Here is a 277,745-nt window from a genome sequence, read left to right on the forward strand (position 1 = left end):
CTTTCATGCTAGGTTTAGGACCTCATATTGAAGCTTATAGAGATCCCAACTGATGTATAGAACAATGTGAAAACTGTCTACTTTGGTTTAGATATACAATGGGGGAAAAAAGTATTTAGTCAGCCACCAATTGTGCAAGTTCTCCCACTTAAAAAGATGAGAGAGGCCTGTAATTATCATCATAGGTACACGTCAACTATGACAGACAAAATGAGAAAAATAAATCCAGAAAATCATATTGTAGGATTTTTAATGAATGTATTTGCAAATTATGGTGGAAAATAAGTATTTGGTCAATAACAAAAGTTTCTCAATACTTTGTTATATACCCTTTGTTGGCAATGACACAGGTCAAACGTTTTCTGTAAGTCTTCACAAGGTTTTCACACACTGTTGCTGGTATTTTGGCCCATTCCTCCATGCAGATCTCCTCTAGAGCAGTGATGTTTTGGGGCTGTCGCTGGGCAACACAGACTTTCAACTCCCTCCAAAGATTTTCTATGGGGTTGAGATCTGGAGACTGGCTAGGCCACTCCAGGACCTTGAAATGCTTCTTACGAAGCCACTCCTTCGTTGCTCGGGCGGTGTGTTTGGGATCATTGTCATGCTGAAAGACCCAGCCACGTTTCATCTTCAATGCCCTTGCTGATGGAAGGAGGTTTTCACTCAAAATCTCACGATACATGGCCCCATTCATTCTTTCCTTTACACAGATCAGTCGTCCTGGTCCCAGGTTACCTTCACTTTCTTGGGAAAAAGGACTATGGTGGTCTGCTTGAAACATGTAGGTATTACAGACTCGGTCAGGGAGAGGTTGAAAATGTCAGTGAAGACACTTGCCAGTTGGTCTGCGCATGCTCTGAGTACATGTCCTTGTAATCCGTCTGGCCCCGCAGCCTTGTGAATGTTGACCTGTTTAAAGGTCATGCTCACATCGGCTACGGAGAATGTGGTCACGCAGTTGTCCGGAACAGCTGGCGCTCTCATGCATGCTTCAGTGTTGCTTGCCTCGAAGCGAGCATAAAAGGCATTTAGCCCGTCTGGTAGGCTTGCGTCACTGGGCAGTTCGCGGTTGGGTTTCCCTTTGTAGTCCGTAATAGTTTGCAAGCCCTGCCACATCCGACGAGCATCAGAGCCAGTGTAGTAGGAGTCAATCTAAGTCCTATATTGATGCTTTGCCTGTTTGATGGTTCATCTGAGGGCATAGTGGGATTTCTTATAAGCGTCCGGAATAGTGTCCCGCTCCTTGAAAGCGGCAGCTCTAGCCTTTAGCTCGGTGTGGATGTTGCCTGTAATCCATGGCTTATGGTTGGGATATGTACGTACGGTCACTGTGGGGACGACATCGTCGATGCACTTATTGAGGAAGCTAGATAACAATTCCACATTTTGTTGTGTTACAGCCAAAATTCAAAATGGATTAAATGTATTTTTTTTCTCGCCCATCTACACACAATACACCATAATGACAAAGTGAAAACATGTTTTTAGGTTGTTGTTTTTATTTGTGAAAATTAAATACAGAAATATCTAATTTACATAAGTAAATACTTCGTAGAAGAACCTTTGGCTGCGATTACAGCTGTGAGTCTTTCTGGGTACGTTTCTAAGAGCTTTCCACACCTGGATTGTGAAACATTTGCCCATTATTCTTTTCAAAATTCTTCAAGCTCTGTCAAATTGGTTGTTGATCATTGCTAGACAACCATTTTCAGGTCTTGCCATAGATTCTTAAGTAGATTTAAGTAAAAACTGTAACTCGGCCACTCAGGAACATTCGCTGTCTTCTTGGTTATCAACCCCAATGTAGATTTTGCCTTGTGTTTTAGGTTATTGTCCTTCTGAAAGGTGAATTAATCTCCCAGTGTCTGGTGGAAAGCAGACTGAACCAGGTTTTCCCTCTAGGATTTTGCTTCTGCTTAGCTCCATTTATTTTTTATCCTGAAAAACTCCCCAGTCCTTAACGATTACAAGCATACCCATAACATGATGCAGCCACCACTATGCCTGAAAATATGAAGAGTGGTACTCAGTAATGTGTTGTATTGGATTTGCACCAAACATAACACTTTGTGTTCAGGACAAAAAGTTAATTGATTGCCAAATGTTTTGCAGTATTACTTTAGTGCCTTGTTCCAAACAGGATGCATGTTTTGGAAATGTTTTATTGTGTACAGGCGTCCTTCTTTTCACTCCATCATTTAGGTTAGCATTGTGGAGTAACTACAATGTTGTTGATTCATTCTCAGTTTTGTCCTAACACAGCCATTAAACTATGTAGCTGTTTTGAAGTCATCATTGGCCTCATGGTAAAATTTCCTGAGCGGTTTCCTTCCTCTCCGGCACCTGAGTTAGGAAGGACGACTTGTATCTTTCTAGTGACTGGGTGTGTTGATTAATCAAAAGTGTAATTAATAACTTCACCATGATCAAAGGGATATTTAATGTCTGCTTTTTTAGTTTTTTTGCCCTTCTTTGTAAGGCATTGAAAACCTCCCTGGTCTTTGTGGTTGAATCTGTGTTTGAAATTCACTGCTTGACTGAGGGATCCTACAGATAATTTTATGTGTGGGGTACAGAGATGAGGTAAACATAAAAATAATAATGTTAAACACTGTTATTGCACACAGAGTGAGTCCTTGCAACTCATTATGTGACTTGTTAAGCACAGTTTTACATATTTTGAATACTTATTGACTCAAGACATTTCAGCGTTTCATTTTTAATTCATTTTCAAAATAAAATAAAATACAATAATTTGAACATAATTCCACTTGACATTATTGGGATTGTGTGTAGGCCAGTGACCAAAAAAATCTCAATTTAATGAATTTTAAATTCAGGCTGTAACACAACAAAATGTGGAAAAAGTCAAGGGGTGTGAATACTTTCTGAAAGCACGCACACACTTTGTGTCTCTCCCCAATGATTGTCTCCTCACACCATCAGTAAATATGTATGGTTTCTGACCCTCATCTGAACGCAGAAATTCCATAGTAAACACTACTTATCAGCTCTCAACCCACTTTTCACACTGATTAACTATTAAACCCTCACATGGGCTACTTTAGACATATACACCTCTTGGGAAATGTAAGTGTATGGAGTTGCCATCAAATGAGCAGCTACACAATATATATCTTAGCCCTCGTGTCTCATGGCTGTGGTAAAATGTGTCTGACACTGATAGAGGCAGTGCTCCTCTTGGGGATGTTGTGAAAGACTGGTGAGTACAGCAGCAGCGTTGCTAGGCGATGGCACAGCAGAGAGGGGGCGGGCTGGAGAGAGAGGGTAGGATGAGAGAGAGACCTACTTCCTGGCTCTAGCCATCATCGAACCTGATTCTGTGACTTATCAGCCGTCCATTGTGAGTGTGACTGTGTGTGTCAGCCATCCATCATGCTGTGTATGGCCAGGTAGACTACAGTACATCTGGCCTGTGATGGCTGCCTGTGTCCAACTGACTCTGGCTGTGTTGGATTCTCCCTGGTGGTGATGGAGGGGGTTTCCCATCTGTTCTTATGACCAGGTCCAAAACGTTTGTCTAAGGTTTTCAGGAATAGTCCACAACATGAACAGTACCCGATTATTCTCTTTGAACAACCCTTACAGTACAAATCAATATTGGATTTCAGTAACATTCCAGCCATCCAAGAGGATGAAAGATAAGTATTTCTGGATATTCCATGATGATGATATACATTGCATTTCATTGTGTATAATTTAGCATTATTTTAGAGAATAACTCAAAATAATGAACAAAATAATTATATTTTGGATTAAATATTTGAATAACAGATAAGCATCAGTACATCAACACAGCCATAAAGCCCTCACAGCAAATATATGGACCAAATCCCTTTCAATAATTATGCTTTTGAATTTTGCTTCACTATCAGTCGATATGGCTTGTTGCTGTGCTGCAGACAATGTAATGACCAGCAGTAAAGGACATTTGATTTGTGTTAAGCGCCCACCAGTGTTGAAGAAGAGTCAAGACACCCAGAATAGCATCATATAAAATGCCGCCAATTTGACAAGTTTAGCATAATTTAGTGAGGACACAACCCCCAGTGAAGTATCAAGGATCCAAGAAACTATCATCAGTAGCATGCAAGTTAAGTAGAAGATTGACTTACTTTATAAATGACTTACTATTCAATCTTAAACTGACCTTTTGGCAATGACATGGCTTGCTTGTGTTGACAGCTAGTCCTGTACTGTTATTAATTATGTGTCTAACACCTTCAACTAAAAATAACAAGGCAACAACTCTGATATAACCCACACATTTATAAGCACAGTGCATGCACTGAAGGTTTCCTGTGTAGTTTGATATAGCACTGAACACCACCCACTCACACTACAGAGGTCACAGAGACATTTCCAAGCCCATGACACCAAGCTCATATGAAGGTGTGGGGGAAATGCATTTGATTAGTGCTCATGTGAAGTAGCCTACTGTGTAATAATTTGTTGACTCTTTTTTGGTGAATTTGTGGATCCAGCGAGTGTTCTTCAGAAACGCAAGTACTTTTTTCTTTAAACATATTTTACAATGGAAGCTATGATTGTATTGGCGAATTACGGCATGATATGTCAAGTAAGCAGAGGATAGGATATGAGAAATCTCTTCCGTAAAACAGCAACCGTGATAATATCTGACTGTGAACACTTTCACTATAGGTTCCATTATCAGCAAGGGAAAGCAGAAGTAAACTCTCCCACTGGCTCTGTCACCTACAAGCTCATTTTGATAACCAGACCTGCAACGATGAATACATCTGTTGGAGATTTACCTGGCAACTGCAGTACCACAGGAGACTACCAGTTCTACCTCTTCCCAGCCGTCTACAGTCTGGTGATGGCAGTGGGCCTGCCAGGCAACGTGGGAGCCCTCTACGTGTTCATCTTCAAGATCACTCCCCGCACCTCCTCTAACGTGTACGTGATCAACCTGGCCCTAGCCGACACTGCCATCCTCTGCACCCTGCCCTTCAAGATCCACTACCACCTCAACAGAAACGACTGGGTATTCGGAGACATGGCTTGCCGCATTACAGGAACACTGTTCTTCGCCAACATCTACATCAGCATCACCTTCATGACCTGTATCTGTGTGGATCGATACGTGGCCGTCACCCATCCTCACATCTATCTGAGGCTCCGGAACTCGTGTTATACTGTAGTGGTGAGTGTGGCCGTGTGGGTGGTGGCGGGGTTGGCTGTTCTGTCCTTCATCCTATTGGGACCTCTGGACAGCAAACCTGAAGGAGGTCCCCGCCAGCGCCGTAGGTGCTTTGAGAACTTCTCCCAGCACGAGTGGGACAGGCGTGTGGCGCCGTACAGCTTATTCAGTCTCATCTTCGGCTCACTACTGCCCTCTGTGGTCATCCTGGTGTGTTACCCTCTGGTGGCACGGCGCATCGCTCTCATCCGGACCAACATGGCCCGTGGAGCCCTGAGGGTCATCTACACCATCCTGGCTATCACCCTGCTCTGCTTCCTGCCATACCATGTGGTTCACTTCCTGCACCTGCTCCGCCGTCGAGGGGCCATCCATCACTGTCCCTATGCCAATGCCATCTACAATGCCCGGCGTGTGACCCTGGCTCTGGTCAGCCTCAACAGCTGTCTGGACCCCCTGCTCTACTACTTCACCACTAGTCACTGTAAGTGGAGTCCCTCCATGGCCAGGTTCAGATGGATGTGGGCCGGGATTAATAGGGAGGTCTACACCATCGCTGTGGGACAGTGAGTGGTTTGGATAAACCTGTTCCAACTGTATCCTATCAGCTGATGTAATTGTCTGCTTTTTATATTCTGCTCACAAACTCTTAAGCCAATTGGTGAAGCAATTTTTTGCCATCATAAACCACCAACCTTTGCATACATATATGTACACCATTGCAGAATGTTTTTATATTGCTTTTACATCTTCCCTTTTTAAAAACACATCATGAAAATGTACTGTCATTTGACTATTGATAGGTAATGTAGTAACATGAATTATATTAATACAACATAACAAATGAGGTTTCAAGAATCTTCTTTTATTTATAAAAAAACGATGTATTCAAATCAGCTTTGTACAACAGACAGATTAACCTTTACAGAAAGCTACACTGAACAATGGGATCATATTGAAGACAATCCTGATGGAAGTCCTTTCTTCAGCAGAGTAGACAGAAAGCTCCCCAGATCTTCATCCTACAAATAACACAAGGTTGACAGCATTTGGATTGAAATAAACCTCAGAACATCTGAGAATGTGATGGAGTAGTTTGAGTTGTGATTAGTAAATCTGCTCTATCATGAAACATACTAACTTAAATTGTATTTTGATCATATCATATCATATCATTGACATTTTACAGTGTTTATCTAAAAAGTGTTAGATACGGAAAGGTTATGGCTTGTGGTCGCTACATGCACTACTATAGCTAGATGTTTTTGGTCAGATAAATAGAAGTGCGTCACAGGATATGGCGATGGTGAGTCAAGAAGCAAAGTTTAGAAACCACAGGACTCTTTAAGTTTGTGGGCTGTACTCTCCATCCGTTGCAAGGAGCCCTAATGTGTATAGTGCAACAGGGTTCAGATAGTACTGTAAGCACCCTCCAAAACTTGAACTGTTTCCACTCACATTGCTGAATTGCTAGCTTTTCAGTGGCGCAACTGGCTAGTACGTTGTCGAACGGACGGTCACGTGTGTTTGCGATGCAGAGGACCCTGGTTCAAGCCATGTACGGACAGTGTACCCAGACAGGGAGGAAGCTATAGTGCTAAGTAGACACTGTGGTCTGTCACAATAGCTCACACTTATTTTCAACACCCGTCCTCCTTACCTGATAGCTCCAGGAGAGCAGCAGCACCTTGGTGTTGGGCTCTTCAGCTGAGGAGGACACCTTGATCACAATGGACTCCACCATGACAGTCCCGTCTGGGAGGTGCTGGATGGTATAACCTTTCAGTAGACTAGAACAGAGACAATACAGAGCGAAAGGGGAGAATGAATCATTGACATTAGTCTTCTTACTGTAACTCTTTTTTTGTGATACATGTATATTGTATGCCCAAGCTTTGCCCAAATAAGAACTTGAAAACACAATAAAAATGGTCAACTTTGTCTTACTTTACCTCTTGAGGTGTGTGTAGATCCTGATGAGGGTGTCGGAGTCACTGTGTGAGTCCTGGAGCTGCACTCGGCAGGTGAAGCGGAGCTGGTGCTCGTTGAGGCCCAGCTCCTTGAGAGCCTGCTCTGGAGAGACCAGCCGAAGACTCTACACCCAGAGAGAGCAGGGGAACAAATGGGGGAGAAGTGAAGCAAGGGCAACAAGAGGTCAAAACTGGCAAGGCCAAAGGCAGAGAATAAAACATCCTGAATTACAAACATTAGGAACGATCATCGAAATTGTTAAGGTTTTAAAAACAATTCTAATAAATGCAACATTCTTGGAAAATGCATGAAGATACTCCAAACTTTTCAAATTTTTGTCATCTATCAGATATCGACTGAATTATAGCACATAAAACATTTTACCGGTAAGGACAAATAATGAATGGAGTTCAGTGATTTTGGTGGGAATTCCGGTATTCATTTCAATGTCAAATGTCACTTATTTTTTTGTATACATTTTCTTATTTTATCAGCAATTTTTTTTATGTGTGTTAAAATTAGGACATTTGTGCCACATCTGAATAAATACACTGGGTGTACTTGCATATATGAAAAAATTAACATAAAGGGGAGGAACAGGGCTGCAACCACCAAACATTTGCTCTGTCTACACTACCTGCACTCGCATGCGAGGGCTAGCCTGCCTCATTAATTACTGTTGTTGTCACATTCTCTTGCATAATTCAACATGTGTGTCAATAACAGGATACCCTCGGATTAAAAATCAACACACTTGGCTCTAGTTTACACCTATCTAAACATATTTTACATTGTTTGCGAGATCAGACATAATTTCACTATTATGCAAGTCAGACCTGTCGCCAGACCTCAGTCTTAAGGGGGGCATATGAAATGCATGGGAGGGCAGGGCACAATTATTATTAGCCTACAGTACGTATATTTAATAATAAATTCCCTCAAGTGGGGGGGACAAGCATTTTTGGGGGCGGGCCCGGCCCCCTCTGGCCCGCCCATAGCGACGGGTGTGATGCAAGTGTTCATTTTCATGGCTTTAATTTCAGCGCATCTAATTAGAAAAATTGTCAACTGTATTAAATTACTTTTTTCAATTCCACAAAACATGTACACCCATCAAAATAAAGTTATCTTTCTTCTTTCTTGTGATGTAAGTGTCGAGACGGTGCATTAAATCCCAGACGAAGCTTTAGCGTTCTTATAGATTCAATGGAAAGCCAATGTATCTCATTGAGCCCATTTCAGCCATTAACGGGGTGTGTTTGACAGGTCATTACAAACATTTCCGCGGTCGTAACGTTAACGGGAAAACAACGAAAGGCAGACGCAAGAATACAATAGAGTCGCAGGAGTGAAATCAAAGCAATCAATCCTGTGGGATTTAACTAACAAGTGGATTTTGCACCCCTCAAACACAGGAAATAGATGGCTGAAAATGACAGATCCTCAGGTGGACGGGGCATGCGCGTTGTTACTAACCTCTAAATTAGCAAGGCAAGGCCATGGTTTTATGTTTTATATCATAAACAATAGAGAAAGCAGAATATTTATATTTTGTATGCATGGCAGTTGATGGAATTCAGAACTTACATTATCCTTCATGATCAGGGTCCCATGCATGGTGCGAGGCTTCTTCGGGTCAGGTAAGGGGCCTGTGAAAATTCACACTGAATAACACACACATTAACTGAGAGTGATATAGATCGAGACTCACTCAGGTGTACTGAAAAATACCTCCAAGGGCCATCTCTCTCTTGAGCAGGTTGAGTGAGATGTCCACTGGGACACTGGGGTTGGTGATCACAGTGGTCGTCTCACCGTTGGCTGGCATGAAGCAGTTGATGCCTGTCATTCAAACACACATAGAATGACTGATGAGGGATAATACCAGGGCTGTGTTCAGTGGGGAAAAAACGTTTTCAAATGGAATGAAACGAGGGAGGTGGAACGTGAGCTTGTCTAATAAGAAGACTGTTGTTTTCTGTTGCAAAACATTTTGCTGTGCCCTACTACTAAATACTACCCAGTGCTCCTCAAACATGTGGCACATATTGTAATTCTAAATCCTTTTCTCTGAAGCCCTAACATTCTTGAAACAGATATGGTTACAAGGACATACTGGTGTCACTCACTGAACTCCTGCTCAATCTTGTCCTTGAGGAACTCCATCTTCTTGGCCTCTCCGTGCACCAGCAGCATGTTGCGAGGCTCTGCCATGCGGATGAGCTGCATGATGCCCTTAGCGTCTGCATGGGCGCTGAACGACATGTACTCCACCTGCAGCTTCACCTCCAACTGCAGGGGTCACAGACAGAGGACAAGGTCAAGGGTTACCAGACAAACCTCAGCAGGTTGGCTCACTGATCTCAATTTCAATGTATCCATTTGATATCTATTACTGCAGTAACATCATGATGATACATAAAGTTAAATACAATCTCATCTTGCATTACCGTTTGTCTATTTTCCATCTCCAGTTTCTTTTGACCATTCAGGATCTTGTGTCCGATTGTGCCTTGCACACAATACCCAGGCATGATGATCTGATAAACAGAAAATGAAAAGTAGAATTGTTTTTCTCCCCAACTTCGCAAAAATAGGTATTTACTTCAGCTCTGTAATCTACCGTAAAACTTCAATTAATAGCCCAGGCATTTATTTGCTTAAATCACTGAACACAGCAGGCACTTACTAGAGACAGGCTTCTATTTGAGCCAGGTGTCTATTTCCTTAATGCACACAGTTTTTGCTAATTTGCATAGTAATTTGTTTAATTCCAGCATTCACTTCCAGCATTTTAATAAATTTCTTGATATCCTGCACTTACGTATTCATATTTACACACTTTGTCATGTTTGTCTTAGTATGCCTAAAAAATCAATCAAATAAAAAACCCTTTTCCTTCACAGAATAATTATTCTCCTCTTTGACTGTGCATTTTTTGGCAGTTCTTACTTTCGCCAGTGGAAGGTGATTGGCCAATTTCTGGGGGTCTGTCACTGTCATTGAAAGCAAGTCTAAGAAGCGGTAGATCTGTTCTATGTGCGCTATGTCTATGCTTCCCGTTCTTATTTTTTATTCTTTTTTGTCTTTTACTTTCGGTTTTGTACACCAGCTTCAAACAGCTAAAAATACAATATTTTTGGTTATGGAAAATATATTTCACACCGGTTTAGATGTTACAATGATTCTCTACACTATACTTGCTTATTTTGTCACAAAATGAAATTATGCGAACTATTAGAATTTTTGCAAACAGGAAAAGGCAGCGTGATTTCTGCATAGTGCACCTTTAATGTAACAAATCAAACATTAAACCTTGTAAACAATTCATGGTAATTAATGATAACCTCGTAAACAATTCATTTAGACCCAGCGGCTATTTGAGACTTGCCATTTAATTGAAGTTTTACGGTATAGATCTTAAATGGGACTCACCATATTCTTCTCGTTGCCAGCCCACTTCTTGAATATCTGTAGAGACTGACCAGCATGCAACATTCCTGGGGTGGCAAACACCACCTGAGGGAACACACACACTTTTCAGTAGTGATATTTCAGTAATTGAATTTATAAAAATATAAAAAATATACAATTCAAGAAAGTCGCACACTATCTGTTCCAACACAATTTCATGGGCTCCCGAGTGGCGCAGTGGTCTAAGGCACTGCATCTCAGTGCTTGAGGCGTCACTACAGACCCCCTGGTTCGATTCCAGGCTGTATCACAACCGGCCGTGATTGGGAGTCCCATAGGGCGGCGCACAATTGGCCCAGCGTCGTCCGGGTTTGGCCGGTGTAGGCCGTCATTGTAAATAAGAATTTATTCTTAACTGACTTGCCTAGTTAAATAAAGGTAAAAAAATGGGTAAACCTAATAATAACGGGTCTACAGTGACTATGTAGAATATTCACCGGGGTAAGAAGAATAGTATCTACAGTGGGGGGAAAAAGTATTTAGTCAGCCACCAATTGTGCAAGTTCTCCCACTTAAAAAGATGAGAGGCCTGTAATTTTCATCATAGGTACACGTCAACTATGACAGACAAAATGAGGAAAAAAAATCCAGAAAATCACATTGTAGGAATTTTAATGAATTTATTTGCAAATTATGGTGGAAAATAAGTATTTGGTCAATAACAAAAGTTTCTCAATACTTTGTTATATACCCTTTGTTGGCAATGACACAGGTCAAACGTTTTCTGTAAGTCTTCACAAGGTTTTCACACGCTGCTATTTTGGCCCATTCCTCCATGCAGATCTCCTCTAGAGCAGTGATGTTTTGGGGCTGTCGCTGGGCAACACGGACTTTCAACTCCCTCCAAAGATTTTCTATGGGGTTGAGATCTGGAGACTGGCTAGGCCACTCCAGGACCTTGAAATGCTTCTTACGAAGCCACTCCTTCGTTGCCCGGGCGGCGTGTTTGGGATCATTGTCATGCTGAAAGACCCAGCCACGTTTCATCTTCAATGCCCTTGCTGATGGAAGGAGGTTTTCACTCAAAATCTCACGATACATGGCCCCATTCATTCTTTCCTTTACACGGATCAGTCGTCCTGGTCCCTTTGCAGAAAAACAGCCCCAAAGCATGATGTTTCCACCCCCATGCTTCACAGTAGGTATGGTGTTCTTTGGATGCAACTCAGCATTCTTTGTCCTCCAAACACGACGAGTTGAGTTTTTACCAAAAAGTTATATTTTGGTTTCATCTGACCATATGACATTCTCCCAATCCTCTTCTGGATCATCCAAATGCACTCTAGCAAACTTCAGACGGGCCTGGACATGTACTGGCTTAAACAGGGGGACACGTCTGGCACTGCAGGATTTGAGTCCCTGGCGGCGTAGTGTGTTACTGATGGTAGGCTTTGTTACTTTGGTCCCAGCTCTCTGCAGGTCATTCACTAGGTCCCCCCCGTGTGGTTCTGGGATTTTTGCTCACCGTTCTTGTGATCATTTTGACCCCACGGGGTGAGATCTTGCGTGGAGCCCCAGATCGAGGGAGATTATCAGTGGTCTTGTATGTCTTCCATTTCCTAATAATTGCTCCCACAGTTGATTTCTTTAAACCAAGCTGCTTACCTATTGCAGATTCAGTCTTCCCAGCCTGGTGCAGGTCTACAATTTTGTTTCTGGTGTCCTTTGACAGCTCTTTGGTCTTGGCCATAGTGGAGTTTGGAGTGTGACTGTTTGAGGTTGTGGACAGGTGTCTTTTATACTGATAACAAGTTCAAACAGGTGCTATTAATACAGGTAACGAGTGGAGGACAGAGGAGCCTCTTAAAGAAGAACTTACAGGTCTGTGAGAGCCAGAAATCTTGCTTGTTTGTAGGTGACCAAATACTTATTTTCCACCATAATTTGCTAATAATTTCATTAAAAATCCTACAATGTGATTTTCTGGATTTTCTTTTCTCAATTTGTCTGTCATAGTTGACGTGTACCTATGATGAAAATTACAGGCCTCTCTCATCTTTTTAAGTGGGAGAACTTGCACAATTGGTGGCTGACTAAATACTTTTTCCCCCCACTGTATAATGTACAAATGATTGGAAATGTCTGTATCTAAAGCATATCAATGCCTAATTATACATTCATGTTGCAACTGTAAAGTAATGTTATGGTAGTAGCATGCAAAAATATGATGATGTTTCTGCACCATTGGTCCAGGGTTGTCTGCGTAGGAGCGATCAAAGGCCTTGATGTGTTTGAACTCAAACATGTTTCTCTGTACAAAGGTTTTTCTGATCTTCTGATTGGTCCAGGTGATGAAGAGTTTGTAGTAGTGATTGGCTTTCTCTGTGAGCCCCGTGGAGAAGTAGATGGGAGCCTTCATGTTCATCCGCTCCCTGTGGAAGGAGAGGAGAGTGTTACTGTCAAATCATTCTCTGAATTGCCTAACATCAAATCAACACAAAGTTAATGCCATCTTATCAAAAGGACACTAGGATCACAATGCTAATTGAACTCGGAAATTGACTCGGAATCAAAATCTTACCAGAATGTTTCCAATAGAATACACAGTTCCTGAGCTCTTCCCAGGGCAAAGACCGGAATCAGAACCTGAGAGCACAACATTTCCTCCATTAGGTACTAGTTCTAGAGAGACAGAATGAGCTATATGGACGGAAGAAACTTGTGTGGTGGTCCTCACCTTTCCTCCTCTCTCCACTGTCTCATGTACTTTCTTCAGGAAGTCCCTCTCCCTGCACCTCTTTGAGTCACGGATGGTGGTGGCGTAGGTAGACTCTGAGATGAGGATGTCAGGCCGACACTTATCAATCCACGCAGCCCTATGACAACACAGAATAAAAATGTTTTTTTATAGAACGCATAAGCATGGATCTAAACCATGTTACACACTAGGGATGTGACAAATGGACAATTTTGCTTAACGTTTAACAGGCAGCTCAACCGGGCGGTTGACCAGAATGATTAAATAACTAATATGTTGTTGTTTTACAATTTTAGGAACTCTTGAAAAACATGCTCTACCAGTCGGTTGAGATGCCCATTAAAGTAATGCTATTAGGTCAAAGCTAGTGGTACTGGACAATGGCGAAATATTATGGGATTTTTTAAATCTATGCAAATACAAAAATCCTTTCAAATCCATATCATTATTCACTGTATGACTTATCTTCAATATGTTTCACAATATCATTCAGTACATATAATTGTACTGTTATTCTAAGCATATAAACTGTAAACGCATTCATTTACATGCATTCTAATATTCATATTTTGACACAAATGTATCATTTTATTAATATTTGATATCAGTCCTAATTTAACTTTGCCTAACTTCCATTGTAAGTAAATGAAGCATGTATCACTTTTGAGATTATTTAAAAAGTCTATACAAATTCCAATATAAAATGAGTTTACGCTAATTGGGCAACAACCGGCTGGTTGAGATGTTTGTGATGCATTATCTATCAAAGTTTAAGTCATGCAAACAAAACAAAAATAATTGATGGCCTATACTGAGGATACATACAAATTTTGCCAAAAAATACATTTTCTGATATTTTTTTTTTTGTGTGCCAGTTAAAGGGTTAAACTGACATTTTAAAAATAGTTTTTCCATTAAAACGATAAGAAAGAATCATCAAATTCCACGTCAATTCAGAATACAGAATAAAGGTCCTATTATGTATGTATGACCACTAGGGCCAGGCCAGGGCCGCCTCTAGCCTTTTAGGGGGCCTAAGCGAGATTTGACTGTGTGTTTAGTTTTAAAGTTCATTAAAGAAATTGCAGTCAAAAACGTGGTTGTGTTTTATACAGTGCATTCGGAAAGTATTCAGACCCCTTGACTTGTTCCACATTTTGTTACATTACAGCCGTATTCTAAAATGGACTAAATAAATGTTTTCCCTCATCAATCTACACACAATACCCCATAATGACAAAGCGAAAACAAGTTGGTAGAAATTTTTGCAAATTTATAAACAATAATAAACAGAAAACCCATATTTATATAAGTATTCAGACCCTTTGCTATGACACTCAAAATTGAGCTCAGGTGCATCCTGTTTCCCATTGATCCTCTTTGAGATGTTTCTACAACTTGGAGTCCACCTGTGGTAAATTCAATTGATGGGACATGATTTGGAAAGGCACACACCTGTCTAGATAAGGTCCCACAGTTGACAATGCATGTCAGTGCAAAAACCAAGCCATGAGTTCGAAGGAATTGTCCGTAGAGCTGCGACAGGATTGTGTCGAGGCACAGATGCGGAGAAGGGTACCAAAAAATGTCTGCAGCATTGAAGGTCCCCAAGAACACAGTGGCCTCCATCATTCTTGAATGGAAGAAGGTTGGAACCACCAAGATTCTTCCTAGAGCCAGCCGCCCGGCCAAACTGAGCAATCGGGGGAGAAGGGCCTTGGTCAGGGAGGTCACCAAGAACCTGATGGTCACTGACAGAGCTCCAGAGTTCCTCTGTGGGAATGGGAGAACCTTTCAGAAGGACAACCATCTCTGCAGCACTCCACCAATCAGGCCTTTTATGGTAGAGTGGCCAGATGGTAGCCACTCCTCAGAAAAAGCCACATGACAGCCCGCTTGGAGTTTGCCAAAAGGTACCTAAAGGACTCTCAAGACCATGAGAAACAAGATTCTCTGGTCTGATGAAACCAAGATTGAACTCTTTGGCCTGAATGCCAAGGGTCACGTCTGGAGGAAATGTGTCACCATCCGTACGTTGAAGCATGGTGGTGGCAGCATCATGCTGTGGGGATGTTTTTCAGTGGCAGGGACTGGGAGACTAGTCAGGATCGAGGGAAAGATGAACAGAGCAAAGTACAGAGAGATCCTTGATGAAAACCTGCTCCATAGCGCTCAGGACCTCCTACTGGGGCGAAGGTTCACCTTCCAACAGGACAACGACCCTAAGCACACAGCCAAGACAAGGCAGCAGTGGCTTCGGGACAAGTCTCTGAATGTCCTTGAGTGGCCCAGCCAGAGCCCAGACTTGAACCCGATCGAACATCTCTGGAGAGACCTGAAAATAGCTGTGCAGCGACACTCCCCATTCAACCTGACAGAGCTTGAGAGGATCTGCAGAGAACAATGGGAGAAACTCCCCAAATACAGGTGTGCCAAGCTTGTAGCGTCATAACCAAGACTCAAGGCTGTAATCGCTGCTAAAGGTGCTTCAACAAAGTACTGAGTAATGGGTCTGAATACTTACGTAAATGTGATATTTCAGTATTTTTTAGCAAAGATTTCTAAAAACCTGTTTATGCTTTGTCATTATGGGGTATTGTGTGTAGATTGATGAGGAAAAAAACTATTTAATCAATTTTAAAATAAGGCTGTAACGTAACAAAATGTGGAAAAAGTCAAGGGGTCTGAATAGTTTCCGGATGCACTGCTTTTCACATTTTGTTACAGCCTGAATTAAAAATTGATTAAATAGATTTTTTCCTGCACCCGTCTACACACAATACCCCACAATGACAAAGTGAAAACATGTTTTTAGAAGAAAAAAATGCTAATTTATTGAAAATGAAATACAGAAATATCTAACTTACATAAGCCTTCACACCCCTGATTCAACACATGCTAGAATCACTTTTGGCAGCGATTACAGCTGTGAGTCTTTGTGGGTAAGTCCCTAAAAGCTTTGCACACCTGGGCCCAGATTCACAAAACCTTCTTAAGAAGAAATGTCTTCTTAACTGCCATTTTTTCCTTAAACTATAGACTTAAGAAGAAAGTTAAGCAAAGTTGCTATTCCTCAAAAAGGTTCTCGAAAATGTTCTTGCGATATTTCTTATGTTTTTCCTTAAGCAAAAAGTTAAGAAGAAATTAGATTCTTGAAAATAAAGTTATTGGAAATGTTCTTACTTCCAAGATAGCTAAACTCAGGGCAGTGAGAGAAAAAGCTCATGAAAGCAACTAAACATGTTCAATTCACACAAACTTCATCTGAAAGTTTCAGTATTGATTATTTTAAACCCAAGAACATGTTTTAGAACAGTAATCTCAGTAAGAAATATGCTAACATGATTGCCATTGCTAGCTAGATAGCTAGCTAAAACGGTTGCCTAGCAACATATTAAGAAGATATTTGAGAAGTTTGTAAGAAAATCCTTAAATCTTAAGATATTGTTGAGGAATTGCACTTACAAACTATCTTATGAACTTCTTATTTTTTTTGTTAAGAAGCTTGTTAAGTTTTTGCGTAAGAAGTGTTTTGTGAATCTGGGCCATAGGCTGTACAATATCTGCACATTCTTAACAAAATTATTCAAGCTCTGTCTAGTTGGTTGTTGATCATTGCAAGACAGCCATTTTCAAGTTTTGCCATAGATTTTCAAACCGATTGAAGTCAAAACTGTAACTAGGCCACTCAGGAACATTCCATGACATCTTGGTAAGCTACTCCAGTGTATATTTGGCCTTGGGTTTTAGGTTAGGTGAATTTGTCTCCCAGTGTCTGTTGGTAAGCAGACAACCAGGTTTTCCTCTAGGATTTTGCCTGTGCTTAGCTCTATTCCGTTTATTTTTATCCCAAAAAACTATATTCCCGATGACAAGCACAGCCCTAACATGACACAGCCACCAACATGCTTGAAAATATGAAGAGTGATACTCAGTGATGTTTTGTGTTGGATTTGCCCCAAACATAACGCTTTGTATTCAGGACATAAAGTTAATTTCATTGCCACATTCTTTGCAGTTTTACTTTAGTGCCTTATTGCAAACTGGATGCATGTTCTGGATCTTTTTTATTCTGTACAGGCTTCCTTCTTTTCACTCTGTCATTTATACTGAACAAAAATATAAACACAACATGGAAAGTGTTGGTCCCATGTTTCATGAGCGGAAATAAAGATCCTATCAATTTTCCATTCGCACAAAAAGCTTATTTCTCTCACATTTTATGCACAAATTTGTTTACATCCCTGTTAGTGAGCATGACTCCTTTGCCAAGATAATCCACCCACCTGACAGGTGTGGCATATCAAAAAGCTGTTTAAAACAGCACGATCATTACACAGGTGCACCTTGTACTGGGGACAATAAAAGGCCACTGTAAAATGTGCTGTTTTTTCTCATAACTCAATGCCACAGATGTATCAAGTTGAGGGAGCGTGCAATTGGCATGCGGATTGCAGGAATGTCCACCAAAGATGTTGCCAGATAATTGAATGTCCATTTATATACCATAAACCGCTTCCTAAGTCATTTTAGAGAATTTGGCTGTACGTCCAACCGGACTCACAACTGCAGACCACGTGTAACCACGCCAGCCCAGGACCTCCACATCTGGCTTCTTCACTTGCGGGATCGTCCGAGACCAGCCACACAGACAGCTGATGAAACTGTGGGTTTGCACAACCAAAGAATTTCTGCACAAACTGTCAGAAACATTCTCAGGGAAGCTCATTTGCGTGCTCGTCGTCCTCACCAGGGTCTTGACCTGACTGCAGTTTGGCGTCGTAACCGACTTCAGTGGGCAAATGCTCACCTTTCATTTATTTATTTCAATTGACTAATTTCCTTATATTAACTGTAACTCAGTAAAATCTTTGAAATTGTTGTATGTTGCGTTTATATTTTTGTTCAGTGTAGGTTAGTATTGTGGAGTAACTACGATGTTGTTGATCCATCCTCAGTTTTCTCTTATCACAACCATTAAACTCTGCAACTGTTTTAAAGTCACCATTGGCCTCATGGAGAAATCCCTGAGCGGTTTCCTTCCTCTCCGGCAACTAAGTTAGGAAGGACGCCTGTATCTTTGTAGTGACTGGGTGTATTGATACACCATCCAAAGTGTAACTAATAACTTCACCATGCTCAAAGGGATATTCAATATCTTTACCCATCTACCAATAGGTGCCCTTCTTTACGAGGCATTGAAAAACCTCCCTGGTCTTTGTGGTTGAATCTGTGCTTGAAATTCACTGCTCGACTGAGGGCTCTTACAGATAATTGGATGTGTGGGGTACAGACATTCGGTAGTCATTCCAAAATCATGTTAAACACTATTATTGCACACTGAGTGAGTCCATGCAACTTATTGTGCCACTTTTAAAGATGCACTACGAAGAAATTGCTCCACCATTTCCTGGTTGCTAAAATTCTAATAGTTTGCCTAATTTCACTTTATATGACAAAACAAGCAAGTATAGTGTAGAGAATCATTGTACCATCTAAACAGCTGTGAAATGTCTTGTCCATAAGCAAAAATATTGTATTTTCAGCTGGTGTACAAAACCGAAAGTAAAAGACGCAAAAACTAAACTTAGAAACGTGATCATAGAAATAGCGCACATAGAACAGATCTAACACTTCTTAGACTTGCTTTCAATAAGAATGCCAGATCTCTAACTTACATTTCAATGTGAATTTTGTCAGGTCTCCCAAAAAGTTACATATATTGCAGTTTTAAGGAAAACATTTCTCCTGAACTTATTTATGCTTGCCATAGCAAAGGTGTTGAATACTTATTGACTCAAGACATTAAAGCTTTTCATTTTTAATTAATTTATAAAAGTTTCTAAAAACATTATTCCACTTGGACATTATGGGGTATTGTGTGTAGGCCAGTGAAACACCTCAATGTAATCAATTTAAAATTCAGCCTGTAACACAACAAAATGTGGAAAAAGTCAAGGGTTCTGAATACTTTCTGGAGGCACTGTATATAAATATTTCTAAAGAAGTAGGTAAAGAGCCACAGTCGAGTCTCAGTTCCTGGTCAGGCGAGTTTCTTTTGAACTAGGGCAGGGAGAGAAGTGGAGTTCAACATCGAGGTGAGGACAAAGTTGAAGAGAGAAGAAACCTCTGGGAGGGGAGCTTGAAGGCCACATCCTAACCATGCTCCAACTGTAGATCAAATCAAGCTTTATTTACAGTGGGGAGAACAAGTATTTGATACACTGCCGATTTTGCAGGTTTTCCTACTTACAAAGCATGTAGAGGTCTGTAATTGTTATCATAGGTACACTTCAACTGTGAAAGACAGAATCTAAAACAAAAATACAAAAAATCACATTGTATGATTTTTAAGTAATTAATTTGCATTTTATTGCATGACATAAGTATTTGATACATCAGAAAAGCAGAACTTAATATTTGGTACAGAAACCTTTGTTTGCAATTACAGAGATCATACGTTTCCTGTAGGTCTTGACCAGGTTTGCACACACTGCAGCAGGGATTTTGGCCCACTCCTCCATACAGCAGATCCCTCAGGTTTCGGGGCTGTCGCAGGGCAATACGGACTTTCAGCTCCCTCCAAAGATGTTCTATTGGGTTCAGGTCTGGAGACTGGCTAGGCCACTCCAGGACCTTGAGATGCTTCTTACGGAGCCACTCCTTAGTTGCGCTGGCTGTGTGTTTCGGGGTCGTTGTCATGCTGGAAGACTCAGCCACGACCCATCTTCAATGCTCTTACTGAGGGAAGGAGGTTGTTGGCCAAGATCTCACGATACATGGCCTCATCCATCCTCCCCTCAATACGGTGCAGTTGTCCTGTCCCCTTTGCAGAAAAGCATCCCCAAAGAATTATGTTTCCACCTCCATGCTTCACGGTTGGGATGGTGTTCTTGGGGTTGTATTCATCTTTCTTCTTCCTCCAAACACGGCGAGTGGAGTTTAGACCAAAAAGCTCTATTTTTGTCTCATCAGACCACATGACCTTCTCCCATTCCTCCTCTGGGTCATCCAGATGGTAATTGGCAAACTTCAGACGGGCCTGGACATGCCCTGGTTTGAGCAGGGGTACCTTGCGTGCGCTGCAGGATTTTAATCCATGACCGCGTAGTGTGTTACTAATGGTTTTCTTTGAGACTGTGGTCCCAGCTCTCTTCAGGTCATTGACCAGGTCCTGCCGTGTAGTTCTGGGCTGATCCCTCACCTTCCTCATGATCATTGATGCCCCACGAGGTGAGATCTTGCATGGAGCCCCAGACCGAGGGTGATTGACCGTCATCTTGAACTTCTAATAATTGCACCAACAGTTGTTGCCGTCTCACCAAGCTGCTTGCCTATTGTCCTGTAGCCCATCCCAGCCTTGTGCAGGTCTACAATTTTATCCCTGATGTCCTTACACAGCTCTTTGGTCTTGGCCATTGTGGAGAGGTTGGAGTCTGTTTGATTGAGTGTGTGGACAGGTGTCTTTTATACAGGTAACAAGTTCAAACAGGTGCAGTTAATACAGGTAATGAGTGGAGAACAGGAGGGCTTCTTAAAGAAAAACTAACAGGTCTGTGAGAGCCGGAATTCTTACTGGTTGGTAGGTGATCAAATACTTACAGTGGGGGAAAAAAGTATTTAGTCAGCCACCAATTGTGCAAGTTCTCCCACTTAAAAAGATGAGAGAGGCCTGTAATTTTCATCATAGGTACACGTCAACTATGACAGACAAATTGAGAATTTTTTTCTCCAGAAAATCACATTGTCAGATTTTTAATGAATTTATTTGCAAAATATGGTGGAAAATAAGTATTTGGTCACCTACAAACAAGCAAGATTTCTGGCTCTCACAGACCTGTAACTTCTTCTTTAAGAGTCTCCTCTGTCCTCCACTCGTTACCTGTATTAATGGCACCTGTTTGAACTTGTTATCAGTATAAAAGACACCTGTCCACAACCTCAAACAGTCACACTCCAAACTCCACTATGGCCAAGACCAAAGAGCTGTCAAAGGACACCAGAAACAAAATTGTAGACCTGCACCAGGCTGGGAAGACTGAATCTGCAATAGGTAAGCAGCTTGGTTTGAAGAAATCAACTGTGGGAGCAGTTATTAGGAAATGGAAGACATACAAGACCACTGATAATCTCCCTCGATCTGGGGCTCCACGGAAGATCTCACCCCCGTGGGGTCAAAATGATCACAAGAACGGTGAGCAAAAATCCCAGAACCACACGGGGGGACCTAGTGAATGACCTGCAGAGAGCTGGGACCAAAGTAAGAAAGCCTACCATCAGTAACACACTACGCCGCCATGGACTCAAATCCTGCAGTGCCAGACGTGTCCCCCTGCTTAAGCCAGTACATGTCCAGGCCCGTCTGAAGTTTGCTAGAGTGCATTTGGATGATCCAGAAGAGGATTGGGAGAATGTCATATGGTCAGATGAAACCAAAATAGAACTTTTTGGTAAAAACTCAACTCGTCGTGTTTGGAGGACAAAGAATGCTGAGTTGCATCCAAAGAACACCATACCTACTGTGAAGCATGGGGGTGGAAACATCATGCTTTGGGGCTGTTTTTCTGCAAAGGGACCAGGACGACTGATCTGTGTAAAGGAAAGAATGAATGGGGCCATATATCGTGAGATTTGAGTGAAAACCTCCTTCCATCAGCAAGGGCATTGAAGATGAAACGTGGCTGGGTCTTTCAGCATGACAATGATCCCAAACACACCGCCCGGGCAACGAAGGAGTGGCTTCGTAAGAAGCATTTCAAGGTCCTGGAGTGGCCTAGCCAGTCTCCAGATCTCAACCCCATAGAAAATCTTTGGAGGGAGTTGAAAGTCTGTGTTGCCCAGCGACAGCCCCAAAACATCACTGCTCTAGAGGAGATATGCATGGAGGAATGGGCCAAAATACCAGCAACAGTGTGTGAAAACCTCGTGAAGACTTACAGAAAACGTTTGACCTGTGTCATTGCCAACAAAGGGTATATAACAAAGTATTGAGAAACTTTTGTTATTGACCAAATACTTATTTTCCACCATAATTTGCAAATAAATTCATTAAAAATCCTACAATGTGATTTTCTGGATTTTTGTTTGTCATTTTGTCTGTCATAGTTGACGTGTACCTATGATGAAAATTACAGGCCTCTCTCATATTTTTAAGTGGGAGAACTTGCGCAATTGGTGGCTGACTAAATACTTTTTTTCCCCACTGTATGTCATGCAATAAAATGCAAATTAATTACTTAAAAATCATACAATGTGATTTTCTGGATTTTTGTTTTAGATTCTGTCTTTCACAGTTGATAAAAATGATAAAAATTACAGACCTCTACATGCTTTGTAAGTAGGAAAACCTGCAAAATCGGCAGTGTATCAAATACTTGTTCTCCCCACTGTACATGGAGATCTAACTAAATTATAATTTATCATCCAGTCTCTTCAACATTACTTATTTATTTTACATTTTATTGGCGTTACCTTGTACTAGTTTACAGTGTTGGTAGAAATATAGTGTAGATCGATCACACAAAAATAGCTTAATGTCAGTACATTGCAGCACCCAGGAATTGAGAGAGCCAGATGTGAAATGTGCACACAAAAGACACTACCAGCTATTCCCAACGTTGTCTGGGTAAAAAAACATTTAAACCTGATGTTTTCATTTAGTCCCTATAGGTGCTGGCCTTGGATGTATCTCAGTGAGCAAAACTACGTATTTTCAACATATTTTGCTCATAGGGAAGGCTCTCTGCTGGCTTGCCTCCTGTAGCCAATGCTACAGCTAGTGCCCTCCGCTGCAGATAGAACGGAGGGAGGGAGCAGTGGGGTGAAAGACTTGGTAATCAACGTTAACAGGGGCTATTGAATTAATCATGGCTGCTGTTAGCATGTTGGCTAAGTGCCTCTGGCTGGTCTCATACTTCATTGGTAAAGGAAACAGCAGCATGCTAGCTTGACCTACAAAGGCCACGAGGGCATGACACATCTTATAGGAATGTTGTATACCCCAATGTGTATGAGTGATGATGTCTATCATTACCATTTAATGATTGATAAGGTGTTCACTCTCAGTTTATTCTCAAATGTAGTCGGATGCTGAATCTTCGTAGTAAAGTATTTCTCTAATCATTATAATTTCACAATAACTGTATTGTGTGATGATGAATAATGAACCACTACAAAGAACCCACTGGGCAAAAATGTGATGACATTGAATCAACATGGAAAACTGATTGAATTTGCAAAAAGTCATCAACTTAAGGGAATTGAGTATTTTTTCACCCAACTTTTAACCTAAAGCCAATGTCATGGTGAAATTGTTTGTTAATTTCATGTTGAATTCACGTTAGTTGCATAGCCGTGGTAAGTAGGGGTGCTGAGGGTGCTGCAGTACCCCTGACAAATCAGAATAAAAAATATATTGATACAAAAATATTTTTTTGAAAAAAATATTTTTTTTTACAACTGGGCCTTTACTAGTATTAGCGGACCGATATACAGTAGATGTCTGTAGCGTGCACGTTTTATTTCTCCAGCATATCAGCTTTGGCAAAAAAGGTAGTTGTATAATTAAGGACCAGCAGCATACCACCCTGCATCCCACTGCTGGCTTTCATCTGAAGCTAAGCAGGGTAGGTCCTGGATGGGAGACCAGATGCTGTTGGAGGGCCAGTAGGAGGCACTCTTTCCTCTGGTTTAAAAAAGTATCCCAGGGCAATGATAGGGGACATTGTCCTGTGTAGGGTGGTTATCTAGGTTTGTACCTGTAGATGTTCTATCACGTGAAGGAAAACAATGCACAATAAAGTCATTGAGTACATTGAGACATCAAGTGGTTTGTGATGATGTGATGTGATGTTCAAATATTTTCACAAACGTAGTGCACTGGGCCTTTACTAGTCCTGTATTAAATGGACAGATATACACTGCTCAAAGAAATAAAGGGAACACTAAAATAACACATCCTAGATCTGAATGAATGAAATAATCTTATTAAATACTTTTTTCTTGACATAGTTGAATGTGCTGACAACAAAATCACACAAAAATTATCAATGGAAATCATGCCCAGACGTTGTAGGGAGGTCATACAGAGGGGGCTGTAAGCACAACCCCCACCTGTGGACGTCGGGCCCTCATACCACCCTCATGGAGTCTGTTTCTGACCGTTTGAGCAGACACATGCACATTTGTGGCCTGCTGGAGGTCATTTTGCAGGGCTCTGGCAGTGCTCCTCCTGCTCCTCCTTGCACAAAGGCAGAGGTAGCAGTCCTGCTGCTGGGTTGTTGCCCTCCTACGGCCTCCTCCACGTCTCCTGATGTACTGGCCTGTCTCCTGGTAGCGCGTCCATGTTTTGGACACTACGCTGACAGACACAGCAAACCTTCTTGCCACAGCTCGCATTGATGTGCCATCCTGGATGAGCTGCACTACCTGAGCCACTTGTGTGGGTTGTAGACTCCGTCTCATGCTACCACTAGAGTGAAAGCACTGCCAGCATTCAAAAGTGACCAAAACAACAGCCAGGAAGCATAGGAACTGAGAAGTGGTCTGTGGTCACCACCTGCAAAACCAGTCCTTTATTGGGGGTGTCTTGCTAATTGCCTATAATTTCCACCTGTTGTCTATTCCATTTGCACAACAGCATGTGAAATGTATTGTCAATCAGTGTTGCTTCCTAAGTGGACAGTTTGATTTCACAGAAGTGTGATTGACTTGGAGTTACGTTGTGTTGTTTAAGTGTTCCCTTTATTTTTTTGAGCAGTGTAGATATCTTCAGCTCAGGCGACAACAAAAAAATTCTGCATCCCCCATCGGACAAAAAAATCGCAGCACCCCCACCCACAAACTACTTCCCGCGGCTATGGTTGGTTGACAACTCAACCAAATGTGAATAAACAATTTACGTTGAACTGACGTCTGTGCCCAGTGGGAAAGCACCTCCCATCAGAACAGCTAAATTAATATTCTGTAGCATCCTCAGTAAGCCCATTAAGTTTTACACAGCATTCACCTAGCTAGATGCTGTTGGCTGTCTGAGGCACAGGAGGTTGGTGGTACCTTAATTGGGGAGGACACGCTCGTGGTAATGGCTGGAGCGGAATTAGTGGAATGATATCAAATACATCAAACACATGGTTTCCATGTATTTAATGCCATTCCATTTGCTCTGTTCCAGCCATTGATCATCCTTGGAGAGATTCCCTCTGTTATGCAAAACAGAGTAGTAGAGTATATTCAAACATCTGGCATGCAAATCAAATCAAATCAAATCTAATTATATTTGCAACATACGCCGAATACAACAGGTGTAGACCTTACAGTGAAATGCTTACTTACAAGCCCTTAACCAACAATGCAGTTTTAAGACAAATAAGTGTTAAGTAAAAAATCAAAATAATTAAAAAGCAGCAGTAAAATAAAATAACAGTAGGGAGGCTATATACAGAGGGTACTGGTACAGAGTCAATGTGCGGGGGCACAGGTTAGTCGAGGTTATCGAGGTAATTGAGGCACTTGCCGTGCGGTAGCAGAGAGAACAGTCAATGACTTGTCTTGATCCTTCACACTAAGGTGCACTTGGATACTTCCGTACGACACAACAGTTTTGACATCTAATAGTTGAAAGGTGAAACCATGACTCATTATTCCTTTAAGAAGAATTAGAGGCTACACTGCTCCAATTAACTGTGATTGGATAATGAAGGCAGCCAATCATCATTTTAGTACTCCGTTATTCTTCACATTCCCTTTCACTCTGTAGGAGATAAAGACGGGTGTATTTTATACTGATAACAAGTTCAAACAGGTGCCATTAATACAGGTAACGAGTGGAGGACAGAGGAGCCTATTAAAGAAGAAGTTACAGGTCTGTGAGAGCCAGAAATCTTGCTTGTTTGTAGGTGACCAAATACTTATTTTCCACCATAATTTGCAAATAAATTCATTAAAAATCCTACAATGTGATTTTCTGGATTTTTTTCCCCTCAATTTGTCTGTCATAGTTGACGTGTACCTATGATGAAAATTACAGGCCTCTCTCATCTTTTTAAGTGGGAGAACTTGCACAATTGGTGGCTGACTAAATACATTTTTTCCCCACTGTAGCACATTTCAGACATGAATGCAATGCAATGCACAGGAAAAAACTAATAAAAACAATAAAAACTGAAATATTTACTACACAACAAACATAAGAGGATAAAAAACAAAAGAATAACAATAAAAACTAAAAGACTAAAAAGCACCCTGAGGAAAAGCAGAGCTAAAAATTTGTGTTTTAAGATCTCTTTTAAATATGTCCACAGTTTCGGCCCCACTCAGGTTCTCTGACAGGCTATTCCAGAGTCTGGGGGCATAGTAACTAAAGGCTGCCTCTCCATGCCTCTTTGTCCTAGGCTTGGGGATAGTTAAAAGGCCAGTGCCAGAGAACTTGAGGGACCTACTGGGTACATAACTTAAAAGCATGTCTGATATGTATTGGGGTGCACAATCGTGGATTGATTTAAAAACCAATAGAAGAATCTTTAAATGTATTCTCACAGGCAGCTAGTGCAGAGACTTTAAAACCGGTGTAATGTGTGCTCTCTGTCTGGTCAGTACCCGTGCTGCAGCATTCTGTATGTTTTGCAGTTGACCAATGGCTTTCTTGGGTAGACCAGACAGGAGAGCATTACAGTAGTCAAGCCTGCTTGTAATAAGCGCATGGATGAGTCCCTCTGTATCAGCCTGAGATAGAAACGTTTGCACCTTGGCAATGTTCCTCATGTGGTAAAAAGCTATTTTGGTCACATTCCTAATGTGTCTTATCAAACACACACTCATCCCTGCCCATGAAGGTTCTGGATCCACAATCACATCAATAGGAGGAACAGACTCAGTTCTTGCCTAGCAACAGAGACTGATTGTTTATCCTAGAAATACAAGAACTCCGCCTAATCGGAAGGTGTAAACATATGCTTGTGTGAATTGTATGTGTGCTTTTGCAGCTGCAACACCCAGTGTGTTGAATAAATCTATACCGAACAAAAACATAACATGCAACAATTTCAACGATTTTACTGAATTACAGTTCATATAAGGAAATCAGTCAATCGAATTAAATTCATTAGGCCCTAATCTATGGATTTCACCACATGACTGGGAATATAGATATGCATCTGTTGGTCAAAGATAACTTTAACAAAAAAAGGTAAGGGCGTGGATCAGAAAACCAGTCAGTATCTGGTGTGACCACCATTTGCCTCATGCAGCGCGACACATCTCCTTTACACAGAGTTGATCAGGCTGTTCATTGTGGCCTTTGGAATGTTGTCCCACTCCTCTTCAATGGCTGTGCGAAGTTGCTGGATATTGGCGGGAACTGGAACAGCCGTCGTACACATCGATCCAGAGCATCCCAAACATGCTCAATGGGTGACGTGTCTGGTGTGTATGCAGGCCATGGAAGAATTGGAAAATGTTCAGCTTCCAGGAATTGTGTACAGATCCTTGCGACATGAGGCTGTGCATGATAATGCTGAAACATGAGGTGATGGCGACGGATGAATGGCACGACAATGGACCTCAGGATCTCGTCACAGTATCTCTGTGAATTCAAATTTCCATCGATAAAATTGAATTGTGCTCGTTGTCCGTAGCTTATGCATGCCCATACCATAACCACACCGCCAACATGGGGCACTCTGTTCACAATGTTGACATCAGCAAACCGCTCGCCCACACGTCTGCCCGGTACAGCTGAAACCAGGATTTATCCGTGAAGAGCACACTTATCCAGCATGCCAGTGGCCATCGAAGGTGAGCATTTGCCAACTGATGTCGGTTACAACGCCAAACTGCAGTCAGGTCAAGACACTGGTGAGGACGACGAGCACACAGATGAGCTTCCCTGAGACAGTTTCTGACAGTTTGTGCAGAGTTCTTGGGTTGTGCAAACCCAGCTTCATCAGCTGTCCGGGTGGCTGGTCTCAGACGATCCTGCCGGTGAAGAAGCCGGATGTGGAGGTCCTGGGCTGGCATGGTTACACGTGGTCTGCGGTTGTGAGGCCGGTTGGATGCACTGCCAAATTCTCTAAAACGGCTTATGGTAGAGAAATGAACATTCAATTCTCTCGCAACAGCTCTGGTGGACATTCCTGCAGTCAGCATGCCAATTGCACGCTCCCTCAAAACTTGAGACATCTGTGGCATTGTGTTGTGTGACAAAACTGCATATTTTAGAGTGGCCTTTTATTGTCCCCAGCACAATTTAATCAGCTTCTTGATATGCCACACCCGTCAGGTGAATAAATTTTTTGGGGAAAGGAGAAATGCTCACTAACCAGCATGTAAATACATTTGTGCACAACATTTTAGAGAAATAGGCTTTTTGTGCGCCTGAAATTTCTTTGGGATCTTTTATTTCGGTTCATGAAACATGGGACCAACACTTTACATGTTGCATTTATATTTTTGTTCAGTATAAATTACACAGCTTTACCCAGGCCTTTATAGCCTATTGTCTAGTTCATAAAATAATATGTTTTGTGATAACTGCACTGATTTTAATTATGTTAGGGATTTTTCTTAACGTTAAGGATCCCAACTTCGTTGAAACGTTTTAACGTTCACACCCCTATTACATTTTTTACATTTTAGTCATTTAGCAGACGCTCTTATCCAGAGCGACTTACAGTTAGTGAGTGCATACATTTTCATACTGGTCCCCCGTGGGAATCGAACCCACAACCCTGGCGTTGCAAGCGCCATGCTCTACCAACTGAGCTACACGGGACTATTACACACAACACAAGATAATTTACCACTTACCCTAAATGTCTGTCTGGCGTCATGTTATAGTCACCCTGCAAATGCAATTAAGGATAAGTTACTTCAAGGCAATCGCATGATTCATGCACTGATCAATAATAAGCCCAGTTCTCTTAATAGGCTAATACTCACAGTGTAGACCACTGACTCTGATCCTACTTTGATCTGCACCATAGCAGCTCCCAGGACGTGGCCTGCATAGTAAGCCTTGATCTCCAGCTCATCGTCCACCTAAGACACCATGACAGAATCAACTTAATACATCATTCCATACAGCAATACTACCTCAAATGTGGTTTCTTGGCCATTATGGAGATAGTAATGAATTTTATGTTATACCCTTGGAGTAGCCTGCTCCCAGGTCTGTTTGTTCTGTCTTGCCGACTGCTATGGTCATTGTCATACCAAACAACGACCATGGGAGTTGGCAAGATAGCACAAATAGATCTGGAACCAGGCTACCCTTGGAGTACTTCTAAGACCAGACATTAGCAATTAAAAGGTATTTCAGGACTGTATACCTGGACGGTCTGGTGGAGGTTCAAAGGGACTACTTTCTTCATGCAGTCCTTGATCATCTGGGATGTGAAGAAGTTGGTCTCACCCTTCTTGTCCACGGTGATCTTCCTGAAGTCCTCCAGTAGGATGGGGCAGATGGCCTTGGTGGGGTGGGTCATGTAGATGGGCCCATCGTAGCCCACCATTTCACTCATGTATGGCAAAGCACCACAGTGGTCCAGGTGGAAATGACTAGGAGGAGAGTTAGTATGATTAATCAATTAAAAGACAGAAGATAAATCAATTAAAAGATCAAAGATAGAATGCCCTTGAGAGGGAGAAAGCTCTTTCTGTGTGTGTCTGATGTTGTTTCTCTTGCAAAAGAGTAGTACCTAGGTATAGCTAAGTGCCGTAAAGACCACAAACCTGATAATCACACAGTCCAAGAATTCTGTCAGGCGTCCTTGTTGTGTTATGTAGGAGAAATCTGGGAATCGTCTCTGGAAAGACAACAATGGCACAATAATGGAACATCAAAAATACCAAAAGATTATCGGAATGGCATAATGGGACAGTGACATTGAGAATCATGAAGCTACTTACATCATCATTGAAACCCATGTGCATCCCACAATCAAGCATAACATTTTTGCCACCAATGGAGACAAGGATGCAGCTGCGGCCAACATCTTGTCCAGCACCTGAATAGGGACAGGAGGACGAGGTACAAACATGAACATCTCATCCATAACGTTACTGATTTGTCAAAAGTGGTGGCAACTGACCATTAAGATTGAATGTCCAGAGCGCATGCGTCGGATAATCTGCACTAGACGACGAACCAAAACTAGCGTCATTGCATTTTGATACCAAAATGCAATTACACTGTCGGTGTGATCGAGGCATAACGCCTCGATCACCAGTGGTGTAAAGTACTTCAGTAAAATTACTACTTAAGTAGTTGTTTGGGGTATCTGTACTTTACTTTACTATTTATATTTTTGACAACTTTTCCTTTTACTTCACTACATTCCTAAAGATAATTATGTACTTTTTACTCCATCCATTTTCCCTGACAACCAAAAGTACTCATTACATTTTGAATGCTTAGTAGGACAGGACAATTGTCAAATTCGCACACTTATCAAGAGAACACGTGGTCATCCCTACTGCCTCTGGCCTGGTGGACTCACTAAATACAAATGCATCTTTTGTAAATAATGTCTGAGTGTTGGATTGTGCCCCTGGCTATCTGTAAATTTTAAAAACAAGACAATGGAGCTGTCTGCTTTGCTTAATATAAGGAATTTTAAATGATTTATACTTTTCCTTTTGATACTTAAGTATATTTTAGCAATTACATTTACTTTTGATACTTAAGTATATTCAAAACCAAATACTTTTAGACTTTTACTCAAGTAGTATTTTACTGTCTGACTTTCACTTGAGTAACTTTCTATTAAGGTATCTATACTTTTACTCAAGTATGACAATTGGGTACGTTTTCCACCACTGTCATTCACACGGACAATGTCATTGCATTTTGGTACACCAGAAGTACATTCATTTCCAATGGAACGCTGCGTTTGCCTTGCAGCATTGCGTTGCCGAGGCAGTTGTAGTGCGTTCTGTGTGGTGCATACGTTGGATTTATCGAACATCTGCGTCAAACTGTATGCGTAGTCGGCTTGACAGAAATGGTTGCAGAAAGTGTATGTTTAATTTTTGTTGCACACATAGCTAGATTATACTGCGTAATATGTTGCGTAAAGACGCTGTCGGTGGAGGTCAATGAGAGAGGTGTTTGGATGTTAAACAACGAGACAGAGTCATTGATGCGAGTAACCAGTCTTGTTCGTGCCATCTTACACCCATAAAGAGTCTAATTTAGTTTAGTTAACAAAAAAAATGATACAAAATCATCTGTGCTCTAACAGAGGTTGCCACTGAGTTAGGTAGGAGGATTTAGAAATGTTGTAAACGGTGATTGACCACACACTCCAGCACAGTAGGTGGCGGCATGCACCTTTAACGTTGGTTTGCAGACCGCCATTCTATCATAGAAGAAGAAGTAGAGGTTGCCCCTGGTAAAAGGCATGGACTAAGGTTGACGATGGATTGGAGGATTGAAGGTTGGGTCAGAGGCGAAGGTTCATAGTTTAAATTAGGAAGGGGGTGGAGCATGGCGTCTTCAGCGAAAAGACGAGCAGTTGGAAAGGGAGTAAGTCCCGATGATAGTGAGGATAACAGCTCAGATGAGGGGTCGGAAGACGATGGTGATTCAGGAGAGGAGGACAGCAGATCAGAAGAGGAGAGCAATGAAGAGGTCAAGGCCGAGGATAGAATAGACGCTGGAAGGGAAAAGAGGGGGAAAATGGAGTCCTTAGAGAAGGCAAGAAACAGATATAGGTTTGGAGAAATGCAGTATTATCATAAGGGATGATACTTAGATGAATGAGGAGGAATGGAGGGGAAAAGAGAGGAAGAGGAGGTCTAAGAAAGGGAGGAAGATTGTGAGTTTGAGTCAGTTAAAAATGTCAGGAAAAAGGGAGAAGGTTTGTTAAAGAAGAGTGGTAGGAAATGTAAGCAAAGTGAGCTGAAGACAGGAGTAGAAATGGAAGTGAATGAGGGTGATGTATCGGAGGTGGAAGGTGTGGTGAAGTACTCGGAGCCCGAGGATTGCACAGCGGGTCAGGATAAAGATGAGTCTGTGACAGTAGGAGTGAAGTTTGTGGGAAAAATGGATCCTTGCCTTTTGGCTGATCCAATTGTGGTTTCAAGATGGGTGAAAAGAGCGTTGGGTAAAGTGGAATTGGTGAGGGTAACCAGAAGTGGTCTAGTGATAATTGTTTGTGTTTCTGTTGGGCAGAGGGAGAAGGCGCTCAGAGTTAAACAAATGGGAGAAAGAATTGTGAATTGTTTCGCTCTTAAGAAAAGGGTGCTATTGAGAGGAGTGATTACTGGAGTAGCAGTGAATGTAAAAGTTGACCAACTGAAGGAGATGATTCCCGGTGTGTGTGAAGCTCGTCGTTTGGTGCGATGTAAACAGGGTGGCGAGAGTGGGGAAACAGAAGAGTCATTGTCTGTTCTTTTGAGTTTTGAAGTTGAGTCTTTGCCTGAGAAAGTGAGGTTAGGATATATAAATTATCCAGTGCGAGCATATGTGCCGAATACCTTAAGATGTTACAGGTGTCAAACTTATGGGCATGTGGCAGCAGTGTGTAGGAGGGAGATTCCAAGGTGTGAGAAGTGTGCAGAAGGGCATGAGACAAAGGAGTGTGAAGCAGTGGGGAAAGTGGTGGTGTGTGCTAATTGTAGGGGTGGCCATGGGGCTGGGGATCAGACATGTCCAGTGCGAGAGAAGCAGGTTGAGGTTTCCAGGGTAAGAGTAGAGAAGAAGTTGTCATATGCGGAGGCAGCGAAGAAAGTAGAGGAAGATGGGCCAAGGGGGAGGGATCCTGAGAGAAATGGTGTGAGTAGTAGAGATATACCAGTACATAGGGATAAACCAACAAGAGATATATGTTTCAGTATGATTGGATTTTTGGCATTTATAGCAATGGTTATCAACTGTACTGCAGGGGTGGAACGTAAGTCGCAGAAAATAGAGGTTGTGGTGGCAGCTGCAGAGAGGTATTTGGGTGTGCGAGACTTTGTCAGAAAAGTTACATGGTGTGTTAAGGGGTGGTGTCCCATTCCTTCAAGCTGTTGGCCTGAAGAAGGAATAAATAGATTTAAAGTGGAGTATGGTAGTTTTTTTTTGTGAGTGTAGTATTAGATGATAGGGTATTTGTTGTATTTTTTCTTTTTTTAAAGCGAAGTATAAGGGAGTTATACTCCAGTCTAGTAGGTGGCAGTAATGCAACATTTATTGGATGCCAACCGCCGTTAAACCTCAAAGAAGAGGAGGTTGCCCCTTTCGAATATGAGTGTGAAATCAAAGACGGTTTAGAAACTGTGGTGGAATCACAGGCAATAGGAGAGTTAACGTTAGCTAGTCTGGCGGTAAACAAAGTGCTCAAAAGTTCGTAGCTAGCTATATTTCGTATTTTGAAGAATTGTTGACTTACCCAGTGGTGTCACTTTTATCTCAGGCATCCTGGCTGGGTGTTTACACTAATAGAAGTGGTCGAAAAGTAGTTGGCTAGCTAACGTAGACTGGTTTGCCAGTTAGTAGTTAACCCTAGCGGCTAAATTATGATGGACAAAGCCTTCCCTGCAAACAAATTATTTAGCTCGCTAGATGGCTGCAAGAAGCAGTTTTGTTTTAGAAAGATGGGTTAGCAGCGTGTGTTGCTGCTGGCTAGCAGTGGCCCTTCTATTGTTTGTTCCAACGCGCTCTTCACCTACCATTATCGCCACCAATCGACGAGGATGTGCAACTGCAGTGCTCACGAACTTCGGACATGCGCAGGGCCGTTCGCAGACTGCGACGCAGTGTTTTGGTCTTCAATAGCCTGATAAACCCCGCACATTTTCTCTTCTTAAAATTTGATTTTAAACCTAACCACACTACTAACCGTATGAATAACCCTAACCATTTTTTGTTGTTGCTAATTCTGACTTTGTGGCTGTGGAATCTGACTTTGTTGATAAGAAACTAGTGGAAACTCAGTACTTCGGTGGGACGACAGAGTTTGCAAGTACGGTTAGCAATTCTAATAATAACTGGTTATTAAGGATGCACACATGTTGAATATAAAACATTCATATGAAGATCTGTATTAGCAAGTAAACAAGATTGTAAAATTGCTGCACCCATTCATTTATAATTTTTCGACGTACTTCCGGGTAGCCATGGCCGATTCTGTAGCGGTAGAGGATCCGAAATTCACTTTACAAGAGGTTCTTGACACTTTTAAGTCATGCCTATCTGAAAACAAAGAAGTATTCCTCGAACATTATGTAGCAGGGTGGCTTGGTCTTGTAAGGTAAGTCGTTTAAATCTATGCTAGCCTAGATTCTTAGCTAACTAGGGAACTAGCCCTGGACTGGGCTAACATTAAACAAACAGCTGACAAATCATTGAGTTCACATAATCTAGTTAGATGTATTTAAACAAAAAAATCTGATATGTACATTACAGGGATTGACATTAAAGTTAGAATCATTGGTTAAAACAATAACAACGCGTTTACAAGACTTTGTTTTGGTAAGAAGCTGAGGGATTGGCCTGGAGAAATGTTACCACAATCAAATTCGTAGACAGAGCTGTTGATGCAAGGATTGACCATCTCTGATATCAACATTATAGTTTTAACTATGTTTTGGGCCTATAACTACAGTGTTTGTTTGCAAACATTGGAGTAAAACAAGCTTATGTTTAGGTTCTGATGCTACAACAGTTTAACTAAGCTCATGACGCATCAATGGGTATATGTCTTTAATTAATTATTCAAAAAAATGGATGTAGCAACTAAGGACTTGTAGCTTTAAGGGTTGCCCTATTGCCTGGGGCAAGTTAACTGAGTACTTGCACAAGTTGAGCCTGCTCAGAGGTTGCCCCATTGTGCATGTTAATTTTTTAAAAGACAAAACAACCAAACTGCAAACAATTCCAGCAACCTAAGACTGATATTTCTGGTTCCTCACCATTTTTTAATTGAAAGACAGACAATATATGGTATTTATAGACTGGTTGGTTGTTTAGCAACAAAACTGATGCATGCACAACTCTGGGGCAAAACAGACAGGGTTGGCATTGACTGTTGATAACATGTCAACTGTATTTGTAGTCTCCAAATGTTTATTGAAAACATAAATACATTTGCACAATGAGCACTTTCTTCTCAAATACATATTTACAGTTGTTGGTTAGCTAGCTAGCAAATTTGAGCCATATTAGCATAGACATGACATCAGTCAAAACACCTCAAAACAAGACATGGTATCAATAACAAGCCACAAGTTGAAACGAGCCACCTACGATTTCCTACATGGCAGCTTCTTGTCATTGTTGCTAGCTATCTGACCGTTCAGAATCGTAAGAACGCACGCCTTCCGGCCACATCAATGCGCATGCATCCTTTTCGTGATGTTTCAGCCAACCCGGGCAAGTTGAGTCTGCTCAGAGATTTTTTTTTTTTACTGATAGCAACTAAAATACACAATTCCAGTACTGATCTTTCTGATTCCTCCCTTATGTGTAGATGAAAGGCAGGCAATATGACACTTATGCGTGTAACTAGCTATTTTTACATTTTCGGGCAAGTGATCATAATCTTCGAGGCAACCAAAAAATACTCCTAATTTGCCCTATGGGCATGTGCCTTTCAGACTTTAATGTCATTCCCTGAAATTATTCTGGTTGTCTCAATTTAGCATAATGAAATATTTGAAAGCTTTTATATGTTGTGATAAGTGTGTTTGTCCTTTGTATCCAGATTCATGAACAGCCTGGGGAGTGTGTTCTCCTTCATCGCCAAGGATGCTGTCAACAAGATCCAAATCCTGATCAACCATCTGAACGGTGAGAATGGGGCCCACTATGTCACCGTCCAGTCTATGGTCAAATACGAACTGGACAACCAACTGGTGGACCTGACTAAGAGAGGCAGCTTCCCCGAGTCCGGCTGCCGCACCCTCCTGAGGCTGCATCGTGCCCTGCGCTGGCTGGAGCTCTTTCTGGAGCGGCTGCGCACCAGCACTGAGGAAAGCAAGACCTCGGTCATGTGCTCTGAGGCCTATAATGAGTCCCTCTCCCAACACCATGCATGGATCATCCGCAAGGCTGCCGGTACAGCTTTCTGGGCTCTCCCAGGGCGTGCTACGTTCTTTGATGTGATGAATGTAGGCACCCCAGAGCAGGTAGTGACCATGCTAGGGGATGCCCTGCCTCTCATCTCTGAGGTGTACCAAGTGACAGAGGACCTCTATGTCCAGAACAATATACTGGACTTGCCCTAGTAGGCAGGAAGTACTATAGTAGTAGTAGTAGTAGCCTGGTGGGCCCAGATCTGTGTGGGCCGTCTTGCCAACTCCAATGGAATTGTTTATAAGAGTTGGCAAGACAGCATAAACAGATCTGGGACCACCAGGCTACTGTAGGCCTAGTAGTCCAACCAGCACATCAATGCTGGCAAGCCATGCTGCTCCTTATCGTTTCTTGGTGACCATTTCTGGTATATAGAGATGGGTGTATTACTGTATTATGTACATTACATTATGTAATAAGGCAGCATTACCCATATATTTCTTTCTAATTAGAATTGTGAAATGGGATTTCTATGGCATCCAGTGCTGTTTTTGTGCAACACATATTTCTGCATTAAATTCTCTCCTTAATTTGCATGTTGTTTAAGTATGCACCATAGTTCTTATCTCTCAAAGTAGGTTTTGTATTACGGGAACAGTATGATATCATTGCAAATTCAATAGCAGATTTATAGGTTGTATGTCTGTCTTGTTTACATTTTACATTTTAGTCATTTAGCAGACGCTCTTATCCAGAGCGACTTACAATTAGTGAGTGCATACATTTTCATACTGGCCCCCGATGGGAAACGAACCCACAACCCTGGCGTTGCAAGCGCCATGCTCTACCAACTGAGCTACAGGGGTCTTTAATCTAAGAAGCATCATAAGACACTATATATTTAACCCCGTATTGAGTCAATACTGCCATGTGCTGGTAAACACAATACTTAACATAAATATACCAGGTCACTACAGGTGGCTGTCAGTCATCCAGTGTCTATAGAAATCATTGGACAGAACTAGTAACATCATGTAAAATCACGCAGGTCTAAAAAGGTAAAGAATATAACAAATGCATCACATGAAACAAACACCACATGAATATATCTGAAGTGTTCCATGGAAGAGAAACAGGATTTGAATCTACACATTAGTTTACAGAGTAGGTTGAGTGTATATGGGCAGGGTGGGAACAACACCTCTGTAGTTTGTTAGCTGGATCGTTAGTTTACAGAGAAGGTTGAGTGTATATGGGCAGGGTGGGAACAACACCTCTGTAGATTGTTAGCTAGATCGTTAGTTTACAGAGAAGGTTGAGTGTATATGGGCAGGGTGGGAACAACACCTCTGTAGATTGTTAGCTAGATCGTTAGTTTACAGAGAAGGTTGAGTGTATATGGGCAGGGTGGGAACAACACCTCTGTAGATTGTTAGCTAGATCGTTAGTTTACAGAGAAGGTTGAGTGTATATGGGCAGGGTGGGAACAACACCTCTGTAGTTTGTTAGTTAGATCATTAGTTTACAGAGTAGGTTGAGTATATGGGCAGGGTGGGAACAACACCTCTGTAGTTTGTTAGCTAGCTACTAGTGTTACAGGTTTTGGTTTTTCAATTTGATATTTTGAGGTTGGATGTATAGCTCGTTAGCACGTATAGCTCGTTAGCACGTAGGGCGCACCGATTGGTGTCACCTCGTTAGTATGGGTTACACTTGCGCTTAAGTTTGGTGTGGGTTTTTCTATTGTTTGCCTCTTCTTGGGGCAGATTTAGTGGGTCTCATGGTGAGTGTCTTTCAGGTCCCAGTTGTTGTTGCTAGTCAACTTTCAGTGGATACCCCCATAGTGTCTTTCAGAACCCTCCTAATACCCCACCTGTTTAGTTTTTTAACAACGTGATGATGTTGCGCTCCAAAGGGATAACTTGATAATCGAAAGAAAAACATGTTTATATATTAGCCTAGTGATTATAAGCACTTGGGCATATCATGTGAAATAGGCCTCGTGAAATCATTGTCAACGTTTTACCATTGGAACACTTGATGTAATTTCGAATCCAGGCTCTGTCGTAGCCGGCCGCGACCGGGCGGCACACAATTGGTCCAGGGTAGGGGAGGGAATGGCCGGCAGGGATGTGGCAGCTCAGTTAATAGAGCATGGCGTTTGCAACGCCAGGGTTGTGGGTTTGTTTCCCACGGGGGGCCAGTATGAAAAAAGAAAATAATAATAATAATGTATGCACTCACTAACTGTAAGTCGCTCTGGATAAGAGCGTCTGCTAAATGACTAAAATGTAATGTAATTTCCTCTAATGTTTTACCATTGGAACACTTGATGTAATTAAATCAAACATTTTACCATTGGAACACTTGGTGTAATTAAATCAAACGTTTTATAATTGGAACACTTGATGTAATTAAATCAAACGTTTTGCCATTGGAACACTTGATGTAGCCTGCAGTCACATTCACCATGGTTGTCTCGAGCATGCTAAAGCGTTCACAGCTGATTGGTTATTCCCCACCATTTACAACAACGTCACTGAGCGTCATCACTATCTTTCCTTCCTGGATCTCCTGCATGTATATAGGTCTGGTGTTGGAGATCATTCCACACTCTGTGTTCTACTACCCATGTCTGGTGTTGGAGGTCATTCCACACTCTGTGTTCTACTACCCAGGTCTGGTGTTGGAGATCATTCCACACTCTGTGTTCTACTACCCATGTCTGGTGTTGGAGGTCATTCCACACTCTGTGTTCTACTACCCAGGTCTGGTGTTGGAGATCATTCCACACTCTGTGTGCTACTACCCAGGTCTGGTGTTGGAGATCATTCCACACTCTGTGTTCTACTACCCAGGTCTGGTGTTGGAGGTCATTCCACACTCTGTGTTCTACTACCCAGGTCTGGTGTTGGAGATCATTCCACACTCTGTGTTCTACTACCCAGGTCTGGTGTTGGAGATCATTCCAACACCAGACCTGGGTGTTGGAATGAACCTTGTCTAACCTAAATATATACATGTCCTTAATTGTCCCCCACAATGAAATCGGGGAGGGGACTGTGGATCTGTCTCCATCTGTTCGTACAGTGAGGGAAAAAAGTATTTGATCCCCTGCTGATTTTGTACGTTTGCCCACTGACAAAGAAATGATCAGTCTATAATTTTAATGGTAGGTTTATTTGAACAGTGAGAGACAGAATAACAACAACAAAAAATCCTGAAAAACGCATGTCAAAAATGTTATAAATTGATTTGCATTTTAATGAGGGTAATAAGTATTTGACCCCCTCTCAATCAGAAAGATTTCTGGCTCCCAGGTGTCTTTTATACAGGTAACGAGCTGAGATTAGGAGCACACTTTTAAAGGGAGTGCTCCTAATCTCAGTTTGTTACCTGTATAAAAGACACCTGTCCACAGAAGCAATCAATCAATCAGATTCCAAACTCTCCACCATGGCCAAGACCAAAGAGCTCTCCAAGGATGTCAGGGACAAGATTGTAGACCTACACAAGGCTGGAATGGGCTACAAGACCATCGCCAAGCAGCTTGGTGAGAAGGTGACAACAGTTGGCGGGATTATTCGCAAATGGAAGAAACACAAAAGAACTGTCAATCTCCCTCGGCCTGGGGCTCCATGCAAGATCTCACCTCGTGGAGTTGCAATGATCATGCGAATGGTGAGGAATCAGCCCAGAACTACATGGGAGGATCTTGTCAATGATCTCAAGGCAGCTGGGACCATAGTCACCAAGAAAACAATTGGTAACACACTACGCTGTGAAGGACTGAAATCCTGCAGCGCCCACAAGGTCCCCCTGCTCAAGAAAGCACATATACAGGCCCGTCTGAAGTTTGCCAATGAACATCTGAATGATTCAGAGGAGAACTGGGTGAAAGTGTTGTGGTCAGATGAGACCAAAATGGAGCTCTTTGGCATCAACTCAACTCGCCGTGTTTGGAGGAGGAGGAATGCTGCCTATGACCCCAAGAACATCATCCCCACCGTCAAACATGGAGGTGGAAACATTATGCTTTGGGGGTGTTTTTCTGCTAAGGGGACAGGACAACTTCACCGCATCAAAGGGACGATGGACAGGGCCATATACCGTCAAATCTTGGGTGAGAACCTCCTTCCCTCAGCCAAGGCATTGAAAATGGGTCGTGGATGGGTAGTCCAGCATGACAATGACCCAAAACACACGGCCAAGGCAACAAAGGAGTGGCTCAAGAAGAGGCACATTAAGGTCCTGGAGTGGCCTAGCCAGTCTCCAGACCTTAATCCCATAGAAAATCTGTGGAGGGAGCTGAAGGTTCGAGTTGCCAAATGTCAGGCTCGAAACCTTAATGACTTGGAGAAGATCTGCAAAGAGGAGTGGGACAAAATCCCTCCTGAGATGTGTGCAAAACTACAAGAAACGTCTGACCTCTTTGATTGCCAACAAGTGTTTTGCCACCAAGTACTAAGTCATGTTTTGCAGAGGGGTCAAATACTTATTTCCCTCACTAAAATGCAAATCAATTTATAACATTTTTGACATGCGTTTTTCTGGATTTTGTTGTTGTTATTCTGTCTCTCACTGTTAAAATAAACCTACCATTAAAATGATAGACTGATCATGTCTTTGTCAGTGGGCAAACGTACAAAATCCGCAGGGGATCAAATACTTGTTTTCCTCACTGTACGTTCGTTAGTCACGTGTGATATCTCAGACTGCACTGGCCCAATTTTGACAAAACTTTGTTGAATAATGCATCTTGCCATAGAAATCCGGCATTTACAAAATGAAACTGATTGGCCAGATGGTGGCGCTATTACAAGCGATTGAAAATGCTAACTTTGAAAGTTCACGCCCATGAAATTCGGTACATTGGACCCTCTCCTCACAAGGAACAAATTTGTTTCAGGGACCCATAAGGTCCGTCATGATGGATTTTCCGCCATTTTCAATTTTGTGAAAAGCACTTAACGCTACTCCTCTGGCACCGAATGACCGATCTGCACAAAACTTGATATGTGGCATCTATGGACAAATACTTTCCGGACTAGTACCTAAAACAACATGGCTGCTATTGACCAATAAACATTCATGTGGGCGTGGTCTCTCTCAAATGCATATAAATCAGTCAAGGATATTCGTATTGTAACAATTTGGTACACATGTTGCAAACACTTAAGACACAACATATGCAAGAATATTCCTATCGACCACACGGTGGCGCTGTAATGGGCACATGTTTATATCTCTTGATCTGTTTGACTCAGTGATGACATTTGGCACACATGCTCAGGGTTATGAGTCTAGCTAACTCACGCGATATCTCAGACACTAGTGATGCGCGGGTTGACTCATAACCCGCAGTCTGCGGTTATATGAAATATTGTGTAGATGAAGGGCAGGTGGGTGGCGGTCGGGTTGAAACAATACATTCAAAAACCCATAAATATATAATTATTGTGCAATTTATATCTATAGGCTACATTGAGGTTTTTCTTTCATTCTTTTTAGGCTATCTGGCATTAGTGCGTAAACCTAAACTTTAGGGGCCTAACTTTACAAGTACCAAATAGCCTACACGCCAAACGCTTTTGGAAACGGGCAGAAAAAGTTACATAGATCCACTGAGGCAAAAAGAACTGTCGGCTTTTCATTCAGTAAGAGAAAAGCTGCAAAATGGAGATTTGACAATAAAGAGAAGGGAGGGCTGAAAAGTAATGTTTGGGGAAAATTTGGTGAAGTGGTAAAAGAGGATGATAGCAGTGCATGTTATGTGTGATGATTGTGAGGCGCTATACACATTTGACAGTCATAAGACAGGACTTCAGATAGGCCTATGGCACGACAAAGGAACTATAGCCTACTGTTCAGATGGGTTAAATGGAAACTTAAATCTGGACACTGACAGTAGGTCTATAACCTCTCACGTAGTCTTAATATTAACTCCTGCAGAATTAAGCATTTCTTGAAGTAAACTGATACACCAAATGTACATTTTGACTCGGGAACAGGAGTGGAGAAATATTATTTATTTATTTCAGCATCTTGAGAGAATGCAAATGTTCAGTTAGTAGAGGTGCTATCTTTATCCGCATCATAAAAGCTGATAGTATTTCAACCACATAAAATATACATCCAAGCCAAACAGAAATCTTATCAGAAACATGTTGGGTCGTTTTCACAGCTGTCTATTTCCTTACAACCGATTAAACTGATGTCATGTTGTACAGAAAATCTTTCCCTTTTTTTTCTTTCATTTTCTCACCGGTCCCTAAATGTCTTTGCTATGTGAAAGAAGCAGAAATGATAGAGAAAACGTTACCGTTGTCAACTAAATTTAAGCAATCATTCTATCATTTATACAATTCTGGTGAGCAAGGGTTTATTTAGTGCCAGAGTGCGCTCTGGGCGTTCTTAAATTCAGAGCATTGTCAGATAGTCGGTTCATAAATTCAGAGCGTTTCGCTCTCGGAGCGTTCAGAGCGCACACATTCTGACCTCACAACGGCACCCAAGCTAACTGGCTAAAGTTGGCTAGCTTGCTAGCTACTTCCAGACACAAATGACAGAACACCTCACTGACCATTTTACTTGCCCTTGCAGAGCTGGTTAGGCTGTTTTCATGTTATCTAGAGCGTTGGTGACGAACTGTGCTGCTGGCAACAATTTTAAGTACGTTTTTTTTCCCGACGTTTACAAATGTTGCAAATACTGTGTCCACCAAATACGTTTTTTTTTTTTGTGCAGTTACAGTGCAGTATAACTGCATCCAAAATACCACAGTCGACTGCAGTTACTGCACTTTCACTGCAGATTCAAAACTGCAATCTTTATTTGTAAAGGACAGGTCTATTCAACGGGTGTTGTGCGTTCTTAAATTAATCAGTTATTCTGCACCCAGGCATACTCAGAGTGCTCTGAAATTGGAGTAGATAGCCAGATTGAATTTACCGACGCACCCTTAGTGTTCTAGGGCAACATATAATGACAGAAGAGAAGCTGCATGTAGGCCTATCTAAATATAGACAAGTTAACTAACAAATAGCCTACCAACATTTCGGAAATTATAAGCAAACATATCTAAATTAGGCACACACAAGAATCCTGCACCCCCTGTCAAAAAATAATTCTGCGGTCTCTGACTGTAACCTACAGGGCATTTTTATATATTTGCTGGTTAGGGTCGGGTGTGGGCCTCAGATTTTCACTGTATCACATATAGTCAGCGGTTGCGGATGGGTTAATAGCAATTGCTGGTAGGTGCAGGACATGTGAACAAACAGCTGATCCCTGCACCACTATCAGACACCACTGGCCCGATTTTGAGGAAACTTGGGTGAATGATGAGTCTTGCCATAGAGATCTGTCATTTACAAAATTACACTAAATGTTTACTGTTGCCTTGTTTGTTGTTTAAAATATGAACCACTTATTTGACAGTTTTGCATTTTTTCTGTTGACTATGAATGAAGTAATAAATTAAACACTGAGACCTGATAAGCCTAGGCTTTATTGTCTATTTCTGCAATGATTTATGTTTCTTTATAATTTTGTCACGGTGTTTTAAAACCTAAGAATGAAGATGGATATTACTGTTAAATCTGGTGCAATGTTCCAATTACAGTTCTTGCATAATGCCAAACAATTCTATCTGGGGTACAGTTGCATTACAGGAACTTTCAATAAATTCCCTGGTATTCCTAAAGTCTCGGTTGGAGGAATCCCGAAATCAGGAGGGAATAATCAGAAATCCTCCAACCAGGATTTCCGGAAAACCAGGTAATTTATTGAACGTTTCTGAAATGTTGCAACCCTAGTCTGGAGCAGTGTGATTAGAAATGGAATAGATACTACTGATGCTTCACGATCCTTGACTTGCACCAGAAGGCACCTGTTGATGTGCGAGGCAAGCAGCGTTGTCAAGGTAACGATAGCTGTGTCCGTAACTTTAGTGACGATGCCTACTGAAAATGCTTGAAAACTTCCCTCGAGTGTTGACAAGCAAAAACGAGACTGATCTATCAGCTAAAATGCAAGGTATGCTGCAGAGTTAGTTTTTTAGTATTCTTATCGTGCACTATATGTAATTCTAGTGGCAAGTATGTCTCTTTGTCTTTGTCACCTACTTGGATCGGACAGCTTAGCTAGCTAACGTTAATTTGCTAATGTTAACTGGTCAACAAGGAAATGAAATGCAATACATTTTCTCTCATTGGCATGTCAAGATTAGTAACGTTAAGCTTTCAAGCTGGCCAGTTTCCTCCTGAACAGCTACTGGGCATGAAGACTTTTGCTCCAACCCTGATGAGCAGACAGTAATGTTAGAACTTTCAGCAGGGATGTAACAAAAGCCTGCACGCCCAGTGGCTCTATGCAAGAATGCCATTCACAGTGTGACTATGAGGAGACAGAGAATGTCTCAGAATAGCTATTACATGTATATTTCAGTTCTTAATTGCCCATCTCCCATCTTTTAGAGTTGAGTCACATCTAAAACATTATACTGCTGTGGAGAAGAATGCATTTGACCAGGCCAAAGTCCTCGAAAGGGCGTAGTCGACCCAACCTGAGCTACACCCCAAACATGGATGTGGCTGACAGCTACCAAGACACACCACTGATCCCAAAGCCTCCTTCAATGGGCAACGACAGGTCAGATCGCTGCCTCCGCTCCCGCTGTCAATCCCTCTTCAGGCAGAGCAGCCAGCTGAGCGTGGAAGAAGTCCCAGACTACCTAGATACTGTTTCTGAGGTACCCTATCTTCCCTTCCCTTGGAACAAATACAAGCCCCTCCCCTCCATTGAGAAGAAGCTGTCAGAGGAGGGTGTCTCTTTTAGGGGCATGGAGGAGAAGACATCCAAGCTCAGTCTGTCCGACAGCCTCATCGTCCATACTCGGCGAGGGCACGGGGAGCATCAGCTGTCCTCAGTGAGGACCCGAGCCGTATCCCAGAGCAACCTGGAGATAGGCAACGTGTCAGAGGTGCTTTGCAAGGTCTGCCCCACTCCCTACCCTCCGGACCTCAGCGTGATGGCCACGCCCCAGAGACAGAAAGCCCTCCAGTATTCTCCCCTGGCACTCCTGATCCTATGAGCTTACTCCTTGCCATCCGGGCCCCATGTGGGAGGAGGTTTGAGCACCACTTCCTACCCACAGACACCCTACTGAAGGTGCTAGCCAGTGCAGAGGCCAGATATTGGGCCAGATATGAGCATGGTTACATTGTGATCGTGGATGGCTACGTCAAGAGTGGTGTGGATAGACCCCTCCGAAGGACATTCACAGACCTGAACATGACTTTGGCCCAATGTGGCATCTTAAATAGATCAGTACTGTGGGTCTTTCAGGAGGATATGGACTCTGCCTGAACTCAAGATGGATGACACAGTATAACAACCAACATTAAAGTTATCTGACAAATAGGCCTATATATTATACACTGCTCAAAAAAATAAAGGGAACACTAAAATAACACATCCTAGATCTGAATGAATGAAATAATCTTATTAAATACTTTTTTCTTTACATAGTTGAATGTGCTGACAACAAAATCACACAAAAATTATCAATGGAAATCAAATGTATCAACCCATGGAGGTCTGGATTTGGAGTCACCCTCAAAATTAAAGTGGAAAACCACACTACAGGCTGATCCAACTTTGATGTAATGTCCTTAAAACAAGTCAAATTGAGGCTCAATAGTGTGTGTGGCCTCCACGTGCATGTATGACCTCCCTACAACACCTGGGCATGCTCCTGATGAGGTGGCGGATGGTTTCCTGAGGGATCTCCTCCCAGACCTGGACTAAAGCATCCGCCAACTCCTGGACAGTCTGTGGTGCAACGTGGCGTTGGTGGATGGAGCGAGACATGATGTCCCAGATGTGCTCAATTGGATTCAGGTCTGGGGAACGGGCGGGCCAGTCCATAGCATTAATGCCTTCCTCTTGCAGGAACTGCTGACACACTCCAGCCACATGAGGTCTAGCATTGTCTTGCATTAGGAGGAACCCAGGGCCAACCGCACCAGCATATGGTCTCACAAGGGGTCTGAGGATCTCATCTCGGTACCTAATGGCAGTCAGGCTACCTCTGGCGAGCACATGGAGGGCTGTGCGGCCCCCAAAGAAATGCCACCCCACACCATGACTGACCCACCGCCAAACTGGTCATGCTGGAGGATGTTGCAGGCAGCAGAACGTTCTCCACGGCGTCTCCAGACTCTGTCAAGTCTGTCACATGTGCTCAGTGTGAACCTGCTTTCATCTGTGAAGAGCACAGGGCGCCAGTGGCGAATTTGCCAATCTTGGTGTTCTCTGGCAAATGCCAAACGTCCTGCACGGTGTTGGGCTGTAAGCACAACCCCCACCTGTGGATGTCGGGCCCTCATACCACCCTCATGGAGTCTGTTTCTGACCGTTTGAGCAGACACATGCACATTTGTGGCCTGCTGGAGGTCATTTTGCAGGGCTCTGGCAGTGCTCCCCCTGCTCCTCCTTGCACAAAGGCGGAGGTAGCAGTCCTGCTGCTGGGTTGTTGCCCTCCTACGGCCTCCTCCACGTCTCCTGATGTACTGGCCTGTCTCCTGGAGGCGCCTCCATGCTCTGGACACTACGCTGACAGACACAGCAAACCTTCTTGCCACAGCTCGCATTGATGTGCCATCCTGGATGAGCTGCACTACCTGAGCCACTTGTGTGGGTTGTAGACTCCGTCTCATGCTACCACTAGAGTGAAAGCACCGCCAGCATTCAAAAGTGACCAAAACATCAGCCAGGAAGCATAGGAACTGAGATGTGGTCTGTGGTCACCACCTGCAGAACCACTTCTTTATTGGGGGTGTCTTGCTAATTGCCTATAATTTCCACCTGTTGTCTATTCTATTTGCACAACAGCATGTGAAATTTGTCAATCAGTGTTGCTTCCTAAGTGGATAGTTTGATTTCACAGAAGTGTGATTGACTTGGAGTTACATTGTGTTGTTTAAGTGTTCCCTTTATTTTTTTGAGCAGTGTATTAACACGAAAGCCATATGTTTTTACTAGAGTGCTTGTTTCCATTGGAAAGAGGAGCTTAGGAAGGTGTTTTGCATTTAAGGTAAAACAAAACTAGCCTTTTCTCACAGCCACTGTGCCACAGAATAAGCCCAGACAGACATACTTTAAGTAGTCTTTATTACAACCACCATTTAGAAATGACAAAACCAAAAAACTCTTGTTTAGTTCAAGCACAGTCCAAATATAAATAATATAAATAATATTCACTGAGGTACAAAAGCTTTTCCTCTTGAAATAAATATGATTTATTCCTAACAATTTATTTTACTTGGTAAAAGTGACCAACTTCTGTCAGTTGACAGAATAAGCTTGCCAATAGTTTAAGAAAAATATTAACCAATTGATACAAACCTTCATGTCAATTTCAAGCTAATTGAATGTGACTGAACAAAACTTGTTTCCACGAAACAACCTCCCGCCATAGATTTGCAGAACCCTATCGGGGAAAAAATTAAATATGGAGCAACCCCTCCAATACTCGCAGTATTAATACAATGGAATATTTGGATTATCGTGAAACACACATCTAAACTATCAAGAGGACATTTAGTGTTATGATCCTGAAATGCTGTATATCACTTGAGGATTGTTAGTCTAGATTGATCATGAGTTGCCCTCTCATTAATAAGGAATGGACATTTCTCCAGTTTGGTTACTACTTCCCATTTGCTCAACTTTAAATCACATTACCTTCCACTCGTATTATTCTATAAGAAAAGGGGTTTTAAGACCAATCAGCACAGCAAACTTCCCCATTATTCGAACTATTGCAAAGTTTTGTTTGATTCAATATACCGTATATTGCTACCAACAACCAATGGCTACCTATACATGCCTCTGAGGAGAGAGACCTCAAGATCTAGAGAGTAAAATATTAGTTTAGTGCAACCACTCAATAAAAAAATATAGCAACTGAACACCAACCGTAATGCTAAGAGTATCAAAGAGAAGGGATCCAGCTTTTGTCAGATTTGACTTTTCGTAGCAGGTTAGGAGAACATAGGCAGCAGGTTAGGATAATTAGGTTAAGGTCAGGAAAAGGGCTAGGGTTAGCTAAAATTCAAAAAATGTCAACTTTTGACGTTAATTTGAAAAAAGCTGCATCCCTTCTAGTCATGACCTCTATTTGGCATGAACTATTGTCCTGAAAATGCTAAAATGCTTTGTATTTGAGCCATGGCTAACATCTGTCATTTCATGTAAACATTCAAATAAATCTTTAAGTGACAAGTCCAAAAGCACAAATGTGAGTTAACAGTCCAAACTGCATAAATAGATGTATTAAATGATTAGTGATCAAGGTTAGCAGCATCTTTAGTTGCTGATTTTCTCGATTTCATCGAGATCATCAGTGTCAAGTTTGTTGATCTTCTTATCTATGGAAAAAAATAGATGAAAAGTTAATTATTAGAACGTTGTCTTATAGATCAAAATGTACAATCTTGTGAAGACTTCTAGAAACAGTGACATACTGAAATGTTCCTCGATTTGGTTGAGAATGTTCATGCTGTGTTTGCTGTCAATCATATTGACTGCAAGCCCCCTCTTGCCGAAACGTCCTGTGCGACCAATCCGGTGAAGGTATGTCTCGTTGTCAGCGTTTCCGTCTTTGTCCATGGGCAGGTCAAAATTTATCACCACAGAAACTTGCTCAACATCAATGCCTATCAATAGAAAGAGAATAACATGTCCTTAGGCCTATTCAATGTAAAAAAATAAAATAAAAAAACACTCTTCCCCACTCTCCTACTTAGGATAAATGGTAACAATTTAGCTTTCATTGACAGTCTTTATACCTCTGGAGCATACGTTTGTTGTCACCAGGACTTTCTCCTTGCCCTCCCTGAAGCGTTCGATGACTGCCGCTCTCTGTTCCACAGTCATCTCCCCACTCAGCAGTGCCACCACATGGCCCTCCTTGGTCAGCTCTGCAGCCAGCCAGCCAGCTGTCCTTCGGGTCTACAGAGCCAAAAAAGCCTACTTTATTTCTTTACTTTATTCGTTTATTTATCATATCAACCCAACTCCCTCAGAGAATTCCTTCGTTCCTAGGATAAGTTGAGGACACTCACGTGACAGAAGATCATAGCTTGGGCGATGGTGATGGCGCCGTAGATATTACAGAGTGCTGTGAACTTTTCCTCCTTGTCGCTGCAAAGCACATAATACTGCTTGATGGTGTCCAGAGTCTCCTCTTCACGTTTCAGCTTGATGATGTTGGGGTCTGGCACAACCCTCTCAGCAAACTTCCACACAGAGTCCTCAAACGTGGCCGAGAACAGCAGCATCTGACATTCCTTGGGCAACATTCTGAATGGGGGAGGGAAATGTCCTTAGATAACTAATAGACTGTTACGCTGTTATTGAGTCTAATAGCATCTGAAAACCATCAACGGTCATTAGGAGCCCTTTTACAGGTGTCTGTAAACAAAGTTAATGGCAGCACTCGTGATTACTGGCCTGCAAGACGAGCTTGTCTCGTATCACATTCATATCACTTCAGTTCTGCTAGATGAGAGTACTGTACATTTACAACTTTCTATATGGAAAACTCACCTTTGGATCCGGATGCTCTGGTCCTGGTGACCCTGTGTGGCGATCATGACATCAGCCTCATCCAGGACAAAGACGCTGATCTTCTTGGGGTCGATGATCTTCAGTTTAGAGCACCAGTCCAAGACCGTGCCAGGTGTCCCGATGACGATCTGCTCCTGAAGCTTCGCCCCTCGGTCCACTGCTCAGCACCCGGAGACAAACAGGACAGTTCATGATATTGTTACAATGATGCTTCTCATCAGCATCTTTTATTTACAGAACATCAACTCTATAATACACGTGTGGCATTCGCTCCATTGACAGTTATGCTTTCGACATGAAATTTGGGTGAGAGCAGTGAAAGCATAGGCCTACCATTTCCCCAGTGAAATGAGGCACCCAAACATTACAGGTTGTATTCAGAATAAAAAAACATGAATGTTTTGAGACTTACATTTATTGCCACGAATGGCATATGCCAATTTGACCTCAGGATAGAATTTTCCCATCTGCTCAATGACTTTACCAGTCTGCAAAGCTAACTCGTACGTTGGGGCAATGCAAAGACACTGAGGATGCAAAATAAGGTGTTTCAGTAATAAGAGGCTTCTATCTACAAAATCAACAAACAAAAAAAGCAACACACTGTGGTAGATGTTCTCTAAACTAAGACACTTTCCTGCAACCCTGATCTGCAGATGCTCTTAATAAAACAAACCAATATAAATCCACCTAAAGAGCAAACTCTTTCCGAACTTGCTGATTACCTGACCTCTGAGGTCTAACCTCTTAAAGCTAAGCTCAAGATCATAGCCTGAGTAATGCTAATGGATCCATAGCATTGCTGAAGATGGAGATGCCACTCACCTGTGTCCATTTGTTAGCTGGGTCAACATGGCTGAGCATAGCCAGCGTGAAGGCAGCCGTTTTACCTGTGCCGGACTGTGATTGAGCAATCAGGTTCTGAGGTCTGGAACCAGAGGGATAATACACGCTAAAGAGAGATTAATGGGGGACTAAAAAGGTAGATTCCATTCATTTCACATCAAAAATTCAATCAAACAACTATATTGCTGCGTACATAAACATAATGGTTAATAACTAGTTTGACTAGATCTGACTGAAAGTTTAAATTAAATGTGTAATCTCAGAACACACATCACAACAACACCTTCAAATGTCCATAATATCTAGGCTATTTCCTCTGTTATTGATAAATGGGTACTCACGGCTCTGCCAGCATCATGGGCAGGGCATTCTCTTGGATTTTAGAGGGTCTGTTGAAGCCCATGTCATACACTCCCTTTAGCAGCTTGTCTTTCCTGAGACGGAAGTACAATAAAAAAGCATTGAGGCCATGAAAAAGACAACATATAATAAAAGGCTGACCTAACAGGTTGAACATACAACGCCACACATGATACCACAAAAAAAGTGATGTTGTGGATCCTAACTCAGGTTGAAATACACCGTATAATCTAGGTTTCAAGTGAGGTATACACATTAAACTAGTAAGCAATGGTGAATTTGAAATCTGATATCACTTACAGTCTCAGCTCTTCAAATGTCTTGACCGAGTAAAGAGGAGAGTTGGGATCCCTCTGAAGAACCTCTACTTGATTGGTAGTGTTCACAAGGCTGGTATGGATCATCTTATTCAACAACGACTGGGCCGCTTTGTCCTCTACAAGACAAGAGTGATAGGTGAATGACCTGTCCGAGTACACTAATTGAATGGAGACATGATAGGGAGATGAGAATAAACCCTGAGAATTCACACCTTTTTCTTCCCCTTCCACATTGGTGCCATTCTCCACTTGCTTTGTGGTACCTGGCAGAAAAACAAAAACTCATCACACCATTTTATCACAAAAATGTAATGGACAATACATGGAAGAATATCAAGTGCAAATAAGTGATTTTACCATTTTTTGCCTTACTAGGTGCAGCATCACCTCCACCTCGAGGTGGAGATCTTATCACCAAGGAGCCGAACTGTAAGAGAAACAAAAATATTTTATTAGTACGCAAATATCTAGTCTCAGAATGAAAGTTTTCCCTCATAAAATATTGGCAAGCAAGTGTCCAATTCTACCAACAACAAAGCCATGACAAATACAGCTAGTCAATGGCAGTGCTTTCAAAAGGTGTGTCAGTAAGTGCACCACCAGCACATGGTATGCTAAAGTAATAACTTCAGTGGTTTGTCTGCTCAGCCACAAATTGCCTCAGTTGCAGTTGGCTGCTCTAGCAAGCTTGCTAGCTAGCAGCATAAAGTTTGATGCTTTTCGTAATGCATAGCTGAAAATATAGCTATCTAGCTAATGGTACCAAGCTAGCTAAACTTGCTAGCCTATACATTTAAACTTACTGAGTCAGTCGTAGCTTCCTGTTTATCGACAGCAAGGGCCCAGGAGTCAGTAGCCATTATTAACCTTTAATGTATATTATTTTAGAGCAAGTTTCAGAAGTTTTAGCTACACGAACGATGAAATCAAGCTGAGCGTCGAAAGGGATGCTGCCTGCCAAGCCAAATAAACTACCGCTGAAGAGCACCAGCTGTAGCTAGATCAGCTGCACTCTTTCCGATGGAAACTCGGAAGTGGAATTGAGTTCCAATCAACTTTGTTTTACTCCCAAATGTGTTTGTGTGGGTGTTTTAAAATGTGCAATACCACAGGCTATATTGGAATAATACAATCTTTATCAGATAAGCAGGTTTGGCTATTTTTTACTTGTTAGTTTAAACTATTGTTTATTAATCGTCAATTTATTACAGCTATAAAGGATATGTCTTTTTTAGCTAATTTGATATGGTTTATTCTTTTTGATTCGTCATCCGGACAGACACATTGAGGAGGAGGAGAAGAGATTATGGCTGTCCTGATCGGTACTAATGAAAGTGACCCAGCCAGGTAGAGACCTGACATTCCACATTACTCTTGGATTCATTCTCTCTCTTTCTCACACACACAAACAGAGATTAAGAGAGAAAGAGGGATATGGGGTTTATGGCCAGCATTATGCTAATTTAATTGAGGAGCGGATGCAGCTTCAGCCAATACCCTCCAACCACACCACCCTCCCTCACATCGACCAAAATGAATTTTAAGATGCCAGTAGAACTCTATATCGATTGTCATGGTTACCTCCTCAGTGGAAAAATATAACAGGTAGATCAGACTAACAGTGGCCACAATGCAGACAGCCAAACTCCCACTACCCATATTAGAATCAAAACATTATAGGCTTTGCATTAAACCAGAGACAGGGCACTTGTAAGTGATGGTGAGGGGGAAGGTTGATGCCTGCCCTGGGTGGAGGCAAGAGAGACATGCTTTATGTCAATCTGTCCACCTCCACCACCACCACCACGCCCAACCCCGGTGCTGCATTTCATCTATTTAGTCTGATCCCCCAGCTATCAAAAAGGATACATAAATGGGGTCTCTCATCATCGATTGCAGGGAAGGAGAGTGGGTGGTGCTGATGCTATAAATGCAGAGAGGATAGATAGTAGGGGAAGGGGATGCTAAGCTGTTGCAAAGGACTGTCTCTGTCTGTCTCTCTCTTTCTCTCTCTCTCTCTGAGTCTCTCTCACTCTCCATTAGCGAAAGCCTCTAACTCCTGCCACAAGGAGGGAGGACAGCGACTGAGCTGAGAGATACTTTTTATAACCACATGTTGCTGTGCTGACTGAATTGCTGCCACGGTTGCTGCCTGTCAACTGTCCTTCTCTGATTTGTTTAGTCCCTCTGTGAAAAGCCAGAGCCATTTAATTAATAGTTTCTCTGCCCACCTGTGACAGCTGGCATTTCCTCTACGCCACATTCTGCAGAGGCAAGACAAAAGGGAGGGAAGAGGAATAGAAGGGAAAAGGACATCTTTCATGAAAAGTGGGCATCCAAAAGACAGACATCATCTCACTCCCAGTTGACACAAAAGGTAAGAAGACATGTTGATATCAGATGATGTCAGTGATTTTAAAGGTTGTTGCTGAATATTGTGCATGTATATTGCATATTGGCATTGATCTTTTTGCAATTATATGAGTCTGCAATGAAATCCAGCAATAGCAATCAACAGGTGTTTTTTTCAGACCTGTTTCGTTGGAAAGCTGTTGTTATTGTGATGTTATTATGACTGTACTGTATGAATGGTGGCTGCTGGTATATTTATAGTGGATGAAATTAGGTTGTGTTTGGATTAACCTTTCTGAAGAGCTCAGGATGATTCATACGACAAGGAGAGGGGTCTCATGGGGTCTATCACTTCGACACACTCTATATCATGACCTGTCAGACTGAAAAAAGAAACTCCCATTAAAAGAGAAATACTAATGGATTGCCTTATGACCACTGGCTGTAAATAATCGGAGCATGTTTCTGGCATTATTGAAAGGGGATAGTTTAGTGCATAAGATAAATCAACTTAATTGTGAACATCTTATGTGAACATTCCCCCTCAATTTGAGTTCCTGTTCTCATATATATGAGCCATGCTAAGCAATCAAGGCAGAATATATATATATATTATATATATATATATATATATATATATATATATATTCCCAGCTTGTGCCCCTTAGGATGACACATGGTGGCACTGTTGACACTGATTGCAGAACAGAGCAGAACAGGCGTGAGCAATGTGGATGCATCTGTCTGACCTTTTCCTTTTCAATAAATGACAATGCTGTGCCGGCCAGCCAAAACCTCCTTTTGATTAAGTAGTACGAGGAGGGGGCACGCATTTTGTCAATGAATTATGGATCCTGTAAGGTATGGCTGCATTGGTCTGATGGTGATGTGGATATACTCGGAATACATATCCCAAAGGAAATAAATGATCTCACTTCAATACATTTTAATAGAAAGTTAGCAAAAATAGATAAGATCTTACTACCATGGAAAGGAAAATACCTGTCAATTTGTGGAAAAATCACCCTGATTAACTCTTTAGTATTATCCCAGTTTACCTATTTGCTTATGGTCTTGCCTACGCCTAGCGAACAGTTTTTTAAATTATATGAGAAAAAAATATTCAATTTTATTTGGAACGGCAAGCCAGACAAATTTAAAAGGGCATATTTATATAATGATATGAATTCGGAGGACAGAAATGATTAAATATTAAAGCATTAGACCTATCACTAAAAGCTTCAGTCATACAAAAGTTATACTTAAATCCGAACTGGTTCTCAAGCAAATTAGTAAGATTGTCTCACCCAATGTTCAAGAAATGCCTTTTTCCCTTTATTCAGATTACAACCTCTCACTTTCAGTTATTTGAAAAGGAAATAATCTCCCAAATATCACTATTTCTAAAACAAGCCATAGAAAGTTGGTTGCAATTTCAATTTAATCCTCCAGAAACGACAGAACAAATAATGCAACAAATATTGTGGTTAAATTCAAATATACTAATTGACAAAAAACCTTTATTTTTTGACAGAATGTTTAAAAAAGGTATAATCTTCGTAAATGATATCATCGGTAGGACTGGTGGAGTTATGTCGCACATGCAGCTAACAAAAACATATGGAAATGTCTGCTCTACCCAAAATTACAACCAAATAATTGCAGCCTTACCGCAAAAGTGGAAGAGGAAAGTGGAAGGGGGAGAAAGTAAGGAACTTGTCTGTCGGCCTTGCATTAAAGAACATAATTGGTTAAGGAAAACTGTGATAAATAAAAAGTATATCAGTTTCACTTAAGGACCAAAGGATTGACAGCCGTCCCATATAGATTGCAAAATAGTTGGGAAGAGATCTTTGACGTACCGATCCCATGGCATAGTGTTTATGAACTGACACGCAAAAACGACACCGGATTCAAAAATTAGAATCTTTCAATTTAAATTATTATATAAAATTCTTGCTACCAATATAATGTTATTTATATGGGGGATACAATCTTCCCAGCTCTGCAGATTTTGCTGTGAAGAGACAGAATCATTAGATCATTTGTTTTGGTTCTGTCCATTTGTAGCTTGTTTTTGGACACAGGTCCAGGAATGGCTAAAGGATTGCAATATTTACCTGGAGCTAACCTTGCAGATAGCATTACTGGGTGATCTGAAAAGTCATAGTCAATCAATCAATAATATAATAATACTTTTAGCAAAAATTTTTATTTTTAGTTCACAATCTGTAGAAGCAATGAGAATAGAAAGGTTCAGAACTTTTGTAAAACATCACAGTACGGTTGAAATATATATGGCAAATAGAAATCCTATATGGATGGTGTTAAGAGATAAATGGGAGGTATTGAATAGAGTTGAAGGATGGGACTAATAACAAATAACAACAAATAATAACAAAGATAGCTAATAATGTAAGCATACTGTGTCCATAATAAGTATATAGGTTGTATGTTGGGAGCTTTTGGGAAAGAGCACAGTTAGAAAGATATGGCATATAGAAGCAAACCGGATGGACATCATGAAAATGATCGGAGAGGTTGAGAGTAGAAGAAGTTCAGGAGCAAAAAAATAAATATATATATATATATATATATAATAGAATTATTGTAAAATTAACTCTGTCCATAAGGTGTAGATAGTAAGTATAGACCGGAAGTAGAGGCCTGGGCATTGTTGTTCACTAATTTACTCCAAGTAGGGAAAGGATGGCGGGGTTGAAAAGTAATAAAGGGGAGTATACAGTGGGGAGAACAAGTAATTTATACACTGCCGATTTTGCAGGTTTTCCTACTTACAAAGCATGTAGAGGTCTGTAATTTTTATCATAGGTACACTTCAACTGTGAGAGACGGAATCTAAAACAAAAATCCAGAAAATCACATTGTATGATTTTTAAGTAATTAATTTGCATTTTATTGCATGACATAAGTATTTGATCACCTACCAACCAGTAAGAATTCCGGCTCTCACAGACCTGTTAGTTTTTCTTTAAGAAGCCCTCCTGTTCTCCACTCATTACCTGTATTAACTGCACCTGTTTGAACTCGTTACCTGTATAAAAGACACCTGTCCACACACTCAATCAAACAGACTCCAAACTCTCCACAATGGCCAAGACCAGAGAGCTGTGTAAGGACATCAGGGATACAATTGTAGACCTGCACAAGGCTGGGATGGGCTACAGGACAATAGGCAAGCAGCTTGGTGAGAAGGCAACAACTGTTGGTGCAATTATTAGAAAATGGAAGAAGTTCAAGATGACGGTCAATCACCCTCGGTCTGGGGCTCCATGCAAGATCTCACCTCGTGGGGCATCAATGATCATGAGGAAGGTGAGGGATCAGCCCAGAACTGCACGGCAGGACCTGGTCAATGACCTGAAGAGAGCTGGGACCACAGTCTCAAAGAAAACCATTAGTAACACACTACGCCGTCATGGATTAAAATCCTGCAGCGCATGCAAGGTCCCCCTGCTCAAGCCAGCGCATGTCCAGGCCCGTCTGAAGTTTGCCAATGACCATCTGGATGATCCAGAGGAGGAATGGGAGAAGGTCATGTGGTCTGATGAGACAAAAATTGAGCTTTTTGGTCTAAACTCCACTCGCCGAGTTTGGAGGAAGAAGAAGGATGAGTACAACCCCAAGAACACCATCCCAATTGTGAAGCATGGAGGTGGAAACATCATTCTTTGGGGATGCTTTTCTGCAAAGGGGACAGGATGACTGCACCGTATTGAGGGGAGGATGGATGGGGCCATGTATCGCGAGATCTTGGCCAACAACCTCCTTTCCTCAGTAAGAGCATTGAAGATGGGTCGTGGCTGGGTCTTCCAGCATGACAACGACCCGAAACACACAGCCAGGGCAACTAAGGAGTGGCTCCGTAAGAAGCATCTCAAGGTCCTGGAGTGGCCTAGCCAGTCTCCAGACCTGAACCCAATAGAAAATCTTTGGAGGGAGCTGAAAGTCCGTATTGCCCAGCGACAGCCCCGAAACCTGAAGGATCTGGAGAAGGTCTGTATGGAGGAGTGGGCCAAAATCCCTGCTGCAGTGTGTGCAAACCTGGTCAAGACCTACAGGAAACGTATGATCTCTGTAATTGCAAACAAAGGTATCTGTACCAAATATTAAGTTCTGCTTTTCTGATGTATCAAATACTTATGTCATGCAATAAAATGCATAGATTCCGTCTCTCACAGTTGAAGTGTACCTATGATAAAAATTACAGACCTCTACATGCTTTGTAAGTAGGAAAACCTGCAAAATCGGCAGTGTATCAAATACTTGTTCTCCCCACTGTATATATAAAAAAAAAACATGGGGGATTGGAAGTGATGCAGACAATTACATTGATAGAAGATACAATCTATCTGCAATATTAAGCTGATCCATTCCCCCGCCCCCCCAAAAAAAAATTGGTATGGCTGCATTATGACAACAGACTGGTCTGTTAAATGTTGTCATCTTATCGAGTCAGGGAGAGCAACAATCTTGAGATCCATCATGTAGATAATTCAGATCTTGAGGTTTCACAGAAAATACTCTTTGTGTGAAGGAGCAGTTAGAGTTGTTCACTATGTGGAAGTATTGTAGTCTGTATAGTCTTACAGCCACTAATACTGGCATATTACTTAAATTTGGAGAGACACAGGCCAGTCTGATCAGTAGGCAGGCAGCATCTCAGTTTCTATGGAATTTGCTTTCATCACAGCACCTCTCATAAAGCCAGAGGCTCAGGTTATGGCTCTCCGGACACGACAGACCCAGGACACCATATAATAAAGTCTGAACTGCCATGTCACATGACATTTGCATGAAAATATAGGCCATAAGCATCGTCCACTTCTCATAGCCCCATCTCATCTCACACACTCATTCATGCAATATTCTACCAGACCAGTGCACCTTTGATGTTGATCCTCTGTTTGTTAGATGAGTCATGCTTTTCTATAGTGGGATCTTGAAATGTTGTGTCCTGAATATAACCTTGGACAAATGTGTTATATTGTCTGTTGCTGCCTTTGCCTTACATGTAGATCAGAGTATCACTCATGTCATACTACAGTAAAAAAACATGATCTCTCTCTCTTTCTAATGTTTTTGCTTTCATTTTCAATCACTTTTGTGGTCTAAGCATGCATGGACTGAACTGATTGTTTGAATTTCCCTGTGGTTTTACTGTCTGTGCCTGCCTGCAGGGATGTAATGTTTTGATGCACTGAACAGACAGTTGGACAGCAAGAGACATGATTCTACTTCAAAGGCATTAATAAGGCCCTCTCTGTTGTCTTTGATGTTATTGCTGGATAACAAAGCAAAGGGAGAGGATATCAGGGCTTATAATGAAAGCTGTTTGTTTTTTTAATTGTTTGTTTTCTGAGTTATTAAAAATGTGTCTCAACAATTTGTTATTTACCCCCAGTCTATGATTGGTAATGAAAAGAAACTCAAACATAAAATAAGCATCACCATGCCAGGCCTGATCAACAAGGGGCGGCAGAATGCTCTGCCTCTCAGTGTCTCCGAGATCACTTCCTGTGTCAGAGGTTACACTCTGGCCCTGACAGCATCCATGACCTACAACAACTTCGAGGACCATCCTATTGAGGGTGAGAACCTCATTTGTTATTATATACAACAAAGTAAGATCATTACTACAAATGATCATGAACATTCTCTGGGGGCCTTATACAAGTGTGTTTAGAATTATGATTCAGAATTTACTTCCCTTGTCTCCTAGGTAGCCTCCAGAGCTTCCACTGTGCTTCTCAATGTAAACATTTACAGTGGGGGAAAAAAGTATTTAGTCAGCCACCAATTGTGCAAGTTCTCCCACTTAAAAAGATGAGAGAGGCCTGTAATTTTCATCATAGGTACACGTCAACTATGACAGACAAAATGAGAAAAAGAAATCCAGAAAATCACATTGTAGGATTTTTAATGAATTTATTTGCAAATTATGGTGGAAAATAAGTATTTGGTCAATAACAAAAGTTTCTCAATACTTTGTTATATACCCTTTGTTGGCAATGACACAGGTCAAACGTTTTCTGTAAGTCTTCACAAGGTTTTCACACACTGTTGCTGGTATTTTGGCCCATTCCTCCATGCAGATCTCCTCTAGAGCAGTGATGTTTTGGGGCTGTCGCTGAGCAACACAGACTTTCAACTCCCTCCAAAGATTTTCTATGGGGTTGAGATCTGGAGGCTGGCTAGGCCACTCCAGGACCTTGAAATGCTTCTTACGAAGCCACTCCTTCGTTGCCCGGGCGGTGTGTTTGGGATCATTGTCATGCTGAAAGACCCAGCCACGTTTCATCTTCAATGCCCTTGCTGATGGAAGGAGGTTTTCACTCAAAATCTCACGATACATGGCCCCATTCATTCTTTCCTTTACACGGATCAGTCGTCCTGGTCCCTTTGCAGAAAAACAGCCCCAAAGCATGATGTTTCCACCCCCATGCTTCACAGTAGGTATGGTGTTCTTTGGATGCAACTCAGCATTCTTTGTCCTCCAAACACGACGAGTTGAGTTTTTACCAAAAAGTTCTATTTTGGTTTCATCTGACCATATGACATTCTCCCAATCCTCTTCTGGATCATCCAAATGCACTCTAGCAAACTTCAGACTGGCCTGGACATGTACTGGCTTAAGCAGGGGGACACGTCTGGCACTGCAGGATTTGAGTCCCTGGCGGCGTAGTGTGTTACTGATGGTAGGCTTTGTTACTTTGGTCCCAGCTCTCTGCAGGTCATTCACTAGGTCCCCCCGGTGGTTCTGGGATTTTTGCTCACCGTTCTTGTGATCATTTTGACCCCACGGGGTGAGATCTTGCGTGGAACCCCAGATCGAGGGAGATTATCAGTGGTCTTGTATGTCTTCCATTTCCTAATAATTGCTCCCACAGTTGATTTCTTCAAACCAAGCTGCTTACCTATTGCAGATTCAGTCTTCCCAGCCTGGTGCAGGTCTACAATTTTGTTTCTGGTGTCCTTTGACAGCTCTTTGGTCTTGGCCATAGTGGAGTTTGGAGTGTGACTGTTTGAGGTTATGGACAGGTGTCTTTTATACTGATAACAAGTTCAAACAGGTGCCATTAATAGAGGTAACGAGTGGAGGACAGAGGAGCCTCTTAAAGAAGAAGTTACAGGTCTGTGAGAGCCAGAAATCTTGCTTGTTTGTAGGTGACCAAATACTTATTTTCCACCATAATTTGCAAATAAATTCATAAAAAATCCTACAATGTGATTTTCTGGATTTTATTTTCTCAATTTGTCTGTCATAGTTGACGTGTACCTATTATGAAAATTACAGGCCTCTCTCATCTTTTTAAGTGGGAGAACTTGCAAAATTGGTGGCTGACTAAATACTTTTTAAACCCCACTGTACATAAGCACTGTCCAGGGGCTGTATTGACATAATTGAGTTAGTTTGACTTAATTGCCTGTTTACCTCTGGTTAATGTTACTTGTCTTCATTTGATGCAGGTATCTTCATTTACCCACTGGAAGAATGCTCTACCGTTGTGGGATTCGAGGCTATGATCTCCAGCCAAATAATAACAGTGCAAATCAAAGACAAGTCCAAGATGGATGACTGTTACTTTGATTGCTGCACTACAGCTAATGGAGCCCTTCAGAGTGGCAGTGGTAAGAATGTGTCTCACGTCATGTCACCTCTGAAGGTTAGAGGAATCATCACACATTGTCATGAAGTGGTCAGTGGTTCTGTAGCCTGGCCACAGATCTCTTTGTGCCGTCATGCCAACTCCTATGGTCATTTGTGTGACAATGACAATTGGATATGGCAAGACAGCCCAAACAGAGACCAGGCTAGTGGTTTTGGTTCCAAATACGTATCTAGAATATAGTCCAGTCAATAATGATAATATTGCTCTGAAAAATACAAAACATTACCATTTATGTGAGTTGTTCTGCTATGCTATTCCAGGACATATAGTGCTGGACGAGGACTTGGAGAGGACGGTGTTGGTAGTGAATCTGGGAGTCATCCCCCCTCTGGAGACGGTCAACGTGCTGGTCAGCACCTCCTCTGAGCTACCCACCCTGCCGGATGGGGGCATCCGTGTCAAGTCACCCTCCGTGTGCACCCCGAGGGTCCAGAGGACCATCAACGAGGAGCAGGGACTCTCCCCTAACTTCCAGAACAGAACGTAAGAATGCGGTGACAGTGTCATCATCAAAACCACAACTGAATGTCAACGCTGTCTTGTCCAAATAAAAAATATATAGTGCCACTTTGATCTTTAAAGGAAACTTGATCTTTTGGCCCTTTATCTACTTTCCGAGAGTCAGATGAACTAGTGGATACCATTTTTATGTCTCTGTGTCCAGGAAGAAGGAAGGTAGAGTTAGTTTCACAAGCCAATGCTAACTAGCGTTAGCACAAGTTTGCATTTGGCTCACGGAACTACCAACACTATCCTAAATAATGTTTACATACAGTTTACCCACTTCATACAGTGGGGAAAAAAAGTATTTAGTCAGCCACCAATTGTGCAAGTTCTCCCACTTAAAAAGATGAGAGAGGCCTGTAATTTTCATCATAGGTACACGTCAACTATGACAGATAAAATGAGAATTTTTTTTCCAGAAAATCACATTGTAGGATTTTTAATGAATTTATTTGCAAAATATGTTGGAAAATAAGTATTTGGTCACCTACAAACAAGCAAGATTTCTGGCTCTCACAGACCTGTAATTTCTTCTTTAAGGGGCTCCTCTGTCCTCCACTCGTTACCTGTATTAATGGCACCTGTTTGAACTTGTTATCAGTATAAAAGACACCTGTCCACAACCTCAAACAGTCACACTCCAAACTCCACTATGGCCAAGACCAAAGAGCTGTCAAAGGACACCAGAAACAAAATTGTAGACCTGCACCAGGCTGGGAAGACTGAATCTGCATTAGGTAAGCAGCTTGGTTTGAAGAAATCAACTGTGGGAGCAATTATTAGGAAATGGAAGACATACAAGACCACTGATAATCTCCCTCGATCTGGGGCTCCACGCAAGATCTCACCCCATGGGGTCAAAATGATCACAACAACGGTGAGCAAAAATCCCAGAACCACACGGGGGGACCTAGTGAATGACCTGCAGAGAGCTGGGACCAAAGTAACAAAGCCTACCATCAGTAACACACTACGCCGCCAGGGACTCAAATCCTGCAGTGCCAGACGTGTCCCCCTGCTTAAGCCAGTACATGTCCAGGCCCGTCTGAAGTTTGCTAGAGTGCATTTGGATGAGCCAGAAGAGGGTTGGGAGAATGTCATATGGTCAGATGAAACCAAAATAGAACTTTTTGGTAAAAACTCAACTCGTCGTGTTTGGAGGACAAAGAATGCTGAGTTAAATCCAAAGAACACCATACCTACTGTGAAGCATGGGGGTGGAAACATCATGCTTTGGGGCTGTTTTTCTGCAAAGGGACCAGGACGACTGATCCGTGTAAAGGAAAGAATGAATGGGGCCATGTATCGTGAGATTTTGAGTGAAAACCTCCTTCCATCAGCAAGGACATTGAAGATGAAACGTGGCTGGGTCTTTCAGCATGACAATGATCCCAAACACACCGCCCGGGCAACGAAGGAGTGGCTTCGTAAGAAGCATTTCAAGGTCCTGGAGTGGCCTAGCCAGTCTCCAGATCTCAACCCCATAGAACATCTTTGGAGGGAGTTGAAAGTCCGTGTTGCCCAGCGACAGCCCCAAAACATCACTGCTCTAGAGGAGATCTGCATGGAGGAATGGGCCAAAATACCAGCAACAGTGTGTGAAAACCTTGTGAAGACTTACAGAAAACGTTTGACCTGTGTCATTGCCAACAAAGGGTATATAACAAAGTATTGAGAAACTTTTGTTATTGACCAAATACTTATTTTCCACCATAATTTGCAAATAAATTCATTAAAAATCCTACATTGTGATTTTCTGGATTTCTTTTTCTCATTTTGTCTGTCATAGTTGACGTGTACCTATGATGAAAATTACAGGCCTCTTTTTAAGTGGGAGAACTTGCACAATTGGTGGCTGACTAAATACTTTTTTCCCCCACTGTATGTATACAGTACCAGTCAAAAGTTTGGACACTGTCAGAGCTGGCGTAGGGGTGGTGTGGAAATCAGATGCAGGATGCAGAAGTAGTCCAAAAATACTTTAATAAAGTCCACAGAATGAACGGCTACAAACAGAGCCGGAGGCACAAGAAAAATAACGCACTCAGCGTAATACACTAAACACGCACAATAGTGCGGACTCTCTACAGCAATAGAGCACAAACTAGACATGGAAACACCTGCTGACAAATGAACAACTACACACAACCACAAGACAGAAACAACGAGAACTTAAAGGACACATAATCAAGACAAAATGAGAAACAGGTGTACCAAAACAGACCAAACCAAACGAACACAGAAACAACGAACGGTGGCAGCTAGTACTCCGGGGACGACGACCGCCGAAGCCTGCCCGAACAAGGAGAAGGAGCAGCCTCGGCAGAAACCGTGACAGTACCCCCCCCCTTGACGCGCGGCTCGGGACGGCCAGGAGGACGCGGAGCAGGGCGCGTGGGATGACCACGATGGAACTCAGTCAGAAGAGACGGGTCTAAGATATCTCTCCTCGGCACCCAGCACCGCTCCTCCGGACTGCACCCCTCCCACTCCACGAGATATTGGAGACCCCCATCTGGCGTCTCGAATCCAGGATGGACCGAACTGTGTACGCCGGAGCCCCTCGATGTCCAGCGGGGGCGGAGGAGTCTCTGCTATCTCACAGTCCTGGAGTGGACCAGCTACCACCGGCCTGAGGAGAGACACATGGAACGAGGGGTTAATATTCTTATAATCAATAGGAAGTTGTAATCTGTAACACACCTCGTTCAACCTCCTCAGGACTTTAAAAGGCCCTACAAACCGCCGACCCAGCTTCCGGCAGGGCAGGCGGAGGGGCAGGTTTCTGGTCGAGAGCCAGACTCGATCTCCCGGTGCGTACACCGGTCCCTCACTGCGGTGGAGATCGGCGCCGCCTTGTGTTGACGGATGGCCCGCTGCAGATGTACGTGAGCAGCGTTCCATGTCTCCTCCGAGCGCCGCACCCACTCATCCACCGCAGGAGCCTTGATCTGGCTCTGATGCCAAGGTGCCAGAGCCGGCTGGTACCCTAGTACACATTGGAAAGGAGTGAGTCTGGTGGAGGAGTGGCGAAGGGAGTTCTGGGCCATCTCGGCCCAGGGAACATACCTCGCCCACTCCTCCGGCCGGCCCTGGCAATACGACCTCAGAAACCTACCCACATCCTGGTTTACCCGTTCAACCTGCCCATTGCTCTCCGGGTGGTACCCCGAGGTAAGGCTCACCGAGACCCCCAAGCGCTCCATGAACGCTCTCCAGACTCGAGAGGTGAACTGGGGGCCTCGATCAGACACTATATCCTCGGGTACCCCGTAATGCCGGAAGACGTGAGTGAATAGTGCCTCAGCGGTCTGTAGGGCAGTGGGGAGACCCGGCATGGGAAGGAGACGACAGGCCTTCGAGAACCGATCCACAACGACCAGGATGGTGGTATTTCCCTGGGAGGGGGGAAGGTCAGTAACAAAATCAACCGAGAGGTGAGACCAGGGTCGTTGTGGAACGGGCAGGGGTTGTAGCTTACCCCGGGGCAGGTGTCTGGGTGCCTTACACTGGGCACACACCGAGCAGGAGGAAACATAAACCCTCACATCTCTGGCTAACGTTGGCCACCAGTACTTAGTGCTAAGGCAGTGCACCGTCCGGCCAATCCCTGGATGTCCAGAGGAGGGTGACGTGTGAGCCCAATATATAAGTCGATCCCGAACCTCGAGCGGAACGTACGTCCGACCCACAGGACACTGTGGAGGGCTAGGATCGGTACGCAACGCCCGCTCGATTTCGGAATTGACCTCCCACACCACCGGTGCCACCAGGCAAGACGGCGGGAGTATGGGCGTGGGCTCAACGGACCTCTCCTCCGTGTCATACCGCCGGGACAGGGCATCTGCCTTACCGTTCTGGGACCCAGGGATGTACGTGATCTTAAAAACGAACCGGGCCAGAAACATGTTCCACCTAGCCTGGCGAGGGTTCAGTCTCCTAGCTGCCCGGATGTACTCCAGGTTTCGGTGGTCAGTCAAAATGAGGAAAGGGTGTTGAGCCCCCTCAAGCCAATGCCTCCACACCTTTAGGGCCTGGACCACGGCTAGCAGCTCCCTGTCCCCCACGTCATAATTTCGCTCCGCCGGACTGAGCTTTTTAGAGTAAAAGGCACAGGGGCGGAGTTTCAGGGGCGTGCCAGACCGTTGCGAGAGCACGGCCCCTATACCGGCTTCTGACGCGTCTACCTCGACCTGGAATGGTAGCGCGGGATCCGGATGCGCCAGCACCGGCGCCGAGGTAAACAGGTCCTTCAGTCTCCCAAAAGCCCTATCAGCCTCAGCAGACCACTGCAAGCGCACCGGACCTCTCTTTAGAAGAGACGTTATGGGAGCTGCCACCTGTCCAAAACCCCGGATAAACCTCCTGTAGTAATTCGCAAAGCCCAAGAACCGCTGCACCTCTTTAACAGTGGTTGGAGTTTGCCAATTACGCACGGCCGACACACGGTCAACCTCCATCTTTACCCTTGACGCAGACAACTGATAACCCAAAAAGGAGACAGACTCCTGGAAAAACAGACATTTCTCTGCCTTGACATATAGGTCATGCTCCAACAATCTCCTCAACACTCGGCGCACCAGGGCTACATGCTCGGCTCGGGTAGAAGAATACACCAGAATGTCGTCAATGTACACGACCACTCCTTGCCCCTGCATATCCCGGAAGATCTCATCTACGAAGGATTGGAAGACTGAAGGAGCATTCATTAACCCGTATGGCATGACGAGATACTCGTAATGACCCGAGGTGGTACTAAATGCTGTCTTCCATTCGTCACCCTCCCTCATACGCACCAAGTTGTATGCGCTCCTGAGGTCCAATTTTGTGAAGAACCGCGCCCCGTGTAAAGACTCCGTCATAGTCGCAATCAGAGGGAGTGGATAACTGTATTTCACAGTAATCTGATTGAGACTGCGGTAATCAATACACGGGCGCAAACCTCCATCCTTTTTCTTCACAAAAAAGAAACTAGAGGACGCAGGGGAAGTGGAGGGCCGTATGTATCCCTGTCTCAGAGACTCGGCTATGTAAGTCTCCATAGCTCTCTTCTCCTCTTGAGACAAAGGATACACATGGCTCCGCGGAAGCGCAGCTCCTACCTGGAGGTCTATCGCACAATCCCCCCGTCCATGTGGTGGCAACTGCGTCGCCTTCGCCTTACTAAACACAAGTGCTAAATCCTCATACTCGGGGGGAATGTGCAATGCGGGCACTTGGTTTGGACTCTCCACCGAGGTCGCCCCTACGGAAACGCCCAGACATCGCCCTACACACTGGGCAGACCACTCCTTAAGAGCCCTCTGTTGCCACGAAATAGAGGGATTATGGGTAATCAACCAGGGAAGCCCCAGCACCACCGGATACGCAGGAGAGTCAATAAGATATAGCTGTATAGTCTCCTCATGACCCTCCTGCGTCCCCATCCTAAGTGGAGCTGTGACCTCCCTAATCAACCCCGATCCCAACGGACGGCTATCTAGAGCATGTACAGGGAAAGGTTTGTTGACAGGAAGGAGGGGAATACCTAACTCTGCACAAAATCTCCGATCTATAAAATTCCCAGCTGCGCCTGAATCTACTAGCGCCTTATGCTGGGAACGAGGTGCAACCTGTGGGAAGCAAACAGGTATGGTTAGGTGCACAACAGAGAGCTCTGGGTAAGTGGGGCGCCTACTCACCTGGAAGGACTCCCCAGTGCGTGGCCTGCCGTCTCGTCCCCTAGGAGACCCCCCCCAGCACCTGGCCGCAGTGTGTCCTCCACGGCCACAGTTGGTACAGGGGTTGGTCCCCCTAGGGCTCCTTCTCCTCTCCTCTCTAGCGCCAGCACCCCCGAGCTCCAGGACTAGGCTCGGAGGTGCTGGAGGGTGGGAATGGACGACCCCCCACTCAGGACGTCCGCGGGTGGCCAGCAGGGTGTCTAGGCGAATGGCCGTGTCGACCAACTGGTCAAACGTGAGGGTGGTGTCCCTGCAGGCCAACTCACGACGGACGTCCTCCCGTAGGCTGCAGCGGAAGTGGTCTATGAGGGCCCGCTCATTCCACCCTGCGTCTGCCGCTAGAGTCCGGAACTCCAGTGCAAACTCCTGGGCGCTCCTCTTCCCCTGTCGGAGGTAGAATAGACGTTCTCCCGCCGCCTTCCCCTCAGGTGGATGGTCGAATACAGCCCTGAAGCGACGGGAGAACTCCGCATAGGTGATCGTCGCGGGGTCTATTCTCCTCCATTCGGCGTTGGCCCACTCCAACGCCTTGCCGGTGAGACAGGAGATGAGGGCGGAAACGCTCTCGTGTCCCGAGGGCACCGGGTGTACGGTGGCGAGGTAGAGTTCAACTTGTAGGAGGAATCCTTGACACCCGGCAGCGGTACCATCATACGCCCTCGGGAGCGAGAGCCGAATCCCACTGGGTTCCGGAGCGTGGACAAAGGGACTGACCGGTGCTGGTGGTAATGTGGGAGGAGGCGTGGGTGCCCAACTGGTGTCCAGGCGATGCAGGGTATTCATTACTCCCTGCAGAGCGTTGGTGATTTGAGCTATCCTGTCATCCTGTCCGCGGACGCGCTCCTCCCATGACTCGGTCGCTGCTGCTGCTCCTGCTGATTCCATGGGTGGTGTGTAGTTCTGTCAGAGCTGGCGTAGGGGTGGTGTGGAAATCAGATGCAGGATGCAGAAGTAGTCCAAAAATACTTTAATAAAGTCCACAGAATGAACGGCTACAAACAGAGCCGGAGGCACAAGAAAAATAACCCACTCAGCGTAATACACTAAACACGCACAATAGTGCGGACTCTCTACAGCAATAGAGCACAAACTAGACATGGAAACACCTGCTGACAAATGAACAACTACACACAACCACAAGACAGAAACAACGAGAACTTAAAGGACACATAATCAAGACAAAATGAGAAACAGGTGTACCAAAACAGACCAAACCAAACGAACACAGAAACAACGAACGGTGGCAGCTAGTACTCCGGGGACGACGACCGCCGAAGCCTGCCCGAACAAGGAGAAGGTGCAGCCTCGGCAGAAACCGTGACAGACACACCTACTCATTCCAGGGTTTTTCTTTATGTTTACTATTTTTTACATTTTAGAATAATAGTGAAGACATCAAAACTATGAAATAACACATATGGAATCATGTAGTAACCAAAAAAGTGTTAAACAAATCAAAATATATTTTATATTTGAGATTCTTCAAAGTAGCCACCCTTTGCCTTGATGACAGCTTTGCACACTCTTGGCATTCTCCCAACCAGATGCATGAGGTAGTCACCTGGAATGTATTTCAATTAACAGGTGTGCCTTGTTAATTTGTGGAATTTCTTTCCTTCTTTATGCGTTATGCCAATCAGTTGTGTTGTGACAAGATAGCCCTATTTGGTAAAAGACCAAGTCCATATTATGGCAAGAACAGCTCAAATAATCAAAGAGAAACGACAGTCCATCATTACTTTAAGACATGAAGGTCAGTCAATCCGGAAAATTTCAAGAAAGTTTCTTCAAGTGCAGTCGCAAAAACCACTGCTGTGTCTTTGTGAGACACGGTGTGGGTGAATGGATGATCTCCGCATGTGTAGTTCCCACCATGAAGCATGGAGGAGGAGGTGTGATGGTGTGGGGGTGCTTTGCTGGTAACACTGTCAGTGATTTATTTAGAATTCAAGGCACACTTAACCAGCATGGCTACCACAGCATTCTGCAGTAATACGCCATCCCATCTGGTTTGGGCTTAGTGGGACAATCATTTGTTTTTCAACAGGACAATGACCCAACACACCTCCAGGCTGTGTAAGGGCTATTTCACCAAGAAGGAGAGTGATGGAGTGCTGCATCAGATAACCTGGCCTCCACAATCCCCCAACCTCAACCCAATTGAGATGGTTTGGGATGAGTTGGACCACAGAGTGAAGGAAAAGCAGCCAACAAATGCTCAGCATTTGTGGGAACTCATTCAAGACTGTTGGAAAAGCATTCCAGGTGAAGCTGGTTGAGAGAATGCCAAGAGTGTGCAAAGCTGTCATCAAGGCAAAGGGTGGCTACTTTGAAGAATCTCAAATATAAAATACATGATTCCATATGTGTTATTTCTTAGTTTTGTTGTCTTCACTATTATTCTGCAATGTAGAAAATAGTAAAAATAAAGAAAAACGTTGGTGTCCAAACTTTTGACTGGTACTATATACTCTATTCTTGTCAAGGCTCATCCTATATAACTACTGCTGAACATACATTTGCTATTCATATACTGTCTATACACAACACCATAAACATATATACTGACATTGCTCGTTCTAATATTTCTAGATTTCTTAATTCCTTTCTTTATATTTTGGGGATTTGTGTTTATTATTTTGTATTGTATTGTTAGTTATTACTGCATGTTGGAGCTAGGAACATAAGCATTCTGCTACACCTGTGATAACATCTGCAAAAGATGTATACGCGATCAATAACATTTGATTTGATTTGAACTTCTTTTATACTGGACACAGAGAGTTCATCTGACTCTGGGGAAGTAGATAAAGGGCCTCATTGCCAAAATCCGGAAGTATCCCTTTAACTGTGAACTTAGAGGTTAAGTTATTCACAACCTGTCTGTATTAGACATAAATTATTTCTAATGTTCTAGACAGAGAGAGAGCCGACTGGTGGACAAGACATGAATTCACTGACTATGATTTTGTATTGTGGTAGTCCCCTGTAGCTCAGTTGGTAGAGCATGGGCGCTTGCAACGCCAGGGTTGTGGGTTCGTTTCCCACGGGGGGCCAGTATGAAAATGTATGCACTCACTAACTGTAAGTCGCTCTGGATAAGAGCATCTGCTAAATGACTAAAATGTAAATGTAAAAATTTAGTATTTTTGCACAGGAGGGATAGGCATAATTGTGCCCTGGGTCCACATGAACAGACTCCCATAACTCCCCAGTTGTGCATGGGCCTGCTACTGGAGGAGGAGGCCATCAACTCCATCGACTATGAGTTTAGCTTCCAGCTGGAGATCAGAGCCCCCTATCTCCTCGCAGGTCAGAGACACAACACACAACCATCTACACATTGCGGTTTATTTGTAGAATAATAAATGCAATTTATATTGCTGACCAACAGTGACTTGCATGCCGATATAGATATCCTTCCACTATGAGTAAAAAGCTACCTCCACACACAAACAGGATTTATTTGAGGATTTTTGTGATACACTACATGACCAAAAGTATGTGGACACCTGCTCGTCGAACATCTCATTCCAAAATCATGGGCATTAATATAGAGTTGGTCCCCCCTTTGCTGCTATAACAGCCTTCACTCTTCTGGGAAGGCTTTCCACTAGATGTTGGAACATTGCTGCGGGGACCATTCAGCCACAAGAGCATTAGTGATGTTGGCCGATTAAGCCTGGCTCGCAGTCTGCTTTCCAATTAATCTCAAAGGTATTCGATGGGGTTGAGGTCAGGGCTCTGTGCAGGCCAGTCAAGATCTTCCACACCGATCTCGACAAACGATTTTTGTATGGACCTCGCTTTGTGCACAGGTGCATTGTCATGCTGAAACACGAAAGGGCCTTCCCCAAACTGTTGCCACAAAATTGGAAGCACAGAATCATCTAGAATGTCATTGTATGCTGAAGCGTTAAGATTTCCCTTCACTGGAACTAAGGGGCCTAGCCCGAACCATGAAAAACAGCCCCAGACCATTATTTCTCCTCCATCAAACTTTACAGTTGGCACTATGCATTCGGGCAGGTAGCGTTCTCCTGGCATCTGCCAATCCCAGTGATTCACCACTCCAGAGAACGCGTTTCCACTGCTCCAGAGTCCAATGGCAGCGTTCTTTACACCACTCCAGCCGACGCTTGGCATTGCGCATGGTGATCTTATGCTTGTGTGCGGCTGCTCGGCCATGTAAAACCATTTCATGAAGCTCCCGACAAACAGTTCTTGTGCTGACGTTGCTTCCAGAGGCAGTTTGGAACTTGGTAGTGAGTGTTGCAAACAAGGACAGACGATTTTTACGTGCTTCAGCACTCGGCAGTCCCGTTCTGTGAGCTTGTGTGGCCTATCACTTCGCGGCTGAGCCGTTGTTGCTCCTAGAGGTTTCCACTTCACAGTAACAGCACTTACAGTTGACCGGGGCAGCTCTAGCAGGGCAGAAATTTGACTAACTGACTTGTTGGAAAGGTCCTATGACGGTGCCACGTTGAAAGTCACTGAGCTCTTCAGTAAGGCCATTCTACTGCCACTGTTTGTTTATGGAGATTGCATGGCTTTGTGCTCGATTTTATACACGTCAGCAACGGGTGTGGCTGAAATAGTCAAATCCACTAATTTGAAGGGTGTCCACATACTTTTGTATATAGTGTATGTCTTTGTCAATCACAGTGGATGCCACTGTTTATTCAACACTGTAGATTCTACACTGTAGATGCTTTAGAGGTGTTTTTGTGCAGGTGTGGAGAGCCCCTCTCATGCGATCCGGGCCGACGCAGACCCCCTGGCCCGCTCAGCCACCAGCGTTGTCATCACCCTGGCTGACAAATACACCTATGACTGCCCTGTGGAGATCCTCATCTACCCCAGCGGTGGGTACTGCACTTTAGTAGACACACCACCCACCACTCAGCTTGGCAGGCACTACGATTACAAACTCCTCTTCAAAATACAGTATCACATACCCAGAATAGACTAGTGTTGACCTTTCCTCTGTGTTAAATCATAAACTATCTGCGGCAAACCATTCATTTAGCTAAGCCCTGTTATTTATATGAGGACAGTTAATCAGATCACATGGGGGGGGTGAATCATCAGCCTCTCTCTCTCTCTGCATATCTGTTCACCCTCAGGCTCTCCCCTCCATCCACCCTCCACCTTGTACAAATGTATGAGCTGTCCTCGGGCTTACCCAGCCACCCACTCTCACTCTCTCTCTCTCTCTCTCTCTCTCTCTCTCTCTCTCTCTCTCTCTCTCTCTCTCTCTCTCTTTTTTTTTCTCTCTCTCTCTCACTCTATCACTCTCTGTCTCCCTCCCTTTCTCTCTCGCTCTCTCTTTCTCTCCCCCCTCTCGTTCTCTATCGCTGTCTATCTATCCTCTCCTGGTTGTCTTGACCTCTGCATGGACCAGTTGTCTCCTAGAGGCAGTAATGAGTCCCCAGATTGCTTATTCAATAGGTGCTAAGAGATGGCTTTGTCTACAAACAGACCTGGGGCCAGTTGCTCGCTGTGCAATTCAATTCAGCCCACTGTGGTGCTGGGGTTTCAATCTCATCAAGGAGATTGCTGAGCTCAACCAAATGGATGGCCATGGCAATAGAGAGATGGATGGAGTGCTTGCCGGTTTTTCCTCAGTATTTGTACAGCAAAATGAACTTGAATGATTATGAAAAGAGATTGTCAGTTTTAAAAGAAAACGTCATTGATTTAGTAAATGGTCAATAAATGGTCAATAAAAACAGCTTGCTGTAAAGTTCACTGCAGAGAGATGTTTTGAGAGATTCCTGTGGAGAGCAGAATATGAGCAGGAAATAACAGTAGTGGTACTGTCATTTTGACTCCGGCATCATTACAACTTGGAAACAAAATCCAAGACGGACTTCTGTGACAGAAAAAATATGTACTGTATCTAGCCACTTCTGCCTTTTCTCTGTATTAATATTGCATTGTGCGTTTGGGCCCTATCAGTGTCATGGCTCATACTGAAACATGGCTCTCCCTCCCATCCCGGAGGACCCGAGCCCTAGGACCATGCCTCAGGACTACCTGGCCTGATGACTCCTTGCTGTCCCCAGTCGACCTGGTCATGCTGCTACTCCAGTTTCCACTCTTCTGCCTGCGGCTATGGAACCCTGACCTGTTCACCGGACGTGCTACCTTGTCCCAGACCTGCTGTTTTCAACTCTCTCTCTCTACCGCACCTGCTATTTCAACCTCTAAATGTCCGGCTATGAAAAGCCAAGTGACATTTACTCCTGATGTACTGACCTGATGCAACCTCTACAACCACTGTGATTATTATTTGACCCTGCTGGTCATCTATGAACGTTTGAACATCTTGGAGAAAAATCTGGCCTTAATGGCCATGTACTGTTATAATCTCCACCCGGCACAGCCAGAAGGGGACTGGCCACCCCTCAGAGCCTGGTTCCTCTCTAGGTTTCTTCCTAGGTTTCTGCCTTTCTAGGGAGTTTTCCTAGCCACCGTGCTTCTACATCTGCATTGCTTGCTGTTTGGGGTTTTAGGCTGGGTTTCTGTATAGCACTTTGTGACATCTGCTGATGTAAAATGGGCTTTATAAATAACATTTGATTGATTGATTGATTGTTGTCTAGGCGATACTGTATCCCATAAGTCTAATGGCCACAATCTCCTCTTCTGTCTAGATCCTCATCTGCCACATGTGCTGATTGAGGATGGAGACATGACACTGGGGGAGTACGATGATCACCTCGCAGGGAAGAGTGACTTCATCAAGGCCACCAAGAAGGACTCCAGCAATGAAAAGAAAGTGAGTGCTGCATCAGATCTGATGTGCGTCTTACACAGCAGCTTAATGAGAGACACAGAAACAGCTGTCTGAAAGGACTTTTAGATTAAACAGGCTTTGTAAAATGGCAAGATGCTGCTTATAATTAAAGAAGAAAAGCAGCTACTCTTTCTGGGGTCCAAACACATTAAGGCACTTACAGTGGGGAAAAAATGTATTTAGTCAGCCACCAATTGTGCAAATTCTCCCACTTAAAAAGATGAGAGAGGCCTGTAATTTTAATCATAGGTACACGTCAACTATGACAGACAAATTGAGATTTTTTTCTCTCCAGAAAATCACATTGTAGGATTTTTAATGAATTTATTTGCAAATTATGGTGGAAAATAAGTATTTGGTCACCTACAAACAAGCAAGATTTCTGGCTCTCACAGACCTGTAACTTCTTCTTTAAGAGGCTCCTCTGTCCTCCACTCGTTACCTGTATTAATGGCACCTGTTTGAACTTGTTGTCAGTATAAAAGCTACCTGTCCACAACCTCAAACAGTCACACTCCAAACTCCACTATGGCCAAGACCAAAGAGCTGTCAAAGGACACCAGAAACAAAATTGTAGACCTGCACCAGGCTGGGAAGACTGAATCTGCAATAGGTAAGCAGCTTGGTTTGAAGAAATCAACTGTGGGAGCAATTATTAGGAAATGGAAGACATACAAGACCACTGATAATCTCCCTCGATCTGGGGCTCCACGCAAGATCTCACCCCGTGGGGTCAAAATGATCACAAGAACGGTGAGCAAAAATCCCAGAACCACACGGGGGGACCTAGTGAATGACCTGCATAACACATACATTTTTCTAGCTGCAGACTATGATTGATAATGTCAAAAGCCACATTGAAGTCTAACAAGACAGCTCCCACAAACTTTTTATCATCTATTTCTCTCAGCCAATCATCAGTCATTTGTGTTAGTACTGTGCTTGTTGAATGTCCTTCCCTATAAGCATGCTGAAAGTCTGTTGTCAATTTGTTTGCTGTAAAATAGCATTGTATCTGGTCAAACACAGTTTTTTCCAAAAGTTTACTAAGGGTTGGTAACAGGCCGATTTGTCGGCTATTTAAGCTTTACTATTCTAGCGGAATGACTATTGCTTCCCTCCAAGCCTGAGGGCACACACTTTCTAGTAGGCTCAGATTGAAGATATGGCAAATAGGAGGGGCAACATCGTCCTTTATTATCCTCAATAATTTTCCATCCAAGTTGTCAGACCCTGGTGGCTTGTCATTGTTGATAGACAACAATAATATTTTCACCTCCTCCACACTCACTTTACGGAATTCAAAATTACAATGCTTGTCTTTCATAATTTAGTCAGTTGTACTTGGAGGTGTAGTGTCGGTATTTTGTTGCTGGCATGTCATGCCTAAGTTTGCTAACCCCAAAAAAGTATATTTTAATTCCAGGTTGTAAGGCAACAAAATAGGAAAAATGCCAAGGGGGTTGAATACTTTCGCAAGCCACTGTATTATCCAGATACTGACTGTTAGCACTTGGTGGTCTATAGCAGCTTCCCACAAGAATGGGCCTTAGGTGAGGCAGATCAATCTGTAGCCATATTGGGCTCCCGAGTGGCGCAGTGGTCTAAGGCACTGCATCTCAGTGCTTGAGGCATCACTGGTTCGATTCCAGGCTGTATCACAACCGGCCGTGATTGGGAGTCCCATAGGGTGGCGCACAATTGGCCCAGCGTCGTCTGGGTTTGGCTGGTGTAAGCCGTCATTGTAAATAAGAATTTGTTCTTAACTGACTTGCCTAGTTAAATAAAAATAAATATTACTTAAAAAGCATTTAACATGAGACCGCAACACCGCCCCCATTGGCTTTTCTGTAGATGTTATAGCCATGTATTGCTACCACTGTGTCATCAAAGGTATTATTTAAGTGAGTTTCAGAGATAGTCAGAATATGAATGTCATCTGTTACTAGCAAGTTATTGATTTCATGAACCTTATTTCTTATGCGACATATGTTATTGTGGGCTATTTTTAGCACTTTTCTGGGATGCTTGATTGTTTTTATTGCTTTACTGGGATGCTTGACAATGTTATTTATGTTTGAGCTGATAGTGCAGAGTGTGCTGCACACAATGGACTTCCTACTAGGGCACAGCGCCTCAGTGCTAACAGTATAACTCTGGTTCATAGGCACATGATTACTGCATACAATAGCTGTAGGATCAACAGAGAAATTCAGGGCAGTTAGAGGGACATACATTAAGTTACTTATAGTGAGGGAAAAAAGTAATGGTAGGTTTATTTGAACAGTGAGAGACAGAATAACAACAAAAAAATCCAGAAGAACGCACGTCAAAAAATGTATGAATTGATTTGCATTTTAATGAGGGAAATAAGTATTTGACCCCTCTGCAAAACATGACTTAGTACTTGGTGGCAAAACCCTTGGTACTTGGTGGCAATCACAGCGGTTAGACATTTATTGTAGTTGGCCACCAGGTTTGCACACATCTCAGGAGGGATTTTGTTCCACTCCAAGTCATTAAGGTTTCGAGGCTGACGTTTGGCAACTCGAACCTTCAGCTCCCTCCACAGATTTTCTAAGGGATTAAGGTCTGGAGACTGGCTAGGCCACTCCAGGACCTTAATGTGCTTCTTCTTGAGCCACTCCTTTGTTGCCTTGGCTGTGTGTTTTGGGTCATTGTCATGCTGGAATACCCATCCATGACCCATTTTCAATGCCCTGGCTGAGGGAAGGAGGTTCTCACCCAAGATTTGACGGTACATGGCCCCGTCCATCGTCCCCTTTGATGCGGTGAAGTTGTCCTGTCCCCTTAGCAGAAAAACACCCCCAAAGCATAATGTTTCCACCTCCATGTTTGACGGTGGGGATGGTGTTCTTGGGGTCATAGGCAGCATTCCCCCTCCTCCAAACACGGCGAGTTGAGTTGATGCCAAAGAGCTCGATTTTGGTCTCATCTGACCACAACACTTTCACCCAGTTCTCCTCTGAATCATTCAGATGTTCATTGGCAAACTTCAGACGGCCCTGTATATGTGCTTTCTTGAGCAGGGGGACCTTGCGGGCACTGCAGGATTTCAGTCCTTCACGGCGTAGTGTGTTACCAATTGTTTTCTTGGTGACTATGGTCCCAGCTGCCTTGAGATCATTGACAAGATCCTCCCGTGTAGTTCTGGGCTGATTCCTCACTGTTCTCATGATCATTGCAACTCCACGAGGTAAGATCTTGCATGGAGCCCCAGGCCGAGGGAGATTGACAGTTATTTTGTATTTCTTCCATTTGCGAATAATCGCACCAACTGTTGTCACCTTCTCACCAAGCTGCTTGGAGATGGTCTTGTAGCCCATTCCAGCGTTGTGTAGGTCTACAATCTTGTCCCTGACATCCTTGGAGAGCTCTTTGGTCTTGGCCATGGTAGAGAGTTTGGAATCTGATTGATTGATTGCTTCTGTGGACAGGTGTCTTTTATACAGGTAACAAGCTGAGATTAGGAACACTCCCTTTAAGAGTGTGCTCCTAATCTCAGCTCATTACCTGTACAAAAGACACCTGGGAGCCTGAAATCTTTCTGATTGAGAGGGGGTCAAATACTTATTTCCCTCATTAAAATGCAAATCAATTTATAACATTTTTGACATGCGTTTTTCTGGATTTTTGTTGTTGTTATTCTGTCTCTCACTGTTCAAATAAACCTACCATTAAAATTATAGACTGATCATTTCTTTGTCAGTGGGCAAACATACAAAATCAGCAGGGGAGCTAGTCCTGTGTAGCTCAGAGCATGGCGTTTGCAACACCAGGGTTGTGGGTTCGTTTCCCACGGGGGACCAATATAAAAAATTAAATAAATGCACTCACTAACTGTAAGTCGCTCTGGATAAGAGCGTCTGCTAAATGACTAAAATGTAAAAAATGGGATCAAATACTTTTTTCCCTCACTAATTGTCTCTGCCAACACCCCTGGGACAATGTACATTTGCAGCAGCACCACGACAACTCAGTGGCACAATGACAGGGATTATCTGAGCTGGGCTTGGGTCATTGATAAGTCATTGTCTCAACGCAGCCTTGAAATGTGTGGACAGAGTCCAGGAGCCAAGATGATTTGGATGGACTCCGTCATTCCTGTAGAGCATCTTCTGTTTCCAGAAAGTGCCAAAGTTATCTATGAAAGTGATTCCAACAGAGCTACAGTAATCTTTTAGCCAGGTGTGTAATGCCAGTAGCCTGCTGAATCTTTCACACCCGCAGCCCAACGATGGAAATAATTGGCCACTTTTTGGAATCTTTCAGAATCAGTTCTTTAAAATCAAATTTCAGAAGTTCCGAGCTAGCCCTCCTAATGTCGTTTGACCCCACATGGACTACGACAGCGTCAGCTTCCGGCATCTGTCGTAGAACGGTTGGAAGCAGCCTTGTAATGTCCTGTACTCATGCTCCAGGATAGCACAGGGTTTTTGCCCTCACACCTTTTGCAAGTTTTGTGTGATTCGGGACACCTTTTTTTGGGCCAGTATTAATAGTATTTTACAATATGCCTGTGTCCATTATTATTACATAAAAGTGTTTGATTTATTTCCACCTATCTGGAATTATTTTAAAACCACAAATGACACACATTGGAGCTACAGTATGTTATTTAAATGGTGAGTTTATCGTTTTATTTGAGGTGAAATCATGTGTCAATACAGATTGTACCTTATTATCCACATGTCAGAATGGCACTACAGTGGTAGACACAATTACATCCTTAAGTGACCAGTAGACCTCAATGGGAGGGAGAGAGAGAACACTTAGCCCTGTGATAAAAAGGGGTTACTATGGAAACCATGAAAGGTCCTCAGCCTTCTGCTTGGATCTACCTGCAAGAACACATGCACCAGTTGATGGAGTGCCCTTTCTTTCTGAAATCATTTGGGTCTCTTAAAAAAAAAAATCCCAACTGTGATTTCCTTGAATTATGAAATATTTTATTTAAAGAAGCATAGCTGAAATTCAGCTTTTCAAAAACCTTCCGTATGGAGAATATTTAACTGTTAGATCTATGTATCTAATGCATCTTCGCATGAAGGAATCAGCTGTGTAGTAGTTTATGGGAACACTGTTTTGTGTAGAACTAGCTATTTTTTTAATGCTGATCTTATCGGATGTAAGATAACTATTTATATATTGTTAAAGAATGCATGTACAAAGTTATTCCTGAATGTGAATATGGCTCTCATTCAAAGCTTGTATGATGTGATTTTGATTTAATTATCTTTATTTCACCATTGTCTTACTGTATCCTCTGACCATGTGTAGACTATATCTCAAGCACTTCTCTCACCATGTTATCCTCTGGTCATGTGGCCATATATAGGTGGATATAATTCGTAAGCGTCTCCACAAGGACATCCTCCACAACCCTGTGGTCATGCTCAACTTCTGCCCAGACCTCAAGTCCATGACCTCTGACCTGAGGAAGGTGCATGGAGAGTTCATCTTCCTCATTGACCGCAGTGGGAGCATGAGCGGGGTCAACATCAGCCGTGTCAAGGTACTGTACGAGACTTCATAATAACCCATACATAACACATTCATAGGTAATGCATATAGTAAGCATCATTAATTAAATTAGAAACTTGTTAATTCAGGACAACTAAATTAAAGAAAAATAAATTAATGATAAAGGAATGATGTAGTATACTAATTAGGTCTCTAAACTGCGGTTATACACAAATGTTGTGCTATTAATGACTCAATGACTCACTGCTCATAGAAAGCAGTCTTTACACAGATGGAGTGAAGCCTGATTGGGACAGGCTGAGTGATGTTTGACTAACCTCTCTTGGTCTATGATGCACTTCGTGGCAGTGTGACTCAGACAGCTTCGGGATGGGCCTCCTCTTCCTCTGACACTCTCTGACACCCCAAAGTCTGGCTTAAAGGCTGGTTAAACCGATGATGACGCAACCATTGCTCATCAGTTTCTTTGATGTGCCAGAAACTCCCTCAAAATGCCAGGCCCCAATTTGATACCACTTCTGACTGAATATAAGGAGAAAGAGAGATTTTATGACACTGAGAAATTAAACATCCCCAAAATGCCAGACATCTATTTGTTACCACCTCTTAACATAAGGAGGGAAAAAGAGGAGGAGATTATGTAGTTTCTGTAAACTATTTGTCATATCAACACAAAAGTTACAGGACTTACTTTCTTTTCAGTCATAGATCAATTAAACAGTCACTTTGAAATGGTATTAAACAGGTTGGAACCGTTTCAGGGAACAGAACCGAAAACTGAAAAATAATTTTTGGAGGAACGGAACCAGAACCGGAACAAAGGTGATCTCTAGTGTTCCGGAACATAACCGCTATTGTCAAATCTAGAGAATCATTTTATTTTCAGTTCCAAAAATATAACTAATGTCTAGTATATAATTATGTAATTTGGTGAAGTTATAATGCTAGTGATAGCCTGAACACATTCCAATTCACGTCATGTCATGATGTTTCAGCGCTTCAAGCCAAGCCCCCTCCATGTCCACCCATCTCTCTCGCTCTCTCCCCACCTGTGAAATTTCAGTCTCATCTCGTGCCAGCACCAATCAAACATGTAAACAACGATCTTACCCGTTCCACAGCAAGCTGCTCTATCTGCACTAATTGGGGGAGTAAATGAATGAGCTAAATGTAAAAACAATAGTGAAAAGGAACTATATGAACCATTACCTTTTTTTGTTTTTCGAACCGGTTCAGAACTTTATTCTCTGGTCGGAACACCAGAATGGAACAAAAACATTTGGGGTTCTGCTCGGAACGGAACAACTGGAAAATAATTTTGGTTCTAACTCCTGGTATTGAATACACAATGTGGTGTGACATCCATATTACAGCAAAACATGAAATGACTGGTTTTTATTGAGCGTTCTCTTTATAATAATACACTGGCCCCTCACACAGAGAAAATTATATACAATTTGATTATTTGGCACTTCTCTAGTGCACTACAAAGACGCTAAGAGTTAAGATGGCGGCGCTGATGAGGGCACGCGTCTTGCTGATTCCTGCACAACTTTGCAAAGCCGGCGAAGAAGAAGAGGACAGAAAGGGGGAATCCAACTGGGCTGAAAAGACAGGCTACACAGCCTCCTCTTCCTAGTATCCTGATGGCTAATGTCCAATCACTGGAAAATAAACTTTGTGAACTCAGAGCAAGGCTTCAATTGCAGAGGGACATCAGGGAATGCTTTGTCTTTGTTTTTACAGAGACATGGCTTACGGACAATTCACTCGACTCAGCTATTCAACAAGACGGCTTTTCCATTTTCCGTATGGATCGTACGGCGGCTTCTGATAAGAGTAGGGAGAGGTGTATGCTTCCTCATCAACAATTCCTGGTGTACCAAAGTTTAAAAACCTTGAGCTCCTGTTCACTATATGCTACATATGCCAATATATATGCCACTATATGCCCAGATAATTTACTTGTGTTCTTATCACAGCTGTGTACATGCCGCCACAAGCAAACATCAAGGCGGCTCTCAGCGAACCATACAAGAACATTAGCCAGCAAGAATCCTATCACCCAGATGCAGTCTTTATTATCATAGGAGATTTTAACTAACCAAGTATCACCAACATCTATCCTGCCCTACGAGAGGAAACAATGTGCTAGACCATGTGTACACAAACATCCGTGATGTGTATAAAGCCATCTCCGCCCCCACTTCGGCCAATCAGATCACGTCTCTCCTACTCCCCGCCTACAAGCAGCAACTCAAGATGGAGCCACCAACACAGAGAATAGTGAGGCGCTGGACAGAGGAGGCAGACTGAATGCTGCAGGACTGTTCTGAGAATACTGATTGGAATATGTTCAAAGACTCATCAATCCAGGACTCATCCATCAACATTGAGGAATCGTCAGTCACAGGCTTCATTAGGAAATGTGTTGATGATGTTGTACACACAATAACAATTCGGACATAACCGAACCAAAAACCCTGGATGAACGGAGAAATCCATACCATGCTGAGAGCCTGTACTGCAGCATTCAATGTCAGCAGAACGAACCCCTATGACTCGGTGGTGCGCAACGCGTACAAGGCAAGCAGGTATGAGCACCGCAAAACCATTAGGGATGCACTAAAACACTATACAAACTCAAACTTGAATCGAGGTTCGACAACTCAGATTCGCGATGCATGTGGCAAGGACTACAGGCTATCATGGACTACAAAGGCAAATCCAGCTGTGTGGTGCCCACCGACGCCTCCCTCCCAGATGAGCTTAAGACATTCTATGCTCGCTTTGAGGCAGGTAATACTGAGCCATCCAGGAAGGCTCTTGCTGCTCCGGATGACCAGGTGCTTTTGCTCTCCAAGGCTGACGTGAGGAAAACGCTCAAAAGAGTGAATATTCACAAAGCAACCGGCCCAGATGACATCCCTGGCCGCGTCCTCAGTGTGTGTGCTGACCAGCTGGCGGGCGTCTTCTCGGACATCTTCTGTCCCAGGCTGTAGTCCCCACTTGCTTCAAGGAGACCACCATCATCCCAGTGCCCAAGAAGACCAAGGTGACATGCACAAATGACTATCACCCCATAACACTCACCCCCTATCATCATGAAGTGCTTCGAGAGGCTGGTCACGGCCCACATCAAGGCCAGCTTGCCAGGTACACTGGACCTCCAATTTGCCTACCGCTCCAACAGATCCACGGAAGATGCCATTTCCATCGCTATTCACGCGGCCCTAACACATCTGGACAAGAGGAACACCTATGTGAGAATGCTGTTCATTGACTACAGTTCAGCATTCAACACTATTGTTTCCCCCAAGCTCGTCACCAAGGTCAGAGCCCTGGGTCTGGACACTACCCTCTGCAACTGGATCCTGGACTTCCTGACGGGCAAACCACTGGCTGTGAGGATTGGCAACAACACCTCCTCCACACTGACTCTTAACACAGGGGCCCCACAGGGGTGTGTCATCAGCCCTCTACTTTACTCCCTGTTCACCCACGACTGTGTGGCTTTGCACAAAACCAACTCCATCATCAAGTTTGCTGACGACACCACGGTTGTAGGCCTAATAACCAACAATGAAGAGTCAGCCTATAGGGAGGAGGTAAGTGAACTGGCACCAGGACAACATCTCCCTCAACGTCAGCAAGCAAAGGAGTTGATTGTTAACTTTAGGAAACAGAGGAGGGAACATGCCCGATCCAGATCAACGGGACTGCAGTAGAGAGAGTCAGCAGTTTTAAGTTCCTCGGCATCCACATAACCGATGACTTGACATGGACCAACAACACCACCACTCTTGTCAAGAAGGCACAACAGCGCCTCTACTTCCTAAGGCGGCTGAAGAAATTCAGCATGCCACCCCGGGTCCTCTCCAAATACTACCACTGCACCATCGAGAGTGTCCTGACCAGTTGCATCATGGGAATTGCTCTGTCCACAACCGCAAGGCCCTCCAGTGGGTGGTGGACATCACTGGGGCCGTGTTCCCACCATCCAGGACATCTACTTGAAACGGTGCATGAGGAAGTCCTGCAGCATCATCAAGGACCACAGCCACGAACTGTTCACTCCCTTACCATCGGGCAGACGGTATCAGAGCATGAGGTCTGATTCCAAAAGGTTTCTAACTACTAGCCATCACGTTGCTGAAGACTTGAACTGGACTGACCACCTGCACCTACTCTCCGCACCTTAGCACACATGCAATCAATCACTAACGCACACACTCACACCGACTTCCACACACACACACGCAGACACACACACATACAGTGCCTTCGGAAAATATTCAGACCCCTTGACTTTTTCCAAATTTTTTGAGAACTCTGTTTATTAAGTTTTACACACACACAGACAAGACAAAGCAATATAAATAATATACTCAACTAGACAAAAATACAAATAATACATATAAAAAAAAAATAACTTTAAAGATACCATACTTTAGACAAGTTAAACACACCAGGCAGAAGGCTACAAAAGGTTAAAGGGCAATCTATAGTATAGGGACAGAGCAAACACCTCACCATTGTTCCTGTAAACAGTTAAGGGATGGGGTGGAGAAATGCAACCACTCACAGACAGTCAAGGCCACAGACCAATCATCCACTGGACCAAAAATAAAAAGTTTACAATGCTTTAAAATAAAAAATGAATATTGATAATTTTATGTAGGCGTGAACAGAATTAAAAAAATAAAAATAACTGGGAAAAACAAGCTCACACCTTAGTCTCTGCCCGGGCGAGATGAACAAGGCATCCGCAGGTCACAATCAATAAGCACATCAACCTTAATGCCCCCCACCCCCACCCCAGAAAAAAACACAGAGAAATGCTCATCCAACCCCTAAGTCACAGGGGGTCAAATACAGACTTATTTTGGTTTTAATAGGAATGCCATCAGAGGATGGACTGTTTAAAATAAGACCGGAATGGAGCCCAAGCCTCATTAAACAGTTTGGGGTTCCCACGTGAATTGAATTTAATTTTTTCTAGTTTCAGAGAGCACAACACATCTCTCACCCAATATTTATAAGATGGGGGAGCTGCCATCTTCCAGTTCTGTAGTATTAGCCGTCTAGCTAAAAGAGTTGTATAAGCAACAGTGTCCGACTGGATTCTTGACAGGGGGGTGCTTATGGGCAGTACTCCAAAAAGGGCTGTAAGGGGGAGAGGGATCTATAACAGTGTTATATATATCAGAGAAACATTTAAATATTAATTCCCAGAAACCTGACAGTTTATGACAGCCCCAGAACATATGCAACAGTGTGGCCGGTTCAATTTTTACATCTGACACAGGTAGGATCAAAATCAGAGAATATTCTTCCAAGTCTGGCCCCAGACCAGTGGATACGGTGAACCACCTTGAATTGAATGAGGCTGTGTCTAGTGCTAAAAGAGGACGAATGCACCCTGCGCAGCACAGATTCCCAGGTGTCTTCCCCAAGTTCCTCCCCCAAATCCTTTTCCCATCGAGTCTTTAAAGGCACCAAAGAAGGGTTCTGTAAGTCATGAATGATTGCATATATATCTGAAATTGCGCCCCTAGGGAAGCTTGTTCAGCTCCAGGATGCTCTCTATAGCTGTATTCACAGGCCTATGGGGAAATTCAGGTGTGTTAGCTCTGACAAAGTTCCTAGTCTGGAGATAGCGGAAAAGTGGGATTGGGGGGAGGTTGAACCTTTCCTGTAACTGAGCAAAAGAGGCAAATGTATCATCAAAGAATAATTGGGCTAGTGAGGAGAGGCCTAGTGAGTGCCAGATGTCAAAAGCCCCATCATTCAAAGATGGAGGAAATAAAATGTTCTGATTGATTGGGCCTGATAGAGAAAAGCCTCGGAGGCCAAAGGCTAAGCGGAACTGATTCCAAATTTTAAGAGACTGCTTTACAATTGGGTTGACACACCTTTTGCCTAGGGACACTGGGAGAGACGAGCACAACACAGAAGAAAGTGCAGCAGGTTTACACGATTCAGACTCCATCTGGACCCAGATTGGTCTAGGGGCCAGTAGGATCAGTCTGCAGCCAGTACAGAAGGGCTCTGAAATTTGCAGCCCAATAGTATGTCTGAAAATTTGGTAGAGCTAAACCCCCAATGACTTAGGCTTCTGTAAATGTTTTCTACCAATCCGTGGTACCTTGCCATCCCAAATAAAATGCATGAATGTTTGATCCAGTGAAATAAAAAAAGATTTTGGAATAAAAATGGGTAGACATTGAAATAAATATAGAAATTTGGGCAACACACTCATTTTAATGACATTAATCCTTCCGATAAGAGAAAGAGGTAGCGCATTCCAAAAAGCAAAAGATTGTTTCAAACTGTCTGCTAGAGCAACCAAGTTTTCCTGAAACAGATTTGAATATTTCCTTGTCACTTTAACTCCCAAGTAGGTGAATTGATCCCGGACAATCCTAAACTGAGAACTTGTAAAAGAGCACTTTAAAGCAGCCTTGTTTACAGGAAAAAGCTCACTCTTGCCTAGATTCAGCTTGTACCCTGAGATTGATCCAAACCTTTTAAGAACAGATAAGGCGCGTGGCAATGAGGTATCAGGGTTAGAGATAAACAAAAGGAGGTCATCCGCATATAGCGAGACTTTCTGCTCTGAGCCCGTCCGGATTATTCCTTGAATGGCATCATTAGAGCGTAATGCAATGGCGAGAGGTTCGATTGCCAAAGCAAACAACAAGGGGGAGAGTGGACAGCCCTGTCTGGATCCCGCGGTGCAAGGGAAAATAGTCAGAGGACAAGTTGTTAGTCCGTACCGAAGCCATGGGGGGAAAAATAAAGAATCTTTATCCACGCAATGAATTTGGGGCCAAAGCCAAATCTATAAAGGGTGGCTGTTAGGTAATCCCACTCAACGCGGTCAAACGCTTTTTCTGCATCAAGTGAGACCACCACCTCTGGGTCCTCCGACGCAGGGGAGTACAGTATATTCATAAGGCGCCTAATATTGAAAAACAAATGCCTATTTCTCACAAAGCCAGTCTGGTCAGAGTGTATTACTTGATGCAGCGAGCCTTCCATACGGATGGCTAAAAGCTTGGCTAGGGATTTTGTAATCACAGTTTAAAAAGCGAGATTGGGCGAAAGGATCCACATTCAAGGGGGTCTTTGTTTTTCTTTAATAGTAATGAAATTGAAGCTTGATAAAGACTAGGCGGTAGCTTTGAGGTATTAAGGCACTCTGCAAATAGTCGAGACAAGAATGGGCAAAGCAGACCAGAAAACGTCCTGTAAAATTCGGTTGGAAAACCATCCGGACCCGGTGATTTACCGCTTTTCATTGCGGACACTGCTGTTGCAATCTCCTCAGGTGTAAATTCTTCTTCTAGATAGTCATGGGTGTCTGTATCAATTGAAGGCATATTCAGGCCATTAAAGAAGGAATCAATCAGCAAAGGGTCTTGAGGGGATTCAGAGGTGTATAGCGCAGAATAAAATTGTTTGAATTGATCATTGATCTCTTTATGTATAACTGTGGTGGCACCAGACGGGGTCCTTATTTGTGGGATTAAACGTGAGGCCTCAGATTTACGGATCTGATGTGCAAGGAGTTTACTGGCCTTGTCGCCTTGTTCATACACTCTGTACCGAGCTCGCAAGAGTAGCTGTTCAGCTTGCCTGGTAGAAAGCTCATCAAATTCAGATTGGAGTAGTTGGCGCTCTTTATGCAGATCAGAGGAAGGAACCGTGGCATACTTCTCATCCAATGTGGCTATGGATTCGCTCAGGTCCCGAAAGTCGCTGAGAGCGAACTCTGTTTTGGTTGGCTGTATAAGAAATAATTTGGCCACGTAGGTATGCTTTGATAGACTCCCCATATGGTAGAGCAGGACATACCTGGTGTTGAATTAGTTTCTAGGAATAAGGTGATTTCAGAAGAAATGAAATTGACAAACTCCTTATCTGAGAGTAAAATGGGGTTAAGACGCCATTGATAACACATAGGAGGTCGCTGGGGGAAACTCTAGTTCAAGCACTAATGGTGAATGGTCCGAAATAACAATACTCTTGTAAGTACACTGCCGAAGGTTAGGCAAAAGTTTTTTGTCCAAAAAGAAGTAATCAATCCGGGAGTATGTTTGATGAACATGAGAATAAAAGGAATACTGTCTATCTGTAGGATGTAGGAAACGCCAGGCCTCAAGCATGGCATATTTCTGAAGAAAGGCTTGAATAAGTAGGGCACATTTAGATGGGCCTGTAGTTGTTCGTGAGGACTTGTCAAGAACTGGGGACATTTTGCAGTTGAAATCCCCCCTAAAATCAATAAATGAGAATCTAAATTGGGTATAGCAGACAAAAAGGAAGAAATGAAACTTGTGTCATCCCAATTGGGAGCATAAACACTAGCCAAAACAAGAGGGGTAGAAAACAGTTTATCGGTTACTATGACGTATCGTCCCTTAGGATCAGCGATAACCTCAGAAGCTACAAAGGGAGTGACTTTATCAACCAAAATGGCAGCCCCTCTTGATTTACTATGAAAGTTAGAGTGGAACACTTGACCAACCCAGTCCCTACGCATCCTAAAGTGCTCACCAGTCCTCAAGTGAGTCTCTTGTAGAAATGCAACATTTGCATTCAAACCCTTTAAGTGTGTCAACACCCTCTTACGTTCACTGGGTTATTAACCCCTTTGGTGTTCCACGAAATGTATTTGATCGCATTGTTTCGGCCCCTCTGGGCATTCCCGTTATACAACCCCGTCATTAGAGCATAGAATGGAAAAGCAATGAGCGCCCAGAAACCCCAGAATAACTTGTCTCAGAGTAATAATGTACGGTGGTAGATGTTGAGAAAAAGTACCGAAAAAAAAACAAAAAAGACAGAATGACAACATTAGAACTGAACAATTCAACCCCTCCCCCCACCCCCTCCCCCATCCCAGACAGTACCTCCCCAAACGAGGTACAAGCCTAAATAGAGCATGTTCTCTTCGCACAGTATGTCTGTGAGAGTGCGGTCTTAAACCTAAACCCACAGTCCCGCTCTTTAAAGTCGTGTTTTGTTAGTGGATCAAACAGCAAAAAGAGATAATCATTTTTTAAATAAAAGAAATTAAGGTGAATCCCTTGTGCAGACGAAATTACAAAAGCACCACTTATAGATGTATATAATTATATTCCCAGTCTTATAACAGGCATTTGAGAGAGAAAATAAAGAAAATAAATAGAATGTGTAACGGCTCTCAGCCGAAAACCTAATTTGAAGTAAGGAAATCGTAGTAAGACAATCAAAAATGATAATAATTATTATTATTATAATAGTTGTCTAGTTGAATGCTGAGACAGCTTACAACCAAGACCAAAAAAACTACGTGTGCGCAACGTTTAACGCTTGCTGGGCATAAATGACGCTCAGAGCCTTAAAATGTAAGTGAAGACCCCAAAAAAACGTGTCGCCTCGGGAAGCATTTACTGTTTACTGGGTCAATGCAAACGGATGCAGTAAGCAAATAACCAAGAATATTTTGAGTCACTGAGACACTATGTAAACAAACGGAATAGGTGAGCAAGACAGCCTAGAAAACACAGGAGTATAGTAAAACCGCAATACAATGAAATTAAAATGACTGAATGCTTGTAAGGCAAGCACACTAGATGATCAAAACATTAGATCACATCAAATAAGCCTGAATGGGTACGCCAACCCCCAACTATACAAAATTAGCATGTTGTAGCTAAACATAGTTGTACCACAGGTGGGTTACTTACTATCCACAGTTCGCTAGCAACAGTTGCTGAACTATGAGCAAGTTCAAGACTTCTTGATGTGACGTTGAATGTGAGAGAGAGCCTCATCCGGAGATTCAAATGTGTAGTCTTTACCATCATGAGATAGCCATAAACGGGCCGGGAATCGCAGTCCGTACTTCACACCTGGATGGTCCCGAAGTAGTCGTTTGGCCTGTCCGAAAGCTGCGCGCTGCCTGGAAACAGTGGGGGAGTAGTCCTGGTAGATGGAGAAGCTCTGTCCTTGAAAGCTCAGAGTGGTATTGCGGGCTCGTCGGAGAATCTCCATCTTCTCATGGAAAAAGTGCACTCGAAGAATTATGTCACGGGGCCTCTCCCCATCCCGGGGCTTTGGGCGCAGCGACCGGTGGGCACGATCAATCAGGGGCTTTTCATCTAAGGCTAGAACATCTTTCAGCAGCCCAGAAACGAAATCTGTGGCGCGAGGCATTTCCGCTGACTCTGGGACTGATACAAGTCTCAGGTTATTGCGGCGAGAGAATCCCTCCAAACTTACACAGCTCTCCTTCACCTTTTTCAAGTCCGCAGCTAGGCGTTTCATGTCAGCCTCCAGGGATGTAGTTAAGTCGGAGACATTTGTAGCGAAGGTCTCCAGTGCTGCAATCGTTGTAGTGTGCGACTCCATTGTTGTTTTGAGTGATGCGATTGCCGGCACCGTCTCGTTCCGCAGGATGGTTAGATCTGCTTTTAAAGTATCAGAAACCTCCTTTATTCGGGCCTCAATCGTAGCAACCACCTCCGTTTTCATTTCAACTATCTCAGAGCGTAGTAGTTTGATGGCCTCGAGAATGTTCACTTCAGCGCCGCCAGGCAGCCGCCCCCCCGGGTAGAGTATCAGTCCCCGGGTCGTCAGGCTCAGGGGAGGGCGGTGATGAAAGTGTGTCTTGTAGGCCGGGTTTTCTCAAAGTCATGCTTTTGGCCTTATGTTTCGTCGACATGCTGATATTTGGAAGTAAAGTAGTCTTGGTTTTTACGGGAAGGGATCACCAAAATAATATATGAAAATAAATACGGTTTTGCTGCAAAATTCACATAAACTTTAAAAATACCACGGGAGCAAACGGAAAACACGTCAGTCGCACATGGCGTCCCTCCAATCCCCCGACTTTTTCCACATTTTGTTACGTTACGGCCTTATTCTAAAATTGATTAAATTGTTTTTTTCCCCCCCTCATCAATCTACATACAATACCCCATAATGACAAAGCAAAAATTTAGCACGTTTATTAACACAAAAATACGGAAATATGACATTTACATAAGTATTCAGACCCTTTACTCAGTACTTTGTTGAAGCACTTTTGGCAACGACTACAGCCTCGAGTCTTCTTGGGTATGACCCTACAAGCTTGGCACACCAGTATTTGGGGAGTTTCTCCCATTCTTTCCTGCAGATCCTCTCAAGCTCTGTCAGGTTGGATGGGGAGCATTGTTGCACAGTTATTTTCAGGTCTCTCCAAAGATGTTCGATCGGGTTCAAGGACATTCAGAGACTTGTCCCGAAGCCACTCCTGCATTGTCTTGGCTGTGTGCTTAGGGTTGTTGTCCTGTTGGAAGGTGAACCTTCGTCCCAGTCTGAGGTCCTGAGCGCTCTGGAGTAGGTTTTCATCAAGGATCTCTCTGTACTTTGCTCCGTTCATCTTTCCCTCGATCCTGACTAGTCTCGCAGTCCCTGCCGCTGAAAAACATCCCCACAGCATATACTGCCACCACCATGCTTCACCGTAGGGATGGTGCCAGGTTTCCTCCAGATGTGATGCTTGGCATTCAGGCCAAAGAGTTCAATATTGGTTTCATCAGTCCAGAGAATCTTGTTTCTCATGGTCTGAGAGTCTTTAGGTGCCTTTTGGCAAACTCCAAGCAGGCTGTCATGTGCCTTTTACTGAGGAGTGGCTTCCGTCTGGCCAGTCTACAATAAAGGCCTGTTTGGTGGAGTGCTGCAGAGATGGTTGTCCTTCTGGAAGGTACTCCCATTTCCACAGAGGAACTCTAGAGCTCTGTCAGAGTGACCATCGGGTTCTTGGTCACCTCCCTGACCAAGGCCCTTCTCCCCCGATTGCTCAGTTTGGCCAGGCAGACAGCTCTAGGAAGAGTCTTGGTGGTTCCAAACAGCTTCCATTTAAGAATGATGGAGGGCACTGTGTTCTTGGGGACGTTCAATGCTGCATACATTTTTTGGTACCCTTCCCCAGATCTGTGCTTCAACACAATTCTGTCTCGGAGCTCTACGGACAATTTTTGCTGTGACATGCACTGTCAACTTTGGGACCTTTTATAGACAGTTGTGTGCCTTTCCAAATCATGTCCAATCAATTGAATTTACCACAGGTGGACTCCAATCAAGTTGTAGAAACATCTCAAGGATGATAAGTGGAAACAGGTTGCACCTGAGCTCAATTCCGAGTCTGAATACTTATGTAAATAAGGTATTTTTGTTTTTTATTTTTAATACATTTGCTAAAATTTCTAAAAACCTGTTTTTGCTTTGTCATTATGGGGTATTGTGTGTAGATTGCTGAGGATGATTATTTTTGTAATCCATTTTAGAATAAGGCTGTAATGTAACAACATTTGGAAAAAGTCAAGGGGTCCGAATACTTTCCGAAGGCACTGTATATATTCATGCTACACACACATCACAACTGCTGCTTTCAACTTTAAACAATTTATAGTAACTAGCCCAATGCCAGAGAAGACTGTGTTAGAGGAGCTGTAATCTGGTCATACTGCTGCAGCCGAAAATGTTTTAACGGTTTTCCTCATAAAGGTAAAGAAGAACAGTTGCTGCCAGGTGAACAAGGTTGGTTGTTAGACAATGTCTTCAAAATAGATGCCAGGTCTGCCTGTCTTGTTTCTTTTCTTTTTCTCTTTATGCTCTCTTCCTCTCTCGTTCCCTCGTTTTTCATTCTGCCCTTCTACCTCTTGACCTTGTGTTTTTATCACATCTGTTCTGTTCCCAGGATGCCATGGTGGTGATTCTGAAGAGTCTTGTGCCTGCCAGCCTCTTCAACATCATCGGCTTCGGCTCCACATTCAAAACACTGTTTACTACCAGTCAGAGCTATGATGAGGTATGATGCCGGCAGGACATGTAGTGTTTCTGCTTTCAGGTCAATATTATTTAACTGAATGTCAGTGATAAAATCTCTATTAGTAAATACTTCATCTTGCGTGCCAGATTTGACAACTACAGGTAATCAAAGTATGAGTCAGAGACACGCTTGTCTATTGAGAGATCACTTTTTTGGTCAATTGCACACAAGATCCAACTGAAATTTGACTTCCACTTTTAACCCAACCCCTCCGAAAGACACACATACATTTTTGTTTTGGGGAGAGGTGCAGGGGGCTGCCACGCAGGGCGCTCGGTGAGCTGTTGTTGTGGGGTGTTAAGTGCCTTGCTCAAGGGCACAACGGCAGGCAATGGCATCTAGAATCTGATACCAGCAACCCTCTGGTTGCCAGCTCACTTCCCAACACATTTTTCTAGTCAGACTCAGGATTCGAACTGGCAACCCTCCGGTTGCTGGCTAGCATCTATAACATTTAGGCTATTAAATGCTACTATGCCTTTTCTCTTGCTTTATCAATTTCTCAGGAAACAGTAACTATGGCTTGTGAGTACATCAGGAAGATCCGAGCTGACATGGGCGGCACCAACATCCTGGCACCGCTCAAATGGATCCTGAGGCAGCCGATGCACGCAGGTCATCCTCGCATGCTCTTCCTGCTCACGGACGGGGCCGTCAACAATACAGGGAAGGTCATCGAGCTGGTCCGCAGCCATGCCCGCTACACAAGGTAAACACACCATCAACATATACCTGTCTTTCACTACCTCTTCTTACAGGCTCTGGGGGAATCAATCAGTACGCAAACCCAGCATCCCTTACCATGGTGTGAAGTGGTTTATAGGTATTGTTACATTGCTGTTCGTTATGCTCTAGCTGGAGGCTTCTAATCTAAACCCATTACAAAGTGCCCCATTTGATACCACATGTGAATCAGACTTCCTCGGGCACCGCTTTAAGAGTTAGATGGGAATTTGAATCAAGGGCCTCCCGAGTGGCACGGTGGTCTAACTAGCTGTGCCATTAGAGATCCTGGTTCGAGTCCAGGCTCTGTCGCAGCCGGCCGCGACCGGGAGACCCATGGGGCGGTGCACAATTGGCCCAGCGTCGTCCAGGGTAGGGGAGGGTTTGGCCGGCAGGGATGTTTTTGTCACATCGCGCACTAGCGACTCCTGTGGTGGGCCGGGCACGCTGACTTGGTCGCCAGGTGTACAGTGTTTCCTCCGACACATTGGTGCGGGTGGCTTCCGGGTTAAGCGGGCAGTGCGGCTCGGTTGGGTTGTGTTTCGGAGGACGCACGACTCTCGACCTTCGCCTCTCCCGTGTCCGTACGGGAGTTGCAGCGATGGGACAAGACTAGGGGTGTAACGATCCATCTACTACATCGATGTATCGATTTATATTCCTATGATCCAACTACATCGATCTGTGCTCGGCGAGTTGGCCTTTTGGACAACATATATCAATCTAACATCGTTTTAAAATGTAATACATCGATTGTATCGATACTAGGAAATAACCCATTGGATTTAAGCACGTCAGACTTTATATGGATGTTTTTTCTTAGCACTTTTAATGATAAAGGCTTTAAACATTACTCGATTCAGTCTGCCTATCCGTGACGTCATCGCCCCGCGCCAGCAGCGGCGCAAAGGCGCAAAGACAACAAAACATAGCATGGCGGACGACAGAGGAGAAGCCGACGAGCGAGAAATTATCTAGGAAACTTCACCTGCACTGTCCAGTATCCAGGTATTTATTTCAGTCACACTGGTTGAATTTTTGGCTAAAAGGTTACTGAATCGATTTCAAGTCACTGAATCGTTTCGGATCGTATCGTTCTAAATGAACCAATATCGTCCTTGAATCGTATCGACAACCACGAATCGTGATACAAATCGAATCGTTGTTAAAACGAATCGTTACACCCCTAGACAAGACTGTAACTACCAATTGGATACCACGAAAAAGGGGGTAAAATACCAACAAAAAAAAGGAATTGGACACAAGAACAACAGCAGCACAACGCTAACTAGCACAGTAGTCATATTAAATCTGATGGGGCTTGCTAATGCATGCAACCTCTTGTTTATGCTTAGTATGCACAAGGCAAATAAACAACAAACCATTCAGACATGTAATCAAGGCTAGGGAATTGGAGTGGGCTGTATTGCAAAACCTTCCCAGCTAGCACATTTGGTTCCTTGGAAGTTTTTGGTTTTACATTGGTTGTGGGAACGAAGCCATACGTTTCCTGACCGGTATGTTCTGAGAACAGAAGTGAAAATGTCACCTTTTCTGGGAACATACATTTTTAGATTGCAGGGAGGTTCCGAAAACGTTTTACTCTGGTTCTGAGAAAAAAAATTCTGGGAGGTTTTATTAATGCTCTGAGAAATTATAGGTTATTAGGAGGTTTTTTAAATAACTTCCTTAAAACTTTCACTGAATATTTCAATAAGACTTTTAATAACACTGCTAGCTTATTTTGGCTTAGCACAGATAGGACACATGGACATTTATTTCTATGTCAGAAAGCTATGAGGTGGATAATGGTACCCCCCCAGGGAAGTGTCATTAGTCCTTGGTTGTTCTCCATTATGATTGACAATGTATTCTCTCAGGTGAGACCAGATATTGGGAGGTCATTGTTTGCGGATGATGGAGCGCTGTGGAAGAGAGGGAGAAATATTACCCATACAGCCAGAAGAGTTCAAGAAGCGATTAGTGAAGAAGAGCAGTGGTCCCTCAGGTGGGACTTCATGTTTTCAGTTGAGAAACCACAGACTGTGTTTTTTTCTAGAAGGAAGGTTGGGGAGGAAATATACTTGAAGTTGTATGGAAGGAATCTGGAGAGGGTGGGAGGGTTTAGGTTCCTGGGGGTCTGGTTTGACACTCGAATGACATGGGCGGAGCATAGTTGTCAAAGGAAAGACAATATTGAATGTGATGCGTTGCTTGTCAGGAATGGAGTGGGGGGCAGATAGAATGGCATTGAAAATGATATATATAGCGCTGTTAAGGTCATCAATGGATTATGGAAGCATACAGTGGCTTGTAAAAGTATTCACCCCCCTTGGCATTTTCCATATGTTGTTGCCTTACAACCTGGAATGAAAATGGATTTTTTGGGGGGGTTTGTATCATTTGATTTACACAACATGCCTACCACTTTGAAGATGCTAAATATTTTTTCTTGTGAAACAAACAAGAAATAAGACAAAAAACAGAAAGCTTGAGAGTGCATAACTATTCACCCCCCAAAGTCAATACTTTGTAGCGCCACCTTTTGCAGCAATTACAGCTGCAAGTCTCTTGGGGTATGTCTCTATAAGCTTGGCACATCTAGCCACTGGGATTTTTGCCCATTCTTCAAGGCAAAACTGCTCCGGCTCCTTCAAGTTGGATGGGTTCCGCTGGTGTACAGCAATCTTTAAGTCATACCACAAATTCTCAATTGGATTGAGGTCTGGGCTTTGACTAGGCCATTCCAAGACATTTAAATGTTTCCCCTTAAACCACTCGAGTGTTGCTTTAGCAGTATGCTTAGGGTCATTGTCCTGCTGGAAGGTGAACCTCCGTCCCAGTCTCAAATCTCTGGAAGACTGAAACAGGTTTCCCTCAAGAATTTCCCTGTATTTAGCACCATCCATCATTCCTTCAATTCTGACCAGTTTCCCAGTCCCTGCCAATGAAAAACATCCCCACAGCATGATGCTGCCACCACCATGCTTCACTGTGAGGATAGTTTTCTCGGGGTGATGAGAGGTGTTGGGTTTGCGCCAGACATAGCGTTTTCCTTGATGGCCAAAAAGCTCAATTTTAGTCTCATCTGACCAGAGTACCTTCTTCCATATGTTTGGGGAGTCTCCCACATGCCTTTTGGCAAACACCAAACGTGTTTGCTTATTTTTTTCTTTAAGCGATGGCTTTTTTCTGGCCACTCTTCCGTAAAGCCAATCTCTGTGGAGTGTTCGGCTTAAAGTGGCCCAATGGACAGATACTCCAATCTCCGCTGTGGAGCTTTGCAGCTCCTTCAGGGTTATCTTTGGTGTCTTTGTTGCCTCTCTGATGAATGCCCTCCTTGCCTGGTCCGTGAGTTTTGGTGGGTGGCCCTCTCTTGGCAGATTTGTTGTGGTGCCATATTCTTTCCATTTTATAATAATGGATTTAATGGTGCTCCGTGGGATGTTCAAAGTTTCTGATATTTTTTATAACCCAACCCTGATCTGTACTTCTCCACAACTTTGTCCCTGACCTGTTTGGAGAGCTCCTTGGTCTTCATGGTGCCGCTTGCTTGGTGGTGTTGCAGACTCTGGGGCCTTTCAGAACAGGTGTATATATACTGAGATCATGTGACACTTAGATTGTACACAGGTGGACTTTATTTAACTAATTATGTGACTTCTGAAGGTAATTGGTTGCACCAGATCTTATTTAGGGGCTTCATAGCAAGGGGGGTGAATACATATGCACGCACCACTTTTCCGTTATTTATTCTTTAGAATTTTTTGAAACAAGTAATTTTTTTCATTTCATAAATGTGGACTATTTTGAGTAAGTCCATTACATGAAACCCAAATAAAAATCAATTTAAATTACAGGTTGTAATGCAACAAAATAGGAAAAACGGCAAGGGGGATGAATACTTTTGCAAGACACTGTATGGATCAGCAGCTCAGACATCTTTAAAAAAGCTAGATGTTATCCAGGCCCAAGCCCTAACAATATGTTGTGGAGCACTCAGGACCTCCCCAGTGGCAGTGATGCAGGTAGAGTTGGGAGAGATGCCGTTAAAGTTAAGAAGACAACAGCTAGAGATAACATATTGGGTAAATCTACAAGGACATAAGGTTACACATCCTACAAGAAAGGTGCTCCTAGAGTGCTGGGAACATGAACAAAATCTGAATATAAGCTTTGGGCGAGAGAGATGGGGTTGTTTGGGAGGGAGTTTAGCACCTCTGTGGTTCGTCCTGCTTTCCCACCTTGGTTTCTCCCTCAACCAGTGATAGATCTAGGGTTGCTTGAGAGGGTAAGAGATGTTGAGGAAGGAGTAGATTCAGTTGTAAGTGAACATTTAAGAACACAATACTTTCTTGAATATATTCACAGATGGATCTAAGGACCCTAAAACAGGGAGGACAGGAGCAGCTTTTAGTGTTCCTGAGTTTAAGGTGGCAGTGACGAAAAGAGCAACATATATTTTATCTGTTTACACAATGGAGTTGTTAGCCATACTATCGGCTGCAGAGTGAGTGGAGGAGGTGAGGTCAGACAGGGTAGTCATCTGCTCTGACTCCAGTGCAGCACTGATGAGCTTAAATTCATGTGTGTCTCCGAGCAGACAGGATGTATTGTATGAAGTTTTGCAGTGTTTGTATAGGGTGAAACAGATGGGGGTGTTTGTGATGTTCCTCTGGGGAATGAGGAAGTGGATATTATTGCCAAGCAGGCTCTTAAACAGCCTAATGTTGAGATGGAATTGTCAATCAGTAAAGCAGAAGCCAAGGGATTAATAAGAACAGTGATTAAAAACAAGTGGCAAGAGTTGTGGAACAGGGAGAGTAAGGGAAGACACCTGTATATGATCCAGGAAAAGGTGGGGGCAGGGAGGTCCTCAGGTTGAGAGAGAAGGGAGGAAAGTGAAGTGTAGTCACAAGGCTGAGACTGGGACACACAAGGCTAAATAGTACATTGAAAGTGGTGGGGAAACATCCGACTGGGAGGTGTGATCATTGTCAGGAGGAGATGGAGACAGTGGAACATGTTCTATTTCAGTGCCAGAAATATGTGAGCGAAAGGGAGCGATTGTTATTAGATTTGAGTAGTAATGGGGTTGAAGAGCCAGGATTAAGTGAACTGTTGGGGAAATCTTCAGGGGATGTGTAGTATTTAATTATGTATTTCGTTTCCTTAGGGAGACGAGATTATTCTGTAGGATTTAGACCTTCACTTTCTCTGGTCCACACTCCAGTCCAGTTGGTGGCGGTAATGCACCTTAAAGTTGGTTGCCAACCGCCATATAAATCCACAGAAGAAGAAGAAGAAGAAGAGTTTTGTTGATGCTGAGAACGGAATGTATATGTTTTTAAATAACATTCTTAGAACGTTCTCTCAACATTACAAAAGTTTTCTTGTGGTTTTTATGGATAGTTTTCTTAAAGTTCTCGGTACAACTGACCCTTCGCTAAGCCCCTCCCAAGAATGTGTGGCAACCAATCGCAGTGCTCCAATGGATAACAACTGTCGTTGAGTCCTACACCTCGGACAAGCTCAAGTTTAAAACATATGAAAGCCAGTGATGGCAATGGAAAAACTGAGAGTCTTTTTCAAAAAAATACATTGTTTAAATGGTTAAATAATTTAACAGTGCACCAGGGTTACTTGCTACTGTGATTCCTGAAATGCAGAGCCTGTTGCAGGAGTATTTTTAGAATCTGAAAATGTACACTACCAGTCAAAAGTTTTAGAACACCTACTCATTCAAGGGTTTTTCTTTATTTTTACTATTTTCTAAATTGTAGAATAATAATGAATCAAATCAAATCAAATCAAATTTTATTGGCCACATGCGCAGAATACAACAGGTGCAGACATTACAGTGAAATGCTTACTTACAGCCCTTAACCAACAGTGCATTTATTTTTAACAAAAAAGTAAAAATAAAACAACAACAAAAAAAGTGTTGAGAAAAAAAGAGCAGAAGTAAAATAAAATAACAGTAGGGAGGCTATATATACAGGGGGGTACCGGTGCAGAGTCAATGTGCGGGGGCACCGGCTAGTTGAGGTAGTTGAAGTAATATGTACAGTGGGGGAAAAAAATATTTAGTCAGCCACCAATTGTGCAAGTTCTCCCACTTAAAAAGATGAGAGAGGCCTGTAATTTTCATCATAGGTACACGTCAACTATGACAGACAAATTGAGGAAAAAAATTCCAGAAAATCACATTGTAGGATTTTTAATGAATTTATTTGCAAATTATGGTGGAAAATAAGTTTTTGGTCACCTACAAACAAGCAAGATTTCTGGCTCTCACAGACCTGTAACTTCTTCTTTAAGAGGCTCCTCTGTCCTCCACTCGTTACCTGTATTAATGGCACCTGTTTGAACTTGTTATCAGTATAAAAGACACCTGTCCACAACCTCAAACAGTCACACTCCAAACTCCACTATGGCCAAGACCAAAGAGCTGTCAAAGGACACCAGAAACAAAATTGTAGACCTGCACCAGGCTGGGAAGACTGAATCTGCAATAGGTAAGCAGCTTGGTTTGAAGAAATCAACTGTGGGAGCAATTATTAGGAAATGGAAGACATACAAGACCACTGATAATCTCCCTCGATCTGGGGCTCCACGCAAGATCTCACCCCGTGGGGTCAAAATGATCACAAGAACGGTGAGCAAAAATCCCAGAACCACACGGGGGGACCTAGTGAATGACCTGCAGAGAGCTGGGACCAAAGTAACAAAGCCTACCATCAGTAACACACTACGCCGCCAGGGACTCAAATCCTGCAGTGCCAGACGTGTCCCCCTGCTTAAGCCAGTACATGTCCAGGCTCGTCTGAAGTTTGCTAGAGTGCATTTGGATGATCCAGAAGAGGATTGGGAGAATGTCATATGGTCAGATGAAACCAAAATAGAACTTTTTGGTAAAAACTCAACTCGTCGTGTTTGGAGGACAAAGAATGCTGAGTTGCATCCAAAGAACACCATACCTACTGTGAAGCATGGGGGTGGAAACATCATGCTTTGGGGCTGTTTTTCTGCAAAGGGACCAGGACGACTGATCCGTGTAAAGGAAAGAATGAATGGGGCCATGTATCGTGAGATTTTGAGTGAAAACCTCCTTCCATCAGCAAGGGCATTGAAGATGAAACGTGGCTGGGTCTTTCAGCATGACAATGATCCCAAACACACCGCCCGGGCAATGAAGGAGTGGCTTCGTAAGAAGCATTTCAAGGTCCTGGAGTGGCCTAGCCAGTCTCCAGATCTCAACCCCATAGAAAATCTTTGGAGGGAGTTGAAAGTCTGTGTTGCCCAGCGACAGCCCCAAAACATCACTGCTCTAGAAGAGATCTACATGGAGGAATGGGCCAAAATACCAGCAACAGTGTGTGAAAACCTTGTGAAGACTTACAGAAAACGTTTGACCTGTGTCATTGCCAACAAAGGGTATATAACAAAGTATTGAGAAACTTTTGTTATTGACCAAATACTTATTTTCCACCATAATTTGCAAATAAATTCATAAAAAATCCTACAATGTGATTTTCTGGATTTTTTTTCTCATTTTGTCTGTCATAGTTGACGTGTACCTATGATGAAAATTACAGGCCTCTCTCATCTTTTTAAGTGGGAGAACTTGCACAATTGGTGGCTGACTAAATACTTTTTTTCCCCACTGTACATGTGGGTAGAGTTAAAGTGACTATGCATAAATAATTAACAGAGTAGCAGCAGGGTAAAAGGATGGGGTGGGGGGGCAGTGCAAATAGTCCGGGTAGCCATGGTTAGCTGTTCAGGAGTCTTATGGCTTGGGGGTAGAAGCTGTTGAGAAGTCTTTTGGACCTAGACTTGGCACTCCGGTACCGCTTGCCGTGCGGTAGCAGAGAGAACAGTCTATGACTAGGGTGGCTGGAGTCTTTGACAATTTTGAGGGCCTTCCTCTGACACCGCCTGGTATAGAGGTCCTGGATGGCAGGAAGCTTGGCCCCAGTGATGTACTGGGCCGTACGCACTACCCTCTGTAGTGCCTTGCGGTCGGAGGCCAAGCAGTTGCCATACCAGGCGGTGATGCAACCAGTCAGGATGCTCTCGATGGTGCAGCTGTAGAATTTTTTTGAGGATCTGAGGACCCATGCCAAATCTTTTCAGTCTCCTGAGGGGGAATAGGCTTTGTCGTGCCCTCTTCACGACTGTCTTGGTGTGTTTGGACCATGATAGTTTGTTGGTGATGTGGACACCAAGGAACTTGAAGCTCTCAACCTGTTCCACTACAGCCCCGTCGATGAGAATGGGGGCGTGCTCAGTCCTCTTTTTTTTCCTGTAGTCCACAATCATCTCCTTTGTCTTGGTCACGTTGAGGGAGAGGTTGTTGTCCTGGCACCACACGGCCAGGTCTCTGACCTCCTCCCTATAGGCTGTCTCATCGTTGTCGGTGATCAGGCCTACCACTGTTGTGTCGTCGGCAAACTTAATGATGGTGTTGGAGTCGTGCCTGGCCATGCAGTCATGGGTGAACAGGGAGTACAGGAGGGGACTGAGCACGCACCCCCTGAGGGGGCCCCCGTGTTGAGGATCAGTGTGGCAGATGTGTTGTTACCTACCCTTACCACCTGGGGGCGGCCCGTCAGGAAGTCCAGGATCCAGTTGCAGAGGGAGGTGTTTAGTCCCAGGATCCTTAGCTTAGTGATGAGCTTTGAGGGCACTATGGTGTTGAATGCTGAGCTGTAGTCAATGAATAGCATTCTCACGTAGGTGTTCCTCTTGTCCAGGTGGGAAAGGGCAGTGTGGAGTGCAATAGAGATTGCATCATCTGTGGATCTGTTGGGGCGGTATGCAAATTGGAGTGGGTCTAGGGTTTCTGGGATAATGCTGTTGATGTGAGCCATGACCAGCCTTTCAAAGCACTTCATGGCTACAGATGTCAGTACTACGGGTCGGTAGTCATTTAGGCAGGTTATCGTAGAGTCCTTGGGCACGGGGACTATGGTGGTCAAAACTATGAAATAACACATATGGAATCATGTAGTAATATATTTTATATTTAAGATTCTTCAAATAGCCACCCTTTGCTTTGATGACAGCTTTGCACACTCTTGGCATTCTCTCAACCAGCTTCACCTGGAATGCTTTTCCAACAGTCTTGAAGGAGTTCCCACATATGCTGAGCACTTGTTGGCTGCTTTTCCTTCACTTTGCGGTCCGACTACATGATTCCATATGTGTTATATCATAGTTTTGATGTCTTCACTATTATTCTACAATGTAGAAAATAGTAAAAATAAAGAAAAACCCTTGAATGAGTAGGTGTTCTAAAACTTTTGACCGGTAGTGTACTTTTGTTACATTGTTTGCTAGCTCAGCTGGTTAGCTAGCTCTCAGTCTCGTTGACCACCAAACGTTGCTAACGCTAGCTAGCTAGCCACTTAATATAACTTGTTATTCGAAATGTACTGTATATTAGCTAGCTAAGTTAGCCATGTTATTTATACAACTGCCATCTGCTGTCGACATCAAGATATGATTTGAGAGCACTAGCTAGTTAGCTCCAAAAGTGGTTAGTAGCTTTGACTTCATGCTGACAGGGAATTCAGAGCCATTCCGTGGCTAGCCACACCACAAACAAATGTTACCAGGTTCCCGTGAAGCAATTGTAATGACAGTCCAGCAAAACATACCCAAATGTTTCCTGGTTAGTAAGGGGTAGTCTGTGTTTAATTTCATTGTGTATTAAAAACACAGTTTGACATCATTGTGAGGGGATTTCGCAAGTGGTTCGTATGGGGAAATGGCCTTCCCGGGAAAATGTTGTCCGAGGTTGCAACAGTAACCAAGGGGGGTGGGTCATAGCGAAGGGTCAATTTGAGAACATTACTTTAAAAAGAACCATGAGGAAACCTGTAGGAAACGTTATGCTGAAGTACTGAAATTCCCACAGAAGAACGTTGTTTCTTAACATTCTCTGAACTATTTGAGAACATTCCCAATGTTTGAACTTTTAGGAAACGATCTGTTAACCTTTTACTGCAGTGGGCTAAATCAGGGCCACAGTCATCAGAGTGATTATTGGTAATCTTAAACAAATCCACTTTGAAACAAAAGTATACACCTCACACACATGGTTATGGGCTTAATAAAAGAAGACACCTGTACCATGTCAGATATAAATTCAATTTGCATCCCAATATTACACTTTATATACAACACAGAAGACTGAAATATATAACAAAACTGTTTGATATAGAAACACCAGATTTTCGTCAGTTAATTGTTTTTATTTATTAATAACATTCCACCCATGACGCCAAAGAGGGCACTTTTGGTCATTGACTGCAGCAAAGGGCTACAGTAATGAAATACCAACAAATGTATGTTTTTTGTCAAGTCCTTAAATGTGTTGAGAATTTTCAAAGCCAAGCAACTATCCTGCACCATTCCCAGAAGGTTGTGTGAAGGTTGGATGCAAAATAAACATATGACATCCACACGCTCATCAAGCTCTAAGAAACATATGGCTCTCAGAACATTATGTGCTAGCTGGGTTGTTATTGATCAGTAATCCTTTTAAAATGAAGCTTGGAAATATGTACCTTATGTTCGCACAGTGCTTGATATTATTTGGTGTGACTTCAAAAACCTGTAGCTCATTCAGCATTGGGTATTAGTGGTGCGCGGGTCAGCTGTTTGTTCACCCGCCCGCAATTGCTAATAACCCATCCGCAACCTTCCGACTATCCAGTGCCCTCGGAAAATATTCAAACCCCTTGACTTTTCCCACATTTTGTTACGTTACAGCCTTATTCTAAAATGGATGAAATGTAAAAAAATCCTCAGCAATCTACACACAATACCCCATAATAACAAAGCAAAAACAGGCTTTTAGACATTTTTGCAAATGTATTACAAATTAAAAAAGAAATACCTTATTTACATAGGTATTCAGACCCTTTGCTATGAGACTCGAAATTGAGCTCAGGTGCATCCTGTTTCCATTGATCATCCTTGAGATGTTTCTACAACTCGATTGGCGTCCACCTGTGGTAAATTCAATTGATTGGACATAATTTGGAAAGGCACACACCTGTCTATATAAGGTCCCACAGTTGATAGTGCATGTCCAAGCAAAAAACATGCCATGAGGTCGAAGGAATTGTCCGTAGAGCTCCGAGACAGGATTGTGTCAAGGCACAGATCTGGGGAAGGGTACCAAAACATTTCTGCAGCATTGAAGGTCCCCAAGAACACATTGGCCTCCATCATTCTTAAATGGAAGACGTTTGGAACCACCAAGACTCATCCTAGAGCTGTCCGCCCGACCAAACTGAGCAATCGGGGGGAAGGGCCTTGGTCAGGGAGGTGACCAAGAACCTGATGGTCACTCTGACAGAGCTCTAGAGTTCCTCTTTGGAGATGGGAGAACCTTCCAGAAGGACAAACATCTCTGCAGCACTCCACCAATCTGGCCTTTATGGTAGAGTGGACAGACAGAAGCCACTCCTCAGTAAAAGGCACATGACAGCCCGCTTGGAGTTTGCCAAAAGGCACCTAAAGACTCTCAGACCATGAGAAACAAGATTCTCTGGTCTGATGAAACCAAGATTGAACTCTTTGGCCTGAATGCCAAGCGTCACGTCTGGAGGAAACCTGTCACCATCCCTACAGTGAAGCATGGTGGTGGCAGCATCATGCTGTGGGGATGTTTTTCAGCGGCAGGGACTTGGAGACTAGTCAGGATCGAGGGAAAGATGAACGGAGCAAAGTACAGAGAGATCCTTGATGAAAACCTGCTCCATAGCGCTCAGGACCTCAGACTGGGGTGAAGGTTCACCTTCCAACAGGACAATGACCCTAAGCACACAGCCAAGACAATGCAGGAGTTTTTGCTTTGTCATTAAGGGGTATTGTGTGTAGATTGAAAAAACGATTTAATCAATTTTAGAATAAGGCTGTAACCTAACTAAATGTGGAAAAAGTCAAGGGGTCTGAATACTTTCCAAAGGCACTGTATGTGATAAAGTGAAAATCTGAGGCCCACACCCGACCCTAACCTGGTAATATAGAAAATGTGCTCTAGGCTAGTCAGAGACGCCGGAATGATTTGACAGGCGGTGCAGGAATCCGTTTTGCCTCATTTAGATATTTCTGCTTATAATTTCTGACATTTATAATATAATAATATGCCATTTAGCAGACACTTTTATCCAAAGCGACTTACAGTCGTGCGTGCATACATTTTTTTTTTTTTGTGTATGGGTGGTCCCGGGGTTCGAACCCACTACCTTGGCGTTACAAGCGCCGTGCTCTACCAGTCTATTTGTTAATCAACTTGTCTATAATTAGATACATACAGCTTCTCTTCTGTCATTATATGTTGCCCTAGAAGACTAAATAAACCCTTGCTTACCAGAATAATGTCATAAATTGATAGAATTAATGCTTCAATCTAGTTGACATCGGTAAAGTTTTCCCTGCTTCTTTTTTGGAGTAAAGAAGTTTAGGGACCGGGGAGAAATTAAAAAGGGAAATATTTTCTGTGCAAAATTTCCAAATGACATCTGTTTGACCGGTTGTAAGGAAATAGAAAGCTATGAAAAAGACCCAACATGTTTCTGCTAAGATTTCAGTTTGGCTTGGATGTATATTTTATGTGGTTGAAATAGCCTATCAGCTTTTATGATGCTGGTAAAGATAGCACTTCTACAGATGGTATCTAACTGCACATTCACATTCTCTCAAGATGCTGAAAGAAAGAAATCATATTTCTCCACTCCTGTTCCGAGTCAAAATGTTGCCTACATTACTGCAAGAAATGCTTAATTAAGAGGTTATAGACCTACAGTCAGTGTCCAGAGTTCAGTTTCCATTTAACCCATCTAAACAGTAGGCTACAGTTCCCTTGAGGTGCCATAGGCCTATTTGAAGTCAGTCTTGTGACTATCCAATTGGTATGATGCCAGTGTCCAGAGTTCAGTTTCCAAACATTACTTTTCTGGCCTTCCCTTCTCTTTATTTTCAACTCTCCATTTCGCATCTTTTCTCTTATTGAATTAAAGATGCGCTATGCAGAAATCGCTCCGCCATTTCCTGGTTGCTAAAATTTGAATAGTTTGCCTAATTTCTGTTTATGACAAAACAAGCAAGTATAGTGTAGAGAGTCATTGTACCATCTAAACCGCTGTGAAATATATTTTCCATAACCAAAAATATTGTATTTTCAGCTGTTTGAAGCTGGTGTACAAAACCGAAAGTAAAAGATACAAAAACAAAATTTAAGAACGGAAGCATAGAAATAACATAGAACAGATCTACAGCTTCTTAGACTAGCTTTCAATGAGAATGACAGATCTGTTATCTATTTTTATGTGAATTTGGTCAGGTCGCCCAAAAAGTTACATATTGCAGCTTTAAACTCCAACATTGTCCTTTTTGCCTCCATGGATAGACTTTAACACTTACTGCCCGATCCAAAAGAATTTGTCGATCAGCGTGTAGGCTGTTTGGCATGCATACAGTTTGGCCTATAAAGTTTATGCTTATGCACTGATGTCAGATAGCTTAAAATAATGAAAGAAAAATGCCAATGTAGCCTATAGATTGCACAAGAATGATAGGCTACATGTATGAATTTTTTAAGGTATTATTTTCTCTTTATTCAACCCGCACACCACCCACCCGCCCTTCATCCACACAATATTTAATGTCCCTAAACCTGCCCTGCGCGGACTACGGGTTCTGAGTCAAATCGCGCATCACTATTGGGTGTGGTGAAGTCAAAGCAACTCACAGTGTCAACAATGTCATATGGTATTATGGTAATATTTTCAAACACTGCAACGTCTCAACATGGGGAGATGCTCTGAACATGCCCCTGATTAATCAAAACACCAGCTGTTGATAGACCAAGACCGCCAATAAAACAATAGTGTCTGCAGGGAATGGGATATTGTTTCACTTTGGTTGTTGCTTCTCCAATCTCAGTCAGCAGTCATCCTCTCCTGAACTACAACTGATATAATTGACTTTAAATCTTCACCTTTTTAAAGGATGAATGACCCCAGATGATTGGATTAGATACACAGGGGTCCGACCAATCCGTCCGCGCGCCCAGAATCATTATCGCTCCACACTCACAAATCAGCACACCCCCGGTCAGTGACACAGAAAATACTAATGAATCTCATCCCAAATGGCACCCTATTCCCTACATAGTGCACTACTTTTGACCCTATGGGACACAGCCCACGTCAGACATGTAGCTATGCTAAAGGTTGCCTTTTTAATCCCCACTATTTGCCCTCACCAAATATGCAGAGGGGCCATCGCTGGTGCATCTGCTGATGTTGAGACGGAGATTGACATTTCTAATTTGTACTCAGTATGATGTGTAAAGTGAAATTGACAAACCTAATGGGAAAACTGATAAGGAATCATGGCATGATGATGAAAATAGACCATCATCAGCTGAGACTGATCATTTCTCACTCTGTCTCACTCTCGGTCATCATCAGGCTAGTGATGGGAAGTTCTGCTCTTTTTACTGACTCTGATCTTTTCGACTCATTCAGTCAAAAGAGTGAATCTTTCGACTCATTTCGTTCATTTGAGTCAATAATGGCCAGAGCCACTAGGACCCCCTAGCCATTTTTATTATACCTCAGTGCCCTTTACCGGCGAACGATGAACTGAAAACTCGAAAGAGTCATGAATGATTCTACGAGCCTCTCGTTCACAACTGGGAACTCGGATCTGGAAAATCTCTGATTTCCGACTTCAGGGTGTTCAAGACAACTGGGAACTCAGAAGCAAACGAGCTCCGACTGGGAAAATTTGTTTTGAACGGTCATCCAACTCAGAGCCCTGACCTGAAGATCATTGACGTCATGATTCATCCTCGTTTCCAGTTGTCTTGAAAGCACCAATGTTGTTCACCATACGGGGTTTATTGGAGCTGTCATTTGTGACTGAGACTTGTAAACGTGTGCATACAAATAAGATTAATACTTCTTGATACATTTGAAATGAGCTCTAGTTGTGGACGCAACCGGACTAGATTGTGAACGACTCTTGGCGCAATGCATTCATTGACTGCCTTGAGGGTGCCTGACAACACACTCAATTCTTCCACTGCTCTGTCATTTGCTACATACTTCTCATTGCGGAGAAGAAACTACATTTGGCATCATCTAGTTCTCTGCTGCTATGTGCAGCAAATTACATTACTTATAAAACCCAAACTTTGAGGGGGGTGTTTTGTAATATAGCACCACCACTGAGCTACTGGACCATCTCAAAAGAGGTCTCCGTGAGGGAATTCATGTCTATGAGAGATAGGGTGTCTGACGCTTATTAGACTCAGATACCTACAGACATTTACAGGCTGCTGGTCTTTCCAGGGCACTAAGCCACTTAGATGTGTATCTTGTTTTGGCAGGTGCTTCACTTTCGGCATCGGTCAGAGTGCTTGCAGGAGACTGGTGACAGGACTGGCGGCTGTTTCCAAAGGAACGGCAGAGTTCTTGGCAGAAGGGGAGAGACTGCAGCCCAAGGTCCTCATTTCCAATGACATGTTTATCGTCCTCTTTGCGACAACCAGCTATTCTCAGTGTCATAGAGGATGGCCATTATGCAGTGGATGCAAATTGTTCAGACAGAGTGCTCGCCACTGTTACCAATTAACAATTCATTTTGCTGAGCAAAACACCCATTAGAATCAGTCTGCTCCACAGCATACTTTATGTTTTAAAAGGATCCTTTATTATTCCATTCTCACAGGCTTACAGACTCTAGTCTTGTTTTCATAAAACCAATTGTATTGTACAGACAGAGGGTAACAGGGTATGTCATAATAATTTCAATAGACAATGCGGTGTTCTTGACAATGTCAGGAAGACAATGTCATCTGCATCTCTGCCTGTACTCTCCCAGATCACTGAACATCATAAGAATAATTTCAATAGATCTCTGTTTCTATTCTATTTCAACTGCATCTCTCTGTCTGTATATACTCCCAGATTATTAAGTCGCTGAAGAAAACCATGGCCCCAGTGCTGAGTGACATAGCCATTGACTGGTTGTTCCCTGACACCAAGGAGGTGTTGCTCTCCCCAGTGGGCTCCACATTCCTGTTCCCTGGGGACTGTTTGATTGGCTACAGCGTGGTGTGCGACACCACGCGCTACCATCCCAATCCCAAATCTGTAAGTAGGCCTACACCTTGACATAAAGTGGCTATGTAATATGTATTCATATTTCTTAGTGTGATTAAGATATTGAGTCTCCTCACTCCTGAATGAGACTCAAGCACATCATCTGTTCCCCTCTATTTAAATTCAATAGATCTTCTCTATGTTAAGTGATTCTAGTGAAGGATGTGGATTATTTTTTGAAGGCTTAAATATCCTCTCTGAAAAGGTGTCGAAAAGCAATATCTTGAAATGAATGTCTTTGTCAGCAACTATCAATTAGTGTCTCTCAAGTGTTGTAGATACGCAGGACTCAAACATTTCCCTTTCAACTCTTCCACCAGGATAAAAGGAGGCGCTACAGTATGATGCATTCCAATGAGTCAGCTAGCTCAGTGTTCTACCACTCCCAAGAGGAGGACCCAGGGACGACTACAGGCTTCTCTGACGGTCAGGGAACGCACAGGGACATACACTCCGGCCCTCCGTTTGACTCCTATTTGGACTCCATGTCAGAAAGCAGCCCTGGCCCCAGAGAACAAAACGCCATGGGTAAGAATCTAGAGGTCTTAGATCATCTCTGCATTTCCACTGGTTCAAATTCCATTTTTGTTTAGTTGGTCCAATTCACACGGTAATGATCACTTGGTCAGACATGATCACTCATTCAGACATGAAACTTTTATTTGTGCATACAAATGATTGTGATCTTTTCACAAACCCATAGGAATGGACAGCAAAATGTCACCTAGAAGACGTCTGTTTAGCACCAACCAGATAGTGGACCCCAACATGAAGAAGACCTACACTCCCAGTGACCCCAGCTCTGTAGAGGGGAAGAACCCACTGAGGAGAGCGAAGGTCCAGGAGCTGAATGGACAGACCAGCCCTGACTATGGAGCACAGTGGAAGAATGACTACCACGTGAGTGCAGAGTCTGTGATCTTGTGGCACTGCCAACAGATCTGGGTCTCGACCCTAGAGACTGGAGTTCGATTCCTGTGTCCACTCTCCTCTTCCTCTATCGCACACTCTACTTCTAACCTGAAGAAGAATGACTACGAGGGGAATTGTTCTAGAAAAGAAAAACATGGATAGAATACATTAGAAACATGTCTTAATATGATCCACATGGTTCATTGATTTCAGTCTTCAAATAGAATCCTTTAAGTGTCAATCCAATTTATTCTCTGTTCATATCCACACAAAAGTAATTTAAGAAACACCACATTGGCGCAAAAATAATAGGCTTTCATGGAAAAAGTCAAAACCATTATTCTGAAAAAGATTGTTTTTTACAGGTTGATCCTGCAGCATCGGGCATTTTGTACATGCACATGAAAACCCCAAATCTCTTTCGGACAATTATAATGTATTTTCAATAAGAAAAGCCAGGAAGTCAGTGTTGAAATTGCAGTGGCGGTGGAGGAGTAATAATGGCGTGGGATAAAGCTATCTGACCCTGGGCTGAGTTGGAGTGTAATCAAGAATACAAAAGAGGAATGTTCTCTCATCACTAATGAGGGCCACCATCATTTCATGAATGACAATGGGTTGTCTGAAAGTTGCCCAGAGAGCATTGGCATAATGAGGCAAGGCTCACCTGTCTCTCCATGGTTTCTGCCCTTGTACAAATGATTGACTTGGAATTTGACATTGATCTGCAGACTGTGATAGTTACCAGTGCATGCAAGATTTGGTTCTGGGTACTGAAATTATTGATCTGCTTATTAAGACAAAACAGGTTTTATGATCATCATCAACATAAAGCATATAAATAAATCTAAGAAAACATTTTATACTAATTTTATACTAATTTAAATTGTGGTGTAAGCCATACCATAAAAGATAATCAGAATGTATCTGCCGTTTTCCTTGATTTAGTGTAATCAGTGGAATGGGCAAAAACATACTCTGATGACTGAGTCTATCATTACTGCATGCACAATGCCATCACTGTAATGGTCCTTATTAACACTTGAGTGAGCTGCTTGGCTGAATGGGCTCGATCGCAATTAGTGGTCGGTTCACAGTCGAGGGGAGTAAGTCAATGGATATATGGCAATTATTCTGGACATAAATTAACAATGCAATAAGGTTTAATAACAACATATTTGGTCATAGTATTTTGCTAAACATGTATCTTTATGTCTAACCCCTGACAGCCACAGCTGGTGAGTCTGTGTGCCACGTCTGCCATGGCTTCCAGGGGGTGCCCTGCCAACGGGGCTTCTCACAGGCCCTCCTCCCATCAGGAGGGGGCTCCCCAAGGGGCAGACCCAGAGCATGCCCCAGGAGGAGCCTGGAGCACCGGTGGGGAGGACGGCTCCTCTTCCACTGACCCTTCTGTCGGCAGCTTAGGCGACGCGGGTGGGTCCACAACCACAGACCTCCCACTCACACTAACATTGAGCAATGGTAGACACACTAATCTATTCAATAACTGATATCTCAGATAAGCCATCTAACTTCTCCTCATTGTTGTGTTACCAGACTGCTACCCCAATCAGCTGTGTGAGATAGAAACCCCCCAGGAGCCTCCAGCCACGCCAGACCTGAACACCACCCCAGCCAGTCAGGAGGTGGTGAAGGGGGACTGTAAGGCCGTGGTGTCGGGCCTGCTCTGCGGGAAGCCAGTCAAGTGGGAGGTGACCTTTGATATAAACCCCTACCTGAAGGGCAGAGAGCGGGAAGAGAAAGTTCACGAGGAACTGTGGAATGAAACATTCCATCATCTGGCTGGACGTTCCATTATTCAGGACTTTGAGCACATGGCAGATAAGGAGTGTGAAATTGAGCATGGTACGTAAGACATGGGTAAAATCTCATTGCTCAAATGTGACTGGATTCAGGATCGGGGCGTTTGATGCGATTTTGTTGTTGTTGCAGAAAAGCCTTCTTGAACATGTGAACTTCCATATGCCTTAATTATGAACTTGAATGGTATCCGTAAATATGAATAAAAAATGTAATTATGAGTTTAGCCAAGGAGAAAGCACTGAGCTATATAGGGATAAAGGCAGGATCCATGATTGGCTGAGTAATGGAGAGACTACCTTCTGGAGGACAATGTCATGCTGACTCATGTGTTTACATGTGAATTCGTAAAGAGATGGGTGGGGCTAAGGCTTAAGAAGTTGTGAACGATGCTAAATGGTAGGAAACAAAGAAGAGCTCTCTAGAAAGTGTGAAAATCATTTAATGGCATTTTTCTCCTACTTGTCTCCAAAGTTGAATAACAAGTTTATCACATTTTTAAGAAGCATCACTTTCCCATGTTTCCCCTAACTGCAGTGTATGATACACTATTTTGAAGCTCTGAGTCTGTAAAAAAAAGTTAATCTCGAAAATTTGACGTAAAGTCACCTTCCTAAATTTAGTCACAAATGGTATCCTTTGGAGTGATTGGTGTCTTTATTTTTTTTGTTTTGGTAATAGTTTAATAGTTTACTCCTTCAAATCCGTTTTATATTGGAATTTATGTAAATGAAAGATGATGACGTGACAACATGTTATTTTGCAGGTTCTGGCAGAAGGTACCAGTTGTATGCCATTCACACCAGCAAGGCCTGTAACATTCTCAGTAAATACACTGCATTTGTCCCTGTTGATCTGGACACTAATGAATACCTACAGACCTCAATCGACTACATCAACCCAGGTGAGACACTCCTGTTCATGGTATGCATACAGTGGGGGAAAAAAGTGTTTAGTCAGCCACCAATTGTGCAAGTTCTCCCACTTAAAAAGATGAGAGAGGCCTGTAATTTTCATCATAGGTACACGTCAACTATGACAGACAAATTGAGAATTTTTTTCTCCAGAAAATCACATTGTAGGATTTTTTATGAATTTATTTGCAAATTATGGTGGAAAATAAGTATTTGGTCACCTACAAACAAGCAAGATTTCTGGCTCTCACAGACCTGTAAGTTCTTCTTTAAGATGCTCCTCTGTCCTCCACTCGTTACCTGTATTAATGGCACCTGTTTGAACTTGTTATCAGTATAAAAGACACCTGTCCACAACCTCAAACAGTCACACTCCAAACTCAACTATGGCCAAGACCAAAGAGCTGTCAAAGGACACCAGAAACAAAATTGTAGACCTGCACCAGGCTGGGAAGACTGAATCTGCAATAGGTAAGCAGCTTGGTTTGAAGAAATCAACTGTGGGAGCAATTATTAGGAAATGGAAGACATACAAGACCACTGATAATCTCCCTCGATCTGGGGCTCCACGCAAGATCTCACCCCGTGGGGTCAAAATGATCACAAGAACGGTGAGCAAAAATCCCAGAACCACACGGGGGGACCTAGTGAATGACCTGCAGAGAGCTGGGACCAAAGTAACAAAGCCTACCATCAGTAACACACTACGCCGCCAGGGACTCAAATCCTGCAGTGCCAGACGTGTCCCCCTGCTTAAGCCAGTACATGTCCAGGCCCGTCTGAAGTTTGCTAGAGTGCATTTGGATGATCCAGAAGAGGATTGGGGAGAATGTCATATGGTCAGATGAAACCAAAATAGAACTTTTTGGTAAAATCTCAACTCGTCGTGTTTGGAGGACAAAGAATGCTGAGTTGCATCCAAAGAACACCATACCTACTGTGAAGCATGGGGGTGGAAACATCATGCTTTGGGGCTGTTTTTCTGCAAAGGGACCAGGACGACTGATCCGTGTAAAGGAAAGAATGAATGGGGCCATGTATCGTGAGATTTTGAGTGAAAACCTCCTTCCATCAGCAAGGGCATTGAAGATGAAACGTGGCTGGGTCTTTCAGCATGACAATGATCCCAAACACACCGCCCGGGCAACGAAGGAGTGGCTTCGTAAGAAGCATTTCAAGGTCCTGGAGTGGCCTAGCCAGTCTCCAGATCTCAACCCCATAGAAAATCTTTGGAGGGAGTTGAATGTCCGTGTTGCCCAGCGACAGCCCCAAAACATCACTGCTCTAGAGGAGATCTGCATGGAGGAATGGGCCAAAATACCAGCAACAGTGTGTGAAAACCTTGTGAAGACTTACAGAAAATGTTTGACCTGTGTCATTGCCAACAAAGAGTATATAACAAAGTATTGAGAAACTTTTGTTATTGACCAAATACTTATTTTCCACCATAATTTGCAAATAAATTCATAAAAAATCCTACAATGTGATTTTCTGGATTTTTTTTTCTCATTTTGTCTGTCATAGTTGACGTGTACCTATGATGAAAATTACAGGCCTCTCTCATCTTTTTAAGTGGGAGAACTTGCACAATTGGTGGCTGACTAAATACTTTTTTCCCCCACTACGTTCACATTGAATGGCGGGGAGTTTTTTAATACTTATTTTATCCATTGTCATGACACTTCTTCAGACCTTTATTAAAATCAAGGTAACTTTGTCCTTTAATACCACAAATGGGTACAGTTCTAATACTTCTGTCACCCTTTTGGTTAAGAAATACAGTGTGTCTCTGTTTATCTGTTGGGTGTTTCAGGTGAGGGTCTGAAGCGGGGATCTCACTCAAGCTCTCGCTCAGGGAGCAGGAAGAACCGGGGTTACTCCATCGGACTGGGCCGCTCCCAGTCTGGCTGCATGTCACAGGAGGCTGAGGACGAACATCTGCCCGCCAGTAAGACCTTCACCGTACTACATAGTCAACATTTGTATGTGAGAGGAAGAATGTGTGAAAATGTGTGACAGGTGATAGTTTGAAGAGGTCATACGCCTGCCAAACAGACAGATCTGACAAGTTTTAGTCATTTCCATATGAAAAGTTTCATTCCAAAACGCTATATATCCATTTTCAGAAATGTTGGTAAATTATATTTTATTATTTAGAGAAGTTATGAAAGAGGTTGTGTGTTTTTTGACTATCTAATCATGGCAATGGGTTGTGCAATGACAGACATGTATTTGTTTGAAATCTATCAATTGATGGTTTCATTTCAGAGAGACAAATAATCATTTTTTTTTTGCAAAACGCTATATATCCACCTCACTCTCAGAAAAATAAGTAGTACTGCTAGGTTTTACACAGTCAAATGTAATCATAAATAACTAAACATGTTTAATAAAGAACTGTACAAAGGATACATTTGTGATCAATAATTTTTTGTTGAAAAAATGCTTTAAAAAAATGAATCAATACAGTAATGTGAGATCTGTATGTAAAACATTTACATTTTACATTTTAGTCATTTAGCAGATGCGCTTATACAGAGCGACTTACAGAGTGCATTCATCTTAAGATAGCTAGGTGAGACAACCACATATCACAGTCAAATATACAGTATACAAACAGTCCATTCCAGCTTAACAATGGATATATAGCGTTTTGCAAAAAGAACAAATTTTAATACATATCTAACATCGATTCATAAAAAATCTGAGAACTGTAATATTTTACACACACATGAAGGTACCCATAAGCAATCATTTCTAGTGAAAATAATTAACAAATTGGTGGATATAGTGTTTTGGAAATAAACTCTTAATATGCTTTGGATGTTTTACATGTATAGTATACTATTCATGATGTCCACAGTGATACTTTTCAAATGACATTGACCTATCTTTTTGGTGGGTTTTAGGTGTGGAAGATGGTGTCTCTCCATGCAGCACCCCCTCATCCTCTGGCTGGGAAAGATGCAGCTTTACAGATGGTGAGTTTTTATGTCCTGTTTTGCTTTCAAGGAAAATCACTAGCTCCCAAATCGAGCAAATAATATGAATGTCTTCATTAAAAAGGCCATTTGTTTTCTTATGGTCTACATTAATAACGTCTAAACACGCATGCAAACACGCACACACAAACACACACACACACACACACACACACAAACACACCCCACAGCTGCTAGATTGTGTTTGTCCTCTGCTGTGGCTTCCAACCTCCTGTGGGTGTCTTATCTGTGTACTGTGTGGCGGTGTCATGTGGAGTGTAGTCGTGATGCTCAGGTGAGACAGGAGAGAGAGCTAAATGGAAAACTAGCGTGCCCTGACTGTCTCTTTCTCTCTCAATCTCTTTATTTATCTCGTTCTCTTTCTCTCTCTGTCTCTCTCAGCCCCCCAGAGGAGCCCGTCTGTGACCTCAGACCAATCACAGAAGTTGGTGGAGAGCCTCTTCTCAGCCAGGTGGGTGATGGAGAGGGCCAGGCTGGAGAATAACATACTAACTGTACAGCTAGTGCTGTCTCATGGCCAACTGATAATAGAAAATGGGGACAGCAGAGGGTTTTTTAATTCACTGAGTTACATTGTTTTGTGTAATCGGCATGCATAATACACTTTTGCAGTTATAATGATGGTTTGTATGATGTACTGTAATTTTACTAAGTGACCTAAATATCATTTTCACTTCCTGTTACTCTATATTGCGCTATAAATGGCATATTATATTCTGGAGAGGGCACCTAATAGGTCTAGGGACTTCAAGTTAGGGCTGACCCCATTTAATCGACTGGTTGATTGTTTGGTCGATAGGCTTTTGGTCGAACAAGATTGTTTCAGTAGAGCAGTGGCAAATCTATTGAAAACATGTATGGCACACAAGACACCGGTCTGATTCACGCCTGTCTGAGTGGACTAATCCATTGTGGAGGCTACAGGGATGGCACACCAGTATCACCAGTAGTACATTTAGCCTACCGTTAATTCCCATAATTTCTCATCTACAATGTTTGTTTAGTTACAGTCATTTCTGTCATTATTATTACAGTCTTACTGTTGTCATTGTAGGAGTGGACATGTTGTTTGCAGAGCGCACAACCTACGCTACACCAGTTTTTGTTTATTTCATTCCATTTACGAGTTGTCAATTTATTCATTGTTTTTTGTTTGGAGCACTCCTGTCAATCTCGAGTAAGGACACGCACCTGATTACGCATTTTTTAAAAAATATATATTTTTTTCCACCTTTATTTAACCAGGTAAGCCAGTTGAGAACAAGTTCTCATTTACAACTGCGACCTGGCCAAGATAAAGCAAAGCAGTGCGATAAAAATAGCAACACAGAGTTACATATGGGGTAAAACAAAACATGAAGTCAAAAAATACAACAGAAAATATATATACAGTGTGTGCAAATGTAGCAAGTTATGGAGGTAAGGCAATAAATAGGCTATAGTGCAAAATAATTACAATTAGTATTAACACTGGAATGATAGATGTGCAAGAGATTATGTGCAAATAGAGATACTGGGGTGCAAATGAGCAAAATAAATAACAATATAGGGATGAGGTAGTTGGGTGGGCTAATTTCAGATGGGCTGTGTACAGGTGCAGTGATCGGTAAGGTGCTCTGACAACTGATGCTTAAAGTTAGTGAGGGAGATAAGAGTCTCCAGCTTCAGAGATTTTTGCAATTCGTTCCAGTCATTGGCAGCAGAGAACTGGAAGGAATGGCGGCCAAAGGAGGTGTTGGCTTTGGGGATGACAAGTGAGATATACCTGCTGGAGCGCATACTACGGGTGGGTGTTGCTATGGTGACCAATGAGCTAAGATAAGGCGGGGATTTGCCTAGCAGTGATTTATAGATGGCCTGGAGCCAGTGGGTTTGACGACGAACATGTAATGAGGACCAGCCAACAAAAGCGTACAGGTCACAGTGGTGGGTAGTGTATGGGGCTTTGGAGACAAAACGGATGGCACTGTGATAGACTACATCCAATTTGCTGAGTAGAGTGTTGGAGGCTATTTTGTAAATGACATCGCCGAAGTCAAGGATCGGTAGGATAGTCAGTTTTACGAGGGCATGTTTGGCAGCATGAGTGAAGGAGGCTTTGTTGCGAAATAGGAAGCCGATTCTGGATTTAACTTTGGATTGGAGATTCTTAATGTGAGTCTGGAAGGAGAGTTTACAGTCTAACCAGACACCTAGGTATTTGTAGTTGTCCACATACTCTAGGTCAGACCCGTCGAGAGTAGTGATTCTAGTCGGGTGGGCGGGAGCCAGCAGCGTTCGATCGAAGAGCATGCATTTAGTTTTACTAGTGTTTAAGAGCAGTTGGAGGCTACTGAAGGAGTGTTGTATGGCATTGAAGCTCGTTTGGAGGTTTGTTAACACAGTGTCCAATGAAGGGCCAAATGTATACAAAATGGTGTCGTCTGCACAGAGAAAAGAGTCGGCCCAAGAATTGAACCCTGTGGCACCCCCATAGAGACTGCCATAGGTCCAGACAACAGGCCCTCCGATTTGACACATTGAACTCTATCTGAGAAGTAGTTGGTGAACCAGGCAAGGCAGTCATTTGAGAATAGAAGTAGGCCTAGGCTACCTGGCCTGCGCGCAAATGTAGGCCTATAAATGTGCCCTTTTTGGGATCTGACACTATTTCTGATTGTCTTAACTCATCATCACTGTAGAACTAATTCCTCAACGTAGCCTATTTGAAAAATCTTTCCAGCTCTCTCCCCTTTGATAACCACTCAGCATGAAAGGGAAAAAAATGTAATGCTCTGATCCGGTGGAATCGTCATAAAATAGGCCTACCTGATTACTTCTTATCCCTTGCACAAATAGCCTACAGCTGTGTCTGTCTGTCCGGAGCTCACTGTGCAGGAAACACTGAGGGCCCAGAATATTTTATACAATGTTGCAAGTTTGCTAGCATGAGGCCGGACCAAGTTAATTGTTGATACAATGTTTCAAGTTCCTTGTAGACAGGCCAAGCGTAGCCAATGTGATTCATAGGATATTTATTTCTATCAGGATATTTTCCAACTGCGGGCTGCAATGTTTTTATTGGTTGGCTTTATGTAGGCTATTTTTACATATTGGCAATGACAATAGAAGTTACTTTTAGATTTGTATCATTTTTTCACAAAAATATAAATGCAACATGTAAAGGGTTGGTTCCATGTTTCATGAGCTGAAATAAAAGATCCCAGAAATGTTCCATACGCACAAAAAGCTTATTACTCTAAAATGTTGTGCACAAATGTGTTTATATCCCTGTTAGTGAGCATTTCTCCTTTGCCAAGATAATCCATCCACCTGACAGGTGTGGCATATCAAGAAGCTGATTAAACAGCATGATCATTACACAGGTGCACCTTGTGCTGGGGACAATAAAAGGCCTCTCTAAAATGTGCAGTTTTGTCACACAACACAATGCCACAGATGTCTCAAGTTCTGAGGGCATGTGCAATAGGCATGCTGACTGCAGGAATGTTCACAAGAGCTGTTGGCAGAGAATTGAATGTTCATTTCTCTATCATAAGCTGCCTCCAACGTCATTTTAGAGAATTTGGCAGTACTTCCAACCGGCCTCACAACCGCAGACCACGTGTAACCACGCCAGCCCAGGACCTCCACATCCGGCTTCTTCACCTACGGGATCGTATGAGACCAGCCACCTGGACAACTGATGAAACTGAGGAGTATTTCTGTCTCTGATAAAGCCCTTTTGTGGGGAAAAACTCATTTTGATTGCCTGGGCCTGGCTCCCAAGTGGGTGGGCCTCCCACCCAGGCCCACCCATGGCTGCGCCCCTGCCCAGTCATGTGAAATCCATAGATTAGGGCCTAATTTATTTATTTCAATTGACTGATTTCCTTATATGAACTGTAACTGTAAAATCATTGAAATTGTTGCATGTTGCATAATTTTTTTTCAGTATAGATCGATTTTTGATTAATCACATAACATTGATTTTGATATATGAAGACTTTATTATGAATGAAAAAAACTCTTCCATGAAAATGTGCATATGATAACTGGCACGCAAATGAGTAGAAATGGTACGATAACTTGGCACTCCAAATGGAAAAGGTTGCCGACTGCTGGTGTAGCCGATTACTGGCAACTTCAGGAGTTTAATGGCAGAGGCATAATCTGCGAAGGCCAGCAGCAGCGGGAGGAACAGGGACGGGAACAGGTTTTTTCTTCTGGTTAGGTTATATTGATCTCTGGCTCTGGTTAGGTTATAATGATCTCTGGCTCCCTCTTTAGTAATTTGTGTTTCTTCATTTTTAATCGTAGTGTTTAAAGTTTCAGACAAGCTCAGTAGCCTACATATAGTTGATGCTATTCAAACATACAGTGCATTCGGAAAGTATTCAGACTTCTTGACTTTTTCCACATTTTGTTACATTACAGCCTTATTCTAAAATTGATTAAATCGTTTTTTGCCCTCATGAATCAACACACAATACCCCATAATGACAAAGCAAAAACAGGTTTTTAGAAAAAGTTTCTAATTTATTACAAATAAAAAACTGAAATATAACATTTACGTAAGTATTCAGACCCTTTACTCAGTACTTTGTTGAAGCACCTTTGGCAGAGATTACAGCCTAGAGTTTTCTTAGGTGTGACCCTACAAGCTTGGCACACCTGTATTTGGGGAGTTTCTCCCATTCTTCTCTGCAGATTCTCTCAAGCACTGTCAGGTTGGATGGGGAGCGTCGCTGCACAGCTATTTTCAGGTCTCTTCAGAGATGTTCAATCGGGTTCAAGTCCGGGTTCTGGCTGCGTCACTCAAGGACATTCAGAGACTTGACCCGAAGCCACTCCTGCGTTGTCTTGGCTGTGTGCTTAGGGCCGTTGTCCTGTTGGAAGGTGAACCTTCGCCCCAGTCTGAGGGCCTGAGCGCTCTGGAACAGGTTTTCATCAAGGATCTCTCTGTACTTTGCTCCATTCATCTTTCCCTCGATCCTGACTAGTCTCATAGTCCCTGCCGCTGAAAAACATCCCCACAGCATGATGCTGCCACTACCATGCTTCACCGTAGGGATAGTGCCATGTTTCCTCCAGACGTGACACTTGGCATTCAGGCCAAAGAGTTCAATCTTGGTTTCATCAGAACAGAGAATCTTGTTTCTCATGGTCTGAGAGTCCTGTAGGTGCCTTTTGGCAAACTCCAAGCGGGCTGTCATGTGCCTTTTACTGAGGAGTGGCATCCGTCTGGCCACTCTACCATCATGGCCTGATTGGTGGAGTGCTGCCGAGATGGTTTTTCCTTCTAGAACGTTCTCCCATCTCCTCAGAGGAACTCTGGAGCTCTGTCAAAGTGACCATCGAGTTCTTGGTCACCTCACTGAGCAAGGCCCTTCTCCCCCGTTTGCTCAGTTTGGCTGGGCGGCCAGCTCTAGGAAGAGTCTTGGTGGTTCCAAACTTCTTCCATTTAAGAATGATGGAGGCCACTGTGTTCTTGCGGACCTTCAATGCTGCAGAAATTTTTTGGTACCCTTCCCCAGATCTGTGCCTCGACACAATCCTGTCTCTGAGCTCTACGGACAATTCCTTCGACCTCATGGCTTGGTTTTTGCTCTGACATGCACTGTCAACTGTGAGACCTTATATAGACAAGTGTGTGCCTTTCCAACTCATGTCCAATCAATTGAATTTAACCCAGGTGGACTCCAATCAAGTTGTAGAAACATCTCAAGGATGATCAATGGAAACAGGATGCACCTGAGCTCAATTTCGAGTCCCATAGCAAAGGGTCTGAATACTTATGTAAATAACGTATTTCTGTTTTTTATTTGTAATAAATTTGCTAACATTTCAGAAAACCTGTTTTCGCTTCGTCATTATGGGGTATTATGTGTAGATTGATGAGAAAAAACATCCATTTAATCCATTTTAAAATAAGGCTGTAACGTAACAAAATGTGGAAAAAGTGAAGGGGTCTGAATACTTTCCGAATGCACTGTAGGGTGTGTCTATATATGGAAAAATACACGTTTTAACATTTCGACCAATCGATTGGTCGAAAGAACAGACGACTTTGGGTCAACCAAGTTTATTTTTAGTCGGGGACAGCCCTACTTCGAGTACATTGTTTTTTAATCCTAACAGAGTTTTGTGACGTATATATCTCCTTTCTCCATCTCACCTAGTCTTATCTCTCAGGCACACATTACCACTCAGTTGCCTTTTTCCGCTATGCATCATTAGTGCATTTCTCAGTGTAGGAAAAATGTCCCTTTCTCCTCCTTTCTTAAAATGAAAACAACTTCACTGTGTCACACAGCGCCCTTGAGGTCCATTCTTAAGGATGCTATGAGTTCTACTGATGGAAGGATCTTAAAATACGCTTCGACCACATATCCTGGAGTTTCCTTTTTTTCTTTGTCATGAAAAAACTTAAATGGAAGAGGCATTTAGTGATTATTGAGTTCAGTTGTTATTATGATGAATTATAGGTATGTGCTAAGAATGGCAGGGTTATGCTAGGAGCAGGAAATAAGGGCTGCGTATGCTCCGTATTGTCACTGAGAAATTCCAATGTATGTACTTGTGCTTACAAATGGCAATGAATGAAACTTGAAGTTGAACTTAAGATGCTGCATCCCTCTCCTGTCCTCTACAGGCTGACTCTCAGCCGGACAAGACTCCTGACCCGGGCTGCCAAGGGCTTCATGTTTCGCTCACACAGCAAAACCAGCAACTCTGTGGGGGAGAGCGAAAATGAAAAAAAAGACTACATTCCTCTGGTACATAATTCAGCGTTGACAAAATGCCACGTTTTTGAAAATATAAATGTGTATATTTTATCACCCCACATCCTTACTTATCTCCCGATCTCTGGTACAGGTGTCCTTACAGTTGGCGTGTGGTGCGTTCTGCCTGGACAGCGCTCTGTGTGAGGCCATCAATGTGCACATGGACAAGCTGAAGTGGACATCTCCCTTCACCAGCCACCGGGTCAGTCTGAGTCACCACGTCTCCCACTCAGCCAGCCGCTGCTCAGACAGCAGCGCTGCAGACCACAGCCACAGGTCCACCTCTCCATCTCCATTTGAGAGCTCAGCTAATGTTACAGAGACCAGCCTGGCAGGCCACCACCAGGCTGTCAGCAGCTACAGCCAGGCGGGCCACAGCTCCTCACACCTGGCCAGGAGTCTCTGGACAGAGGGTGGGTCTGGATCTTCTCTTTTCTTCCTGGGCGGCCCCTCCACCCCTACCACCTACGCTGAGCCCCCTCTCTCCCCTCACTCCCTGACTGACAGCAGAAGGGACTCGGAGTCGGAGAGTGTGGAAACCCCCCCAGCAGCGCCCCCTGGTGGCCTGGGGTCCGGTAAGAGGCTGGATACGGAGGGCATGGTGTGGGCCACAGCTGTAGCCCTGGCCTGGCTGGAGCACAGCTCGGCCAGCTACTTCATAGAGTGGGAGCTGATAGCGGCTAAGGCTAGCATGTGGCTCAATGCCCAGAGCATCCCTGAAGGAAAGGACTTAGCCTCGGTCAAGTCTGCTGCCAACCAGCTCTTTATCATCCTCCGACACTGGGATGAGAACCTGCAGCTCAACATGCTCTGCTACAACCCCAACAGTGTCTGAGGCTGATCGCATCGCATGGACCGTCCTCCATCCCGACATATCCAACCATACTATGCTAACTGACTAACGGTTTACTTACTACCATTTTGTATTTGCTGTTTTGCCGATTTTGTTAGTGAGGTTGTTGTGAGCATTGTGTAGTTGGATTGATTTTGTTGTGATAACTTCTAAACATGTCAGAAGCTTCTCAGAGTTGTTTCCATGTGGGTGGATACAGACCATGCATTCACCAGCTATGGGTCAGTGTAAGAAATCAGAAGTGTTAGAGTAAACATGCTGTAAAGTTACTTGCTGACTGTTTACATATTTGAGAGAAAATATATGTTCATGAAAATATATGTATTGTTTTATTTATGTTTAATATTTCCATCATATTGGTGTCCAATGATGAAAGAATCTGCCAAAACAATTCCAAGAGAGTATTCCAATTATTAATATTACATTTAATGTGTTTGATCGTCACTATCATTTCAAAATCCAATTAGCCTGGTAGCAGATCTGTTTGTGCTGTCTTGCCAACTATGGCCAACTCCTCTTCTCATGTTTGATGTGCTGGCTACTGTACCCGGAGACTTCCAGCAATTGCGATAAGCTAACATAAAATATCTTCCAATTATTTATATTGCATCTAATGTGTTTGATCGTCAAAATCATTTAAAAATCCATATTATGATATGAAAATTAGCCTGGTACCAGATCTGTTTGTGCTGTCTTGCCAACTTTCCGAACTCCTCTTCTCATGTTTGATGTGTTTGTATTGGATATTCATCAGCCATAAGTGCCTAACAATGATCAAACACAAACAAAGATTGGTTATCTGGAATACGTATTTAGAAGTTTCGCTGATGTCATGCATTGTCCATTCATCAAAATATTGTTTGATATACTGTATTAATTGTGTTTCCATATAAAACATGCTCAGCATGTTTTCTTTGTAGGTGGTTTCATTGTTCTGAATAATTTGATAAACTTTTTCCTTGGTCCTTGTTATCTTTTACAAGGCATTGTACTTTGCTCTCATATTTACTCATAAACTTGTGTTGTTTTACTCAGGTAATATTATTTTCCTCAGGCTTTGGAATTGCATCCATCTTGCTGCATGGAAAACAGGTGTTTGTGTTTTAAAAGATGTATCAACAGTGGGAGCAAAGCAATTCCCCCACAGTCAACCTATTCTGCTGCATTTGGCTGTCGGAGAAGAGATCTATTGTGAGTCTTAAATGTCACCCTATTCCCTTTATAGTGCACTACTTTTGAGCAGGGCTCTGCTCAAAAGTATCTCACTGCATAGGGGATAGGGTGCCATTTGGGAAATTTCATAATTTAATTGTGATCTGTATATGCTTATAATGATTGTGGTGGCTGGCTTTACTTGTTGTATTTTTCAAGTTGTATTTTTCAAGTTTCGAGGTCAAACATACACTACATGACGAAAAGTATGTGGACACCTGCTCACCGAATATCTCATTCCAAAATCATGGGTATTAATATAGAGTTGGTCCCCCCTTTGCTGCTATAACAGCCTTCACTCTTCTGGGAAGGCTTTCCACTAGATGTTGGAACATTGCTGCGGGGACCATTCAGCCACAAGAGCATTAGTGATGTTGGCCGATTAAGCCTGGCTCGCAGTCTGCTTTCCAATTAATCTCAAAGGTATTCGATGGGGTTGAGGTCAGGGCTCTGTGCAGGCCAGTCAATTTCTTCCACACCGATCTCGACAAACGATTTCTGTATGGACCTCGCTTTGTACACGGGGGCATTGTCATGCTGAAACAGGAAAGGGCCTTCCCCAAATTGGAAGCACAGAATCATCTAGAATGTCATTGAATGCTGTAGCGTTAAGATTTCCCTTCACTGGAACTAAGGGGCCTAGCCCGAACCATGAAAAACAGCCCCAGACCATTATTCCTCCTCCACCAAACTTTTGTTGGCACTATGCATTCGGGCAGGTAGCGTTCTCCTGGCATCCGCCAAACCCAGATTCGTCCGTCGGACTGCCAGATGGTGAAGTGTGATTCATCACTCCAGAGAACGCGTTTCCAGTGCTCCAGAGTCCATTGGCGGAGAGTTTACACCACTCCAGCCGATGCTTGGCATTGCGCATGGTGATCTTAGGCTTGTGTGCGGCTGGCCAGCCATGGAAACCCATTTCATGAAGCTCCCGACGAACAGTTATTATGCTGTTGCTTCCAGAGGCAGTTTGGAACTCGGTAGTGAGTGTTGCAACCGAGGGCTGATGATTTTTACGTGCTACGCGATTCAGCACTCGGCGGTCCCGATCTGTGCGCTTGTGTAGCCTACCACTTCGCGGCTGAGCTGTTGTTGCTCCTAGACGTTTCCACTTCACAATAACAGCACTTACAGTTGACCGGGGCAGCTCTAGCAGGGCAGAAATTTGATGAACTGACTTGTTGGAAAGGTGGCATCCTATGACGGTCCACATTGAAAGTCACTGAGCCCTTCAGTAAGCCATTCTACTGCCAATGTTTGTCTATGGAGATTGCATGGTAGTGTGCTCAATTTTATCCACCTGTCAGCAACGGGTGTGGCTGAAATAGCCGAATCCACTAATTTGAAGGGGTGTCCACATACTTTTGTATATATATTGTACCTCTCGATTGTTGCTGTGTGTTTTGAAAATATTGACTGTTTGTTTGGGGCTGCATGTAATAAAATATGTCTAATCATGAAGCCGTAAAAGTTTGTATTAAGACAAAGCAAAAACTATTGGTCCCATTGGTCACACAAACAATATAACGAATATTACCCCGCATGGTGCAATAGTGGTTTATGTCCAGTTTAATGTTCAGTTAATGAAGCTTGGCATATAAAAAGAATTGCACCCTAAGGCAGTACTATTCATAGTCAGTAGATGTTGCACCACAATTTGAAAACGATGTACACTGAACAAAAATATATATGCAACATGCAACAATTTCAAAGATGTTACTGTTACAGTTCATATAAGGAAATCAGTCAATTGAAATAAATTCATTAGGTCCTATTCTATGGATTTCACATGACTGGGAATACAGATACCTTTCAAAAAAAGTTAGGGGTGTGGACCAGAAAACCAGTCAGTATCTGGTGTGACCACCATTTGCCTCATGCATCGCGACACATCTCCTTTGCATAGAGTTGATCAGGCTGTTGATTGTGGCCTGTGGAATGTTGTCCCACTCCTCTTCAATGGCTGTGCAAAGTTGCTGGATATTGGTGGGAACTGGAACACGCTGTCGTACACGTCGATCCAGAGCATCCCAAACATACGCAATGGGTGACATTTCTGGTGAGTATGAAGGCCATGGAAGAACTGGGACATTTTCAGCTTGCAGGAATTCTGTACAGATCCTTGCGACATGGGGCAGTGCATTATCATTCTGAAGAATGAGGTGATCGATAAAATGCAATTGTGTTCGTTGTCCGTAGCTTATGCCTGCCCACACCATAACCCCACCGCCACCATGGGGCACTCTGTTCACAACATTGACATCAGCAAACCGCTCGACAACACAACACCATACACACTGTCAGCCATCTGCCCGGTACAGTTGAAACCGAGATTAATCCATGAAGAGCACACTTCTCCAGCGTGCCAGTGGCCATCAAAGGTCAGCATTTGCCCACTGAAGTCGGTTTACAATGCCGAACTGCAGTCAGGTCAAGACCCAGTTGAGAACGACGAGCACGCAGATGAGATACACTACCAGTCAAAAGTTTGGACACACCTAGTCATTCAAGGGTTTTTCTTTATTTGTACTGTTTTCTAAATTGTAGAATAATAGTGAAGACATCAAAACTATGAAATAACACATATGGAATCATGTAGTAACCAAGAAAGTGTTAAACAAATCAAAATATATTTTATATTTGAGAGTCTTCAAATAGCCACCCTTTGCCTTGATGACAGCTTTGCACACTCTTGGCATTCTCTCAACCAGCTTCATGAGGTAGTCACCTGGAATGCATTTCAATTAACAGGTGTGCCTTCTTAAAAGTTAATTTGTGGAATTTCTTTCCTTCTTAATGCGTTTGAGCCAATCAGTTGTGTTGTGACAAGGTGGGGGTGTATACAGAAGATAGCTCTATTTGGTAAAAGACCAAGTCCATATTATGGCAAGAACAGCTCAAATAACGACAGTCCATCATTACTTTAAGACATGAAGGTCAGCCAATAAGGAAGATTTCAAGAACTGTGCAGTCGCAAAGACCATGATGAAACTGGCTCTCATGAGGACCGCCACAGGAATGGAAGACCCAGAGTTACCTCTGCTGCAGAGGATAAGTTCATTAGAGTTACCAGCCTCAGAAATTGCAGCCCAAATAAATGCTTCACAGAGTTCAAGTAACAGACACATCTCAACATCAACTGTTCAGAGGAGACTGTGTGAATCAGGCCTTCATGGTCGAATTGCTGCAAAGAAATCACTACTAAAGGACACCAATAAGAAGAAGACACTTGCTTGGGCCAAGAAACACGAGCAATGGACATTAGACCGGTGGAAATGTGTCCTTTGGTCTGGAGTCCAAATTTGAGATTTTTGGTTCCAACCGCTGTGTCTTTGTGAGACGTGGTGTGGGTGAATGGATGATCTCCGCATGTGTATTTCACACCGTAAGGCATGGAGGAGGTGTTATGGTGTGGGGGTGCTTTGCTGGTGACACTGTCTGTGATTTATTTAGAATTTAAGACACACTAAACCAGCATGGCTACCATAGAATTCTGCAGCGATACGCCATCCCATCTGGTTTGGGCTTAGTGGGACTATCATTTGTTTTTTAACAAGACAATGACCCAACACACTTTCAGGCTGTGTAAGGGCTATTTTACCAAGAAGGAGAATGATGGAGTGCTGCATCAGATGACCTGGCCTCCAGAATCCCCTGACCTCAACCCAATTGCGATGGTTTAGGATGAGTTGGACCGCAAAGTGAAGGAAAAGCAGCCAACAAGTGCTCAGCATATGTGGGAACTCCTTCAAGACTGTTGGAAAAGCATTCCAGGTGAAGCTGGTTGAGAGAATGCCAAGAGTGTGCAAAGCTGTCATCAAGGCAAAGGGTGGCTATTTGAAGAATCTCAAATATAAAATATATTTTGATTTGTTTAACACTTTTTTGGTTACTACATGATTCCATATGTGTTATTTCATAGTTCTGATGTCTTCACTATTATTCTACAATGTAGAAAATATAAAAAATAAAGAAAAACCCTTGAATGAGTAGGGTGTGTCCAAACTTTTGACCGGTACTGTACTTCTGTTGTGCAAACCCACAGTTTCATCAGCAGTCCAGGAGGCTGGTCTCAGACGATCCCGCAGGTGATGAAGCCGGATGTGGTGGTCCCTGGCTGGCATGGTTACACGTGGTCTGCGGATGTGAGGCCAGTTGCACGTACTACCAAATTCTCTAAAATTATGTTGGATGTGGCTTATGGTAGAGAATTTAACATTTAATCTTCTGGCAACAGCTCTGGTGGACATTCCTGCAGTCAGCATGACAATTGCACGCTCCCTCAAAACTTGAGACATCTGTGGCATTGTGTTGTGTGACAAAACTGCACATTTTAGAGTGGCCTTTTATTGTCCTAAGCACAAGTTGAACCTGTGTAATGATCATGCTGTTTAATCAGCTTCTTGATATGCCACACCTGTCAGGTGGATGGATTATCTTGGCAGGTAGAAATGCTCACAAACAGGAAAATTTGAGAGAAAGAAGCTTTTATATTTTTGTTCAGTATAGTTAAAATGAGAAGTTCTCTCATGCAACTGTATAGAATGTCTGTACCAAAAGGCCACTATGTTCACTGAAATGAAAATATGTTTAATATTTTACAGGATCACTCACTAACAACTGCTTGTCAACTCGGTCAGGTAAGCTAGATCTGACTCATTAACAAGTGTAGGAAGGAGCCACGACTCAAGAAAATCAAAGAGCTTATTAGGATAACAACCCACTGGGCAAAAACTGGTTTAATCAACGTTGTTTCCACGTCATTTCAACACAAAAAATCTATGTGATGACGTTGAATCAACGTGGAAAACTGATTGGATTTGCAAAAAGTAATCAACGTAAGGGCATTTCATCTTTTTTTCACCGAACTTTTAATCTAAATCCAATGACCTAGTGAATTTCTTTGTTGATTTCACGTTGAATTCACGTTAGTTGAAAACTCAACCTAATGTAAATCAAAACTAGACGTTGACCTGACGTCTGTGCTCAGTGGGAAGGATCTGGTCATGCTACCAACACCATGACCTGGTGAAGCACATATCTCTACATAGAGAGAGAGAGGTGTAGGTAGGGGGGAGAGAGAGCGGGGAGAGAGATAGAGGGATAGCGATAGAAAGAGAGGGAGAGATGGAGGTAGCTGGGAGAGAGAGAGTGTGGGAGAGAGAAAGAGAGTGGGAGAGAGATATGGAGAGAGCGAGAGCATGAATGGAGATGAAGCAAGGCTCATTAGTGTAAAGACAGGCGATGCAACAGAAGTCAATCTTGACCCTTTCTATATAAAGATCAAACACAGAGCTACAGCCATTCCAGTTGCTGGTACACATGGTACACACTACATGCTGCTTTGAAGAGCTACCCTCCAAAGCCAGTATCCTACAGGGGATTGAAATGTGCCTCTCAATTTTTTTTAAATGTTTAGTCATTTTGCAGACACTCTTCTCCAGAGCGACTTAAGATAGGTGGGACAACCACGTATCACAGTCATAGTAAGTACACTTTTCCTCAATAAAGGTAGCTATCAGAAAAAAGTCAAGTGCAAGTGTTAGTTCACAAAGGCATTTTTATTGTATTTTTCTTGGGGGCGGTGGGCAAGGTCGGGGTGAGGAGGGGTTGCGGGGGTGCTTTTGGTTTATTTAAGATACACTTTGAAGAGGTAGGGTTTGGGATTTTTTCAGAAGATGGGCAGGGACTCTGCTGACCTAGCTTCAGGGGGAAGCTGGTTCCACCATTGGGCTGCCAGGATAGAGGAGAGCTTGGACTGGGCTGAGCGGGAAGGGCCAAGAGACCAAAGATGTCAGAATGGAGTGCTCGGGTTGGGATGCAGGGTTTGAGCAAAGCCTGAAGGTAGGGAGGGGCAGTTCCTCTTGCTGCTCCGTATGCAAGTACCATGGTCTTGTAGTTGATACGAGCTTCAACTGGAAGCCAGTGGCGTGTGTGGAGGAGCGGGGTGACATGGGAGAACTTGGGAAGGTTGAACACCATGCGGGCTGCAATGTTCTGGATAAGTTGCAGGGGTTTAATGGCACAAGCGGGGAGCCCAACCAACAGCGAGTTGCAGTAGTCCAGACGGGAGATGACAAGTGCCTGGAATAGGACCTGTGCCACTTCCTGTATGAGGTAGGGTCGTACTCTACGGATGTTGTAGAGCGGGGTACTCATTTCTTACCCTACGAGGTCCAGAGCTTGCTGGTTTTCTGTTCTACCTGATAATTAATTGCACACACCTGGTGTCCTAGTTCTACATCAGTCCCTGATTAGAGGGGAACAATGAAAAAATGCAGTGGAACTGGCTTCGAGGTCCAGAGTTGAGTTTGAGGGTTGTAGAGAACTAACCTGCAGGAGAGAGTCACTGTTTTGATGTTTGCAGAGAACGACAGGGTGTTGTCAGGGTCACGTCAAGGTTCTTTGTAATCTGGGAGGGGGACACCGTGGACCGTGGAGTTGTCTACCGTGATGGAGAGGTCTTGGAGCGGGCAGGCCTTCCCCGGGAGGAAGAGCAGCTCTGTCTTGTCGAGGTTGAGCTTGAGGTGGTGTGCCGACATCCAAGCTGAGATATCTGCCAGGCACGCAGATATAGTGTCGCCACCTGGGTGTCAGAAGGGGGAAGGAGGAAAGTAGTTGAGTGTCATCCGCATAGCAATGATAGGAGAGACCATGTGAGGATATGATGGAGCCGAGTGACTTGGTGTATCGTGAGCAGAGGAGAGGGCCTAGAACCGAGCCCTGGGGGACACCAGTAGTGAGAGTACAGTGGGGAAAAAAAGTATTTAGTCAACCACCAATTGTGCAAGTTCTCCCACTTAAAAAGATGAGAGAGGCCTGTAATTTTCATCATAGGTACACGTCAACTATGACAGACAAAATGAGGAAAAAATATCCAGAAAATCACATTGTAGGATTTTTAATTAATTTATTTGCAAATTATGGTGGAAAATAAATATTTGGTCACCTACAAACAAGCAAGATTTCTGGCTCTCACAGACCTGTAACTTCTTCTTTAAGAGGCTCCTCTGTCCTCCACTCGTTACCTGTATTAATGGCACCTGTTTGAACTTGTTATCAGTATAAAAGACACCTGTCCACAACCTCAAACAGTCACACTCCAAACTCCACTATGGCCAAGACCAAAGAGCTGTCAAAGGACACCAGAAACAAAATTGTAGACCTGCACCAGGCTGGGAAGACTGAATATGCAATAGGTAAGCAGCTTGGTTTGAAGAAATCAACTGTGGGAGCAATTATTAGGAAATGGAAGACATACAAGACCACTGATAATCTCCCTCGATCTGGGGCTCCACGCAAGATCTCACCCCGTGGGGTCAAAATGATCACAAGAACGGTGAGCAAAAATCCCAGAACCACACGGGGGGACCTAGTGAATGACCTGCAGAGAGCTGGGACCAAAGTAACAAAGCCTACCATCAGTAACACACTACGCCGCCAGGGACTCAAATCCTGCAGTGCCAGACGTGTCCCCCTGCTTAAGCCAGTACATGTCCAGGCCCGTCTGAAGTTTGCTATAGTGCATTTGGATGATCCAGAAGAGGATTGGGAGAATGTCATATGGTCAGATGAAACCAAAATATAACTTTTTGGTCCTCCAAACACTCGTCGTGTTTGGAGGACAAAGAATGCTGAGTTGCATCCAAAGAACACCATACCTACTGTGAAGCATGGGGATGGAAACATCATGCTTTGGGGCTGTTTTTCTGCAAAGGGACCAGGACGACTGATCCGTGTAAAGGAAAGAATGAATGGGGCCATGTATCGTGAGATTTTGAGTGAAAACCTCCTTCCATCAGCAAGGGCATTGAAGATGAAACGTGGCTGGGTCTTTCAGCATGACAATGATCCCAAACACACCGCCCGGGCAACGAAGGAGTGGCTTCGTAAGAAGCATTTCAAGGTCCTGGAGTGGCCAAGCCAGTCTCCAGATCTCAACCCCATAGAAAATCTTTGGAGGGAGTTGAAAGTGCGTGTTGCCCAGCGACAGCCCCAAAACATCACTGCTCTAGAGGAGATCTGCATGGAGGAATGGGCCAAAATACCAGCAACAGTGTGTGAAAACCTTGTGAAGACTTACAGAAAACGTTTGACCTGTGTCATTGCCAACAAAGGGTATATAACAAAGTATTGAGAAACTTTTGTTATTGACCAAATACTTATTTTCCACCATAATTTGCAAATACATTCATAAAAAATCCTACAATGTGATTTTCTGGAAAAAAAATTCTCATTTTGTCTGTCATAGTTGACGTGTACCTATGATGAAAATGACAGGCCTCTCTCATCTTTTTAAGTGGGAGAACTTGCACAATTGGTGGCTGACTAAATACTTTTTTCCCCACTGTATGTGGTGTAGACACAGACCCTCTCTACGTCACCTGGTAGAAGCGACCTACCAATTAGGTGGCAATCCAAGAGAGTACAGAGCCTGAGCCGCCCAGTCCTGAGAGGGTGGAGAACAGGAACTGATGGTTCACAGTGTTGAAGGCAGCGGATAGATCTAGGAGGATGAGAACAGAGCTGAGAGAGTCAGCTTTGGCAGTGCGGAGAGTCGCCATGACAAAGAATAGAGCAGTCTCGGTTGAGTGACCGGTCTTGAAGCCTGACTGGTTAGGGTCAAGAAGATAATTCTGAGAGAGATAGCGAGAGAGTTGGTCATAGACAGCACAATCAAGTGTTTTGGAAAGAAAAGAAAGAAGGGATACTGGTCTGTAGTTTTTGACATCAGAGGAGTCGAGTGTTGGTTTCTTAAGGAGGGGAGCAACTCTGGCCATTTTGAAGTCACATGGGAGGCAGCCAGTGGTCAGGGATGAGTTAATGAGGGATGTGAGGAATGGGTGAAGGTCTCCAGAGACGGTCTGGAGAAGGGAGGAGGGAATCGGGTCGAGCGGGCAGGTTTTCGGGCTGCTGGACCTCACTAGTCGCAGGATTTCATCTGGAGAGAGAGGGGAGAAAGAGGTCAAGGCGTAGGGTAGATCTGTATGAGTGGGACCAGTGGACTCAATAGGCTGAGTGAAGGAGGAGCGGATATCATCAACCTTCTTTTCAAAGTGGTTGACAAAGTTGTCTGCAGAGAGGGTGGAGGATTAAGGAGGGAGGAGAAGGTGGAAAAGAGTTTCCTAGGGTTAGAGGCAGAAGCTTGAAATTTAGAGTGATAGAAAGTGGCTTTAGCAGCGAATACAGAGGAAAATAAGGTAGAGAGGAGGGAGTGAAAGGATGATAGGTCCTCTGGAAGTTTAGCTTTCCTCCATTTTCACTCAGCTTCCCACAGCCCTGTTCTGTAAGCTTGCAATGAGTCACTCAGACACGGAGCAGGAAGGGAGAGCTGGCCGGGAGGAAAGGGGACAGTGCGAGTGATAGGATGCGGAATGAGAGGAGAGTAGGGTCAAAAAAGCAGAATCAGGAGACAGGAGGTAGAATGATTTAGCAGAAGGGAGAGATGATAGGATAGAAGAGGAGAGAAGTGGGAGAGAGAGAGCAAAGATTGCGACGGCTCATGACCATCTGGGTAGGGGCTGAGTGGCTAGGGTTGGAGGAGAGGGGGACAGAAAAGGAAATAAAGTACAGTGAGGAAAAAAAGTATTTGATCCCCTGCTGATTTTGTATGTTTGCCCACTGACAAAGAAATTATCAGTCTATAATTTTAATGGTAGGTTATTTGAACAGTGAGAGACAGAATAACAACAACAAAAAATCCTGAAAAACGCATGTAAAAAATGTTATAAATTGATTTGCATTTTAATGAGGGAAATAAGTATTTGGCCCCCTCTCAATCAGAAAGATTTCTGGCTCCCAGGTGTCTTTTATACAGGTAACGAGCTGAGATTAGGAGCACACTCTTAAAGGGAGTGCTCCTAATCTCAGCTTGTTACCTGTATAAAAGACACCTGTCCACAGAAGCAATCTGTCACGATCGTTTACGGATGAGACGGACCAAGGCGCAGCGTGATAAGCGTACATATTTATTAACGTACTGAACACGAACCTAACAACAAACAAACGATACGTGAAGTCCAAGGTAGACTAATAACATACCTATACGGAACAAGATCCCACACAGACTAGTGCCAAACGGCTGACTAAGTATGGTCCCCAATCAGAGACAACGAACTACAGCTGCCTCTGATTGGGAACCACCCTGGCCAACATAGATCTACACGATCTAGAAACTCAAACATAGAAAACTAAACATAGAAACTACACACCCTGGCTCAACATTTAAGAGTCCCCAGAGCCAGGGCGTGACACAATCAATCAATCAGATTCCAAACTCTCCACCATGGCCAAGACCAAAGAGCTCACCAAGGATGTCAGGGACAAGATTGTAGACCTACACAAGGCTGGAATGGGCTACAAGACCATCGCCAAGCAGCTTGGTGAGAAGGTGACAACAGTTGGTGCGATTATTCGCAAATGGAAGAAACACAACTGGGTGAAAGTGTTGTGGTCAGATGAGACCAAAATCGAGCTCTTTGGCATCAACTCAACTCGCTGTGTTTGGAGGAGGAGGAATGCTGCCTATGACCCCAAGAACACCATCCCTACCGTCAAACATGGAGGTGGAAACATTATGCTTTGGGGGTGTTTTTCTGCTAAGGGGACTGGACAACTTCACCGCATCAAAGGGACGATGGACGGGGCCATGTACCGTCAAATCTTGGGTGAGAACCTCCTTCCCTCTGCCAGGGCATTGAAAATGGGTTGTGGGTGGGTATTCCAGCATGACAATGACCCAAAACACACGGCCAAGGCAACTAAGGAGTGGCTCAAGAAGAAGCACATTAAGGTCCTGGAGTGGCCTAGCCAGTCTCCAGACCTTAATCCCATAGAAAATCTGTGGAGGGAGCTGAAGGTTCGAGTTGCCAAACGTCAGCCTCGAAACCTTAATGACTTGGAGAAGATCTGCAAAGAGGAGTGGAACAAAATCCCTCCTGAGATGTGTGCAAACCTGGTGGCCAACTACAAGAAACGTCTGACCTCTGTGATTGCCAACAAGTGTTTTGCCACCAAGTACTAAGTCATGTTTTGCAGAGGGGTCAAATACTTATTTCCCTCACTAAAATGCTAATCAATTTATAACATTTTTGACATGCGTTTTTCTGGATTTTTTTGTTGTTATTCTGTCTCTCACTGTTCAAATAAACCTACCATTAAAATTATAGACTGATCATGTTTTTGTCAGTGGACAAACGTACAAAATCAGCAGGGGATCAAATACTTTTTTCCCTCACTGTAGTTATTTGAAACCTGGAGGGGGGTTGCAGTGAGATTAGTAGGTGAACAGCCAATAGTAAAGATGAGGTCAAGAGTATTGCCTGCCTTGTGAGTGGGAGAGGACTGAGAAAGGGTGAGGTCAAAGGAGGCAAGGAGGGGAAAGAAAGAGTTGGAAATAAATTAATCAAAGGCAGACATCAGGAGGTTGAAGTCTCCAAGTACGAAGAGCGGTGAGCCATCGTTGGGAAATTGAGCTTATCAAGGTGTCAAGCTCATTGAGGAACTCTCTAAGGGCAACCTCAGCAACCCTTCAACTATGCTGGAGTGAGACAGGATTTTTCTGCCATTTGCCACAATTCTGTGCAAGTGCAAGCCACTGACAGTAGCTCCAGGTGTAACAATACTCTTCTTGCATTGTGTACAATCATCGACACGGACTCCAACTTGTAGCACCAGTCATGGAGATTTATTCTAATAGAAACAGCACAAAATTGCACGTCATTCCAACTCTGCACTCACGCACGCTGGTTTGGTGCTTGTTCACTGGGACGATTCTAATTTAAACATCCTCCCTCGTAAGCAAGCCACGCAAACCAGCCAATAAGATGCCATGTTGAGTAGGTGAAGGCAAAACTAAAACCAAAAACCCATTGGCTTAACAATAAAGTGGCAAGGGGAATCACCAATATAACCCTGTTACACAGGGATTGCCATGAAATTAGACTATGCTCCTTTCATTCTCTGACATTAGTTAGAGACACAGCTCTGAATGACAGTTTGGTTTTCAGTTTATTGCTACTTTAGGCTTCCCCCAGAATTATTTTCGGCTACTGCTTCTATATTCAGAGAAAATACAATTTTTCCCTGAAGATAATGTCTATCCACTGGGCTATTGGAGCTTCCTTCTGTTGTTTACCAAGGTTTCTGTGTTGATTGAGCGGCAATATTCAGGATCATTAGGGTCAAACTCAGTAGTCATGATACTGATAGGTCCAAGGTCAAGGACAGTGACATTAGCACAGCTTTTCTTTTGTTCTGAAGTCTGAAATAGTTTTGCTGTCACAATTCACACAGATTCCATGGCAATCTACAAGATTGTGTGGGAATTGCCCAATTAATGATGGCTACTGTAAATAAATACAATTCAGCATTAACCCATATAGGTATTATTAAACTGGTTTAATGTAGTGTAGCGGACATGAGTCGGTTCTCCCGATGGGAGACCAGGGTTCAGATCCCGCGCGTGACAATGGTGCCCAACATGGAGCTGGTCTCTCGTGGGGCAGGAGGTCAAAGAGGGTGAATGTAACAGACATGAGTCGGTCATGGTTGCTTATGGTCACGTGATGTCACTGTCCTTGATGAGGTAGCCCCCCCCCCCCCAGCCTGTTAGGGAATATCCTCTTGTTCTAACAGTCAAGACATTGGTTTCTCCCGTGGGAGACCAGGGTTCAGATCCTGCCCGTGACAGTGGCACAGAGATTCTGTTCAAATGACATGAATTGCTTTCAAAAGAACTCACCTGCTGCGCAAAAAGACTGGGTGTCCAGGAGCTTTGTTGTCCCGTCGAATGAGTTTTCATCAACCTGCCTATCTGTATATAATCCTCAAGAAGCACTTCGTTTGCAAATAAGATTACATTTCTGTGAAGGCTGTTCTTTTAGATATGAGAATGTCAGTTTAACTCTCTAAGGTAGTTTATATTCATGTACCTAGAGCAGCGGTTCCCAAACCAGGGGTCACGACCCCATGTTGAGTTGCCTGATATGAAAATGGGGTTGCTTGAGAATTTCCAAAATCCTGAGAAGGAAAAAAAAATTATATATATATACAGTTGAAGTCGGAAGTTTACATACACCTTAGCCAAATACATTTAAACTCAGTTTTTCACAATTCCTGACATTTAATCCTAGTAAAAATTCCCTGTTTTACGTCAGGATCACCACTTTATTTTAAGAATGTGAAATGTCAGAATAATAGAAGAGAGAATGATTTGTTTCAGCTTTTATTTCTTTCATCACATTCCCAGTTTGTCAGAAGTTTACATACACTCAATTAGTATTTGGTATCATTGCCTTTAAATTGTTTAACTTGGGTCAAACGTTTTGGGTAGCCTTCCAAAAGCTTCCCACAATAAGTTGGGTGAATTTTGGGACATTCCTCCTGAACAGAGTGTCACGACTTCCGTCGAGGCTGCCTCCCCTCCTTGGTCGGGCAGGCTTCGGCATTCGTCGTCACCGGCTTACTAGCCACTGCCGCTCCATATATCATCATTCCATTTGTCTTGTCTTGTCAATTACACACACCTGGTTCTTATCCCCTCATTAGTCTGTGTATAAGTGTTCCCTCTGCCCCCTTGTCCTTGTGGGTGATTGTTTTATGTGAGTTGAGTGTAGCTCGGGGGAGCTACTCGTACCTTGTATTGCCGGGGTAGATTATTCCCCTGTGCTTGTATTTTGTTGGAGCTACCCGTACCTTGTATTGCCGGGGTAGATTGTTCCCCTGTGCCTGTATTTTGTTGTCGCTATCCAGCGCAACTGTGTACGACGGAATAAACTCTGTATTCGGTGATTTACCCTCCTGCGCCTGACTCCTTCTAATCACACTCATCACACAGAGCTGGTGTAACTAAGTCAGGTTTTTAGGCCTCCTTGCTCGCACATGCTTTTTCAGTTCTGCCCACAAATGTTCTATAGGATTGAGGTCAGGGCTTTGTGATGGCCACTCCAATACCTTGACTTTGTTGTCCTTAAGCCATTTTGCCACAACTTTGGAAGTCTGCTTGGGGTCATTGTCCATTTGGAAGACCCATTTGCGACCAAGCTTTAACTTCCTGACTGATGTCTTAAGATGTTGCTTCAATATATCCACATAATTTTCCTTCCTCACGATGCCATCTATTTTGTGAAGTGCACCAGTCCCTCCTGCAGCAAAGCACCCCCACAGCATGATGCTGCCACCCCCGTGCTTCACGGTTGGGATGGTGTTCTTCGGCTTTCAAGCAACCCCCTTTTTCCTCCAAACATAACAATGGTCATTATGGCCAAACAGTTCTATTTTTGTTTCATCAGACCAGAGGGCATTTCTCCAAAAAGTACGATCTTTGTCCCCATGTGCAGTTGCAAACCGTAGTCTGGCTATTTTATGGCGGTTTTGGAGCAGTGGCTTCTTCCTTGCTGAGTGGCCTTTCAGGTTATGTCGATATATGACTTGTTTTACTGTGAATATAGATACTTTTGTACCGGTTTCCTCCAGCATCTTCACAAGGTCCTTTGCTGTTGTTCTGGGATTTATTTGCACTTTTCGCACCAAAGTACGTTCATCTCTAGGAGACAGAACATGTCTCCTTCCTGAGCGGTATGACGGCTGTGTGGTCCCATGGTGTTTATACTTGTGTACTATTGTTTGTACAGATGAACGTGGTACCTTCAGGCATTTGGAAATTGCTACAAATGATTAACCAGACTTGTGGAGGTCTACAATTGTTTTTCTGAGGTCTTGGCTGATTTCTTTTGATTTTCCCATGATGTCAAGCAAAGAGGCACTGAGTTTGAAGGTAGGCCTTGAAATACATCCACAGGTACACCTCCAATTGACTCAAATGATGTCAATTAGCCTATCAGAAGCTTCTAAAGCCATAACATCATTTTCTGGAATTTTCCAAGTTGTTTAAAGGCACAGTCAACTTAGTGTATGTAAACTTCTGAACCACTGGAATTGTGATACAGTGAATTATAAGTGAAATAATCTGTCTGTAAACAATTGTTGGAAAAATTACTTGTGTCATGCACAAAGTAGATGTCCTAATTGACTTGCCAAAACGATAGTTTGTTAACAAGAAATTTGTGGAGTGGTTGAAAAACGAGTTTTAATGACTCCAACCTAAGTGTATGTAAACTTCCGACTTCAACTGTATGCCGTGCAGCTTAGAGTCGGAATGGATTCAGTTCAGTGAGTCGTCCTGATAAGCTACTTTATGCTGGCTAGCTGGCAACAACAGCAGCATGGCGCTAATTAATTAGAACTTGTAAAAGAAAGTGATGTTTATTTCGATGAGCGAGGGAGAAATAACTTGTAGTATTGGTCACCATCTGGATTTGGTTACCATCTCCAATTTGTTCCATCCCACTTGATTTTATTTAGAGTAAGATAACGAGAAATAACTTGTAATATTGGTAGTAACTATCTCTGGACGTCACCGTGAAACAGTCTACACTGCTCAATGGGGAGAAATGTACAACTACGGCATTAATGTCTAACGTTACATTGTGATTCAATGTTGTAAAAAAAGAAAATGACTCCGATACTCCCAAGTCCCAACTTCGGCAGACAAGTTTCAGTTTTGGTTTTTAGCCACAAGCGTAAACTAGCTAGCTGGGAAGGGCTCATCAGGATGACTGACTGAACTGAATATTTTAATCTCCAATCAACCCTCACTGCGCGACAAACATCATCAATTTGTGCACCAGGCGTGTCCGTATAGCCTCTCCCAGCTAGGTAGAAAACATACTGTAGCTACACACAATAATACCAAAGTCAATATCAGCATGTGAAGTAGTTAGCTAGTTGTAGAATTCCTGAAACAAACTGCACTATCAATTTAGGAGCTACAATCTCACCATGTTCAACATGGTAGAGATCGCGTTTTTAGCTCAAAGCTGTGTGAGTCAGGTTGCTATGGCAACACGCAAGGGCCCTGCGAGCCCAATAATGTTTATGTGCAGACTGCGGTTACTACATGCCATGCCCATTACATGCTGCACCCACTACGCATCACTTACTACATGCCATTGAGGCTGATAGCGCTGTCTCTGGCCCACACTCCAGCACAGTAGGTGGCAATGCACCAACATTGGATGCCAACTGCCAAAAAAAAACACAGAAGGAGGCTGCTAGCTAGCTAGGGGACATCGGTATACAGGCCCCCACCTGCCGAGCACTGCTTTCCCGCAACTCTTAACATTATGGTGAGTGAAGTAGCTAGCTAGTGTTAAAATAACTGCGGGAAAGCAGTGCTCGGCAGGCGGGGGCGAAGGACACGGTATGCCAGTGTCCTAGCTAGATAGCAGCCTCAATTGCAGTGGGCGCGGCATGTAGTAAGTGAATGTGTAGGCACAATTTTGTCCTCATCCATGTCATGTGCAAGAACAAAATATTCAAACCGTTCTGTATATGAACTCCACTGCTCAATACTTTAATCAAACTGTCCAATGTTTCCAATAATTCCAGCCATTTTTCATTTCTCAATAGGCTCCTGATTGTCACTCATTTCAATATTGTCCTCAACCACGGCAATATTTTCCTCAGTCACGTGATCTTCATTCACTTCAGTCACTGACCTTTCATCCTCAAACTCATTCATTTAGCATTTTTTTATTCCAAATTTTGTCTTCACAGTTGAATAAATGTCCTTTCCTTTACTTACTGTATATTCCTCCCTTTTTAATCACGTTGTTTTCCCGCTCCGACGTCCGTCTCGAATCCTTTTCTGCAATCCATGACTATGCTATCTCTCTCTCTTAGCTAGCTCGACTATGCACTTGCCTCTGCTAGTAATACACTGTGCTAACATTAGTCTAGACTGTACCACGGACAGAGCAGTTCCCGTAGATTCAGACGTACGCATCGCCAATCCTTTGTTATGTCTCGTGGGTCTTTATAACAATTACAGTTGAAGTCGTAAGTTTACATACACTTAGGTTGGAGTCATTAAAACTTGTTTTTCAACCACTCCACACATTTCTTGTTAACAAACTATAGATTTGGCAAGTTGGTTAGGACATCTACTTTGTACATGACACAAGTAATTTTTCCAACAATTGTTTACAGACAGATTATTTCACTTATAATTCACTGTATCACAATTCAGAAGTTTACATACACTAAGTTGACTGTGACTTTAAACAGCTTGGAAAATTCCAGAAAATGATGTCATGGCTTTAGGAGCTTCTGATAGGCTAATTGACATCATTTGAGTCAATTGAAGGTGTACCTGTGGATATATTTCAAGGCCTACCTTCAAATTCAGTGCCTCTTTGCTTGACATCATGGGAAAATCAAAAGAAATCAGCCAAGACCTCAGAAAAAAAATGGTAGACCTCCACAAGTCTGGTTCATCCTTGGGAGCAATTTCCAAACGCCTGAAGGTACCACTTTCATCTGTACAAACAATAGTACGCAAGTATAAACACCATGGGACCATGCAGCCGTCATACCGCTCAGGAAGGAGACGCATTCTGTCTCCTAGAGATGAATGTACTTTGGTGCGAAAGTGCAAATCAATCCCAGAACAACAGCAAAGGACCTTGTGAAGATGCTGGAGGAAACAGGTACCAAAGTATCTATATCCACAGTAAAACGAGTCCTATATCTACATAACCTGAAAGGCCGCTCAGCAAGGAAGACGCCACTGCTCCAAAACCGCCATAAAAAAGCCAGACTACGGTTTGCAACTGCACATGGGGACAAAGATCGTACTTTTTGGAGAAATATCCTCTGGACTGATGAAACAAAAATAGAACTGTTTGGCCATAATGACCATCGTCATGTTTGTAGGAAAAAGGGGGTAGGCTTGCAAGCCGAAGAACACCATCCCAACCGTAAAGCGTGGGGGTGGCAGCATCATGCTGTGGGGGTGCTTTGCTGCAGGAGAGACTGGTGCACTTCACAAAATAGATGGCATCATGAGAAAGGAAAATTATGTGGATATAATGAAGCAACATCTCAAGACATCAATCAGGAAGTTAAAGCTTGGTCGCAAATGTGTCTTCCAAATGGACAATGGCCCCAAGCATACTTCCAAAGTTGGGCCAAAATTCACCCGACTTATTGTGGGAAGCTTGTGGAAGGCTACCTGAAACGTTTGACCCAAGTTAAACAATTTAAATGCAATGCTACCAAATACTAATTGAGTGTATGTGAACTTCTGACCCACTGGGAATGTGATGAAAGAAATAAAAGCTGAAATAAATCATTCTCTCTACTATTATTCTAACATTTCACATTCTTAAAATAAAGTTGTGATCCTAACTGACCTAAGACAGGGAATTTTTACTAGGATTAAATGTCAGGAATTGTGAAAAACTGAGTTTAAATGTATTTGGCTAAGGTGTATGTAAACTTCCGATTTCAACTGTAAATAATGATGAGACAGGAATCAGTTCAACCATTTAACTGGAAAGTGCTCGGTCTACAATATACAACAGCAAAATGTTATACTCCCAGGAGCTTCATGAAGCTTTTATGTTATTTTCTTATGGCGAGATGAGGGTGGATGGATCTTTTGGGAACAGGGTTGCTATTGAGTTCAGGCTCAGTATAGAGAAGAACTGTTAACTTATGAACAAAACATGTCGATATATTCTGAAAGATCTTTTTCGAATGTTTAAGCTGTTTATTGCTTTTCTCTAACCGCTACAAGGGAATATGTGTCGGCCTATATAAGAAAATAATTGTAAGGATTTGATCTGCTCTGTGTTACTATGTAGAAAAAGTCAGACCCAGTACAAAGTGTCCTCTCCCTCATTCCAAAATAACGGGCATTAATATGGAGTTGGTCCCCCCTTTGCTGCTATAACAGACTCCACTCTTCTGGGAAGGCTTTCCACTAATGTTGGAACATTGCTGCGGGGACTTGCTTCCATTCAGTGAGGTCGGGCACTGATATTGGCCGATTAGGCCTGGCTCGCAGTCGGCGTTCCAATTCATCCCAAAGGTGTTCGATGGGGTTGAGGCTAAAACTCCCTGCAAGCCACCAAGTATTGGTGGTGAGGGGAAATGGCAAACTAAAACGCTGCGCAATCCACCAAGCAATTACAGTGAGGAGGACCCTTCACAACGTAAGCCAACCCCATTGGTATTCTAGTTATAGCAAGAATTGCCATGATGTTGTCCAATATTTTACTGCAGAGAATCTTGAGCCTTCATTCTCCAGGGATGGGTCATGTGGGAGACCGAGGTCTCCTTCTGCCTCTTCAGATGAGAGATCCCCTCACCAAAGCACTGCAAAGGCGCAGACCCTTTTCCTAGTATGACATTTTTAAAACCATTTTGAATGATATTCAAATTAGGATGTTAGATTAGGAAGTGAACAAATGTAAAACTACTTTGTTTCAGAATGTAATGTGTGGCTTGTACATTTATTTTGTGGTGCAATAAATTAATTTAAACCATTCTTGACTTTGACAAAAATAAATAGCATAACAGTTTTTACATGGATAAAGGTTTACACAATGCTGTTCCAAGTTACTGCTCTAATTGTGTTACACAGAATGACAATAGCCAACAGTAGTATAGACCCTATGTCTGGAAGATACATTTTGCACAATGAGAAGAATTGTAGTATGCATACACTACATGGCCAAAGGTATATTGACACCTGCTTGTCGAACATCTCATTCCAATATCATGGGCATTTAATATGGAGTTGGTCCCTGCTATAACAGCCTCCACTCTTCTGGGAAGGCTTTTCACAAGATGTTGGAACATTGTTGCGGGGACTTGCTTCCATTCAGCCACAAGATCATTAGTGAGGTCGGGCACTGATGTTGGGCGATTATGCCTGGCTCGCAGTCGGCGTTCCAATTCATCCCAAAGGTGTTCGATGGGGTTGAGATCAGGGCTCTGTGCAGGCCAGTCAAGTTCTTCCACACCGATCTCAACTAACCATTTCTGTATGGACCTCGCTTTGTACACAGGGGCATTGTCCTGCTGAAACAGGAAAGGGCCTTTCCCAAACTGTGTGTGGCTGAAATAGCCGAATCCACTAATTTGAAGGGGTGTCCACGTAGTTCTGTATATATAGTGTAGCTTCTAGCCACAAAGTTGGAAGCACAGAATTATCTAGAATGTCATTGTATGCTGTAACAGCCCCAGACCATTATTCCTCCTCCACCAAACTTTACAGTTGGCACTATGCATTGGGGCAGGTAGCGTTCTCCTGGCATCCGCCAAACCCAGATTCGTCCGTATGACTGCCAGATGGTGAAATGTGATTCAGCACTCCAGAGAACGCGTTTCCACTGCTCCAGAGTCCAATGGTGACGAGCTTTACACCACTCCAGCTGACGCTTGGCATTGCGCATGGTGTTCTTAGGCTTGTGTGCGGCTGGTCGGCCATGGAAACCCATTTCATGAAGCTCCTGACGAACAGTTATTGTGCTGACGTTGCTTCCAGAGGCAGTTTGGAACACGGTAGTGAGTGTTGCAACTGAGGACAGACAATTGTTATGCGCTTCAGCACTCGGTGGTTCTGTTCTTTGAGCTTGTGTGGCCTACCACTTCATGGCTGAGACGTTGTTGCTCCTAGATGTTTCCACTTCACAATAACAGCACTTACAGTTGATCGGGGCAGCTCTAGCAGGGCAGAAATATGACTAACTGTCTTTTTGGAAAGGTGGCATCCACGTTGAAAGTCACTGAGCTCTTCAGTACGGGCTGTGTGTTCGATTTTATACACCTGTCACCAACAGGTGTGGCTGAAATAGCCGAATCCACTAATTATAAGGGGTATCCACATACTTTTGGGGTGTCCACATACTATGTCAAATGGTCCAATGTGCATTTCTGATTGTAATGTTTGTTTGAGGGCTGTCAATATCTGCCCTTGCATTGAATAGTCAGAACAGAAGTGCCTCAGTGGTAAAAAACAACAACTAACTGGCATACAAATAGTTTGGAACTTGGAATGACAGACCTCAAGAATATCTTCTTTGAATATTGTGTATGTTGCACCTCTTTTCAATGAACAAAAGAGGGCAAAAGAGGGCACTGAACAGAGCTATATTTGTAATGTACAGTCAAGTAAAGTTGGCTAGGAGCTAGAAACAGTATTGAAACAGTATTAAAATGTGAAAATGAATTGTGTACTGTGTTTTTCTTTGCCCTGGCTGACCCTGAGTCTATTTGCACTATCCTACAACCAAACAAGCCATTTACAACATATGTCCATTATAGCTACCCTGAGACCATTTTTGTTCACAGCACTCGGGGTGCTGTGACATCAGATGATGTTTTCACTGACAGCGGTACTCTCTGAGGACCCCAGACTATTCTCAGGTAATCAAGCAAGAGGAACCTAATGGCCCTCTTCTCACTGGTAATCATTTTATAATGACCTAAAAATACACATCACAGCTACTTGGGCAGCTTCACTGGTTCAGCAGTCTCCTTCTTGAAGACCTACTGTATAATTACCAACATTGCTCCTATTATGTTTTCCTTCTCAGTGTGGCCTAGTGTTGAACCTATACCAACCTTATCTTTTAATAAACACGTTTTGTTTAATTCAGAAACACCCTTCTGTGTTTCTCTCACTACTATGGAATGAAAGATTCTTACAAAACAAAAGATTCACCTGAATATCCACTACTGCTCCAGTAATCGTTGTAGCCTTTCAAAGCTACTATTATATTGCCCTATCGGTCTGACAGAGAGAGATGGAGAGTAATTACACACCAGTGAATCCAATTAGCTCACAGGTGAGGCCCAGGTCTCGAGAGAGAGAGAGAGAGAGAGAGAGAGAGAAAATAGGAGCTGAGATCACTGTGTAATCTGGGCAGGTAGAAATATAGTAGAGAGACTGGTATAAGTACTAGTATTGTTATGGTATAGGCTACAATCGGAAATGACCAGCTATGATTAGTATCCTGATTCTTATCTACAATTATTGTATATGGTTGCTTTAGCTTTGAATTAAGGGCATATTTACTGACAATGGATATAACTCCTATTAGGATAGTGTCTATCCTTACTGCTATAGGAGGGGCAATATTATAAATTATCACTAGGTTGATACAAGCAGAACCATTTTCATATATAATGAATCAATTATATTTCTAATTATCCTCATGGCTGATTTGTATAATCTTATGTAGGCAGGTGGACTGGTCTCTTCCATTAATACATTTTACACTTCATTTGTTTTCATAAGACAAACAACATCGGCATTGTCAGTGCTCAGTGTGTTTGTCTCTATAGCTCTGTTTGGCCAGTAGGAAATGCCAGCCAAAACAGATAGATCATCTGAAATCATGGTCTGGATGTAAGGTGTACATCAATGATATTCAGCTAGATACAGCAGAGCCTGATATGAGCTACTCGACCATATATTACAGTAATTCAACCCGGCACACATAATCCATTACATATATTTTAACCCAGTATCATGTCATGGACGTATTTGTTATTCCAGCACTGTACACCTGATTCAATTAATCAAGGGCTTGATGATTAGTTCTGTTGACTACTTGAATCAGGTGTGCTAGTGTTGGAATAGAACACATTTGTGGAATGACTTGGGCTCCCCAAGGAATAGACCACAACTGAAGGGAGTCAACATCTCATTTTGAAAGATTATCTTTAACTGAAGTGATTGAGGAACAAAAACACACAACGCCTAATCAAAACAACACCTCAGTTTCAAACATGCCCATACTAACTGTGCATTAATAATCAGAAGGACTTGAGGTTTTTGTGTTACAGAGGCTTTGTAAGTAGATGAGAATAGAGAAACTCACAGTCCCTGTTTCATACTGAAGGTACATGTTGCTTATGAAAAGATCTGCTGAATTATGTATCTCTGCAGAGGAGCAATTTACCAACATTATAGGATGTAGACTCATTTATCTGGAAGCTTGTTTCTCAGGTTACAATTACAGAAAAACAATTGAGACATATGACAGTGCAATGAGGCAATTGGGCTGTGTTTACACAGCCAGCCCAATTTTGAGCTTTTGCCACTAATTGACCAATCAAAACAGATATTTTGCCAATAATTGGGCAAAAGATCAGAATTGGGCTGCCTGTGTAAATGCAGCCTTAGTGATCAATACTGTTGGAAAACGGTCCACACCATGCATTACACTGAGTGAGACTTTTGCCTTACACTGTCTGGTTGTTGGCTTACTTGAAGTGTCTAACTCCTGCTGATATCATTAAAATGTGATAGGAATCATCATGTTAGACACCCTGGGGTTCAGCGAATTCCCCAGGAAACTGTGATAACACATGGCGGCACTCTTGGTATGACAACTGTGAGCTGGGATAACACAACACAAAACACACACCACACAGACTGCCAGCACCAGGACAGTTGCCTTGGCAACTGCTCGAAGCCTCAAGCTCCTTCTCCCAGTGCAGTTGTTTCTGCAATGTTGAGACTAGGTAGGATTTATTTTTATAGATCTGCACCATGTGGCGTCTCTTTGGACTGTGGCGCTAGAGCCCGTAATTACTTGTGTTTGCTCAGTGTGTGTGTGTGTGTTGCTCAGTGTGTGTGTAATCTGTTATGATATAGTGGACTATTATATTACACAACAAATCTCTCAAATCTACAAGAAGTAGCTGTGATAATAACACATTACACTGATAAAGGAAATGTCAACTGATCGTTAATGTGCCCAAAAGCATTTAGCATCGAATTAATCTATAGTATGCGTGGGCATAACTTTTCTTGCTGACATAGAAAACCAGTTTATACCTTTAAAAAACAACTGATGTATAGGAACATTGCATATTCCATAAAGTTTGAAAATTCACACCCCAGTCCTCCTATTTGAACCGGGCATACTGTTACCATTGAAAAGGTCAACAAGCTGTACCACATGATGAGGTTAATGGTGCTCTATAGCTCTGATAGAGAACTGTACTGCATCTGCCCTTTGCCTGTGAAAACTGCAATAACTGTCGCTAGGCCCTTGAATAAATGAAACCCAGGATTGCTTACAGTTACATGGCACCTAATAGGACAGCCACTGACCTACTACTGTCCTGGAGACAGTCACTAAGCAGCAGGGATATCTGATCCTCCATTATGTCAACCATGTCTTAAAGTAATGATGGACTGTCATTTCTCTTTGCTTATTTGAGCTTTTCTTGCCATAATATGGACTTGGTCTTTTACCAAATAGGGCTATCTTCTGTATACCCCCCTACATTGTCACAACACAACTGATTGGCTCAAACGCATTAAGAGGGAAATAAATTCCACAAATTAACTTGATTGAAATGCATTCCAGGTGACTAACTCATGAAGCTGGTTGAGAGAATGCCAAGAGTGTGCAAAGCAAGACAAAGAGTGGCTATTTGAAGAATCTCAAATATAAAATATATTCTGATTTGTTTAAAACTTTTTTGGTTACTACATGATTCCATATGTGTTATTTCATAGTTTGGATGTCTTCACTATTATTCTACAATGTAGAAAATAGTAAAAATAAAGAAAAACCCTTGAATGAGTAGGTGTGTCCAAACTTCTGAATGGTAGTGTATATATGTATTGTATCTTCTAGCTCCTCTGAAGCATTTTCCATACACAGTTGAAGTTGGAACTTTACATACACTTAGGTTGGAGTCATTCAAAACTCGTTTTCAACCACTCCACAAATGTCTTGATAACAAACAATAGTTTTGGCAAGTCGGTTAGGACATCTACTTTGTGCATGACACAAGTAATTTTTCCAACAATTGTTTAAAGACAGATTATTTCAGTTGAAGTCGGAAGTTTACATACACCTTAGCCAAATACATTTAAACTCAGTTTTTCACAATGCCTGACATTTAATCCTAGTAAGAATTCCATCTCTTAGGTCAGTTAGGATCACCACTTTATTTTAAGAATGTGAAATGTCAGAATAATTTTTTTCAGCTTTTATTTATTTCATCACATTCCCAGTGGGTCAGAAGTTTACATACACTCAATTAGTATTTGGTTGCATTGCCTTTAAACTGTTTAACTTGGGACAAACGTTTTGCGTAGCCTTCCACAAGCTTCCCACAATAAGTTGGGTGAATTTTGGCCCATTCCTCCTGACAGAGCTGGTGTAACTGAGTCATGTTTGTAGGCCTCCTTGCTCGCACACGCTTTTTCAGTTCTGCCCACAAATCTTCTATAGGATTGAGGTCAGGGCTTTGTGATGGCCACTCCAATACCTTGACTTTGTTGTCCTTAAGCCATTTTGCCACAACTTTGGAAGTCTGCTTGTGGTCATTGTCCATTTGGAAGACCCATTTGCGACCAAGCTTTAACTTCCTGACTGATGTCTTGAGATGTTGCTTCAATATATCCACATACATTTCCTTCCTCATGATGCCATCTATTTTGTGAAATGCACCAGTCCCTCCTGCAGCAAAGCACCCCCACTGCATGATGCTGCCACCCCCGTGCTTCACGGTTGGGATGGTGTTCTTCAGCTTGCAAGCATCCCCCTTTTTCCTCCAAACATAGCGATGGTCATTATGGCCAAACAGTTCTATATTTGTTTCATCAGACCAGAGGACATTTCTCCAAAAAATACGATATTTGTCCCCATGTGCAGTTGCAAACCATAGTCTGTCTTTTTTATGGCGGTTTTGGAGAAGTGGCTTCTTCCTTGCTGAGCGGCCTTTCAGGTTATGTCGATATAGGACTCATTTTACTGTGGATATAGATACTTTTGTACCTGTTTCCTCCAGCATCTTCACAAGTCCTTTGCTGTTGTTATGGGATTGATTTGCACTTTTCGCACCAAAGTACGTTCATCTCTAGGAGACAGAACGCGTCTCCTTCCTGAGCGGTTTGACGGCTGCATGGTCCCATGGTGATTATACTTGCATACTATTATTTGTACAGATTGTGATGTCACGAGAGGCTGTGTCCTGGAGGGACGTTACATCCCCCTGAGGTGGCTGCAAACCCAGACAGCTATGGCTCCATCTGCTGGTATGGTCGGGAACTCCACCCCTCTATGGCCAATCTTCCCACGCAGCTGAAACAAATGAGGAGCTGATGAGCTGAAGGTTTGGGAAGGGAAGAGACACAGTCTCCAACCTGGGCTCTCTGGAGGACAAGAGTGCTGCACGTCCACTTCCATGAGGAATATAAGGATTTGGAGATACTTACCTTTGGGAAATACTCACCTTTGGATATATGCACCTGTGGAAATACGTGAGAGACATTTGGAAGGACTTTTTGCTGGGTTGGCCACTAGCTGCAACGTGGACTACAGTAAGGCTGGGGAAAAGTTATCTGAGCGAGTGAGAATTATGATTTTGGATGTGGAAGAGACATCCCTGAACTGTTAACCCTTAAAGAGCCACAAGAGAACAGAATTTTGTTATATTTTCGTTAATTTCCCAAGACCTATAATAAAATCCTTGTTTTGTTTGAACCTTGTCTCCTTGCACTACTTGAGCAATCCCGCTGAAAGCTGTGTAGCCTCTCGTGACGTCACAGGTGGTGGAGAATACGGGCAAGCTCAAGCGTTAATAGTGCATGTCAGAGGAGGATACCGAAGGTTTGATCACCCAGTTTTCCAAGTTGGCCGTAGGCTCCCCGCCGACTGAAATGGAGGACATATTGAAAGCCCTTGTTGCTGGCCAGCAAGCCCAGATGCAAGCAAACGTGGCTCTCTTGGAGGAGCAAAAGAAAGCCAACCTTCTGAAGGCAGAGGAATTGCAGTTGCAGAGACAGAGGGTTGTCCAAAATACCCGCCCAATAAAGGCAAGTGACTTTATATCTAAGATGGGAGCTACCGATGACATTGAGGCATACCTGCATGCATTTGAGGCCACGGCCACTAGGGAAGCCTGGCCCAAGCAACAGTGGGTTGGTCTGTTAGCCCCCTTTCTAACCGGGGAAGCGCTGAATGCTGTCCGGGACCTGGGCCCTGACCAGGTTACTGACTATGATGCCCTGAAGTCTGAGATCCTCAGCAGATATGGACTCACAAAGTTTGGTATGGCCCAGCGCTTTCACAGTTGGACCTTCCAACCAGACCAACCTCCTCGGGCGCAGATGCATGAACTTGTCCGAATCGCAAGGAAATGGCTGGATCCGCAGAGGAATACAGCAGCGGCGGTGGTGGAGGCCGTTGTGGTGGATCGTTACCTACGCGCCCTGCCTTATGAGGCAAAACGGTTCATCAGTCAACAGGCCTTGACCACGGCTGATCTGACCGTGGAAGCTGTGGAAAAGTACCAGGCCACAGCGGAGATGCTGAATGCTTCCCGAAAAGACCCCAGGAGTGCGGCCCCACCACAAATGGGAAGAACCCGTCCAAAGGACCCCAAGGTCTCGAACCCAGCCACGTCAGGACGTATCCCGGCTCCAGGGGGAGCCAGAAACCAGGCGGGTCCAAGAAGAGTACACCAGGAGGGGGAAACTCGACAGTGTTACCGGTGTGGGGAGATGGGACATATCTCCTGGCAGTGTGGGAAACCAGCCGATGAACCTATGCCCACTGCGGAGTCCTCCAGCTCAGCACCCACACACCGTTTTGCCTCGCTCTTGGGAGTCGTAGATGGCGGCCCAGATCGACCCCCCACCTGCCCGGTAACTGTGAATCACCATGATGTGGAGGCCTTACTGGATTCTGGTAGCCGGGCCACCCTGGTGCGTAAGGATTTGGTGGGCCCAACGTGTCTGACCCCGGGGAAAGTCCTCCCAGTTTCCTGTGTCCATGGGGACACCAGAGAATACCCCATTACTGAACTTACAATGACCAGCACCCGGGGAACCATACACACGACGGCGGGGGTGGTTGATTCCCTCCCCGTCCCTGTCCTAATTGGACGAGACTGCCCTGCCTTTTACCCACTCTGGAGAGAGTCTCAGGAGAGGATAACCCGAGTACCTCGGAGACGGAGAGGCAAGACTCATCCTGGGAAGGCTCCGGTGCAATCCTCCGAATTACTCACTCCCGCCCGGGCTCTGATAGGGATGGCAGGTGCCCAGACCGACACAGAGACGGAGCTACAGAATCTGGACAAAGAACTGTCTGGTCTGAAGGGGACCGCTGAGAGGTATCGTTTGTTAAAGCAACAGTTAGACATGAAGACAGAAGAGTTAGATATCCTCCAGGCTAAACTCCAACAGAGCTCCTTCCATAAGCAACAGGAGGAGCTGGAGAGGCTGCGCAGGACCATCGAGGAGTGTGAGGAGACCCTGCGCAGTAGTAAGGAGGTCCAGAAGAAGGCAGAGGAGAAGTACAAGGTGTTGGAGAACAAGATGAAGAATGCGGAGGCAGAGAGAGAGAAGGAACTGAAAGCTGCTCAACAGAAGCTAAACTCTGCTAAAACCAAGGCGGATGCGTTCAGTAAGAAACTCAAGGAGAGACAACAGGAGGCTGAGTCCCTGGTCCTAGAGTTGGAGGAGTTGAAGAGAGAGCAGTCTGGCAAGCACCACGGCAATGCGGACGCCCTCTCCCGGCGTGATGCCTTCTTCGCTGCCTTTACCCCGACGAGGACGTCGGTCCCGAGGAGGGGGATGTGTGATGTCACGAGAGGCTGTGTCCTGGAGGGACGTTACATCCCCCTGAGGTGGCTGCAAACCCAGACAGCTATGGCTCCATCTGCTGGTATGGTCGGGAACTCCACCCCTCTATGGCCAATCTTCCCACGCAGCTGAAACAAATGAGGAGCTGATGAGCTGAAGGTTTGGGAAGGGAAGAGACACAGTCTCCAACCTGGGCTCTCTGGAGGACAAGAGTGCTGCACGTCCACTTCCATGAGGAATATAAGGATTTGGAGATACTTACCTTTGGGAAATACTCACCTTTGGATATATGCACCTGTGGAAATACGTGAGAGACATTTGGAAGGACTTTTTGCTGGGTTGGCCACTAGCTGCAACGTGGACTACAGTAAGGCTGGGGAAAAGTTATCTGAGCGAGTGAGAATTATGATTTTGGATGTGGAAGAGACATCCCTGAACTGTTAACCCTTAAAGAGCCACAAGAGAACAGAATTTTGTTATATTTTCGTTAATTTCCCAAGACCTATAATAAAATCCTTGTTTTGTTTGAACCTTGTCTCCTTGCACTACTTGAGCAATCCCGCTGAAAGCTGTGTAGCCTCTCGTGACGTCACAAGATGAACGTGGTACCTTCAGGCGTTTGGAAATTGCTCCCAAGGATGAACCAGACTTGTGGAGGTCTACAATTTTTTTTCTGAGGTCTTGGCTGATTTCTTTTGATTTTCTCATGATGTCAAGCAAAGAGACACTGAGTTTGAAGGTAGGCCTTGAAATACATCCACAGGTACACCTCCGATTGACTCAAATTATGTCAATTAGCCTATCAGAAGCTTCTAAAGCTATAACATCATTTTCTGGAATTTTCCAAGCTGTTTAAAGGCACAGTCAACTTAGTGTATGTAAACTTCTGACCCACTGGAATTGTGATACAGTGAATTATAAGTGAAATAATCTGTCTGTAAGCAATTGTTGGAAAAATTACTTGTGTCATTGTCACGCCCTGGCTCTAGGGACTCTTTTAAGTTGAGCCAGGGTGTGTAGAGTTTATGTTTTGTGCTCGTTGTGTCTAGTCTAGTTTTTGTATATCTATGTTGGCCAGAGTGGTTCTCAATCAGTGCAACGAGTATCAGCTGTTGCTGGTTGTCTCTGATTGGGAACCATATTTAGTCAGGTGGTTTTCCCACAGTGTTTGTGGGATCTTGTTCCGTGTTGGTTTGTGGTTTGCACCTGTGGACGTCACGTATCGATTTGTTGTTTTGTTCGTGTATCATTTAATAAATAAGTATGTTCACCTTCCACGCTGCGCCTTGGTCCTCTATATCCGACGATCGTGACAGTCATGCACAAAGTAGATGTCCTAACCGACTTGCCAAAACTATAGTTGGTTAACAAGACATTTGTGGAGTGGTTGAAAAACGAGTTTTAATGACTCCAATCTAAGTGTATGTAAACTTCCGACTTCAACTGTATGTACAGTGGGGAGAACAAGCATTTGATACACTGCCGATTTTGCAGGTTTTCCTACTTACAAAGCATGTAGAGGTCTGTAATTTTTTATCATAGGTACACTTCAACTGTGAGAGACGGAATCTAAAACAAAAATCCAGAAAATCACATTGTATGATTTTTAAGTAATTAATTTGCATATTTTTTATTTTATTTTTTTATTTTTATTTTGGGGGGATGGATCAGCTTAATATTGCAGATAGATTGTATCTTCTATCAATGTAATTGTCTGCATCACTTCCAATCCCCCATGTTTATTTTTATTTTTTATATATATATTCCCCTTTATTACTTTTCAACCCCACCATCCTTTCCCTACTTGGAGTAAATTAGTGAACAACAACGCCCAGGCCTCTACTTCCGGTCTATACTTACTATCTACACCTTATGGACAGAGTTAATTTTACAATAATTCTATATCTATATATATTTTTTTGCTCCTGAACTTCTTCTACTCTCAACCTCCGATCATTTTCATGATGTCCATCCGGTTTGCTTCTAAATGCCATATCTTTCTAACTGTGCTCTTTCCCAAAAGCTCCCAACATACTACCTATATACTTATTATGGACACAGTATGCTTACATTATTAGCTATCTTTGTTATTATTTGTTGTTATTTGTTATTAGTCCCATCCTTCAACTCTATTCAATACCTCCCATCTATCTCTTAACACCATCCATATAGGATTTCTATTTGCCATATATATTTCAACCGTACTGTGATGTTTTACAAAAGTTCTGAACCTTTCTATTCTCATTGCTTCTACAGATTGTGAATTAAAAATAAACATTTTTGCTAAAAGTATTATTATATTATTAATTGATTGACTATGACTTTTCAGATCACCCAGTAATGCTATCTGCAAGGTTAGTTCCAGGTAAATATTGCAATCCTTTAGCCATTCCTGGACCTGTGTCCAAAAACAAGCTACAAATGGACAGAACCAAAACAAATGATCTAATGATTCTATCTCTTCACAGCAAAATCTGCAGAGCTGGGAAGATTGTATCCCCCATATAAATAACATTCTATTGGTAGCAAGAATTTTATATAATAATTTAAATTGAAAGATTCTAATTTTTGAATCCGGTGTCGCTTTTGCGTGTCAGTTCATAAACACTATGCCATGGGATCGGTACGTCAAAGATCTCTTCCCAACTATTTTGCAATCTATATGGGACGGCTGTCAATCCTTTGGTCCTTAAGTAAAACTGATATACTTTTTTATTTATCACAGTTTTCCTTAACCAATTATGTTCTTTAATGCAAGGCCGACAGACAAGTTCCTTACTTTCTCCCCCTTCAACTTTCCTCTTCCACTTTTGCGGTAAGGCTGCAATTATTTGGTTGTAATTCTGGGTAGAGCAGACATTTCCATATGTTTTTGTTAGCTGCATGTGCGACATAACTCCACCAGTCCTACCGATGATATCATTTACGAAGATTATACCTTTTTAAACATTCTGTCAAAAAATAAAGGTTTTTTGTCAATTAGTATATTTGAATTTAACCACAATATTTGTTGCATTATTTGTTCTGTCGTTTCTGGAGGATTAAATTGAAATTGCAACCAACTTTCTATGGCTTGTTTTAGAAATAGTGACATTTGGGAGATGATTTCCTTTTCAAATAACTGAAAGTGAGAGGTTGTAATCTGAATAAAGGGAAAAAGGCCTTTCTTGAACAGTGGGTGAGACAATCTTACTAATTTGCTTGAGAACCAGTTCGGATTTAAGTATAACTTTTGGATGACTGAAGATTTTAGTGATAGGTCTAATGCTTTAATATTTAATAATTTCTGTCCTCCGAATTCATATTCATTATATAAATATGCTCTTTTAATTTTGTCTGGCTTGCCGTTCCAAATAAAATTGAATATTTTTTTCTCATATAATTTAAAAAACTGTTTGCTAGGCGTAGGCAAGACCATAAGCAAATAGGTAAACTGGGATAATACTAAAGAGTTAATCAGGGTGATTTTTCCACAAATTGACAGGTATTTTCCTTTCCATGGTAGTAAGATCTTATCTATTTTTGCTAACTTTCTATTAAAATTTATTGAAGTGAGATCATTTATTTCCTTTGGGATATGTATTCCGAGTATATCTACATCACCATCAGACCATTTTATTGGTAAACTACATGGTAATGTAAAAATTGTTTTTTTTAGTGATCCAATACGTAATATAGTACATTTGTCATAATTTGGTTTTAATCCAGAGAGGTTAGAAAATGTATCTAGATCCTCTATGAGGCTGTGGAGGGATTCTAGTTGTGGATCTAAAAGAAAACATGAATCATCTGCGTACAATGACACCTTTGTTTTTAAGCCCTGTATTTCTAATCCTCTGATATTATTATTGGATCTGATTTTAATAGCTAACATCTCGATGGCCACAATAAATAGATATGCCGATAGTGGACAACCTTGTTTCACTCCTCTTGACAGTTTAAAACTTTCTGAGAAATATCCATTATTTACTATTTTACACCTAGGGTTACTATACATGATTTTGACCCATTTTATAAGAGATTCTCCAAAATTGAAATGCTCCAGGCATTTATATATAAATTCCAGTCGAACTTTATCAAATGCCTTTTTCAAGTCTGCTATGAATAGCAGGCCTGGTTTCCCATATTTTTCATAGTGTTCTATTGTTTCCAATACTTGCCTTATATTATCTCCAATGTATCTTCCATGTAAAAAACCTGTCTGATAAGAATGAATAATATCCGACAATACCTTTTTAATTCTATGCGCTATACATTTTGCTAGGATTTTTGCATCACAACACTGAAGTGTAAGTGGCCTCCAATTTTGTAAATGGACTGGATCTTTATATTTTCCACTTGTATCCTGTTTCAGTAATAATGAAATCAGACCTTCTTCTTGAGTGTCTGATAATCTACCATTTACATAGGAGTGGTTAAAACATGCTAATAACGGTCCTCTTAGTATATCAAAAAAGGTTTGGTATACCTCGATTGGTATGCCATCCAACCCTGGAGTTTTCCCGGACTTAAAGTCTTTAATTGCATCCAGAAGTTCCTCCTCTGTAATTTCACCTTCACATGAGTCTTTCTGTGTGGCTGTTAATTTGATATTATCAATAGAAAAAAAATCTCTACAATTAGCTTCAGTTAGAGGAGATGGAGGCGACTGAAAAGAAAACATATGCTTAAAATACTTTGTTTCTTCCTTCAAAATATCATTAGGTGAATTATGGGTGACTCCGTCAATTGTAACCAGTTTCATTAAGTTCTTTTTGGTAGCATTCCTATGTTGAAGATTAAAAAATAATTTTGTGCATTTTTCCCCATATTCCATCCAGTTTGCTTTATTTTTATAATATATTACACTTGATCTTTCTTGAATAAGTTTTTCCATTTCTTTTTGTTTTTCCTCTAATTTATTCTGAGCCTCTATGTTACAGTTTTTATTGCCATCTATCTGTTCTGTTAGACTTTCTATTTCCTTTCTTAGTATAAACTCTTTTGACCTAAATTGCTTTTGTTTTCGAGATGAGTACTGAATTGCATGGCCTCTAAAGGCACATTTAAAGGTGTCCCATACAATAAGGGGATTCGCTGTACCTATGTTATGTTGGAAAAAGTCAGTTATAAATTCCTTTGTTCTAATTATAAATAAATTATCATCTAATAGGCTTTGATTAAATTTCCAATATCCTCGCCCACGTGGAAATTCAGTCAGAGTAATGTATATGCCTATTATATGATGGTCCGACCGCATTCTGTCCCCTATCAACACTTTTTTTTACTTTTGGTGCCAACGAGAATGAGATAAGAAAGAAGTCAAGACGACTAGCTTGATTCAGTCTCCGCCATGTATATCTCACTAGATCAGCATATTTAAGCCTCCATATATCTACTAGTTCTAATGTATCCATGACATTCACAATTTCCTTAAGAGCATGTGGGTGATTGTTTGTGGTGTGATTTCCTTTTCGGTCCATTGAGCTATTTAAAACAGTATTATAATCCCCCACCATAATAATATTGTCTTGAGTTGCTTGCAGGCTTGATAATTTATTATATATATTGTCAAAGAATTGTGGATCATCATTATTTGGTCCGTAAAGGTTAATGAGCCATATCTGTTTATGGTCCAATACCATATTTAAAATAATCCATCTACCTTGCGTATCTATTTGGACAATTTGCACATTCGGATCGAAATTACTATTAATTAATATCATCACCCCTTTTGAATTTCTTTGCCCATGGGAGAAGTATATTTCCCCCCCCCCATTCTTTTTTCCACGCTACTTCATCTCGAATTGTTGAATGAGTTTCCTGTATACAATAGATATTATATTCCTTCTCTTTGAGCCATGTAAATATTGTTCTTCTTTTGTTATTATCAGCTAAGCCATTACAATTATAACTGGCTATACAGGAAGGGGCTGAGCACGCACCCTTGTGGGGCCCCTGTGTTGAGGATCAGCGTAGTGGAAGTGTTGTTTTTTACCTTCACCACCTGGGGGCAGCCTATCAGGAAGTCCAGGACCCAGTTGCAAAGGGCGGGGTTCAGACCCAGGGCCCCGAGCTCAATGATGAGCTTGGAGGGTACTATGGTGTTGAAGGCTGAGCTGCATTATATGCACACAAAATGTTACTATATCTAGACAATGTATCTCAATTGCTCCCAAACGCATTGAAGATCATAGATAAATTCAGCTTCATCTCAAGTTATAAAATTAATCTAACCAAATCAGCCCTACTGCCTCTCAAAACCCAGATGGAGGACTCCATCTCTACTTATGGAATCCCAATTGTTTCCCATTTTACATATTTGGGTGTAGATACAGTGGGGAGAACAAGTATTTGATACACTGCCGATTTTGCAGGTTTTCCTACTTACAAAGCATGTAGAGGTCTGTAATTTTTATCATAGGTACACTTCAAAGGTGAGAGATGGAATCTAAAACAAAAATCCAGAAAATCACATTGTATGATTTTTAAGTAATTAATTTGCATTTTATTGCATGACATAAGTATTTGATCACCTACCAACCAGTAAGAATTCCGGCTCTCACAGACCTGTTAGTTTTTCTTTAAGAAGCCCTCCTGTTCTCCACTCATTACCTGTATTAACTGCACCTGTTTGAACTCGTTACCTGTATAAAAGACACCTGTCCACACACTCAATCAAACAGACTCCAACCTCTCCACAATGGCCAAGACCACAGAGCTGTGTAAGGACATCAGGGATAAAATTGTAGACCTGCACAAGGCTGGGATGGGCTACAGGACAATAGGCAAGCAGCTTGGTGAGAAGGCAACAACTGTTGGCGCAATTATTAGAAAATTGAAGAAGTTCAAGATGACGGTCAATCACCCTCGGTCTGGGGCTCCATGCAAGATCTCACCTCGTGGGGCATCAATGATCATGAGGAAGGTGAGGGATCAGCCCAGAACTACACGGCAGGACCTGGTCAATGACATGAAGAGAGCTGGGACCACAGTCTCAAAGAAAACCATTAGTAACACACTATGACCGTCATGGATTAAAATCCTGCAGCGCACGCAAGGTCCCCCTGCTCAAGCCAGCGCATGTCCAGGCCCGTCTGAAGTTTGCCAATGACCATCTGGATGATCCAGAGGAGGAATGGGAGAAGGTCATGTGGTCTGATGAGACAAAATTATAGCTTTTTGGTCTAACCTCCACTCGCCGTGTTTGGAGGAAGAAGAAGGATGAGTACAAACCCAAGAACACCATCCCAACCGTTAAGCATGGAGGTGGAAACATCATTCTTTGGGGATGCTTTTCTGCAAAGGGGACAGGACGACTGCACCGTATAGAGGGGAGGATGGATGGGGCCTTGTATCGCAAGATCTTGGCCAACAACCTCCTTCCCTCAGTAAGAGCATTGAAGATGGGTTGTGGCTGGGTCTTCCAGCATGACAACGACCCGAAACACACAGCCAGGGCAACTAAGGAGTGGCTCCGTAAGAAGCATCTCAAGGTCCTGGAGTGGCCTAGCCAGGGCAACTAAGGAGTGGCTCCGTAAGAAGCATCTCAAGGTTCTGGAGTGGCCTAGCCAGTCTCCAGACCTGAACCCAATAGAAAATCTTTGGAGGGAGCTGAAAGTCCGTATTGCCCAGCGACAGCCCCGAAACCTGAAGGATCTGGAGAAGGTCTGTATGGAGGAGTGGGCCAAAATCCCTGCTGCAGTGTGTGCAAACCTGGTCAAAACCTACAGGAAACGTATGATCTCTGTAATTGCAAACAAAGGTTTCTGTACCAAATATTAAGTTCTGCTTTTCTGATGTATCAAATACTTATGTCATGCAATAAAATGCAAATTAATTACTTAAAAATCACACAATGTGATTTTCTGGATTTTTGTTTTAGATTCCGTCTCTCACAGTTGAAGTGTACCTATGATAAAAAATTACAGACCCCTACATGCTTTGTAAGTAGGAAAACCTGCAAAATCGGCAGTGTATCAAATACTTGTTCTCCCCACTGTACATACAGTTGAAGTCGGAAGTTTACATACACTTAGATTGGAGTCATTAAAACTCGTTTTTCAACCACTCCACAAATGTCTTGTTAACCAACTATAGTTTTGGCAAGTCGGTTAGGACATCTACTTTGTGCATGACACAAGTAATTTTTCCAACAATTGCTTACAGACAGATTATTTCACTTATAATTCACTGTATCACAATTCCAGTGGGTCAGAAGTTTACATACACTAAGTTGGCTGTGCCTTTAAACAGCTTGGAAAATTCCAGAAAATGATGTTGAAGTGTACCTATGATAAAAATTACAGACCTCTACATGCTTTGTAAGTAGGAAAACCTGCAAAATCGGCAGTGTATCTGTGTAAAATCGGGGACTTGTTCTCCCCGATGTATATAATAATAATATGCCATTTAGCAGACGCTTTTATCCAAAGCGACTTAGTCATGCGTGCATACATTTTTGTGTATGGGTGGTCCCGGGGATCAAACCCACTACCTTGGTGTTACAAGCGCCGTGCTCTACCAGCTGAGCTACAGAGGACCAGCTGAGCTATATGATCCCGTGTGGCTCAGTTGGTAGAGCATAATGCTTACAACGCCAGGGTTGTGGGTCGATTCCCATGGGGGACCAGTATAAAAACAAAAAAAATGAAAATGTATGAACTCACTACTGTAAGTCGCTCTTGATAAGAGCATCTGCTAAATGACTAAAATGTAAACAGACAAAAGTATGTGGACACCTCTTCAAATTAGTGGATTCGGCTATTTCAGCCACACACAGTTTGGGGTAGGCCCTTTCCTGTTTCAGCATGACAAAGCCCCAGTGCACAAAGCGAGGTCCATACAGAAATGGTTTGTTGAGATCGGTGTGGAAGAACTTGACTGGCCTGCACAGAGCCCTGACCTCAACCCCATCGGGATGAATTGGAACGCTGATTGCGAGCCAGGCCTAATCGCCCAACATCAGTGCCTGACCTCACTAATGCTCTTGTGGCTGAATGGAAGCAAGTCCCCGCAGCAATGTTCCAACATCTAGTGGAAAGCCTCCCCAGAAGAGTGGAGGCTGTTATAGCAGCAAAGGGGGACCAACTCCATATTAATGCCCATGATTTTGGAATGAGACGTTCGACAAGCAGCTGTCCACATACTTTTGGTCATGTAGTGTATCACTGAGAATAAATTGATGTGCTGGCATCATCTGAGATATTTGGCACAGTTGTGACCCGTTGTGACCCAAGGACAGCACAGTACTATAAAATGTGTTGACTGTTACAATCACAAAAACAGGAATCATTCTAGTTGTTTGTTGTTTCATAGGTAGCTGCCTGATACAAAAATAAGCTTTTCACATTAGAATGACCAGGCAGTTTAGAGCAATGGCATACGTACAACTAGCAACAAAAAGTGCATGATTAATAAAAAAGGTATTCCTTCAATTGTCATTCTGTAAAAAACAACTGGTTCAGTTTTTCATCACTGCAAAAAGGTATGGTGACCACATGTTCCAGATTGTGCGGGACAGTGTTGCATTTTGTCCATTTGTCCCAACCAAACAATCATGTCCTGCATTTTATCAACAAATTCAAACACCACCAATTTATAAAGAAAGGTTGATTTGTCCCGTATTTCAGTCAGACATTCTAACCTGTCTCTTGCAGTCACGTTGCGCTTATGAAAATGTATACACTACCTTTCAAAAGTTTGGGGTCACTTAGAAATGTCCTTGTTTTCTAAGGAAATGCAATTTTTTGTCCATTAAAATAACATCAAATTGATCAGAAATACAGTTTAGACATTGTTAATGTTGTAAATGGCTTTTGTAGCTGGATATGGCTGATTTCTAATGGAATATCTACATAGGTGTACAGAGGCCCATTATCAGCAACCATCAGTCCTGTGTTCCAATGGCACGTTGTGTTTGCTAATCCAAGTTTATCATTTTAAAAGGCTAATTGATCATTAGAAAACCCTTTTGCAATTATGTTAGCACAGCTGAAAACTGTTGTGCTGATTAAAGAAGCAATAAAACTGGCCTTCTTGAGACTAGTTGAGTATCAGCAATTGTGGGTTCGATTACAGGCTCAAAATGGCCAGAAACAAATAACTTTCTTCTGAAACTCGTCAGTTTATTCTTGTTCTGAGAAAAGAAGGCTATTCCATGCAAGAAATTGCCAAGAAACTGAAGATCTCGTACAACGCTGTGTACTACTCCCTTCATAGAACAGCGCAAAGCTCTAACCAGAATAGAAAGAGGAGTGGGAGGCCCCGGTGCACAACTGAGCAAGAGGACAAATACATTAGAGTGTCTAGTTTGAGAAACAGACACCTCACAGGTCCTCAACTGGCAGCTTCATTAAATAGTACTCGCAAAACACCAGTCTCAACGTCAACAGTGAAGAGGCAACTCCGGGATGCTGACCTTCTAGGCAGAGTTGCAAAGAAAAAGCCATATCTCAGACTGGCCAATAAAAATAAAAGATTAAGATGGGCAAAAGAACACAGACACTGGACAGAGGAAAATTGGAAAAAAGTGTTATGGACAGACGAATCGAAGTTTGAGGCGTTCGGATCACAAAGAAGAACATTTTTGAGACGCAGACCAAATGAAAAGATGCTGGAGGAGTGCTTGATGCTATCTGTCAAGTATGGTGGAGGCAATGTGATGGTCTGGCGGTGCTTTGGTGGTGGTAAAGTGGGAGATTTGTACAGGGAAAAAGGGATCTTGAAGAAGGAAGGCTATCACTCCATTTTGCAAGCCATGCCATACCCAGTGGACGGCGCTTGATTGGAGCCAATTTCCTCCTACAACAGGACAATGACCCAAAGCACAGCTCCAAACTATGCAAGAACTATTTAGGGAAGAAGCAGTCAGCTGGTATTCTGTCTATAATGGAGTGGCCAGCACAGTCACCGGATCTCAACCCTATTGAGCTGTTGTGGTAGCAGCTTGACCGTATGGTACGTAAGAAGTGCCCATCAAGCCAATCCAACTTGTGAGAGGTGCTTCAGGAAGCATTGGGATTACCTCAACAAATTAGAATGCCAAAGGCCTGCAAGGCTGTAATTGCTGCAAATGGAGGATTCTTTGATGAAAGCAAAGTTTCAAGGACACAATTATTATTTCAATTAAAAATCATTATTTCTAACATTGTCAATGACTACATTTCCTGTGCATGTTGCTATATTTCCTATTCAAACTCATTTAATGTACAGTTTAAGTCGGAAGTTTACATACACCTTAGCCAAATACATTTATACTCATTCTTTCACAATTCCTGACATTTAATCCTAGTAAAAATTCCCTGTCTTAGGTCAGTTAGGATCACCACTTTATTTTAAGAATGTGAAATGTCAGAAAAATAGTAGAGAGTGATTTATTTCAGCTTTTATTTCTTTCATCACATTCCCAGTTGGTCAGAAGTTTACATACATTCAATTAGTATTTGGTAGCATTGCCTTTAAATTGTTTAACTTGGGTCAAACGTTTCGGGTAGCCTTCCACAAGCTTCCCACAATAAGTTGGGTGAATTTTGGCCCATTCCTGCTGACAGAGCTGGTGTAACTGAGTCAGGTTTGTAGGCCTCCTTGCTCACACACGCTTTTTCAGTTCTGCCCACAAATGTTCTATAGGCTTGAGGTCAGGGCTTTGTGATGGCCACTCCAATACCTTGACTTTGTTGTCCTTAAGCCATTTTGCCACAACTTTGGAAGTATGCTTGGGGTCATTGTCCATTTGGTAGACCCATTTACAACCAAGCTGTTGCTTCAATATACAGTGGAGGAAAAAAGTATTTAGTCAGCCACCAATTGTGCAAGTTCTCCCACTTAAAAAGATGAGAGAGGCCTGTAATTTTTATCATAGGTACACGGCAACTATGACAGACAAAATGAGGAAAAAAAATCCAGAAAATCACATTGTAGGATTTTTAATGAATTTATTTGCAAATTATGGTGGAAAATAAGTATTTTGTCAATAACAAAAGTTTCTCAATACTTTGTTATATACCCTTTGTTGGCAATGACACAGGTCAAACGTTTTCTGTAAGTCTTCACAAGGTTTTCACACACTGTTGCTGGTATTTTGGCCCATTCCTCCATGCAGATCTCCTCTAGAGCAGTGATGTTTTGGAGCTGTCGCTGGGCAACACGGACTTTCAACTCCCTCCAAAGATTTTATATGGGGTTGAGATCTGGAGACTGGCTAGGCCACTCCAGGACCTTGAAATGCTTCTTACGAAGCCACTCCTTCGTTGCCCGGGCGGTGTGTTTGGGATCATTGTCATGCTGAAAGACCCAGCCACGTTTCATCTTCAATGCCCTTGCTGATGGAAGGAGGTTTTCACTCAAAATCTCACGATACATGGCCCCATTCATTCTTTCCTTTACATGGATCAGTCGTCCTGGTCCCTTTGCAGAAAAACAGCCCCAAAGCATGATGTTTGCACCCCCATGCTTCAGAGTAGGTATGGTGTTCTTTGGATGCAACTCAGCATTCTTTGTCCTCCAAACACGACGAGTTGAGTTTTTACCAAAAAGTTCTATTTTGGTTTCATCTGACCATATGACATTCTCCCAATCCTCTTCTGGATCATCCAAATGCACTCTAGCAAACTTCAGACGGGCCTGGACATGTACTGGCTTAAGCAGGGGGACACGTCTGGCACTGCAGGATTTGAGTCCCTGGCGGCGTAGTGTGTTACTGATGGTAGGCTTTGTTACTTTGGTCCCAGCTCTCTGCAGGTCATTCACTAGGTCCCCCGTGTGGTTCTGGGATTTTTGCTCACCGTTCTTGTGATCATTTTGACCCCACGGGGTGAGATCTTGCGTGGAGCCCCAGATCGAGGGACATTATCAGTGGTCTTGTATGTCTTCCATTTCCTAATAATTGCTCCCACAGTTGATTTCTTCAAACCAAGCTGCTTACCTATTGCAGATCAGTCTTCCCAGCCTGGTGCAGGTCTACAATTTTGTTTCTGGTGTCCTTTGACAGCTCTTTGGTCTTGGCCATAGTGGAGTTTGGAGTGTGACTGTTTGAGGTTGTGGACAGGTGTCTTTTATACTGATAACAAGTTCAAACAGGTGCCATTAATAAAGGTAACGAGTGGAGGACAGAGGAGCCAAAGTACGTTAATCTCCTTCCTGAGCGGTATGACTGCTGCGTGGTCCCATGGTGTTTATACTTGCGTAATATTGTTTGTACAGATGAACGTGGTACCTTCAGGTGTTTGGAAATTGCTCCCAAGGATGAACCAGACTTGTGGAGGTCTACAATTTTTCTTCTGAGGTCTTGGCTGATTTCTTTTGATTTTCCCATGATGTCAAGCAAAGAGGCACTGAGTTTGAAGGTAGACCTTGAAATACATCCACAGATACACCTCCAATTGACTCAAATTATGTCAATTAGCCTGTCAGAAGCTTCTAAAGCCATTACATAATTTTCTGGAATTTTCCAAGCTGTTTAAAGGCACAGTCAACTTAGTGTATATAAACTTTTGACCCACTGGAATTGTGATACAGTGAATTATAAGTGAAATAATCTGTCTGTAAACAATTGTTGGAAAAATTACTTGTGTTATGCACAAAGTAGATGTCCTAACTGACTTGCCAAAACTATAGTTTGTTAACAAGAAATTTGTGGAGTGGTTGAGAAACGAGTTTTAATGACTCCAACCTAAGTGTATGTAAACTTCCGACTTCAACTGTATGTTTTCATGGAAAACAAGAACATTTCTAAGTGACCCCAAACGTTTGAACGGTGGTGTACATCATAAGGATGTGGTAGTCTAAACCAACTGGTGATGTTAAACACTTCTCCAATCATTGTTGATATCTGATATTATGCGCAGCGCAAGATGAGAAGTAGGCCAATGTCATAGGCCTATCATCAACCAATCTTATTTCTCAAGTCCTTTTTTTGGGCTGTACATCCCAGCTGAACTTGGAGGACAGTTAGGCCTCCTAACTACACTGAACAAAAATATAAACGCAACATGTAAAGTGTTGGTCCCATGTTTCATGAGCAAAAATAAAAAATCCCGGATTTTTTTCATACGCACAAACATCTTATTTCTCTCAAATTTTGTGCACAAATTTGTTTACATCCCTGTTAGTGAGCATTTCTCCTTTGCCAAGATAATCCATCTACCTGACATGTGTGGCATATCAAGAAGCTGATTAAACAGCATGATCATTACACAGGTGCACCTTGTGCTGGGGACAATAAAAGGCCACTCTAAAATGTACAGTTTTGTTACACAACACAATGCCACAGCTGTCTCAAGTTTTGAGGGAGCATGCAATTGGCATGCCAACTGCAGGAATGTCCACCAGAGCTGTTGCCAGAGAATTGAATGTTCCTTTCTCTACCATAAACTGCCTCCAATGTTGTTTTAGAGATTTTGGCAGTACTTCCATCTGGCCTCTCAACCGCAGAACATGTGCTGAGGAGTATTTCTGTCTGTAATAAAGCCCCTTTGTGGGGAAAAACTCATTCTGATTGGCTGGGACTGGCTCCCCAGTGTGTGGGCCTGGCTGCCAAGTGGGTGGGCCTATGCCCTCCCAGGACCACCCATGGCTGCACCCCTGCCCAGTCATGTGAAATCCATAGATTAGGGCCTAATGATTTTATTTCAATTGACGGATTTCTTTGTATGAACTGTAACTTTGAAATAGTTGCCTGTTGCGTTTATATTTTTGTTCAGTATACTTACAAAAGCATGCTTCTGATGAAGAGCTACAAAAGTAAGTAAATAGCCATATTAGACTGAAAGATATAGGCTAAAGTAATTTCGTCAAATTTGTGAGGCTCTCAATGCTCATTAGTTGCGCATTCAACATTATTGCTGCTACTTCACTCAATCCCCCTTTTAAAGTATCCCATCCTAACTGTTGTACATCCCCTGAGACAAAACATAATTTTTTTATTTGCCAAATATTTCCAGAAACAGCCACACGTGGTCTCTAGTTTCTGCATCACCAAATGTTGCGCAAGGCAAAATAGTTGGCTACGCTTCAATTGCTCGTTCGGTGCAGCGAACTGCACGGGGTGTAGTACTGCCAGAGCACATCCGAGCGTGGTTCCGCCACAATAGTGCTCGTTTCGTAAAGTTTGTGTTTTGATTGAAACCAAATATTGGAAGGCTATATAGTTTGTTAACACTATCTGCTCTAATTGGCTCACGAAACAGTAATTCAAGATGATCTAAATGCATAATCCCACGAATCTGATGGAGATCAAATGATTGGCATGCAGACGCAGTTTGAACATTTATTTCACTGGCAAAACGTGAAGAATTATCATTCGCGATTGACAGCGATGATGCCATGGCCTATTTTGAAATTAGGTATGCCAAATTTGGTATTTGAGGGTATTAAAAATAGAAAATGTTCTTGAGACAATAGGCAAACGTTGCAATTTTATGCATATTCTATAATGATATTCAATATCTGTGGGGTGCTGCCAAATGTTTTTATTCATGTAGGCTAGCTACACTGTCCCGCGAATGTCCGGCGAAATCGTTATGTTGTCCCGCATTTGGGTATTTTTAAATGTGGTCACCCTACAAAAAGGGTATCCAAAAAGTTATTCAACTATGATATTACAGGTGAAAAACACATTGACACGGCTTTAAACATTGTGCACAAAAGTATTGAAACTTTGCAAGACTGAACAGTACTGTAGCAAAAGGCTCAGATTGAGTAAAAATATTAAGAGCGAGTTTCGGATCTGTTTTCCCTCCACTCATATTATCCCATATGCTTTGCATTTACTAGCCTTCTGTCAGATTCTGAGTCAGGATGCAAGCAAGCATAAACTAGATGGTGGATTTCATCTCCGCCTATATCTGTTCATGGGAAAGTTCATTTATACATGCTGTGTCCAGTAATGCCACTGAAAATATGAACACATTTTTAAATGAGGCCAACTCTGTATTTTTGAACAAACACACACACTAGGCCTATATCCTATTTTCAAAAGTGTTTATTGTATCTATTGTAATTATTATTTAGAGAAGTCCTATGGTTGACAATAGTCTCTCACCTCTTTTACTTCTCCCAATCTGTCCGAGTTTAGGTGGTATTTTAGTCTGTTAAATAGGCTACAGTAGAAGTTGTTGGTATTTTTTTTATCGTTGTAAGGCAATACTTCCGACATGTCTTCACAATAAAAGCTGATTTTATAATCAACTTACAATTATACTGTAGCCTATGATATCGCTTGCATAAAACATATTTTATCCAAAATGTTCCGTCCTCTTTACGAATAAATGGGTAATTTATCGATGGAATACAGTCGTTTACAGAATAAAAATCTGATGAAGAGAGAAATGCAAATAGTGCAGGAGAGCCATGCAAAACAATCCCTAGCAGAAGTGGCAGAAGAAAGATACGTCACCGACTGAGGCTCCTGATGTATTTATTTTTTACTTTCTCGGTTCAATGGGCATCACATAGCAGTCAACACTTCATGAATAAATTGTTAATGCCATTGTATACTGCTCCTTCTTTTATGATTAATAACTGATTCAGTCACTTAAAACAAAACTTGATACTTTATCAAATGTTTTTAATTTGCACATACCTTTATTTTGCACATGATTTCTGTACCTTTTCTGCTTAGATCAAATGCAATGGTTTATATAAATCATAAAATATGTACTCTTTCATCCCTGTTGAAAACTTATGTAGGGCAGACATCACCCTCTCCTGGCAGCCATACTTTTTTACATACATGTGTGTGGATAGTATAGGGCCTACAGATTTGTAAAATAGGTTGAGGATATATTTGTTTTGTGTGTCTTTATTTATTCAAAATGGCTTTGGTGTGCTTTGGAGAAACATTGAGGTGAAAACATTCTACTTCTGAGTTGATTCTAAAACTCTCTATGGAAAAAGGACACTGGATATTACATGTTTTCCTCAACTGATATAACTCAAATCAACATGTGTGTAATGACAGAATTACAAGTCAGCTTGATCTTTCAATGAAACGTTATGAAAGCAAAGAAAACAGAAAAAGATAAGCCTACACAATCCTTTTTTCAATGACATTAGATTAGTCCATTTACAATGGCCATCCCCATGGCATTGACCATTAGCTGTTATAAAGAGGCACTACCCTCTCTATCGTCGCCCTGCAGATAGGGCACTTCTTTGGCTCTGGCAGAGCCTGGTAGCACCGGTCACAGGCACAGACATGCCCACACTCCAGGAACACACAGGAGCGCTCCCGGCTCAGACACACTGTACAGGCACTAGGGGAAACACTGGCCTCTTCTACATTCAGCTCCCTCATCCTCTCCCTCTGCTGCTCCTTGAACTCCTCCAGGACGTTCTTCTCCTTCCTCCTCTGTCTATGGTAAGCCCAATGCTTCCACAGGATGAAGAGGAGCGTTGTGGAAGCAACCACACCAAACACCATGGTCAGGACCCTCCAGAACCTGACGCTGCTCTGCTGCTTCTCCACCAGGGAATCAAAGTCCAGTCGGCTGAGGAAGTACCTCAGGTCCTGCTTGGGAGGCTGGAGCTTCACCAGGTTGTTGTCCAGCACCAGCTCCCCGACCCCGGTCACACTCTCCCCTAGACGCAACATCTCCTCCGTCTCATGGATCCCTTCGATAATAATAATATATACCATTTAGGAGACACTTTTATCCAATCAAACAATCAATAAAATTCAATCAATCACAAAGTGTATTACGGTATTCAAATGACTGAGTGATTCCTCACGAAACCAGGGCAAAAAAGACCATGAATTTAGGGATTTTCACAAAATGTAATCCATAGAATGGTCCTTTGGAGGAAGGATTGTTGACATATGACATTTGTATCTAAAAGCATAATTGAGAAATAATTTAACAAAGTTGGCATATTTATGAGATTTTGGCCTTACCCAGGGATCTCTGCTAGTTTAAAAGTTATGGCCCATTTTATAATGAGAAATTGGCATAGTAGGCAATGTAACCAATCACAGACCTCCTTTTACTTACTTGTAACATTGCACATCCTACAAATCACTAGCAGAGGGCAACCATTTTGAATATATTTTGACATTCGGTAACGCTTGCAAATTGGATCATAACCAGTGGTGTAGTGGTGCTTGGAGAAGTGGGAATACTCCAATTTGGCAAAAAAAATCCCAACCGGCCCGCCCGGCGAAGGAAAGGCGCCCTGTTCAAAACTTATGACAAACAGTGACATACACTCTGAATTATCTAAAATAATAAATCCCTTATTGGTCTTTCACAGTCAGGCCAACCCAAACTGTACTGTGCAAGTAGGCTAATAGTTGGCCTACTAGTGTCTTCAGAAAGTATTCATACCCCTTGACTTATTCAAAATAGATTAAATCGATTTTCTCACCCATCTACACACAATACCCCATAATGACAGAGTGAAAACATGTTTTTAGAAATTGTTGTGTTATGTATTGAAAATGATACAGAAATATCTAATTGACATAAGTATTCACACCCCTGAGTCAATACGTTCTAGGTAAGTCTAAGCTCTTTCCACACCTGGATTGTGCAACATTTGCCCATTATTCTTTTCAAAATTCTTCAAGCTCTGTCAAATTGGTTGTTGATCATTGCTAGACAACTATTTTCAGGTCTTGCAATAGATTTTCAAGCAGATTTAAGTCAAAACGGTAACTTGGCCACTCAGAAAACTGGTAAACAACTCCAGTGTAGATTTGGCCTTGTGTTTTAAGTTATTGTCCTCAGGACAAAAAGTTAATTGCTTTGCCACATTCCTTCTTTTCACTCTGTCAATTAGGTTAGTATTATGGAGTAACTACAATGTTCTTTATCCGTCCTCAGTTCTCATATTACAACCATTAAACTCTGTAACTGTTTTAAAGTCACGATTGGCTTCATGGTGAAATCCCTGAGCTGTTTCCTTCCTCTCCGGCAACTGAGTTAGGAAGGACGCCTGTATCTTTGTAGTGACTGGGTGTATTGATACACCATCCAAAGTGTATAACTTCACCATGCTCAAATGTCTGCTTTTTATATTTTTACCCATCTACCAATAGGTGCCCTTTGCGAAGCATTGGAAAACCTCCCTGGTCTTTGTGGTTGAATCTGTGTTTGAAATTCACTGCTCGACTGAGGGACCTTACAGATAATTGTATGTGTGGGGTACAGAGATAAGGCAGTCATTCAAAAATAATGTTAAACACTATTATTGCACACAGAGTGAGTCCGTGCAACTTATGTGAGTTGTTAAGCAAATGTTTACTCCTGAAATGATTTAGGCTTGCCATAACAAAGGTGTTGAATACTTATTGACTCAAGCTTTTCATTTTAAACTTTTTTGTAAACATTTCGAAATACATAATTCCACTTAGACATTATGGGGTATTGTCTGTAGGCCAGTGACAAAAAATCTCAATTTAATCCATTTTAAATTCAGGCTGTAACACAACAAAATGTGGATAAAGTTAAGGGGTGTGAATACTTTCTGAAGGCACTGCATTGAAATAGATAAATTAGACTGTCAAAAGAGTCAGAAATTCACAGGTTCCTGATTTGTTTTCTTCAGGTTTACGCTCTCAAAGTCACACTTTTTAAATAGAAAAACAACAAAATTGGATGTTCTAAGTCCACAACAATACTTAAACCACATCAGGAGACCACTTTTGAGGTCTGGGAAAAATCTAAGAAATTTAGATTTTTGAGTGTAGTTACCCTTTAATTCAACTGTGCAGGCACTTGCACTGTTGTTTGGTGTTTCTGTAGCGCACATGAGATGGAGTTGGCCTCTGGATTGATGCAAAGAATCATGATATCATTCTGCCAGGAAGGCATAGGCTACTTTGTAGCTAGTTAACATTTAATGGCGAAGGTGGATAAAGATGGAGGAACTAAGATATGACATCTTAGTTTGAGCACTATCCACAGACTTATTACAATACGGCGCGCGACATGGTTCTACTTTTTCATTTTTTCAAATTGCCGCCATCTTGGAGCTAAAATTGGGGTCATGTATACTGTGATAATGCCAATACAAAAAAGAGTAACGGAGAGCACTGTACAATTCAGCGAACTTAGCAAATTAGGTGTTTGTGTTAAGTACATGGGGGCCGCCATCTTTATGCACCTTCGCCACCGAGAAGGTTTTTGGGAAAGCCTTTCCATCTACCAGAAGGTGGTTAGGCCTATCATTAGCATTGCTATATTTTTCCTTTTACTTCATATTATGAGGCATGCCTTACTTTGCTTCAAAGTAGCCTACAGCCAGAATCCCACCATAGAAATGTGGAGGCAACTCTTTATAAAGACTTCCTCATATGCACTCTACTGTTCTATTGGTTTTCAAATCAACTTTCTTTCATTGTCTAGCAGCCAAAGTCATTATCCTAGTCATATTAGAAACCCATGACAGTTGTTGCATCTTTAGATCTCCCCTCTTTCTAAATTTCTAACAGATATTTTAATCTCTGTCCATGAAACCACTCACATGTGCGGTACGCCTTGTTTTCCTGCAAATTACATTTTGGAACATTTATGCGTAGGCCTACTGCAGTGTGCACATTGTTGCGCTTAAAATATAACAAATAAAAGTTTATCAACATTTTAAGTTCAACATTGTGATCTGTTCCATCAGCTTATTAATTGATACCTCCACTACACTAGTTTGATACGCATCGTGCGGATGAATAAGTGAGTATACACGATGCCCACAAAAATAAAGTGTGTATACCCTCCACTACACCACTGATCATTACTCTAAAAGTTGCAGAGATTCCACTCTGGAACTTTGATATGCCGGTACAGTGTTATGTTCATCAATATATTGAAACATTTGCCTAATCAAAAATGGTATATTTTCAATATACTGAAATCAAGATACTACTCATATTGCAGAGCAAGCAGTAAAGCTTCATATGACACACATTTCTGCTTTGTAGCACCTACAGATTAAACATTATGGAGTCTTGAAGGAGGCCTGAGTCCAAAATGGCATAAATATGCTAACTTTGCTTTGATTAATTATTTCTCAATTATGCTTTTAGATACAAATGTCAAAAACATGTCAACAATCCTTCTTCCCAAGGACCATTCAATGGATTACATTTATTGAAAATGCCCAAAATCATGGTATTTATTTTCCTGGTTTAGTGAGTAATCACTCAGTAGTGAGTGACATCTTTCCCTGTATGGGTGGCCCAAGTGGGAATTGAACCCACAACCCTGGTGTTGCAAGGACCATGCTCTACCAACTAAGCCACACAGGACCAATTAGGACCATACCGGACCACACCTTTAGGGCGCTCCCCGCTGATGAAGTGGCCGATGACGTTGGTCAGGGACTGGGCGGTGGGGTGAAAGTTCTCATAGGTGGTCTCCAGGTCCAGCTCCGAGGATTCCAGGGGACGGATGACCCGGATGGTGGCTGTCACAGCCTCGTCGTGGGACACCAGGTCAAAGGGCACCGTGTTCGTGCGCTGGTGGATGACCTTTTCACTCTCGTTCCTGACAGGTACAAAATATTAGAGATACCTACAGAGATGTGTATCCACAAAAAGATGCAGTACAGAGCATAACTTTTTATCATCAAGTTTGTTTGTTTTCATAATGTTCTTTGAAATGCTTTCATATTTATTATTTCATTCTAGAGGTAGCACGAGCAGAACAAAAGTTAGCCATTACTAGGCCATCGTCAGTGTGTGAAAGTGTCTCCACACACAAAAAATTAATCCGCCTAACAGCCATCAGTAAGAGAGGGTGCAACATAATATCATAGCACTTCAGTGTACTTTAGCACTTACCAGAGATGAGTGGTGCGATTCCACACCATCTTCTTCTCCTTTAGAGTTAACCTCTCGATGACCCCTTTGCAGTTGTCCACAAACTGGCTGTTCAAGGTTTCTTTCACAGATCTCACAACACCTTCAATCACAGCATACGGGACACATTTTCCTGGTAATTCTGTCAGGATGTTCTTCATATCCTGATCAATAGACACTTTCTTGGCTCCCTGCAAAACATTAATGATATTGAACAACAATCAAAAACCTCAAATGCATGCTACTAACAGTTTTAAAGAGATAAGGTAGATAAGAAAGATAGATGAGGCAAGCCTGTGTGATTACCTTTAATCTTGCTACTGTTGTTGTCCTCCTCCTGTACACAGAGTAGAAGACTGCAGTCAGTGCTGAGCTGGTGGCTAATAGCAGGAATTGGGCTGTGGAGGGTTTCCCACTAGAATCCATCCTGTGATCTTCTGTTTGATCTGAAACAACAAAGAGTCTGTCAAAGAACACAAGTGCAGGTATGTGGATCAACCTCTGGGCTGTGAGTCAGATGACAACTGTTGCCCTGCTATTGACAGTCTATACGGCTATGGTCATGTGATTCAATGTGTTAGTTGGACCTTATGGAATGTATGAATGCCATGGAATTACAGTATTATATTTGTCAGCCTAATAACCCATATTTACAGAGACTTGACTGCCACCTAGCTATTATTAGCTAACCCTGGAGTTTCTCTTTTGGGCCAGCCAAAATCAACTTGGCTTGATGAGTGACCATTTCAAATGCTAATGATAACGTTGTCGCCAAAATACCAAATGAAATATTTGGTATCATCCAATTATACAAAATCGACTGACTAAACAGCATTGTTGACATTGCTCTAGCTAGATTGTTGACATTACTCTAGCTACCTAATTTAGTTAGCTACTGTAGCTAGCTAACATAACAAGTTAGCGTAGCTAAGGCCGGCCTCTGTAATTTAGCCCTGTACTGACGTAGCTAGACAGCTAGTTGTAAACATATCATCCAGCTCATTTTAATAGGCTAGCTACTTTTATATTTTTAAAACTATCGATTTCGTTACAAGATTAAATAAAATAGCTAGTTTAGCGCTCACCCTCCACTTCCTCACAAAGTAAACAATATTTTCGGCTTCTATACTTTCTCACTTCAAAATAAAAGCCCGTTCAATGTGGCCATTTGACCAGCAGGTGGCAGTGTTCAATCATTTATCAATTGAAAAGCACAGCACAGATTCGTTATTATCCAGGTTTATGGGCTCTGTGATAAGAAATTAGATTATATCACGTTTAGATTAAGTTTTATGGATTTGTTATCAAGGTTAAAATGGTCAACAATAACCATTTATTTCATGACAAATAATATTGTGTAGCCCAAAGGAAACATGTCTTCAAAATGTATTGCCTTTCTAGTGGTTTATTGAATAAAAGAAGCACAGGAACATAAACACTGAAAAAACGTTTTATTCTTGGTCATCTTAATAACTCAATTCTCTAGTCTATTTGAAAAATACTAATAAATGATAGATATAGCCTAGGCAGTTTTGTGCATTGTATTGTGTGAGAGACATTAGTACATGCAGCTACAGGAAACAACAAGGTGGGAGTTTAGCATCACTGCACTTTATGCTGCTGCCAATGTTTTCTCTTACCTCCTTCTCATGTAAAGATGTTGGCCTACATGAATGGGTAGGGGAACCCATTGCAATTTCCTGAACAAGCACAAGAGGATAATAGAAAAAGAACACAGACAATGAACTGCACAAACAGACTTGATATCAAACTGGGACACATCACAACATGATCCTTTTACTTGTCGTGGTGAACACACTCTCTTTTATAAACGACAATGAACAATGATGCAATGGAGAAGTGCAGAGGGGCAATAAAGATGAAGAGCATTCAATTATTCAGGGTGAAATATGGTAAGTGTCAGCATGCAGCAGGAAAAGCAGGCTTCAGTTCAGAACCATTCAATTGAGCCTGTTGTGCAATCTCAGTCTCATAAATCCACTCACTCACTCTGTACAGCCCCACTGTCTGACAGGCAAAATACAGTCTCTTCTCTCTCACTAGGTCTGTTTCCCAAATGGCACCCTATTCCCTACATAGTGCACTACTTTTGACCAGAGCCCATTGGGTCCTGGTCAAAAGTACTGCACTATAAGGATAGGGTGCCATTTGGGACACACCCGACTCGTTTTTTGGGGCAATCATAATGAATACAGGATTAACATAATATCTCTCTGCTTCGTCAGCTCATTTTCCACACTGAACAGTCACAGCCAATTTGATATTTAGTTACAGGGTTACAGGCTAGTGTTTTTCAGGTGTTATAGAATGAGCTTGCAGGGGCATGTGCAAATAACTCATGCAATGAAATACATTAGACACAAGATGTGACAAGGATGCAACATCTACAAACAACGTGTGGCAATGATGCTAAATGTACAACGTATAGGCCTGTAGTGTACTTCCCTATACATTTTGGGATAAATGTGGATTTATGTATTTGACTCTCTACATCACTGTATGCCTGTGCTAATTGGGTGCAGCACAGAGATTTGGAAGCAGCATTAGTCACAGATGGACACAACTCTACTATGGAAAGCCGTTTTAACATATATTCATTAAAAAAATATATATCAATAATTATATATTTTATATATCAATAATTAAACAAAATATATACAAAAATATATATATATATATATTTTGTATAAGAAATGATTTCTCTATATAAAAAACATATATGGTAATGACCTTCATGGGAGCAGGATTACATTTGCATGCTCCTACATACAGTGAGGGAAAAAAGTATTTGATCCCCTGCTGATTTGGTACGTTTGCCCACTGACAAAGAAATTATCAGTCTATAATTTTAATGGTAGGTTTATTTGAACAGTGAGAGAAAGAATAACAAAAAAAATCCAGAAAAACGTTATAAATTGATTTGCATTTTAATTAGGGAAATAAATATTTGACCCACTCTCAATCAGAAAGATTTCTGGCTCCCAGGTGTCTTTTATACAGGTAACGAGCTGAGATTAGGAGCACAATCTTAAAGGGAGTGCTCCTAATCTCAGCTTGTTACCTGTATAAAAGACACCTGTCCACAGAAGCAATCAATCAATCAGATTCCAAACTCTCCACCATGGCCAAGACCAAAGAGCTCTCCAAGGATGTCAGGAACAAGATTGTAGACCTACACAAGGCTGGAATGGGGTACAAGACCATCGCCAAGCAGCTTGGTGGGAAGGTGACAACAGTTGGTGCGATTATTCGCAAATGGAAGAAACACAAAATAACTGTCAATCTCCCTCGGCCGGGGGCTCCATGCAAGATCTCACCTCGTGGAGTTGCAATGATCATGAGAACGGTGAGGAATCAGCCCAGAACTACACGGGAGGATCTTGTCAATGATCTTAAGGCAGCTGGGACCATAGTCACCAAGAAAACAATTGGTAACACTACGCCGTGAAGGACTGAAATCCTGCAGCGCCCGCAAGGACCCCCTGCTCAAGAAAGCACATATACAGGCCCGTCTGTTTGCCAATGAACATCTGAATGATTCAGAGGAGAACTGGGTGAAAGTGTTGTGGTCAGATGAGACCAAAATCAAGCTCTTTGGCATCAACTCAACTTGCCGTGATTGGAGGAGGAGGAATGCTGCCTATGACCCCAAGAACACCATCCCCACCGTCAAACATGGAGGTGGAAACATTATGCTTTGGGGGTGTTTTTCTGCTAAAGGGACAGGACAACTTCACCGCATCAAAGGGACGATGGAAAGGGCCATGTACCGTCAAATCTTGGGTGAGAACCTCCTTCCCTCAGCCAAGGCATTGAAAATGGGTCGTGGATGGGTATTCCAGCATGACAATGACCCAAAACACACGGCCAGGGTAACAAAGGAGTGCCTCAAGAAGAAACACATTAAGGTCCTGGAGTGGGAGCTGAAGGTTCGAGTTGCCAAACGTCAGCCTCGAAACCTTAATGACTTGGAGAAGATCTGCAAAGAGGAGTGGGACAGAATCCCTCCTGAGATGTGTGCAAACCTGGTGGCCAACTACAAGAAATGTCTGACCTCTGTGATTGCCAACAAGGGTTTTGCCACCAAGTACTAAGTCATGTTTTGCAGAGGGGTCAAATACTTATTTCCCTCATTAAAATGCAAAATCATTTATAACATTTTTGACATGCGTTTTTCTGGATTTTTTTGTTGTTATTCTGTCTCTCACTGTTCAAATAAACCTACCATTAAAATTATAGACTGATCATTTCTTTGTCAGTGGGCAAACGTACAAAATCAAATACTTTTTTCCCTCACTGTACAGTCGCTAATGAAAGTATATTATTCACACCTGTAATGACTGCCAATGGTTCTTCCACCAAGTATTAACCATGGCAGGGCCGCTGGAAAACGAGTGGTGAGGCGGCATTTGCCCCAGCACTTTTCAACCGCTTTTGATTTAGTTTAATAAAATATTTCAATGCAAGGGTTTAAAAAAAGGGCAAAGTGCATTTATTTTGACTCATGATTTGAACGCACACTCTCCTCTTACCTCCGATATTTCTTTAGCAAGCGTGATAACATCACTTCAGACACAAGTAAAAACTTGAAGTCGGAAGTTTTTCAACCACTCCAGAAATTTCTTGTTAACAAACTATAATAATAATAATATGCCATTTAGCAGACGCTTTTATCCAAAGCGACTTACAGTCATGTGTGCATACATTTTTACGTATGGGTGGTCCTGGGGATCGAACCCACTACCCTGGCGTTACAAGCGCCATGCTCTACCAATTGAGCTACAGAGGACCACTTTTGGCAAGTCGGTTAGGACATCTACTTTGTGCATGACACAAGTAATTTTTCCAACAATTGTTTACAGACAGATTATTTCACTTATAATTCACTGTATCACAATTCCAGTGGGTCAGAAGTTGACATACACTAAGTTGACTGTGCCTTTAAACAGCTTGGAAAATTCCAGAAAATGATGTCATGGCTTTAGAAGCTTCTGATAGGCTAATTGACATAATTTGAGTCAATTGGAAGTGTACCTGTGGATGTATTTCAAGGCCTACCTTCAAACTCAGTGCCTCTTTGCTTGACATCATGGGAAAATCAAAAGAAATCAGCCAAGACCTCAGAAAAAAATTGCAGACCTCCACAAGTCTGGTTCATCCTTGGGAGCAATTTCCAAACGCCTGAAGGTACCACGTTAATCTGTACAAACAATAGTACGCAAGTATAAACACCATGGGACCACGCAGCCGTCATACAGCTCAGGAAGGAGACACATTCTGTCTCCTAGAGATTAACGTACTTTTGTGCGAAAAGTGCAAATCAATCCCAGAACAACAGCAAAGGACCTTGTGAAGATGCTGGAGGAAACAGGTACAAAATTATCTATATCCACAGTAAAACGAGTCCTATATCGACATAACCTGAAAGGCCACTCAGCAAGGAAGAAGCCACTGCTCCAAAACCGCCATAAAATAGCCAGACTACGGTTTGCAACTGCACATGGGGACAAAGATCGTACTTTTTGGAGAAATGCCCTCTGGTCTGATGAAACAAAAATAGAACTGTTTGGCCATAATGACCATTGTTATGTTTGGAGGAAAAAGGGGGTTGCTTGCAAGACGAAGAACACCATCCCAACCGTGAAGCACGGGGGTGGCAGCATCATGCTGTGGGGGTTTTGCTGCAGAAGGGACTGGTGCACTTCACAAAATAGATGGCATCGTGAGGAAGGAAAATTATGTGGATATATTGAAGCAACATCTCAAGACATCAGTCAGGAAGTTAAAGCTTGGTCGCAAATGGGTCTTCCAAATGGACAATGACCCCAAGCATACTTCCAAAGTTGTGGCAAAATGGCTTAAGGACAACAAAGTCAAGGTATTGGAGTGGCCATCACAAAGCCCTGACCTCAATCCTATAGAAAATGTGTGGGCAGAACTGAAAAAGCGTGTGCGAGCAAGGAGGCCTACAAACCTGACTCAGTTACACCAGCTCTGTCAGGAGGAATGGGCCGAAATTCACCCAACTTATTGTGGGAAGCTTGTGGAAGACTACCCGAAACGTTTGACCCAAGTTAAACAATTGAAAGGCAATGCTACCAAATTCTAATTGAGTGTATGTAAACTTCTTACCCACTAGGAATGTGATGAAAGAAATAAAAGCTGAAATAAATAATTCTCTCTACTATTATTCTGACATTTCACATTGTTAAAATAAAGTGGTGATCCTAACTGACCTAAGACAGGGGATTTTTACTAGGATTAAATGTCAGGAATTGTGAAAAACTGAGTTTAAATGTATTTGGCTAAGGTGTATGTAAACTTCCGACTTCAACTGTAAATGTAGCAGCCTATACACCTAAACGTTAGCGATCTGACATGCTGTATTGCATGGAAACTCTGGTACTGATACTCCCTGTATATAGCTCCATTCTTGTGGTTTTTATTTTATTCCTCGTGTTACAATTTGCACAATCTCCAACTCTGCATTGTTGGGAAGAGCTCGTAAGCTACCATTTCATGATAAAATCTGCACCAGTTGTATTCGGTGCATGTGACAAATAATAAATAAATAAATAAAATGTAATTTGATTTGATAATGAGACTATTTTTCAGTCTGATCAACTGTAGGCTACTAACAACAGCAGCTGCATAGTCTAGCCTACTATGCGCCCTGTCCCTCTGGCCAGGTTAAACGAAGCAGTAACATTTTGTTTGTGAGAAAATGTGAATGGGATCAAATGTGGTTTATATTCAAACTTGGGCTGACTAGGCTACCTAGACTTTTTCAATCCAAAATTATTAACTGGAATTAATCAATAAACACAATAGCTGACATTGACTGTGAGTGATTTTTGTATTAGGCCTACAGTTGCATAGGGCAGGACTAGCCTACATGATGCAAACCTGCATAAAGCAAGCTAGGCCCTGTGAGTTGTAATGCCCAATCATGTTGCTTTCTGTGTCTGTGTATAGGAAACCCCCCTAGTCCTTCTTTAACATATCATTTCTATGAACAAGTACAAGGTCGTTGCAGTTTGACATGGTTTTCATCCAGGATTTTTTTCAGATCTCATGTGACCTGATTAGAAAAACTCTGGTCCAATCATAGCCCATATTAAACGTTTTTACAACAGATTAATCACATCATACCGTATAAGGTCCGGAGTTTTCCTGGTTGGGTTACCAGATCAGGAAAAACTACGGGCCCCAGACTTTTTTACCGCCCCACACCACTCTGGGATCTGTGGTACCACCTCTGAACTATGGGGTGTGAAGACATACAGTACGCAATCAAGACGTCTTCGTTTTTTATTTTTTAATAGTTAGAAACATTTTCTATCATTTTTCTTTCACTTTAGAAATGTGGAGTAGGTTGTGTACATTGGTAGGAAAAACCAAAACAAAATATGAAGACTGTCTCTTGGTGCTCTCTCCACCCTCCTCTTCATTGACATTCAAGGCACTAGAAGCTGATTGGTTAAAGTCTTAATAATGCTAAATATATGCTAAATTCTACAATTATTTTGATATTTCCCATAGGGTTGAATGGAGAAATCAATTATTGATATCAATAATGATATTTTTTATATAAATAATTGAATTTTTATATCTACGATTAAAATATTTGATATCGATAATTAAACATTTGATACAAAAATGTTATTGATATACAAAATTTAATTATCGATATCAAAAATTGGTTTATCCATTGAATCCTATTAATTTATATAAAAAATAAAGGATATCGCAAAATTATTCTTTTTATATAAAAAATGATAATCATTGATATCCAGATTATATTATTGATATACAAAAATACATTTAGTGAAATACAAAAATTATAGAAATATATGTTTATAATGAGACAACAAGAATAACATGGGTTATGACAAAGACAACAAGAACACATTTCCCTTAAACACTGCTGTATGAGAGACTGAATCAGTAGACTGAATCAGGCTTTGATATCTTTCAACTGACAGCTGAAAGATTATGAGAACTTGGAGCTACCCGACTCCAAATACAAGAGCGGTGTAGCATAACCTCTTCCATATCAGCTGAAAAAGGGAACCAAACATGCCTGAGGGCTTTATCTCAATATTAATCACCTTGATGCAGTGATGTAACTCCAGGCCTGGATGTGTAGCCTGCATACTTGTTTTGATTGGGAATTATGTACATGCTCATCTGGTAGTCAAGTAGATGTGTGCATCCTCCAGTCTCTGCCGTGCTTGTGAACTGTCTTTTCATGCTGTCATTTCTGAGAGAATCTACAATATTATTCAAATCTACCAGCTCTTTCTACATGCTCTTTCATCAAAATGCGCAAAGTAAATCTGTGTGGCGAGGAATGTTACAGAAATTGTAAAGGATTCTCTGTTTTCTTTATCCCACATTTGTTATGATATTTCCCTCTGTTTCATAAAAAGGGGGATAAGGATCTCTAACTGAGACAGTGATTATTTTGACACAGATTAAACATAGAACTCAAAGATACAATACCATGGATAAACTATGATGCTCTGAGCAGAGTCAGAGTGATTGTAATGTCTGCTACTTCTATTACAGTATCATAACTACCTTACCCTTTTCCTACTAGCACTGACTTTGCTGATAACTTTATTGAGGAAAAATCTACTGTGATATGTGTTTGTCTCAGCTAGCTATTTTAAGATGAATGCACTAACTGTAAGTCACTCTGGATAAGAGCGTCTCCTAAATTACTCAAATGTAATGTAAAATGAAGCTTGGCTATATCAAAATATATGGACTGTATTGACTATTGATGATATTACAATGAGAAACATGTCATATCTGATTATAGAGCACAGCTGGAGATGTTCCCTGTAACTTGTAAACACCCTTAGAAAGAACTCTGACTCTCTCCTTTTTCTTTCCTCTGCACTTATTATAATGGCTTTGGAGTGTGACTCATAATTTCTTCTCCTGCATATAAAAGCCTGTGATAAAGCATGTGATCAGACAGAAACCATATCACTCAAATATTAAAATCAGATGGCATTCTGGGTAGGTACAGTAAGGGGTGAATGTTAAAAGCCTGGAGGGTTGCCTTTGAGGATTACACCAAACAAAAGCAGCACAGGATGAGTAATGAAGCTATTTGGCAAGGCTTGTATTATGGCAGGTTTTAATTTTCTCTTCCTGTCTGTCCTTTAGAAAACCTCAAACGTGGAGTGCATTTATAATATACATGCAGAATACGGAATTACATAATGCAAATTATGCAGAATCATTCCAACAGAGTTGCCATTCATCTAGCCACTGTCAGGTGTTTCAATGTCAGGGGGTTTAGGGGAATGTTTTACATCTAAAGAAAGAGCATTTAAGGATTTTGATTATGAAGCTGTACGTTTGGAATAGAATTGAGCATACTGCATGGAACGTGTACAGAACATCCTCTGTAACTGTACTGAACATACTGTACGGAACATTTGTATTAGTGTAGGCTACAGCAGAGCTGTATCTATTGCTTATAAGGCTCTTGGGTTCAGGATATATTGAACACTATTAACTACTATTTGTGTAGTGAGTCAGATGTTTCTGTGACAGTTGTCTGTAAATGTCATGTTTGGGAACCTTCGCGTAAGTTCTAAAGATGTTGCCTCAACTCTTAGGCGTTCCAATTGTCTTAATATGATAATTAGGTGGATGCTTATATTTGTCCTATTTCACACATGTACAAGTGTGTATTAATACACACATGACCAAAAGTATGTGGACACCTGCTTGTCGAACATCTCATTCCAAAATCATGGGCATTAATATAGAGTTGGTCCCCCCTTTGCTGCTATAACAGCCTCCACTCTTATGGGAAGGCTTTCCACTAGATGTTGGAACATTGCTGCAGGGACTTGCTTCCATTCAGCCACAAGAGCATTAGTGAGGTCGGCACTGATGTTGGACGATTAGGCCTGGCTCGCAGTCGGTGTTCCAATTCATCCCAAAGGTGTTCGATGGGTTTGAGGTCAGGGCTCTGTGCAGGCCAGTCAAGTTCTTCCACACCGATCTCAACTAACCATTTCTGTATGGACCTCGCTTTGCGCACAGGGGAATTGTCATGCTGAAACAGGAAAGGGCCTTCCCCAAACTGTTGCCACAAAGTTGGAAGCTCAGAATGTCTGTTTTTCATCCTATATTCAATATACAGTATAGTGAGTGGTTGAAATTATGTTGAATTTCATATTTGATTAGCCATATTTTATTTGACCGTGTTTCAATGTTGATAGTAAAATGGTATGTTTAAATCAATGTCATTGTTTCAACGTCATGCCATCAACCTAAATAAAGAGATACCTGCTGTATATTGAAATAAAATCTGAAGCCACAGTCCAACGATTCCTGCCTAAACAGTGGCTCCTACTGGTAAATGAGGGGTAATGTACTAGTCTACCACCCAGATGCCTACCTCTATGTACCCTGCTTAGCTTTGGGAACAAGCTGTGTTCTTTTCTGCTGAGCGATCATGTCAACACATATGGATACCGATCAGCTTTCATACTCATTTGCGTAGCTACGCGCTACCTTAACATTGAATTGTTGAAAGTAACTCCTCTAACTTGTTTTACACATGCTATGTGTAAGTCAATTCAGAGTGAAGTTGTGTTTATGTAGGCTACATTCAATGTAGTACATTGACAGCTGAATTGCCCAAAGGACACCATCATTTCAACGTGTAGCTAGGTATGCTATCATTCATTCATGATTGATCTTTAGATGTTTAGAAGTAGTTACCATTAGCCCTATAAATAGGATGCCAAATTCATTATATTAATAATCAACTTTTACCTTTAGATATTGTCTTTTATAAATATGTTGTTCATAAAATATATGGATAAGACAATATCCAAATGTAAATGTTTATTATATTAATATCATACATTTGGTGTTCTATTTATAGGGCTAAGTTGCCATATGGTGTTTTGTGATTTACAAATTTTACATTGAAGTGAAAAGAGTGTCTTGTCAACCTATTCGCGACATCATCTGAACTGATTGCCTTATTAGTACGGATAGCCTAGGATAATTAACACAGAGCATAACCAATTTCAAGCTAATCAAGCCCTGTGGCAAAGAGGACAATCATTGTGTCACCTATAAATGCAAATGTAACTTAGTTTGATTGTTTGTTGGACAACTGCAATTTATCTATGGCTTATCATAAACGGTCAATTCAATGTGGATGTTTTAGCTCTGGCAGAGTCCAGCAATAGTGGAACATCTGACATTTTAAAACAGTGTAGATGGTAACTTGAGTGACACCTCCTCCGGTGTTACAACAAGTGATTGTACTGATAGGTTGCCTGGAAAGCCAACGTTGAATTGCATTGAATTCTACATCAGGCAGAAATTAGCGTTTGAATCAGGAAAGTTTCCTCTCACGACCTCTACAAGCCAGAATGTTTAATAAAATTATGTGTTAACGTACTTTACCGGTTGTCCGAGTGGTTGGTCCTTTTGGCGGTAGGAATGTGAGACAAGATATCCACAGGAAAGTATAATTGCATCAACTTTTCAAAGCGCTGGTAGTGCGTTCAGATTTCTATCACCTGAAGCATGCGCACAAGATAAAAATACATACAGGAGACACATGCATACCTGCCGAGCTCGTGCACGTGTTTACATGGTTCTGTGCATGCTTCAGGTGATAGAAATCTAAATCAAATCAAATTGTATTTGTCACATGCGCCGATGTAGACCTTACAGTGAAATGCACTACCAGCGCTTTGAAAAGTTGATGTAATTATACTTTCCTGTGGATATATTGTCTCACATTCCTATTAGGGTAGGTACTGTATGTAGGTTTTTATAGGACCATAGAGTTCAGTCTAATTCGTGTTTTCTTTTTGCCATGGAAAATCTGGTATCGTTTTATCACGATACTGTTACACTATATATACAAAAGTATGTGGACACCCCTTCAAATTAGTGGATTCGGCTATTTCAGCCACACCCGTTGCTGGCAGGTGTATAAAATCGAGCACACAGCCATGCAATCTCCTTTGACAAACATTGGCAGTAGAATGGCCTTACTGAAGAGCTCAGTTACTGTAAGTGCTGTTATTGTGAAGTGGAAACATCTTGGAGCAACAATGGTAAATAATCATCTGTCCTCAGTTGCAACACTCACTACCCAGTTCCAAACTGTCTTTGGAAGAAGCGTCAGCACAAGAACTGTTCGTCAGGAGCTTCATGAAATTGATTTCCATGGCCATGTAGCCGCACACAAACCTAAGATCACCATGCACAATGCCAAGCCTCGGCTGGAGTGGTGTAAAGCTCGCCGCCATTGGACTATGGAGCAGTGGAAACACATTCTCTGGAGTGATGAATCACGCTTCACCATCTGGCAGTCCGATGGACAAATCTGGGTTCGGCGGATGCCAGAAGAACGCTACCAGCCCCAATGCATAGTACCAACTGTAAGGTTTGGTGGAGGAGGAATAATGGTCTTGGGCTGTTTTCATGGTTTGGGCTAGGCCCCTTAGATCCAGTGAAGGGAAATCTTAACGCTACAGCATACAATGACATTCTAGACGATTATGTGCTTCCAGCTTTGTGACAAAAGTTTGGGGAAGGTTCTTTCCTATTTCAGCATGACAATGCCCACATGCACAAAGCGAGGTCCATACAGAAATGGTTTGTCGAGATCGGTGTGGACTTAACTGGCCTGCACAGAGCCCTCACTAATTATCTTGTGGCTGAATGGAAGTAAGTCCCTGCAATGTTCCAACATCTAGAGGAAAGCCTTGGAGGCTGTTATAGCAGCGAAGGGGGGACCAACTCCATATTAATGCCCATAATTTTGGAATGATATGTTCAACAAGCAGTTGTCCACATACCTTTGTTCATGTAGTGTATCGTGACAGCCCTAATTCCGACTGCCAAATGGATCAACCGCACAGACAACCGGTAAAGTAATTTTATTCAACATTTTGGTTCGTAGAGGTCGTGAGAGGAAACTTTCCTGATTCAAACGTTCATTTCTGCCCGACGTAGAATTCAATGCAATTCAAACTGGGATTTCCAGGCAAACTGAAAGGTTGTTTGATAGTGATGAGATTGAGAGGTCGTCTGATAGTGTGTGTGATGCAGGATCTTCTCAAACTGCAACTAAGGGTGGTATATATGTGAAGCTGGTATCTTGAGCTAATGAAAACAACCTCACCAGGAGTGCAGTAAGTCGTTTATTGGTAATTCTCAGAGAAGTGGGGCTTAATGTTCTGAAAGATGCACACACACAAATGTAATTACATAAGTATTCACACCCCTGAGTCAATACTTTGTAGAAGCTCCTTTGGTGGCTATTACAGCTTTGAGTCTTTTTAGGTAAGTCCCTAAAAGCCTTGCACACCTGGATTGTGCAATATTTGCCCATTATTCTTTTTAAAAATCTTCAAGCTCTGTCAAGTTGATTGTTCACAACCATTTTCAAGTCTTGCCATAGATTTTCAAGCAGGTTTAAGTCAAAACTGTAACTATGCCACTCAGGAACATTCAATGTCATCTTGGTAAGCAACTCCAGTGTATATTTGGCCTTGTGTTTTAGGTTATTGTCCTGCTGAAATGTGAATTTGTCTCCCAGTGTCTGTGGGAAAGCAGACTGAACCAGGTTTTCCTCTAGGGGTTTGTCTGTACTTATAGCTGTATTTCGTTTATTTTTATCCTAAACTCCCTAGTCCTTGCCGATGACAAGCATACCCATAACATGATGCAGCCACCACCATGCTTGAAAATATGAAGAGTGATACTCAATGATGTATTGTGTTGGATTTGCCCCAAACATAACGCTTTGTATTCAGGACAAAAAGTTAATTTCTTTGCCACATTTTTTGCAGTATTACTTAAGTGCCTTGTTGCAAACAGAATGCATGTTTTGGAATATTTATATTTAGGTTAGTATTGTGGAGTAACTACAGTGTTGTTGATCCATCCTCAGTTTTCTCATATCACAACCACTGTTTTAAAATCACCACTTTCGTCACCATTACCAGTTGTTGTCTTAGCCCTCTCGAATAACACCTGTGATTGCGTTATGCCTCTCTCCCATGTCAATATGCCTAGCCTATTGCTGTTTGGGTTAGTTCTTATTATACAATTTCACTGTAGAGTCCCAAGTTCAGCTCAACCAGCCTCAGAGAGCTCCTTTGTCCCACCCCCCATACACACGCGTAGACCGGCTCAATCGGTACCTCCAGTGATGCTATCTCTTTCATAGTTACCCAATGCTTGGGTGTACCTCCACTGTACTCATATCCTTCCATATCCTTGTCTGTACATAATGCCCTGAATCTATTCTACAACGCCTGGAAATCTGCCCCTTTTCTCTGTACCCAACGCACTAGAAGACCAGTTCTTAAAGCGTTTAGCTGTATCCTTATTCTATTCCTCCTCTGTTCCTGTGGTAGAGGTTAACCCAGGCCCTGTAGCCCCCAGTATCACTCCTACCCCCCAGGCACTATCATTTGTTGACTTCTGTAACCGTAAAAGCCTTGGTTTCTTATTTATTTTTTGTCTTTTTTTTTGGGGGTGGTGGATCAGCCTTGGTTTCTTGCATGTTAACATCAGAAGTCTCCTCCCCAAGTTTGAGTTATTCACTGCGTTAGCACACTCCGCCAACCCTGATGTTCTAGCAGTGTCTAAATCCTGGCTTAGGAAGGCCACCAAAAATTCAGAAATGTCCATTCCGAACTACAACATTTTCAGTCTAGAAAGAACTGCCAAAGGGGGCGGAGTGGCAATCTACTGTAGAGAGAGCCTGCAGAGCTCTATCATACTAACCAGGTCTGTGCCCAAACAGTTTGAGCTTCTACTTCTCCCACTGTTGCCGCTTGCTACAGACCCCCCTCAGCCCCCAGTTGTGCCCTGGACACCATATGTGAATTGCTTGCCCCCCATCTATCCTCAGAGTTCGTACTGCTTGGTGACCTAAACTGGGATATGCTTAACACCCCGGCTGTCCTACAATCTAAACTAGATGCCCTCAATCTCACACAAATTATCAAGGAACCTACCAGCTACAACCCTAAATCCGTAAACATGGGCACCCTCATAGATATCATCCTGACTAATTTACCCTCTAAATACACCTCTGCTGTCTTCAACCAGGATCTCAGCGATCACTGCCTCATTGCCTGCGTCCGTAATGGGTCATCACTGTCATCACTCCCTAAAACACTTCAGCGAGCAGGCCTTTCTAATTGACCTGGCCCGGGTATCCTGGATGGATATTGACCTCATTCCGTCAGTAGAGGATGCCTGGATGTTCTTCAAAAGTGCTTTCCTCTCCATCTTAAATAAGCATGCCCCATTCAAAAAATTCAGAACTAAGAATAGATATAGCCCCTGGTTCACCCCAGACTTGACTGCCCTTGACCAGCACAAAAACATCCTGTGGCGTACTGCATTAGCATCGAACAGCCCCCGCGATATGCAACTTTTCAGCGAAGTCAGGAACCAATATACACAATCCGTTAGGAAAGCAAAGGCTAGCTTTTTCAAACAAAATTTGCATCCTCTAGCACTAAATCCAAAAAGTTTTGGGACACTGTAAAGTCCATGGAGAATAAAAGCACCTCCTCCCAGCTACCCACTGCACTGAGGCTCGATAAATCTACGATAATCGAGAATTTCAATAAGCATTTTGCTACGGCTGGCCATGCTTTCCACCTGGCTACCCCTACCCCGGCCACCAGCTCTGCACCCTCCAGCAAATTGGATGTAGTCTATCACAGTGCCATCCGTTTTGTCACCAAAGCCCCATATACTACCCAACATTGTGACCTGTACGCTCTCGTTGGCTGGCCCTCACTACATACTCGTCGCCAAACCCACTGGCTCCGGGTCATCTATAAATCACTTCTAGGCAAATCCCACGCCTTATCTTCGATCATTAGTCACTATAGCAACACCCACCTGTAGTATGCATTCCAGCAGGTATATCTCACTGGTCATCCCCAAAGCCAACATCTCCTTTAGCCGCCATTCCTTCCAGTTCTCTGCTGCAAATGACTGGAACGAACTGCAAAAATCTCTGAAGCTGTAGACACTTATCTCCCTCACTAACTTTAAGCATCAGTTGTCAGAGCAGCTTACCGATCACTGCACCTGTACACAGCCCATCTGTAATTAGCCCACCCAACTACCTCATCCCCATATTGTTATTTATTTTGCTCATTTGCACCCCAGTATCTCTATTTGCACATCATCTTCTTCACATCTATCACTCCAGTGTTAATACTAAATTGTAATTATTTTGCACTATGGCCTATTTATTGCCTTACCTCCATAACTTACTACATTTGCACACACTGTATATAGATTTTCTATTGTGTTATTGACTGTACGTTTTGTTTTTGTTTATTCCATATGTAACTCTGTGTTGTTGTTGTTTTTATCGCACTGCTTTGCTTTATCTTGGCCAGGTCGCAGTTATAAATGAGAACTTGTTCTCAACTGGCTTACCTGGTTAAATAAAGGTGAAATAAAAAAGTATTGAAGGATGTTATTTCCAAAAGGGTCTATCACGACTTTGCCCCTCAGTGTAGCCATGTCAATTTTGATAGATTCAGATGATGACAAAAGGAGACGTTACCTTGATTATGCCAAACAGATGCTGATGCACTTTGCTGAGATGAGCATGAGTGTCTATGGTGATACATTTACAATGTACATGGTCTCACTCACTTGGCAGATGTTGCATTTCACAACTGCTCACTCAATGACCTTAATTGCTTAGAGCAGTGGCTGAAACGTGCCATCAAAAGCCCACATAATCCATTGGTACAAGTGACAAGGCTATTGTCTGAATCAAACCAAGTGAAACATATTGCCAAGAACATCCAAGCATACATCAAGAATAACATGCAAGATGGTTGCTTCCTCCTCCAGGACATTTGTCAAAGACATAAGAGACAATGGAAACCTTGTCTGTGATGTCATTCACCATACTCAACCTGACAACTTCTTCATTCTTCCATGTGCCTCCAAAGACTAACATCGCAAGTATCGCAAATATCCGCAAATGCTAAATAAACATTATTTCTCCCGAGGACCTAATCAGCAAGGCTGTGTCTGCCCTATCATAGGCAATACATAATGATCCCTCTGTTGCACCGTTTTGCCAAGTAAGATCAGATCTATTGGAATAGTTTGGTTTGCAATTATGGCTTATATTATATTGTCTATTTCCCCTGGTTCTAATCTCAGAGGATGTGGGCCAGAGCAGTGTGGACGGAAAATGAAAAGGAAGTACAGTGCCTTGCAAAAGTTTTCATCCCCCTTGGCGTTTTTCTTATTTTGTTGCATTACAACCTGTAATTTAAATGGATTTTTATTTGGATTTCATGTAATGGACATACACAAAATAGTCCAAATTGGTGAAGTGAAATGAAAAAAATAACTTGTTTCAAAAAATTATACGAAATTAATCACGGAAAAGTGGTGCGTGCATATGTATAAGTTTATATATGCCTTAGCCAAATACATTTAAACTCAGTTTTTCATAATTCCTGACATTTAATCCTAGTAGAAATGTCCTGTCTTAGGTCAGTTAGGATCACCACTTTATTTTAAGAATGTGAAATGTCAGAATAATAGTAGAGAGAATTATTTATTTAATATTTTATTTCTTTCATCACATTCCCAGTGGGTCAGAAGTTTACATACACTCAATTAGTATTTGGTAGCATTGCCTTTCAATTGTTTAACTTGGGTCAAACGTTTCGGGTAGCCTTCCACAAGCTTCCCACAATAAATTGGGTGAATGTTGGCCCATTCCTCCTGACAGAGCTGGTGTAACTGAGTCAGGTTTGTAGGCCTCCTTGCTCGCACACGCTTTTTCAGAGAAATCAGCCAAGACCTCAGAAAAAAAATTGTAGACCTCCACAAGTCTGGTTCATCCTTGGGAGCAATTTCAAATGCTTGAAGGTACCACGTTCATCTGTACAAACAATAGTACGCAAGTATAAACACCATGGGACCACACAGCCGTCATACCGCTCAGGAAGGAGACGCGTTCTGTCTCCTAGAGATTAACGTACTTTTGTGTGAAAAGTGCAAATCAATCCCAGAACAACAGTAAAGGACCTTGTGAAGATACTGGAGGAAACGGGTCCAATAATATCTATATCCACAGTAAAACAAGTCCTATATCAACATAACCTGAAAGGCCGCTCAGCAAGGAAGAAGCCACTGCTCCAAAACCGCCATACAAAAGCCAGACTACGGTTTGCAACTGCACATGGGGACAAAGATCGTACTTTTTGGAGAAATGTCCTCTGGTCTGATGAAACAAAAATAGAACTGTTTGGCCATAATGACCATTGTATGTTTGGAGGAAAAAGGGGGTAGCTTGCAAGCCGAGAGAACACCATCCCAACCGTGAAGCACGGGGGTGGCAACATCATGCTGTGGGGGTGCTTTGCTGCAGGAGGGACTGGTGCACTTCACAAAATAGATGGCATCATGAGGAAGGAAAATTATGTGGATATATTGAAGCAACATCTCAAGACATCAGTCAGGAAGTTAAAGCTTGGTCGCAAATGGGTCTTCCAAATGGACCCAAGCATACTTCCAAAGTTGTGGCAAAATGGTGACAACAAAGTCAAGGCATTGGAGTGGCCATCACAAAGCCCTGACCTCAATCCTATAGAAAATGTGTGGGCAGAACTGAAAAAGCGTGTGTGAGCAAGGAGGCCTACAAAGCTGACTCAGTTACACCAGCTCTGTCAGGAGGAATGGGCCAACATTCACCCAACTTATTGTGGGAAGCTTGTGGAAGGCTACCCGAAACGTTTGACCCAAGTTAAACAATTGAAAGGCAATGCTACCAAATACTAATTGAGTGTATGTAAACTTCTGACCCACTGGGAATGCGATGAAATAAATAAAAGCTGAAATAAATAATTCTCTCTACTATTTTTCTGACGTTTCACATTCTTAAAATAAAGTGGTGATCCTAACTGAACTAAAACAGGGAATTTTTACTAGGATTAAATGTCAGGAATTGTGAAAAACTGAGTGTAAATGTATTTGGCTATGGTGTATGTAAACTTCCAACTTCAACTGTAAGTATGGTAGCCTGCAATACTGATGACTAATCAACCCCTTGTCCCTAAACCCTAGCCACTGAACAACTACCTTGCCTTTTGATAGACTGGGAGGACGTATTACTTTAACTGATCCTTTCAAATCTACAAGTTTGTGGCTAGTGGGAAGATGGAATCACTTCATGTTTCACCATTGTTAGTGTAGCGAAACAAACGTGAAGCTGATCTGAAATCCATCTGGATTTCCAGGCTAGGGGGTAGGGTCTTGGGAGGGTAACTTCGTCATGTTGAATAATTTTGGTTTCAAGTTTGTTCATTTTTAGGTTGACTTTAAGTCTTCTTCCACTTCAATAACTTAAACACATGACGAATGTGTGTAGATAAAGGCTGGATGTTATTTTACACTTACATGTTTATTTTCAGCCAACCCCCCACCAAAATATGCACGAAGCACCAGAAAACCTGTGCCACTGCTACCAAGAAGCAAAAGGCTAAAACGCAGCACAAGCCACCAAGTAATGATGGTGAGGACAACTCTTCTCACCATAAGCCAACTTTTTATTCTTGATCATTGTATTTGAGAAAGGTATTCTAATTGAAAAAACTATTGGCATGATGTTGTCCAATCTTTTATTTCAGAGAATCATCTTGGTCTCTCACATGGCTTAACCATGGAGCATGAGGGCTCAAGGTCTCCTTCTGTTCTGCCTTCTTAATTGAGGGACCCCCCTCACCAAATCACTGCAAAGGATCAGACCCTTTTCCTGTGACAGACGCAAGTATGAAACTCTCCATTTAGAATTTTAGTTTAAAGTTTGGTAGAAATTAGATTGTGTTTAGGTTGCCTTTTAGGTTGCCTTACAAATGTGTGTAGAAAAATGCTGGATGTTATTTTACACTTATGTGTTGTGTTTTTAGGCCTACCTAAGACCCACTAAAATCTGCTCCGACGCACCAGAAAACCTGTGCCAGTGCCACTAAGAAGTAGTGCCACTAAGAAGTAAAAGGCAAAAACACTGTCCAATATTTTACTGCAGAGAATCTTGAGTCTTCATTCTCCAGGGATGGGTCATGTGGGAGGCCGAGGACTCCTTCTGCCTCTTCAGATGAGAGATCCCCCTCACCAGACCCTTTTCCTATGCCGGAAGCAAGTATGACACTTCCTTTTTAAACCAACACTTCCTTTTTAAACCATTTTGAATGATATTCAAATTAGGCTGTTAGATTTGGAAGTGAACAAATGTAAAACTACTTTGTTTCAGAATTTTAAAAAAGAATCCTTTATCTCCTTTTTAAAGGACAGTCGGAGCTAATGATTTTAGAAATATATGGTAAGAAATTAAATGTTTCATTGGTATGAGTTGAATGACATATATTGCCATGTAGTACTGGATGGAAAAATCCTGTACACGTGTAATGCATGATTGTCCTTTTCTAAAATTACAGATATCTCAAAGCTGGGGGGGAGGAGACATCCCAGACTGGGTGAAGAGAGCAATGCACCGGTAAACTATTACCATATTTGTTTCACTTCTCAATTAGGTAATGGTGTGTTGCTTGTAAAGTACATATTTTGTGTTCTATACAGAACCCTGACAAACAGCCTCATGTCAACGATCAATATGAATGGAAACAAAGGGAAGAGGGCTTTTGACGACTCCAACCTTTGCAGCGTCATTATAGGTACAGTTGAGTCCAAATCATGACATTTGAATACCTTCTCTAGCTAATATTTGTTTTCCCCCTTTACAGCAAGTGTGTCCTGGCGAATCAAAGGCTAGTGGCAGAAACACTACAGCCGACGTCAACTTGCCTGAAATATGCACCTGACCTCAAGGGGGAAAGTGGGAAGGTCAATGAGTAAGGGGATGAAGAAGTTCTTAAGAAGTTAAAAGCATCAAAGTCTGTTCTGACAGTGCCTATTTTTGGTTTATTGTATATCTAATTTGCATTTCCAGAAGCCTGTGCCAGAAATATTTTTTGGGGGGTTTTCTAAAAAAGATATGTGGCTAGTACATCTATTTTGTGGTGCAATAAATTAATTTAAACCGTTCTTGACTTTGACAAAAATACATAGCATAACAGTTTTTACATGGATTAAGATTTACACAATGCTGTTCCAAGTTACTCCTCTAATTGTGGCACACAGAATTATAGACCCTATGTCTGGAAGATACATTTTGCACCATGATTAGAATTGTAGTATGCATATCAGGGTGCTTTTCAAGAGTGTGCAACATCTGAAAGGTCCTGGTTGATACAGCTTGTTTTCCTATTCTTAGCTCTTGCTCGTATCCTTATTTAAGGTAAAGGAAGCCTACATCATAAAATGGCAACTACTTCTAAACATCTAATCAACACACTTCATGGATTGGTGATAATCCCTGTTGAATTCATGGTGTTTTCAGATCATAATGTGTTCTCAACCTCAATCCAACTCTTTACAGTGAGCAGAGCCCAGCCTCTCATGGTCCCTCCTGATAGCTGCCCTAGTGTAGCTCCCTGAATCTGACAACTAAGAGAAGGCAGGCAAGGGGCCTCTCTCTCGTTCTCTCTCATTCTCTCTCTCTCTCATTAATTAATTAATTCATTAATTCATTGATTACAGCCCGATGGATACAGTAAGTGTAGTGTGATGAAGAGGGAGCCGAATTCAATTAGCTTGCCCTGCTAGACAAAAATATGTACAGTAGCATACAGTGTTCCAGACAAGGCAAGGAAAATAAGTTAAAGGTAATAAGAAGATGTAGGGGGGGCTCAGGTAAGAGTAATTGGATTGCTATAGACGGTGACAACATTGCAAAAACGATGCGCGCTTCAAAGGGGCAGAAGGCTGTGCATTATGGTTTTGGATGGCCAGATGGCTAGCAACAATGACAAGAAACTGCCATGTGGGGAATTGTAAGTGGCTCATTTCAGCTAGTTTGATCTTGTTCTTGATACCATGTCTTGTTTTGACTTATGTCACGTCTATGCTAATATGGCTACAATTTGCTAGCTAGCTAGCTAACCAACAACTGTAACAATGTATTGGAGAGAAGTGCCCATTGTGCAACTTTATGTTTTCAATAAACATTGGAGACTAAATATAGTTCACATGTTATCAACAGTCTAAGCCTACCCTGTCTGTTTTGCCCCATAGTTGCACACGCGTCGGTTTTGTTGCTAAACAACCAACCCATATATAGGAGCGTCTGCACCCCGGGTTGGGGCACATGCGAGAGCTGATAATAAATGGACAAGGGTGAGGGTGCCAGAAAAAGCCAGCTGGGGCTAAGGGTTGGAGCTGAAGCTGTGTCCCAGTGTGCATCCTGAAATGGCTCCCTATACATTTTAGTCATTTATAAAGTGTAGTACTTTAGAGAAGGGCCTGCATAGGGCTCTGGTCAAAAATAGTGCACTTTATAGAGAGTAGGATGCCATTTAAGACTCATACCAAGGCTCCAGCTTCCTGTAAACAAACCCGAACTGCAGCTCATTCAGCAAAGTGGATGCTGGCCTTTAATAGCAGCAGCCTACTCCACCCTCTCGGTCACAATCCAGTAAATAATAAAGCAGCAATGCAGTTGCCACATTTTCCTCAATTGACATTTTGTTCCAGTGCTGGAGTCTAATGAACAGAGGACACAAATACTTCATTACATTACACAGGGACATAGCTGATCCTCCAAAATAAATTAAGCATGTTTAGAAGTTGACATTATGGCCAAGTGCGTACAATGGAAATAGGATGGCATATTCTGTCACAATTATAATGCCCATCAGAATGGAAAGGGGGTAGTATTTGTGACTATTATATCCGTATTAGTGTTCTCTTTATTAATGCAGAAACAACACAAATCACATGGGCAAGAATGTCTGCTATTTTATCAAATTAATAAATTATACTCTCCTGAGAGTATGATGGGTGTTAGAGCAATGTTTCAGACTGCATACATGAACACATACAGTGCCTTCAGAAAGTATTCACGCCCCTTGACTTTTTCCACATGTTGTTGTTACAGCTTGAATTTAAAATGGATTCAATTGAGATTTTGTGTCTCTGATCTACACACAATACCCCAATGTATGTTTTTAGAAATTTTTACAACTAAATTACAAATGAAAAGCTGAAATGTCTTCAGTCAGTACTTATTCAACCCTTTGGATATGGCAAGCCTAAATAAGTTGAGGAGTAAAACTGTGCTTAACAAGACGCATACATTGCATGGACTCACTCTGTGTTCATTAATGGTGATTTTTAAATGACTACCCCATCTCTGTACCCCACACATACAATTATGTGTAAGGTCCCTCAGTCGAGCTGTGAATTTCAAGCACAGATTGAACCACAAAGTCCAGGGAGGTTTTCCAATGGTTCGTCCGAACAGTTTGGGTTACAGTTTTGCTCTAGGATGCCCATAAGCCTCACAAGACCGTTACCAGTTAAGAAAATGTATATGTTAATCAATGCATTTCTATTGGCTAATAGCAGTAAGGTCAAATTCAATGTTTCATCCCCCCAAAATGTATATACAGTGCATTCGGAAAGTATTCAGACACCTTGACTTTTTCCACATTTTGTTACGTTACAGCCTTATTCTAAAAAGGATTCAATTATTTTTTTCCCTCATCAATCTACACACAATACCCCATAATGACAAAGCTAAAACAGGTTTTTAGACACTTATTTACATAAGTATTCAGACCCTTTGCTATGAGACTCGAAATTGAGCTCAGGTGCATCCTGTTTCCATTGATCAACCTTGAGATGTTTCTACAACTTAATTGGAGTCCACCTGTGCTAAATTAAATTGACTGGACATGATTTGGAAAGGCACACATGTCTATATAAGGTCCCACAGGTGACCGTGCCATGAGGTCGAAGGAATTGTCCATAGAACTCCGAGACAGGATTGTGTCGAGGCACAGATCTGGGGTAGGGTACCAAAAAATGTCTGCAGCATTGAAGGTCCCCAAGAACACAGTGGCCTACATCATTCTTAAATGGAAGAAGTTTGGAACCACCAAGACTCTTCCTAGAGCTGGCCGCCCGGCCAAACTGAGCAATCGGGGGAGAAGGACCTTGGTCAGGGAGGTGACCAAGAACCCAATGGTCACTCCGACAGAGCTCCAGAGTTCCTCTGTGGAGATGAGAGAACCTTCCAGAAGGACAACCATCTATGCAGCACTCCACCAATCAGGCCTTTATGGTAGACTGGCCAGACGGAAGCCACTCCTCAGTAAAAGGCTCATGACGGCCCACTTGGAGTTTGCCAAAAGGCACCTAAAGACTCTCAGACCATGAGAAACAAGATTCTTTGGTCTGATGAAACCAAGATTGAACTCTTTGGCCTGAATGCCAAGCGTCCCGTCTGGAGGAAACCAGCCACCATCCCTACGGTGTAGCATGCTGGAGGCAGCATCATGCTGTACGGATGTTTTTCAGCGGCAGGGACTGGAGACTAGTTAGTATCGAGGCAAAGATGAACAGAGCAAAGTACAGAGATGAAAACCTGTTCCAGAGTACTCAGGACCTCAGACTCGGGCGAAGGTTCACCTTCCAACAGGACAATGACCCTAAGTACGCAGCCAAGACAATGCAGGAGTGGCTTCTGGACAAGTCTCGGAATGTCCTTGAGTGTGCTTGCCAGAGCCCGGACTTGAACCCGATCAAACATCTCTGGAGAGACCTGAAAATAGCTGTGCAGCGACGCTCCCTATCTAACCTGACAGAGCTTGAGAGGATCTGCAGAGAAGAATAGGAGAAACCAAATACAGGTGTGCCAAGCTTGTAGCGTCATACCCAAGAAGACTCGGCTGTAATCGCTGCCAAAGGTGCTTCAACCAAGTACTGAGTAAAGGGTCTGAATACTTATGAAAATGTTATATTTCCGTTGATTTTTTTTGCTAGATTTTCTAAACCTGTTTTTGCTTTGTCATTATGGGGTATTGTGTGTAGATTGATGAGGAAAAAAACAATTTAATCAATTTTAGAATAAGGCTGTAACTTAACAAAATGTGGAAAAGGTCAAGGGGTCTGAACACTTTCCGAATGCGCTGTATATTTTTTTAACACTTAATGGGTCCTAAAATTCCAAATCAAATAGCTAAATGATCGTGGAAAGACAATTCCATATGTTAGCTTAGTAGAGCTAAGCACAGGCTAAATTCTAGAAGAGAACTTGGTTCAGTCTGCTTTCCAACAGACACTTGGAGACAAATTCACCTTTCAGCAGGACAATTACCTAAAACACAAGCCAAATATAAACACTGGAGTTGCTTACCAAGACGACATTGAATTTTCCTGAGTGGCCTAGTTACAGTTTTGACTTAAATCGGCTTAAAAATATATGGCAAGACTTGAAAATGACTGTCTAGCAATGATCAACAACCAACTTGACAGAGCTTTTTTTAAAGAATAATGGGCAGATATTGTATAAACCAGGTGTGCAAAGCTCTTAGAGACTTACCCAGAAAGACTCACAGGTGTAATCGCTACCATGGGTGATTCTAATATGGTATTAACTCAGGGGGTTGAATACTTATCTAATCAAGATGTATTTTCCATAATAATACAAAATAAATGTTAGAATTGTTCTTCCACTTTGCCATTAGAGTATTTTGTGTAGATCGTTGGCAAAAATGTACAATTAAATCCACTTTAATCCCACTTTGTAACACAACAAAATGTGGAAAAAGTCAAGGGGTCTGAAGGCACTGTATACTTGGATCATATAGCTGCAGTTGCTCATTCCTCCTGTCTATGATATAGAAGTTCGTTCAGAAGTTTGCCCTCACATGCAAAATAATTATAGTAAGATCAATTCTATGAGGCTCAGAATGAGCGGAGTACAATTCCATAAACAAAAAGGACTGCTATAGATTACGGAAACGGAAATTTAACACGGCTTAGGAGTCGATCTTCCCTTGAACATTTCCTAATTTCCTTCACAGACTCTCCAATAGTGTGATAATCTTGATGGCAGTTCAATCAATACTGAACACAGGCATCCATCTCGAAAGGCCAAGCAGTGATGGATCATGGATGACTTCAGCGCCGCTGCACAGGTCTGTGGATACATCCCAAATGGCACCCTATTAAAAAAGTGCACTACTTTTAACCAGAACCCTATGGGCCCTGGTCAAAAGTAGTGCACCATAAAGAGAATAGGATGCAATTTGAGATGTGGCCTGTGTTAATCACCTGAGTTGAGAGAGAAGATGCCTCAAATCACAGCAGTGATTTATGGAGCCCCAAATGTTCTGATAAAGCTGCTCAATCAAGCTCCCTTGAGACTGAGAGACAAGGGAAGGCATGATCTTAAGATACACACTCATAATGGGTCAGATCTCAGTAGGGCTTGATACTTACATATTCAACTATCTAGTTTGAGGTTAAAAAATATATATCTTGAGCTGCTCATGAGGGCGAACTGTAAGTGTGTCTCCTATCCTAATGTATCTAGCACATCCCCCATCCTCCTCCCCTCTAACCATAAAGGGGGGAATTGCAGTTCATTATTTCTGAATCTCTCTCAAACCCAAAGTAAAATTAGATCTAAAAGTTGGTCATAGCTGTTGGCTATGGATTTGGTTCATGTTGAAAAGGGCTCTTTTCAATTGAGCGTGTCTTGGGTTATGGAATATGCTTTTAAATAGTTATACTGTAAAATAGTTTAGTGAATGCAGATGGCTTCTCTTCTGAATCCCAAAATAATGCTTGTTATGATGTAAATGGCTCTTTCACGAATTTAATAATCTAAATTCATTTTCTACATTCGTTCCCTTTATAGTGTCTTACATTAATTACTTTAGTCTGCATTTAACTTAGTCATGTACTTTATTTTCATTTACTGCACAATGCACACAAGGCCAAAACTAAAACTTTTGTAAATTGTCATTTCCATGTAAAAGGGCCCATGAGCACCAAGATGTGAAGTTTATAAGAGCATATCAAATTTGGTGTCAAATGAAAGCTAAGCGTCTATATTTTTGGGAAATGAAAGCATAGATGTGTTTTTCAACCATTTTCCATCCTAAAATTGTGGAATAAGCAAAGGCTTTGATTTTGGTCAAATGGATGAAAAAATGACTTAAAAAACATCTACTAGAAAAAGTCTTAAGGTATTAGAAATATATCAAAACGCAATAATGTTGAAGTAAAGACCCCTGACAAATAACATCGTTTGTATTTAGTTTTGCCGAACTTATTTGCCTTCTGTAAGTTTAAGAAATATTGCCCAGTGTCTTGTCATTCTGTTACCAAAAACCCACATATCTTTAAGATATGTTCTAATTTCTCTCCCTCATGAGGGAGGATTATAAAAGCTCACAGAAGTAACAAGTAAAGGTAGACCTACCAATTAGTTAGTGTTTTTACTGATCATTTTATTAATGAATTATGAAGTGATTAAAACGGCAGATTGGTAAACAGAGTGACCAAAAAATCAGTAACAGAATGACTGCAAGTGAATTGGCCACAATTGGAAATCATATTAGTCACAAGCCACAGTTGCAGTAGAGCACAGTACTGTACAGTAGAGGACAGTAGAGTACAGTAAAGAAGAGTAGAGTAGAGTTCAGTACAATACAGTAAAGCAGTGCACACATGAGTAGAGTACAGTATAATGTCATGTGTACTGAACTATATTCAACTCTACTTTTCTTTACTGTACTCTACTGCACTGTGCTGTACTGAACTATACTCTCTACTTTACTGTACTGTACTCTACTATGCTCTACTGTACTGCACTGCACTGTGCTGTACTATACTCTCTAATGTACTGTGCTCTACTGTATTGTACTGAACTCTACTTGACTCTACTGTACTGTGCTGTAATGTACTGTACTGTGCTGTACTGCGAGGTCCAAACCTGTCAAACATAGACGTCTATTATTGGTACAGATTTGGTCCGGTCTTGGTCTTGTTTGGGGACGGAGCTCATTAGAATAATAGCCAGATTGTAGAATAATACCCAAACATGTGTACCTATTCAGGATACATCACCATGAAGAGAATGACTTTCATAATTATTCATTTCTGTATAGTACAACAGATCAAGGATCCATGATGTCATTATGTTACCGTCATTCTGTTACCGGGGGTTGATCCACTTCACTTGCTGTAGTTCAATAACCAAAATAGAGTTTTTCAAACTCAAGGTGTCATATCATAGCTGACAGCCCATTCCCACTGGGCACACCACATCATTTCAAAGTGGAAATATTGATAATAATAGACGTTATCACGTTTCAGGAGAAGACCCAGATGCAGACAGTGTCGAAGTAACAAAGGTTTATTACAAAAACAGGGGGCAGGCAAACGACAGGTCAAGGGCAGGCAGAGGTCAGTAATCCAGATCAGAGTCCAAAAGGTACAGAATGGCAGGTAGTCTCAGGGTCAGGGCAGGCAGAGGTCAATAATCCAGGGTGGTGTGACAAGGTACAGAACGGCAGGCAGGATCAGGGCAGGCAGCATGGTCAAAACTAGAAAACAGGAACTTGAGAAAGACAGGAGCAAGGGGAAAATCGCTGGTAGGCTTGACGAAACAAAACGAACTGGCAACAGACAAACAGAGAACACGGGTATAAATACACTGGGGATAATGGGGAAGATGGGCGACACCTGGAGGGGGTGGAGACCATCACAAAGACAAGTGAAACAGATCAGGGTGTGACAGACATTGATCAATCAGATTTCAACCTTTATTCACCCAATCAAAAAGACAACCAGGAGTTTGTTGAATTCCCAATGTGTTATCACTATGCTTTCAACCATCTAAAAGCAAAACCCAATGGAAAAGCAATGTCTGATTTTTTGTTTAGTGTTATCACTGCGCTTTCAAACATTTAAAAGCACAACAAAGTTAAAATGGGAATACAATGTCAGATGTTGTGTATTTATACAACTATTTAATGTGTTATCACTGTGCTTCATCTAATAACACTACCAAATGACCTGGATTGCAGTTGAGATTACATTAAAAGTACATAATGCAAGTGATCAATGGTGTTCAAGATTCTGCACAGATTATTACAGCAATTGTGAAGATCTCCACAGACCAGCGAGCTTTGCATGCTATCTTGAACATGCACGCTTTCTATGTTTACATAAGAAGACATTAGTTACAGTAGGCTGACCCCAAAATGTGGCCATGAATGTGTTACTAATTTTAAGGTTGAATGTTACATAGGCTATTTGCTATTTGTTGACAACGCAACCAAATATCAACATTTAAAGAATATCTAATGCTTGGATAGTTTCATCTGAGCCACTGGCTTAATACTATTCTTTAACTTTTTTTGGTTTAGTTGGAGACATGAATCCAACATAACATTTGTTAACTTGGTGACAAGTTAATTGGCTATTTACTGTGTTACAAAAGTGATATTGAATTGTTTGGTTGTCAACAAATGTCAGTTTGTCTACAAATGTATGTATTTATATGTTGGATTCATTTCTCCATCTCAACCAATAATCAAAGTTAAAGAATAGGACTAAATCAAATGAAACTTTATTTAAAAGTGCATTTAAAGTTGGATTTGATTTAGTCTTATTCTTTAACTTTTCATTATTAATTTGTAGACAAACTGGAATTAAAGCCAGACTAAGTCAGTAGCACAGATGGAACTATCCAAGCAGAAGATACATCTCCTTAAACATTTTATATTTGGTTGAGTTGACAACCAAACACAATTCAATATCCAGTTTGTCTACAAATGAATAATTGATATGTTGGATTCAAATCTCCATCTCAACCAAAAATCTAAATGAAAGAATATGACTAAATCTAATCTAATCAAACGTTAAATGCACTTTAGATAACGTTTGATTTGATTTAGTCCTATGCTTTCACTTTGACCTTTGGTTGAAATGGAGATGTGAATTCAACATATTAATGATTAACTTGAAGATTAAATTGTAAATCAACCAAAGCTTGAAACCCTAGGCCTACAGTGCATTCGGAAAGTATTCAGACCCCTTGACTTTTTCCACATTTTGTTACGTTACAGCCTTATTCTAAAATTTATTAAATATATGTTTTTCCTCATCAATCTACACACAAACCCCCATTATGACAAAGCGAAAACAGTTTTTTTGAAAATATACTTATTTACATAAGTATTCAGATTCCATGCTATGAGACTCGAAACTGAGCTCAGGTGCATCCTGTTTCCATTGATCATCCTTGAGATGTTTCTACAACTTGATTGGAGTCCACGTGTGGTAAATTCAATTGATTGGACATGATTTGGAAAGGCACACAAGTCTATATAAGGTCCCACAGTTGACAGTGCATGTCAGCGCAAAAACCAAGCCATGAGGTTGAAGGAATTGTCCGTAGAGCTCCGAGACAGGGTTGTGTCGAGGCACAGATCTGGGGTAGGGTATCAAAAAATTTCTGCAGCATTGAAGGTCCCCAAGAACACAGTGGCCTCCATCATTCTTAAATGGAAGAAGTTTGGAACAACCAATACTCTTTCTATAGCTGGCCGCCCGGCCAAACTGAGCAATCGGGGGAGAAGGGCCTTTGTCAGGGAGATGACCAAGAACCCGATGGTCACTCTGACAGAGCTCCAGACTTCCTCTGTGGAGATGGGAGAACCTTCCAGAAGGACAATCATCTCTGCAGCACTCCACCAATCAGGCCTTTATGGTAGAGTGGCCAGACGGAAGCCACTCCTCAGTAAAAGGCACATGTCAGCCCACTTGGAGTTTGCCAAAAGGCACCTAAAGACTCTCAGACCATGAGAAACAAGATTATCTGGTCTGATGAAATGAAGATTGAACTCTTTGGCCTGAATGCCAAGCGTCACGTCTGGAGGAAACCTGGTACCGTCCCTACGGTGAAGTGTGGTGGTGGCAGCATCATGCTGTGGGGAAGTTTTTCAGCGGCAGGGACTGGGAGACTAGTCAGGATCGAGGGAAAGATGAACGTAGCAAAGTACAGAGAGATCCTTGATGAAAACCTGCTCCAGAGTGCTCAGGAACCTCAGACTGGGGCAAAGGTTCACCTTCCAACAGGAATGGCTTAGGGACACGTCTCTGAATGTCCTTGAGTGGCCCTGCTAGAGCCCGGACTTGAACCCAATCGAACATCTCCAGAGAGACCTGGAAATAGCTGTCCGGTGATGCAACCAATCCAACCTGACAGAGCTTGAGAGGATCTTAATTTTTTAATTTTACCTTTATTTAGCTAGGCAAGTCAGTTAAGAACAAATTCTTATTTACAATGACGGCCTATACCGGCCAAACCCGGACGACGCTGGGCCAATTGTGCGCCGCCCTATGGGACTCCCAATCACGGCCGGTTGTGATACAGCCTGGAATCGAACCAGGGGGTCGGTAGTGACGCCTCAAGCACTGAGATGCAGTGCCTTAGACCGCTGCACCACTCAGGAACTTGAGAGGATCTGCAGAGAAGAATGGGAGAAACTCCCCAAGTACAGGTGTGCCAAGCTTGTAGCGTCATACCCAAAAAGACTCAAGGCTGTATTCGCTGCCAAATGTGCTTCAACAAAGTACTGAGTAAAGGGTTTGAATACTTATGTAAATGTAATATTTCAGTTTTTTATTTTTTATTAATTTGCCAACATTTTTAATCTGTTTTTTGCTTTGTCATTATGGGGTATTGTGTGTAGATTGATGAAGGAAAAAAACAATTTAATAAATTTTAGAATAAGGCTGTAACGTAACAGAATGTGGAAAAAGTCAAGGGGTCTGAATACTTTCCGAATGTACTGTATATGTATTGTCTATTTTTAGTTGAACCCTGGGTTGAATTTCAACAATAGCTGTTGATGACTTATAAAGTATGGTTACATTTCATTTGCTTCTTTAAACCTACACTTTGGAATGGCTTCAATAACAACAGTGAATATATTTTATAATTAAGAGGTCTCTCAATAAATCAGTGACATTTGTCAGTGACAAATAGAAAAGCTTGGCTTGGTTAAAACCCTGGATGGGAGACCAAATTAAAAGCTATAGATCAACTCTCCCGCAGGAGGTGCAGCCCAGCCTATAGTTTTTTAAATAGTGGATATAATGTTGAAGATCTGACGTTGTTTCAAAGGTGCAAATTCAACATATTTTATACAAGGTTTGTCTAAGTTAAAAATGTGTTCAAATGATGACATAATCCTGCGGTAAAAATGTCACCCTCAAAACAACAGTTGATGACTTTTTTCAAATCCAATGTATTTTCCATGTAGATTCCACATCACAATATGTTGACAAATTACATTGAACCAACGTTGATTCCAGTAGCGGTGCGTGGGTAAAATCACTGGGGAAGCCAAGACAGAAAAAAAGACATATTACAACCTATTTGTTGTGATAATTGCGTTGTTTGCTCTATAACCTGTTAGTTCATATACCTTGCGACCGTGATATATAGGCCTAAGGCCGAGACAATAAGAAGACACAGTGGCAGAATAAATTCAACCACACCTTTGTTTCATCACAAAACCGGAGAGCAACCTCTGTCTGGTGAACTCCACAAAGCATATTGCATGTAACAAACAGTTACATGACCTACAGCATGGTCAAGCAAGTTCATGTTTCCAACATTTTCAGACTACTAAACAACTATTGATTTAGAACCACGGAGAGTTACTGCAAGTCGCAAAGAAAACAAGAGCTGCCTCCACTATTCCAGCACCATTTCAACTTCAACATTTCAACATCATCAAATCACCTATGCTTAGGCTTATACAGTGACGACTAAAAGATACCAAAAACAATTTAGTCCAAACAACGTAAGCTAAATAGGATGTGGCTGTCCATGGTTCTGTGTGTGTGTGTGTGTGTGTGTGTTTGCATGCGTGTGTTCGTGCAAGTAGAAAAAACATGTTGACTCACCCCACTTGTAGAGAAACGCCAATGCCATTCTCCTCTATTTCATGTTGACGAAACGGTCTATGACTCTGTCATACAGTACACACTTTTAGTTTTTGTTGTCCTAGGCTACCTGGCTAAATGCTTGCTCGCTAACCTAACTTCCTTTCATGGGCAACATTTTATTTTATTTATTTCACCTTTATTTAACCAGGTAAGCCAGTTGAGAACAAGTTCTCATTTACAACTGCGACCTGGCCAAGATAAAGCATCAGCTAGTTAACATTAGCCTTCTACATCTAGCTACATATTGAGCTTCCATGCTCTCAGTCCAGGGGCACAATGTATTTTATGGTTGGACCAGAATTGCCGTTATAATAAAATAACCACAAGTCCAAATCCCTATCTCCATCCATGGCTAATTTAGGAAAGGGACAATTTTAGCTAGCTAGCTAGCCACCGGAGGACAACAACACAACGAGATACAACAATTCAAGTTGTTTCTGTCGGTGAAGTATTTCTATGTGATAGGAGTGAAGCCAAATCCAAACTGGCTCCCCTTGACACTTTTTTGTTGTTGCGCCAGGACCATTCACAGTTGAGCTCACTCAGTTTAGCTCAATGCTGATTGGCTATTATTTAATACTTTTTTTTATCAAGGGAGGACAAATGCTTGCTGGCTTCCCTTGCATTCAATGCTATGGGTGGCAACAATGTCATACTCTTTATGACCAGACAGCATCAGATAGATGTTCTACACATACATAGACAGACGGGTACTGTTTTGCTCGCTCAGATGCTTTCTCCGGTGAGATACATTCAGCCTCTTGTGAATTGAAGGAAAATCATGAAAACACAGAGAGACCCCCAAAAAAATGGTGTATGTTTTTTTCTTGGTAAATTTTTTGGGGAAGCCTGACTTTCCTTGGCTTCCATGAATACACACCACTGGTTGATTCAACCAGTTTGTGCCCAGTGGGTTCTTTGAATCTTAATTTGGAGTAGATATTTAACAGAGTTTTTGGAAAACGTGGTCACATGGTAAAATCTCCCTCAGTTTTTTGTCATTCTGTTACTAAACTTTGCATCTGCACTGTTCTTCAAGTAAATGTATTTTAGTAAACATTCCAATTGTGTTAAAAGTATACTGCAAATAGGTGTATGGTTTGTTAAATTCGCAATCTATGGTTTTTGCTTGGCATACATTTTAAAGTGAAAAAGTAAGACTCAGCATCACTCTGTTATCGTAGAATTGCCCCCATATAATTACACAGCTACTTCCTCTCAGTTTGAGTCATTCTCTCACTTCATCTACACATGACAAATGTAGTCCCACTCCCTGGCACCCTTGGTGGCAGATATAAATAATACTTGCAATGATTAATTGCTGCAAAACTGGTCCACCAGAAACGCTGCCCTGTGATGTCCCCTCCCAATATAGAGTAAATCAGTTGGAGTTTAACTATGCATAATTCAGCACTAAGCATCTGCTGGGTTTCAACCTTTATAGTGTTTCTATTGTATGTGTTTTCAGCTAAATGTGCTGGGAATCATAGTAATAGGATTGGTATGGTCATTTTCAGTCCATAGACATTCCCATGGTGATGATAATCGTTTTTTGTAATTAACACGTTGTCAATGTCACTATTAACACTCTCCAAAACAAGGAAGTTAAATTAATTAGAACACTGTTCCAACCTTTGACCTCCATATCATAATGTAACAGCTAATCAAATACATAATCAAGCCCCCTGAGGACACAATGACATCCGGATGAACCCTCTTTGTCTCAGGGTGCTCAGGGTTAAGACAAACATAAATACAGAGAAATCCCAATCTCCTTCTCAGACCTAGCCGGATAAATGAAAGGGGTTGGCGAGCTATTTGGAATGAAAACAGTGAAGGAGGGAGGAGGAGAATGGGGGCTGCTGAAGCACGGGGCTGAGTCTCCAGCACTGATCAGAGCTGCATGATGCAGACAGACGAGGAGAAGGAGGGAGGAGGAGAGGAAGGAGGAGCAAACGGTGGAACAGACTGGCTGATGCTCGCAGCTCTCAGTCTTTCCTCTGTGCTTGGCAGAGCGGCATCTCTATTTCTCTCCCTCTTTCTCTCTGCTCTCTCTCTCAGGAGGGCTCGCTCCCTCAAACTCACTGCGCCTGCACCATGCTGCCCTGGAGAAGAAGTAAGTTTGTTCTGGTGGAGGATGAGGCCAAGACTAAGCCTAAGAGCCTGGGAGTAGGGCTGACCTACCAGTCCATCCTCTCCTCCCTGGTGCGCTCCTGTCCCGACCTGCTCCCTGACTCCACTCCCTTTGACTGGCTGGGCTCCGTTTTCCAGACCAAGAGGCAAACGGTGGAGCTCAATAAAGAGGAGCACACCTACAACGTTCGTTACCTGGGAAGCATCGTCACCATCACAGCTAAAGGAGGAGGCTGCACACAGGACCCTGTGGCTAAGATCTGGCAAAGGAGTAACTACGGAGAGCAGAGCGTCAAGATGAGGTTAACAGTGGGTCTTCAGGGCATCCGGATGGGCACAGACAAGACAGGCAAGAAGAAGCCCACCCACCTCTACTCTCTGAACCGGATCACCTACTGCACAGCTGACCCCTGCCGACCCAAGATCCTAGCCTGGATCTACAGACACCAGGTCAAGAACAAGGCGGTGGTTCTCCGGTGCCATGCCGTTCTGGTCAGCAAGTCGGAGAAGGCCAGGGCCATCGCACACAGTCTCCACCAGACGTCCACCTCAGCCTTCAGTGAGTTCAAGCGGCTGAAGAGGCAGAGTGATTTCAGGCACTGCCAACAGCAGCTGCTGGGGGAGGACATGGTGCCGCTGATGCCCCTGAGGAAGCTGCTCAATGGGCAGTGCCACTACCGGCCACCTGCCGACAGCCCTGGAGGCTCCAGCACCACCCATCTCTGCTCCATCACAGAGGAGGAAGAAGAGGAGGAAGAGGTGGAGGATGAGAAGGTGGAAGAAGAGGGGTATGAGGAAGCTCTAACGGACACTGACCTAACTCTGTCATATGGGTCATGTGAGATGAACCTAGGGGACATAGTTAATGGACTGGACGAGTGCTATATCAACATCAACATAAGCATCAGCGACAGCAACAACAACACATTGACATTTGTCAGTTCTCTAGTGTGAAAGGACAGTACATGGATATGGTATCATATTATCACAGAGCCAAATTCCTCCACTTCTCCTTTTACTGGTAACCTACTTTCACAGGCTCTTTCCTGTTGTCCACAATTTGCAGTGTATGTCAGGGAAGTTCTCCTCCAGTGCTCTTTTGGGTCAAGGAAGGAAGAAAATCTCTGTTTGGGAAAGGAATATATTTTTTCAGATGGCTCAGACAGACACTGGTTTGTCAATTTCTATTTACTGTGACAATTTGGTGAGACTGAGTGTTTACAATGAGGGTTGTGAGAGAGACTGATAATAGCAAAATGAAAAGGGAACAATTTCAGAGACTGTTGAGAGATCTAATACTGAGCTCGTCATAGTACTGCCAGGTCTCACATCTCACCCAAACCCAAATTGTGTTTACTTCTCTGTGTAACTTGCTATTTTGTAAATATAGTATCATACATTCTATGTTTGTTAATAACAAGAGTGTTTTTTGATTGACTTGTTTTTTTTCAGCGAGGTTGTTTATATGAAAAAGATGTCAACTTTCTACTAAGACAATCTGTATAATGTAATTTTCCACAGTTGACCTTTCTGAGTGCATTCAACCCTGAGCAGAAGTTAAATAAAATTTTTACAACAGCATAACTCTGGCAGATTAATGAATTGGGCTACAATTTGGGAATCAAGCCATTGAGTTGACATGTTTATTGCTGCCATTTGTTAAAGCCCTGCGTATTATTTATACCCGCAGTGACATTTGATGCTGAGTCTTTTGTCTTTCTTAATGGGACACCTTTGATCTCAAGGCTGTTGTTATGTTATAGCTCCACACTGTGATACATTTGTGACCAAGGAGTCAAACGAGAGTATGAACAAATATGTGTCGTTTTTGAACATTTGATGTTTTTCCTATAAACAAAACAGAGATACATGCCCCTGAAGGTGTATTATATTTCTATCAGCAGGATTAAGAATATGTTTGCATGACTGCCAGAACTTTTTTTCTCAAAATGGCAGACATACTGAGGAAAGAAAGATACATCTGTTTCTTGCAGGTGGTTGAACCAGACTACGAAATATTTTGGCTATTCTTTTATCTAATTTCCTGAAGATTGAGTCTTTACTATTTAACAAAAACATTGTGATTATGGTCTACATGATATCGACATGAAATTAAGTTATTGTGTAATAAGTTCATGTGTTGAATAAAATACCCTCAGAATTTCATTTTTGTATATGAGTGACAAATTTAGACAATCACTGACAATCAAAGCTGAGCATAGAGCATTTGTCTGATTATGGTAAATCTGAGAGCTTGATTTGATTCTTGTCTCCATGATATTGTGTATTTTGATGTTAGTCAAAACAAGACATGGAACAACAAAGAAATCAACCAAACACAAAGCTTCTCAGGGCCACAATTACCGAAGAGGTGTCTTGTTTAGTATCCACTACCACAAGACATAAACAGTCACGCCACATTAAACCACATCTAAATTGGCCCTTGCCACTTGGTTAGATGTAGATCGGACGGACCAATCTCTGATGGGCTGGTATTGGCCACTCAGCCCTTTCCTCTGAGTGAACCAATTAATCAGAGCATTGAATAGTTCAGGAAAATAACATACATTCCCTGCCTAGGCAAGAGAGGGCTTCCTGTCAGACTGATATAGAACCAACTGAACTGAGATGGATACAAGCAAGTTGTCACACTTTTTTACTGTCAATATGCTAATCCAGATATCAGACCAATTCATTTGTGATGTGACATTCTAATGAAATGTTCATCAAATGGATATTGTAGTTCTCTCAAATGGTTATATACTTTTTTTTAGCATAATTATCATACTATATGTTTCTCCAGTTCCTGCAGCTTTTGGTAAATAATAATACAATATAACATTCACACTTTATCCATTTACTATTTCAAAACCCATCACAAACTAGTATATTTACAATGTTTTGTTATGTAACAAATAAACAGACCTGTTATGTTTGACAGAGCGGAGCCTCCATACAGAAGGCTTCCTGTCATTGTTTGTTTGCCGATCTTGCAGAACACAGCCAGTTCAATTTACTCAGGTTTAAATTATTTAGATGGATTGGTCTTTGGGGAGATTCTGGAACTGTTGTTGTCAATATTTTCAGTAATAAACTACCTCTGAAAGGTAGAGGATCACCAGTCTGTAGGGAAACAATAAGGAAACTCCAAACCACAAATTTACCCTAGTCCACCTTGGTGGAATACAAAAGACAATACATACAGTTAATTTAGTCTGTTGTGTGAAAATACACTACATGACCAAAAGTATGTGGACACCTGCTCATCGAACATCTCATGGGCATTAATATGGAGTTGGTCCCCCCTTTGCTGCTATAACAGCCTCCACTCTTCTGGGAAGGCTTTCCACTAGATGTTGGAACATTGCTGCGGAGACTTGCTTCCATTCAGCCACAAGAGCATTAGTGAGGTCGGGCACTGATGTTGGGCGATTAGGCATGGCTCGCAGTCTGGGTTCCAATTCATCCCAAAGGTGTTCGATGGGGTTGAGGTCAGGGCTCTGTGCAGACCAGTCAAGTTCTTCCACACCGATCTCGACAAACCATTTGTGTATGGACCTTGCTTTGTGCATGGGGCGTTGTCATGCTGAAACAGGAAAGGGCCTTCCCCAAACTGTTGCCACAAAGTTGGAAGCACAGAATCATCTAGAATGTCATTGTATGTTTTTAGCATTAAGATTTCACTTCACTAGAACTAAGGGGCCTAGCCCGAACCATGAAAAACAGCCCCAGACCATTATTCCTCCTCCACCAAACTTTAGAGTTGGCACTATGCATTGGGTCACCAAACCCAGATTCGACAGTCAAACTGCCAGATGGTGAAGCGTGATTCATCACTCCAGAGAACACGTTTCCACTGCTCCAGAGTCCAATGGCGGCGAGTTTTACACCACTCCAGCCGACGCTTGGCATTGCGCATGGTGATCTTAGGCTTTTGTGCGGCTGCTCGGCCATGGAAACCCATTTCATGAAGCTCGAACGAACAGTTCTTGTGCTGACGTTGCTTTCACAATAACAGCACTTACAGTTGCAGGGCAGAAATGTTACGAACTGACATGTTGGAAAGGTGGCATCCAATGACGGTGCCACATTGAAAGTCACTGAGCTCTTCAGTAAGGCCATTCTACAGCCAATGTTTATCTATGGAGATTTCATTGCTGTGTGCTTGATTTTATACACCGGTCAGCAACGGGTGTGGCTGAAATAGCGAATCCACTAATTTGAAGGGGTGTCCACATACTTTTGTATATATAGTGTACATTCATTATAGATAGCTTTTTATTGAGAATTAATGTGAAATGTAATATAAAATATCTGATTTGGTCCATGGGGTGAAATAAATATTTCCACCCCCAACAGAATCACCACAAACACACCATATAAACTAAAGGTCTCATTACTTTCCAGGTCTCCTCTCTGCTCTCTCTGTCCCCCTCTCTCCCTCCTGAGCGATGGCTCATTGATCTGAAATGTCTTGCCCACGGCACACCTTGTTCCTTCGCCTCTTGCTGCCTGGTGTCCAGGAGAGCTGATTAACACATTCTCCAAAGGCTCTTCCCTGGAACACACAGATGTGGAATTGCTGTGGAACGCAACTTTGTATTCCCCATCGCACCAGGTGACGAGGATGTGCCTGTGGTGGTGTCACACTGCCCTGAGCGTTATTCACTACATAACAGATAGATAGATAGATAGATAGATAGATAGATAGATAGATAGAGAGAGAGAGAGAGAGAGAGAGAGAGAGAGAGAGAGAGAGAGAGAGAGAGAGAGAGAGAGAGAGAGAGAGAGAGAGAGAGAGAGAGAGAGAGAGAGAGAGAGATACTGGGGAAGCCAGGTAGAGAACAGCTGCGAGGGCAGAGCAACCTCACATTGTCCCCACAGACTGCCTGCTACCTCTTTGTTCTTCACTGCTGCAAATGTGGGCAACACATAACACACCATATATACCGCATGTTTGATTCGATTTCATGTTCATTAAGAACACCAGTCTCTGGTGGCTGATTCGCTGCCAACAAGCCTCTAGAATAGATGGTGAGATAGCGATTGAGCCCCAGTATTCTGGAAGACATCCATGATGTACCATGAGCAACCTAGCCTGCTCTGCTGCCATCTGTTCATGTTGGCTCTGTTTGGCTGGGAACGCACCTGTTTACACAACACACTGTATTACTCCTCAGCTAACTGCACCCATGTCAGACATAACACACTCATGAATGGATGCCACAAGACAAACAATGTTGCTGGAATTATTACTGTGTATCGTGTGGTGTAATGCTTCTAAATCTACTGTTTTATGGAAAAAGTACAGATGGACAAATTGGATATCACATAACATATTAATATGTGAATGTCGTAAGACAAACAATGTTTCTGGAATTATTACTGTGCATCTGTATCGCGCCATACATCTGAATCTAGGCATACTATATGGAAAACTAGGGCATCACACAGGGTGGGATGCGATCCCATCCCAGGAAAGATACACTATATATACAAATGTATGTGGACACCCCTTCAAATTAGTGGATTTGGCTATTTCAGCCAAACTCGTTGCTGACAGGTGTATAAAATCGAGCACACAGCCATGCAATCTCCATAGACAAACATTGGCAGTAAAATGGCCTTACTGAAGAGCTCAATTACTTTCAACGTGGCACCGTCATAGGATGCCACCTTTCCAACAAGTCAGTTCTGGAGTGATGAATCACGCTTCACCATTTGGCAGTCCGACGGACAAATCTGGGTTTGGCGGATGCCAGAAGAACACTACCTGCCCCAATGCAGAGTGCCAACTATAAAGTTTGGTGGAGGAGGAATAATGGTCTGGGGCTGTTTTTCATGGTTCGGGCTAGGCCCATTAGTTCCAGTGAAGGGAAATCTAAACGCTACAGCATACAATGATATTCTAGATGATTCTGTGCTTCCAACTTTGTGGCAACAGTTTGGGAAAGGCCCTTTCCTAATTCAGCATGACAATGCCCCCGTGCACAAAGCGAAGTCTATACACAAATAGTTTGTCGAGATCGGTGTGGAAAGACTTGACTGGCCTGCACAGAGCCCTGACCTGAACCCCATCGAACACCTTTGGGATGAATCGGAACGCCGACAGCGAGCCAGGCCTAATTGCCCAACATCAGTGCCCGACCTCACTAATGTTCTTGTGGCTGAATGGAAGCAAGTCCCCGCAGTAATGTTCCAACATCTAGTGGAAAGCCTTCCCAGAAGAGTGGAGGCTGTTATAGCAGCAAAGGGGGGACCAACTCCATATTAATGCCCATGATTTTGGAATGAGATGTTCGACAAGCAGGTGTCCACATACTTTTGGTAATGTAGTGCATGTAGAAGTCAAATTGTGTAGACAAACTGGATATAATGCAACCCCACTGAGCTCCAAACTAACAAAGCTTGCTGACTGACTACCTTTTCCATTTCTTGCATCTCTTAAAATGTGTTCCTAAAAAAAGACTTGCACACCTGGCAAGTTGCAAATGAACTGCCCTGGCCCGTGTTTTGCTGTTACGCAAAGCTGTCAAAAAACAGAGGCAAGAGAAGCCATCCTTTTAGCATCTAGAGAAGAAAATAATCTCCACTGTCAAAGGCATCACTATGACGATTAGCATTATAAAGCATTATAAGCTCCGTGACATAGATGACAAATAAAGACTAGTTTGTGATGAATATCGTATGGCCCTTCAGGAAGGAGGAAGGAATACTTCCATATAGTCAGAAACTCACACACACACACTAGTCTGTTATGTTCTGCCATTTGTACTATACAGCGTCTGATTCAGAACCCATAAAACCTGTGGCCTTGAAGATCGGCGAAACAATGTACTAATTCATGAGAACCAGGGGGAAGTTACTGCCATTAAACTTTTATGGTGTTATTCCATCATAACAAATACCAACTACCAAATAAAGTCTGATAGGAACCTAAAAATAAACAACCACTGCCCAGACAGTCTTTCTTTAGCCTGTATGCGTGCTAAGTCATTGTGTTCAACAAAGTGGTAGTATATTTTATATTCTACTTTTCTCTTGTAGGACTAAATGCACTGTTCCACTGTTCCAGTGTCATAGCATATCATGGCGAAAGTGTTTCTAAATTTATAATACTGAAATACTAAATTTCACAGCCTTTAATCTTTTTCCTTAGTCTATATTAATAATCACTGTGAGCAAAGTCATTTCCTCAGCTTTAACAGAGCTGGTTTTATGTAATGCACTTTTTAAATGTAATCCACTGGAGCTGGTTTTATGTAAAGACATTAACTGTACTTTCCTACAGACCCAACATTACTAGCCTGTCCACTTAAAACTCTTCACACAGAATAAATATTTAATATAAGAAGCTCACATGTAGCTGTGTACATTAAAACATTGTATTTTAAGCCTTCTTATCTGTCGATGTGCCCTTGAGCAAGGCACCTAAAGGGGAACTGCACCCGCTGATTTGGCCTAGTTATTTGGCTTGCTCCTCAAGAAAAGGTGGCGGCCATGACAGAAGCCAAACGTGAGTTGGCTTGGGGGTGTGGTTTGATGTGGGTGTTTCTTGGGTGTGTCCTTGCCACCACCAAGACACACCCATTCTGTCAAGACCTTGCGCTCAGCTTCTATTTCTTCTTTGGTATAATGGTGTTCGCAACAATTATATGTGCATTGCGCCACCTACTGTACAGGTGGATAATAATGATCCCAAAACTGTAAAAATAATGCAGGGTAAAAAGGACCGTAGTCCTTGCAGTGCTTCTGCCGTTAAGTCTTGGAGGCCCAAAAACTTCTCGGCTGCAGATATAATGATGTCCAGCTTCTTGGACTTCTTGGACACTTGTGCAGTACAGTTAATAACTGTGGCTATAAATGCTACAAAATCTACCTTCTTCACAATAAGTGTATCAAGATCACCTGATTGACGTATAACATTTGCAACTGGTTGAGGTGCATCCACCGCCATATCTTCTTCAGAAATGTGGCCTCTTGCACCTTCAACTCTTTTCACCGCCTCCACATAGGAGATTTGCTATACAGCCCTGATCCTTGACACCTCAACCTCTTTCACCCTAACAGGGCACTCAGGGAATTCGGAAATATGATCCTCACCACAGTTGCAACATTTTACATTTACAGACTCTTCAATAACATATTCCTTCTGTCTGCAAACACTTGACACATGGCCAAACTTTTTACACTTCTTGCATTGCGTCGGGTTTTGCACGAATGCTCTTACGGCATATCTTATACAGTGGAGAGAACAAGTAATTGATACACTGCCGATTTTTGCAGGTTTTCCTACTTACAAAGCATGTAGAGGTCTGTAATTTTTATCATAGGTACACTTCAATTGTGAGAGACGGAATCTAAAACAAAAATCCAGAAAATTACATTGTATGATTTTTAAGTAATTAATTTGCATTTTATTGCATGACATAAGTATTTGATCACCTACCAACCAGTAAGAATTCCGGCTCTCACAGACCTGTTAGTTTTTCTTTAAGAAGCCCTCCTGTTCTCCACTCATTACCTGTATTAACTGCACCTGTTTGAACTCGTTACCTGTATAAAAGACACCTGTCCACACACTCAATCAAACAGACTCCAACCTCTCCACAATGGCCAAGACCAGAGAGCTGTGTAAGGACATCAGGGATAAAATAGTAGACCTGCACAAGCCTGGGATGGGCTACAGGACAATAGGCAAGTAGCTTGGTGAGAAGGCAACAACTGCAATTATTAGAAAATGGAAGAAGTTCAAGATGACGGTCAATCACCCTCGGTCTGGGGCTCCATGCAAGATCTCACCTCGTGGGGCATCAATGATCATGAGGAAGGTGAGGGATCAGCCCAGAACTACACGGCAGGACCTGGTCAATGACCTGAAGAGAGCTGGGACCACAGTCTCAAAGAAAACCATTAGTAACACACTACGCCGTCATGGATTAAAATCCTGCAGCGCACGCAAGGTCCAGTGTCCAGGCCCGTCTGAAGTTGTCCAATGACCATCTGGATGATCCAGAGGAGGAATGGGAGAAGGTCATGTGGTCTGATGAGACAAAAATAGAGCTTTTTGGTCTAAACTCCACTCGCCGTGTTTGGAGGAAGAAGAAGGATGAGTACAACCCCAAGAACACCATCCCGACCGTGAAGCATGGAGGTGGAAACATCATTCTTTGGGGATGCTTTTCTGCAAAGGGGACAGGACGACTGCACCGTATTGAGGGGAGGATGGATGGGGCCATGTATTGCGAGATCTTGGCCAACAACCTCCTTCCCTCAGTAAGAGCATTGAAGATGGGTCGTGGCTGGGTCTTCCAGCATGACAACGACCCCGAAACACACAGCCAGGGCAACTAAGGAGTGGCTCCGTAAGAAGCATCTCAAGGTCCTGGAGTGGCCTAGCCAGTCTCCAGATCTGAACCCAATAGAAAATCTTTGGAGGGAGCTGAAAGTCCGTATTGCCCAGCGACAGCCCCGAAACCTGAAGGATCTGGAGAAGGTCTGTATGGAGGAGTGGGCCAAAATCCCTGCTGCAGTGTGTGCAAACCTGGTCAAGACCTACAGGAAACGTATGATCTCTGTAATTGCAAACAAAGGTTTCTGTACCAAATATTAAGTTCTGCTTTTCTGATGTATCAAATACTTATGTCATGCAATAAAATGCAAATTAATTACTTAAAAATCATACAATGTAATTTTCTGGATTTTTGTTTTAGATTCCGTCTCTCACAGTTGAAGTGTACCTATGATAAAAAATTACAGACCTCTACATGCTTTGTAAGTGGGAAAACCTGCAAAATCGGCAGTGTATCAAATACTAGTTCTCCCCACTGTATATCCCTTGCCCTCAGCTGTTTCCACCCACTCAATCACAACAAACAAACCTCCTGCAGGTTGAGTTTAATAACTACAGGCAGATGTATGGTGAGATGCCGGGGGAAGATTTGAATAGGTCAGTAGCCTGCAGAGTAATATGAGAGGAATGCAATTGCTGAATTTATGTAGATATTATTAACTAAGTGTTTTGATGCAAATGTAGTAACAGGTCCATCTAGAATAAACATCCCTTTACATTATACCATAGAAGCAGTGTTCTGCTAATATAACAATGTGCACCTTTCCCCTTTCATTGTTATTCCCAGCCTGATACAGATACTGTCTGGTGGTAATGGGGCTACCTTGGTAAACATGTCAGAGTGGTCATACCTTCCTGTGTGGTGTCCCGTATACAACAGGAGTTCCGTGATCCTGGTGCAGAATACACAGGGTTTCTCCCTCCCCATATTGACTGCTACCATTCCATTCAATAATAAAAAAGTTGTGTCTAGTAAACTTTGAATGCTGAGTGCCAGGTCTCTCTCCATTTAGAGACATCATTATCAAGCCTGTCTGTCAGTCTGAACTTCATCACATCATCTTGCAAGTCTCCATGTGCTGGCTCCATTCATGTTTCTGTGAACACATACACACAGTCACTGTTGTATTACCAATGGCAGTTAGGATAGGTAATATCTGACACAAAAACAGTTACTATGTTGAAGATTGAAGAGGTCAGATAAAACCTACCCAATTATGGTCTCCCCATCAAATGACCAAGGCTGGCGTCTGGCAAAAGCATCTACAGTCCTCTCCACCTGTAGAAACGAGTTCATCAGTGACACATGGAATGAAAAGGGTGTTGCAAATACTGGACATTTCTGCTGTACTGTGTTATTTGTAATCCCCTTCAGTCCCACATTGTGGATGTGTTGAGTGCCAGGTCTCTCTCCATTCAGCGACGTCAGTATCAAGTCTGTCGGTCAGCACTCCATCACATCATCTTGCAAGTCTCCAGGTGCTGGCTCCATAGATACATCTGTGAACACATACACAGTCACTGTTCTATTACCAATTGCAGTTAGGATAGGTGATATCTGACAAACAAACATATACTATGTTGAAGTTTGAACAGGTTAGAGTAAACCTACCTAATTCTAGTGTCCCCATTGACGACCATTGGTGAGCAGGCAAGAGGTGAGGCTGGAGGTAAGGTCTTTGCCAGCGCCCCATTAATGGGCATGGCAGCAATGATCAGCTCCTGGTCCCCTCATCAAAGATACTGGTCTGTCAAAACACACAGACCACTGATTACATTATCAATGGTGGTTATGACTAGCATTGTGGAACCAACCTGATCGCTGCATTCACCTTTCTATTTCACTTCAGATCTCATGATATGTGGTTCCACCAGGCTAGGTTATGAAGATGAATTGGGACAAAACTCGAAACTGTTTTGACCTTTGACCAAATGTCACCAACCTGATTCAAGTGTCCTCCCTGTCCATTTATAGGAATGGTCACAGTGAAGGCATGTCTGCGTGATGCTGAGGGTCCCCTTGCTGGTCTTCTCTATGTTGCATGTTCGGTTGCAAACTGGACATCTCTTGAACAACTGCAGCAGGCAATCCTCATAAACAATGTGCTTCCTCATCTTATGAGGTGGTGTTGACCGGAAAGGCCTGTGACAGGGTAATACAATAAACAGCCAATTGGTAAATATAAATTTTTATAAAGAAAGGACAAAGCTTTTTGATAATGCACTTCACAACCATAAACACTCTACTACTGAATCTGCATGGCTGGGTAATTAATCTACTAGTTTATCAAACCGGGTATTTTTTAATACACCTTTTCACTTAACACACATTACAGTTGTTGATGAAGTCATCAGGGCAGTAACTAGGGTCAAGCTAATTCTAGGTCGACACTAGTTACCACAGCCACAAAGTCATACAGGCCGCCTATTTCTACAGTTTATCTTCTTAAAATGTGATTTTAAACCAAGGGGTTGGAACCGGTTCAGGGAACAGAACAGAAAACCGGAAAATAATTAAATTATTTGAGGAACAGAACCCGAACCAAAAACGAATGTGATCTATACTGTTCCGGGCACAGAACAATTATTTTAAAAGCATGGGAACTGGTTAATAACTTTATTTTAAGTTCCGGCCATTTTTTTCCAGTCCCTCAAAAATCGCAACAAGCGCCTATGCAAAGCCCTCACTCTGTCACTCAGGAACGTATTCCAGCATCTGCCTGGAAATCTTTGCCAGTGGGTGTGCATGTGTGTAGGCTACCTGCCCTCCCCTCTGAAGCCTACTGATGACACTACAAGTGTAATTTAAAAATTAGGGAGAGATGTTTAATTAGAGAATAATATATTTACTTTTTCAATGCTAGTTAAGGATACTATAGTTATCACGTTTCACATTGGATATATTAACTACAGAAAGGTAAGACATGTTTTTAATTCTAGTGCTGCTCTGCACACAAAAGCTTATTAGCTAAGTAGCTAGCTAGCTAGCTAACATTAGCTCAGGTCCAACGTTAAACCAACTCGGAAGTTCAAAGACATTCAAAGTTCCTCCATAGAAGTCGCTCCTCTGTAGGCATAATTCTGTGGGCCTATTTCAGAAAATGCATGTCATAACAAGATGCCCAGCGCTTCAAGGCAAGCTTCCTCCATTCTCTCTTTCAGATGCATCTCACACCCTACACACCGTGACTGGAAGCACAGTGTGTGTGTTTGTCTTCCATAATGATTAAACCATGCTGTTATGGCAAAATACAATTTGCTCTTAACAACTTTCCTATACAGATTAAATTGCTTACTTGCCCCACAGCAAGCTGCTCTATCCGCACTGATTGGTGAAGTAATTAAATGTTGAGCTAAATGTTAAAAAATGTATATTTCAGAGGGTTAAAAAGGAACAGAAAGTAACAGTGTAAACCGGTAAATGTTTTTTGGTTTGAACCAGTTCAGAACTTTTATTTTCCTGGTCGAAACAGTGGAACGAAATGAAAAAAAGACTGGTTCTGTTCAACTGCTAACCTTATGTCGCACCCTAAATTAAAATTCTCAGGAACTTTTACTATATAGCCAATTTTGACTTGTGGCTGTGGTACCTAGTGGAAACCCTAATTCGATGCTTTACAGATGTAGACTGAATGTAGCTCCAGATTGGATTAGATTCAGGCCTGTGCTCCTAGTTTACTGTATTAGTCAGACTCAGAAGTCAGTTAACTACCACCATAGCTGCAGCTGTTATTTAGTTTTGCCCTAGACAATACAGAAAACAATACAGACAATACAGAAAACTAACCTGCAAATCTGACTTGTAGGCTAATGTTAGCTAGCCTTTAGCTATGATAATGTTACATGACCAGCAGTATCTAGACAATGCACATTAAACTTGTACGAGCTACAATCTAAGTTGTAATGAGGTAGCTATTATCTAGCTAGCTATGCTAACGTTAGCTAACCTGCTTCGCTTCATTAAAAAAGTAGCTAGCTATCTAACCAGCAATAACATTATCTAACGCTGTTAGCTAAGTTATACCAGAGAGGTCGTTATATTCCAGTATCTCTGGTTATACTCACCACAACCGGTCATTGCACACCAAGCTAGCGTTACTGGTGCAGACTTGGGGACCGACAAAATCCAACCACCTAGCTATTCAGCATATTAGGGTCCTTCGGCAGGGCATGCGAACAATAGAACTTTGGCTGTGGAGGCTTTTCAGTCTGCCGTCCTTTGAATGTGTTGGTGGTGATGAAACAACTGATTTTCACATGGAGCTTGGCAAAAGGGGGCATGATTTGTTGACATAATTGTAATCCAAACTCAACCTTCATTTACTCGTTGTGACGCACTGAGGTTCCAAACTTCGTCTTAGATGAGACTGACTTTATTACCAAAATTATCCTATTTACACTTTGTAGTAAATTCTGACACTAGAATAAATGTTTCTGACTCATATCGAGGCCGTTTTCAAAGGGATTAGTTGCTTTTTAGGGGCAGTCGCTCTTTAACCCTAATTTTCTAAAACGAGTCCTATATCGACATAACCTGAAAGGCCGCTCCGCAAGGAAGAAGCCACTGCTCCAAAACCGCCATAAAAAAAAGCCAGACTATTTGGCCATAATGACCATCGCTATGTTTGGAGGAAAAAGGGGGATGCTTGCAAGCTGAAGAACACCATCCCAACCGTGAAGCACGGGGGTGGCAGCATCATGCAGTGGGGGTGCTTTGCTGCAGGAGGGACTGGTGCATTTCACAAAATATATGGCATCATGAGGAAGGAAATGTATGTGGATATATTGAAGCAACATATCAAGACATCAGTCAGGAAGTTAAAACTTGGTCACAAATGGGTCTTCCAAATGGACAATGACCCCAAGCACACTTCCAAAGTTGTGGCAAAATGGCTTAAGGACAACAAAGTCAAGGTATTGGAGTGGCCATCACAAAGCCCTGACCTCAATCCTATAGAAAATGTGTGGGCAGAATTGAAAAAGTGTGTGCGAGCAAGGAGGCCTACAATCCTGACTCAGTTACACCCAGGGGCGGTGTGTTCAATAGGGCGATATGGGCGATGCACTGCCAAACGGGAAAAGGAAGGGATTTTTTTTCTAATCAATTATATCACGGCAACAGTAGTTATCAGTGTTGTAATCTAGACGTCTGATCTGCCACAGTGCCACTAAATGTCCAATCAGGCTAAAGTCGTGCTTCAAATGCCCCCTTTGGGGCGATTTCAGTCAGGTTGAAAATCGCCCAGAAGTCTCTCATAGCCTCTAATGTAAAATCATTTTTTTAAAATATCAGAGCTTTCAATACAATCTCTATGGGTTTCTGAGGGCTTGCACTTACGCGTTCATCATCGTAACCAGGGGCGGTGTGTTCAATAGGGCGATATGGGCGACGCTACTGCCAAACGGGGAAAAGGAAGGGATTTTTTTTCTAATCGAATTATATCACGGCAACAGTAGTTATCAGTGTTGTAATCTAGACGTCTGATCTGCCACAGTGCCACTAAATGTCCAATCAGGCTAAAGTCGTGCTTCAAATGGCCCCCCTTTTGGGCGATTTCAGTCAGGTTGAAAATCGCCCAGAAGTCTCTCATAGCCTCTAATGTAAAATCAATTTTTTCAAATATCAGAGCTTTCAATACAATCTCTATGGGTTTCTGAGGGCTTGCACTTACGCTTTCGTCATACGTAACGTAACCATGAACGTAACTCAAAAAAAGAGCGGGTAGCCTCATCAATCAATTCACTACTACTGTGAAAATGGCTATAGCGTTCAGTGCAACTCGATTGTCTCTTTGAAATAAGTTACTTTTTTGGCGAACAAATGAAGATAAATTGGCAACGAAACAATTAGGACCTCCCAGACCAAATTTAATAATTCAACAGGTTTCTACTAAAGGGGGGGAAGTCCTACACCCGAGGATTTTCCAAAAATTGGTACGAACGAAAAACCTGGCTAGCAGGCTGCGATGTAGCTAATGCAGTCTTCTGCTACCCCCTGCTTACTCTTTCACCCTGAAGGCGGCACGGCAGACAGCACCGCTTGGACAGCGACTGGTGTGTAACGGACATGCACCATCTTTCAGGAAAGATTAAGAAACATGAGCTGTCAAAGACCCACATGGATAGCTGTTTGAGATTGTCTGCTTTGGGGAGAGTGAACATTCCCACTCAACTGGATGAGGGATACAGGCTAGCTGTCCGCCGCCACAACGATGAGGTTAGTGTTGATAATCACAAGTTTACTGGAGAACTGAAACTGACAAGGCTGACAAGATAGGACCCTTTTGTCCATTGTTATTGGATAGAACAGAACTTATAACCAGCTCCTGACCTAAATAGATCTTAGCACAACATTTTACTCAACATATCATATTCCTATATTCACTATAACAAATATATTTACTACGACATTAGCAAGAACCGCCACATCCTCAGCCGGCTAATCCAGTGTGTGAAGTTTTGCGGAGTGTTTGAGTTAGCTTTGCGAGGCAAAGATGAAACTGAGGGCTCCACCAACCCTGGTAAGCCAACACTTTTGAGATCAGTCAATAAATGCTTCTGGTATTGACTTATATGCTGCCCCTGTCTTCATGTTGTTGCTGGACATATCTTTTTTAAAATGTGTGTAGGTCACCTAAATCATCAGAAAAATTGCCCCCCCTGAGAATTTTTTCAGGAGCCGCCACTGGTTACACCACTCTGTCAGGAGGAATGGGCCAAAATTCACCCAACTTATTGTGGGAAGCTTGTGGAAGGCTACCCGGAACGTTTGACCCAAGTTAAACAATTTAAAGGAAATGCTACCAAATACTAATTGAGTGTATGTAAACTTCTGACCCACTGGGAATGTGATGAAAGAAATAAAAGCTGAAATAAATCATTCTCCCTACTATTATTCTGACATTTCACATTATTAAAATAAAGTGGTGATCCTAACTGACCTAAGGCAGGGAATCTTTACTAGGATTAAATGTCAGGAATTGTGAAAAACTGAGTTTAAATGCATTTGGCTAAGGTGTATGTAAACTTCCGGCTTCAACTGTACATGTGGGTAGAGTTAAAGTGACTATGCATAGATAATAAACAGAGTAGCAGCAGCGTAAGAAAGGGGTTGGGGTGGGGTGAGGTGGGGGGAACAATGCAAATAGTCTGGATAGCCATGATTAGCTGTTCAGGAGTCTTATGGCTTGGGGGTAGAAGCTGTTAAGAAGCCTTTTGGACCTAGATTTGGCGCTACGGTACTGCTTGCCGTGCGGTAGCAGAGAGAACAGTCTATGACTAGGGTGGCTGGAGTCTTTGACAATTTTTAGGGCCTTCATCTGACACCGCCTGGATGGCAGGAAGCTTGGCCCCAGTGATATACTTTTGTGGTGGTAAATAGATAGCTACGAAAAATATAGATGAAAACTCTCTTGGTAAAAAGTGTGGTCTACAGCTTATCATGAGATACTCTACCTAAGGCGAGCAAAACCTAGAGACTTCCTTAGTATTAGATTTCGTGCACCAGCTGTTGTTTACAAATATACACAGACCGCCACCCCTTGTCTTACCGGAGTCAGCCGTTGTATCCTGCCGATGTAGCGTATATCCCGCCAGCTGTATGTTATCCAAATCGTCATTCAGCCACAACATATTACCGTTTTTAATGTCCCGTTGGTAGGATATCCTTGATCTTAGGTCATCCATTTTGTTTGGTAGAGCATGGCGTTTGCAACGGCAGGGTTGTGGGTTCGATTCCCACGGGGGGCCAGTATGAAAAAACTAATGTATGCACTCACTAACTGTAAGTCGCTCTGGATAAGAGCGTCTGCTAAATGACTAAAATTAAATGTAATAGGACTGATGGAAGAGGCAGATTACTCGCTCACCATCGGATCCCCAACCTACGTCCACGATATCTCTGTCTCTTTCTCATGCGAATGTATTTGGGGAGTTTCTCCCATTCTTCTCTGCAGATCCTCTAAAGCTCTGTCAGGTTGGATGGGGAGCGTCGCTGCACAGCTATTTTCAAGTCTCTCCAGAGATGTTCGATCGGGTTCAAGTCTGGGCTTTGGCTGGGCCACTCAAGGACATTCAGAGACTTGTCCCGAAGCCACTTCTGAGTTGTCTTGGGTGTGTGCTTAGGGTCGTTGTCCTGTTGGAAGGTGAACCGTTGCCCCAGTCTGAGGTCCTGAGCGTTCTGGAGCAGGTTTTCATCAAGGATCTCTCTGTACTTTGCTCCGTTCATCTTTCCCTTGATCCTGACTAGTCTCCCAGTCCCTGCCGCTGAAAAAGATCCCCACAGTATGATGCTGCCACCACCACGCTTCACCGTAGGGATGGTGCCAGGTTTCAGGCCAAAGAGTTCAATCTTGGTTTAATCAGACCAGAGAATCTTGTTTTGTGCTGTCAGGTACCTTTTCCACCATAATTTGCAAATAACTTCATTAAAAATCCTACAATGTGATTTTCTGGATTTTTTTCCCTCAATTTGTCTGTCATAGTTGATGTGTACCTATGATGAAAATTACAGGCCTCTCTCATCTTTTTAAGTGGGAGAACTTGCACAATTGGTGGCTGACTAAATACTTTTTTCCCCCACTGTATACAGGGCCGTCTGAAGTTTGCCAGTGAACATCTGAATGATTCAGAGGAGAACTGGGTGAAAGTGTTGTGGTCAGATGAGACCAAAATCGAGCTCTTTGGCATCAACTCAACTCGCCGTGTTTGGAGGAGGAGGAATGCTGCCTATGACCCTAAAACACCATCAAATCTTACATTTACATTTACATTTTCATCATTTAGCAGACGCTCTTATCCAGAGCGACTTACAAATTGGATACAGAGGTTTGTTCTAACATGTAGCCTGTGAGAATGTAAACATTAAATCTTGGGTGAGAACCTCCTTCCCTCAGCCAGGGCATTGAAAATGGGTCATGGATGGGTATTCCAGCATGACAATGATCCAAAACACACGGCCAAGGCAACAAAGGAGTGGCTCAAGAAGAAGCACATTAAGGTCCTGGAGTGGCCTAGACAGTCTCCAGACCTTAATCCCATAGAAAATCTGTGGAGGGAGCTGAAGGTTCGAGTTGCCAAACATCAGCCTCGAAACCTTAATGACTTGGAGAAGATCTGTAAAGAGGAGTGGAACAAAATCCCTCCTGAGATGTGTGCAAACCTGGTGGCCAGCTACAAGAAACGTCTGACCTCTGTGATTGCCAACAAGGGTTTTGCCACCAAGTACTAAGTCATGTTTTGTAGAGGGGTCAAATACTTATTTCCCTCATTAAAATGCAAATCAATTTATAACATTTTTGACATGCGTTTTTCTGTATTTTTTGTTGTCTCTCACTGTTCAAATAAACCTAGCATTAAAATTATAGACTGATCATGTCTTTGTCAGTGGGCAAATGTACAAAATCAGCAGGGGATCAAAATACCTTTTTCCCTCACTGTATAGGCAGGTGTGTGGCTTTCCAAATCATGTCAAAAAAATTGAATTTACCACAGGTGGACTCCAATCAAGTTGTAGAAACATCTCAAGGATGATCAATGGAAACATGATGTACCTGAGCTCTTTTTCAAGTGTCATAGTAAAGGGTCTGAAAACGTATGTAAATTAGGTATTTCTCTATTCTAAAAACCTGTTTTCGCTTTGTCATTATGGAGTATTGTGTGTAGATTGATGAGGGAAAAAACGATTTAATCCATTGTAGAATAAGGCTGTAACATAAGAAAATTTGGAAAAAGGAAAGGGATCTGAATACTTTCCAAATGCACTGTATGTGACAATATAAACATATATGTTTTTGGTAATAAATCTGTATACCTTCAGGTTATAAAGTGTTGCCATAACATCCTGTGTACCTATTACCAACACAGTCATGGTATGGGTTCATCGTATATGGTCCTCTTCCAGTTGGACTCATAGACATACACAGTACCTGTACGTCATTGGCTGTCTTATTACGTAACATCACAGTCATGATATATGGTTTCATCCTTTGAGCACCTCCTCATGTCCTAGTATGGCATTGGCTGGGCTCCACAGTCATAGACATACTGCAACATCATTGGCTGGGCTCCACAATGCGACCTTTAGATGAACTCCAGCCACAGCACAGATAGGAAGTAAGAGGTGACACATACCCATTTAACCTGCTGCTGGCAGAGCCTCCACTGACATCGTTAGCCCCATTTAAGAGACTAATTATGAAATCAATAATCTGGAGAGAAGAGGGTGGTTGGTTGTTTTGTAAAAGTGTTATTTTATGTGTGCTAATTAAACCAGGTGTTACTAATGTCTCAGGATGTGTGTTGAAATGGTTTGGTATAATGATGGTATAACTCTGGGAGTATGTGTATCAGTTGGTCCCTATAAAGAGGCCATGGGAAGGCTGGATATTTCTCTGCTATCTTCAATATGGCATTCCACTCACCTTGGTTTACCCCCTCCACCTATCTCAGATTAAAACCACCAGGAGGTTGTAAGAAAGATAATGCACCCTGCCAGAGAATAATGTCTGATGCCATTGATTTAACCAACTGCCCTTTATGAACCCCCATCCCTCCTGCAGATAGACAGATGACGAATAACCCCAGTTCAACCCACCATGATTATTATGGTCTTAATAATATATGAATGGGCTCATAATAAGAATATCTTATAGGTAAGTTTATCTAAAATTTTGGAAAATTAGCATAACATCTGAAGCCATTTGAGGTTTATGCTAGTTATAATAATAAAACATAATAGAACAGTTTGACAACCCTGTTTGTAAGCTTTTAAATGTTATCAAACTCAATTGTTTATCTTTTTCAGTGATGAAGACATGGATGTCTCATGATAGGGTGGGGTATGCAAAAGGGTCAACTTTGAGCACCTCTAACTCCTGAATGTTTTGGCATTCAGGTCCAAAAAGTCACTTTCTGAACACTTCTACCATGGGCAAACATGTATGGAAGGTTTCGTTCAAATCAAAAGGGGTGCCCTCAGAAAGTGATTGAAATCATATGGAACGACCCTATGTTAAAGAAAATGAACATTTAATTTACACCTTTTAGGTCAAATTCAGACTGTAACTATTCCCTTTATCGTACATATTTGATCGTACAGATGACCTGACCTGGGTTATTGCGTTCCTCTTGGTTTATCTCAGTCATCGGCAATCCATTTGTGTGACGAAACCTTTCCGGTTCTCTGACAGAGAGAGCTGACATTCATTTTGTGATCAGCAGGAAATCATTATCAAACCTGTCAATCTGCTGGGATGAAACCCAGCAGGTACCATTAAGAGAGGTATTATAGAGGCTTGCTTTAATAAAGGATCAAATGGATTAGAGATGCAAGACGTTATACAGCATTAAGGTTTATCATAGGCCAGACACCACCATCTTAGTTCTGGATTTACAGAGGAAGTTGTAAAAGTTGAAAGTTAAGTTTGTAGATATTAAGCTACATATATGGGTGTCAGGTAGCCAAGCGGGTTAAGAGCATTGGGCCAGGAACTGAAAGGTGACTGGTTCAAATCACTAAGCCGACTAGGCATTCTGTCAATGTGCCCTTGAGCAAGGCACTTAACCCTAATTGCTCCTGTAAGTTGCCCTGGATAAGGGTGTCTGCTAAATGACAAAAATGTAAATATACAAAATCGCATTGCCAAAGACCCCACTGTAGCCTTCTCTCTCACTTCCATTCTCACCCCTAAGCTAGCTGCACATCCACATCAGATTTTACTTTCCCAGCTAGAACATAACGTTCTGAGAACCATATGTTTCGGAGAGCGTGGTTGTCCTATGATTATTTTGCATACAACCTTCCCACAACTTTCTGGGAATGGTGCAAGATAGTTGCTTGGCTTTGGAACTTTCTCAGCCCATTTAAGGAACTTGACCCCAAAAAAATATATTGGTATTTCATTACTTTAGCAGAATGTTTCCTTAAAGTTAAAACATGGTTTTTATTTTATTAATTTTTTTCACCTTTATTTAACCAGGTAAGCCAGTTGAGAACAGGTTCTCATTTACAACTGCGACCTGGCCAAGATAAAGCAAAGCAGTGCAATAAAAACAACACAGAGTTACATATGGGGTAAAAAACATAAAGTCAAAAATACAACAGAAAATATATATACAGTGTGTGCAAATGTAGCAAGTTATGGAGGTAAGGCAATAAATAGGCTATAGTGCAAAATAATTACAATAGTATTAACACTGGAATGCTAGATGTGCAAGAGATTATGTGCAAATAGAGATACTGGGGTGCAAAAGAGCAAAATAAATAACAATATAGGGATGAGGTAGTTGGGTGGGCTAATTTCAGATGGGCTGTGTACAGGTGCAGTGATCGGTAAGGTGCTCTGACAACTGATGCTTAAAGTTATTGAGGGAGATAAGAGTCTCCAGCTTCAGAGATTTTTGCAATTCGTTCCAGTCATTGGCAGCAGAGAACTGGAAGGAATGGCGGCCAAAGGAGGTGTTGGCTTTGGGAATGACCAGTGAGATATACCTGCTGGAGCGCAGACTACGGGTGGGTGCTGCTATGGTGACCAATGAGCTAAGATAAGGCGGGGATTTGCCTAGCAGTGATTTATAGATGGCCTGGAGCCAGTGGGTTTGACGAGCGAACATGTAGTGAGGACCAGCCAACAAGAGCGTACAGGTCACAGTGGTGGGTAGTGTATGGGGCTTTGGAGACAAAACGGATGGCACTGTGATAGACTACATCCAATTTGCTGAGTAGAGTGTTGGAGGCTATTTTGTAAATGACATCGTCGAAGTCAAGGATCGGTAGGATAGTCAGTTTTACGAGGGCATGTTTGGCAGCATGAGTGAAGGAGGCTTTGTTGCGAAATAGGAAGCCGATTCTAGATTTAACTTTGGATTGGAGATTCTTTATGTGAGTCTGGAAGTTGAGTTTACAGTCTAACCAGACACCTAGGTATTTGTAGTTGTCCACATACTCTAGGTCAGACCCGTCGAGAGTGGTGATTCTAGTCGGGTGGGCGGGTGCCAGCAGCGTTCGATTGAAAAGCATGCATTTAGTTTTACTAGTGTTTAAGAGCAGTTGGAGGCTACTGAAGGATTGTTGTATGGCATTGAAGCTCGTTTGGAGGTTTGTTAACACAGTGTCCAATGAAGGGCCAGATGTATACAAAATGGTGTCGTCTGCGTAGAGGTGGATCTGAGAGTCACCAGCAGCAAGAGCGACATCATTGATATACACGGAGAAAAGTGTCGGCCCAAGAATTGAACCCTGTGGCACCCCCATAGAGACTGCCATAGGTCCAGACAACAGGCCCTCCGATTTGACACACTGAACTCTATCTGAGAAGTAGTTGGTGAACCAGGCGAGGCAGTCATTTGAGAAACCAAGGCTATTTAGTCTGCCAATAAGAATGCGGTGGTTGACAGAGTCGAAAGCCTTGGCCAGGTCGATGAAGACGGCTGCACAGTACTGTCTATTATCAATCGCGGTTATAATATCGTTTAGGACCTTGAGCGTGGCTGAAGTGCACCCATGACCAGCTCGGAAACCGGATTGCATAGCGGAGAAGGTACGGTGGTATTCGAAATGGTCGGTGATCTGTTTGTTAACTTGGCTTTCAAATACTTTCGAAAGGCAGGGCAGGATGGATATAGGTCTGTAGCAGTTTGGATCTAGAGTGTCACTCCCCTTTGAAGAGGGGGATGACCGCGGCAGCTTTCCAATCTCTGGGGATCTCAGACGTTATGAAAGAGAGGTTGAACAGACTAGTAATAGGGGGTTGCGACAATTTGGCGGCTAGTTTTAGAAAGAAAGGGTCCAGATTGTCTAGCCCAGCTGATTTGTAGGGGTCCAGATTTTGCAGCGCTTTCAAAACATCAGCTGTCTGAATTTGTGTGAAGGAGAAGCGGGGGGGCATGGGCAAGTTGCAGCAGAGGGTGCAGAGTTGGTGGCCGGGGGTAGTGGTAGCCAGATGGAAAGCATGGCCAGCTGTAGCAAAATGCTTGTTGAAATTCTCGATTATTGTAGATTTATCGGTGGTGATAGTGTTTCCTAGCCTCAGTGCAGTGGGCAGCTGGGAGGAAGTGCTCTTATTCTCCAGGACTTTACAGTGTCCCAAAACTTTTTGGAGTTAGTGCTACAGGATGCACATTTCTGTTTGAAAAAGTTAGCCTTTGCTTTCCTGACTGCTTGTGTATATTGGTTCCTAACTTCCCTGAAAAGTTGCATATCGCGGGGGCTATTTGATGCTAATGCTGTACGCCACAGGATGTTTTTGTGCTGGTCAAGGGCAGTCAAGTCTGAGGAGAACCAGGGGCTATATCGGTTCTTAGTTCTGTATTTTTGAATGGGGCATGTTTATTTAAGATTGAGAGGAAATTACTTTTAAGGAACAACCAGGCATCCTCTACTGACGGAATGAGATCTATATCCATCCAGGATACCTGTGCCAGGTCAATTAGGAAGGCCTGCTCGCTAAAGTGTTTTAGGGAGCGTTTGACAGTGATGAGGGGTGGTCGTTTGACCGCGGACCCGTTACGGACGCAGGCAATAAGGCAGTGATCGCTGAGATCCTGGTTGAAGACAGCTGAGGTGTATTTAGAGGGTATGTTAGTCAGGATGATATCTATGAGGGTACCCATTTTTACAGATTTAGGGTTGTACCTGGTAGGTTTGTTGATAATTTGCGTGAGGTTGAGGGCATCTAGCTTGGATTGTAGGATGGCTGGGGTATTAAGCATATCCCAATTTAGGTCACCAAGCAGTACAAACTCTGAGGATAAATGGGGGGCAATCAATTCACATATGGTGTCCAGGGCACAGCTGGGGGGCTGAGGGGGGTCTGTTGCAAGCGGCAACAGTGAGAGACTTATTTCTGGAAAGGTGGATTTTAGAAGTAGAAGCTCAAACTGTTTGGGCACAGACCTGGATAGTATGATAGAGCTCTGCAGGCTATCTCTACAGTAGATTGCAACTCCACCCCCCTTTGGCAGTTCTATCTAGACGGAAAATGTTATAGTTGGGGATGGAAATTTCAGAATTTTTGGTGGCCTTCCTGAGCCAGGATTCAGACACTGCTAGAACATCAGGGTTGGCAGAGTGTGCTAACGCAGTGAATAACTCAAACTTAGGAAGTAGACTTCTGATATTTATGTGCAAGAAACCAAGACTTTTGCGATTACAGAAGTCAGCAAATGATAGCGCCTGGGGAGTAGGAGTGATACTGAGGGCTGCAGGGCCTGTGTTAGCCTCTACATCACCAGAGGAACAGAGGAGGACTAGAATAAGGATACGGCTAAAGGCTTTAAGAACTGGTCTTCTAGTGCGTTGGGTACATAGAATAAAGGCGGCAGATTTCCGGGTGTTATAGAAAAGATTCAGGGCATTATGTACAGACAAGGATATGGAAGGATATGAGTAAAGTGGAGGTAAACCTAAGCGTTGGGTAACAATGAAAGAGATAGCATCGCTGGAGGCATCAATTGAGTCGGTCTCCGCGTGTATAGGGGGAGGGACAAAGGAGCTAACTAAGGCAGGTTTAGCTAGGCTGGGGGGTCTACAGTGAAATAGTACAATTAGAAATAACCGAAACAACAATAAACTAACCATGTTTGGGCTGAGGCTAAACATAAACAGGATGTAGTACCGTAAAAAGGAACAGTCCAGCAGACATCAGCTGTATAGCTGAGTTATCATAAGGTCCGGTGGTAAAGCACTAGTGAGTAAGAGGCCACGGCTAGCGTGTGCTAGCGGGCCGGGGCTAGCAGATGGAATCTTCGTGGTTAACGTCGTAACCACATCAGACGATTTCGTCGGCAGACCAGTCGTGTAGGATCGGCGGGGCTCCGTGTCAACACTAGGTGGTCCCGTCCGGTTGACAGAGAGGTAGATAGCCGGGAGATGGGCCTAGCTCAGGATGATTAGCCAGACCACAGCGTCCGTTTTGTTGTAGCTAGCTGGTAGCGATGAATCCGGAGTTAAAGGTCCAGTGATTCAGTGATTCCGGCGGAAAAACTGATATGTTCTGGGTCGATAACGCGCTGTGCAGACTGGCCGAATATCCGGTGATTAATGTCCAGTGATTAAAATTAATCCCGCAGAAAAAAAATCCAATGTTCTGGGTGAAATACCGCTAGCTGTGGCTAATAGCAAGTAGCTAGTTAGCTGGCTAGCTAGTTTCAACTGGAGATTCTAGATAAAGGTAAGTCAATAATAGAATCCGTTCCACATTGAGTGAGGCGGGTTGCAGGAAAGTATATTTTGTAGAAGGATGAAAAGTCTGATAGGGAAATATGTACGAAAAATACAGAAAAATAGGGTATTTACAGGCTATTTACAGACATGCGACAAAATGTAATGGTTACATTACATTTAAATGTTAATATTAATTAATATTAATATTATTAATATTCTAGGAACGTTCTCCAACTGGTTTGACATTGGGAATGTTCTCAAATAGTTCAGAGAACATAAGAAACAACATTATTCTGTGGGAATTTCAGTACTTCAGCATAACCTTTTCTACTGGTTTCCTCATGGATCTATTTAAAGTAATGTTCTCAAATTTTTTCAAGAATGTTAAAAAACAATGTTCTTCTGTGGGAATTTCAGTACTTCAGCATAGCGTTTCCTACAGGTTTCCTCATGGTTCTATTTAAAGTCATGTTCTCAAATTGTTCTGAGAATGTAAAGAAAACTTTGCATAAAAACCACAAGAAAACTTTAGTAACATTCAAGAACATTCTAAGAATATTATTTAAAAACATACATTCCGTTCTCAGCGTCAACAAAACTCTCTCTATCCTCGATATTGTTAAGTGCGTTCAGGTGTGTTGGCCGCACCCACTAATTGGCCACACCTGATCTTAATGAGTGTTTGTTTCCTTTGAATGGGGTCTGTTTGAATAGACTTAAATTAACAGCTTTGTATGCAAAAGAAAATGGCATGCTAGCTCCATCCTGGTGGTGCAGTGGACTAATTCCATGGATAGAGAACAGAAGATTATAGGTTTGAATCGCACTGATGCAGTGTCACAATAAAAAATGTATGTGTTTGCATGATTAATTCCTAAGGAAATGAATCTCCTTGTATCTTATCTGTGCTTGGATTTCAAAAATGTTAACCCAAAATAAGCTAGCAGTATTATTGAAACATTCAGTGAAAGTGTTAAGGAAGTTACTTAAAAACCTCAAAATAACCTATAATTTCTGTTATCTGAACATTAATAAAACCTCCCAGGAAAACTTTCAGGGAACCATAGTAAAAACGTTCTTGTGAACCTCCCTGCAACGTAAAAATGTGCATTCCCAGAACAGGCAAAACGTTTAAAAAACGATAATTTTTACCAGTCAGGAAACTTATGACTTCATTCCCAGAACTAATGGGAAACCAAAAATGTACGTTCCCAAAACTTTCAAGGAACCAAATTTGCTAGCTGGGTTGTTCCTTCCTTCCTTCCTTCCTTCCTTCCTTCATGAGGCACTGCACTATGAATATGTACCTAGGCCGTTATGAAAGTACTTATTTTTGTTGCGTTTCTATTGGGTAAGCACGAGTGTTTAATATTCTCTTTGAAAAGACTATAAGAGCACAGAGAGAGTGTATGCGTGCCTGCGCGTGTGTATGAGAGAGAGAGAGAAATTGCACTCATGTAACAGTTTGTTACCCCCAATCCCATGTTTGAAGACCCCCTTATGCACCCCCAGTCAGTCAACCCTCTGTCTCCTCTCAGAGCCTACCAGAGCTGCTTTCTGTACAGCCGTCCCAGCCAGTCCTTTGATCAACCACTGTTAACCAATACACATATACAGCCATGGAGCTGTGCTCTATCAGGTGTCTTCCAGACACCCTCTCTCAGACACTAAACAGCCTGACCAAAGGGATTACAGACTGATTCAACACGGCTAATGAAATCAAAGAAAACCCTGCCTGGGTCTCTTATATCATGTCCATAACTGGCAAATGTGTGTGTTCATGTGCTTTTTAATTATGAGTGTCTGTGCATGTGCATGTGTCTGTGTGTGCATGTGTTGAGGGCTTTTGATACATACAGTATGCTTGAAATTGCGATTAAAACTGAAAGAAAAAAAATTGATCGACAACACTAGCTGTCGGAAAGTATTCAGACCCCTTGACTTTTCACATTTTGTTACAGCCTTATTCTAAAATGGATTAAATTGTGTTTTTTTCTCATCAAACTGCACACAATACCCCATAATGACAAAGCAAAAACAGGTTTAGAAATTGTTGCAAATTTTTAAATAATAAAAAACTGAAATATCACATTTACCCCATGCTTCACCGTAGGGATGGTGCCAGGTTTCCTCCAGACGTGACGCTTGGCATTCAGGACAAAGAGTTCAATCTTGGTTTCATCAGATCTGAGAGTCTTTAGGTGCCTTTTGGCAAACTCGAAGCGGGCCTGCATGTGCCTTTTGCTAAGGAGTGGCTTCCGTCTGGCCACTCTACCATGAAGGCCTGATGGTGGAGTGCTGCAGAGATGGTTGTCCTTCTGGAAGGTTCTCCCATCTCCACAGAGGAACTCTGGAGCTCTGTCAGATTCCTTCGAGCTCATGGCTTGGTTTTTGGTCTGATATGCACTGTCAACTGTTGGACCTTATATAGACAGGTGTGTGCCTTTCCAAATCATGTCCAATCAATTGAATTTACCACAGGTGGACTCCAATCAATTTGTAGAAACATCTCAAGAATGATCAATGGAAACAGGATTCACCTGAGCTCAATTTCGAGTCTCATAGCAAAGGGTCTGAATACATAAGATATTTCATTTATTTTTTCATATAAATTTGCAAACATTTCTAAAAACCTATTTTTGCTTTGTCATTATGGGATTGATGAGAATGTTTATTTATTTAATCAATTTTAGAATAAAGCTGTAACGTAACAAAATGTGGAAAAAGTAAAGGGGTCTGAATACTTTCCGAATGCACATTCCCTGCAGCAATCTGTTCCAAACCAAATTCAGTTCGTGCAATCAATGCATAAAGTCACTGAACAGGTTTTTACATAATGTACCACAGATCTCTATCCAGTTACTCTCCTGCTATCTCACTCACAAAACCTTTTTCCAGGGTTGTTGTTAGCTTTCCCACTGGGTACAGTTTAAATGCCATTCCAAAATATGAGCTAAACAATGTTAGTGTTAGCACTCTAGACAAGGCAGGCGTGTCTGTGTGTGGTGCAGATAAAGTTGTTGTGAGCCAGCCTCTCTCTGCTGTGCCCTCGCAGCACTATGTACCGAGCTGTCTGTTTAAAATACTAGCACAAAGCTCGGACACCCATGCATACCCCACAAGACATGCCACCAGAGGTCTCTTCACAGTCCCCAAGTCCAGAACAGACTATGGGAGGCGCACAGTACTACATAGAGCCATGACTACATGGAACTCTATTCCACATCAGGTAACTGATGCAAGCAGTAGAATCAGATTTTAAAAAACAGGTAGAAATACACCTTAAGAAACAATGGGGACTGTGAAGAGACACACACAAAGGTACAGACACATGCATACGCACACATTGGGATATTGTTGTATGGTGGTATTAAACATTTTGTATTGTTGATATGTAGTGGTGTAATAATGTTATATGAGTGCTTTAATATGTTTGGACCCCAGGAAGAGTAGCTGCTGCCTTGGCAGCAGCTAATGGGGATCCCTAATAAATACAAATAAATACAAATACAAATACACAGACTAGATACAGGCAGCTGCCAACATATAAATATAATTACTTGAACTGGAATCCCCATTCAAGTCAATGTTCTGTAATTCTATTTCTATGGCTGCCAATCCCTACTAAACAACTATGCAAGGAAATGTGACCCAGAGCACCTAGAGGCAAAACAAGACTCCCAACAAAATGAACCAGTAATATAATTATGTAACCATATTGTGGTAGAGAGATGCAATTCAATATTTTTAAGTCAAATCATAGTGGTTCATTCGGAGAGTCATCTCCCAGTGTTACGTCTACCACCGCTCCCCCTCTCCGGCACTCGATGTCGCCGGTCTACTAACCACCGGTCCTGGCAACCCATCATTACGCACACCTGACAACCCTCATTATGCACACCTGCGCCCCATCATGAGGCACATCTGGACTCCATCACTACCCTGATTACTCCCCCTTTATCTATACCTCCCTAGCATCACTCTTCAGGCACTATTGGTTCAGTTGTCATGTCCAGAAGCTTCTCTTGTTTTGTAACGCTCCATGTTCGTTAAACTCACCATCTGCACCTGCTTCCTGACTCCCTGTGTCTACGTTACAGAATACTGCCTCTGACGGAGGGCCTCCTACCACGGGTCGTCATAGTGAGCCAGTCCCCCAGCCTACCCACCCGTCCGCTCAGGTCAACGATGCCCGACTTTCCCTTCCGGAGAAGTATGACGGTACTCCATCGAAATGCCGTGGCATCCTACTCTAGTGCTTCCTCTATTTCGCCTATCAGACGGGAGCCCCCACCACGAGAGGTCCAAGGTTGTCACAGTCATTTCCCTGCTGACTGGACGGGCATTGGAATGGGCTACGACCGCCTGGGAGAGAGGAGAGGATCAGTTGGGTTCCTATGAGAGGTTCATGGCTCTGTTCAGGGCGGTCTTCGACCATCCTCCAGAGGGCAGAGAGGGAGGTGAGTGACTTTTTCAACTCCAGCAGGGTGCCCAGTCCGCTGCGGAGTACGGCCTCACCTTTCGGACTGTGGCAGCCTCCAGCGGATGGAATAAGCCGGCGCTCCGCACTCTATTCCGCAGTGGACTGCGCGAGGAGGTCCAGACGGAGTTGGCATGTCGAGATGACAATCTATCCTTGGACACTCATTTCGATGGTCATCTGTCTGGATAACCTTCTTCGGCAGCGCCGGTGTCCACCTAGCCACTCGCCTCCCTCTTTTGGCTTCATCGACTAGGCCCTTGCCTCCTTGAACATAACTTCATAACCGCTCTCCTCTCCTTTTCCTGTCCAAGCTCTGGATATGTGACCATTGGGATCTGGGCCCAGTTACTCACATCACAGCACCACTCACCCTCACCGTGGGACCCATGCACCAGGAAAGCCTTCCCTTTTTCATCATCACCGCACCCATACACAAAGTCATTCTCGGCCTCCCGTGGCTCCAACTCCATAAAACCCAATTTCCTGGTCAGAGAGGAGGATTACCGCCTGGGGACCAGGATGTCGGAGGACCTGCTTTCCCGCACCCTAAGGTTCCATGTTGGTGGAGGGCCCTGTGAGTGTCCGCCAGCCCATCAATAGGTCCTCCCGTATCATTGGCCCCGTGTTTTGGGACGTAGATGTGGACATCCGCCAGGCTCTGGAGAGGGGTCTTCTCCGGTGTTTGATGTCGCCAGTCTACTAACCACCGGTCCTGGCAACCCATCATTACGCACACCTGGCAACCGTCATTACGCACATCTGCGCCCCATCATGAGGCACACCTGGACTCCATCACTACCCTGATTACTCCCCCTTTATATAGCACTCCCTAGCATCACTCTTCAGGCAGTATTGGTTTAGATTTCATGTCCAGGCGCTTCTCTTGTTTTGTAACTCTCCATGTTCATTATTATTAAACTCACTCCCTGCGTCTACGTTAAACCCAGAAGCAAAATCTAGCATGTGCTTTGGCTAGCTATTATTTTTGGTTAACATTTAAATGTTAACATCTGTCACAAGACTGTTGAGAGAGTGATACTGCTGGAGAATCTGCTCGAATTTGAGAATGAGATTTGAGGAAGGTTCTTGGTAAGGGTTATTTAAATCACTGACCACCCGTGACCTCAATCTGCAACTGCAAATCGAGGTTATTGAGTCTTATTGCTGAAAGGTAAAAAGTGAACATCTGTTTATGCTGAATAAAATACTATCTCTATCTCTCTCTGCTTCAAAGAGCTATACGTGCTGATAGGACTAAATCCAACCACAGCCTCCTACTTTACTGAAACACGGACACATTATTTCATTGACTCACTATATACGTTTATTAAATGTCAACTATGACTTGGCGTGACTTGCTTCATTAAAATGATCAAATTAGCTTGTCAAAATTCAATGCAACCTGGCTCCGGACACAATAGAACATCCTACAATCACACGGACCAAACTGTGTATTTTTATGAGACTTTTTACTACCCATCTGTGAGGAATAGACTGGGACATTATGTTCCTTTCCTGTCATGCTGCTGTGTTTTCTGTCACTTTATTGCTTTCTGGGAGCGTCTCGAAGATGCATTGAAGAAAACGATCACCTCAAATCACATTGGGGAGGGACTGGGAGGCTGAGCGTAGCAAGATGTGCCACTAACAAGACATTAAACAGGAGAAAATAACTGCTCAGCACACCAGCCACAACCATGTCTTCATTACCAGCCCAGGACCATGGGTTTTCTGGAGGGATGTCCTGTGAGTATCTAATAACAACCAGGGTTAATCGAGACGTATATTTACGTATATCACACCAGACAGACCGTTTTTTTAGCTATCAGCTATTAGCTATCTATATTTATTTACTCTGCCAAGAGACTACAGAGGAAAATGAGCCTGTAGGCTAACTTCCCCACTTTTACTTCTGATTCTGAGTTATTGGTCACTATGAATTGTCCCTGTAATATCATATGCTATGCAGTAAATGTAATAGATACTGTAAATAGATACATTTGTGACTGGCGACCACCACTTCTCTTCTCTGCTTTCCAACCATGCAGTATGCTGTGTAGTTCCATGGGGCTCCCATTCCTGCTACATATTAATATGTCAGGTGACTGGTCTCTAACCTAAGTTAGAGGTCACCTCTCTCTCCCCTGAGGGTAAAACAGCAAATGGCTTCCTCCTCCATCCCTCTGCAGCTAAAAATATCCAGCCATGAACCTGCCTCAGCTTTCCATTAGGTGAGACGCAAATCTCTATTGAAGGGACAAAGGTAGGAAGAAGAGCACTATTAGTCCCCAATAATGGGTTAGTGGATGTGGGTTTGTTTATAAGCTACTACATAAAAACAAGACCATTGTATGTCCGAAATGGCACCCTAATTCCCTATATAGTGCATTTGATTTGACCAGGTAAAAATTTGTGCAGTATATAGGGAATAATCTGCCATTTTAGACGCACACCCTGGCAAATTACTGCATTTATAAGATACATTATGTGAAGTGAGGGGCAGAAGTGAGTTGATTCATATTGGAGATATGGGCTTGATATAGGCTTGTCTGTGTAATGCCCTTATAGTTGTAGCATTATAACATAGCCTGTGTTCTAAGTGAAAATTCCTATATGATCTTGACAGATCATAATACATCTACCATCTTCTATAATCATCACCTTGCACCATTCCTGGTTTGACATTAATGTGATCTGACATTTTAATTGAATGTTGCAGGAAACATGAGGATATCCCTGTCAATGTGTGGGATACACACTGTAAAAATGAAACACGCTGCAGTGGAGCCTAGAGATATGAGATACAGTGGGGGAACAAGTATTTGATACACCGCCGATTTTGCAGGTTTTCCTACTTACAAAGCATGTAGAGGTCTGTAATTTTTATCATAGTTACACTTCAACTGTGAGAGACGGAATCTAAAACAAAAATCCAGAAAATCACATTGTATGATTTTTAAGTAATTAATTAGCATTTTATTGCATGACATAAGTATTTGATACATCAGAAAAGCAGAACTTAATATTTGGTACAGAAACCTTTGTTTGCAATTACAGAGATCATACGTTTCCTGTAGGTCTTGATCAGGTTTGCACACACTGCAGCAGGGATTTTGGCCCACTCCCCCATACAGACCTTCTCCAGATCCTTCAGGTTTCGGGGCTGTCGCTGGGCAATACGGTCTTTCAGCTCCCTCCAAAGATGTTCTATTGGGTTCAGGTCTGGAGACTGGCTAGGCCACTCCAGGACCTTGAGATGCTTCTTATGGAGCCACTCCTTAGTTGCCCTAGCTGTGTGTTTTGGGTCGTTGTTATGCTGGAAGACCCAACCACGACCCATCTTCAATGCTCTTACTGAGGGAAGGAGGTTGTTGGCCAAGATCTCGCGATACATGGCCCCATCCATCCTCCCCTCAATACGGTGCAGTCGTCCTGTCCCCTTTGCAGAAAAGCATCCCCAAAGAAGTATGTTTCCACCTCCATGCTTCACGGGTTGGGATGGTGTTCTTCTTCTTCCTCCAAACACAGCGAGTGGAGTTTAGACCAAAAAGCTATATTTTTGTCTCATCAGACCACATGACCTTCTTCCATTCCTCTTCTTGATCATCCAGATAGTCATTGGCAAACTTCAGACGAGCCTGGACATGCGCTGGCTTGAGCAGGGGGACCTTGCGTGCGCTGCAGGATTTTAATCCATGACGGCGTAGTGTGTTACTAATGGTTTTCTTTGAGACTGTGGTCCCAGCTCTCTTCAGGTCATTGACCAGGTCCTGCCGTGTAGTTCTGGGCTGATCCCTCACCTTCCTCATGATCATTGATGCCCCATGAGGTGAGATCTTGCATGGAGCCCCAGACCGAGGGTGATTGACCGTCATCTTGAACTTCTTCCATTTTCTAATAATTGTCCTGTAGCCCATCCCAGCCTTGTGCAGGTCTACAATTTTATCCCTGATGTCCTTACACAGCTCTCTGGTCTTGGCCATTGTGGAGAGGTTGGAGTCTGTTTGATTGAGTGTGTGGACAGGTGTCTTTTATACAGGTAACGAGTTCCAACAGGTGCAGTTAATACAGGTAATGAGTGGAGAACAGGAGGGCTTCTTAAAGAAAAACTAACAGGTCTGTGAGAGCCGGAATTCTTACTGGTTGGTAGGTGATCAAATACTTATGTCATGCAATAAAATGCAAATTAATTACTTAAAAATCATGCAATGTGATTTTCTGGATTTTTGTTTTAGATTCCGTCTCTCACAATTGAAGTGTACCTATGATAAAAATTACAGACCTCTACATGCTTTGTGAGTAGGAAAACCTGCAAAATCGGCAGTGTATCAAATACTTGTTCTCCCCACTGTATATGACGCTTTATACTATATTACACATTACATTGTATTTCCCATGTTATTTGATTCCTAGTATTCATCTGATTGGCCATGCTTTAAGTTTTATGCTTCTTATTATGTAAGTACATATTGTACATGTACATAATTACCTCAACTACCTTGTTCCCTGTGCACATTGACTCAGTATAAAGCATCATTATTGTTATTTATTGTGTTACTATTTTCCTATTTTCTATTTTTATTTGCTTTCTTACTTTTAACTTTTTAACTTTGCATTGTTGGGAAAGGCCTCGTAAGTAAAACATTTATTTGAGTAACATGTCAACCCAACTAGCACATAACATTCTGAGAACCATATGTTTCTGAGAGCTTGGTGAGAGCGTGGTTGTCCTATGTTTATTTTGCATACAACGTTCCCACAACGTTCTGAGAACCATATGTTTCTTAGGTGGGAATTTCAGTACTTCAGCATAAGTTTCCTACAGGTTTCCTCGTGGTTTTACTTAAAGTAATGTTCTCAAATCGTTCCGAGAACGTTAAGAAACTGTCACGATCGTCATTCATAGAGGAGGACCAAGGCGCAGCGTTGAATGCGAACATTTTATTTATTAGAATGATCACACGATCAAAACAACAAAACGAAACGTGACGTCCCTGGTTACATAAACAAACCAACACGGAACAAGAAACCACAAATAATGAATGCCTAACGGCTACTAAGTAGGACTCCCAATCAGAGACAACGAGCTACAGCCGTCTCTGATTGGGAGCCACCCCTGGCCAACATAGATATACAACAACTAGAACATAAACAAATAAACTCACACCCTGGCTCAACATACTAGAGTCCCCAGAGCCAGGGCGTGACAGCAATACCCCCCTAAAGCAGCGGACTCCGACCGCGCCAACCATCCGATACAACAGGGGAGGGACCGGGTGGGCACTCCGCCTCGGCGCGGATCCGGCTCGGACACGACCACTCCTTCTCTAACCCCCCAAAGTACCCCTGGTCGGTCTGGCCCTGCTGACCAGAGCTGAACTGAACACTGGTGGAGCGGTTGCTCTAGCTCGGCGTGACGCAGCACCTGACCGGTGCCGGACCCGCCACGGTGGAACAGGCACGGGCCGTGCGGACTGACGCACGCACACCACTGGCCGGTGGGGAGCAGGAGCGGCCGAGCCGGTTGACGAAACGCACCACTGACTTGGTGCGGGGAGCAGGAGCGGGCGGACGGGCTGGCGACGCGCACCACTGACTTGGTGCGGGGAGCAGGAATGGGCCGGACTGGGCTACGCGACGCGCGCACCACAGACTTGGTGCGAGAGCAGGAACGGGCCGGACAGTGCTTGACGCGAAACGCACCACAGACTTGCGGGGGAGCAGAAATGGGCCGGACTGGGCTGGCGACGCGCACCACAGACTTGGTGCGGAGAGCAGGGTCGAGCCGGACAGGGCTGACGGCAACGCACCACTGACTTGGTCGCGGGGAGCAGGAATGGGCCGGGCCGAGCTGGCTGATGCGCACCGTGACTTGGTGCGAGTGGCAGGAACAGGCCGGACCGTACTGGAGACACACACCACTGGCCCTCACTGGGGATCAGGAACAGGCCGGACCGGACTGGCAACACACGCCAGTACCTCTCGCCGTGCCTCTACATCTTCCACCCCTCTTGACCAGTGGCCCCCGTGAACCTGGCGGCCTCCTCTGCCAATCCGCTGGGCCGCTCTGCCGCGGTCTCCTGCTGGCCCGTCATCCACGGCGTTAGCCCCCTAAAAATGTTCTGGCCGTCTCCCCTACCCGTGAACCAGGTCTCCATGTCCCTGCCAGCCTTTCGCCCTTCTGCCACAATGTCAAGCCCTTCTCTTCCTCACTCGGCCTGACCCAGTCGAGGAGGCGAAGGAGATCTGTTAGGGATCTCCTGGCGATGGCTCCTGGACACGCTGCTTGGTCGCATCTTGGTGGTTTCTTCTGTCACGATCGTCATTCATAGGAGAGGACCAAGGCGCAGCGTTGAATGCGAACATTTTATTTATTAGAATGATCACACGATCAAAACAACAAAACGAAACGTGACGTCCTAGTTGCACATAAACAAACCAACACGGAACAAGAAACCACAAATAATGAATGCCTAACGGCTACCTAAGTATGACTCCCAATCAAGAGACAACGAGCTACAGCCGGTCTCTGATTGGGAGCCACCTGGCCAACATAGATATACAACAACTAGAACATAAACAAATGAAAACTCACACCCTGGCTCAACATACTAGAGTCCCCAGAGCCAGGGCATGACAGAAACAATATTCTTCTGTTGGAATTTCAGTACTTCACCATAACGTTTTCTGCAGGTCTCCATTTAAAGTAATGTTCGGAAGTTGTTCTGAGAACGTTAAGAAACAATTTTCTTCTCTGTGAATTTCAGTATTTCAGCATAAAGTTTTCTGCAGGTTTGCTCATGGTTCTATGTAAAGTAATGTTCTCAGAACGTTCAGAGAATGTTAAAAAACAACGTTCTTCTGTGTGAATTTTAGCATAACGTTTTCTGCAGGTTTCCTCATGTTCTATTTAAAGTAATGTTCGCAGAACATTAAGAAAACTTTAATAGGAAACACAAGAAAACATTAGTAATGTTCAAAGAACATTCTAAGAATGTTATTTAAAAACATATGTGACTGACTGCCTCGATTCAGTCTTATGTAGCAACATTTGAAATGTTTTTTTTTTTTTTACATTGGATAAAAGTACAGACTCAGAGCTACAAAATGGTATATCATACACTGCAGTTGAGGAATAATGGGAAAGTAATTCTGCTTTGAAGGTTGATACATTTGTAACCCCACTTTTGAGAATATTGGCCCTTGAATGTTTTGGTACACCTACTGGAGAGCTCTTCATTGTCTACACCTATTCAGCATCGTTCACACCCTCTTAAGCCTTAGCCCCACCCATCACTTTAAGGATTCACATGTGAGGCCATGTGCTAAACAGAGTGTAGTAAACAACCAAAGATTTCAAGACTAAAAGTGGTGAAAGTAGTAGCCTACAATAAGGAAAAACTCCAGGTAAAAATACACTTTATCTAGTCCTTGGCCTATATCCTAATTTGTGACTAGTTTGAGGAAACTAGGCGTATGTCGCGAGTCACTACTTCACATGAGAGCCAACTCATTTCTCGGCATGTCCAGCCCATCCATTATCTCAGCCAATCATGGCTAGCGGGAAGGTTCCTGTCTTTTTCCGTGGCTAAACCAACTAGGCTCATAATTTAACAATTTTATTCGTATTTACAGATCGCATACAAGTTTGTTATTAAGGCACATGAATGTTAACATATTCCAGAAGGCATTTCTGCCAAAAAACACATTTTGATACAAATAAAACAAATATTTTCAAATGCCTCTCCTGTGAAGTAGTGACGTGCAACATATGCCTAGCTTCTTGAAATGGGTCACATATAAATTATATTCTCAGTGTCAACAAAACTCTCTCTATCCTCTATCTTGTTGTGAGTTCAGGTGTGTTGGCCGCACCCACTAATTGGCCACACCTGATCTTAATGAGTGCTTGTTTCCTTTGAAATGGGGTCTGTTTGAATAGACTAAACTGAAAAGCTTTGTATGAATTAAAAATCCTGGTGGCACAGTGGACTAATGCCATGGATAGAGAACAGAAGATCATAGGTTTGAATCTCACTGACGCCGTGTCACAAAAAGAAAAGTGTTTGCATGATTAATGCAAATGCATTTCCATATGTCTTATCTATGCTTGGAGTTCAAAACAGCCAATCAAAGCTAACAGTGTTATTAAAAGTCTTATTTCATTATCTTCAAATAACCTATAAAACCTCCCAGGGAAACTTTCAGGGAAACTTTCATAGTAAAATGTTCTCAGAACCTAAAAATGTACTTTCCCAGAACAGGGTAGATTTTAAAAATGTTTTTAAAAACTTTCAGTATTACCGGTCAGGAAACTTATGGCTTCGTTCCGAGAACCAATGGGAAACCATTTACATACGTTCCCGCAACCTCCAAGAATCTAAATGTGCTAGCTGGGAAGTTAGTACCACGCCAAACAAATTGAAACCAATAGGATTTACAACACACCTGATTGCAATGTCCTTAGTCTAACGAGAGCCTTTTAAAAATGAAATTGCTTAGTGGAGGTTCCTTCACCTCTCCTACCACCCTTCTCTGGTTTAACAGTGGTGGAGACCTCAATGGGAGTAACCTCTCTCTGATATAAAAGTGGTGCAGACCTTCACAATAGAGACTAAACACTATTTCCCTGCCTGATATTCCCTCTGCTCAGCTGGTATAAACAGACCTGTCTGTGTAGTCCAAGAACCTGCCCCAGGAGAGACAGACAGATGCAGGCCCACTTCAGTTCAGTTCAGCCCACATACACAGGCTCCCACTTCAGGCTCAGCCTCCACCCAACCTGCTGTAAATCTATCCAGCAACTAATATCACAGCCGAACAGCAGTTATGGCTGGGGTAATCTCATGGAGCTTTAAACAATGTGGTTGTCAAGGGCCAGTCTGCACTGCCAAGCCCTTAGAGCCAAGACCACTCTCACACAGCTCATAGAGGCATAATGATCCCCCTAACTCAGCCCAGCTTTGCTCTGTTCTGCTCTGTTCAGCCCCTGCTCTGCTCTAGGACCCATTGGAGTGTCTGAAAAGCATCTGGGCATTGGGTCTTCATTAGCTTCGTCCCCTGACATTCAGGCATATCACCTCAAGCCATCTTGAACAAAAATAGTGTCATGGTCTGGTCCCAGGATAATAGGTCTCTATAGAAGGGAACGTTTGACCTACAAAGATCAACGTTTGACCTAGAAATATCTGATCTGACGGTTCTGCTAGAACAACGCTAGAGCCTGATGACGCAGAACAAAATAGTTAATACGTGCTGCGGTTAATTTGTTATCCAATAAAAATCACAGAGGGGTAATAAATTGGATGTACAAGACAACAGGATAAATCACAAGGCACTGTATCATATACAGTACCTTTTGGTAAAAGGCACAGCATAGTGTAGATTTCCCACACACGCTATGGCTTTCCTTCCCTCACTTGACGCAGTCCATCATTCATCTCTCATTGAAACCCATTAATAGTCAGATATATTCATCATATATTGTGACTTCACTTGCCAACAATATAAATGGGTTAGTCATGGCTCTGTTCTAGAATTAGGTTAGTCATGGTTCTGGTTGTGTTCTAAAATGAGGTCACACAGTGGAGTGAATGCAGACCTTACATGGATGTGGTAATCATTCTATCTATTCCATTTATTAGGCCACCAGAGAGTTACGCTGCATTCACCTTCAGAGAGTGAGACAACAGACAGAACTATTTGATCTCTCAAAGGATGTGAGGCAGTGTTCTAGTTCCACAGTCCTCTGGGAGTCGTAGCACTGGCCAATGCCAGACACTGTTTCTGATATTTCTACATACTGTATCCAGTGGCAGTCCCGTAACATTGCTGTTACACCTGCTAAATATTGTACTATGTTTCCAACTTCTGCATATTCAATTGACTCCTTAAATTCAGTTTTTTGACTGCCTGAGAACAAGATGATTTACAATATTGCACATTGACCACTCTGTGCAGTTGTAGAACTCCTAAAATATAAGTTCACTTCTATCTGATAATGTGTATTGGCAGACACCTGCTGGGCCTTAGCACCAATGAGACTCCTGAGCAGAGGGAACGTCAACACTTAGAGGTAAGTAACCAAGGAGAGTTTATGGAAAGTGTCTGTTCAAAGGGCACTTAATGATGGTCTGTCAGACTCCAAGCTAAGAACAAATAGTCTAGACAGCAATTGTCTCTGCCTTCCTCCCAAAGCATTCATGTATAACCTATCAAACAAGATAACAGAGAAATTATACAGAGCTGGGATTGTTTCTTTTTTCGTTCTCAGCTCTAGATATTTCCCCATTAGTATGCTTATTACTCAGCAGCCTCACTGGTATTTGCTCATGATGAAAACCCCTAATGAAAAATTATAATGAAATTAATTAACTCATTCACATTTCCTGTAGAGATAGACAATGATTGCAATGATTGTTATTACATTTTGAGCCTCCAAATATGAATGCACCATTACCAATATCCTTACATGTCTGGCATCTCCCAAGTTTCTGTAATTGCTAATCCATTCTCATTGGGTTGGATCTAAATTACTATATTACTGTATATTGCTAATCAATATTGAATATTGAAGAAGTTACAAGATCATCTCAATCAGATCTCCTATTTGAATCATAAAATCAACCAGAAAATAGAAAAGATGAGAGAGGAATTGAGCGTATGTGATATTACTACATAAACGGACTGGAACAAGGTGAAACCGCTGTCTCTTTAGTCTCTTGTACATGAATAAGGCAACACTAGAGATGCTTCCCAAAGCAGAATTATAAATCTATGAACCTTGGCTTGTTGACAAAGCTGAATAAACAACTTTCAGAGAGTAGCTGTTCTTGACTGACTGACTCTCATCATCTCCTGGCTGTGACTAAATAATGTCATTTACACAGCCAATATATGCATGCATAACAACAGCACAGCTGGAAGCTAGCTGAGAACAATCCCTTTAATTGCATTAAATATTCAGATGAAGCTGCATCAACAGTGTTTAGTTTCTTCACCCAAAGTAACCCAGTTTAGGCTGTGTATTTCTTGCCAAGCAGCCGTAGCTTTCTCATTGAATACTGCATACTGACAAATCACCTCATTGGTGAGATTTGCGTACAGCATTGTTATGGTTTTTGGAGCCGACAACAGAGTTGATATACTGTTGATATACTGTGGTGCAGAGTATGGTGCTTTATGACATTCCTGCAACAGCTGCCATTTTTATTGATACTTGACATTCAAATTCATGTGGATGTGTTTGAATAAGGCATAGACCTACATCAAATCAAATCAAATCAAATGTTATTGGTCACATAAACAGTTTTAGCAGATGTTATTGCAGGTGTAGTGAAACACTTGTCAGGTCCAAAATTACTGACACCCTTGATAAAGATGAGCAAAAAAGACTGTATAAAATAAATAATACAAATACTGAGCTATATTGTATGCTCAAAGAAATGTGAAAATTATATTATTTTATACTAATACAATTGCTAAAACAGATTTTGTTTAACAAGTTAAAAAATACACCCCTGTATTTAATACCTTTCAATACCTCACCTTGAGAGAAGAATGGCACTGAACCTTTTTCTAAAATATTTTATGAGGTTGAAGAACACATTGGGAGGGTTCTCAGACCATTCCACCATATACACTGCTCAAAACAATAAAGGGAACACTTAAACAACACAATGTAACTCCAAGTCAATCACACTTCTGTGAAATCAAACTGTCCACCTAGGAAGCAACACTGATTGACAATAAATTTCACATGCTGTTGTGCAAATGGAATAGACAACAGGTGGAAATTATAGGCAATTAGCAAGACACCCCCAATAAAGAAGTGGTTCTGCAGGTGGTGACCACAGACCTCTTCTCAGTTCCTATGCTTTCTGGCTGATGTTTTGGTCACTTTTGAATGCTGGCGGTGCTTTCACTCTAGTGGTGGCATGAGACGGCGTCTACAAACCCACACAAGTGGCTCAGGTAGTGCAGCTCATCCAGGATGGCACATCAATGCGACCGCTGTGGCAAGAAGGTTTGCTGTGTCTGTCAGCGTAGTGTCCAGAGCATGGAGGCGCTAACAGGAGACAGGCCAGTACATCAGGAGACGTGGGGGAGGCCATAGGAGGGCAACAACCCAGCAGCAGGACCGCTACCTCCGCCTTTGTGCAAGGAGGAGCAGGAGGAGCACTGCCAGAGCCCTGCAAAAATGACCTCCAGCAGGCCACAAATGTGCATGTGTCTGCTCAAACGGTCAGAAACAGACTCCATGAGGGTGGTATGAGGGCCCGGCATCCACAGGTGGCGGTTGTGCTTACAGCCCAATACCGTGCAGGACGTTTGGCATTTGCAAGAGAACACCAAGATTGGCAAATTCGCCACTGGCGCCCTGTGCTCTTCAGATGAAAGCAGGTTCACACTGAGCACATGTGACAGACGTGACAGAGTCTGGAGACGCCGTAGAACGTTCTGCTGCCTGCAACATCCTCCCAGCATGACCGGTTTGGCGGTGGGTCAGTCATGGTGTGGGGTGACATTTCTTTGGGGGCCGCACAGCCCTCCATGTGCTCGCCAGAGGTAGCCTGACTGCCATTAGGTACCGAGATGAGATCCTCAGACCCCTTGTGAGACCATATGCTGGTGCGGTTGGCCCTGGGTTCCTCCTAATGCAAGACAATGCTAGACCTCATGTGACTGGAGTGTGTCAGCAGTTCCTGCAAGAGGAAGGCATTGATGCTATGGACTGGCCCGCCCGTTCCCCAGACCTGAATCCAATTGAGCACATCTGGGACATCATGTCTCGCTCCATCCACCAACGCCACGTTGCACCACAGACTGTCCAGGAGTTGGCGGATGCTTTAGTCCAGGTCTGGGAGGAGATCCCTCAGGAAACCATCTGCCACCTCATCAGGAGCATGCCCAGGTGTTGTAGGGAGGTCATACAGGCACGTGGAGGCCACACACACTACTGAGCCTCATTTTGACTTGTTTTAAGGACATTACATCAAAGTTGGATCAGCCTGTAGTGTGGTTTTGTGACGTTCTGGCTCCGGGACTCTTAGTAGTGAGCCAGGGTTGTCATTTTCATTTGGGTGTAGTTCTATGTGGGATCTAGTTGTTTCATTTCTATGTTTGGTTTTGATGTTGATTTAGTCATATGACTCCCAATCGGAGGTAACGAGTGTCAGCTGTCGGCTCGTTATCTCTGATTGGGAGCCATATTTATACTGTGTGGTTTCACCTTGGTTTTGTGGGTTTTTGTTTCCTTGTTGCTGTTAGTCATTATCAGTATTGAACTTCACTTTCGTCATATTTGGTTTGTTGTTTTGATCGTGGTTTCTTTATAATAAAGTCTACGATGTTCGCTCAACACGCTGCGCTTTGGTCTCCTCCTTTTGACGATCGTGACAGGTTTTCCACTTTAATTTTGAGGGTGACTCCAAATCCAGACCTCCATGGGTTGATAAATTTGATTTCCATTGATAATTTTTGTGTGATTTTGTTGTCAGCACATTCAACTATGTAAAGAAAAAAGTATTTCATAAGATTAGTTCATTCATTCAGATCTAGGATGTGTTGTTTAAGTGTTCTCTTAATTTTTTTGAGCAGTGTAGAATCCTTCCAGATCCTTGATATCCTTCAGTCTGCACTTATGGACTGCCCTATTCAATTCAAACCACAGGTTTTCAGGAGGTATGGGGTTCTTTCGTGCATATGCGTCTTTCATTTGATGTCATCTGATCAAGGACTGGTTCCAATCCAAGTGCCAATACCATTTTTAGCTAACTCCAGGCGTTTACATTTATTGGATGACATGAAAATAGAGCTCTTTGGCCATCACACCAGTGGTGGGTTTTGCGTCGAACGAAAGATGCATATGCTAAAAAGAATCCTATACCTACTGTAAAATATGGTGGTGGATCTTAAAAATTTACAGTTTAATTATGTAGGCTATGTCACCATAAGCTGAACAAGGATACAGTATATGAAAACAATATACCAATTTGTAAATACAAAGAATGGAGCAGAAATCAATGTGTTGGTCACATATTTACAGTTGACTTGCTGAAAAAAATAAAGCTGTTTTTGCTTTAAAAATAAATGAGTCCTTTGTGTTGATAATGCAAAACAACGTTTTCCTCTCTCTGTGTTAATGTACAGCACAACGGATCAAACTGTAAACAAGAAACTATTTTAGTTTTTGTTCCACTTCTAAGAACTGCATAAATGTGCATAAAAATGTGCTAGACTGATCAAATATATTTGTTGTGCTGCTGTGCAAAAAACCCACAGCAGTGCTACTGTATGCTATGCTCTTTCAATTTTGTGATCTACTAGCGCAAATAGAGTACTGATCCTGTCATTTTAATGGCACTCCATGTCATTTCACTAATTATCTCAGAGGAAGGCCTTCCACATTAAAAGGTACCAGGTGGAAAATGAGCAATCAGAGTGGAGGAACCCAAGTGAGAAATTACTGTACCACATGGAGGAAAAAGAGAAATGGTTTGCAATTTTCTTCTCCCATGTACACACACACGCTTGTGCAAACACACACACATACATGATTGTGTACACACACACACACACTACCCTTGTCTCTCTCTCTCGCACAAACATCTTTAATGTGTTTCAGTTTAATTGACCTACAGAGACACAATATAACACCCACGAAACACAATCCAGGAAAGTCCATCACGATATTGCCCACTTTACTCTAAACAGTACTGGGTTTTTTTTCGCACTTTACTATCCATTACACCAAAGACTATTGGGAAATGTCAGTAGAGTGTTTAGATGCTCCCTTCAGGGTCTGGGTATGCACCTTGACATACAGTGGGGAAAAAACTATTTAGTCAGCCACCAATTGTGCAAGTTCTCCCACTTAAAAAGATGAGAGAGGCCTGTAATTTTCATCATAGGTACACGTCAACTATGACAGACAAATTGAGAGAAAAAAATCCAGAAAATCACATTGTAGGATTTTTAATGAATTTATTTGCAAATTATGGTGGAAAATAAGTATTTGGTCAATAACAAAAGTTTCTCAATACTTTGTTATATACCCTTTGTTGGCAATGACACAGGTCAAACGTTTTCTGTAAGTCTTCACAAGGTTTTCACACACTGTTGCTGGTATTTTGGCCCATTCCTCCATGCAGATCTCCTCTAGAGCAGTGATGTTTTTTTATCTCTACTGTAATAGGTTGTCTCTTCTACATATTGCACATATAAAAAAAGCAAACAGCTAGCGGGCCTGTTCATTTACCAATAGAAAGATTATCAGATCAAATCCAACATGAGTAAAGTTATTTAACCATGAATCCTGTGACAGGATGTCACTGTCCTTCTGTTGTTTGATATACATAAGTATTCAGACCCTTTGTTATGAGACTCGAAATAAATTGAGCTTAGGTATTGAGCCTGTTTCCATTGATCATCCTTGAGATGTTTCTACAACTTGAATGGAGTCCACCTGTGGTAAAATCAATTGATTGGACATGATTTGGAAAGGCACACACCTGTCTATATAAGGTCCCACAGTTGACAGTGCATGTTAGAGCAAAAAACAAGCCATGAGGTCGAAGGAATTGTCCGTAGAGCTCAGAGACAGGATTGTGGCGAGGCACAGATCTGGGGAAGGGTACAAAAACATTTCTGCAGCATTGTAGGTCCCAAAGAACACAGTGGCCTCCATCATTCTTAAATGGAAGAAGTTTGGAACCACCAAGACTCTTCCTAGAGCTGGCCGCCCGGCCAAACTGTGCAATCGGGGGAGAAGGGCCTTGGTCAGGGAGGTGACCAAGAACCCGATGGTCACTCTGACAGAGCTCCAGAGTTCCTCTGTGGAGATAGGAGAACCTTCCTGTAGGACAACCATCTCTGCAGCACTCCACCAATCAGGTCTTTATGGTAGAGTGGCCAGGCAGAAGCCACTCCTCAGTAAAAGGCACATGACAGTCCGCTTGGAGTTTGCCAAAAGGCACCATGAGAAACAATATTCTCTGGTCTGATGAAACCAGGATTGAACTCTTTGGCCTGAATGCCAAGCATCACGTCTGGAGGAAACTTGGCACCATCCCTACGGTGAAGCATGGTGGTGGCAGCATCATGCTGTGGGGATGTTTTTCAGCAGCAGGGACTGGGAGACTAGTCAGGATCGAGGGAAAGATGAACAGAGCAAAGTACAGAGAGATCCTTGATGAAAACCTGCTCCAGAGTGCTCAGGACCTCTGACTGGGGAAAAGTTTCACCTTCCAACAGAACAACAACCCTAAGCACACAGCCAAGACAACACAGGAGTGGCTTCGGGACAAGTCTCTGAATGTCCTTGAGTGGCCCAGCCAGAGCCTGGACTTGAACCCGATCGAACATCTCTGGAGAGACCTGAAAATAGCTGTGCAGTGACGCTCCCCATCCAACCTGACAGAGCTTGAGAGAATCTGCAGAGAAGAATGGGAGAAACTCCCCAAATACAGGTGTTTCAAGCTTGTAGCGTTATACCCAATAAGACTCAAGGCTTTAATCGCTGCCAAAGGTGCTTCAACAAAGTACTGAGTAAATGGTCTGAATACCTATGTAAATGAGATATTTCAGTTTTTTAAAAACCTGTTTTTGCTTTGTCATTATGGGGTATTGTGTGGAGATTGATGAGGAAATAAAATACAATTTAATCAATTTTAGAATAAGGCTGAAATGTAACAAAATGTGGATAAAGTCAAGGGGTCTGAAAACTTTCCGAATGCATTGTATATCTATTTTTTCTAATGAAAATGAGGCAAACGGCCCATCCTTCCACCCAAAGTTACTGTAAGGCCAAGTATATAGAAGTTGGAATAACGTTTTAAGTTGTGCCTTTGAAATGGAATTTGTCTTGTTGTGATGATGTATGGTCTCTCTCGTCCAGATGATAAAGCCTAATTATAATATGGAATGGGTACCGGGCCAGAGCAGTATTGATGCTTTATCTTTCTAAGAGTAATATTTCTGGAGAATTCTGTCTGAAATAAAGGAGAGAGAAAGAGAGAGAGAGAGAGAGAGAGAGAGAGAGAGAGAGAGAGAGAGAGAGAGAGAGAGAGAGAGAGAGAGAGAGAGAGAGAGAGAGAGAGAGATTCTTATAAATAATATATAGAGAAAAGCAAGCCATCTTCAATTGGCTCTGAGAAGATGGGGAATGGGGGATTCTACCCTGTGAGATAACAAAATGTGGAAAAAGTCAAGGGGTCTGAATACTTTCCGAATGCACTGTATGTCTATTTTTTCTAATGAAAAGGGGGCAAACGGCCCATCCTTCCACCCAAAGTTACTGTAAGGCCAAGTATATAGAAGTTGGAAACAATGTTTTAAGTTGTGCCTTTGAAATGGAATTTGTCTTGTTGTGATGATGTATGGTCTCTCTCGTCCAGATGATAAAGCCTAATTATAATATGGAATGGGTACCGGGCCAGAGCAGTATTGATGCTTTATCTTTCTAAGAGTAATTTTTCTGGAGAATTCTGTCTGAAATAAAGGTCATAAAGAAGAGAAAGTGAAAGGAAAGAGAGCGAGAGATAGAGAGAGAGTAAGAAAGAGAAGAGAGGGAGAGAGAGAGAGAGAGAGAGAAGGAAAGAGAGAGAAGGAAAGAGAGAGAGAAAAAGTGGGAAAGAGAGAGTAACTGGGAAAGAGAGAGAGAAAGCAAAACAGAGAGAGTGAGAGAGAGATTCTTATAAATAATAGAGAGAGAAAAGCAAGCCATCTTCAATTGGCTCTGAGAAGATGGGGAATGGTGGATTCTACCCTGTGAGATAACATGCACTGGATAGCTTGCAACATATTGATCCAGTGCCGAAGGACATCCCATTCAAGCTCATTTAAGTCTGACACAATAGGCCTTTTTCATTAATAACTATCTGTTAATATGGGTGCGGTGTACAGAGAAGTGTGGGTAGAATATAAAACGTTCTGAAAGCAGAATCTACAACTGGGAATTGTATGAGAGAATGGTGTCTGTTCTCACCATGTTAATTGATTGTGAATATGTATTATGACCTTGAAGTTGAATTAAAAGTCTTGGCAAAATGCAGTTATTCCCTTTGCATTTTTCCTCAACAGAAACTGTGAATCAGTTACAGAGTAAGATACTTAAAGGAGGGTGCACCCCATCCCTGTGTTAAGGTGCACAGTATTAGCAATATTTTACAGTATTTGGGCATTAGCCTTGCTTTCAAGTGTATTAACACGGGACTCTTAGCTGAACCAGCAAAATTCCACCAAGTGCACTATGCACCATTTAAAAAGCCTCTCAGTGGCCTACCAACAGCTTTTCAGATAAAACAATTAGAGAGGGAGAGAGGTGCCTGCGGTTCCCAGGGGCCTGGATAAATCAACCGTTCATTGGTCATGCTGGATGATTCAATGGTGCTGACCACTTGTTGGTTCTCAGAATAGCCATATTTTCTAGTTGTGAGAGACTGTAATACCTAATAGTGCCTCTTTCAGGGCAGGTCCATGAGTATATTAGGTGAACATGGCCTTGGTGTGTGTGTAGTTTGTTGTCAGCCACCTCAGAGCATGTGGTGAGCATATGAGAGATTTCCCTTTCTTGAACTGGTGTTTCGCACCTCTAAGTTGCCAGTGTCCCAGGGTCAATCCACAACATTAATTATCAGCAAAAATGTATGACGATCCAGGATCAACACAGCTAAATGACGATCCAGGATCAACACAGCTAATTAACAATCCAGGATCAACGCCGCTAAATGACGATCCAGAATCAACACAGCTAAATGACGATCCAGGATCAACAACTTCATCATGATCCCAGCTAGTGTGTCAACAGTCCTCAGTATCACATTCTGTATTGTGTGAGTGGAGGCGGATGGAGAGACTGAGATTTAAGAGAAGGGTTATTCTGTCTTCCTAAAAGGACTCGTTATTCCTAACTAGTGGCTGACAATAATGGTATCATTAGCCTGCAGTATGAGAGGATGCAGTCCTGGCCATGCTGCTACTGTAGTGCACTTGTTGTCACCCTTATCAGGTCTCTTTTAATTATAAGAATTGTCTTTGATTGATAACATTTCAATATCAAACTATTATATATTATTATTAATGACTATATATGAGCATTGATTGTCAACAGTTTTGACCCTTCCTGTACTGATTGATTGCATTGCACTACTATATTGCCTTGAGAACTAACACGCAGAAAACACATCAATGTTGTTTTAGAGATGTAATTCCATTCATTGTCAGTCAAAGTTGTTTTTCAGAATGGTCTAATGGTTGATTATTTGAACTAGCTAAGTGAATCTGCAAAGCAACATTTTGTTTGGTTTTGTGCCAGGACATAGGCTGGAAGGAACTAGAGGCAGTTGGTGACAGTTGGTTGAGTTATTTAATAATCTATGAAGGTCCAAACCACTAATGAATAAAACTGGGTATTGCTTACTTGCCAATGGATCTGTCCATACTGCATGTTGTTAGATGATGAAAGGGATAAAAGTCATTCAAGAGGATATTGACCAACCAGGCTTTAATGTGATGTGCTACTAAGCATAACATTTTAACTAATATACAACAAAAGGGGGTACTAATTCTGCCTCAAGTTAGTCATTTTGTTAGTTTTTCTTGGTAAGCCCTTTTGTTGGATTTTCGTCATTGTTGTCAAACACCCCTCCTATTTTTGTTTGTTTGCTGTAGCACAGAGGCCTACATGAACTCCCACATGAACTAATATATTTTATTTCTGAATTGTATCAGCACTATCTTCCTATCTTGTTGAACCATCTGGTACTAGAATAAACACTAAATATTCTATTGGTCATTTTGCCAGTGCATAGAACTCAGCATCCTAGTCAAGCCATAGGTTGGATAACTCCAAAGTAGCAGTAGAAGGCTACAGTGGTAAGTGACTAGCCATCAGTGTTGACATGTAAAGTAAACTGTCTATATTTCAGATTCTTCCCCAAGGCCCCTTTGACAGTAGACATCCTCTGTCTAAGTGCTCAGGTCCAACAAGGTGCACGTCGACACGTCTATATAGCCTCGCAATAAGATCACTCTCTTCGTGTTCCCCCTCTCACATAACATAAACTCCATCAAACAGCAGCTCTGCACCACACCAGGGCCTTCCAGGCTCGTAGCTCCCCTCCCGCCCCCCCGCCCCTACCTCTGTGTTGAATTGGATGGGAGGTGGTTTGGATCACGCTGGCTGGTGTACTCCAATATCCTATCAAGTATTCTCTTTCCTATTGATCGTCGTGATAAGTAACAGATAGAAAGCAGCATCCTGCACCGAGGTTGGCCTTGTGCATACTGATGAGATGTGATCTATCTGTCACACATCTCTAGCTGGAAGTGCTCTCTCTCTCTGTCTGCTGAGGGGCACTGAGGAGGAAATACCTCTGTTCTATTGGATCACTACTTCCCAGACCTGGGTTTTAAATACTTGAAAAATATATTCAAATACATATGTGTGGAAGTATTTGACCCCAGGTCTGCAACCTACCTGTTCTAGAAATGTCAGTGGAACAGTAGTTGAGCTGTAGATCTTACTGGACTTACAAGGATTATGTCCCTTTTATATGCATCGTCTTAGTCTTAAAGTCGTGGATTTTGGAGCTTACTGTGTTTGCACTGTTGCCTGACAAAGTCCCAGAAGCTTTGGAGTTTTTTTCATGTCTGGATCAAAGAACAATGTCACCCTAATTCCTAACTATTCAAATTTTCCTCTAGCATCCTTTGTTTTGTTGCAACAAGTTAGAATAAAAAAGTCATACTCTGAGTGTGATCCAAGCCAGAGCAAGAGGAACACATACATTTGTATTACCTCACCAGGCTTTTATCCATTGGGACTTAAAGAGCGTTTCAAGTTTACTTGCTTTGGGTGCGCCCGGATTGAACATTCAGACTGTTTGCCCGGTCTATTTAAGATTCTGTCTGAGTGACTCATCTTCAAACAGGAAGTTCAGAGCCAATTCACCGCACACTCACCAGCCGGTGTCAAAACCTCTCACACTCCTCTATTCGTGACCGCTTTAGAGTTATTCAGTTCTTTTCTTTTCTCTCTATTCCTCCCTGGAAGTGTGATTGCGGTCTATTTTGAGTGGCGACATTAATGTTAAACAGTTTGAGATTTAGAGAACGGAGAAAGACTAATTGCTAAAAAAAATCTAATGCAAGCATCTTTCTATCCTCACACAATTTCAGCTCCATCAGTCACATCACATGGGTGTCACAATTGTGACACAGCAACTTTTTAAACATTCAGTGTCAAATATTGGGAGTAATAGGAACTTTTTAGGTGAGTTTGTTTACCACAAAATGTTCACTGTTGAAAATCATTCATTTCAGTCATTTGCCATTTACAAAGCCATAATTGGTGCCCTAAAACTCAGTCCAGGCCGGCTAACAGGCCTGCTGCTGTCATAACAGAAGACCCAGGATCTCAGTACTTCAGGCAATGCCGTGACATCTACGCTGAAGTCATCATGTCAAAAGCTTCATTAATAGTCTTCACACGAATTAACTGTATTTTTAGGGTTATGATGTTGCCCCAGTCCACCGTCATCATGCATCACACATGACTGGATCGCCCACATTCCCCAAATCTCAATTTACATAGACAGGAAACTGTTGAGGCGTGTTAATTGAGGTATTGAAATGACAGCTATTCACATTCAAACATGACAAGCCTGTCATCACTAGTTAACACCATCATGTGGGCTTGTTTTTAGTGTTAATCACTCTCGCTTTTCCTCTTCTTCTTCTCTCTCTCTCTCTCTCTCTCGCTCTCTCGCTCTTTTTCTCACTGTCTCATATTGAAGATGCTGTTTTCTTTCTTCTGTATTTTTCAGAATTCTCTCTCTCCTCACTCTCTCCCCCTATCTCCGACCATCCATCTGACTGTCGCCCATCACACTGTGAGATTCAAGTGACACGCATTCATATTCATAATCAAGTTGTAAATTAGCATCAACACTCCCAATTAGTCACTGCACTATTCCAAACGAGATGAGACCAACACATGACACAAAAATCTAACTTTACGCATTACAGCAGGTATTAACAAATACATATACGCCTGCAACATCAGATGTGTATTGAAGCATTCAAGGCCGTAGGTGAGAACAAAGTTGCTGTAAAACATTTGTGACATGAGTTGGTTGTGAGGGTGGGGAGTGTGTCAGTGTGTGTTAGTTAGGCTCCAATCAGATGTGCATCAAGAAGGGCATTTATGAGCAAATTCTCAGCCGGATAACAAAGTAGCCCATCCCTTTGATGGCAGCAGCTCTAAGTTAAGTTAATGTAGGAACCATGAGTAAAGTGCTCCAGTTTCTCCCTAATCCACTAAAAAGGACAAGACAAGAGGTGAAAAATGAAAGGAAAGGCCAATGTGCCTGAAAGCGTATTGTTCCATTGTTGCTTATAGTCTCTATAAGATAAAGATATATGGGTAACATGGGTAACATGTCTTCTACCTGTGTAGTACAATGGTATTACAATAGTAGCAGCATAGGGCACAGGTACGAGAGCAGCTTAATGTAAAGTGTTATGATGCAGTCTGAAAATATGGAACTGGAGGATGAGTGATTTCAGTAGACTGATTCATCAGCTCATCTGAATCACCTCAATCATTTCCTGATCTTCACCCTATCAGAGAGAGAGTGAGCGAGGCGTAGAGAGGAGATGACACACCACGTTGTGTCTACTGTCTGTGCCTCATCTGCATGAACTATGGTAATTTTGGATACTGAAGCACTGCACTCAGGAAAACAGACATTGTGGAGTAGGGCCTAACTATCCTTTCATCTTTCTCCCCCTCACTGTATTCATGCTCATCATTTCCCTCAACAGGGACAAACTGAACATTTTACTTTACATCCAGTCTGAACCCATCTACAATCGTATAGAATACATTTCCTTTTAAGCCCCGCCTACCTTGGTTACCGTTGCAACCTCATCACTTTAACTCTACCCACATGTACATATTACCTCAATTACCTCGACTAACCGGTGCCCCCGCACATTGACTCTGTACCGGTACCCCCTGTATATAGCCTCTCTACTGTTATTTTATTTTACTGCTGCATTGTTGGTTAAGGGCTTGTAAGTAAGCATTTCACTGTAAGGTCTACACCTGTTGTATTCGGCGCATGTTGCAAATACAATTTGATTTGATTTGATTTGACAAAATTTTCCAGAGAAGCCCAATTCCCCCTTCTAACCACTGGCGAAATCCCCTTGCAATGATCTTAAACTGTGTTTTTAATAGACAATGAAATTAAACACAGACTACCCCTTGCTCAATAGTGTGCAACTGCAGTCTGAAATTCGGGGCGTTCCTGCATGTGGAACGTCCCCCCCTTTAGCATCCCATTGGTTCCTCCATGAATAACCTTCCCTCGAGCATCCCATTGGTTCCTGCATGAACGCCTCCCCTCGAGCACCCCCAGGGTGAAGAACACTGTCTACCGTCGTCCCCGCCTCCCGCTACCACAGCAGACAGGAGGCTAGAGCGACATCATGTACTAGCTAGCTTGATAGTAAGCGACACTGTGTGCTAGCTAGCTTGCTAGTTAGCTAGCACAGGGTGGTGCCCCCGCCTCCCGTCTGCTGTGTACCGGAGTCCTCCTTAGGACTAGCTGGCTAAGCTAGCACACAGTGTCCTTCACTCCCGCCTACCAATCACCTGCCCTCGCCGTCGTTAACAGAACTGCGGGAATACAGTGCCCGACAGGCAGGGGCAAAGGAAAATGTATATCGGTGTATGGCTAGCTAGCTACCGTTGACGCATCCGCCCCTTCTTCTGTGGAGTTTATTGGTGGCTGGCATCCAACGTTATTGTGCATTAACGCCTCCTAATGTACTGGAGCGCCGCCGCATCTTGCCTGTCCTAACTTAAAAATTTATCAATAGAAGTATAAAGAGGGGTTCCTGCAGATGCAGGAATGCCCGCATGCAAGAACGCCCCGAATTGCAGGCCGCAATTGCACCCTTCCCTGCTAATCAGGAAACTCTTTGGTATGTTGTGGTGGACTGACTACAACAAAGATGGCGCCGTACTGTATGACCGCCGTTTTGCGAGCGCCAACCCAACTTTTATATTTTGTGATTATTTTGGTGTTTATTGTAACTTTATATACACGAAATGTATCTTCTTATTTCTTGTTTTTATTTCTCGTGTGTTTTTGTTCTACCTTATGTTATTTTTAGTACTACTTCTTGCAAGTTTAGAGCTTGCAAGAAAGGCATTTCACTGTACTTGTGCATTAAAAACTTGTCATTACAATTGCTTCACAGGAACCTTAAAATGAAGGTTTTTTTTATTTTATTTATTTCACCTTTATTTAACCAGGTAAGCCAGTTGAGAACAGGTTCTCATTTACAACTGCGACCTGGCCAAGATAAAGCAAAGTAGTGCAATAAAAACAACACAGAGTTACATATGGGGTAAAAAAAACATAAAGTCAGAAATACAACAGAAAATATATATACAGTGTGTGCAAATGTAGCAAGTTATGGAGGTAAGGCAATAAATAGGCTATAGTGCAGAATAATTACAATAGTATTAACACTGGAATGCTAGATGTGCAAGAGATGATGTGCAAATAGAGATACTGGGGTGCAAAAGAGCAAAATAAATAACAATATAGGGATGAGGTAGTTGGGTGGGCTAATTTCAGATGGGCTGTGTACAGGTGCAGTGATCGGTAAGGTGCTCTGACAACTGATGCTTAAAGTTATTGAGGGAGATAAGAGTCTCCAGCTTCAGAGATTTTTGCAATTCGTTCCAGTCATTGGCAGCAGAGAACTGGAAGGAATGGCGGCCAAAGGAGGTGTTGGCTTTGGGAATGACCAGTGAGATATACCTGCTGGAGCGCAGACTACGGGTGGGTGCTGCTATGGTGACCAATGAGCTAAGATAAGGCGGGGATTTGCCTAGCAGTGATTTATAGATGGCCTGGAGCCAGTGGGTTTGACGACGAACATGTAGTGAGGACCAGCCAACAAGAGCGTACAGGTCACAGTGGTGGGTAGTGTATGGGGCTTTGGAGACAAAACGGATGGCACTGTGATAGACTACATCCAATTTGCTGAGTAGAGTGTTGGAGGCTATTTTGTAAATGACATCGCGAAGTCAAGGATCGGTAGGATAGTCAGTTTTACGAGGGCATGTTTGGCAGCATGAGTGAAGGAGGCTTTGTTGCGAAATAGGAAGCCGATTCTAGATTTAACTTTGGATTGGAGATTCTTTATGTGAGTCTGGAAGTTGAGTTTACAGTCTAACCAGACACCTAGATATTTGTAGTTGTCCACATACTCTAGGTCAGACCCGTTGAGAGTGGTGATTCTAGTCGGGTGGGCGGGTGCTAGCAGCGTTCGATTGAAAAGCATGCATTTAGTTTTACTAGTGTTTAAGAGCAGTTGAAGGCTACTGAAGGATTGTTGTATGGCATTGAAGCTCGTTTGGAGGTTTGTTAACACAGTGTCCAATGAAGGGCCAGATGTATACAAAATGGTGTCGTCTGCGTAGAGGTGGATCTGAGAGTCACCAGCAGCAAGAGCGACATCATTGATATACACGGAGAAAAGTGTCGGCCCAAGAATTGAACCCTGTGGCACCCCCATAGAGACTGCCATAGGTCCAGACAACAGGCCCTCCGATTTGACACACTGAACTCTATCTGAGAAGTAGTTGGTGAACCAGGCGAGGCAGTCATTTGAGAAACCAAGGCTATTTAGTCTGCCAATAAGAATGCGGTGGTTGACAGAGTCGAAAGCCTTGGCCAGGTCGATGAAGACGGCTGCACAGTACTGTCTATTATCAATCGTGGTTATAATATCGTTTAGGACCTTGAGCGTGGCTGAAGTGCACCCGTGACCAGCTCGGAAACCGGATTGCATAGCGGAGAAGGTACGGTGGTATTCGAAATGGTCGATGATCTGTTTGTTAACTTGGCTTTCGAATACTTTCGAAAGGCAGGGCAGGATGGATATAGGTCTGTAGCAGTTTGGATCTAGAGTGTCACCCCCTTTGAAGAGGGGGATGACCGCTGGCAGCTTTCCAATCTCTGGGGATCTCAGACGTTATGAAAGAGAGGTTGAACAGACTAGTAATAGGGGTTGCGACAATTTCGCGGCTAGTTTTAGAAAGAAAGGGTCCAGATTGTCTAGCCCAGCTGATTTGTAGGGGTCCAGATTTTGCAGCGCTTTCAAAACATCAGCTGTCTGAATTTGTGTGAAGGAGAAGCGGGGGGGCATGGGCAAGTTGCAGCAGAGGGTGCAGAGTTGGTGGCCGGGTTAGTGGTAGCCAGATGGAAAGCATGGCCAGCTGTAGCAAAATGCTTGTTGAAATTCTCGATTATTGTAGATTTATTGGTGGTGATAGTGTTTCCTAGCCTCAGTGCAGTGGGCAGCTGGGAGGAAGTGCTCTTATTCTCCATGGACTTTACAGTGTCCCAAAACTTTTTGGAGTTAGTGCTACAGGATGCAAATTTCTGTTTGAAAAACCATGTTGTAGTATGGTTAGCCACTAGATGGCTTTGAATGCACTGTCAGCAGGCAACCAAAGTTACTAACCACTTTTGGAGCTAACTAGTGCTGTTAAATCGTATACTGATGTCGACAGCGTATAAGAGTTGTATTGTATGGCTAACTTTACTAGCTAACATACATTTCTAAAAAATAAGTTAGCGTTAGCAACATTAGGTGGTCAATAAGACTGAGAGCTAGCTAATCAGCTGAGCCAGCAAACAATGTAACAAAATTATAATTTCAGATTCGAAAAATACTCCATCAACAGGCTCTGCATTTCAGGCATCACAGTAGCAAGTACCCCTGGTGCACCCCTGGTGCACTGTAAAATAATTTAGCCATTTAAACAATTTGTTTTTGTATTAAAACTCTCAGTTTTTGTAATGCCCTCAATGGATTTCATGTGTTTCAAATGTGAGTTTGTCCAAGGTGTTGGATTCGACCACAGTTGTTATCCATTGGAGCGTTCCGATTGGTTGCCTAAAATTCTGGGGCTTAGTGAGGGGTCAATTAGCTGTATTGTTGCTAAGCAGATGTCCTAGTTTCCAGAAGAGATTGCATAATAAATTAAGAGATTATAATTTACCACGAACATCTAGACAGGTATGAAATACACCTACACTCACAGCATACAACCAGTGGAGGCTGCTGAGGGGAGGCCGGCTCATAGTAATGACTGGAATTAAGTAAATAAAATGGAATGAAACACATTTAGTTTCCATGTGTTTCATTCCATTCCATCGACTCCATGAGCCGTGCTCCCCTCACCAGCCTCCACTGCGGTACACATGCATTTACAATATGCTGTTGCCTTCTTAATGATGATTCGGTATCAACACAGCTAAACGACAATCCAGGATCAACATAGGACAGTTATGTTCCTTCACTCAAATTCCAAATCAATGTACAATATAATGCAATGACAATATGATGTTCCCTCTCTTCACAGTACTAGTCCATCTCAGATGGGAAGGTGAGGATATGGCACATTTATTACGACTAGGCTCAATTACAGAGAGTAGGGAATGTATTACATCATCTGACAAATGTGTGTCCCTCCCTGCCCCTGGAAAGGACACATCATTTCCCCTCTCCTTGTCTTCTAGCAGTGTTTTACAGGCCTTATAAATGTCACCGGGTTTTAATGTACATCTGCGCTCTCCCAGGTGCACACTGCCAAAACTGACAGTACTCTGCGTTTGAGCTATTTGTCTCAATTTAGCCACATTTCTGCTACTGTAGCTCTTCTCCAGTTGTCTATTATCTATCCTGTTGCATAGTCACTTTATCCCTACCTATATGTACAGTGCTATGAAAAAGTATTTGCCCCCTTTCTAATTATCTCTACTTTTGCATATTTGTGATATTAAATGTTATCAGATCTTCAACCAAAACCTAATATTAGATAAAGGGAACATAAGTGAACAAATAACACAACAATTACATATTTATTTCATAAACAATTCCCCTGTGTGAAAAAGTAATTGCCCCCTTACACTCAATAACTGGTTGTGCCACCTTTAGCTGCAATGATTCCAACCAAATGCTTCCTGTAGTTGTTGATCAGTCTCTCACGTCGCTGTGGAGGAATTTTGGCCCACTCTTCCATGCAGAACTGCTTTAACTCAGTGACATGTGGGTTTTCAAGCATGAACTGCTCGTTTCAAGTCCTGCCACAACATCTCAATTGGGATTAGGTCCGGACTTTGACTAGGCCATTCCAAAACTTCCAATTTGTTGCTTTTTAGCAATTTTCATGTAGACTTGATTGTGTGTTTTGGATCATTGTCTTGCTGCATGACCCAGCTGCCCTTCAGCTTCAGCTCATAGACGGATGGTCTGACATTCTCCTGTAGAATTCTCTGATACAGAGCAGAATTCATGGTTCCTTCTATTAAGGCAAGTCGTCCAGGTCCTGAGGCAGCAAAGCATCCCCAAACCATCACACCACCACCACCATGCTTGACCTTTGGTATGATGTTCTTACTGTGGAATGCAGTGTTTGGTTTTCGCCAGGCATGGGGGGGGGGACAGGACGACTGCACCGTATTGAGGGGAGGATGGATGGGGCCATGTATCGCGAGATCTTAGCCAACAACCTCCTTCCCTCAGTAAGAGCATTGAAGATGGGTCGTGGCTGGGTCTTCCAGCATGACAACGACCCGAAACACACAGCCAGGGCAACTAAGGAGTGGCTCCGTAAAAAGCATCTCAAGGTCCTGGAGTGGCCTAGCCAGTCTCCAGACCTGAACCCAATAGAAAATCTTTGGAGGGAGCTGAAAGTCCGTATTGCCCAGCGACAGCCCCGAAACCTGAAGGATCTGGAGAAGGTCTGTATGGAGGAGTGGGCCAAAATTCCTGCTGCAGTGTGTGCAAACCTGGTCAAGACCTACAGGAAACGTATGATCTCTGTAATTGCAAACAAAGGTTTCTGTACCAAATATTAAGTTCTGCTTTTCTGATGTATCAAATACTTATGTCATGCATAAAATGCAAATTATTACCTAAAAATCATACAATGCATTTTCTGGATTTTTGTTTTAGATTCCGTCTCTCACAGTTGAAGTGTACCTATGATAAAAATTACAGACCTCTACATGCTTTGTAAGTAGGAAAACCTGCAAAATCGGCAGTGTATCAAATACTTGTTCTCCCCACTGTATCTACCTCAATTACCTTGTACCCCTGCACATCAACTCGGTACTGGTACCCCGTGTATATAGCCAAGTTATCGCTAGACTTCTCATTGTTTATTTATTCCTCTGCTATTATTTTTCTATTTTTCTAATATTTATATGTTTTTTCTCTCTGCGTTGTTGGGAAGGGCCCGTAAGTAAGCATTTCACTGTTGGTCTACACCTGTTGTTTACAAATTATGTGATTTGATTTTGATTTCTCTCTCAATGAGGGGGAAGAATAAATGGGCCCCATCTGAGTGGTAATTGGTTTCAATGCTGACTGGCTGTAAACACTTGAGACTGTCTGTCATCCAAATTATGAGATAGGACAACTATTAACTGGAGGAATCTGTTCTGTTCTTTTCAACCATACATGAGCTATGACTTATGTTTCTACTTTAGCTAATGGATCGCTTTGTCTCTGTTTGTGTCTTGGCAGGAGAATTTACTCTGAGTGGTATGTTTCTGTATTGATAGCAGTCTGAATTGTAGAGGATAATTTAATCAGTCAAAACGTTTGTTATCCATGAATGGTAACGTCATGACTGATTAAATTATCCTTTCAATCTAACCTCTCTGGACACCTGTGAGTAGCAGATAAAAGTGCAATCTGTTGTGGTGCTCAGTGGCATCTATTGCGGTCATCAATTAGGCTATGCTGCTTTAAATCAAATAACATTTTATTTATCGCATGCTTCGTTGACAACGGGTGTAGACTAACAGTGAAATGCTTACTTACGGGTCCTTTTCCAACAATGCATAGTTAAAGATAAGATAAAACAATGAAATACAACATTGAAATAGTGACACAAGGAATGAATACACAGTGAATAACAAATACAAATAAAGAGTAGAAATAACATGGCTATATACAGTGGGGGAAAAAAGTATTTAGTCAGCCACCAATTGTGCAAGTTCTCCCACTTAAAAAGATGAGAGAGGCCTGTAATTTTCATCATAGGTACACGTCAACTATGACAGACAAATTGAGAAAAAAAAAAAAGTATTTGATCACCTACAAACAAGCAAGATTTCTGGCTCTCACAGACCTGTAACTTCTTCTTTAAGAGGCTCCTCTGTCCTCCACTCGTTACCTGTATTAATGGCACCTGTTTGAACTTGTTATCAGTATAAAAGACACCTGTCCACAACCTCAAACAGTCACACTCCAAACTCCACTATGGCCAAGACCAAAGAGCTGTCAAAGGACACCAGAAACAAAATTGTAGACCTGCACCAGGCTGGGAAGACTGAATCTGCAACAGGTAAGCAGCTTGGTTTGAAGAAATCAACTGTGGGAGCAATTATTAGGAAATGGAAGACATACAAGACCACTGATAATCTCCCTCGATCTGGGGCTCCACGCAAGATCTCACCCCGTGGGGTCAAAATGATCAAAAGAACGGTGACCAAAAATCCCAGAACCACACGGGGGGACCTAGTGAATGACCTGCAGAGAGCTGGGACCAAAGTAACAAAGCCTACCATCAGTAACACACTACGCCGCCAGGGACTCAAATCCTGCAGTGCCAGACGTGTCCCCCTGCTTAAGCCAGTACATGTCCAGGCCCGTCTGAAGTTTGCTAGAGTGCATTTGGATGATCCAGAAGAGGATTGGGAGAATGTCATATGGTCAGATGAAACCAAAATAGAACTTTTTGGTAAAAACTCAACTCGTCGTGTTTGGAGGACAAATAATGCTGAGTTGCATCCAAAGAACACCATACCTACTGTGAAGCATGGGGGTGGAAACATCATGCTTTGGGGCTGTTTTTCTGCAAAGGGACCAGGACGACTGATCCGTGTAAAGGAAAGAATGAATGGGGCCATGTATCGTGAGATTTTGAGTGAAAACCACCTTCCATCAGCAAGGGCATTGAAGATGAAACGTGGCTGGGTCTTTCAGCATGACAATGATCCCAAACACACCGCCCGGGCAATGAAGGAGTGGCTTCGTAAGAAGCATTTCAAGGTCCTGGAGTGACCTAGCCAGTCTCCAGATCTCAACCCCATAGAAAATCTTTGGAGGGAGTTGAAAGTCCGTGTTGCCCAGCAACAGCCCCAAAACATCACTGCTCTAGAGGAGATCTGCATGGAGGAATGGGTCAAAATACCAGCAACAGTGTGTGAAAACCTTGTGAAGACTTACAGAAAATGTTTGACCTGTGTCATTGCCAACAAAGGGTATATAACAAAGTATTGAGAAACTTTTGTTATTGACCAAATACTTATTTTCCACCATAATTTGCAAATAAATTCATAAAAAATCCTACAATGTGATTTTCTGGGGAAAAAAATCTCATTTTGTCTGTCATAGTTGACGTGTACCTATGATGAAAAGTACAGGCCTCTCTCATCTTTTTAAGTGGGAGAACTTGCACAATTGGTGGCTGACTAAATACATTTTTTCCCCACTGTAAATAAATTCCTTATTTACATAAGTATTCAGACCCTTTGCTATGAGACTCGAAATTGAGCTCAGGTACATCCTGTTTCCATTGATCATCCTTGAGATGTTTCTACAACTTGATTGGAGTCCACCTCTGGTAAATTCAATTGATTGGACATGATTTGGAAAGGTACACACCTATCTATATAAGGTCCCATAGTTGACAGTGTATGTCATAGCAAAAACCAAGCCATGAGGTCAAAGGAATTGTCCGTAGAGCTCAGAGACAGGATTGTGTCGAGGCACAGATCTGGGGAAGGGTACCAAAAACTTTCTGCAGCATTGAATGTCCCCAAGAACACAGTGGCCTCCATCATTCTTAAATGGAAGAAGTTCGGAACCACCAAGACTCTTCCTAGAGCTGGCCGCCCAGCCAAACTGAGCAATCGGGAGAGAAGGGCCTTGGTCAGGGAGGTGACCAAGAACCTGATGGTCACTCTGACAGAGCTCTAGAGTTCCTCTGTGGAGATGGGAGAACCTTCCAGAAGGACAAACATCTCTGCAGCACTCCACCAATCCTTTATGGTTGAGTGGCCAGACAGAAGCCACTCCTCAGTAATAGGCACATGACAGCCCGCTTGGAGTTTGCCAAAAGGCACCTAAACACTCTCAGACCATGAGAAACAAGATTATCTTGTCTGATGAAACAAAGATTGAACACTTTGTCCTGAATGCCAAGCGTCACGTCTGGAGGAAACCTGGCACCATCCCTATGGTGAAGCATGTTGGTGGCAGCATCATGCTGTGGGGGTGTTTTTCAGCGGCAGGGACTGGGAGACTAGTTAGGATAGAGGCAAAGATGAACAGAGCAAAGTACAGAGAGATCCTTGACGAAAACCTGCTCCAGAGTGCTCAGGACAGACTGGGACAAAGGTTCACCTTCCAACAGAACAACGACCCTAAGCACACAGCCAAGACAGCGCAAGAGATGCTTCGGGACAAGTCTGTGAATGTCCTTGAGTGGCCCAGCCAGAGCTCGGACTTGAACCCGATCTAACATCTCTGGAGAGACCTGAAAATAGCTGTTCAGCAGCGTTAACCATCCAACCTGATAGAGCTTGAGAGGATCTGTAGAGAAGAATGGGAAAACTCCCCAATTACAGGTGTGCCAAGCTTGTTGCGTCATACCCAAGAAGATTCGAGGCTGTAATCGCTGCCAAAGGTGCTTTAACAAAGTACTGAGTAAAGGGTCTGAATACTTATGTAAATGTGATATTTCTGATTTTTACTTTTAATACATTAGCAAAAATTTCTAAAAACCTGTTTTTGCTTTGTCATTATGAGGTATTGAGTGGGTATTGAGTGGGTATTGATGAGGGAAAAAAATAATGTAATCAATTTTAGAATAAGGTTGTGACATAACAAAATCAAGGCGTCTGAATACTTTCCAAATGAAACACAACCCTGCCAAGCAGCACTGCTTCTTCACACACTGCTCGCTTAACCCGGAAGCCAGCCACACCAATGTGTTGGAGGAAACACAGTACAACTGGCGACCGAAGTCAGCTTGCAGGCACCCATCCCGCCAAAAGGAGTCGCTAGAGTGGTATGGGACAAGGACATCCCAGCTGGCCAAACCCTCCCCTAACCCAGACGGCACTGGGCCAATTGTGCACCACCTCATGGGTCTCCCGGTCACGACCGGCTGTGACACAGCCAGGGATTGAACCTGGGGCTGTAGTGACGCAATAAGCACTACGATGCAGTGCCTTAGACCGCTGCGCCACTCGGGAGGCTCTCCACCAAACATTACAGTTGGCACTATGCGTTCTCCTGGCATCCGCTAAAACCCAGATTCGTCCGTCGTACCGCCAGATGGTGAAGCGGGATTCATCACTCCAGAGAACTATGGTGGCGAGCTTTACACCACTCTTGGCATTGCGCATGGTGATCTTAGGCTTGTGTGCGGCTGCTCGGCCATGGAAACCCATTTCATGAAGCTCCGACGAGCAGTTCTTGTGCTGACGTTGCTTCCAGAGGCAGTTTGGAACTCGGTAGTGAGTGTTGCAACAGAGGACAGACGATTTTTACGCGCTTCAGCATTCAGTTGTCCCGTTCTGTGAGCTTGTGTGGCCTACCCCTTCTCGGGTTGAGGCATTGTTGCTTCTAGACGTTACCACAATAACAGCACTTACATTTGACAGGGTAAGCTCTAGCAGGGCAGAAATTTGACGAACTAACTTGTTGGAAAGGTGGCAAACCATGACAATGCCACGTTGAAAGTCACTGAGCTCTTCAGTAAGGCCATTCTACTGCCAATAATAATATAATATAATATGCCATTTAGCAGACGGTTTTATCCAAAGCGACTTACAGTCATGCGTGCATACATTTTTGTGTGTATGGGTGGTCCCGGGGATCGAACCCACTACCCTGGCTTTACAAGCGCCGTGCTCTACCAACTGAGCTACAGAGGACCAATGTTTGTCTATGGAGATTGCATGCCTGTGTGCTCGATTTTACACACCTGTATCCACTAATTTGATGGGGTGTCCACATACTGTTGTATATATAGTGTATGTCACAAATATCTCCCATAGGATGTAATGTAAAAAATAAATCATCCAACAGATCAGTTATGGAAATATGGATATTGCTGCCTGGCCTAGTTTATTGAAGTTCATTTTCAATCCCCAAACTATATAACTAGTTAAGTCTTCGCAGCCACAAAGCCCTTTCCCATGGGATTCTTTGTTCACAGAGCCCTTGTTTGTCTGTGCCAGAATCGATAGCCTACTATACTCTACATTCAACGCACAAACACAACAAAAACTTTTCCAAATTCCTTCGAGGTTTACGTATATATGGCAAACTAAAACGGTCAAATGTCAGGTGATACGTTTGATATACACTGCAGACCCATTCTAAAGATGGCAGTGGCACAATGGTAACCACTCTTTATGTAACCAAAGTTAGAGCTTTAAAAAGGCCAAGAAACATGTCAATCATATGATATGACGCCTGGCCGACAGCAGTGAAACCAGAGAGGCCCATTAAGTAGGCCATCAACTATTCATTCTGTTGTGATACGCCTAGCGCTATCAGGTGTCACTGGAGTCTGTACAGATTTCTCCAGGGTGTTAAGGCAGTCTCTAGGAGAGGCAGGCGGGGCCTTCCCGGAATCACAGCTGTTTTGTATAGTGTTTCCACTTCCGCCAGGCAGAGTGAGGGAATCTATCAAAGCTTAATCATTACATTAGAAGAAATTGCAGAGCAGAGCCAGGCCTGAATCTTTGCATATTTTATTAGGATTCTATGCCAGTCTTGAGGTAATTCATCAAGCAAAGAGTACCATCTACAACCATATTATTAAAGATGGTGACAGTAAGCAAACAGAGTCGCCGTGATATCTGGATGAAGTATAGATGAGGGTTACTGTACAAATGTTTGAGACAGAAATTAGTGTGGTTGTGCTGTTGAGCAACTGCCGACTTAATTTTCAGTCACATGGTTAGCTACATAAGGATGCTGTTGTATCTCAAAAAAAAGTAATGAAGATTGACGCGTATCCCTAAGGAGCTGGGTAGCTATGTTTCACTGAATTTATTTATGTAATTAACTCACTTCCATTGTATTACTGAATATACCACCCTGCGTCCCACTGCTGGCTTGCCTCTGAAGCTAAGCAGGGTTGGGCCTGGTCGATCCCTGGATGAGAGACCAGATGCTGATGGAAGTGGAGGGCCAGTAGGAGGCATTCTTTCTTCTGGTCTAAAAAAAATATCCCAATGCCCCAGGGCAATGAGTTGGGACATTGCCCTGGGTAGGGTGCCGTCTTTCAGTTAGGATGTTAAATGGGTGTCCTGACTCTCCGTGTTCACTAAAGATCCCATGGCAATTAACATAAGAGTAGGGGTGTTAACCCCACTGTCCTGGCTAAATTCCCAATCTGGCCACCAAATCATCCCCAGCTTCCAATTGGCTCATTCATCCCCCCTCCTCTCCCCTGTAACTTTTCCCCAGTTTGTTGCTGTAAATAAGAATGTGTTCTCAGTCAATTTACCTGGTAAAATAAAAATATGTGTACAGATGGAATATTTGTTAGGCATCTTTGGAAGTTGATAACATCTCTATTCCCCTCAATTAAATCTGGCTGATAGACTTGTAATACAAATTGTGAAAATAAAAACCAGTCCACCTTGAATTGATAGTGACTTATTATATAAAACAAGGAAAATACACTGTTCACTTCAGTTTTTTATAACACACTTACAATTTCACAATTAATTAACTATTCTATGTAGTCTAAATATACAGCACCAGTCAAAAGTTTGGACACACCTACTCATTCCAGGGTTTTTCTTTATTTTTACTATTTTCTACATTGTAGAATAATAGTGAAGACATCAAAACTATGAAATAACACATATGGAATCATGTAGTAACCAAAAAAGTGTTAAACAAATCAAAATATATTTTATATTTGAGATTCTTCAAAGTAACCACCCTTTGCCTTGATGACAGCTTTGCACACTTGGCATTCTCTCAACCAGCTTCATGAGGAATGCTTTTCCAACAGTCTTGAAGGAGTTCCCACATATCCTGAGCACTTGTTGGCTGCTTTTCCTTCACTCTGCAGTCCAACTTGAAAAACAAATTATAGTCCTTTAAGCCCAAACCTGATGGGATGGTGTATCGCTGCATAATGCTGTGGTAGCCAGGCTGGTTAAGTGTGCCTTGAATTCTAAATAATTAACAGACAGTGTCACCAGAAAAGCACCCCCCACACCATCACACCTCCTCCTCCATGCTTCATGGTGGGACCAACACATGCGGAGATCATCTGTTCACCTACTCTGCGTCTCACAAAGACACGGCTGTTGGAACCAAAAATCGCACATTTGGACTCATCAGACCAAAGGACAGATTTCCACCAGTCTAATGTCCATTGCTTGTGTTTCTTGGCCCAAGCAAGTCTCTTCTTCTTATTGGTGTCCTTTAGTAGTGGTTTCTTTACAGCAATTCGACCATGAAGGCCTGATTCACGCAGTCTCCTCTGAACAGTTGATGTTGAGATGTGTCTGTTACTTGAACTCTGTGAAGCATTTATTTGGGCTGCAATCTGAGGTGCTCTAATGAACTTATCCTCTGCCACAGAGGTAACTCTGGGTCTTCCTTTCCTGTGTCGGTCCTCATGAGAGCCAGTTTCATCATAGCGCTTGATGGTTTTTGCGACTGCACTTGAAGAAACCTTAAAAGTTCTTAACATTTTCCGGATTGACTGACCTTCATGTCTTAAAGTAATGATGGACTGTCGTTTCTCTTTGCTTATTTGAGCTGTTCTTGCCATAATATGGACTTGGTCTTTTACCAAATAGGGCTATCTTCTGTATACCCCCCCCCCCCCTACCTTGTCACAACACAACTGATTGAAGGAAAGAAATTCCACAAATTAACTTTTAAGAAGGCACACCTGTTAATTGAAATG

General features: G+C 42.5%; 8 protein-coding genes and 2 long non-coding RNA genes across 15 annotated transcripts; 6 read left to right on the forward strand and 4 right to left on the reverse strand.

Moving 5' to 3' along the window:
- Positions 1-4,774: 4,774 nt before the first annotated feature.
- On the forward strand, positions 4,775-5,758 carry LOC121546489 (lysophosphatidic acid receptor 6-like). The gene has a single exon (XM_041857755.1). It carries the CDS (start codon positions 4,775-4,777, stop codon positions 5,756-5,758), a length of 984 nt encoding a protein of 327 aa, XP_041713689.1.
- A 281-nt stretch (positions 5,759-6,039) lies between these two features.
- LOC121545757 (integrator complex subunit 11-like) lies at positions 6,040-33,790 on the reverse strand. The gene is made up of 17 exons (XM_041856557.1): positions 33,704-33,790; positions 30,237-30,334; positions 30,060-30,133; positions 29,657-29,885; positions 29,268-29,366; positions 29,136-29,170; positions 13,311-13,449; positions 13,155-13,219; positions 12,816-13,005; positions 10,595-10,678; positions 9,610-9,699; positions 9,289-9,451; positions 8,891-9,001; positions 8,747-8,808; positions 7,141-7,283; positions 6,849-6,978; positions 6,040-6,210 (listed from the first exon to the last, which is right to left on the reverse strand). Exons 1-17 carry the CDS (start codon positions 33,729-33,731, stop codon positions 6,139-6,141), a joined length of 1,812 nt encoding a protein of 603 aa, XP_041712491.1. The 5' UTR covers positions 33,732-33,790; the 3' UTR covers positions 6,040-6,138.
- A 408-nt stretch (positions 33,791-34,198) lies between these two features.
- LOC121545758 (ceramide-1-phosphate transfer protein) lies at positions 34,199-36,923 on the forward strand. The gene is made up of 3 exons (XM_041856558.1): positions 34,199-34,276; positions 34,429-34,564; positions 36,017-36,923. Exons 2-3 carry the CDS (start codon positions 34,431-34,433, stop codon positions 36,537-36,539), a joined length of 657 nt encoding a protein of 218 aa, XP_041712492.1. The 5' UTR covers positions 34,199-34,276; positions 34,429-34,430; the 3' UTR covers positions 36,540-36,923.
- Positions 36,924-44,279: 7,356 nt separating this feature from the next.
- LOC121546730 (UBX domain-containing protein 10-like) lies at positions 44,280-45,794 on the forward strand. Its single transcript, XM_045209383.1, has 3 exons — positions 44,280-44,364; positions 44,805-45,397; positions 45,430-45,794. Exons 2-3 carry the CDS (start codon positions 44,846-44,848, stop codon positions 45,694-45,696), a joined length of 819 nt encoding a protein of 272 aa, XP_045065318.1. The 5' UTR covers positions 44,280-44,364; positions 44,805-44,845; the 3' UTR covers positions 45,697-45,794.
- A 1,508-nt stretch (positions 45,795-47,302) lies between these two features.
- On the reverse strand, positions 47,303-52,529 carry LOC121545756 (ATP-dependent RNA helicase DDX19A-like). Of its 3 annotated transcripts, none has more exons than XM_041856555.2 (12): positions 52,292-52,529; positions 51,861-51,915; positions 51,701-51,751; positions 51,469-51,604; positions 51,150-51,242; positions 50,788-50,914; positions 50,375-50,489; positions 49,942-50,119; positions 49,458-49,695; positions 49,182-49,344; positions 48,858-49,049; positions 47,303-48,761 (listed from the first exon to the last, which is right to left on the reverse strand). In XM_041856555.2, the coding sequence occupies exons 1-12, from the start codon at positions 52,346-52,348 to the stop codon at positions 48,700-48,702; spliced, it is 1,467 nt and encodes a 488-aa protein (XP_041712489.1). In that variant the 5' UTR covers positions 52,349-52,529; the 3' UTR covers positions 47,303-48,699. The 3 variants fall into 3 exon arrangements, with proteins under 3 accessions (XP_041712489.1, XP_041712488.1, XP_041712490.1); XM_041856554.2 differs by having other exon boundaries at positions 51,846-51,915; XM_041856556.2 differs by having other exon boundaries at positions 50,788-50,890; positions 51,846-51,915; positions 52,292-52,528.
- A 1,259-nt stretch (positions 52,530-53,788) lies between these two features.
- Positions 53,789-125,575, forward strand: LOC121546488 (von Willebrand factor A domain-containing protein 5B1-like). Its single transcript, XM_041857754.2, has 22 exons — positions 53,789-53,865; positions 59,266-59,452; positions 61,332-61,493; positions 61,795-62,017; positions 70,916-71,070; positions 72,492-72,623; positions 74,418-74,542; positions 79,920-80,096; positions 92,802-92,912; positions 93,440-93,642; positions 109,075-109,189; positions 109,655-109,840; positions 110,170-110,377; positions 110,553-110,749; positions 111,991-112,195; positions 112,319-112,627; positions 113,349-113,486; positions 115,310-115,444; positions 116,406-116,477; positions 116,880-116,949; positions 123,133-123,256; positions 123,357-125,575. Exons 2-22 carry the CDS (start codon positions 59,269-59,271, stop codon positions 124,098-124,100), a joined length of 3,975 nt encoding a protein of 1,324 aa, XP_041713688.1. The 5' UTR covers positions 53,789-53,865; positions 59,266-59,268; the 3' UTR covers positions 124,101-125,575.
- A 44,605-nt stretch (positions 125,576-170,180) lies between these two features.
- Positions 170,181-187,143, reverse strand: LOC121545754 (mitochondrial ubiquitin ligase activator of NFKB 1). 4 transcript variants are annotated; one of them, XM_041856551.2, is made up of 6 exons: positions 187,044-187,141; positions 177,214-177,273; positions 175,880-176,019; positions 175,556-175,764; positions 175,048-175,259; positions 170,181-171,393 (listed from the first exon to the last, which is right to left on the reverse strand). In XM_041856551.2, the coding sequence occupies exons 3-6, from the start codon at positions 175,997-175,999 to the stop codon at positions 170,876-170,878; spliced, it is 1,059 nt and encodes a 352-aa protein (XP_041712485.1). In that variant the 5' UTR covers positions 176,000-176,019; positions 177,214-177,273; positions 187,044-187,141; the 3' UTR covers positions 170,181-170,875. The 4 variants fall into 4 exon arrangements, with proteins under 4 accessions (XP_041712485.1, XP_041712486.1, XP_041712483.1 ...); XM_041856552.2 differs by lacking the exon at positions 177,214-177,273 and having other exon boundaries at positions 187,044-187,143; XM_041856549.2 differs by lacking the exons at positions 177,214-177,273; positions 187,044-187,141 and adding an exon at positions 176,659-176,744.
- Positions 175,979-196,519, forward strand: LOC121545755. The gene is made up of 8 exons (XR_005996294.1): positions 175,979-176,058; positions 195,088-195,188; positions 195,304-195,443; positions 195,583-195,815; positions 195,963-195,995; positions 196,111-196,169; positions 196,253-196,347; positions 196,417-196,519. It is a non-coding gene; the product is annotated as an uncharacterized LOC121545755 (long non-coding RNA).
- A 13,968-nt stretch (positions 196,520-210,487) lies between these two features.
- On the forward strand, positions 210,488-212,851 carry LOC121546728 (protein FAM43B-like). Its single transcript, XM_041857965.2, has one exon. It carries the CDS (start codon positions 210,650-210,652, stop codon positions 211,637-211,639), a length of 990 nt encoding a protein of 329 aa, XP_041713899.2. The 5' UTR covers positions 210,488-210,649; the 3' UTR covers positions 211,640-212,851.
- Positions 212,852-221,095: 8,244 nt separating this feature from the next.
- Positions 221,096-224,206, reverse strand: LOC121545291. The gene is made up of 5 exons (XR_005996248.2): positions 224,103-224,206; positions 221,981-222,180; positions 221,650-221,785; positions 221,249-221,537; positions 221,096-221,134 (listed from the first exon to the last, which is right to left on the reverse strand). It is a non-coding gene; the product is annotated as an uncharacterized LOC121545291 (long non-coding RNA).
- Between the last annotated feature and the right edge of the window lie 53,539 nt (positions 224,207-277,745).

The sequence above is a fragment of the Coregonus clupeaformis genome, chromosome 30 (genome assembly GCF_020615455.1).
Source record: "Coregonus clupeaformis isolate EN_2021a chromosome 30, ASM2061545v1, whole genome shotgun sequence".
NCBI classification, from domain to species: domain Eukaryota; kingdom Metazoa; phylum Chordata; class Actinopteri; order Salmoniformes; family Salmonidae; genus Coregonus; species Coregonus clupeaformis.

Bases quoted from the DNA above. Each gene is read 5' to 3' on its own strand.
- LOC121546489 (XM_041857755.1), top strand. From the start codon at position 4,775: ATGAATACATCTGTTGGAGATTTACCTGGCAACTGCAGTACCACAGGA.
- LOC121545757 (XM_041856557.1), bottom strand. From the start codon at position 33,731: ATGCCTGAGATAAAAGTGACACCACTGG. The intron at 13,450-29,135 runs GTAAGTGGTAAA...GTGTTGTCATAG, and splicing joins ACGCCAGACAGACATTTAGG to GGCTGCGTGGATTGATAAGT. The intron at 13,220-13,310 runs GTGAGGACCACC...TTGTGCTCTCAG, and splicing joins CAGTGGAGAGAGGAGGAAAG to GTTCTGATTCCGGTCTTTGC.
- LOC121545758 (XM_041856558.1), top strand. From the start codon at position 34,431: ATGGCCGATTCTGTAGCGGTAGAGGATCCGAAATTCACTTTACAAGAG. The intron at 34,565-36,016 runs GTAAGTCGTTTA...CTTTGTATCCAG, and splicing joins GGGTGGCTTGGTCTTGTAAG to ATTCATGAACAGCCTGGGGA.
- LOC121546730 (XM_045209383.1), top strand. From the start codon at position 44,846: ATGCATTTGACCAGGCCAAAGTCCTCGAAAGGGCGTAGTCGACCCAAC. The intron at 45,398-45,429 runs CCCCTGGCACTC...ATGAGCTTACTC, and splicing joins AGAAAGCCCTCCAGTATTCT to CTTGCCATCCGGGCCCCATG.
- LOC121545756 (XM_041856554.2), bottom strand. From the start codon at position 52,348: ATGGCTACTGACTCCTGGGCCCTTGCTGTCGATAAACAGGAAGCTACG. The intron at 50,120-50,374 runs GTAAGTCTCAAA...GGTGCTGAGCAG, and splicing joins TGCCATTCGTGGCAATAAAT to TGGACCGAGGGGCGAAGCTT. The intron at 48,762-48,857 runs GTATGTCACTGT...TTTTTTCCATAG, and splicing joins CCAAATCGAGGAACATTTCA to ATAAGAAGATCAACAAACTT.
- LOC121546488 (XM_041857754.2), top strand. From the start codon at position 59,269: ATGATTGGTAATGAAAAGAAACTCAAACATAAAATAAGCATCACCATG. The intron at 109,190-109,654 runs GTCCTCATTTCC...ATATACTCCCAG, and splicing joins GGGAGAGACTGCAGCCCAAG to ATTATTAAGTCGCTGAAGAA. The intron at 109,841-110,169 runs GTAAGTAGGCCT...CTCTTCCACCAG, and splicing joins ACCATCCCAATCCCAAATCT to GATAAAAGGAGGCGCTACAG.
- LOC121545754 (XM_041856552.2), bottom strand. From the start codon at position 175,999: ATGGATTCTAGTGGGAAACCCTCCACAGCCCAATTCCTGCTATTAGCC. The intron at 175,765-175,879 runs GTAATCACACAG...AATGTTTTGCAG, and splicing joins CAACAGTAGCAAGATTAAAG to GGAGCCAAGAAAGTGTCTAT. The intron at 171,394-175,047 runs GTGTGGTCCGGT...TTATTATCGAAG, and splicing joins CAGCGGGGAGCGCCCTAAAG to GGATCCATGAGACGGAGGAG.
- LOC121546728 (XM_041857965.2), top strand. From the start codon at position 210,650: ATGCTGCCCTGGAGAAGAAGTAAGTTTGTTCTGGTGGAGGATGAGGCC.